This window comes from Chiloscyllium punctatum, chromosome 24 (genome assembly GCF_047496795.1).
Source record: "Chiloscyllium punctatum isolate Juve2018m chromosome 24, sChiPun1.3, whole genome shotgun sequence".
NCBI lineage: Eukaryota > Metazoa > Chordata > Chondrichthyes > Orectolobiformes > Hemiscylliidae > Chiloscyllium > Chiloscyllium punctatum.
This window is the reverse complement of record NC_092762.1, coordinates 40,810,698-41,019,783: the sequence shown is the minus strand read 5'-3', so window position 1 is coordinate 41,019,783 and position 209,086 is coordinate 40,810,698. Positions and strand designations below refer to the sequence as shown.

Sequence of the window (209,086 nt, the reverse complement as noted above, 5' to 3'; positions counted from 1 at the left end):
ACAGGCCCTTCGGCCCAACTAGTCCACACTGACCCTCCGAAGAGTAACCCACCCAGACTCATTTCCCTCTAACTAATGCACCTATGTCACCTTTTCTTTATAAAACTTGAAGTTATCTCAGGAATGTGACTGGAAAGACATTCTGGGATTTACATATTAATGAACCAAAACCTGCAACCCATTCTAAACGACAAAAGACTTAACAACAATCCAGGTTTGTTCAATATTATCATTTCAGTTGCATGACAGTGTAATCTTGTGCTATAAATTCTGTGTCTTATGATCCTGCTCCACAGTTACCTGATGAAGGAGCGTCGCTCCGAAAGCTAGTGATTCCAAATAAACCTGTTGGACTATAACCTGGTGTTGTGCGATTTGTAACGTTGGACATCAGGAATGACAGTTTAATGAAGAATTCATTATGGTTTTGTTGTGGTTTTGATATGTTTGATTGTGTTACAGTGCATTACCTTGCGCATGTCAAATGGGGTACCCAGAAGCCATACTAAAACAACAAACTACAGATACTGAAAATCTAAAACAAAATCAGAAATTGATGACGAAACTCAGCAGGCTGGGTGGCAAGGGTAACATGGCGGCTCAGTGGTTAGCACTGCTGCCTCACCAGCGCCAGGACCCAGGTTCGATTCCAGCCTCTGGAGACAGTCTGTGTGGAGTTTGCACATTCTCCCCGTGTCTGTGTGTGGGTTTCCTCCCACTGTCCCTAGGTTGGACCCAGGAACAAACCGCAGCACAATGCCTCCAAAACGCAATTATCAGGCAACGCTGTGCGGTCAAAGAGACCCCAAAAATGGAACTGAGCGCTCCCCCCCATTCGCCTGAACGTGACCCCGGGCTCCAGCTTGCTCTGCTCTGTGTGTGGTTTCACCACAGGGATCGCCTGGAGAGGTGATGCCAAACTTGGTGTCACATCAACTGGGGGTCAAGGCCATGTCACAAACCAGGGGAGGGGGGGGGGGGGGCTCCCTGGCTCACAGAGGGTAATGCCACACCCTCTGGGAATGCTACACAGGCTGAGGGGGGGGGGGGGGGGGTGGGGGGGGGCGCTGGGAGGGTCATGGGGAGCAGTCTGGGACTTATTGTTCCACAGGGGGTTTGCTGATGGCGTGCACCTAGACATCTCAGGGTGAGACATTAAATGTGGACTTTATCACGGGGAGGGTCATGTGTGGAATAAACCACCAGCGGAAGGTAGATTCCCATACAGTTACAACATTTAAAAGACATTTGGACAGGTATATGATTAGGAAAGATTTAAAGGGATAGGGGCCAAACACAGACGAGTTCAGTTTGGGAAACTTGGTCGGTGTGAACAGGTTGTGTGGTATGACTCTATAACAACATCTATATGACAAAGGGCTGATGATAGACTCCTGCCCAAAATGTCGATATTTCCTTCTCCTCGGAAGCTGCCTGACCTGCTGTGCTTTTCCAGCCCCTCTCTAATCTTGACTCTGATCACCGGCATCTGCAGTCCTCACTTTTGCCTCAGGTATAAGAACATTGTTAGAAATCTGACCATTGTTCAGCCTTGCCTCCCTCCCTCTCCCTTTCTCCCTCCCCCTCTCCCTCTCTCTCACACTGTTACTAATCTCTCACACGTGAGAAGAAGGTTGCTGGGTGCTCGAGGAATTCCTCACTCACACTGATTCATCTTTGTTGGCAGCCACTTCACAAAGATGGGACCATTCTTGGTGTGTTCCCAGCTCATTCACGTTGTCTTCATAGACTGTGGCTTGGCTGTGCTGCTCCCTGTCTGTCTGCAGACACACGGGTGGTCTTCTGTGACTGCCTGGGGCACAGTGCACAATGCAGAGAAGGAAAGACAGCACCACAGCCAGGAGAGGGAGGCAGGGGGGAGTAGGCCACAGCAAGAGAGGGAGGCAGGGGGAGTAGGCCACAGCAAGAGAGGGAGATAGGGGAGTGAGGGGAGTGAGGGGAGTAGGCCACCTCAAGAGAGGGAGGCAGGGGGGTAGGCCACAGCTGGGGGGGAGGGGAGGGAGAGGGGGGGAGGGGGGAGTGGGGAGGGGGGGGGAGTGGGAGGGGGGAGGGGGGGAGGGGGAGGGAGAGGGGGGGAGTGGGGGGGGGAGTGGGGGGGGGGAGTTGGGGGGAAGTGGGGGGGGGGAGTGGGGGGGGGAGTGGGAGGGGGGAGGGGGAGGGAGAGGGGGGGAGTGGGGGGGGGAGAGGGAGGGAGTGGGGGGGGAGGGGAGAGGGGGGGAGTGGGGGGGGGAGGGGGAGGGGGAGGGGGGGGGGGAGAGGGGAGGGAGGGAGGGGGGGAGGGGGAGGGAGGGAGGGGGAGGGGGGAGGGGGAGGGGGAGAGGGAGGGGGGGAGGGGGAGCGGGCGGGGGGGAGGGAGGGGGGAAGGAGAGGGAGGGGGGGAAGGGAGAGGGAGGGGGGGGAGGGGAGGGAGGGCGGGGGGGGAGGGGGAGGAAAGGGCGGGGGGGGAGCGGGGGGGAGGGGGAGGGAAGGGCGGGGGGGGGAGGGGGGGGAGGGGGAGGGAAGGGCGGGGGGGGAGGGGGGGAGGGGGAGGGAAGGCGGGGGGGGGGGGGAGGGGGAGGAAGGGGGGGGAGGGGGAGGGAAGGGCGGGGGAGGGGGAGGGAAGGGCGGGGGGGGAGGGGGGGGGGAGGGAAGGGGGGGGGAGGGAAGGGGCGGGGGGGGAGGGGGGAGGGAAGGGCGGGGGGGAGGGGAGGGAAGGGCGGGGGGGGAGGGGGAGGGAAGGGCGGGGGGGGAGGGGGAGGGAAGGGCGGGGGGGGGAGGGGGGGAGGAAGAGGCGGGGGGGGAGGGGGAGGGAAGGGCGGGGGGGGAGGGGGAGGGAAGGGCGGGGGGGGAGGGGGGAGGGAAGGGCGGGGGGGAGGGGGAGGGGAAGGGGGGGGAGGGGGAGGGAAGGGCGGAGGGGGAGGGGGAGGGGGAGGGGGGAGGGAAGGGCGGGGGGGAGAGGGGGAGGGAAGGGCGGGGGGGAGAGGGGAGGGAAGGGCGGGGGGGAGAGGGGGAGGGAAGGGCGGGGGGGAGAGGGGGAGGGAAGGGCGGGGGGGGAGAGGGGGAGGGAAGGGCGGGGGGGAGAGGGGGAGGGAAGGGCGGGGGGGAGAGGGGGAGGGAAGGGCGGGGGGGAGAGGGGGAGGGAAGGGCGGGGGGGGAGAGGGGGAGGGAAGGGCGGGGGGGGAGAGGGGGAGGGAAGGGCGGGGGGGGGAGGGGGAGGGAAGGGCGGGGGGGGAGGGGGAGGGAAGGGCGGGGGGGGGAGGGGGAGGGAAGGGCGGGGGGGGGAGGGGGGAGGAAGGGCGGGGGGGAGAGGGGGAGGAAGGGCGGGGGGGAGAGGGGGAGGGAAGGGCGGGGGGGAGAGGGGGAGGGAAGGGCGGCGGGGGGGAGGGGGAGGGAAGGGCGAGGGGCGGGGGGGGAGGGGGAGGGAAGGGGGCGGGGCGGGGGGGGAGGGGGAGGGAAGGGCGGGGGCGGGGGGGGAGGGGGAGGGAAGGGAGGGGCGGGGGGGGGGAGGGGGAGGGAAGGGCGGGGGGGGGAGGGGGAGGGAAGGGCGGGGGGGGAGGGGAGGGAAGGGCGGGGGGGGAGGGGGAGGGAAGGCGGGGGGGAGGGGGGAGGGGAGGGAAGGGCGGGGGGGGGGAGGGGGAGGGGAGGGAAGGGCGGGGGGGGGAGGGGGGAGGGGAGGGAAGGGCGGGGGGGGGGAGGGGGAGGGAGGAAGGGCGGGGGGGGAGGGGGAGGGGAGGGAAGGGCCGGGGGGGGGGAGGGGGAGGGGAGGGAAGGGCGGGGGGGGAGGGGGAGGGGAGGGAAGGGCGGGGGGAGGGGGGGGGAAGGGGAGGGAAGGGCGGGGGGGAGGGGGAGGGAAGGCGAGGGGGAGGGAAGGGCGGGGGGGGGAGGGGGAGGGGGAGGGAAGGGCGGGGGGGGAGGGGGAGGGGGAGGGAAGGGCGGGGGGGAGGGGGAGGGGAGGGAAGGGCGGGGGGGGAGGGGGAGGGGGAGGGAAGGGCGGGGGGAGGGGGAGGTGGGGGAGGGGAGGGAAGGGCGGGGGGGAGGGGGAGGGAAGGGCGGGGGGGGAGGGGGAGGGAAGGGCGGGGGGGAGGGGGAGGGAAGGGCGGGGGGGAGGGGGAGGGGGGGAGGGGGAGGGAAGGGCGGGGGGAGGGGGAGGGAAGGGCGGGGGGGGGGGAGGGAAGGGCGGGGGGGGAGGGGGAGGGAGGGCGGGGGGGGAGGGGGAGGGAAGGGCGGGGGGGGAAGGGGAGGGAAGGGCGGGGGGGGGAAGGGGAGGGAAGGGCGGGGGGGGAAGGGGAGGAAAGGGCGGGGGGGGGAGGGGGAGGGAAGGGCGGGGGGGGGAGGGGGAGGGAAGGGCGGGGGGGGGAGGGGGAGGGAAGGGCGGGGGGGGGGAGGGGGAGGGAAGGGCGGGGGGGGGAGGGGGAGGGAAGGGCGGGGGGGGGAGGGGGAGGGAAGGGCGGGGGGGGGGGGTGGAGGGGGAGGGAAGGCGGGGGGGGGGGTGGAGGGGGAGGGAAGGGCGGGGGGGGGGAGGGGGAAGGAAGGGCGGGGGGGGGGGGAGGGGGAGGGAAGGGCGGGGGGGGGTGGAGGGGGAGGGAAGGGCGGGGGGGGGAGGGGGAGGGAAGGGCGGGGGAGGGGAGGGAAGGGCGGGGGGGAGGGGGAGGGAAGGGCGGGGGGGGGGAGGGGGAGGGAAGGGCGGGGGGGGGGGAGGGGGAGGGAAGGGCGGGGGGGGGGGGAGGGGGAGGGAAGGGCGGGGGGGGGGGAGGGGGAGGGGAAGGGCGGGGGGGGGAGGGGGGAGGGAAGGGCGGGGGGGGGGAGGGGGAGGGAAGGGCGGGGGGGGGGGAGGGGGAGGGAAGGGCGGGGGGGGGGAGGGGGAGGGAAGGCGGGGGGGGGGAGGGGGAGGGAAGGGCGGGGGGGGGGAGGGGGAGGGAAGGGCGGGGGGGGGGAGGGGGAGGGAAGGGCGGGGGGGGGGAGGGGGAGGGAAGGGCGGGGGGGGGGGAGGGGGAGGGAAGGGCGGGGGGGGGAGGGGGAGGGAAGGGCGGGGGGGGGGAGGGGGAGGGAAGGGCGGGGGGGGGGGGAGGGGGAGGGAAGGGCGGGGGGGGGAGGGGGAGGGAAGGGCGGGGGGGGGAGGGGGAGGGAAGGGCGGGGGGGGGGGAGGGGGAGGGAAGGGCGGGGGGGGGGGGAGGGGGAGGGGAAGGGCGGGGGGGGGGGGAGGGGGAGGGAAGGGCGGGGGGGGGGGAGGGGGAGGGAAGGGCGGGGGGGGGGGAGGGGGGAGGGAAGGGCGGGGGGGGGAGGGGGAGGAAGGGCGGGGGGGGGGAGGGGGAGGGAAGGGCGGGGGGGGGGGAGGGGGAGGGAAGGGCGGGGGGGGGGAGGGGGAGGGAGAGGGAAGGGCGGGGAGGGAGGGGGCAGGGGAGTAGGCCACAGCTGGGAGAGGGAGGCAGGGGAGTAGGCCACAGCCAGGAGAGGGAGCCAGGAGAGGGAGACAGGGAGTGAGGGGAGTAGGCTACAGCTGGAAGAGGAGGCCGGGAGAGAGGGGAGAGAGGGGAGAGAGGGGGAGAGAGGGGAGGGAGGGGAGGCAGGGGAGTAGGCCACAGCAAGGGGAGTTGGCCACAGGCAGGAGTGGGAGGCAAGGGAGTAGGCTACAGCTGGGAGAGGGAGGCAGGGGAATGAGGGGAGTAGGCCACAGCCAGGAGAGGGAGTCAGGGGAGTAGGCACAGCCAGGAGAGGGAGGCAGGGGAGTAGGCCACAGCAAGAGAGGGAGGCGGGGAGTGAGGGGAGTAGGCCACAGCCGGGAGAGGGAGGCAGGGGCATGAGGGGAGTAGGCCACAGCCAGGAGAGGGAGTCAGGGGAGTAGGCCACAGCAAGAGAGGGAGGCAGGGGAGTAGCCCACAGCAAGAGAGGGAGGCAGGGGAGTAGGCCACAGCAAGAGAGGGAGGCAGGGGAGTGAGGGGAGTGAGGGGAGTAGGCCACAGCAAGCGAGGGAGGCAGGGGTGTAGGCCACAGCCAGGAGAGGGAGGCAGGGGAGTAGGCCACAGCTGGGGGATGGAGGCAGGGGAGTAGGCCACAGCTGGGAGAGGGAGGCAGGGGAGTAGGTCACAACTGGGGGATGGAGGCAGGGGAGTAGGCCACAGCAAGAGAGGGAGGCAGGGAGTAGGCCACAGCCAGGAGAGGGAGACAGGGGAGTGAGGGGAGTAGGCCACCTCAAGAGAGGGAGGCAGGGGAGTGAGGGGTGTAGGCCACAGCCGGGAGAGGGAGGCACGGGAGAGGGAGTAGGCTACAGCTGGGAGAGGGAGGCAGGGGAGTGAGGGGAGTAGGGCACAGCCGGGAGAGGGAGGCACGGGAGAGGGGAGTAGGCTACAGCTGGGAGAGGGAGGGCAGGGGAGAGGGGAGTAGGCTACAGCAGGAGAGGGAGGCAGGGGAGAGGGGAGTAGGCTACAGCTGGGAGAGGGAGGCACGGGAGAGGGGAGTAGGCTACAGCTGGGAGAGGGAGGCAGGGGAGTAGGCCACAGCTGGGGGAGGGGGAGACAGGGAGTAGGCCACAGCTGGGGGAGGGGGAGACAGGGGAGTAGGCCACAGCTGGGGGAGGGGGAGACAGGGGAGTAGGCCACAGCCAGGAGAGGGAGACAGGAGAGTGAGGGGAGTAGGGCACAGCCGGGAGAGGGAGGCACGGGAGAGGGGAGTAGGCTACAGCTGGGAGAGGGAGGCAGGGGGAGTAGGCCACAGCTGGGGGAGGGGAGACAGGGGAGTAGGCCACAGCTGGGGGAGGGGGAGACAGGGGAGTAGGCCACAGCTGCGGGGAGGGAGGCGGGGGAGTAGGCCACAGCTGGGGGAGGGAGGCAGGGGAGTAGGCCACAGCTGGGGAGGGGGGGAGGGAGGGAGGCAGGGAGGGAGGCAGGGGGGTAGGCCACAGCTGGGGAGGAGGGAGGCAGGGGGGTAGGCCACAGCTGGGGGAGGGAGGGAGGCAGGGGGGTATTCCACAGCTGGGGGGGGGAAGGGGGAAGGGGGGAGGGGGGGGAGGGGGAAGGGGGGAGGGGGGGAGGAGGGGGGAGGGGGGGGGAGGAGGGGGGAGGGGGGCAGGGGAGTAGAGTCACAGCTGGGGAGGGAGGCAGGAGAGTAGGCCACAGCTGGGAGAGGGAGGCAGGGGAATAGGTCACAGCTGGGGGAGGGAGGCAGGGGAGTAGGTCACAGCTGGGGGAGGGAGGCAGGGGAGTAGGCCACAGCTGGGGGAGGGAGCAGGGGAGTAGGTCACAGCTGGGGGAGGAGGCAGGGGAGTAGGTCACAGCTGGGGGAGGAGGCAGGGGAGTAGGTCACAGCTGGGGGGGGGGGGAGGGAGGGAGGCAGGGGCAGGGGAGTAGGTCACAACTGGGGGATGGAGGCAGGGGAGTAGGCCACAGCAAGCGAGGGTGGCAGGGGAGTAGGACACAGCCAGGAGAGGGAGACAGGGGAGTGAGGGGAGTGAGGGGAGTGAGGGAGTAGGCCACCTCAAGAGAGGGAGACAGGAGAGTGAGGGAGTAGGGGCACAGCCGGGAGAGGGAGACGAGAGGGGAGTAGGCCTACAGCCAGGAGAGGGAGGCAGGGGGAGAGGGGAGGGGAGTAGGCTACAGCCAGGAGAGGAGGCAGGGAGAGAGGGGAGTAGGCCACAGCCGGGAGAGGGAGAGAGGGGAGTAGGCTACAGCCAGGAGAGGGAGGCAGGGGAGAGAGGGGAGTAGGCTACATTCAGGAGAGGGAGGCAGGGGCGTGAGGGGAGTAGGCCACAGCCGGGAGAGGGAGGCAGGGGAGTGAGGGGAGGAGGCCACGTTCGGGAGAGGAAGGCAGGTGAGAGAGGGGAGAAGGCCACAGCCGGAGAGGGAGGCAGGGGAGTGAGGGGAGGCAGGGGAGTGAGGGGAGGCAGGGGAGTGAGGGGAGGCAGGGGAGTAGGCCACAGGCAGGAGAGGGAGGCAGGGGCGTGAGGGGAGTAGGCCACAGCCAGGAGAGGGGAGTCAGGGAGAGTAGGCTACAGCCAGGAGAGGGAGGCAGGGGAGTAGGCTACAGCCAGGAGAGGGAGGCAGGGGAGTAGGCCACAGCCAGGAGAGGGAGGCAGGGGAGTAGGCCACAGCCAGGAGAGGGAGTCAGGGGAGTAGGCTACAGCCAGGAGAGGGAGGCAGAGGAGTAGGCCACAGCAAGAGAGGGAGGCAGGGGGAGTAGGCCACAGCAAGCGAGGGAGGAAGGGGAGTAGGCCACAGCAAGGGGAGTGAGGGGAGTAGGCCACAGGCAGGAGAGGAGGCAGGGCTTGAGGGGAGTAGGCCACAGCTGGGAGAGGGAGGCAAGGGAGTGAGGGGAGTAGGCCACAGCAGGATAGGGAGGCAGGGGAGTAGGCCACAGCTGGGAGAGGGAGACGGGGAGTGAGGGGAGTAGGCCACAGCCGGCAGTGGGGGGGGGGAGGCAGGGGAGAAGGTCACAGCCAGGAGAGAGAGTGAGGGGTGTAGGCCACACCAAGAGAGGGAGGCAGGGGAGTAGGCTATACCCTCCGAGTATGCTCTCCTACTTCACCTCCATCAAGGAGGCGGGGCAGGAGGTGACATCACTTCAAAGGGGCTGTCAGAGTGAAACCAGGGCTAACCAGGAGAGGAACTAGGAGACACGTCTTTGTACAAAGGCTAATGTCAATTGTGAAGTAATCTTCCACAGACAGCAAAAGTCTCTCATTTCAAATGAAGCCATGGTGGCTCAGTGGTTAGCACTACCACCTCACAGAGCCAGGGACCCGGCTTCCATTCCAGCCTCAGGTAACTGTTTGCACATTCTCCCCATGTCCCCATGTCTCCCCTCTGGTGCTCCGGTTTGGTGAATGTGCAGATTCGGTGAATTGGTCATGCTAAATTGCCCATAGTGTTCAAGGGTGTGTGTACGTTAGGTGCATTAGTCAGGGGAAATGTAGGATAATAGGGGAGGGGAATGGACCTGGGTGAGAGGTTACTCTTCGGAGGGTCGGTGTGGACTTGCTGGGCAGAAGGGCCTGTTTCCAGACTGGATGGACTCTCTGATTCTATGTTGAGAATAAACAGCATGATCTAACTGAGAGGCTGAGTGACCTCTCCCTTTCCCACAGCTGCAGCCTGACACCCAGAGCCTGGTCAACGCTGGATCTGTCAGAGCTGCGAGGAGAGGGTTTCACACTGGAACAGCTGATGTTCAGAGTTCACAGAGTAGTAACACTGCACGGTCAGTGTGAGGGAGGTTCCTCCTGAGTGAGACAGAGGCTGCAGGACTACCTCTGGGAATTTACTTGAAAGGTCAGCAGTTGTCAGTCGCGGGGGAGGAAGAGTACAGTTTACTGCAGGAATTGAAGTGTGCTGGAGCGGGGAGTTTGGGTGGGGGGTAGGGTCCTTTTTAAAACTTTTATCTTAGTCAGTTCACTGGTTGGCAGGAAACTGCGGTTCAGGATGGTCTTTAAATCCCCGTAAATTAGAAAAGCAAGTTACTTTTAAAGAAACAGCAGTACTTGGAATTAACTGAGAAACACCGAAGGGATGGTGCCTCAGTGGTGAGCATTGCTGCCTCACAGCACCAGGACATGAGGGTTCGATTCCAACCTCGGGCGACTGACTGTGTGGAGTTTGCACATTCTCCCTGTGTCTGCGTGGGTTCCTCCGGGGGCTCCGGTTTCCTCCCACAGTCCAAAGATGTGCAGGTCGGGTGAACTGGCCATGCTAAATTGCCCGTAGTGTTCAGGGCTGTGCAGGGTAGCTGCATTAGTCACGGGGAATGGAGGGTTACAGGGGTAGGGTCGGGGGGTAGGTGTGTGTGGGATGCTTTTTGGAGGGTTGGCATGGACATGATGGGCTGAATGGCCTGCTGTCTTACTGCAGGGATTCTATGGATATAACATAGTGATATAGGTAATCCAAAGCAGAATGCATTTAACATACAGTATTACGTGGAAAACCATGGTGTCCCAGAAGAGCTGCCAACTCCACGTTTCAGAGCCAGGGTGATAATCAGAGTCACTGCGATGTGTCTGTGAGGCTCAGGGTTACATGGGTAACATGTACAGAGGGGTGGTCATCCCCCAGTGTCACAGTCTGGGCACAGGAAGGGACTGGAAGTCATAGAGCTGTACAGCACAAAAACAGACCCTTCGGCCCAACCCGTCCATGCTGACCAGATATCCCAACCCAATCTAGTCCCATTTGCCAGCACTTGGCCATATCCCTCCAAACCCTTCCTATTCATATACCCATCCAAATGCCTTTTAAATGTTGCAATCGTACCAGCCTCCACCACTTCCTCTGGCAGCTCATTCCATACACGTACCACCCTCTGTGTGAATAGATTGTCCCTTAGGTCTCTTTTATATCTTTCCCCTCTCACCCTAAACCTATGCCCTCTAGTTCTGGACTCTCCCTTCCCAGGGAAAAGTCCTTGTCTATTTATCCTATCCATGCCCCTCATAATTTTGTAAACCTCTATATGGTCACCCCTCAGCCTCGACGCTCCAGGGAAAACAGCCCCAGCTGTTCAGCCTCTCCCTGTAGCTCAAACCGGCAACATCCCTGCAAATCTTTTCTGAACCCTTTCAAGTTTCACAACATCCCCGTGTAGGAGTATTTCACAAAGAGATTACAGTGTGGAAACAGGCCCTCCGGCCCAACAAGTCCACACCAACCCATCGAAGCACCACCCTATATTTACCCCTTCACCTAACACTACGGGGCAATTTAGCATGGCCAATACATCCTAACCTGAACACATTGGACTGTGGGAGGAAACTGGGAGGAAACCCACGCAGACACGGGGAGAACGTGCAAACTCCACACAATCGCCTGAGGCGGGAATTGAACCGGGGGTCTCTGGTGCTGTGAGGCAGTCGTGCTAACCCACTGTGCCACATGCCGCCTGTTGAGCTTGTGGATCAATGTAAATCATGTCTCATGTTCTTTTGGTGCCATGAATTCAATACCGACTTTGCCAGTTTAACACCTAGGAAGGCATTTCCCTCAGTGCTCCTCACTACATGAAGCTGAAAGTGGAATCTAGTTCACTTTTCTGAGGGTGAAACCTGCAGAGGAACATGGTTCACTATTCTGCTGCTTCGGGTCCCTCACCTCTCCTTGTATCTCTCTCTCTCTCTCTCTCTCTCATTGTGTGGATCCCTGACTCTGTATCCAGCTCTTGTGACTGTGGGTCCCTGACCCAATGTCTGGCTGCTTGCCAGTCTCTCTAAATTCACATCAACATTATGGGAATCAGAGTCCAGCTTTCCGCTAAACTCCTGTTCCGGTCTCTCGAGTCTGAGGTGTGCCAGAAACAGCACGTTTGACCCTTCTGACATGACCAGGAGATGGGGTTGAGCTGGCACTATAGAGTTTCCCACCCCTCTTTCCAACCTCTCGCACTTGCGTGTTAGAGTCTTCAGAACGTCGGGTTATGGCCTGATTACGGGTCATCGGTCCAGCCCTCGGGCCTTCACATGGGGCAGCTGCCTCTTCACAACCGGCTGAAGAGGAAATGGCTGAGAGGAGAAAAGAACAGATCCCCAGGCCTCTGGTTTACACTCGGGCAGTTAGAAACCACTTCTACCTGAGTCCCACACTGGGCGCCAAAAGGGTAAGTGTTGCTTTTGTGTATGCCTAAGTTACATGCTTACTTACATTTTGCACTAATCACGAGACATGGTTTACCATGGGACGTGCTTATTATCCTTGAAACGCACAATTCCAAGAAAGCCATCTTTCCCTATAGTTTCCTGACAAACACTATGTGCTCACGCTGTTTAAAATCTGCTTTGGAAACACAAGTTGGTAAAGACATTTATACCACCCCAATTCCAGCTGAGACTGCTCTACCCGCTCCCGAGGTTCCTCCGAGGTGTCTCCAGACTTTTGGGTCCCTCTGATTCAAATACAGCTCTGTAGGTCATCCCTAAGTTTCCTATTGTTTACTATGTCGGCATGGTAACCGACATGCAAATTGCTCCTATGTAGTTACAGCAGTTGGATATAACAATACAGTTAACATTATTCAGTTAGGCCCATGTAAATTGAGTTTCTGTCCCAGGAAAAGATGCTACAAAAGGCAGTATTGGATATTCATTGAGCCGACCCTACGTGTGGGCTCTCTCGGTAACATTCTGCCAAACTCCAATCTACTTGTTTCACTCGAGAACTTGCAGTATTGTCTCATCAACTAGAGGTGTTGGTGTTGGACTGCGGTGGACAAAGTTACAAACCACACAACGCCAGGTCCATAGTCCCAACAGGTTGATGTGGAAGCACTAGCTTTCAGAGCACTGCTCCTTCATCAGCTGGTTGTGGAGTGTAAGATCGTAAGACGCAGAATTTATAGGAGAAAGTGAGGACTGCAGATGCTGGAGATCGGAGCCGAAAAATGTGTTGCTGGGAAAAGCGCAGCAGGTCAGGCAGCATCCAAGGAACAGGAGAATCGACGTTTCGGGCATGAGCCCTTCTTCAGGAATGAGGAGGGTGTGTCCAGCAGGCTAAGATAAAAGGTAGGGAGGAGGGACTTGGGGGAGGGGCGTAGGAAATGCGATAGGTGGAAGGAGGTCAAGGTGGGGGCGGAGAGATCATGAAGAAGATTGCAGGTTAGGAAGGTGGTGTTGAGTTCGAGGGTTGGGACTGAGACAAGGTGGGGGGAGGGGAAATGAGGAAACTGGAGAAATCTAAGTTCATCCTTGTGGTTGGAGGGTTCCTCAGCGGAAGATAAGGCGCTCTTCCTCCAGGTGTCGTGTTGCAATGGTCTAGTGATGGAGGAGTCTAAGGACCTGCATGTCCTTGGTGGAGTGGGAGGGGGAGTTGAAGTGTTGAGCCACGGGGTGGTTGGGTTGGTTGGTCCAGGTGTCCGGGGTGTCCTACTTGCGGAACGTTTCAGAGAACACCTCTGGGACACCCGGACCAACCAACCCAACCAGCCCTAGTGGTCCATTAGGACTCATAACAGCACACAAACCAACAGCCACTCTCAGACAACAACTCATCAGAACGAAGGACCCGATACCCAGCATGAGCAAAACCAATGTAGTGTACAAAATCCCATGCAAGGATTGCACCAAACACTACATAGGACAAACAGGAAGACAGCTAACAATCTGCATCCATGAACACCAACTAACCACGAAACGACACGACCAGCTATCCTTAGTAGCCACACACACAGATGACAAGCAACATGAGTTCGACTGGGACAACACTACTATTATAGGACAAGCCAAACAGAGAACAGCCAGGGAATTCTAGAGGCATGGCACTCATCCACAGATTCAAATCAATAAGCACATCGACCTGGACCCAATATACCGACCACTGCAGTGGACAGCTGGAACTGACAACCGGAGCAGCAGATTCAAACCACTATAAATGCCGGAGGAAATAGCACAGAAGCATTTCACAGGAGGCTCCCAAGCACTGAGGATGTCACCTAGACAGGGGACGAAACGTTTGCAAGACAAATTCCCAGCTCGGCGAACAGAACCACAATAACTGTTCCATTATAGTAACATCCTATAAACACACCCTTGGCAAAGGCAAATTCAGCAAACAGATTGTTTTATATACAATTCCCCAGTCCAGAGGAAAAGCATCTGGAGGAATCTCTGAGAGACATCTCTGAGCAGAGCAAGATGTACTGCAGATTTCAACTCAGCTTCAAGACTCCAACTGCTACTGAAAAACCAAATCCTGTCTCTGTAGGAGCTTGACCCCACCCATTCAGGCTGCTTCTATTGTTTTGACTTAAAAAAAACACCCAAGGCCTCCCAAACTGTTTAGTGATTCTGATCGACTGCTCAGCACCTCTCTCTCAACCTTTCTTCATGAAAAAATCTCAGGACAAAACACACCTCTTTAAAGACTTACTACCATCACAACATCAATTTAAGTTGTTGTTGAAACCCTCCCCCCACCCCCCCACCCCTGCCATGTTGTATTAGGAATCACTGGCATGAAATAAACTTCAGTTGTACTTGAAATTGAATTAAAACCAGAGACGTACTGGGAATACATGAACACCAGCATTGAGATGTGATTCCTATCACTCGGGCAATGTTGGGAGCACAACGTTCCCAATGACTGATCCATGGACTGCCCCCCCCCCCCCCCCCCCCCCCCCCCCCCTTGCTCTTATAAAACCACAGCTTCGTATCCATAAACCAGTAACAAAACTCAGAGGGCATAGTGACCACAGTAACGTCTTGCCTCTAATCACTGCACAGAAACTAATGAAACAATCTTTAGCCTGGGCTCCGATAGATGGTGTCAGCTATAGTTCAGCTATCACCCAAATGAAGGGATCTGAGCAGTGAGCACATTACACAGGCTGGCAGTAGTGAGGGAGTGATACACTGTCAGAGATGTGACATATTTCTGACAAGATTTTAAACCAAACCATTCTTTGTGATCCGGATGTGTCGTGACTATGGATCACGACCCCGAACACCAATGGAGATATTGATCTTAATTTGTGCACATCTTTTTAAAGAGAGATATGATATAGCCATAATGATTGCAATACAAATTCAATGCCTGCCTGGAGAGAAAATCTGAAATATTTATCGAGTCCAATGGAAAGCTATCAAGGAAAGGATAATGAAAAGCAGCATCCCAACCTCCTCTCAGCAGGGGGACATACTTGAGATTTATTCTTCCAGAGATAAATTAAATATGGGGATTATAAGCGAGCTTCATCGTTTGCTCTGTATCTATTAAGGCCTGATGTCCTCTGGTGTGGACTAGTTTTCTGTGAAGGTTGTAACTTTGAGAGCAGTCATTAAGCACCCCTGCAATGCAGGTAAAGGAAGAGACAAGTCTCTCTATTACTCTGAGTGCTGCCAGCCAGTCACCCTTGAAGGAAATAAGGACAAAAGTATTCTAATTGGACTGTAAAGTCAAGACTCCTGAAACATTGCCTGCTCTACTGCACACTTCAAGATTACCAGTCACTACCATTGCAGCAGCCATAACCTTCATGAAAAGCCATCTACTTTTCACGAATGACCCAGACACTGACCCATATATCTATTTTTTTTCATTTTTATCTTTTTTTTAAGGACACACTGCTTATTCTAACCTGTCTGCATCTGTGTTGTTGTTCCTTCTCACTTTTAGTAACTAATACTCTCACTCTTTTGCTAATTCAAGAAATCCAGGATAAATTGCTAGTTTGCAAAATAAATTCATCTCGTCGGGGAAACGATATAACAATTAATTAACTTTGTTGTGACCAACCGAGGGGGCAGTTGAATAAAGAAAGGGGGCTAATTCATCCCTCCACACGTGGGAACTTAATGCTTTGGGTTATTCTATGAGGAACTGTAACAAATTGGATGTAACAGGGTTCCAAAGATCCCAGTGTTCCTTATCATCTCAGCCGCTTCTTGCCCTTAAACACGAAAGCAAACCTTTGATCTTAATCATGTTTCTGTTTGTGGGGGCTTACTGTGAACAAATTGGTTCAGAGGCAATGAACAGGCACTATATAGTTGCAAGTTATTTCTATATTTTTTCCCCTATGACAATTCTTACAGTCACAAATTCAATGGAAGGTGTTTGGGACATCCTGATATTATGAAAATTCAGGTGGAAATGGGAGATATTCCATCAGTTGACGAAGGTTTTAAGCAGAATCTTCAAGAAGGAAAACGAGGGGTCAGGGACAGAGGGGGTGGCTCACTGGTTAGCACTGCTGTGTCACAGTGCCAGGGCCATGGGTTCGATTCCAGCCTCGGGTGACCGTTTGGAGTTTGCACTCTCTCCCCGTGTCTGTATGGGGTTCCTCCGGCTGCTCCAGTTTCCATCCACAGTCCAGAGATGCACAGTTCAGGTGGATTGGCCATGTTAAATTGTCCATATTTGTTGTGGTTCTGTTCGCCGAGCTGGGAATTTGTGTTACAGACGTTTCGTCCCCTGTTAGGTGACATCCTGTGAAGCGCTTCTGTGATCTTTCCTCTGGCATTTTGTAGTGGTTTGTCGGAGGAATGCTGGAGGAAAGATCACAGAAGCGCTTCACAGGATGACACCTAGACAGGGGACGAAACGTCTGCAACACAAATTCCCAGCTCGGGGAACAGAACCACAACAACGAGCACCCGAGCTACAAATCTTCGCACAGACATTGTCCATAGTGTTCAGGGATGTGCAAAGTAGGCAGGTTAGCCATGGGAAATACAGGGTGACGAGGATAGGGTAAGGGGATTGGTTTGAGTCAGTTTCTCTTCGGAGGGTCACTGTGGATTCAATGGGCCTGTGGGCATTCTACAATTCTAATGAGGGAATTCTTCAGTAGCTTAGAGCTTGAGATCTCAGGCAAATGAAGGTGTGGCCAGCAATGGTGGCGTATGTAGCACTAAGCTCAAAACCAGAGAGATCAGGAAGGGAGGAATGCAAGAAACAGAGAGACAACCTTTGTGCGAAGATTTGTAGCTCAGGTGCTCGTTGTTGTGGTTCTGTTCGCCGAGCTGGGAATTTGTGTTACAGACGTTTCGTCCCCGGTCTAGGTGACATCCTCAGTGCTTGGGAGCCTCCTGTGAAGCACTTCTGTGATCTTTCCTCCGGCATTTGTTGTGGTTTGAATCTGCCGCTTCCAGTTGTCAGTTCCAATTGTCCGCTGCAGTGGTCGGTATATTGGGTCCAGGTCGATGTGCTTATTGATTGAATCTGACAACTTCTGGTCTGAAGGCTTCTCTCTGTCTTGTCTAGCTGTGACAGACATAAGGTTTTAGTCATCAATAACTGGATCCTAGTCCAGAGACCTGTTCATCAGCTTCCTGTTGCTAACAATAGCTCCAATTGTACAAACCGCAATGTCTCCAGTTTGTCTGCAAACTACAATTCAATACAGATGGAACTAGCAGCTGTGTAAACTGTGTTTACAATGAGTGTCAGGTTACTGCCTTTGAAAACATGCAGCAATCCTCCCACCCTTGCTTTGTAAGATAGCTCTTCCCCCCCTCCTCAGTCAATAATTAAAAAGGCAGAAATGTGAAATGACACTGTAGTGAATTTTAGATTAGATTAGATTACTTACAGTGTGGAAACAGGCCCTTCGGCCCAACAAGTCCACACCGACCCGCCGAAGCGCAACCACCCATACCCCTACATTTACCCCCTACCTAACACTACGGGCAATTTAGCATGGCCAATTCACCTGACCAGCACATCTTTGGAGTGTGGGAGGAAACCGGAGCACCCGGAGGAAACCCACGCAGACACAGGGAGAACGTGCAAACTCCACACAGAGAGTCGCCTGAGGCGGGAATTGAACCGTGATCTCTGGCGCTGTGAGGCAGCAGTGCTAACCACTGTGCCACCGTGCCGCCCACTAATTGTTGAGCCATTCTGTAGATTTACATCCAGCAGCAGCAGCAGCGCATCAGTTTGAGGTATCAAATACTTGACTTCTATGACAGGGATGTCAACAAAGTAGATATGTCATGGTGTTTTTATAATTCCCTCAGCATTTATTCCCTGTCCCTAGTTACCCTTGAGAAGGTAGGGGTGAGCTGCGTTGTTGGACCGCTGCAGTCCACATGCTGTGAGTTGACCCACAATACCGTTAGGGTGAGAATGTCAAGATTTTGACCCAGTGAAAGGGAAGGAATAGAGATGTATTCCCACGTCAGGATGGTAAGTGGCTTGGCAGGGAATTTGCAGGGGGTGGTGTTCCCATGTATCTGCAGCCTTTGTCCCTCTGGATGGAAGTGGTCGTGGGTTTGGAAGGTGCTGCTTAAGAATCTTTGGTGAATTCCTGCAGTGCATCTTGTCCTTCCTGAAGAAGGGCTCATGCCCGAAACGTCGATTCTCCTGCTCCTTGGATGCTGCCTGACCTGCTGCACTTTTCCAGCAACGCGTTTTCAGCTCGAATTTCTGCAGTGCATCTTGTAGACGGTACCCGCTGCTGCTACTGAGCATCAGTGGTGGAGGGAGTGGGAGCTTGTGGATGTGGTGCCGATCATGCGTGCAGCTTCATCCTGGACACTGTCAAGCTTCTTGAGTGCTATTGGAGCTGCCCCCATCCAGGCAAGTGGGGAGTATTCCCTCACACCCCTGACTTGTGCCTTGGAGATGGTGGACAGGCTTCTGGGGAGTCAGGAGGTGAGTTACTTGCCACAGGCAATTGTGGTAATTCGTTATCATTCTCCTGAAGTAGTGCTGTTTAGATTAGATTACTTACAGTGTGGAAACAGGCCCTTCGGCCCAACAAGTCCATACCGACCCGCTGAAGCGCAACCCACCCATACCCCTACATTTACCCCTTTACCTAACACTACGGGCAATTTAGCATGGCCAATTCACCTGACCTGCACATCTTTGGACTGTGGGAGGAAACCGGAGCACCCGGAGGAAACCCACGCAGACACGGGGAGAATGTGCAAACTCCACACAGTCAGTCACCTGAGGCGGGAATTGAACCCAGGTCTCTGGTTCCCAATTTATTGATGAATACACAAAGGCAACTCCCATCATTGTGAATTTCTGCTTTATATATCGCTACACAATTGCTGCGTCATTATTCAAACGTGATCTATTTTAAAAATAGTTCTACTGTTTAAGTTTTACTGCATCTTGCCAACGCGCTTAATTTTTGTGTTTAGAGTTGTAAATGTGCAACTAATTAGGACCTAGATTGTCACTATGCTCCATTTAAGGACTGTAAATATTTGCAAACCAGGCCAAGTCTGCATTTCTTGAACCAACGTCTCGAACAAACGACACTTCAAATATCCAAAGCATGGCAGAATGTGCCTGGTCGGCATTCCAGGGTTAGTCAGTGAGTCATTTCATCAATCTGCTGTGAGAACGCAAGACAGAGGCTTCCCTTGGTCTGCTAAATCTGGAACAAAATCATTAAATCTTTTATAAAGGTCAGCACAAGAAGCAAACTCCGGCAAGTTTCAGAAATCTAAAATGCAAACAGGAAATCCTGGAGAATCCCAGCCTCATGAGGAGAGAGAAAGACAGTTAATGGTTAGTGTCAGGTCGATGTCTTCAGGAGAGGAGGAGGATAGAATTTACAAGCACCCTCCTCCAGTTCTGAAGACGTTATATCGGACTTTATCTCTGTATCTCCGCCCAGAGTTGCTCCAGGACCAGTTGAGTTTTTGTTCCCCTGCTCTCTGTATCGTTAATAAACTGCAGCATACTGTGTTTGTGCCTATTTTCATCACAGACGTTTTGAGAGGGGAGGCCTTAGATGAGGAGGGAAGCAGTGACACAGCCAGGCGTTCACCCACCCCCTGAGCTGGTTTGTGTTCTGTGCAATTATTATTAACTCGTTCCAAATATCAATCATTACCCATTACAGTATCAGCCATTTTAGTGAGTGGTGAGGTGACTCTGAAAGTTTGACTCTCCATCATTGATGCTGGGAAATCTTCAGCAACTTTCATACAAATGATAGCAGTTTAAGATGGTGTTGGCATTTTGACAGTTGCATTGTCTGCTTTATGCAACTTTAAACCCAATGTAAAGATTCTATAGGAGAAAGTGAGGACTGCAGATGCTGGAGATTGGAGCTAGAAAAGCGCAGCAGGTCAGGCAGCATCCAAGGATCGGGAGAATCGATATTTCGGGCATGAACCCTTCTTCAGGAATGAGGAAAGTGTGTCCAGCAGGCTAAGGTACCTTTTATCTTAGCCTGCTGGACACACTTTCCTCATTCCTGAAGAAGGGCTCATGCCCGAAATGTCAATTCTCCTGCTCAGTAAAGATTCTATACCCATTCATAGCCAGTGAACCTATCTGTCTCACACACATAGACACACAGCTCACATATACAACACACTCACACAACACACACATATGTATACATAGACATGCACTCAATACACACATCCACTCAAAACCACAGCCACACACTCCACACCCCCCACATACATACATACATTGTACATATATAACACATACTAACACACACCTCACACACATATATACACACGCACACCCACTCAACAAATGGACTCAACACACACACACACACACACACACACACCATATGCAAATAGACACAATGTGGACCAACATTCTCTTCTACAGGAGGTTTACATTATTCGGCAATGGTTTGCATATTTAAAGGTAGAGTCCACAGACTCAGGTATGCTCTTTTCCACTTGATCCAAAGGAAATTGAAGACAACACAGGCGCTCATTAACTGGAACAATCCATCCCCCCCATCTCTCTAGATCTCAATAACAGTCCATGGTCCCTTCTCTCAATAGCTCAATAACAGTCCAACCCCCATCTCTCTATAACTCAATAACAGTCCATGCCCCATCTCTCTATAACTCAATAACAGTCCATCCCCCATCTCTCTATAACTCAATAACAGTCCATCCCCCCCTCCCTCTATAACTCAATAACAGTCCATCCCGATCTCTCTATAACTCAATAACAGTCCATTCCCCCATCCCTCTATAACTCAATAACAGTCCATCCCGATCTCTCTATAACTCAATAACAGTCCATCCTCCCATCTCTCTATAACTCAATAACAGTCCATCCCCCCATCTCTCTATAACTCAATAACAGTCCATCCCCCATCTCTCTATGACTCAATAACAGTCCATTCCCCCATCCCTCTATAACTCAATAACAGTCCATCCCGATCTCTCTATAACTCAATAACAGTCCATCCCCCATCTCTCTATAACTCAATAACAGTCCATCCCCCCATCTCTCTATAACTCAATAACAGTCCATCCCCCCATCTCTCTATAACTCAATAACAGTCCATCCCCCATCTCTCTATAACTCAATAACAGTCCATCCCCCATCTCTCTATAACTCAATAACAGTCCATCCCCCCATCTCTCTATAACTCAATAACAGTCCATCCCCCATCTCTCTATAACCCAATAACAGTCCATCCCCCATCTCTCTATAACTCAATAACAGTCCATCCCCCATCTCTCTATAACTCAATAACAGTCCATCCCCCATCTCTCTATAACTCAATAACAGTCCATCCCCCATCTCTCTATAACTCAATAACAGTCCATCCCCCATCTCTCTATAACCCAATAACAGTCCATCCCCCATCTCTCTATAACTCAATAACAGTCCATCCCCCATTTCTCTATAACTCAATAACAGTCCATCCCCCATCTCTCTATAACTCAATAACAGTCCATCCCCCCATCTCTCTATAACTCAATAACAGTCCATCCCCCATCTCTCTATAACCCAATAACAGTCCATCCCCCATTTCTCTATAACTCAATAACAGTCCATCCCCCCATCTCTCTATAACTCAATAACAGTCCATCCCCCCATCTCTCTATAACTCAATAACAGTCCATCCCCCCATCTCTCTACAACTCAATAACAGTCCATCCCCCATCTCTCTATAACTCAATAACAGTCCATCCCCCCATCTCTCTATAACCCAATAACAGTCCACACCCCATCTCTCTATAACTCAAAAACAGTCCATCCCCCATCTCTCTATAACCCAATAACAATCCATCCCCCCATCCCTCTATAACTCAATAAAAGTCCATCCCCATCTCTCTATAACTCAATAACAGTCCATCCCCCATTTCTCTATAACTCAATAACAGTCCATCCCCCATCTCTCTATAACTCAATAACAGTCCATCCCCCATCTCTCTATAACTCAATAACAGTCCATCCCCCATCTCTCTATAACTCAATAACAGTCCATCCCCCATCTCTCTATAACCCAATAACAGTCCATCCCCCATTTCTCTATAACTCAATAACAGTCCATCCCCCCATCTCTCTATAACTCAATAACAGTCCATCCCCCCATCTCTCTATAACTCAATAACAGTCCATCCACCGATCTCTCCACAACTCAATAACAGTCCATCCCCCATCTCTCTGTAACTCAATAACAGTCCATCCCCCCATCTCTCTATAACCCAATAACAGTCCACACCCCATCTCTCTATAACTCAAAAACAGTCCCATCCCCCATCTCTCTATAACCCAATAACAGTCCATCCCCCCATCCCTCTATAACTCAATAACAGTCCATCCCTATCTCTCTATAACTCAATAACAGTCCATCCCCCATCTCTCTATAACCCAATAACAGTCCATCCCCCCATCCCTCTATAACTCAATAACAGTCCATCCCCCATCTCTCTATAACTCAATAACAGTCCATCCCCCATCTCTCTATAACTCAAAAACAGTCCATCCCCCCATCTCTCTATAACTCTATAACAGTCCATCCCCCCATCCCTCTATAACTCAATAACAGTCCATCCCCCATCTCTCTATAACTCAATAACAGTCCATCCCCCCATCTCTCTATAACTCAATAACAGTCCATCCTCCCATCTCTCTATAACCCAATAACAGTCCATCCCCCCATCTCTCTATAACTCAATAACAGTCCATCCCCCCATCTCTCTATAACTCAATAACAGTCCATCCCCCATCTCTCTATAACTCAATAACAGTCCACCCCCCATCTCTCTATAACTCAATAACAGTGCATCCCCCATCTCTCTATAACCCAATAACAGTCCATCCCCCCCATCCCTCTATAACTCAATAACAGTCCATCCCCCCATCTCTCTATAGCTCAATAACAGTCCATCCCCCATCTCTCTATAACTCAATAAAAGTCCATCCCCATCTCTCTATAACTCAATAACAGTCCATCCCCCATCTCTCTATAACCCAATAACAGTCCATCCCCCCCATCCCTCTATAAATAACAGTCCATCCCCCATCTCTCTATAACTCAATAACAGTCCATCCCCCATCTCACTATAACTCAATAACAGTCCATCCCCCATCTCACTATAACTCAATAACAGTCCATCCCCCATCTCACTATAACTCAATAACAGTCCATCCCCCCATCTCTCTATAATTCAATAACAGTCCATCCCCCATCTCCCAAAACTCAATAACAGTCCATCCCCCATCTCTCTATAACTCAATAACAGTCCATCCCCCATCTCTCTATAACTCAATAACAGTCCATCCCCCATCTCTCCATAACTCAATAACAGTCCTTCCCCCATCTCTCTATAACTCAATAACAGTCCATCCCCATCTCTCTGTAACTCAATAACAGTCCACCCCCCCATCTCTCTATAACTCAATAACAGTCCATCCCCCATCTCTCTATAACTCAATAACAGTCCATCCCCCATCTCTCTATAACCCAATAACAGTCCACACCCCATCTCTCTATAACTCAATAACAGTCCTTCCCCCATCTCTCTATAACTCAATAACAGTCCATCCCCCCATCTCTCTATAACTCAATAACAGTCCATCCCCATCTCTCTATAACTCAATAACAGTCCATCCCCCCATCTCTCTATAACCCAATAACAGTCCATCCCCCCATCCCTCTATAACTCAATAACAGTCCATCCCCATCTCTCTATAACTCAATAACAGTCCATCCCCCTTCTCTCTATAACTCAATAACACTCCATCCCCCATCTCTCTATAACTCAATAAGAGTCCATTCCCCATCTCACAATAACTCAATAACAGTCCACCCCCCCATCTCTCTATAACCCAATAACAGTCCATCCCCCCCATCTCTCTATAACTCAATAACAGTCCATCCCCCCCATCTCTCTATAACTCAATAACAGTCCATCCCCCCATCTCTCTATAACTCAATAACAGTCCATCCCCCCATCTCTCTATAACTCAATAACAGTCCGTCCCCCCATCCCTCTATAACACAATAACAGTCCATCCCCCATCTCTGTATAACTCAATAACAGTCCATCCCCCCCATCTCTCTATAACTCAATAACAGTCCATCCCCCATCTCTCTATAACTCAATAACAGTCCATCCCCCATCTCTGTATAACTCAATAACAGTCCATACCCCATCTTTCTATAACTCAATAACAGTCCATCCCCCATCTCTCTATAACTCAATAACAGTCCATCCCCCCATCTCTCTATAACCCAATAACAGTCCATCCCCCCCATCTCTCTATAACTCAATAACAGTCCATCCCCCCCATCTCTCTATAACTCAATAACAGTCCATCCCCCATCTCTGTATAACTCAATAACAGTCCATCCCCCCATCTCTCTATTACTCAATAACAGTCCATCCCCCCATCTCTCTATAACTCAATAACAGTCCATCCCCCATCTCTCTGTAACTCAATAACAGTCCATCCCCCCATCGCTCTATAACTCAATAATAGTCCATCCCCCCATCTCTCTATAACTCAATACCAGTCCATTCCCCCATCTCTCTGTAACTCAATAACGGTCCATCCCCCCATCTCTCTATAACTCAATAACAGTCCATCCCCATCTCTCTATAACCCAATAACAGTCCATCCACCATCTCTCTATAACTCAATAACAGTCCGTCCCCCATCTCTCTATAACTCAATAACAGTCCATCCCCCCATCTCTCTATAACTCAATAACAGTCCGTCCCCCCATCTCTCTATAACTCAATAACAGTCCATCCCCCATCTCTCTATAACTCAATACCAGTCCATTCCCCCATCTCTCTGTAACTCAATAACAGTCCATCCCCCCATCTCTCTATAACCCAATAACAGTCCATCCCCCCCATCTCTCTATAACCCAATAACAGTCCATCCCCCATCTCTCTATAACTCAATAACAGTCCGTCCCCCATCTCTCTATAACTCAATAACAGTCCATGCCCCATCTCTCTATAACTCAATAACAGTCCATCCCCCATCTCTCTGTAACTCAATAACAGTCCATCCCCCCATCTCTCTTTAACTCAATAACAGTCCATCCCCCCCATCTCTCTATAACTCAATAACAGTTCATCCCCCATCTCTCTATAACTCAATAACAGTCCAGCCCCCATCTCTCTATAACTCAATAACAGTCCACCCCCCATCTCTCTATAACCCAATGACAGTCCACACCCCCATCTCTCTATAACTCAATAACAGTCCATCCCCCCATCTCTCTATAACTCAATAACAGTCCATCCCCCCATCTCTCTATAACTCAATAACAGTCCATCCCCCATCTCTCTATAACTCAATAACAGTCCATCCCACATCTCTCTATAACTCAATAACAGTCCATCCCCCATCTCTCTATAACTCAATAACAGTCCATCCCCCATCTCTCTATAACCCAATAACAGTCCATCCCCCATCTCTCTATAACTCAATAACAGTCCATCCCCCATTTCTCTATAACTCAATTACAGTCCATCCCCCCATCACTCTATAACTCAATAACAGTCCATCCCCCATCTCTCTATAACTCAATAACAGTCCATCCCCCTTCTCTCTATAACTCAATAACAGTCCATCCCCCATCTCTCTGTAACTCAATAACAGTCCATCCCCCATCTCTCTATAACTCAATAACAGTCCATCCCCCATCTCTCTATAACTCAATAACAGTCCATCCCCCATCTCTCTATAACCCAATAACAGTCCATCCCCCCATCTCTCTATAACTCAATAACAGTCCATCCCCCATCTCTCTGTAACTCAATAACAGTCCATCCCCCATCTCTGTATAACTCAATAACAGTCCATCCCCCCATCTCTCTATAACTCAATAACAGTCCATCCCCCATCTCTCTATAACCCAATAACAGTCCATCCCCCCCATCTCTCTATAACTCAATAACAGTCCATCCCCCCATCTTTCTATAACTCAATAGCAGTCCATCCCCCATCTCTCTATAACTCAATAACAGTCCATCCCCCATCTCTCTATAACCCAATAACAGTCCATCCCCCATCTCTCTATAACCCAATAACAGTCCATCCCCCTCATCTCTCGATAACTCAATAACAGTCCATCCCCCATCTCTCTATAACTCAATAACAGTCCATCCACCCCATCTCTCAAAAACTCAATAACAGTCCATCCCCCATCTCTCTGTTACTCAATAACAGTCCATCCCCCATCTCTGTATAACTCAATAACAGTCCATCCCCCCATCTCTCTATAACTCAATAACAGTCCATCCCCCATCTCTCTATAACGCAATAACAGTCCATCCCCCCCATCTCTCTATAACTCAATAACAGTCCATCCCCCCATCTCTCTATAACTCAATAACAGTCCATCCCCCCATCTCTCTATAATTCAATAACAGTCCATCCCCCATCTCCCAAAACTCAATAACAGTCCATCCCCCATCTCTCTATAACTCAATAACAGTCCATCCCCCATCTCTCTATAACTCAATAACAGTCCATCCCCCATCTCTCCATAACTCAATAACAGTCCTTCCCCCATCTCTCTATAACTCAATAACAGTCCATCCCCATCTCTCTGTAACTCAATAACAGTCCACCCCCCCATCTCTCTATAACTCAATAACAGTCCATCCCCCATCTCTCTATAACTCAATAACAGTCCATCCCCCATCTCTCTATAACCCAATAACAGTCCACACCCCATCTCTCTATAACTCAATAACAGTCCTTCCCCCATCTCTCTATAACTCAATAACAGTCCATCCCCCCATCTCTCTATAACTCAATAACAGTCCATCCCCATCTCTCTATAACTCAATAACAGTCCATCCCCCCATCTCTCTATAACCCAATAACAGTCCATCCCCCCATCCCTCTATAACTCAATAACAGTCCATCCCCATCTCTCTATAACTCAATAACAGTCCATCCCCCTTCTCTCTATAACTCAATAACACTCCATCCCCCATCTCTCTATAACTCAATAAGAGTCCATTCCCCATCTCACAATAACTCAATAACAGTCCACCCCCCCATCTCTCTATAACCCAATAACAGTCCATCCCCCCCATCTCTCTATAACTCAATAACAGTCCATCCCCCCCATCTCTCTATAACTCAATAACAGTCCATCCCCCATCTCTGTATAACTCAATAACAGTCCATCCCCCCATCTCTCTATAACTCAATAACAGTCCGTCCCCCCATCCCTCTATAACACAATAACAGTCCATCCCCCATCTCTGTATAACTCAATAACAGTCCATCCCCCCCATCTCTCTATAACTCAATAACAGTCCATCCCCCATCTCTCTATAACTCAATAACAGTCCATCCCCCATCTCTGTATAACTCAATAACAGTCCATACCCCATCTTTCTATAACTCAATAACAGTCCATCCCCCATCTCTCTATAACTCAATAACAGTCCATCCCCCCCATCTCTCTATAACCCAATAACAGTCCATCCCCCCCATCTCTCTATAACTCAATAACAGTCCATCCCCCCCATCTCTCTATAACTCAATAACAGTCCATCCCCCATCTCTGTATAACTCAATAACAGTCCATCCACCCATCTCTCTATTACTCAATAACAGTCCATCCCCCCATCTCTCTATAACTCAATAACAGTCCATCCCCCATCTCTCTGTAACTCAATAACAGTCCATCCCCCCATCGCTCTATAACTCAATAATAGTCCATCCCCCCATCTCTCTATAACTCAATACCAGTCCATTCCCCCATCTCTCTGTAACTCAATAACGGTCCATCCCCCCATCTCTCTATAACTCAATAACAGTCCATCCCCATCTCTCTATAACCCAATAACAGTCCATCCCCCATCTCTCTATAACTCAATAACAGTCCGTCCCCCATCTCTCTATAACTCAATAACAGTCCATCCCCCCATCTCTCTATAACTCAATAACAGTCCGTCCCCCCATCTCTCTATAACTCAATAACAGTCCATCCCCCATCTCTCTATAACTCAATACCAGTCCATTCCCCCATCTCTCTGTAACTCAATAACAGTCCATCCCCCCATCTCTCTATAACCCAATAACAGTCCATCCCCCCCATCTCTCTATAACCCAATAACAGTCCATCCCCCATCTCTCTATAACTCAATAACAGTCCGTCCCCCATCTCTCTATAACTCAATAACAGTCCATGCCCCATCTCTCTATAACTCAATAACAGTCCATCCCCCATCTCTCTGTAACTCAATAACAGTCCATCCCCCCATCTCTCTTTAACTCAATAACAGTCCATCCCCCCCATCTCTCTATAACTCAATAACAGTTCATCCCCCATCTCTCTATAACTCAATAACAGTCCAGCCCCCATCTCTCTATAACTCAATAACAGTCCACCCCCCATCTCTCTATAACCCAATGACAGTCCACACCCCCATCTCTCTATAACTCAATAACAGTCCATCCCCCCATCTCTCTATAACTCAATAACAGTCCATCCCCCCATCTCTCTATAACTCAATAACAGTCCATCCCCCATCTCTCTATAACTCAATAACAGTCCATCCCACATCTCTCTATAACTCAATAACAGTCCATCCCCCATCTCTCTATAACTCAATAACAGTCCATCCCCCATCTCTCTATAACCCAATAACAGTCCATCCCCCATCTCTCTATAACTCAATAACAGTCCATCCCCCATTTCTCTATAACTCAATTACAGTCCATCCCCCCATCACTCTATAACTCAATAACAGTCCATCCCCCATCTCTCTATAACTCAATAACAGTCCATCCCCCTTCTCTCTATAACTCAATAACAGTCCATCCCCCATCTCTCTGTAACTCAATAACAGTCCATCCCCCATCTCTCTATAACTCAATAACAGTCCATCCCCCATCTCTCTATAACTCAATAACAGTCCATCCCCCATCTCTCTATAACCCAATAACAGTCCATCCCCCCATCTCTCTATAACTCAATAACAGTCCATCCCCCATCTCTCTGTAACTCAATAACAGTCCATCCCCCATCTCTGTATAACTCAATAACAGTCCATCCCCCCATCTCTCTATAACTCAATAACAGTCCATCCCCCATCTCTCTATAACCCAATAACAGTCCATCCCCCCCATCTCTCTATAACTCAATAACAGTCCATCCCCCCATCTTTCTATAACTCAATAGCAGTCCATCCCCCATCTCTCTGTAACTCAATAACAGTCCATCCCCCATCTCTCTATAACCCAATAACAGTCCATCCCCCATCTCTCTATAACCCAATAACAGTCCATCCCCCTCATCTCTCGATAACTCAATAACAGTCCATCCCCCATCTCTCTATAACTCAATAACAGTCCATCCACCCCATCTCTCAAAAACTCAATAACAGTCCATCCCCCATCTCTCTGTTACTCAATAACAGTCCATCCCCCATCTCTGTATAACTCAATAACAGTCCATCCCCCCATCTCTCTATAACTCAATAACAGTCCATCCCCCATCTCTCTATAACGCAATAACAGTCCATCCCCCCCATCTCTCTATAACTCAATAACAGTCCATCCCCCCATCTCTCTATAACTCAATAACAGTCCATCCCCCCATCTCTCTATAACTCAATAACAGTCCATCCCCCCCATCTCTCTATAACTCTATAACAGTCCACCCCCCATCTCTCTATAACTCAATAACAGTCCATCCCCCCATCTCTCTATAACTCAATAACAGTCCATCCCCCCATCTCTCTATAACTCAATAACAGTCCATCCCCCCATTTCTCTATAACTCAATAACAGTCCATCCCCCCCATCTCTCTATAACTCTATAACAGTCCACCCCCCATCTCTCTATAACTCAATAACAGTCCATCCCCCATCTCTCTATAACTCAATAACAGTCCATCCCCCATCTCTCTATAACTCAATAACAGTCCATACCCCATCTCTCTATAACTCAATAACAGTCCATTCCCCCATCTCTCTATAACTCAATAACAGTCCATTCCCCCATCTCTCTATAACTCAATAACAGTCCATCCCCCCATCTCTCTATAACCCAATAACAGTCCATCCCCCCCATCTCTCTATAACTCAATAACAGTCCATCCCCCCATCTCTCTATAACTCAATAACAGTCCATCCCCCCATCTCTCTATAACTCAATAACAGTCCATCCCCCATCTCTCTATAACTCAATAACAGTCCATCCCCCATCTCTCTATAACTCAATAACAGTCCATCCCCCCATCTCTCTGTAACTCAATAACAGTCCATTCCCCCATCTCTCTATAACTCAATAACCGTCCTTACACCATCTCCCTATAACCCAACACCAGGTAAGACACCCATTTCTACACATCTCCACAACAATCTATAGCTCCGTAACCATCATATACCAAACTCCCTTTAGCTCAATACAGCCCTCATACCCATTTCCACGCAGCTCCATAACAGCTCATTCATCCGTCTCCCTACTGCTTGATAAATCTGCTCGGAATCCAAAATTTAGTCCTGTCCAGAAATTACAAATCTTACCACCTGAAGGTAAGGCTTTTGAAGACCCTGTCAGCAGAAAATGCTAATTCAGCAGGAAATACTAACTCTCTGCCGCTCAGAGAAGGGACAGCGCTTCCAGTCATCAGATGATGTCACCTTATAATTTTATGTACTTGAAGAATTGGCAAAATTTCCTGATAATTTCAAACTGAGTTTTGACATTTTCATTTTCTTAAAGAAGAACTCTTTAACATCTTTTGGGCCACTTTCCAAAAACAATGCTGTACAAGTATACAGACAAAGTATTCCTCATTCCAGATATAAATGATTTGGATGTGAACGTAAGAGGTACAGTTAGTAAGTTTGCAGATGACACCAAAATTGGAAGTGTAGTGGACAGTGAAGAGGGTTACCTCAGATTACAACAGGATCTGGACCAGATGGGCCAATGGGCTGAGAAGTGGCAGATGGAGTTTAATTCAGATAAATGCGAGGTGCTGCATTTTGGGAAAGGCAAATCTTAGCAGGACTTATACACTTAATGGTAAGGTCCTAGGGAATGTTGCTGAACAAAGAGACCTTGGAGTACAGGTTCATAGCTCCTTGAAAGTGGAGTCGCAGGTAGATAGGATAGTGAAGAAGGCGTTTGATATGCTTTCCTTTATTGGTCAGAGTATTGAGTACAGGAGTTGGGAGGTCATGTTGCGGCTGTACAGGACATTGGTTAGACCACTTTTGGAATATTGCGTGCAATTCTGGTCTACTTCCGATCGGAAAGATGTTGTGAAACTTGAAAGGGTTCAGTAAAGATTTACAAGGATGTTGCCAGGGTTGGAGGATTTGAGCTATAGGGAGAGGCTGAACAGGCTGAGGCTGTTTTCCCTGGAGCGTCAGAGGCTGAGGGGTGACCTTATAGAGGTTTAGAAAATCATGAGGGGCATGGATAGGGTAAATAGACAAGGTCTTTTCCCTGGGGTTGGGGAGTCCAGAATTAGAGACCATAAGTTTAGGGTGAGAGGGGTAAGATTTAAAAGGGTCCTAAGGGGCAACTTTGTATGGAATGAGCTGCCAGAGGAAGTGGTGGAAGCTAGTACAATTAAAACATTTAAAAGGCACCTGGGTGGGTATATGAATAGGAAGGGTTTGGAGGGATATGGGTCAAGTGCTGGCAAATGGGACTAGATTAGAGTGGGATATCTGATCGGCATGGACGGGTTGGAGTGTAGGGTCTGCTCCCATGCTATACATCTCTATGACTCTATGGATTTCAAATTGAATGACCTTCCAAAACGTAGCTTGTTGATACGGTGTGAGAACAAACCTCTCACAGCAAGAAATGAATTTTTTTTTTAACAACTTCACAAAACATTTTTTTTAAAAAGGGCTCATACAATTTGTAGAGAAATTTACTTTTTAAAACTCTTTCGGTCAAACCAGTTCTGGATCTGTGATGCTTACAGACTATGTGTACTTTAATACTGAAATCAGCGGTTGGAAATTCTCTACAAATACAATCCAAGTTGTGCAGGGCACCTCTTTAACTTTGCTGGGGTAAACAGACTTGTGCAGAGTCTTGGTTTCTTTCTGAAGTCTGCCGAAGGTACCTTCACCCATCCCTTACACCTCTGTCCTTGCCCTATCCTGACTGGCATTACAGCCCAGCTTTGCCTCACTATATCAAAGAGGTGGAACGGGGGGGGGGGGGTGACTCTGTTCAAATATACCCCCTAGGTTACCTGCCTTATCTGGCAAGATAACAATCACAGATGCTGTCTATTCACTAATTTCTGCTTGTCATGTTTTGATTCTAGCTAAACCAGGGCAGAAATCCATTGGATAGAGTCACAGAGATGTACAGAACAGGAACACACCCTTCAGTCCATGCTGACCAGATATCCGAAATTAACTGTTGACCAATGATTGGTGACCAGTGATGGGTAAGAGATGACCAGTGATTAGTAACCGTTGACTGGTAAGCTGTGACCAGTGCTGGTTCACTCACGGGCCAATGCTTGGCCTGCAAGGAAAGGTATTTGGATACCTCCTGGGTTGGCTGATTTGCACATCTATTTCTGCAAACATTAATCTAAAACCAGTCCAAGAAGTTGAAGGGCAGGAAACATCTGTGCAGCATTCATGTGCAGTGTTCAGCAGAATATTCAAGCGTGAGAAGGCAGGGATACTCCTGACACATTCTCAAATTATCCAACTGCAGGCTCCCAAGTTATACAATTATACATTACAACTCAGTATAGCACAGAAACAGTCAGTGTGGACTTGTTGGGCCAAAGGGCCTGTTTCCACACTGTAGGGAATCTAATCTATATCCTTTGACAGTTCTCCTTACTATCTGTAACTCTGCCAAATGTTGGTGTTATTTTTTTCTTTTTTCACCCGAGTGGTCAGTGACAAGCACTGCCCCTCACATCAAAGGGCAATGCTGCGTGATCGAAACAGTGAAGGGGAGGGTAGGGACTAAATCAAAATAGAGTTGGAGGGGGAAATAATGCACTCCACTCCCTGCGGCGCCCACCTCTCCCTGAACAACTCCAGGGTGTTGGTGGACACCGCGTGCTCCTTCTCCAAGGACACCCGGGCTCTAACGTAACCCCGGAAGAGGGGCAGGCAGTCGGCCCTAACGACCCCCTCCACGGCCCCCTGCCTGGACCTGTTGATGGCCAGTTTGGCCAGGCCCAGGAGCAGACCCACGAGGTGGTCTTCAGACCTGCCCTCCCTCCTCCACAAATGTTGGTGTTATCTACAAACGTACTAATCAGAGTTTACGTCACACTTTATAAAAATTAAGGATATTCGTTCTCTCCAGTAGAACAAACCTGGTGTACAAAAAGAAGACGAAAAGGCAAGTTTCCCCACACAGGTCACAAAGCTCTCGTGGGTGAGGTGGGGGGATTTGAGAGGAACAGTAATTATAAGATGGACAGACTCCCCAGTATTTCCCTGGGAGAGGAAAGAACAGCACAAATAATCACCAGAGCAATCAGCCTCAGTATTAGAAAACAATCCAGTGAAAAGCCGTGGATTCAGCCCAGAATTTGGTAATGACAGACTAAAGTTTTAATTAGTTCATTGGATGTTGGCATCGCTGGCTGTTATTGTCCATCCCTAGTTGTCCTCAAGAGGGCGGTGGTGAGCTGCCTTCTTGATCCGTGCTGTGGGTTGTCCCACAGTGACCTCAGGGAGGGAATTCCAGGATTTTGACCCAACGACAGTGAGGGAACGGTGATTTACTTCCAAAATAGGATAGTGAGTGGGAACAGAGGAAGCTGACGATGAGCATCAAACAAAGAAGGGGCAGGATTATGTTGGGCCGAAGGGCCTGTTTCCATCATCATTTGTGGGCGGCACGGTGGCACAGTGGTTAGCACTGCTGCCTCACAGCACCAGAGACCTGGGTTCATTTCCCGCCTCAGGCGACTGACTGTGTGGAGTTTGCACATTCTCCCCGTGTCTGCGTGGGTTTCCTCCGGGTGCTCCGGTTTCCTCCCACAGTCCAAAGATGTGCAGGTCAGGTGAATTGGCCATGCTAAATTGCCCGTAGTGTTAGGTAAGGGGTAAATGTAGGGGTATGGGTGGGTTGCTCTTCGGCGGGGCGGTGTGGACTTGTTGGGCCGAAGGGCCTGTTTCCACACTGTAAGTAATCTAATCTAATCAGAGAAATAAATAACCCAGGGGGCAAGAATTGAAATTAGCAGAAGGATAATGAGAGATCTGAAAATAAATATTTACACTCAGTAGATAAGGATCGGCAAATTGAAACCTACAGGACAACCGAGCAAGAGTAGGAAAGTGCAGTTAAGCTGTATGTGAAAAATACATGTCCCGAAACAAGGTCAGTACATTTAGCTAAATGCTGAGTCATAGAGTCACAGAGACAAACAGCATGGAAACAGACCCTTCGGTCCAACCTGTCCATGAAGACCAGATATCCCGACCCAATCTAGTCCCACCTGCCAGCACCCGGCCCATATCCCTCCAAACCCTTCCTATTCATATACCCATCCAACTGCCTTTTAAATGTTGCAATTGTACCAGCCTCCACATCCTCTGGCAGCTCATTCCATACACGTACCACCTTCTGAGTGAAAAAGTTGCCCCTTGGGTCTCTTTTATATCTTTCCCCTCTCACCCTAAACCTATGGCCTCTAGTTCTGGACTCCCAGACCCCAGGGAAAAGACTTTGCCCCTCATGATTTTATAAACCTCTATAAGGTCACCCCTCAGCCTCCGACGCTCCAGGGAAAACAGCCCCACCCTGTTCAGCCTCTCCCTATAGCTCAAATCCTCCAACCCTGGCAACATCCTTGTAAATCTTTTCTGAGCCATTTCAAGTTTCACAACACTTTCTGATTGGAAGGAGATCAGAATTGCACGCAATATTCCAACAGTGGCCTAACCAATGTCCTGTACAGCCGCAACGTGACCTCCCAACTCCTGTATTCAATACTCTGACCAATAAAGGAAAGCATACCAAACACCACCTTCACTATCCTATCTACCTGTGACTCCACTTTCAAGGAGCTATGAACCTGCACTCCAAGGTCTTTTTGTTCAGCAACACTCCCTAGGACCTTACCATTAAGTGTATAAGTCCTGCTAAGATTTGCTTTCCCAAAATGCAGCACCTCGCATTTATCTGAATTAAACTCCATCTGCCACTTCTCAGCCCATTGGCCGATCTGCTCAAGATCCTGTTGTAATCTGAGGTAACCCTCTTCGCGTCATGAAACAAAAGTGAAAGAGTCACTTCAGAGTTTACAGTTGGCAGTCTGACCTGGCTGTAGAATTTGGAGAAAGTGAGGACTGCAGATGCTGGAGAGTCAGAATCGAAAAGGGTTGTGCTGGAAAAGCGCAGCAGGTCAGGCAGCATCTGAGGAGCAGGAGAGTTGGCTTTTCGAGCATCATGCAGAATTTGCTGATTTTTCGTTCTCAACTGAGAGAATGTTTCTAGATGTGGCCAGATTAATCTGCTCTTCTGCTGGAGACTTTCACTAAATCATACAGCTCAGAAGAGACCCTTCAGCCTATTCGGTCTGTCCTACCAAAATACACCACCACCTACACAAGGCCCAATCTCCCACACTGGGCCCATAACCTTGAATATTTTGACATTGCAAGTGCCCATCCAAGTCCTTTCTAAAGGTTGTGATATTTCCACTTCAACTCCCCCCCCCAACAGTGGCCTAACCAATGTCCTGGACAGCCGCAACATGACCTCCCAACTCCTGTACTCAATACTCTGACCGATAAAGGAAACCATACCAAACGCCGCCTTCACTATCCTATCTACCCAAGACTCCACTTTCAAGGAGCTATGAACCTGCATTCCAAGGTCTCTTTGTTCAGCAACACTCCCCAGGACCTTACCATTAAGTGTATAAGTCCTGCTAAGATTTGCTTTCCCAAAATGTTTTCTAAAGAAAACAATCCGAGCCGATCCGGCCTCTCTTCATTGCTAAACCGCTCCATCCCCCCCCAAAGGAACATTTCAGATGCCCACCATCCTCTTGGCAAAACATTTTTTTCCCTCAAATCCCCTCTAGCCGTCCTGTGTTCACTTTAAAATTAGTCCCTTCTGATTGTTGTTGACGCTCTCATTCAATCCTGTCCATCTCCCTCGTGATCTCTGTCAGGTCACCCCCTCCCACAGTCTTCTTTACTCTAAAGAAAACAATCCGAGCCGATCCGGCCTCTCTTTATTGCTAAACCGCTCCATCCCAGACAACATCCTTGTCTGCACCCTCTCCAGTACAATCCCATCCTTCCCATAGTGAGGTGACTGGAACAGCACACAGTATTCCAGCTGTGGCCTAACCAAAGTTCTGGGCAGCTCCAACATAACCTCCCTGCTCTTATAATGTATGCCACTGATAAAGGCAAGTGTCTCATATGCCTCCTTAACTCCCTTATGAACCTGACCTACCATCTTCAGAAATCTGTGGACAAGAACCCCAAGATCTCTCTGTTCCTCTGAGTGACGTAGGGTGGGGTTATTTGTTGAGCACTCCCTTGTCTTGTTCCTTCTTGTAAAGTGCACCACCTCACATTGCTCAGGGTTACATTCCATCTGCTGTTAATCTGCCCGTCTGACCAATTGTTTATATCCTCCTGTAACCCAACTCCTTCCTCCTTTAACCACCCAGCCAATCGCTGTGTCATCCACAAACGTATCATCCCACCCACATCCCCATCAAACCATCCATGTGGCCAACCTCTGTATCATCCCTAACCCTAACTCATTACCCTCTCCCCAACCCCACCCCACATTCTCACCTACACCATTTATGAAGATCACAATGAGGGACCCAGCACTGACCCCTGTGGTGCACCCTGACACACAGAGCTCCAGTCACACAAACAACCTTCGACCACCGCCCTCTGATCCCTGTCACTGAGCCAGTTTAGGATCCATCTTGCCAAGTCACCCTGGATCCCTTCTTTATCAGTTTCCCATGTGGGTCCTTGTCAAAGAACTTATTCAAATCCATAACCGTACTCAAATCCACACCAACTACATCAACTGCCCTACCCTCATCCACACACTTAGTCATCTCCTCAGAAAATGCCTCTAGCTTTCGTAAGCATGAGCTCCCTCTGACAAACTTGTGCTGACTATCCCTAATCAAACTTTGTCTCAGTAAATGGAGATTAATTCACTATTTTCTCCCAACCCCTGATGTTATAGTCACTAGTCTGCAGTTCCCTGGTCTATGAGGTAAAAACAATGACTGCAGATGCTGGAAACCAAATACTGGATTAGTGGTGCTGGAAGAGCACAGCAGTTCAGGCAGCATCCAACGAGCAGCGAAATCAACGTTTCGGGCAAAAGCCCTTCATCAGGAATAAAGGCAGTGAGCCTGAAGCGTGGAGAGATAAGCTAGAGGAGGGTGGGGGTGGGGAGAAAGTAGCATAGAGTACAATGGGTGAGTGGGGGAGGGGATGAAGGTGATAAGTCAGGGAGGAGAGGGTGGAGTGGATAGGTGGAAAAGGAGATAGGCAGGTAGGACAAGTCCGGACAAGTCAAGGAGACAGTTACTGAGCTGGAAGTTTGAAACTAGGGTGAGGTGGGGGAAGGGGAAATGAGGAAACTGTTGAAGTCCACATTGATGCCCTGGGGTTGAAGTGTTCCGAGGCGGAAGATGAGGCGTTCTTCCTCCAGGCGTCTGGTGGTGAGGGAGCGGTGGTGAAGGAGGCCCAGGACCTCCATGTCCTCGGCAGAGTGGGAGGGGGAGTTGAAATGTTGGGCCACGGGGCGGTGGGGTTGATTGGTGCGGGTGTCCCGGAGATGTTCCCTAAAGCGCTCTGTTAGGAGGCGCCCTGGTCTATGTCTACCACCCTTCTCATAGAGTGGAGTCCCATTAGCTGAACTCCAGTTCTTTGGCCCCCTCCCCTGTGACCAGAGACTGTTTAAAAAATTGGGTCAGGGACCCAATATAGTGTCCTCCCACAACAGCCTGGGAAACATCTCATCCAGATCTGGGGATTTGTCCATTTTTAAACATGCCAAAACCTCCACTAGCTCCTCACTTTGTGTATCAATCTGCTGAAGAAACCTCACTGCCCATCCTCTCGAATTCTGTACTTGCATCCCTCCCCCCCCCCCACCTTCTCCCGAGTAAACACAGATGTGAAGTATTCGTTTAACACTTAACACTCTCCTGAGTGTCCTCCAGCTTCAGGGACTTATATACTCTGAGAATATCTTGCAATTCTCCATCATCTTGCCTGCCAGTATCTTCTCATTCGCCCTCTTTGCTCCCATAATCACTTTCTTGAGTTACCCTCCCCCCCTATATTTCCCAACTTCTCTAGGATCACCACTGTTCTGATCATTTTATATCTGTTATACAGCTCTCTTTTTCCTTGTTATTCAGTCCTGAATATTCCTAGACATACAGGATTGGGCTTGGAGCTTCCCCCTAAAGGGAACATGATGGGCCCGTGCTCGACCCAGTACCATTTTGAACACCTCCCATGCTCTGGTGTAGATTTACCTTCAAGTTGCTGTTCCCAATGTAGTTTGGCCAGATCCGACCTGATTTAAATACATTTTGCCCTCCCCAACCCCCTTTCTTCCAGTCTTCCTTTCTGCTTTTCTGTAGCAAACTTGAAACATAAAATCGAGAGAGTGTTGCTGGAAAAGCGCAGCAGGTCAGGCAGCATTCGAGGAGCTGGAGAATCGACATTTTGGGCATAAGCTCTTCATCGGGAATGAGGCTTGTGGGCCGGGGTGGGGGGGGGGAGCTGAGAGATAAATGAGGGGGGGGGGGGGGGGGGGGTGGGGCTGTGGGGAAGGTAGCTGGGAATGCAATAGGTGGATGGAGGTGGGGGAGAAGGTGCTAGGCCGGAGAGGAGAGTGGAGCAGAGAGATGGGAAAGACAATGGACAGTTCAAGAGGGCAGTGCCGAGTTGGAGGCTTGGGACTGGAATAAGATGGGGGGAGGGGAAATGAACACCTCACCTTCCACCTTAAGATCCTTCAACCAGACAGGATCAATGTGGATTTCAACAGCTTCCTCATTTCCCCTCCCCCAACATTTATCCCAGTCCTAAGCCCCCAACTCGGCACTGCCCTCTTCAACTGTCCATTGTCATTCCCATCTATCTGCTCCACCCTCCTCTCTGACCTAGCACCTTCTCCCCCACCTCCATCCACCTATTGCCCTCTCATCTACCTTCCCCCACAGCCCCACCCCCCCCCTTCCATTTATCTCTCAGCGTCCCCATCTCACAAGCCTCATTCCTGATGAAGGGCTTATGCCCAAAATGTCGATTCTCCTGCTCCTCAGATGCTGCCTGACCTGCTGTGCTTTTCCAGCACCACACTCTTGACTCTGATCTCTAGCATCTGCCGTCCTCGCTTTCACCTAGTTAAAACATAAAGCCTTGTGATCATGATCCACAACTGTTGCCTTAAAAGTCTGTCTGTCTTCATTCCCCAGAAATAGGTCCGACCCTAGTCGGACCACCTACACGTTGCTCGAAAAAGCTCTCCTGTATACATTGCTGTAGTGTTTCCTGTAGAAATCTCTTACCTGTTTCCAGAGATACAGTTGAAAACTCAGCGAACGGGGGTCAGAGCTCAACTGTTAGATTGGAAACAGAGAGAGAGAGTGTGAGAGGCAACCTTGTAGAAATTGATAAAAATAATGAGGGGTACGGACAGGGTTAAAGGTTAGTTGTCTTTTCCCTCGGATGGCGGATGGCAAGCCTAGGGGCACAGTATGAAGGTGAGAGGAGAGAGATTTAAGAAAGACGCGAGGAGCAAATGTTTTACACAGAGGGTGGTTCATGTGTGGAATGCACTTCCTGAGGAAGTGGTGGATGCAGGTACAGTTCAAACATTTAAAGGACATTTGGCTAAGTAAATGAATAGGAAAGACAAATGGAGGGATATGGGCCAGGAGCAGACGGGTGGGGCTAGATTGGGTTGGGATTATGTTCGGCGTGGACCAAAGGGTCTGTTTCCGTGCTGTATGACTCTGTGACATTCACGAAATGTTATATCATTAAATCCTTTCCAACCCCTTCTGTATTTTTACCAAGACAGACAATTGTTTGGTTATGCCAGTCTGACCTCTTTACCATTCCTATGTAGTTAATGATGAAGTTAATGTCAACTCCAGGTATGTTTATTTGCAAAAATATGTTTTATTCACAAACTACCTATCAGTATATTACAAAACAATTTGAGTCTGACATTGCAGGAAACACTATAAAGTATCACATTTCTCAGGTGAACACTGTGCTCTCTGACTGCCTCAATATAAATGAAAATTAGAACAATCACTGAATGTGACCAGAAACATTTACATTCCGAAACAAGTTGATTCTAGATCGCTTGTTAATTTTTTAGATTAGATTATTTACAGTGTGGAAACAGGCCCCTCGGCCCAACAAGTCCACACCAACCCGCAACCCACCCAGACTCATTCTCTTAACACTACGGGCAATTTAACATGGTCAATTCACCTAGCCTGCACATTTTTGGATTGTGGGAGGAAACTGGAGGAAACCCATGCAGACAATGTGCAAACTCCACACAGAGAGTCGTCTGCGATAGGAATTGAACCTGGGTCTCTGGCGCTGTGAGAACCACTGTGCCACCGTGCCGATTTTAAATCAGAGACAGCTCAATTTTTGTTAAACAAAGCTATGAAAGGGCCCAAGGCAGGGATATGGAGTTAGGCCACCAATCAGTCATGATCCCATTGAATGATGGAACAGGCTTGAGGGGCTGAATGGCCTCCTCCTGTTTCTATGTTCCTATGACAGCATGGCCACTGGAACTTAGATGGTGGTCTTGCCCCACTGCACCTTGGGAGGCAGCTTTAGTGCATCCCTCAGCACACAGCCCTGGACTGTCAGTCTGTAACACAAGGAGAACTCCTCACTCTGGAACACCAGCAAGTTTCAGGCAGATCAAAGAGCATCTTCCACCCAGCTGATGGTCCTCCAGGCACAGGTGGTGTTTGTGTGTGGGTGTGCGTCATTGGGAACAGGCTGTAGAACACAGAACACAAAAAGAGATGTGTGACAATCTCTTTCCCCTCCACAGGGCACCAAGACCTTGGCATGGATGGGGAATTGGCTGATTGGCTGGAGGCAGAGGATAGGGATAACAGGCTCTTCTTAGGATGGCTGCCGGTGATGAGTGGAGTTCCTGAGAATGATCCTGGGGATGAAGGGCTTGTCATATGAAGAGCACTTGAAGACTCTTGCTCTGTACTCATTGGAGTTTAAAAAGATAAGGGGGGCTCTGATTGAAACTTACAGAAAACTGAGAGGTGTAGATAGGAGGGGACATGGTGAAGATATTCCCACCAATATCATAGAAGCAGGCCATCCAGCCCATACCAGTGAGCATCCCACTCAGAACAACCCCATTCCTGCATTTCCCCTGGCTAATCTATACATCCCTGTACACTATGGGTAATTTAGCATGGCCATCCACCTAACCTACACATCCCTGTACACTATGGGTAATTTAGCATGGCCAGTCCACCCTAATCTATACATCCCTGTACACTATGGGTAATTTAGCATGGCCAGTCCACCCTAATCTATACATCCCTGTACATTATGGGTAATTTAGCATGGCCATCCACCTAACCTATACATCCCTGTACACTATGGGTAATTTAGCATGGCCAGTCCACCCTAATCTATACATCCCTGTACACTATGGGTAATTTAGCATGGCCAGTCCACCCTAATCTATACATCCCTGTACATTATGGGTAATTTAGCATGGCCATCCACCTAACCTATACATCCCTGTACACTATGGGTAATTTAGCATGGCCAGTCCACCCTAATCTATACATCCCTGTACACTATGGGTAATTTAGCATGGCCAGTCCACCCTAATCTATACATCCCTGTACACTATGGGTAATTTAGCATGGCCAGTCCACCCTAATCTATACATCCCTGTACATTATGGGTAATTTAGCATGGCCATCCACCTAACCTATACATCCCTGTACACTATGGGTAATTTAGCATGGCCAGTCCACCCTAATCTATACATCCCTGTACACTATGGGTAATTTAGCATGGCCAGTCCACCCTAATCTATACATCCCTGTACATTATGGGTAATTTAGCATGGCCATCCACCTAACCTATACATCCCTGTACACTATGGGTAATTTAGCATGGCCAGTCCACCCTAATCTATACATCCCTGTACATTATGGGTAATTTAGCATGGCCATCCACCTAACCTATACATCCCTGTACACTATGGGTAATTTAGCATGGCCAGTCCACCCTAATCTATACATCCCTGTACATTATGGGTAATTTAGCATGGCCATCCACCTAACCTATACATCCCTGTACACTATGGGTAATTTAGCATGGCCAATCCACCCTAACCTATACATCCCTGTACACTATGGGTAATTTAGCATGGCCAGTCCACCCTAATCTATACATCCCTGTACACTATGGGTAATTTAGCATGGCCAGTCCACCCTAATCTATACATCCCTGTACATTATGGGTAATTTAGCATGGCCATCCACCTAACTATCACATCTTTGGACTACGGGAGGAAACCCACACAGAAACCGGGAGAATGTGTAAACTGCAGGCAGAGAGTGGAATCGAACCCGGGCCCCTGGTGCTGTGAGAGACTAGGACTCAGAGTGAAAAGGTGATTCTATAAAACTGAGAGGATTTCAGTCTGTGGAATTTGTCGATGATATTAATATGAGGAAAACGTCACATCTTTGTAAACAATGTAAAGTGCTTTGAGGCAATTGTGAGGCCGTGAAAGGTGCTACGTAAATGCAAGTCCCTATAGTCCCTATAGTCCCTACAGATCCAAGTCCAAGGTTCAGTTCAGGGCTCTGGGTTCGTGTTGGAAATAGACCTCTCCACCACAGGACAGACCATGCAGTCTACAGCTCTGTGCACTGTACTGATGTGGTGTCTGTCACTGCTCCTCTGTAAGTACATCGGAAACATGATTGGTGTTTAAATCCATGACCACATTTGGATATTCAGTGCTGACCCCACCTCCAGCCTGAATACCTTCGGAATGTCACAGCTTTCAGATTCCTTTAGACTGAGGAGAACAGTTAAAACTCCTTAAAAAGACACTGAATAACATGACTAACCAATGCTCAGAACCGTCTCTACCCCCAGCACCAGCCAAAGCTACACCAGATGAGCTGCCAAGTGACTAATAGCCTCACAATTCAAAATAAAAACAGCAAATGACTGTTGCCAATGGCTAAAGTTCAAAGGTTAGCATATTACCTCATTTCCAAATAACATTCAAAAAGACAGAGGGTTCCTGTGGTTAGTGAGCTGTTCATTCTGCATAGCTAGAGCATGCTGTCATTCTAGCTTATCTCGAAAAAGCAGATTGTGAACAGCGTGTCACATACCACAGCCTTAACTGCACTCCAAAGGATCAATCCTGCCTGTCTCTAAACAACCCTGCATCGCTTTCAAATCAGAAGACCATTGTCGGGATTTCTCTCCCACATTACACCCAGTCCCTCAGAGAAAAGGCCACTCCTATCTCTTCCACTCCCTCTTCGAGGACAGTGTTATGTCTTTGGCGGTTCAGCAAAGTCAGTCATTCTTTGTCACGATCACAAATGAGATCGTGAAGCTGTGGCTGGAGCTTTCAGTGGTGGTCTATCGTGGAACTGGCAGTGAAGTATCGACCCCAGGCCGAAGAGAAGCTGCTCCAGAGGAAGATCAAAACCAAGTTAACGTCAGGGAGCAGAGTGGGAAGAAAAACAGATAAACACCGGATAGTGGAATCAGAACCTGGCAAAACCATCTCATACCCACTCTCAAACACAACTCCAGAACATCACCAAACAGTAACCAGGAGAGACACAAAGACAAGCCAGCAGGAGAGGGAGGAGAGAGCGAGAGGGAATGTGAGGCAGAGAGGAGAGCGCAAGGGGGAATGTGAGAGAGACGGAGAGGGAGGGGAGAGCGAGGAGGAGTGAGAGAGACAGAGAGGGAGGAGAGAGCAAGAAGGAGTGTGAGACAGAGAGGAGAGCGCAAAGGGGAATGTGAGAGAGACAGAGGGAGGGGAGAGTGAGAGGGAGTGAGAGAGACAGAGAGGGAGGAGAGTGCAAGAGGGAGTGAGAGAGACAGAGAGGGAGGGGAGAGTGAGAGGGAGTGAGAGACAGAGAGGAGAGCGCAAAGGGGAAGTGAGAGAGACAGAGAGGGAGGAGAGAGCGAGAGGGAGTGAGAGACAGTGAGGGAGGGGAGAGCAAGAGGGAGTGAGAGAGACAGACGGAGGACAGAGCAAGAAGGAGTGAGAGACAGAGAGGAGAGCGCAAGGGGGAATGTGAGAGAAACGGAGAGGGAGGAGAGAGTGAGAGGGAGTGAGAGAGACAGTGAGGGAGGGGAGAGGGAGAGGGAGTGAGAGAGACAGAGAGGGAGGGGACAGTAATAGGGAGTGTGAGACAGAGAGGAGAGCGCAAAGGGGAATGTGAGAAAGACAGAGAGTGAGAGGGAAGGAGAGAGACAGAGAGGGAGGAGAGTGCAAGAGGGAGTGAGAGACAGAGAGGGAGGGGAGAGTGAGAGGGAGTGAGAGAGACAGAGAGGGAGGAGAGAGCAAGAGGGAGTGAGAGAGAGACAGAGAGGGAGGAGAGAGTGAGAGGGAGTGAGAGAGAGAGGGAGTGAGAGAGACAGAGAGGGAGAAGAGAGAGACAGAGAGGGAGTGAGAGAGAGAGAGGGAGTGAGAGAGACAGAGAGGGAGGAGAGAGACAGAGAGGGAGGAGAGAGAGAGGGAGTGAGAAAGACAGAGAGGGAGGAGAGAGCGAGAGGGAGTGAGAGAGACAGAGAGGGAGGAGAGAGTGAGGGAGTGAGAGAGACAGAGAGGGAGGAGAGAGTGAGGGAGTGAGAGAGACAGAGAGGGAGGAGAGCGAGAGGGAGTGAGAGAGTGAGAGGGAGTGAGAGAGACAGAGAGGGAGGAGAGAGACAGAAAGGGAGGAGAGCGAGAGGGAGTGAGAGAGTGAGAGGGAGTGAGAGAGACAGAGAGGGAGGAGAGAGTGAGTGGGAGTGAGAGAGACAGAGAGAGAGAGGAGAGAGCAAGAGGGAGTGAGAGAGACAGAGAGGGAGGAGAGTGCAAGAGGGAGTGAGAGAGACAGAGAGGGAGGAGAGAGACAGAGAGGGAGGAGAGAGAGACAGAGAGGGAGGAGAGAGTGAGAGGGAGTGAGAGAGAGACAGAGAGGGAGGAGAGAGAGAGGGAGTGAGAGAGACAGAGAGGGAGAAGAGAGAGACAGAGAGGGAGGAGAGAGAGAGAGGGAGTGAGAAAGACAGAGAGGGAGGAGAGAGACAGAGAGGGAGGAGAGAGCGAGAGGGAGTGAGAGAGACAGAGAGGGAGGAGAGAGTGAGGGAGTGAGAGAGACAGAGAGGGAGGAGAGAGTGAGGGAGTGAGAGAGACAGAGAGGGAGGAGAGAGTGAGGGAGTGAGAGAGACAGAGAGGGAGGAGAGCGAGAGGGAGTGAGAGAGTGAGAGAGGGAGGAGAGAGACAGAGAGGGAGGAGAGAGACAGAGAGGGAGGAGAGCGAGAGAGACAGAGAGGGAGTGAGAGAGACAGAGAGGGAGGAGAGCGAGAGAGACAGAGAGGGAGTGAGAGAGACAGAGAGGGAGGAGAGAGCAAGGGAGTGAGAGAGACAGAGAGGGAGGAGAGAGAGAGAGGGAGTGAGAGACACAGAGAGGGAGGAGAGCGAGAGGGAGTGAGAGAGTGAGATGGAGTGAGAGAGACAGAGAGGGAGGAGAGTGCAAGAGGGAGTGAGAGAGACAGAGAGGGAGGAGAGAGTGAGAGGGAGGAGAGAGACAGAGAGGGAGGAGAGAGTGAGAGGGAGTGAGAGAGACAGAGAGGGAGGAGAGAGTGAGAGGGAGTGAGAGAGAGAGGGAGTGAGAGAGACAGAGAGAGACAGGAGAGAGTGAGAGGGAGTGAGAGAGAGAGAGGGAGGAGAGAGTGAGAGGGAGTGAGAGAGAGACAGAGAGGGAGGGGAGAGTGAGAGGGAGGAGAGAGCGAGAGGGAGTGAGAGAGATAGAGAGGGAGGAGAGAGCGAGAGGGAGTGAGAGAGAGACAGAGAGGGAGGGGAGAGTGAGAGGGAGGAGAGTGCAAGAGGGAGTGAGAGAGACAGAGAGGGAGGAGAGAGCGAGAGGGAGTGAGAGAGAGACAGAGAGGGAGGGGAGAGTGAGAGGGAGGAGAGAGCGAGAGGGAGTGAGAGAGATAGAGAGGGAGGAGAGAGCGAGAGGGAGTGAGAGAGATAGAGAGGGAGGAGAGAGCGAGAGGGAGAGAGAGACAGAGAGGGAGGAGAGAGTGAGAGGGAGTGAGAGAGACAGAGAGAGGGAAGAGAGAGTGAGAGGGAGTGAGAGAGATAGAGAGGGAGGAGAGAGCGAGAGGGAGGAGAGAGTGAGAGGGAGTGAGAGAGACAGAGAGGGTGGAGAGAGTGAGAGGGAGTGAAAGAGACAGAGAGGGAGGAGAGAGTGAGAGGGAGTGAGAGAGAAAGAGAGGGAGGAGAGTGCAAGAGGGAGTGAGAGAGACAGAGAGGGAGGAGAGAGCGAGAGGGAGTGAGAGAGACAGAAAAGGAGGAGAGAGTGAGAGGGAGTGAGAGAGAGAGAGAGTGAGAGAGAGTGAGAGAGACAGAGAGGGAGGAGAGAGCGAGAGGGAGTGAGAGAGACAGAAAAGGAGGAGAGAGCGAGAGGGAGTGAGAGAGAGAGAGAGTGAGAGAGAGTGAGAGAGACAGAGAGGGAGGAGAGAGCGAGAGGGAGTGAGAGAGACAGAAAAGGAGGAGAGAGCGAGAGGGAGTGAGAGAGAGAAAGAGTGAGAGAGAGTGAGAGTGACAGAGAGGGAGGAGAGAGCGAGAGGGAGTGTGAGACAGAGAGGAGAGCGCAAAGGGGAATGTGAGAGAGACAGAGAGGGAGGGGAGAGCGAGAGGGAGTGAGAGAGAGAGAGAGTGAGAGAGAGTGAGAGAGACAGAGAGGGAGGGGAGAGCGAGGAGGAGTGTGAGACAGAGAGGAGAGCGCAAAGGGGAATGTGAGAGAGACGGTGATGGAGGAGAGAGTGAGTGGGAGTGAGAGAGACAGAGAGAGAGGGAGGAGAGAGCGAGAGAGATAGAGAGGGAGGAGAGAGTGAGAGGGAGTGAGAGAGACAGAGAGAGAGAGGAGAGAGCATGAAGGAGTGAGAGAGACAGAGAGGGAGGAGAGAGCGAGAGGGAGTGAGAGAGACAGAGAGGAAGAAGAGTGCAAGAGGGAATGAGAGAGACAGAGAGGGAGGAGAGAGCAAGAGGGAGTGAGAGAGACAGAGAGAGAGGAGAGAGTAAGGGAGTGAGAGAGAGAGAGAGAGAGAGAGAGGGAGGGGAGAGTGAGAAGGAGTGAGAGAGACAGAGAGGGAGGAGAGAGTGAGGGAGTGAGAGAGACAGAGAGGGAGGAGAGTGCAAGAGGTAGTGAGAGAGACAGAGAGGGAGGAGAGTGCAAGAGGGAGTGAGAGAGACAGAGAGGGAGGAGAGTGCAAGAGGGAGTGAGAGAGACAGAGAGGAGATCGCAAAGGGGAATGTGAGAGAGACGGAGATGGAGGAGAGAGTGAGAGGGAGTGAGAGAGACAGAGAGGGAAGGGAGAGTGAGAGGAAGTGAGAGAGACAGAGAGGGAGGAGAGAGCGAAGGAGGATATGAGAGAGATCTCAGACAGCTATGGGACATTCTGGATTGGACAGGGTCACGGTACACAGGTAAAAACAGGCATGAGGTGCTCAAAGTGGAATCTATGGAACCAGAAAGTAAGTTGAAAAGTTACATCTGAAAAGGTTCCGGTCTCAGGATTATCAACAGTACTGACCATAACACCATAAAACATAGGAGCAGAAATTAGGCCATTCGGCCCATCAAGTATGCTCTGCCATTCAATCATGGCTGATCGGTTTCTCATCCCCAATCTCCTGATTTTTCCCTGTAACCCTTAAACCCCTTGATACTCAAGAACCTATCTATCTCAGTCTCAAACATACTCAATGGCCTGGCCTTTACAGCTTTCTGTGGCAATGAATTCCATAGATTCACCACTCTCTGGCTGAAGAGGTTTCTCCTTATCTCCATTCTCAAATGTCTTTCCTTTACTTTAAGTCTGTGCCCTCAGGTCCTGGTCTCTCCTACCAATGTAAACATCTTTCCAGCATCTACTCTGTCCAGGCCATTCAGTATTCTGTAAGTTTCAGTTCAATCCCTCCTCAGCCTTCTAAACTCCGTCAAGTATAAACCCAGAGTCCTCAAACATTCCTCATATGTTGAACCTTTCATTCCTGGGACCATTCTTGGGAACCGCCTCTGAACATGCTCCAGGGCCAGTACATCCTTTCCGAGACATAGGGCCCAAAACTGCAAACAATACTCCAAATGTGCTCTGACCAGAGCCTCAGAAGTACATCCTGCTTTTATATTCAAGTCCTCTCAAAATAAATGCCTTCATTGCAATTGCCTTCCTAACTACTGACCCAACCTATAAGTTTCCCTTGAGCAAATCCTGGACTAGAACTCCCAAGTCCCTCTGCACTTCAGACTTCTGAATTTTCTCCCCATTTGGAAAATAGTCCATGCCTCTATTCTTCCTACCAAAGTGCATAACCTCACCTTTCCACACTGTACTCCATCTGCCACTTCTTTGCCCACTCTGCAAACCTGTCCAAATCCTCCTTCAGCCTCCCCTCCTCCTCAATGCTATCTGTCCCTCTACCTATCTTTGTATCGCCTACACACTTAGGCAGAATGCTCTCAGTTCCTTCACTGAGATTGTTAATCTGTAAAGTGAAAGGTTGTGGTCCCATTTCTGAGCCTTGGGGAACACCACTTGTCTTTGGCTGCCATCGTGAGAAGGACCCTTTTATCCCCACACTCTGCTTTGTGCCCGACAGCCAGGCTTCTATCCATGCTAGCACCTTGCCTCTAACACCATGGGCCCTGATCTTACTCAGCAGTCTCCTGTGTGACGCCCTGTCAAAGGCCTTCTTGAAGTCCAGGTAGATAACATCCATTGGCTCTCCTTGGTCTAACCTGCTCGTTACTTCCTCAAAGAATTCTAGCAAATCTGTCAGGCTTGACCTCTATGCTGATTTTGCTCTATTTTACCATATTATTCCAAGTATTCAGAAATCTCATCCTTCACAATGGATTGCAGGATCTTACCCACAACTGAGATTAGGCTAAATGGTTTGTAAGTTCCCTTACTCCCTTTTTAAACAGGGGTGTCATGTTAGGACCTTCCCTCACTCTAGCGATTCCTGAAAGATCACCACTAACACCTCCACTTTCTCTTCAGCTTTCTCCCTTAGAACTCTGGGGTGTGGTCCATCTGGTCCTTGATGGTGGCACCATACTCAGCTCTGCCCCCTCACTCTCTTCAATTTTTGTCAATGTACACACTTTCCCAGAGCAACCCACCCAGACCCATTTCCCTCTGACTAATGCACTTAACACTCTGGGCAATTTCGCATGGCCAATTCACCTGACCCACACATCTTTGGACTGGAGGAGGAAACCCATGCAGGCACACCTATAAAAGTTGGCGAGGGTATTCACCGTTATGCCAAAATTCCTCAGCTGCCTGAGGAAGAAGAGACGTCATTGGGCCTTTGTAACCAGTGCGTCCACATGAAGGGTCCAAGAAAGCTTGTTGTGGGTGACCACTCCCAGGAGCTTGATACTCTCCACTCGTTGCACCTCTGTGCTGTTAATGTGTGTGGGGGGGGGCAGGAGTAACATCCCGCCAAAAGTCCTTAATGAGTTCCTTGGTTTTGCTGGCATTGAGAGCTAGGTTGTTCTCAGTGCACCATTTTTCCAGGTCGTCCACCTCCTGTCTATAATCTGTTTCATCACCATTTGAGGTTCAACCGACTATAGTGGTGAACTTGTAAATGGCATTAGTCTGTTATTTGGCGTAGCCATGGGTATGCAGTGAGGTATGGAGGGGGCTGAGTACGCACCCCTGGGGGGGGCTCCAGTGTTGGGTAGATGAAGGTGGGGGATCCGTGAGTTGGCGTCTTGTCTCCCCAATGGAGAGGAGACCACATCGGGTGCAATGGATACATGTGTGGAGGTATGGGTAAATTTCTGATGGATGTGGAAGGACTCTTTGGGGTGTGGCGGTATAGGTAAACTCCGAGAACATTATCTGCATCTCTGGATGATCAGTCCAGTGATTATACCAGGAGACCGTCACCTCACCCAGATCAGGAACAACTCTGTAAAGGGGATTACAATGAAATGAGGATAGAGGTGAACTGGGTCGACAGAATAGAAGGATTGACAGTAAAAGAAGCGACAGACATTTAAGGGAGGCAATTCATCATCCTCAGCAAAAATACATCCCAGTAAGGAAGAAAGATTCTCAGAGAAGGATAAACCATGGTTAACCAAAGACGTTGAGTATAAAGTTGAACAAAAAAGCATATAAGAAGGTAAAAGTCAATGATAACCCGAAAGACTTGAATAAATTCACAATCTAGCAAAAGATGACACAAAAAAGAGATAGAAACTAAAATATGAGAGCAAACTAGAGAAGAATACAAAAATAATATATATCCTCTGCCATTTCCACCAGCTGCAGGCTGACTCCACCTCTCCCCACAGAGACCATTCCCTCTGCAATTCCACTGTTAGGTTCACACTCCCCACCAACACCACCCCCGCCCCACACCTCCTCCCTCACCCCCTCCACACCTTGAACCTTCCCCTGCAGCCGCACGAGGTGCAACACCTGCCCCCTCACCCCCCCTGTCACCTCCATCCAAGGCTCCAAACAATCATTCCAAGTCGGCCAAAGATTCCTGTGCATTTTCCCAAACCTGATTTACTGCATCTGTTGTTTCCAATATGGTCTCCTCTATGGGAGAGACTGAACGTAAAACTCAGGGTGGGAGTGAATGGGACAGAGAGTGTGTGTGTGCGCGCGCGCGCAGTGGGGTCAGGCACTTTGGGACAGGCAACAACGCATAGTGGCCGAGCAGAGGCTGATATCCAAGTTCCATACCCATAGGGATGGCCTCAACCAGGACCTGGGGTTCATGTCACACTACAGGTGACCCCACTGCACTACACACACACACACACACACACACACACACACACACGTGCGCGCACAATTCAGGGAACATTTAAGGCCTGTATGCATCAACCAGCCCCACCTTCCAGCTCCCCCATCCCACTCCCTGATGATCCATCCATCCTAGCCCCCCTCCAATGTCAACACAAGGCTACACACAAACTGGAGGAAGAACACCTCAACTTCCACCTTGGGAGCCAACAAACATACCGCCGTAAGATAGAATTCACCAGCTTCCAAATCTCCCCACCAACCTCCTCCACACACCCCCATCCCAGGCCCCAGCAGTCCCTCTCCCCCCCTCCCCCCCTAACCTGACCCTCCCTGCCCACCTTCCTTCCCACCGATCCACTCCACCCCTCCCACTGACCAATCATAGCCACCTCGTACCTGTATCCACCTATTACCATCCCACCCACCTTTCTCCTAGCCCCAGCCCCCTCCCAGGAGTTATTTCGCAGCCCCCTTCCCCTCCCCCGTCCTGATGAAGGGTCCTGACCTGAAATGGCGACCGCCCCCCCCACCCCCCTCGCTGATGCTGCCTGTGTGCTTTATCCACTCTGACCCTCCAGCATCCCCAGCAGTCCTCACTATCTCCAAGAATAGAACACCGACAAAAAGAACATCTTTAACCGTGGTTGTGGGTGTGTTCACTAAGATGGGGAGTTGATTTGGAGATGTTTTGACCCCTGTCCAGGTGACATCTTCAGTGCGTTGGCGCCTCCCATGAAGAGCTGCTGTACTGTGTCTTTGGGAATTTATTTGGTTCCATTCCTGCTGTTTCCGGTTGCTGGTTCCAGTTGGTCCTTGCAGCGGCCGGTATATTGGGTCCAGGTTCATGTGTTTATTAATGGAGTCCGTGGATGAGTGCCACGCCTCTAGAAATTCTTAAGGAGACAGTGAGGCCTGCAGATGCTGGAGATCAGAGTCGAGAGTGTGGTGCTGGAAAAGCGCAGCAGGTCAGGCAGCATCCGAGGGGCCAGGAGAATCGACGTTTCGGGCTGGAAGGGCTCTGGCCTGAAACATCGACTCTCTCCTGCTCCTCGGGTGCTGCCTGACCTGCTGTGCTTTTCCAGCACCAGACTCTCGACTCTAGAAATTCTCTGGCTGTCCTCTGTTCCACAGACAAGCAATGTGATTAGGACATGCCATGACCTAACGCACTAGCCACGCTACCTTGCATAATAAACGGCTCAGAACTGACAGCCAGCCTCAGCCAACAGCTCACCAGGACAAAAGGACCCCATACCCATCATGTGAGGACTGCAGATGCTGGAGATCAGAGTCGAGAGTGTGGTGCTGGAAAAACACAGCAGCTCAGGCAGCATCCGAGGGGCAGGAGAATCGATGCTTTGGGCATAAGCCCTTCATCACTTGGCTGATGAAGGAGCAGGGCTTCGAAAGCTAGTGTTTCCAATTAAACCTGTTGGACTATAACCTGGTGTTGTGCGATTTTTTAACTTTGCCCACCCCAGTCCAACACCGGCATCTCCACATCACGGTCATCATGTGCAAGTCAAAATTAATTTACGGGATGCCATGTAAATTCTGCACAAAACACTACCCAGGGCAGACAGGCAGACAACTAGCAATCTGCATCCGTGAACACCAAGTAGCCACTAAATGTCCCTAGTAGCCATACACACAGACAACTATTCGACTGGGACATCGCCACAATAATAGGACAGGCTAAACAGAGCACACCCACGGAATTTATAGAGGCAGGGCACTCATCCATGGACTCCATCAATACACACACAGACCTAGACCCAGTACACCAGCCGCTGCAACGGGCAACTGGAACCAGCAACTGGAAGCAGTGGGAATGGAACCAAATAAATTCCCAAAGACACAGGGCAGCAGCACTTCACAGGAGGCTCCACAGCTCTGAGGGGGGTTACTGAGGCAGGGGCTGAAACGTTTACAAATCACCTTCCCAGCTCGGCAAACAGACCCATAACCACGACGACCAGCACCCGAGCTACAAATCTTAACCCAAACCTTGGAAACGTCTTTAAATATTTAAAGATAGAAATCAATGTGAACATGGGCAGTTAGAAAGTGAATCTGAGGAGACGGTTATGGGGAACAAGGAAATGGTCGAGGAGAGTTAAACTGATATTTGACATCAGTCGTGACAATGCTGTCCTTTAACAAGGTTATATTTTCCTTGGTATTTTCAAGAGGGGTTGTAAAGGCAGTGGTGCTGAAATGGCTAACAGACACTGTCTAAGTCAGAGGAGGCCTTTAGGCTTTTTAAAAAGAGTTGTATAATGGCAGGGGAGTGGCCAGCTCTCCCAGTCCAGGTTTTGTATTAGTTTGGTTTAGCTTTAGCAGGAAGTCAGAAGTTACTGGTTGCAGAGAAGCAGCTACAGTGAAAAGAGGTTCCATGCTTCAACAGATGTTTCTTGCCTGAGGTTTCTCCCTGAAAGCTCTGCTGCCTGTAAGGACCTGTGTTTGAATTTACCATTTACCGTGGGGTGTGTTTATGGGATGTTGCAGGAATTGGAACAGCTCCTTCATTAACTTGCGATCTTGAGTCAGTTGGGTTTTCAAACAGTGAGGTTATTCAAAATTCTGTTTACTTTTGTTTGTGTTGCAACTGTGGTGTGTAAATGAATTCTGTTTTGCTTAAAACTGAGCGGTTTGACCAGCTGCATCGCACCTGGAATATCCACTTCACATCTGCCGTTAAAATAAGAAAAATTAGGGTCTAGGCTACTTTCTTAAAATATTTGGGGGATGGGGACGGTGCCTGGCCTGCTCCACAATCCAGTCTTTACAGTGGGAGATATATTAAACATTCACTAGTACTAAAGAATATGGGGGAGGAATTAAGTACATCATCATCACTGGAAAAGCAATATTACACAGAGTAATGTATGATAGACATGCACAAATGTGCAGGTTAGATGAATTAGCCATAGGAAATGTGGGTTTATGGGAATAGGGTAGGGAGCTGGGTCTGGGTGGAATGCTCTTTGGAGGGTCAGTGCAGACTCATAGAGTCATAGAGATGTACAGCATGGAAACAGACCCTTCAGTCCAACCTGTCCATGCCGACCAGATATCCCAACCCAGTCTCGTCCCACCTGCCAGCACCCGGCCCATATCCCTCCAAACCCTTCCTATTCATATACCCATCCAGATGCCTCTTAAATGTTACAATTATACCAGCCTCCACCACATCATCTGGCAGCTCATTCCATACACGTACCACCCTCTGCGTGAATAAGTTGCCCCTTAGGTCTCTTTTATATCTTTCCCCTCTCACCCTAAACCTATGCCCTCTAGTTCTGGACTCCCCCACCCCAGGGAAAAGACTTTGTCTATTTATCCTATCCATACCCCTCATAATTTTGTAAACCTCTATAAGGTCACCCCTCAGCCTCCAACACTCCAGAGAAAACAGCCCCAGCCTGTTCAGCCTCTCCCTGTAGCTCAGATCCTCCAACCCTGGCAACATCCTTATAAATCTTTTCTGAACCCTTTCAAGTTTCACAACACCTTTCCAATAGGAAGGAGACCAGAATTGCGCACAATATTCCAAAAGTGGCCTAACCAATGTCCTGTACAGCCACAACATGACCTCTGCAGCCTTGGGTAATAAAGAGATCCCGCAGATTTACTATCCTCTTCCTCATATCTGTCTTCAAAGTCAGGGCAGGTATTCTGGGGCTACAAGAGGCAAGTTGTGGAACTTAATTGTGAAGATTGGACCGTTGCTGGGATACAGAGGAGATTGTAATTGTCAAGGCAAATCAATATAGAAGGGGTGGTAGAGAGATAAAGGACATTGAAGGGAAAGGGGTAATTCAGGGTGTGGGGGGTTATTAACTGTCAACAATACCCTGCCTTTTGGAGGGGGGTGTCTACAATAGTGGCCTGATAGGCCTGGGGTGGGGGTAAAGAGGGGAGAGAAGGAGTTAGATAGACAGATTGCATGGGAACTCTCAGAAGATGGGGTTGATGGGAAGGGTTACCAAGAAAGAAATGTGTATGTTGATGTGTTCACTAAGCGTCAGAGACTGGGACTAAGACTTGGAGCTACTGCTGTAAATAATGAGTGCACAATGGAGCTGAAAATGGTTCCACCATAGCAGGGGGGAGCTGGATAAATGTTCCTTCCAGTGAGCGAGGAATCAGTGTGTTGCAGGGCACCATGGGTAAGGAGGACGTCGGTGAACTGGTGGGTGTAACAAACATTGGGAGAGAGTAAGTATTAATGGGATTAGCATCCTTGAGATTAAATAAATCATCACTGCTGGGTGAAATGTATCTCAAACTATTAGAAGATGCCTAGGAGGAAATAGGACTTCTCCCAACCCTCACTGGATAAGGGCAGCACAGTGGCACAGTGGTTAGCACTGCTGCCTCACAGTGCCAGGGACCTTGGCTCGATTCCAGCTTCGAGCAACTGTCTGTGTGGAGTTTATACATTCTCCCCGTGTCTGCGTGGGTTTCCTCTGGGTGCTCCAGTTTCCTCCCACAATCCAAAGGTGTGCAGGTTAAGGTGGTTAGCCCATAGTGACCAGGGTTGTATAGGTTAGGTCGGTTAGCTGCAGAAATGCAGGATTTACAGGGATGGGGTAAAGGGGCAGAGGGTTGGATGGCGTTCAGAGGGTTGGTGTGGACTTGATGGGTCATATGGCCTGCTCCCGTGCTGTCGGGATTCTATGATTGTAGGTGTGGTGTTGGAGGATTGCCAATGTTGTACCTTTATTGGAGAGATAAAAAGGGCATAAGAGGGATATACAGTGTTGGGGGTGACCAGGGAAGCCTAGTCTGAGGACTGGAAGCGGCAGGATGGGATAGAAAATATTCAATCACTGTGCGGGGCGTGGGGAGCAATATAGTATGGGAGAGTACTGTGAGAAGGCAACCATCTATATGACTGGGGGAATAGTACACAATGATGTTGGATGTTATGAAACTCAATGGGGAGAAGGAGAGTTACATTGAGGGTACATGGAGAGTCTCAAAGCTGATGGGGTTGACAGGGAGCGCAAAGCAGAAATGAATATGAAGGTTGGGGGTGGGGTGAACAGGCAGAGTCGGTAACTTACTCTCTCAGCCATGATCTGGAATGCCTTTCACCTTCAACCAAACATTAACTGTGCAAGTTACATTGCAAACTGACTGCCAGCATTCCCAGAGTAAGGTTGTTAAATTTGTCAACAGGAGTAGGCCCCACTGGTGGGTGACATGAAGCTCTTCAAGGGGTAACTGCATTCAGCAATTTGTAAAATTAAGGACATCTTGAATTGCAAAATTCAGCAAGCAGACCTCAGACAGTCAACACCGATTACAAATCTGGGGGTCAAGCCATCCCCAACCACATCATTGATCATTACAGATGATGTCATAGAGTGACACAACACGGAAACAGATCCTTCAGTCGAACTCATCCAGGCCACCAGATATTCGAAATAAATCTAGTCCCATTTGCCGGCATTTGGCCCATATCCCTCCAAACCCTTCCTATTCATATACCCATCCAGATGCCTTTTAAATGTTGCAATTGTACCAGCCTCCACCACTTCCTCTGGCAGCTCATTCCACACACGTACAACCCTCTGAGTGAAAAGGTTGCCCCTTAGGTCTCTTTAAAATCTTTATCGATTCACCTTAAACATACACACTCTAGTTTTGGACATCCCTATCCTGGGGAAAAGACCTTGGCTAATCACCCTCTCCATGGTTTTATAAACCTCTATAATTTGTTAATCTGACTGTAATGTCTATCCTTTTAACTACGTGTTATTTCTAACTTATACTATAAATCGCTGTAAAGTATTCCAATTACTTTTCTTTTTATTCCTCTTTTGTCTTTAAGATTTATACCCAGGTACTTTGTACCTAAGATGGTGCCATAAGAGGCGACATTGTAAACCTTTCACTGTACTCCTGCACTTGAGTACACGTGACAATAAAGGATATTCTAATTCTAATCCTAAAATCACCCCTCAGTCTCCGCAGCTACAGGGAAAATAGCCCTGGGCCTATTCAACCCCAAAATCTCTGATTCCTAGGAATCTCTGTGAAACACAGAACTGTCTCAGGTGAGACTTATTTTCATTTCCTGAACACCTTCGAAAGTCTCACAGGCTACACAAGGGTCAGGAGCTGCTCTCTTCATAGTCTAAACTGTAAGTATTTCACAACATGTTCAATATGCAACTTGGGAGGGGGGGGTGTGAGTCGGGGGGAGGGAAACAAGGTTTGAGTTAATATTGTAATCCTCTTGCTCTACAAGTTTCAATATACGTCTGAGGAAGGTTCCTAGCTCAAAGCTCCACGTCAACATGACCCTCCTTGTCGCACTGCAGCGAGGAGCACGTTAAACTGTCATTTGGGTTTCCTATAACTGCATTTCTTTCTGATATTCCCCGTGCAAGCTCATTGGACTCCCATTACTGCCCATTCCACCAATGGGTGCAGCCAGAGCAAGGGTCGTCACCTCTGTGGATACTGCACAACGAAGGTGTGGAGAAATGCAGTGGGTACAAATACACAAGCAACTCAACTCCAGCAGCTGCTGAACAGTGTCCATAGGAAGGGGTTGCAGTTGACGTACCCCTCAGGATGCAGAGCAGGTTCTGTCCTGGACTTTATATCTTGGACACTGTGTCAGCTGCTGGAGTGGGACACGTGCTCTGAAGGGGAGGTGGCTAGCCTAGCCCAGAGGCACAAAAACCTTTACGCAACTGGCCTTTCCCAAGGATCCACTGGAACCGTGCGAGAATCCTCAATCCTCAGCCCACAAACACATCAAGGTTATTACACCTCTACCGCCTCGAGGGACTGCAGATGCACGGGAACGCAATGTTTCCGATGAGTTCCCCCTCCAAGACACTCACCATCCTGACTCAGAATTAGCCCACTGCAGTACTTATACCACAAGGATTGCAGTTGGTTCAAGAAGGTAGCTCACCCCCAACCTGTCCAGGGCAATTAAGGATGGACAATAAATGCTGGCTGAGCCTGGAAAACCAACATCCCAATAATGAATAAAAAGTGCTGTCTGTAAGATGCAATTTGTTCCAGACTTTGATTAATGCCACATCCAAGGCAGGTAAACCTTGACAGCTACTATGATACCGCTTATTTATATAATTCTAATCTTCTGGGAGATAAACCAATCGATTTATCTGCTTCTCCTCTATCTGGGAGGTGATAAGGCAGCTGTTGTCCGGTAACCCACAATGGAAATATCTGATTCCAAATCTGTGAAATGTTCAGCAATTGATAGTTTGTGCAAAGTGAGGGTAAAGGTCACAGAATGCAGGCCAAAATGTCATCAACTTTGAGCTGAGGGATAACAAAGTTGGATTGTGAAGTTGAAACAGAATCCAGGACTGGTGATTCCTTTGTGACGGAGTCAGTAATTATAAGGTGAGGTTTCCTGTACTTTTGCCTGTGAGTACCACATCCTGTAATATCCGTAAGGAGGAGAAGCCTCTGTGTTTAGGAATTTTTCTTCCTGGTTTGGAACCAGCCTCAGGACTCTGAGCAGGATTTGCAAACACACACAGGGTGATCCTTTGAAGTTTGTGTCACATGTAGACAGGGTGGTTAAGAACCACTTAGCACGTTTGCCTTCATTGCTCAGAACTTTGAGTATAGGAGTTGAGACATCGAATGGAGTTTGTACAGGATATGGGTGAGGTCTCTTCTGGAGTACCGTCTCCAGTTCCAGTCACCCTGCTATAGGAAGGATATTATCAAGCTGGGGAGAATTCAGAGAAGATTTACCAGGATGTTGCCGAAAATGGATGGTTTGAGTTGTAAAGGAAGGCTGGGACCTTTTACACCAGAGTGTAGGAGGTTGAGGAGTGACCTTATAGAGGTTTATAAAATCGTGAGGGGTATAGACAAGGTGAATGGCAGGGGTCTTTTCTCTATGGTGTGAGATTTCAACACCAAGGGCGTATTTATATTGAGAGGAGAAAAGGACATAAGGGCAGCCTTTTTACACAGTGAGTGGTACGTGGGTGGAATGAACTTCCAGAGAAAGTGGTGGATGCAGAGTACAGTTACAAGGTTTAAAAGACATTTGGATAAGTTCATGAATCAGAAAGATTTGGAGGGATATGGGCCAAATGCATGCAGGTGGGACTAGATTAGTTTGGGATTATGGTCTGGTTGGAGTGAAAGGGCTGTGTACATGCTGTGTGAATTCTACGACTCTATGATAGGACAGCATTTGAGAGTGTGGTGCTGGAAAAGCACAGCAGGTCAGGCAGCATCCGAGGGGCTGGAGAATTGACATTTCGGGCAAAAGCTCTTCATCAGTGATACCTGTAGCATTGTTTGGTGCAAGTAGTGGGTTCAATTCCCATCACTGGCTGAGGTTACCATGAAGGACCCTTCATCTCAACCTCTCCCCTCGCCTGAGGTTAAGCCACCACCAATGGTCTCTCTGGAATGAGACAGCAGTGCTACAGTCAGGTAAGACGATGGCGACACCAATGCTAAGCTAAATGACCACATTAGACTAGTGTAACATCTGTACCTGTTCTGAACTCTCACTATGATTCTCATCCAACCTCAACTGGCCACAAGTACAAAAGTACATTCCTGAAGAAGGGCTCATGCCCGACACGTCGATTCTCCTGCTCCTTGGATGCTGCCTGACCTGCTGCGCTTTTCCAGCACCACATTTTCAGCACCAGTACAAGTTGCAAAAGCATTCATCAGAGGCCTTCCCTAAGAAAATCCTTGAAGTCTTGTACTTTGCTAAATGAGATACAGCAGTGCTGGGATACATATCCATCACGTGCAGTCAGTCCTCCAGCAAGAACACATTAAATGCAGAGTAACCTGCTGGAAATTTGATCAAGACGATGCACTGCAGCAGCGGCTGGGCAAAGGGGACTTGTTCCTGGCCCCTAGGCCCCTGGTCCATGATGGAGCGCTCTACAAGAAGGTCGATAACATTGGACACTTCCTCTATTTCTTAGGGTTTTTTCTACCCCCTATATTTCTCTGCTTTGATCTATTTTTCTGCGTTATAAGATGGTGCTGGATAATGGCGACACTTTACAACACTTTTCACTGTATTTTGTAACAAGGTACACATAAATTAAACGGTTATTTGATCAAATAACCATCAGCCGTTCAGGGACTTCTAACAACTTTTAAAATTGGCTGAGGGCTAGAATGAAACTATTCAAACAGGGCCCTGCACACAAGGTGATTGGCTTCACGCATATTTCAAGCGAGAAATAGATGGAGTAATCAGACCACACAATGACATTTGTTTGTTCCAGTTGATGTGGCTGACTCAGCATTAACCTCGTGTGACTAAGCGGTTAGCAGCACTTACAGTATACCAGCCCTGACTCCCTGGGCATCTGGACTGGCTCCCCTCCACCCCCCCCACCCCTTGGAAATGTCAATCTGAAAACTGCTCGAGACCTGACCCTGCTGATAAGACCAGCAGTTTGACCATCAAAACCCCTTTATTTATGAAAGGGTTATTCATAAACCCAGGATGTGGCATTAATTTGTCATTAAGTTAGTCATTTGTGGGATGTTGGTGTCATTGGCTGGGCCCAGCATTTATTGCCCATCCCTAGTTGCCCCTTCAGAAGTTGGGGTGAGCTGCCTATTTGAACCGCTGCAGTCCCTGTGTTGTAGGAAGCCCCTTAATACCTTTAGGGAGGGAGTTCCAGGATTTTGGCCCAGCGACTGTAAGAACAGTGATATATTTCCAAGTCAGGATGGTGAGGGGCTTGGAGGGGAACCCGAAGATGGTAGCGTTCCCACCTATCTGTTCCCCTTACCCTTCTAGATGGAAGTGATTGCGGGTTTTCAGAAGGTGCTGTCTGATGATCTTTGGTGAATTTCGACAGTGCATCTTGTAGATAGTACAAAAATAGAAATTGCCGGAAAAGCTCAGCAGGTCTGGCAGTTAATGTTTGAGGGCGGCACGGTGGCTCAGTGGTTAGCATTGCTGCCTCACAGCGCCAGAGACCTGGGTTCAATTCCCGCCTCAGGTGACTCTCTGTGTGGAGTTTGCACATTCTCCCCGTGTCTGCGTGGGTTTCCTCCGGGTGCTCCGGTTTCCTCCCACAGTCCAAAGATGTGCAGGTCAGGTGAATTGGCCATGTTAAATTGCCCGTAATGTTAGGTAAGGGGTAGATGTAGGGGTATGGGTGGGTTGCGCTTCGGCGGGTCGGTGTGGACTTGTTGGGCCGAAGGGCCTGTTTCCACACTGTAAGTAATCTAATCTAATCAAATCAAGTGACCCTTCCTGAGAACTCAACTCAATCCAAAACATTAACTCTGATTTCTCTCCACCGATGCTGCCAGACCTGCTGAGCTTTTCCAGCAATTTTTATTCTTGTTTCTGATTTACAGCATTTGTTCTTTTATTGTGGATAATACACATTGCTGCTTCTGAGCGTTGGTGATGGAGGGGAGTGGATGATTGTGGATGTAGTGCTAAACAAAGGGGGCTGTTTTGTCCTGGATGGCATCAAGCTTCTTGAGTGTTGATAAAAGATTCACTGTTAACGTTAAAGTGGGGGGAGGGCACCCACACTCATAATAAATGATAACAAATTATAATTAATATGGCTTTATAGACAGAGAGTGTGGCTTACAAGGTGAAACACAGGTATTACTCAGAGTAGCAGTATTTGAAATGAAGAGTTAAAGGGAATAATGTGTGTGGGTACTGATTAATGATGAAGGGAGGAGGATGCTGACATTTCTGTTTTCTGCAATACAATAAATTTTAAGCCCTTGCTCATTTTCACAGGTTCAGGATGGAATCTCTGGAATTTGAGTGGAAGAGGACAGCCAAATGAAAGTTGGTTCAGCTACTTACACCTTCTGCTATTTCAACTTACAACAGCTCAAGGCTTAAATTAAAATTAACTTAAAGTTAAATTGTGAAGTTTACAGCTGTTTCACCGTCCCTATGTCAGGGTTCCTTAAAGAGACACGCTCATGGCCTTATCACTGTGTCATAGCATGGAACGTAAAGACATTAAGATCTCATACCCTCTCTTACTGGGATCACTGGAAACATAGCAATCTGCAGGGAACACACTGTCCTGCTGTAATATAACAACTTTAATAATAGCTCCGATGTGTCTGAGGAATGGAATGTTTGTACATCATGGCCAGCTGCAATAAATGTCTGTTGGATCTTCAACTCCACAATATGCGCGCCCAGTTTCTGATGCTGTGGGAGACAATGGAGACCTTTGTGCATGAGTTAAGGTTCCCTGCGAGAAGCAAAGTCACATCACAATCAAAGCAACTGCATCATTGCCACACAATCTTTGCCACTTCCTTTCCCATTGCTTCAGACCAGGAGACAGATGGACAAGTACATGAATAGGAAACGTTTAATGGGATATTGACCCAACCCAGGCAAACGGGACGAGTTCAGCTTGGTTAAACCGGTCGGCATGGACGCACTGGACCGAAGGGTCTGTTTCAGTTCTGTCTGAATCCATAAGGTGAATAGCCAAAGTCTTTCCCCCAAGGATAGGGGAATCCGAAATTAGAGAGCACAGGTTTAAGGGAAAGATTTAAAAGCGAGCCAAGGGGCACCATTTCCACAATGTAGGTGGTGCATATATTGAACCAGCTGCTCGAGGAAGTGATAGGGGTGAGTGCAATTCCAACATTTAAAGTACATTTGGACGGGTACATGGATAAGAAAGGTTTACAGGGGTATGGGCCAAATACAGGCAAATGGGACGAGTTCAGTTTAGGAAGTCCGAGTCGGCATGAACAAGTTGGGCCAAAGGGCCTGTTTCCGTGCTGTATATCTCGACGACTGTGTGACCAAATCTTCGAATGTCAAAGCCAGGGCATAGAAGTCTTGGGAAGGTGTGGTTCTCTGATGGTTAAATGGGTGATGAGTTATGACTGGTCTCTGGGTGAGGGGCAGTTGAAGGTGAGAGATCATGTATTACACCTCCCAAAATATGTGTGGTCAGAACGGGGGACACAGCCCACAGAGTATTTAAAAAGTGTCATCTGCAATTGGTGCCAAAAATGATGCCAATAACTTCTTGGAGATGCTCAGCAATTAGTGAGAGTCAGGGGGTAGAGGTTCACTGGCTGTGGTTTGAGGTAATGTGCTGGGGGTTTACAGGCAGGAAGACAACATTTCACATCAATTTTCTTCTTCCTGCCCACCCTGTCCAACCCTATCCACTCCAGTACACCCCCCCCCCATCACCTTCCTCCAACCCCTGCCCAGTACACCCCAGCCCATCCCCCGACTACCCTCCTCCACCCTGTCCACCCACCACCACCACCACCCCCACCCATCCCCCCACCACCCCCACCCATCCCCCACTAACCCTCAGCCCAGCCCATCCCCCCACCACGCACCACCAGCCCCACCCATCCCCCCACCATCCCCGTCCACACCAGCCCACCCCACCACCACCCTCCACCACCCCGTCCACCCCCTACCACCCCCACCCATCCCCCACTAACCCTCAGCCCAGCCCATCCCCCCACCACGCACCACCAGCCCCACTCATCCCCCCACCATCCCCGTCCACACCAGTCCACCCCACCACCCCCACCCATCCCTCCACCACCCCCACCACCCCCCCCACCAACCACGTCCACCCCCCCCACCAACCCCGTCCACCCCCCACCAGCCCCACCCATCCCTCCACCAACCCCGCCCACCCCCCCACCACCCTCACCCATCCCCCCACCACCCACCCCTCACCCCTGCCCATCCCCCCACCAACCCCCTACCACCCTCATCCACCATCTAAACTAGAGTAAAAGGCCAATATTCCTACCCGAGAGAGCACCAGACTTATATCTAATTATAACTCTCCAATCAAAAAGAAAAGCAACATTCATTGTTCTGGTCTCCAGAGTGATTATGACTTTCAATTCATTGTACTCAATTTCTAATGTCTAAAATCTTCATCTCCTTTGGAGATTTGTTTATGTGTTTAGATTAGATTCCCTACAGTGTGAAAACATCCTTCGGCCCAACGAGTCCTCACCGACCCTGCGAAGAGTAATCCACCCAGACCCATTCCCTTACATTTACCCCTGATTAATGCACCTAAGACTACAGGGCAATTTAGCCTGGCCAATTCACCTGACCTGCACATCCTTGGATTGTGGGAGGAAACCGGAGCACCCGGAGGAAACCCACGCAGACACGGGGAGAATGTGCAAACTCCACACAGAGAGTCACCCGAGGTGGGAATTGAACCCGGGTCTCTGGCGCTGTGAGGCAGCAGTACTAACCACTGAGCCACCGTGCCACCTACATCATGGAACTTATTTATTTGTCAGGTAAAGCAATCTCATATTGTGAATTTGCAGTCAACATTTTAAAATAAGGACAGAAAGAGGTTGTTAAGATGGCTGCCACAACTCCTGTGACTTTTAACACTTGCATTAAAAACTGTATCAAATGTTGGATAAATACTCATTCACCAGAGAACCAACCTACTAGACATTCAACAAAAGCCTTTATTGTACAATCCCCTGACTGCTCAAATTCTTTCATAAAACCAGAGAGCTGCCATATAAGAGACAAGAGATTAGACTTGAAACTCGAATACTTAAAAAACTCAAGTCAAAACTTTTTAAAAACCGCGGAAATATCAGAAATTGCTGGAAAAGCTCGGCAGTTCTGGCAGCAACTGTGGAGAGAAATCAGTGTTAATGTTGCAGTTTGAGTGACCCTTCCTCAGAACTGGTGGACAAGACAGAGACTGGAATGAGAATCCTGTCAAAGAGAGTGGAGGAGAACATCTCCCAAGGTGAGCATCCCCCGAAGAGAAGTGGCAGTGAATTAAATATTAAATAAAAACCAAAAACAAAACTGCAGAATCAGAAACAAAAAACAGAAATTGCTGGAAAAGCTCGGCAGGTCTGGCAGCATCAGTGGAGAGAAATCAGAGTTAACGTTTCGGTTCGAGTGATCCTTTCTCAGAACCCTGATTTCTCTCCACAGGTGCTGCCAGACCTGCCGAGCTTTTCCGGCAATTTCTGTGTGTGTTGGAGGTTTTTTTTGGGGGTAAGTGGATTGAAATATACGGAGTGGAAGTTGGTAAGGAGAGGAGGTACAAGATCGGCCGTGGTCACACTAGAACACTGTGAAGAGATTAAAAAGGAGGGTTGGTAAAGGGAAAGCAGTCGATATAATGTATATGCCTTTTCAGGTGGCATTTGATAAGATTCCATACATTGGGCACCTTAACTAAGAGAAGAGCCCATGGTGTTGGAGGTGGAATGTCAACATAGATTGAACTAACAGAACACAGAGTTAGAATAAGGGGATCATTTTGTGCCACAAGGATCAATGCTAGGGCAGGAACTATTTACGGTATATATTAATGGGTTGGATCAGGAACATCAATGTACAGTAGCCAAGTTTGCAAATGAGACAGAGATGGATGGGAAGGCAAATGCTGACGATGACATTAAGAGTCTGCAGAGGGATCTAGAGAGGTTAACAGGTGGGCAAAAGCTTAACAGTTGGAACATGGGGAACTGAAAGGTTAGCTACTTTGGTGGGAAGAATAGTGGGGCTGAATTTGGGAACAGACGGATTAGGGAGGCCTTCTGTATACATCAGAAAACTAAATCACAGGTGGAATGTTGGTCTTTATTTCGAAAGGGTCTTGCTAAATCTACACAAGGCACCAATCAGACTACAGCTGCAAGACTAAATATTTTTGGTTCCCTTATTAAAGGAAAGATGTATTAGCATTGGAGGCAACCCAGAGAAGGGTCAGTAGGTCAACTCCATGTGTGGACCCACTGTTTTATGAGGAGAGGTTGTGAAGGTGGGACTTGTACCCATTGGAGTTTAGAAGAGTAAGGAGCGACCTTGTTGAAACCTAAAAGGGTCGTTGGCCGTGTAGATGTGGGAAGGTTCTTTACCCGCCATGGGAGACTCCAGGTTCAAAGGGCATCATCTCAGAATAAGGGATCACCCATTTATGAGAAGAACTGGGGAGGAATTTCTTCTCTCAATGTGTAGCAAAGTGGTGGAACTCTTTACCACACAGGGCCGTCAAGGCTGGGTCATTAAGTATATTGAGACAATTTTTTAATCAGTAACATTATGGAGAAAAAGCAGCAAAGCGGAGTTCAGGATTATCAGCTCAGCTACAATCCCACGGAATGGCAGAACAGACTCAATGGACTTCTTCTGCTCCTCTGGCTAATGGTCTTATTAAAAGATTAAAATGATGCAGAAAACGATCATTTCTCTACTTGTTTGACAATTTCACGAATGATCATAGATTCTGTCGTCAAACTTTAGCTTTAAACCATTTTTCTTCAGGCTAGATTCCATCATGTCATCATTTTGACCAAAGTGAGGGTCGACACTCCCAACAAAGTGACTTTTTAAAATGTGAACATTTCTAGCTTGAGAGGAATGCATGTCAGGCCAGCACTTATTACGCAGCCCTGGTTGTCCTGTGAAAGTGGTCGACCCTTCTCGTATCAAAGCAGCCCAGTCTGTATGATGAGTGTTCCAACAGCATCAGCAAGACATTGCATTCATCGAGCACCAGTGTGCAATAAATCACCCCAAAGGACTTCACAGAGCATTATGAAGCAACATGGGCCAAATAAGGGCTAATGATTGAAAGGTTGGTTAACCAGGTATGTTATAAGGACATCAGGTGCATTATCAAGCAGATACTTATTTAGGAAGGGAATTCCAGAGTCATAGAGACATACAGCACAGAAACAGACCCTTCAGTCCAACCCGTCCATGCTGACCAGATATCCCAATCCAGTCTAGTCCCATCTGCCAGCACCTGGCCCATATCCCTCCAAACTCTTCCTATTCATATACCCATCCAGATGCCTTTTAAATGTTGCAATTGTACCAGCCTCCACCACTTCCTCTGGCAGCTCATTCCATTTATGCACCACCCTCTGAGTGAAAACGTTGCCCCTTAGGTCCCTTTTAAATCTTTCCCCTCTCACCTTAAACCTATGCCCTCTAGTTCTGGACTCTTTATAAGGTCACTCACAACATCCTTCATATAACAGGGCAACCAGAATTGCACTCAATATTCCAACAGTGGTCTAACCAAAGTCCTGTCCAGCTGCAACGTGACCTCCCAACTCCTGTACTCAATACTCTGACCAATAAAGGAAAGCATACCAAACGCCTTCTGCACTATCCTATCTACCTGCGACTCCACTTTCAAGGAGCTATGAACCTGCTCTCCAAGGTCTCTTTGTTCAGCAACACTCCCTAGGACCTTACCATTAAGTGTATAAATCCTGCTAAGATTTGCTTTCCCAAAATGCAGCACCTCGCATTTATCTGAATTAAACTCCATCTGCCACTTCTCAGCCCATTGGCCCATCTGGTCCAGATCCTGTTGTAATCTGAGGTAACCCTCTTCACTGTCCACTCCACCTCCAATTTTGGTGTCATCTATAAAGTTACCAGCCATGGCCTCCGAGGTTCACAGCTTAGAACCCTTGAAACTGAAGACACCGCCACTACTGGTGGAACATCCAGGGATCACAAATGAAAAATCAGGATGTTTAAGAGGCCAGAATTGGAGTGCTACTGGAGACTAAAGAGATAGAGAAGATGTGAGCATGGGAGGATTTTAAATCAAGTGGAAAGAAGCCTTTAATGGTAGATGGACTGACAAGAGTGAATGTTGAAGCTGTTGGACATGGTGTTAGAGGCTGCTTTGTCCTGGATGGTGTCGAGCTTCTTGCCCAGTTCATCCGGGCAAGTGGAGAGTATTCCATCATACTCCTGACTTGTGGGTTGTAGGTGGTTGACAGACGATGCAGAATACCAAGCCTCTGACCTGCTCTTGTAGTCAGTGTGCTTATATAACTGTTCTAATACAGATTGTGGCCAATGGCAACCCCCAGTGGGACAATTCAGTGACGGTAACACCATTGAATGTCAAGAAGTGGTGGTTAGATGGTCTCTTATTGGAGATGGTCAAAGCCTGGCATTTGTGTGGCTACTGAAGATTGATGATTGCACAATGAACATCCCCACTTCTCACCTTCTAATGGAGAAAAGGTCGTTAATGAAGCAACTAAAGATTGTTGGGCCTAGGACACTACCCTGAGGGACTCCTGCAGAGATGTCCTGGAGCTGAGATGACTGACCTCCAACAACCACAACCACCTTCCTCTGTGCCAGGTATGACTTTAACCAGTGGAGGGTTTGCCCCCTGTTTCTTTTGATTCCAGTTTTGCCAGGACTCCTTGACACTACACCCAGTCAAATGCAGCCTTGATGTCAAGGGGCAATCCCTCTCCCCTCCCCTCTGGAATCCAGCTCTTTTGTCCATGTTTGACCCAAGGCTGTAATGAGGTCAGGAGCTGAGTGACCCAGGGGGAACCCAAACTGGGCGTCACTGAGCAGGTTATTGCTGAGTAGGTGCTGCTTCTGTTCGTGACACCTTCCACCATTTTACTGACGATGAAGAGTAGACTAGTGGGATGGTAATTGGCCAGGTTGGATATGTCCTACTTGATGTGTACAGGACATACCTGGGCAATTTACCACATTTGTGGATAGATGTCGGTGTTGCAGCTGTACTGGAAGGGGTTGGCTGGGGCGGTACGTTTCCAATACTATTGCCGGAATGCTGTGAGGACCCACAGTCTTTGTAGAGTCCGATGCCTTCACACATTGCCTGATATCACATGGAACGATTGGTATCTGTGATGTTGGAGAGCCCTGGAGGAAGCCAAGATAGATCATTCACTCAGCACTTCAGCTGCTTCATCAATGACCTTACCTCCATCAAAAAGTGGGCATGTTCCCTGAAGACCATCAGAATGTTCAACACCATTTGCAACCCCTTAGACACTAAAGTAGAACATGTTCAAATTCAGCAGGACCTGGGCAATGTCCAGTTTTGGCCTGACAAGTGGCAAGTAACGTTTGTGACATGCAAATGCTGGGCAATGACCGTCCCTATCTCAAAGAGAATCTAATCATCTTTGTTATTTAGTGTCACCACCATTGCTGAATCCCTCACTATCAATGTCCTGGAGGTTTCCATTGACCAGAAACTGAACTGGATCAGCCCTATAAATACTATGGGCTACAAGAGCAGGTCAGAAGGTAGGAATCCTGCAGAAAGAAAACTTCACTTCCTGATTTCCCACACAAGTCAGGAGTGTGATGGAATACCATCCACCTGCCTAAATTGCAGCCCCTACAACAGTCAGAAAGCACAATACCATTCTCCACCCGAATGGTACCACATACTCGCACATCCATTCCCTCCTCCACTGACGCTCAGTAGCAGCAGTGTGTACTATCTACAAGAGGCACTGCAGACATTCACCAAAGGCCTTTGGACAGCCCCATGAATATGACCACGTAGAAAGGTCAGGGGAGCAGATACCCACAAACACCCTGAAGATCGTATCACATCACTAACCATCAAGAGTACACAGATGGGATGGTAATTGGCTGGGTTGGATTCGTCCTGCTTTTTCTGTACAGGACATACCTGGGATCTTCCATATTGTTGGGTAGATGCCAGTGTTGTAACTGTACTGGAATGGCCTGTCGAGGGTCACAGCAAGTTCTGGTGTATTAATCCTGAGAGTGAGAACCCTCAATGCTGAGGCCTCATGATGAGGAAGAGACAGATTATCCACTTGGCCCTTCTGGCTGAAAATATTTTCAGTCTCTTCAGTCTTAGCGTTAACACTGAGGTGCAGGGTACTCCCACCATTGAGAATGAGTCTATTTAGAGAGCCTCCCCCACCTACCAGTTATAGTGTCATGGATAGGGAGATGGAGTCCTACAGCACAGGGACAGACCCTTCGGCCCAAACTGGTCCATGCCAACCAAAATGTCCGTCCATGCTAACCCCATGTCCCTGCACTGGGCCCATATCCTTCCAATCCTTTCCTATCCATGTATTTGTCCAAATGCCTTTGAAATGTTGTTAATGTACCCGTCTCAGCCGCTTCCACTGACAGCTCATTCCATATGTGTACCACCCTCTGGGTAAAAACCCAGCCCCTCAGGTTCCCTTTTATCCTTTCCCTTCTAACCTTAAACTGATGCCCTCTAGTCCTCGATTCCCCAACCCTGGGAAAAAGTCTGAGTGCAGTCACCCTATCCGTGCCTCTCATGATCTTATACACTTCTCTTTGATCCCTCCTCAGTCTCCTGCGTTCAAAATAAAGAAGTTAAAAATCACACAACAGCAGGTTATAGCTCAACAGGTTTATTTAGCAAAAGATTACAGTGTCATGAAACTGAAATGATATAGTGAACAAACCTGGATTGTTAAATCTTTCATCTTTTAGAATGGGTTGCAAGTTTCGGTTCATTAATATGTAAATCCCAGAACTTCTTCTAAGTCAACTTCTCAAGATAACTTCAGGTTTTATGACAAAAGGTGACATCCCAGCTCAGACAATAGGTGTCACAGTGGAAGCTGAGGATCCCCTGTACAATGGGTTTCACACCCTCTGGCTATGTCAAGGGCATCTTGAAGCCTATTGTACAGGGGGCCTCCAGCTTCTGTCACGACACTACGGATTTCTTCCAGAAACTCAGCACCCACGGACCAGTCGAACCGGGAATATTCCTCGTCACAATGGACGTTTCCGCACTCTACACCAGCATCCCCCACAAGGATGGCATCGCGGCAACAGCCTCAGTACTCAACACCAACAACTGCCAATCTCCAAACACCATCCTACAACTCATCCACTTTATCCTCGATCATAACGTCTTCACCTTTGACAACCAATTCTTCATCCAGACACACGGAACAGCCATGGGGACCAAATTTGCATCCCAATATGCCAACAGTTTCATGCACAAGTTTGAACAAGACTTCTTCTGTATGCAGGATCTCCAACCGACATTGTACACCAAGTACATTGACAACATTTTCTTCCTCTGGACCCATGGTGAGGATTCACTGATAAAACTACACAGTGACATCAACCAGTTTCATCCCACCCTCAAACTCACCATGGACTACTCTCGACTGTCTGTCTCATTCTTGGACACGTGCGTCTCCATCAAGGACGGGCACCTCAGCACCACACTCTACCGCAAACCCACAGACAACCTCACAATGCTACACTTCTCCAGCTTCCACCCAAAACATATTAAAACAGCCATTCCCTACGGACAAGCCCTACCCATACACCGGATCTGCTCAGATGAGGAGGAACATGACGGACACCTGGAAGTACTCAAGGATGCCCTCACAAGAACGGGGTACGATGCTCAACTCATCGACCGCCAGTTCCGACGTGCCACAGCAAGGAACGGTAATGACCTTCTCAGGAGACAGACACGTGCTGCAACTGACAGGGTACCCTTCGTTGTTCAGTACTTCCCAGGGGCTGAAAAATTACACCATGTTCTTCGAGACCTGCAACACATTATCAATGAGGATGAGCACCTCACCAAGAGCTTCCCCACACCTCCACTGCCTGCCTTTAAACAAGTACCAAGCCCTAAACAGACCATTGTTCACTGCAAACTGCCCGGCCTTCAGGGCAACATTGACCACAACCCTGTCATGGCAACCACCGCAAGTGTTGACATGGATACCGCCATTATACTGGGGACAGCGCCCACCATGCACACGGCAGGTATTCATACCACTCAGTCAATGTTGTCTGTCTCATCCACTGTAGGCAAGGATGGCCCAAGGCCTGATACATTGGTGAGACCGAGCAGACACTACGTCAATGGATGAAGGGACACCGCACAACACTGGGGTGTTCCCTCCCAGTCGGGGAACACGTCTGCGGTCAGGGACATTCAGCCTTAGACCGTCCTCCAAGGCAAACTTCGGGATACGCAACAAAAGTAGCTGAGCAGAGGCTGATAGCCAGGTTCGGTCCCCAATGAGGCAGGTAACCCCACTGCACGAGACACACACAAACATAGGCCTAAGGTTTATAAATCTGTCTGTTACAGAAAGACTGTGCTGTGAAAAAGTCCTTCTTGAGGTGTTGGATTTTTCACCCAAACACAATCGTTTTAAGTGGGTGACTCAGCAGGAGCTGATTCCCGCCAGCTGCCAGTGAATTGGTGTTTTTCTAATTGCCTTTGTCACTGGACATTGTGATCAGAGAAGCTCAAAGGAAGAGGGGGAAGAGTGTGAGAGGGGGGCTTCCAGCTGGGATGGTTGTGGATTATTTTTCCTTTCTTTCTGCCCTGCTGCTTGAAAGCAGCTACTGAAATTCTGTTTCTACGTTTCCCAGAATGACTCCATTCTCTTTGCACATTGGCCAAGTGGTTGGCAAGTCTTTTATCTCCAACGTGAGAAATAATCATACTGCTGTAAACGGAAGGAAACGATGTAGATCTCAATTCCACCACCTCTCGGAAATATTATGTCTCATTGGGTGGCTTTGATTACCCCACATTGAGTTCATGAACAGTGTCTCAGCTGTGACCCACTAGAGTCAGTTTATGTCCATATTTTTCCCTGTTTTAATACCATTTTAGTCCATGAAAATCTCAGCTATAACACCAGATGATAGAATAGAGGTCCTACAGGGTGGAAAGAGACCATTTGGCCCATCAAGTCCACAGTGACCCACCGAATAGCAGACCAGCCAAACTCCCACCCTATCCCCCTAACTCCACATTTCCCATGGCTAGCCTGCACATCCCTGGATATTATAGGCAATTCAGCATGGCCAATCCAACCTGACCTGCTCATCTTTGGATTGTGGGAGGAAACCGGAGCACCCGGAGGAAACCCACGCAAATACAGGGAGAATGTGCAAACTCCACACAGTCAGTCGCCCAAGGCTGGAATCGAACCTGGGTCCCTGGTGCTATGAGACAGCAGTGCTAACCACTGAGCCACCATGCCTTAAAGTTCCAGGCTTATTAAGTGCACCGAATTGGAATTGACAAAGATGCAATTTGAATCCTTGCTGATAGATCATTCCTTCTTATCTCTGGTTAACCATTGCAGGATCATAAGCACTCTGTCACCAAGAGTGAAGGAGGGAGAGGGGTTGAAATCAGATTATTTTCATTAACAGTAAAAAAAAAGCTGATCTTTGCTTCCAGAGTGGACCTGGATTACTATGTTTTGACAAATGAGAAAAGGATGTGACATTGCATCAAGTTGTCCGGCCTATTATGGCAGTGAGTGTATAAAACAATACTCCAGTTCTTTATAAGGACCTAATCAAATCTAACTGGCTTGCTCAGATATTTTAAAGAGCCTTTAGTGTCTGCTAGGATTGTTGTGGGACTAGAGTCACAGAAATCCAGTGTGGACAAAGACAGCAGCTTTTCACCCTCACGGTTTTCACCAGCGTTTTTATTTCCAGAGGCTTTTCAAACCCATCGTCATCTTCATCTGGATGCAAACTTATCCTGAAAGGGTTAATGAAACACGAGTGAGAGAGGGAAGCATTTAAAACCCAGCCAACCTAATCCCCCCCTGGCAAAACATTGTCACTGCTGCTTAAGAAGCTGGAGGGGTTCCCTTCAACAGACTTGCGAGGCGTTGATGAATTTGTCAAAAAGGGAGGTCACGTTGATGTCAACACCTTCTCCCCTTCTCAGAACCTGTCTTCGGGTTTTAAATACAGCAACTTGATCTTCTGCCGAATAAACACAGCCCCATATACGGGCAATGACCAAGTGCAGCTGATTACACCAGCTCATTCCAAAGGCAGCCTGCAAATCCAAGGAGCACAATCCATCGGGGAGAAAGGAGAGCCTTTCCCAAGAATGTCCTGCCTTTCCCTTTGAGGAATTTAAAGCAGGGGAGGGGGGAGTTGAACCTGGCCAAGCTCAGTGGCTCTCACTGCCTCACTCTGCTGCAGCAGCTCGCCCTCCAGTACAAGCTCTCTCAGAGAGACCCTCTGTGTTTCCGGACCTCGCACGGTCAGTCCTCAGACCCCTCCAACAGCCATGGAAGCCATCAAGAAGAAGATGCAGATGCTGAAGCTGGATAAGGAGAATGCCATCGACCGGGCAGAGCAAGCCGAGGCGGACAAGAAAGCCGCAGAAGAGAAGTACAAGCAGGTTGGTGTCCGTAAAGGAGTGGAGCAGCTGGATGGTGGGGAAGATGGTGAGGGCCCAGTTTTCCCAACTGGGAAAAACTAACTGGGGGGGGGCGGGGTTGCAGAGTAACATGAATCAAGTGTGAGGCTAGATAAATGCACTTCAAATATTGCAGTCACTTTTGGGCAGAGGAAACTGGTGGAAATTGTCCAGGCTGGGACCGTAAGTGGGAGTGTAAAACTTGGGGGGTTTGTCGAGAGGCGAATGAGGCAGTTAAAGTATTCAGATGAAGACGAAGGGGAGGACAAAAGGGGGCAGGAGGATAAAGATGGATCGTACAATGGGTCATTTGGGAATCACTTCGGGTTTGTCACGAAGGGAATGATACAGGGATTTGAAAGATATAAAGAGAGAAAAAAATTTAAAAAACAACAAGAGAGACTGAAGGAAACAATCCGAGGAGCAAGTCGATCCTGATCCTTATCTGGGTAAAGCCAGATTTTGAACAGCGAATACTTTCACCTGTTCTGAAAACAAAGTCAAAATCCTGCTCAATGAATAAACAAAAAGGTTAGAAAATATGACAGACTGATGTTGGACTAGGGTGGGCAAAGTCAGAAGCCACACGACACCAGGTTACAATTGAACCGGTTTATTTAAAATCACAGGCTTCATTGGGTGAAGTTGAGTTTAGCTCTGAAAGCTGGTGATTTTAAATAAACCGGTTCAACTCTAACCTGGTGTCGTGTGGCTTCAGACTTAGTATTCTTATTAACAGAGGGGATGTAAAGAAAACATGAAGGGAAACAGAAACGTAAAGAGAGTGAGCAGGGAAAGGTTAGACAACAACGAGAGAGCAAGCGAAAGAGAGAGAGAGAGAGAGAGAGAGAGAGAGAGAGAGAGAGAGAGAGAGAGAGAGAAAGAAAATAAGAGACTGTGAGAGAGAATGAAAGTCATGAAGAGATAAAGGCTGAGTCCTGGCCCGTGTTGTAAATTCAGGCAGATTCCACAATATCTGAAGGGTTAGAAAAGATTGCAAAAGCCCCAGAGGAATTGGGAGAGGCAGCTGCCTGAAGAGAGAGTGTGGCAATGATCATCGTTAATGACAGTCAAACTGGGCAGGGACGGAGGAAGGACAGCTCCAAACAACACACTCTCTTCCTCTTATGGTAATCCAATAGGACAGAAGAGGAATTTTTACCCAAAATGCTTCAGTTATTCCAGTCAGTGCCAAATGATTCATCACTTCGATTGGTTATTGTAACCTCATTAACTGCCAGTATTAGCTCAGAGTGAGTGTGAATTCACGACTGGAGAGTGTGAGCACACGGAGCGAGAGCGTGAACACACTGAGTGAGAACGTGAAAGACTGAGTGTGAGCACACGGAGCGAGAGTGGGAACAGACCGAGTGTGAGCACACTGACCTAGAGCGTGAAAGACCAAGTGTGAGCACACTGACCAAGAGTGGGAACAGACTGAGTGTGAGCACACTGAGCGAGAGCGTGAAAGACTGAGTGTGAGCAAACTGCCCGAGAGTGGGAACAGACCGAGTGTGAGCATACTGAGCGAGAGTGGGAACAGACCGAGTGTGAGCACACTGAGCGAGAGCGTGAAAGACTGAGTGTGAGCACACTGACCGAGAGCGTGAACACACTGAGTGTGAGCACACTGACCGAGAGTGGGAATAAACTGAGTGTGAGCACACTGAGCAAGAGCGTGAACAGACTGAGCGAGAGAGAGTGTGAACACACTGAGTGTAAGCATGCTGACCGAATGAGTGAACACACTGAGTGTGAGCACACTGACCTAGAGCGTGAAAGACCAAGTGTGAGCACACTGACCGAGAGTGGGAACAGACTGAGTGTGAGCACACTGAGCGAGAGCGTGAACACACTGAGTTTGAGCACACTGAGCAAGAGCATGAAAGATTGAGTGTGAGCACACTGAGCGAGGGCGTCAACAGATTGAGTGTGAGCACATTGACCGAGAGTGGGAACACACTGAGTTTGAGCACACTGACCGAGAGCGTGAACACACTGAGCGAGAGTGTGAACAGACTGAGTTTGAGCACATTGACCGAGAGTGTGAACAGACTGAGTTTGAGCACATTGACCGAGAGCGTGAACACACTGAGTTTGAGCACACTGACCGAGAGCGTGAACACACTGAGCGAGAGTGTGAACAGACTGAGTTTGAGCACATTGACCGAGAGCGTGAACACACTGAGTTTGAGCACATTGACCGAGAGCGTGAACACACTGAGTTTGAGCACACTGACCGAGAGCGTGAACACACTGAGTTTGAGCACACTGACCGAGAGCGTGAACACACTGAGTTTGAGCACATTGACCGAGAGCGTGAACACACTGAGTTCGAGCACACTGACCGAGAGCGTGAACACACTGAGTTTGAGCACACTGACCGAGAGCGTGAACACACTGAGTTTGAGCACATTGACCGAGAGCGTGAACAGACTGAGTTTGAGCACACTGACCGAGAGCGTGAACAGACTGAGCGAGAGTGTGAACAGACTGAGTTTGAGCACATTGACCGAGAGCGTGAACACACTGAGTTTGAGCACATTGACCGAGAGCGTGAACAGACTGAGTTTGAGCACATTGACCGAGAGCGTGAACACACTGAGTTTGAGCACACTGACCGAGAGCGTGAACACACTGAGTTTGAGCACATTGACCGAGAGCGTGAACACACTGAGTTTGAGCACACTGACCGAGAGCGTGAACACACTGAGTTTGAGCACACTGACCGAGAGCGTGAACACACTGAGTTTGAGCACACTGACCGAGAGCGTGAACACACTGAGTTTGAGCACATTGACCGAGAGCGTGAACAGACTGAGTTTGAGCACACTGACCGAGAGCGTGAACAGACTGAGTTTGAGCACATTGACCGAGAGCGTGAACACACTGAGTTTGAGCACACTGACCGAGAGCGTGAACACACTGAGTTTGAGCACACTGAGCAAGAGCGTGAACACACTGAGTTTGAGCACATTGACCGAGAGCGTGAACACACTGAGTTTGAGCACACTGAGCGAGAGTGTGAACAGACTGAGTTTGAGCACACTGAGCGAGAGCGTGAACACACTGAGTTTGAGCACACTGAGCGAGAGCGTGAACAGACTGAGTTTGAGCACATTGACCGAGAGTGGGAACTGACTGTGTGTGAGCACACTGAGCAAGAGCATGAACACACTGAGTTTGAGCACACTGAGCGAGAGTGTGAACAGACTGAGTGTGAGCACACTGAGCGAGAGCGTGAACACACTGAGTGTGAGCACACTGACCGAGAGTGGGAATAGACTGAGTGTGAGCACACTGAGCAAGAGCGTGAACACACTGAACGAGAGTGGGAACAGTCCGGGTGTGAGCAAGCTGACTGAGTGTGTGAACACACTGATTGTGAGCACACTGACTGAGAGCGTGAATTGACTGAGTGCGAGTATACTTAGTGAGCGTGGGAACAGACCAAGTGTGAGCACACTGACCAAGAGCATGAACAGACTGAGTGTGAGCTCACTGAGCAAGATGCGTGAACAAACTGAGTGTATGCACACTGAGCGAGAGCATGAACACACTGATTGTGAGCACACTGAACAAGAGTGTGAAAGACTGAGTGTGAGCACACTGAGCGAGACCGGGAATAGACTGAGTGCAAGCACATGGACCGAGTGTGTGAACACTGATTGTGAGCACGCTGACTGAGAGTGTGAATTGACTGAGTGTGAGCACACTGAGCGAGACTGTGAAAGACTGAGCGTGAGCACACTGAGCGAGAGTGGGCACAGACCGAGTGTGAGCACACTGAGTGAGAGAGTGAACAGACCGAGTGTGAGCACGCTGACCGAGAGTGTGAACAGACCGAGTGTGAGCACACTGACCGAGAGTGTGAACAGACTGAGTGCAAGCACACTGAACAAGAGCATAAACACACTGATTGCGAGCACACTGAATGAGAGTGTGAAAGACTGAGTGTGAGCTCACTGAGCGAGAGCGTGAACACACTGAGTATGAGCACACTGACCGAGAGTGTGAACTGACTGAGTGTGAGCGCACTGACTGAGAGTGGGAACAGACTGAGTGTGAGCACACTGAACGAGAGCGGGAACAGACTGAGTGTGAGCACACTGAACGAGAGCGGGAACAGACTGAGTGTGAGCACACTGAACGAGAGCGGGAACAGACTGAGTGTGAGCACACTGAACGAGAGCGTGAACAGACCGAGTGTGAGCACACTGAACGAGAGTGGGAACAGACTGAGTGTGAGCACACTGAACGAGAGCGTGAACAGACCGAGTGTGAGCACACTGAACGAGAGTGGGAACAGACCGAGTGTGAGCACACTGAGCAAGAGCGTGAACACACTGAACGAGAGTGGGAACAGTCCGGGTGTGAGCAAGCTGACTGAGTGTGTGAACACACTGATTGTGAGCACACTGACTGAGAGCGTGAATTGACTGTATGTGTGCACACTGAACAAGAGCATAAACACACTGATTGTGAGCACACTGAACAAGAGTGTGAAAGACTGAGTGTGAGCACACTGAGCGAGAGCGGGAACAGACTGAGTGTGAGCACACTGAGCAAGATGCGTGAACACACTGAGAGTGAGCACATTGACTGAGAGTGTGAACAGAACGAGTGTAAGCACACTGAACAAGAGTGTGAAAGACTGAGTGTGAGCACACTGAGTGAGAGCGGGAACAGACCGAGTGTGAGCACACTGGGCGAGAGCGTAAGAGACTGAGTGTGAGCGCACTGAGCGAGACCGGGAATAGACTGAGTGTGCACACTGACCGAGAGTGTGAACAGATTGAGTACGAGCACACTGACCGAGAGTGTGAACACACTGAGTGTGAGCGCACTGAGCGAGAGCATGAACAGACCGAGTGTGAGCACACTGGGCGAGAGTGGGAACAGACCGAGTGTGAGCACACTGACTGAGTGTGTGAACACACTGAGTGTGAGCACACTGAGCGAGAGCATGAACAGACTGAGCGAGTGTGTGAACACACTGTGTGTGAGCACAATGACTGAGAGCATGAATTGACTGTGAGTATACTGAGTGAGCGTGGGAACAGACTGAGTGTGAGCACACTGACCAAGAGTGTGAAAGACTGAGTGTGAGCACACTGACCAAGAGCATGAACACACTGAGCGAGTGTGTGAACACACTGTGTGTGAGCACAATGACTGAGAGCATGAATTGACTGAGTGTGAGTATACTGAGTGAGCGTGGGAACAGACTGAGTGTGAGCACACTGACCGAGAGCGGGAACAGACTGAGTGTGAGCACACTGAGCGAGAGCGTGAACTGACTGTGTGTGCGCGCACACTGAGCGAGAGCATGAACACACTGATTGTGAGCACACTGAGCGAGAGTGTGAAAGATTGAGTGTGAGCACACTAAGCATGAGCGGGAACAGACTGAGTGAGAGCACACTGAGCGAGTGTGGGAAAGACTGAGTGTGAGCACACTGAGCGAGAGTGGGAACAGACCGAGTGTGAGCACACTGAGCGAGAGCATGAACAGACTGAGCGAGTGTGTGAACACACTGTGTGTGAGCACAATGACTGAGAGCATGAATTGACTGTGAGTATACTGAGTGAGTGTGGGAACAGACTGAGTGTGAGCACACTGACCAAGAGTGTGAAAGACTGAGTGTGAGCACACTGACCAAGAGCATGAACACACTGAGCGAGTGTGTGAACACACTGTGTGTGAGCACAATGACTGAGAGCATGAATTGACTGAGTGTGAGTATACTGAGTGAGCGTGGGAACAGACTGAGTGTGAGCACACTGACCGAGAGCGGGAACAGACTGAGTGTGAGCACACTGAGCGAGAGCGTGAACTGACTGTGTGTGCGCGCACACTGAGCGAGAGCATGAACACACTGATTGTGAGCACACTGAGCGAGAGTGTGAAAGATTGAGTGTGAGCACACTAAGCATGAGCGGGAACAGACTGAGTGAGAGCACACTGAGCGAGTGTGGGAAAGACTGAGTGTGAGCACACTGAGCGAGAGTGGGAACAGACCGAGTGTGAGCACACTGAGCGAGAATGGGAACACACTGAGCGAGAGTGGGAACAGTCCGGGTGTGAGCAAGCTGACTGAGTGTGTGAACACACTGAGAGTGAGCTCGCTGACCAAGTGTGTGAACACATGAGTGTGAGCACACTGACTGAGAGCGTGAATTGACTGAGTGCGAGTATACTGAGTGAGCGTGGGAACAGACCGAGTGTGAGCTCACTGAGCGAGAGCGGGAACAGACCGAGTGTGAGCACACTGACCAAGAGCGTGAACTGACTGTGTGTGTACACATTGAGCGAGAGCATGAACACACTGATAGTGAGCACCTGAACAAGAGTGTGAAAGACTGAGTGTGAGCACACTAAGCATGAGCGGGAACAGACTGAGTGTGAGCACACTGAGCGAGTGTGGGAAAGACTGAGTGTGAGCACACTGAGCGAGTGTGGGAAAGACTGAGTGTGAGCATACTGCGTGAGAGTGGGAACAGACTGAGTGTGAGCACAATGAGCAAGAGTGTGAACAGACCGAGTGTGAGCACACTGACCGAGTGTGAAAGACTGAGTGTGAGCACACTGAGCAAGATGCGTGAACACACTGAGTGTGAGCACACTGACCAAGAGTGTGAAAGACTGAGTGTGAGCACACTGACCAAGAGCATGAACACACTGAGCGAGTGTGTGAACACACTGTGTGTGAGCACAATGACTGAGAGCATGAATTGACTGAGTGTGAGTATACTGAGTGAGCGTGGGAACAGACTGAGTGTGAGCTCTCTAATCGAGAGCGGGAACAGACTGAGTGTGAGCACACTGACCAAGAGTGTGAAAGACTGAGTGTGAGCACACTGAGCAAGATGCGTGAACACATTGAGTGTGAGCACACTGACAGAGTGTGAACACAACGAGTGTGAGCACACTGAGCGAGAGCGGGAACAGACTGAGTGTGAGCACACTGACCAAGAGTGTGAAAGACTGAGTGTGAGCACACTGAGTGAGAGTGGGAACAGACCGAGTGTGAGCACACTGAGCGAGAGCGGGAACAGACCGAGTGTGAGCACACTGAGCGAGAGTGTGAACAGACCAAGTGTGAGCGCACTGAGCGAGACCGGGAATAGACTGAGTGTGAGCACACTGAGCAAGAGCATGAACAGACCGAGTGTGAGCGCACTGAGCGAGAGTGTGAACAGACCAAGTGTGAGCGCACTGAGCGAGAATGGGAACTGACCGAGTGTGAGCACACTGAGCAAGAGTGGGAACTGACCGAGTGTGATCACACTGAGCGAGAGCATGAAAGACATGAGTGTGAGCACACTGAGGGAGAGCATGAACAGACTGAGTGTGAGCACACTGACCGAGATTGGGAACTGACCGAGTGTGAGCACACTGAGCAAGAGTGGGAACAGACCGAGTGTGAGCACACTGAGCGAGAGCGTGCACAGACCGAGTGTGAGCTCAGGGGAGGAGGTTACTGAAGGAGTGTGAGGGAGCTGGATTAACATCAGTAGAGACACAGTCAGTAACACAGGGCGCTGGGGGGAGAGGGGTTACTGAGTGACAGTGTGAGGGAGCTGGATTGGGGGTTGAAGGGGTTACTGAGTGACAGTGTGAGGGAGCTGGATTGGGGGTTGAAGGGGTTACTGAGTGACGGTGTGAGGGAGCTGGATTGGGGGTTGAAGGGGTTACTGAGTGACAGTGTGAGGGAGCTGGATTGGGGGTAGAAGGGGTTACTGAGTGACAATGTGAGGGAGCTGGATTGGGGGTAGAAGGGGTTACTGAGTGACAGTGTGAGGGAGCTGGATTGGGGGTAGAAGGGGTTACTGAGTGACAGTGTGAGGGAGCTGGATTGGGGGTAGAAGGGGTTACTGAGTGACAGTGTGAGGGAGCTGGATTGGGGGTTGAAGGGGTTACTGAGTGACAGTGTGAGGGAGTTGGATTGGGGGTTGAAGGGGTTACTGAGTGACAGTGTGAGGGAGCTGGATTGGGGGTTGAAGGGGTTACTGAGTGACAGTGTGAGGGAGCTGGATTGGGGGTTGAAGGGGTTACTGAGTGACAGTGTGAGGGAGCTGGATTGGGGGTTGAAGGGGTTACTGAGTGACAGTGTGAGGGAGTTGGATTGGGGGTTGAAGGGGTTACTGAGTGACAGTGTGAGGGAGTTGGATTGGGGGTTGAAGGGGTTACTGAGTGACAGTGTGAGGGAGCTGGATTGGGGGTAGAAGGGGTTACTGAGTGACAGTGTGAGGGAGTTGGATTGGGGGTAGAAGGGGTTACTGAGTGACAGTGTGAGGGAGCTGGATTGGGGGTAGAAGGGGTTACTGAGTGACAGTGTGAGGGAGCTGGATTGGGGGTAGAAGGGGTTACTGAGTGACAGTGTGAGGGAGCTGGATTGGGGGTAGAAGGGGTTACTGAGTGACAGTGTGAGGGAGCTGGATTGGGGATTGAAGGGGTTACTGAGTGACGGTGTGAGGGAGTTGGATTGGGGATTGAAGGGGTTACTGAGTGACAGTGTGAGGGAGCTGGATTGGGAGTTGAAGGGGTTACTGAGTGACAGTGTGAGGGAGTTGGATTGGGGGTAGAAGGGGTTACTGAGTGACAGTGTGAGGGAGCTGGATTGGGGGTAGAAGGGGTTACTGAGTGACAGTGTGAGGGAGCTGGATTGGGGGTAGAAGGGGTTACTGAGTGACAGTGTGAGGGAGTTGGATTGGGGGTTGAAGGGGTTACTGAGTGACAGTGTGAGGGAGTTGGATTGGGGGTAGAAGGGGTTACTGAGTGACAGTGTGAGGGAGCTGGATTGGGGGTAGAAGGGGTTACTGAGTGACGGTGTGAGGGAGCTGGATTGGGGATTGAAGGGGTTACTGAGTGACGGTGTGAGGGAGTTGGATTGGGGATTGAAGGGGTTACTGAGTGACAGTGTGAGGGAGCTGGATTGGGGGTAGAAGGGGTTACTGAGTGACAGTGTGAGGGAGCTGGATTGGGGATTGAAGGGGTTACTGAGTGACGGTGTGAGGGAGTTGGATTGGGGGTTGAAGGGGTTACTGAGTGACGGTGTGAGGGAGTTGGATTGGGGATTGAAGGGGTTACTGAGTGACAGTGTGAGGGAGTTGGATTGGGGGTTGAAGGGGTTACTGAGTGACAGTGTGAGGGAGTTGGATTGGGGATTGAAGGGGTTACTGAGTGACAGTGTGAGGGAGTTGGATTCAATAGTGGGGCTAAATTTGATTTTGACATGCAGTATAAAACAGGCTTCATTGACCAGCTGTACATTCTACCCCTCTCTCGTTTCTCAGCTGCATTGACATCAGCCTGTTTTTTGCGGATGACCTGGGCCTATTAGATGGGAATTTGTGCACTCCCTTCACAGCTCTGTGTTTCCATCCACATCAACACAGCATCCTGGAATATCAGCTCCCTCCCCCTAGCTCACTGTGTCTGTGACCCGAACCCATAACCTTCTGACTCTGGGGTGGGAATGCCATCGGCTGAGCTAAGGATGAATCCATTAACTCATTTGGCATTTACTTAACGTTCCCTTGAGATATTCCCTGTCAGTTACCAGTAATAAATAGCTGATCTGATGAGGCCTTTTTTGGTACAAACTGCCTGATTAAATTAGACCTGGTTCCCTCCAGTGGGATTCTTTCCACGCAGTGACTGACAGGTGAACAGCAGTGTCTCAAGGAGCTCCTTATACCTGCCAGTATTTATAGATTCAGAAAGTAATACCATTCCTGGTGCTCCAGTGTGCAATCCCACGTGCCAGGTGTTTTTCCAGACTGGAGACCAAAACGCATCAGTTTTCAGCTCTTGGAGAACTACCTTGGGAATTTAGGGTATGCCTTTTGAGCTGTCAGCATGTTCCATGTGGCTATCCATCTGCAAACCTGGCTGCTTGTACAAACTGCGTTTAAAGAGGATTTTTGCATTCCAGTGCAGAATATTGAAGAGGCAATCATAGATTCTTACAGCAGATAGGGAGATCATTCAGCCCACTCTGCATGTGCTGACTCTGTGAAACCGCTGGCCAACCACAGCTCTGCACATTCTTCTGAAGCTTGTCATTTGTCTGGGAAGGAGAAGGCTGAGGAGTGACATGACATCAATCTTTTAAGTTGACAAAAGGGGAGATGGAGCGCAGCACAGGGACTGGAGGAAGGCACCTAACTCCACATTTAGTGACTGGCTGATCTCCAATGTAACTCTTGTTTGGCTGCCTATGTCCCACATCCGTTAATATCTTTGGTTAATAAAACCTCATCAATCTGAGTTTGAAAATTAACAATTGATGGAGTATCAGTTGCCGCTTGTGAAGTATTTGTTTTGACTTCAGATTCAGCAACTCCAGCCTTTTACCTCATTAAAAAAGAAACGCTTTTCCTACAAGTGCTGGAGCAAAGGGTTGTTGAGTTTCTTTAACTAAAGGACAAGAATAGCCAGAGTATTCAGCTCGAATAGACTTGGGAGAAACCAAACTTGGGAGCTTTTAAGTCATTCTTATTCTCATCCCTCAATTTCCTAGGTCCATGTCACACTAAGACACTTTAAGATAACTCTGGCCTTGATCTAACTTTCTACACTTTTGTTATTATAAATGCAATATAAAATGCAGGATGTTGATTGGTCAGAAATGACAAGGAAGCAATGATGCAGGAGCAGGGTGCACCACATTTGGGCTAAACGATGCTTTGGGACAAAAGGTGCATTCAAAATTAAAAGGTTAACAGATGATCCATATCATTCATTTGAAAACATTAGTTCATTCTTGTTGTGCGTTATTTGTCCTGAACAAGTTGCAAGTAGCTACTCCCCCCCAAGCTTTTGTTTTTAGATCTTCCAGTCAAGATCTCTTTAAAATTTCTATTAACTTTGAAATACAGAAATGTTTTCTAATTTCACTCCAGGGAGATCTAGTTTGCACGTTTAGACTCTGCCTCCTGGTTCGAGATGTCCTGTCAGAAACCATTTCTTTCTATCAGCCCTGCCTTAATATCTTGAAAATTTTGATAAGATCACCCTGAGCCTCCCTAATTTCCAGGAAATGTAATTCGGATTTGGGAAATCTCTACTTAGAATTTCACCCTTGAAGTTTAGATATCATTCTGGTAAATCAGGACTCTGATCTCATCCAGCTCAATGTAGTGTATCTATGGGGTACTGCCCCAAACTGCTCACGGAACTTCACCTGGGTCCAGTCAGGACCTGGTCCAGCTAAACCTGACTTCTAAGCCCTTGTATGCTCGCTGTATATAAAGCATAGCATTCCATAACCCTTTCTGATTCTTACTTGTACCTGTCCATGACATTTTAATGACCTGTGTACCTGGAAACTCCCCAGGTATCCTGAGACCTCTACTCTTTCTCGATAGAGTTAAAGGTGGCACAGTGGTTAGCACTGCTGCCTCACAGCACCAGAGACCCGGGTTCAATTCCCGCCTCAGGCGACTGACTGTGTGGAGTTTGCACGTTCTCCCCGTGTCTGCGTGGGTTTCCTCCGGGTGCTCCGGTTTCCTCCCACAGTCCAAAGATGTGCAGGTCAGGTGAATTGGCCATGGGAAATTGCCCATAGTGTTAGGGGAAGGGGTAAATGTAGGGAATGGGTGTGGGTGGGTGCGCTTCGGCAGGTCGGTGTGGACTTGTTGGGCCGAAGGGCCTGTTTCCACGCTGTAAGTAATCTAATCTAATCACACAACACCAGGTTATAGTCCAACAGGTTTATTTGGAAGCACTAGCTTTCGAGACACTGCCTGTTCATCAGGTGGTTGTGGAACAGGACCACACAACACAGAATTTATAGCAAAACAGTTACAGTGTCATGGAGTTGGAATGATATATTAAATAACTTTCAATAAAAAAATCACACAACACCAGGTTACAGTTCTTAAACAAATTTAGATTAAGTCTTTCATCTTTTAGAATGGGATATGGTTCTTTTATATGTAAATCCCAAAATTACATTCCTTTATAGACAATCCTTTCTAGAAAGTTACCATTTAGAAAGTGGTAACTCAATTCTTCTTAAGAATAGTCACACATTTGCCCAATTGAAATCTATTTGCTCGTTTTTCATTTCATCTCCTTCTGTCACCACATTGTTTTGTGCCTTCAGAAAATCTGGATAAGTCAGACACAGAGAATATCATCATACTTGTAAGGGGGACTCAAACTAGGGACCATAAATATGAGACTGCCATTAAGAGAATTCAGGAGAAAAGGTTTTATCCAGAGGGCGCTGGGAATATGACTTCTGCTCCCAACATGGAGGAACGAATGCAAATCAATGGATTTAAGAAAGCCAGATAAAATCGTGAGAGAGATAGGAATAGAAAGGTTAGTTGTTGAGGTTAGGTGAAGGATGGTAGGGGGCACTTAACACAGACCTGTTTCTGTGCTGCAACTCCCATGTAATTTCATATAATGCCCAGGGAAAGCCTGAATACCAATTGCATCAGCTGTTTCTCTTGGCTGCAGTCCACAGCCCCCTGCAGCTAATCTCAGACTGGCAGCTGCTGCCTTGCAACTGAAGATGGCACTAACACCATCTAATGCCATTGGAACGACCCCAAGAGACATCACAACCGTTAACAACGCGCTGGTCAGCAATCTCGCTGATCTTCTCAATTAAAAATGGCATTCAGCGAAGATCCAAAGAATTAGCTGGGGATTTCAGAGGGATATCTACAGTACAAATAGTAATAGACCAAGTATTAGGTATTAAAACTGCTTCAGCTATAAATAGGAAAATGGTTTCCTGCGAATAATGATTACAGGCTGGAACTTAATCAAGATTTTCACATGATTTAAATTTAAAATTTGCGGATTTCTTCAATACCATTGAGCAAGTTTTTTTTTATAAAGAATGGTTTGAGGACAACAAAAAAAGTAGTTTCTATGAAGGGTTGAGTTTTACAGCAAACAGCATCTTGACAATTTACAGAAATGGTGTTAAGGTAATAAGGGGAAATAGTGGAGCAAGTGTATAGTGGTTGATTGAAGATCAAAATGAAACAGAATGGGTGCACAACATCAGCTTTATAAATTGCCTTAATGCCAAGTGCAATAATTTTAATTGTTTTTGGCACAGTATATTGTCATGGTTCATTTTTAATGAACCAAAATTGATATTATTTCAAATAACAAGCAATTTGTTCACCTCAGTCATCAAAAGACTTGAATAGGAAGAGTTTAGGAGGATATGGGCTAAGTACTGGCAAATGGGACTAGATTAGTTTAGGATATCTGGCCAACATGAATGAGTTGGACCAAAGAATTTGGTTCTGTGCTGTACATCTCTCAGACTCCTCACAACCATTGTGTCAGACTGCCCTGGATGCTTTTCCATGGGTGAAAATGTGTTGCTGGAAAAGCACAGCAGGTCAGGCAGCATCCAAGGAGCAGGAGAATCGATGTTTCGGGCATGAGCCCTTCTTCAGGAATGAGGAGGGTGTGCCAAGCAGGCTAAGATAAAAGGTAGGGAGGAGGGACTTGGGGGGAGGGCGTTGGGAATGAGGTAGGTGGAAGGAGGTCAAGGTGAGGGTGATAGGCCGGAGAGAGGGTGGGGGCGGAGAGGTCAGGAAGAAGATTGCAGGTTAGGAAGGCGGTGCTGAGTTCGAGGCTTTTCCATGGGGTCAGGCAGAACACACTTGATGATACCAACAGTCTGAGTGCATAATGGAAATCATTAAATATCTCAAAATTCACAGAGAATCTCAAATCATAATGAGCTTGACAGAGGATCAAATCAGTGATGAATCAAAATTATAAATGTCAGAGATAAATATGAAAGAGCTTATTCCAAGAGCTCTGAACTGTTACTTACATTAGTGAAAACTTGAGTCTTATTTGCGTTTGCCATTTCAGTCAGGGATTTGCAGTTTTCTGAAGAACTTAGAAACAATTGCTTAAAAATCATTCAAAATTAATTTTCCACTCAGTTGGTCTTCATCAGGCCTCACCGAATGCAGTTCACCTTATATAGGTCGGTAAAGATGGAGTTTAATCCATGGGATATGATAGGCTCCCTGATCTCAGAAAGGTTTTAATTTGACCTCAGTGTCTGCTTTCCCAGCTGATCTCTACCTAGTGGCACCATACCAATGTGGGAGTTATATCAGCATTAAGCTTAATGGTGCTGGAAACAATAGAACATAAAGCATTACAGCACAGTACGGGCCCTTCAGCCCTCGATGTTGCGCCGACCTGTGGAACCAATCTGAAGCCTTTCTATCCTACACTATTCTATTTTCATCCATAGGTTTATCTAATGACCATTTAAATGCCCTTAAAGTTGGCGAGTCTACTACTGTTGCAGACAGTGCATTCCACACCCCTTACTACTCTCGGAGTAAAGAAACTACCTCTGACATTTATCATCCTCAGTTTAAAGCCATGTCCCCTCATACTAGCTATCACCATCCGAGGAAAAAGGCTCTCCCTGTCCATCCGATCTAACCCTCTGATTATCTTGTATGTCTCAATTAAGTCACCTCTCAACCTTCTTCTCTCTCACGAAAACAGCCTCAAGTCCCTCAGCCTTTCCTCGTAAGACCTTCCCTCCATACCAGGCAACATCCTAGTAAAAATCTCCTCTGCACCCTTTACAAAATTTCCACATCCTTCCTATAATGCGGTGACCAGAACTGTACACAATACTCCAAATGTGGCCGCACCAGAGTTTTGTGCAGCTGCAGCATGACCTCATGGTTCTGAAACTCAATCCCTCTACCAATAAAAACAGACATACAGTATGCCTTCTTAACAACCCTAGCAACGTGGGTGGCAACTTTCAAGGATCTATGTACATGGACACCAAAATCTCTCTGCTCATCTACATGACCAAGAATCTTGCCATTGGCCCAGTACTCTGCATTCCTGTTACTCCTTCCAAAGTGAATCGCCTCACATTTTTCCTCATTAAACTTCATTTGCCACCTCTCAGCCCAATTCTGCAGGGTATTTATATTTTTCTGTAACCTACAACATCCTTTAAGACCATAAGACCATAAGACATAGGAGCGGAAGTAAGGCCATTCGGCCCATCGAGTCCACTCCGCCATTCAATCATGGCTGATGCGCATTTCAGCTCCACTTGCCAGCGTTCTCCCCGTAGCCCTTAATTCCTCTAGACAACAAGAACCTATCAATCTCGGCCTTGAAGACATTTAGCGTCCCGGCTTCCACTGCACTCCGTGGCAATGAATTCCACAGGCCCACCACTCTCTGGCTATTTATCCTATCCATGCCCCTCATGATTTTGTAAACCTCTATAAGGTCACTCCTCAGCCTCCGACGCTCCAGGGAAAACAGCCCCAGCCTGTTCAGCCTCTCCCTGTATCTCAAACCCTCCAACTCTGGCAAACATCCTTGTAAATCTTTTCTGAACCCTTTCACGTTTCACACTGTTTTGACTCTGTCTGTAGGTGCTGTGTTCCTCCTTTTGCCGAACACGGAGCGGAATCGAGGGGCCAAGAGGCCTAAATGCTATTTTAATTCTTGTGATCTCTATCTAAACGTAGCGCTGAAACTGGAGAACTTTGGATGTGTTTTTATTACACAATCTCAGGGTCAAAACTTTCCATCAATCCTCTTCAACAGTATTTTCAGGAGGAAAGGTTCCAGATTCCCAGTTCCTTTGTGCCTCCTGACATCACCCTGAACAGCCCAGCTCTAACCTCAAGGAAACATTCTCTGAAGGCTGATTGATCTTTTTTTCTGTCAAGGGGCCCTTTTGAAATTATGTTCAGGGCAGCGTTTTGGTTTCAGGGCTCATCTTTAATCATCATTACCGCATTTGTCAGGTGATGCAGTTGTACAGTGAACCTTCTAAGTTTATGCTAACATTTGGAATACATAGACTCACCCATCAGCAGACTGAGGGCAATGATGAATCCCTCTCAATAACCATCACTACTCTATTAAAATTAAAGCCACCATACATGAGATAATCAATGCAAAGCATATATGTTAGCAAGAAAGGTCTTATTTCAAAAATAAATAACCGACACGCATTTCTGAACGCAAAAAGTCATTGCCTTAAACACACCATGCCCCAGACCAGTGAGACTGAAGATACACAGTTTCATGTTTGTCTCTAACAGCTGCCTCACTCCCCTATGCAGTCCTCTCACCAACCTTTACAGGTCCCTCCACACGTTGTCGTCCCTCACTCCCTCTGAAGCTCTTCTCTCCAACTTGCAGCCTCTGTCCCTATCCCCACAACCACCATCCAGACCTTACAGCCTCACTTCCCCTTCCAGCTGCTCCTCCAATCACAAGGAAACAAGCAGGAGGCTGGAAGAACACAGCAGGCCAGGCAGCATCAGGAGCTGGAGAAGTCAATGTTTCTGGTCTAAACCTTCTTCAGGAATCCAACTGCTTCTCTCCTGTTTGCAACTGATAGGCTATAGTGAGCCTATCAGCAACAAGCAGAACTTATCGGTGATTGAAGGAACAGCTCTTCAGGTAATTTGACTGCTCCTTCCTTAGATTGGTCACCTCACGAGCAGATTGATTGTCCTGTGGTCAGATTGATCCCCCCCATAATCAGATTGGTCATCCCATGATTGCCCCGTATTTAAGATCGGTCCCCCTGTGATCATATTGATCGCCCCCATGATTCGATCGGTCCCCCCGTGATCATATTAATCGCCCCATGATTCGATCGGTCCCCCCGTGATCATATTGATCGCCCCCATGATTAGATCGGTCCCCCTGTGATCATATTGATCACCCCCATGACCGAATTTCCCTGGGTATTTTATGGTGTTTCTGGTGTTAATGTATCCACCCCCCATGTATTTTGAAAGCTGCTTCCCAAAGCCGGTTCTGGAACCCCCCCACTAAAGGACATAGTTTCTCTCTATCTACCCAATTAAAGATTTTCTTTAGTCTCACGTAAATTAGATATTCAATATCATACATGTGACTGAATGACAAATGGCAAACTTACAAACCATCAATACAACCAAGACTAAAGGGGGAATGTTGTTTTAATGATCGTGCAATGTTCAGCACCATCTGTAACCCCTCACTACTGTAACAGTCCAGGTCCACATGCAGCAAAACCTGAACACTTCTGGAACTTGGGCTGATCATTTAGAGACAAACAAATCTGCAGATACTGGAATCCAAGGTAGACTGTACAGAGGCTGAAAGAACACAGCAAGCCAGGCAGTGTCAGGAGGTGGAGAAGTCAAATCTTTGGGTTGGGCTGATAAGTGGCAAGTAAAATTTGTTCTACACACTGATCATCTCAAACTAGGGGGAATCTAGCAGCAGCGTTGTATTATTCACAAGATACACTGCAGCCACTCACTGAGACTCTTTACTCAGCTCAGGATCAGCTGCAGATTTGGAAGATTCACAAGTTGCAGCGAAGCCAGCTGCATGCCGAACGTATGAAGATATCACAAAACAAACGGAACGTGGGGCTAGATTAGCAGCGAGCACAAAAGGGAAGCTGAAAGACCTTTGATAAAGACATGGGCACTCAAGGGGTGGTTAAAGGAAGGGCAGAGCTGACTCAGGACAAGAATGAAGATGCTCTAGTGCAGACAGAAGCTGAGCTACTAAATCAGTAGCTGCACCTGCCTTCTGTAGAGAGAAGGTTGGTAGTGTTGCTGGAAGACAGGCGTTTGCAGGGATATTGGACAGAGTGAAAATGAATAAAAATAAAAGTTAGCAATAATGGAATAACATTCCCGTCCAAGGGGACAAATTGTGAATTAAGAGAGTACTTTATGTCATCAATAATTCCTCATTCACTTTAAAGGCATGTGTCCTCGAGATTTGATTATCTTTAATCTCATTAATTTCTCTGTGGATCAATAATAGTTAGTTCCTTCCCTTAACATACTTTAATTTGCCTTTTTATCTCTGATATCTTGTGCTGTGAAGACGGAGTAAGGTAGCTACTTAGTAGGAAGGTCATTTGCTGATTTTAATAGTATGACTTATATACAGCAACAATGCTATAATGATGCAGTTAATATTATAAAAGGGGCAGTCCAATAGAGTTTACATAATACTAGGATATTGTGGCTCACAGTGGATGATATAGTGGGGTCATACAATCGGTGTGTAATATTTTGGGTTGTAGTTGAAATAGATTTGCAAAGTCCCACATGGGTGTCAAGGACGTAAAAGCACACATGGGATTTAAGGGAAACATTTTTTACACAGAGGGCGATGGGTGTCTGAAATCATAGAATCTCTACAGTGTGGAAGTACATCATTCAGCCCATCGAGTCTTCCCAGACCCTCTGAAAAGCATCCCAACCAGACCCACCCTCTTACCCCATCCTTGTATCCCTGCATTTCCCAAAGGCTAATCCACCTGACCTGCACATCCTTGGACTGAGAGGAAACCGGAGCACCCGGAGGGAACCCACGCAGACACGGGGAGAACGTGCAAACTTCACACAGACAATTGCCCGAGGCGGGAATCGAACCCAGGTCCCTGGTGCTGAGAGGCAGTAGCGCTGACCACTGAACCACGTTTTCATTTTTAAACTGCATTCTTGTAAACTCTCTTGTAAATTCTCTTTTCTTTTAAGAGAACATAACTTACAAGCCAATTCCCACATTCACTGCTTCACATTTACAGCACAATATCTCATTCGAATACACAACATTCCACATTGTTATACAGCATAGAAGAGGCCCTTCAATCAAGTCTGTGCCAACTCATCTAAACTCATCCCAGTTTTCAGCACTTGGCCCATAGCATTAAATGTCCTGACATTTCTGATCCAAATTCATGTTCATTTTTAAAGATGGAAGGTAACCTCTCAGGTAGTACACTCAGGTATTAGGGTGGCACAATGGCTCAGTGATTAGCACTGCCACCTCACAGTGCCAGGGACCCAGGTTCAATTCCCCCTTCAGGTGACTGTTTGTGTGGAGTTTATAATTCTCCTTGTGTCTGGGTGGATTCCCTCCGGATTCCATTCCATAGTCCAAAGATGTGCAGACCAGGTGGATTAGCCAAGGGAAAACGCAGGGATAGGGTGAGTTACTCTTCAGAGTGTGGTGTGGGCTTGATGGACTGAATGGCCTGCGTAGGACACTCTTCGGATGGTGCGTGCTCTTTGGGCTGAATGGCCTCTATCCACACTGTCACATTTACAAACTTGGGCCTGCTGCGGTCCCATGCTTGTATACAAGTTTCCCTGGGTCATCAACAGGCCAGCTTTAACAGATGCTGCCCCGTTACCAAAATACCAATGGACCTGAAAATCCCACTGCCCAGTGGATGCCCATTGTGCAAGGGGGGGGGGGGGGGGGGTAGTCCCTCCCACCATCCTTACCCTGTCTGGCTCTGCAAAACCCAATCCCACCAACCACACCCCTTCCCTCAGGTAACCAATCCACCACCTGGTCAAAAGGCCCAGGGATTCCAGGATCGGAGACCCATTGCACTCTCCTTCATGGGCCTACAATCTCAGTAATGTCCAACACTGAGCTCTGAGTACTACTGGGACTAATGGACTGGGGCCAACCAGCCCATGCTTTGTTTGATTGGGTCACTAACCAGGTGTCACCAGGTACCTGGGGGGCTTTTTCTACAATCTGGTGGTAGACTTTTGTAACGGTGGGTGGGGGAAAGAGATGTTGTTGAATAGGGGGCACGCAATATGCCTTCCCCATAACTTCTAGCCTGAGAAAGCAGGGATAGAATTGTAGAAAGGTTTCAGCAGAGAAGGAGCAGGGTGCATTGTGTGTCACCAACACTCTGAGACCAACTCAGCTAATTGCACCCACCAATCTTCACGTAACCCTGCAGATTGCTCCTCTTCAGATAAAAACTCGTTCCCTTCTGAATGCCACCAGTTCTCCCTTACATCACTTTTGCTTCTTTTGGCAATACTTTAATACGGCGGATTGGGATAGTTTTCCTGGAAGGAGAGGAAGTTGAGAGATCATCAAAATCATGAAGTGTCTGAGAACCAGAGGACCCCAATTTTAATCTGAATCACTGAGGCTCCTCATCCCCACAACTGGGGTCGTTAATCTTTCTTGCTCTCTCTTTCTCTCTCTGATTGCTTCACATCCTTGTGAAAGTGTGGTGTACAACATAGAAACATAAAACCTAGGAGCAGGCCATTCAGCCCTTTGAGCCAGCTCCACCACTCAAACACGATCATGGCTGACCCTCTCTCTCCATGTATCCCTCTATCTCACTTTCTCCCCATACCTCTTGGTGCGTTTAAAATCGAAGACTCTTTCTTGAATATATTCAGAGACTTAGCCTCCACAACCTTTTGTGATAGAGAATTACACAGGTTCACAACCTTTGAGTACAGGAATGTTTCCTCATCTCAGCCCTAAATAGCCTACTCCATGTCCTAAGACTGTGTGCCCTGGTTCTCGACTCCCCAGCCAGGGAAAGCATCCTCCCTTTGTCTAGTGTGCCCAGCCCTGTTAGGCTTTTATATGTTACAATCAGATCCCCTCATTTTTCTAAACTCTAGTGAATACAGGCCCAGTCAAACCATTCTCTCCTCATAGGATAGTCCTGGTATCAGACTGATGAACCTCCACTGCACTCCCTCTATGGCAACTATGTCCTTTCTTAGGTAGGGAGACTAAAACAGCACACAATACTCCAGGTGTGGTCACACCAAGGCCCGGTATTACTGCAGTAAGACACCCCAACATAAACTCACATTCTCTTGCAATGAAAGCCACTATGTCTTCCTACTTGCTGCACCTGCCTGTCGACTTTCATTGATTGGTGTACAAGAGCATCCAGGTCTCTTTGTACATCCACACTTTCCAATAGAGCATCATTAAATTAATACTCTTCCTTTCTGTTTTTCACAGCATAGTGTGTAACTTCACATGTAGCCCCACTGTACTGTCTCTGCCACGTGTTTACCAACTCAATCAACTTGCCTCAATCACCTTGAAGCCTCCTTGCAGCCTCCTCACAACTCACAATCCCAGCCAGTTTTGTGTCATCAGCAAATTTGGAAATGTGTCTGGTTTCCTCCCCCAGGTCATTTGTATAATTGGTGAATAGCTGGGGCCCAAGCACTGATCCTTATGGTACCTGAACTAGTCACTGCCAGCCACTTGCAAAAAGGCCTACCTACTTCCACTCTCTGTTTCCTGCCTGTCCAAGCTGAAACAGTGTTTTATAAAGGTTCACCACAATACTCTTGTGTTTGCACTCTAAGACTCCATTATTAAAGTCCAGGATCCTGGAGACTTTATGAACTGTTCTCTCAAACTGGTGAAAACAATGACTGCAGATACTGGAAACCAGATTATGGATTAGTGGTGCTGGAAGAGCACAGCAGGTCAGGCAGCATCCCAGGAGCTTTGAAATCGACGTTTCGGGCAAAAGCCCTTCATCAGGAATAAAGGCAGTGAGCCTGAAGCGTGGAGAGATCTTCAGACTCACTGCCTTTATTCCTGATGAAGGGCTTTTGCCCGAAATGTCGATTTCGAAGCTCCTTGGATGCTGCCTGAACTGCTGTGCTCTTCCAGCACCACTAATACAGAATCCTGTTCTCTCAAACTGTCTTGTCACCATTGATGATTTGTGCAGATACATCAAAAGATACAGGAACAGAATTAGGTCATTTGGCCCATCAAGTCTACTCTGTTATTCGATCATGGCTGATATGTTTCTCAGCCCCATTCTTCTGCCTTCACCCCCATATCCCTTGATCCCTTTACTCATCAAGAACCTATGTATTTCTGTCGTAAAGACACTCAGTGACTTGGTCTCCACAGCCCTCTGAGGAAATGGGTTCCACAGATTCACCACCCTCTGGATGAAGAAATCCGTTATCTCAATTCCGAAGGGTCATCCCTTCACTCTGAAGCTGTGCCCTCAAGTTCTGGGCTCTCCTATTTCTGGAACTATCTTCTCCACATCCACTCTATCCAATCAGATCCCATCCTCATCCTTCCAAAGTTCATAGAGTATAGACCTGGAGTGATCAACCACTCCTTTCATACGACAAGCCCCTCATCGTTCTTATAAAGCTCCTCTGGATTCCCTCCAACACCGGCACACCTTTCCTTCGACACAGGGCCCAAAATTGCCCACAATGTTCCAAATGTAGTCTGACCAAAGCCTTCTAGAGCCTCAGCAGTATATCTCTGCCCATGTATTCCAGCCCTCATGAAATTCCTAATTGCTAACTGAAGCTACAGACTACCTGCACAAGGATTCTTAAGTTCCATTGTGCTTTATATTTCCAAAGCCTTTCTCCATTTAGAAAACAATCCAGGCCACTATTCTTCCCACCAAAGTGCATACCCTCCCACTTTCCCACATTGTGTTCCAGCTGCCACTTCTCTGCCCAGCCTCCTAGCCTGTCCACGTCCTTATGCAGGATTCCCCCGCCCCCACAGCACTGCCTGCTACTCCATCTATCTCCATTTACAAACATTGCAACAATGCCCCCAGTTCCTCCAGCCAGATCATTAATGTAGAAAATGAATATTTGTGGTCCCAACACAGACCCCCACTAGTCACTGGCTACGATCCTAAAAAAGACTCCGCCAGCCAGCCAATCTTCTATCCATGCCGAAAAGCGTGGTGCTGGAAAAGCACAGCAGCATCCGAGGAGCAGGAAAGTCGACGATTCCGGCATAAGCCAATCATTAGGAATGTGGAAGGGGCAAGGGACTGAGAGATTAATAGGAGGGTGGGGGGAAGGTAGCTGGGAAGGTGATAGGCAGATGCATATGGGGGGGGGGGGGGGTGGTAATAGTGATAAGTCAGTGGCGAGGGTGGTGTGGATAGGTGGGAAGGATGATGGGCAGGTAGGACAGGCCGAGAGGGCGGTGCTGAGCTGGAGGGTTGGATCTGGGATGAGATGGGGGAGGGGAGATTTGGAAACTTGTGAAGCAGATGGTTCCGTGTGGTTGAAGGGTCCCAAGGTGGAAGATGAAGTGTTAGCGGGTGGCTTGGATCCATGTCAGTACCTTGCCCTAACTATCTTATTTATCAACCTCTTGGGTGGCATCTTGTCAAATCCAAATAGATCACATTTACTGACTCTCCTTTGTCTAACTTGCTCATTACCTCCTCAAAGAATTGAAACAGGTTTGTCAGGCGTGACCACCCCTTAACAGAGCTACAGTGACTCAGCCTTATTTTACCACGGACTCCCTAGAACTCTCATCCTTAATAATGGACTCTAAAATCTTAAAGTCGGAGGATAGGCTAACCAACCTATAGTTTCCTATCTTCTGCCTCCCTCCCTTCTTAAACAAGGATGTTACATTAGCCATTTTCCAGCCCTCAGACCCTCCCTGACTCTAGTGATTCCTGAAAGATCATCATCAATCCCTCCACAATCTGCTCAGCTATCTCCTTCAGAACTCTGGGGTGTAGTCCATCTGGTCTGGGTGATTTGTCCACCTTCAGACCTTTCAGCTTCCCCAGCACCTTCGCCTTAGTGATGGCCACCACACTCCTCTCTGCCCCCTGACTCTCTCAAAGTTCTAGTATGCCGCTGGTGTCTTCCACCGTGAAGATTGGCCCAAAGTATCTGTTCGGTTCCCCCACCATTTCTTTGTTACCCATTACTACTCCCCCAGCTGCATTCCTCAGTGTACCCTACCTCTCTGTTACCTTTTAGATATCTGAACATAAACACTTGCAATCTTCTTTTATATTACTAGCTTGCTTACCACCATATTTTATCTTGTTGTTTTTTTTCATTGGGGGCCTCTGGCTTTCCACTAATTTTCACCATGGTTGCTTCATCCTTCCTTTAGTCCGTTTCTCCTTCCTCGGGATGAATTTCTGCTGTGCCTCGCGAACGACCTCCCTCCCCCCTCCCCCCAGGAACTCCTGCCCTTGCTGCTCCACTGTCTTCCCCACTAGGCTCCTTGTCCAATCAGCTCTGGCCAGCTCCTTCCTCATATCTTTATAGTTACCTTTACTTCACTGTAAAACGGTTACACCTGATTCAAGCTTCTACCTCTCAATGTACAGGGTGAATGCTGTCATATTATGGTCACTGCCCTTTAGGGGTTGCTTCACCTTAAACTCTCTAGTCAAGTCTGCGACGTTGCACATCAGCAAATCCAGAATTGCCTCATCCCTTTGGGATCGACCATAACGTGCTCCAGAAATAATCTCACAGACATTCCACAAATTCCTTTCCTTGAGATCCGCTGCCAACCAGATGTTCTCAGTCCACCTACATATTGATTATTATAGTAGTATCTTTCTTCCATGGCTTTTCTAACGTCCTGATTTATTTTCTGCCCTACATCCTAATCACTGCTGGGAAAATCGTATATAATAACCGTCAGGGTTTTTTTTCTCCTTTGCGTTTCCTCAACTCAACCCACACAGATTCTACACTTACTGACTCAATATCGTTTCTTGCTACTGGTTTGATTTCATTTCTTACTAACAATGAAATTTTGCCCCCACCCCACCCCCCACATCCCTGCAGTACCCAGAACATCGGAGCTGCTGGTTTCAATCTGTGCTACAAGTAAAACACAGAAGTGCAGACACTGGAAATCTGGAACAAAAACAGAAATTGCTGGAGAAACTTAGTAGGTCTGGCAGCATCTGTGGGTAGAGAGCAGAGTCACCGGACGTGAAATGTTAAATCTGCTTTCTTCCTGTAGATGCTGCCAGACCCAGTGATTTGAATTAGAATTAGCTTTATTTTCACATGTACTCAAATGAGTACAGTGAAACGTTTACAAGTTGCACATTATGACCCCATCTCAGTTACAAAGATATCCAGGTACGATTCTTACGAACACATTCTTAGGGAAAAAAAATTAGTAGCAAGGAAATTAAAAAGTCCAGCATTACAGATCATAGGAATAAATTTTAAAAATAGAGAAAAATTCAGAATAACAGTCTTTCCAACCCAGTCCCCATCAGTACCTAACCTCCAGTAACTGAAAGAAGATTCCCACCAGCACTGTGCTCACCTCACTGATGCTGCTAAACCCACACTGACGTTGTGCAGCAACTTCTGTTTTTGTCTGTCCTATAAGCTCATTTCCCTTGTTTTGTATACTGCATTCATTTAAGTATAACACCCCCAGTCCTGCGCTGACTGCCCTTCTTCGGAGTTGTCCCCTTTACCCACTGTGCCTGAATGGTAGATTCCCAAAGCTTTCCAAACTCTCTGTCCTATCACTTGTCCGGGAAACTTCAATAACCTCTCCTGTGCGCTCCCCTCCCCTTTAACTTTTTCCATAGGTTTCCACACAACTGGACCTACCTATCCCCCGATTTCATTTAAAATCCTATCTTCAAGCTGCTCCTCTCCTGTATGCTATTAGAATTCTGCCTTTATTTTGTTCTGTATTTTCATACCTAATGGATCATTGAACATTGAATAGTACAGTTCTTCAGTTCCTGAAGAAGGGCTGATGCCCGGAACGTCGATTCTCCTGCTCCTTGGAGGCTGCCTGACCTGCTGCGCTTTTCCAGCAACACATTTTCAGCTTTGAACAGTACAGCACAGGAACAGGCCCTTCTTCGGCCCTCAATGTTGTGCTGAACATGACACCAAAATTAACCTAATCCCTTCTGCCTGCCCTTGGTCCCTATCCCTCCATCCCTTGCACATTCATATGTTTATCTAAAAGTCTATTTAGCACCTCTACAGTATCTGCCTTCATTATCACTCTTGACAGTACATTCCAGACTCCTACCACTCTCTCCCTCATCTCCTTTGAACACTCCCCCCTCACTTTAAATGCATGCCCCCTAATTTTAGACACTTCAACTCTGAGAAAAAAGATCCTGACTGTCAACCCTATCAATGCATCTCATAATTTTAGAGACTTCCATCAAATCTCCCATCAGCCTCCACCACTCCCAAGAAAACAACCTGAGTTTTTCTAGCCTCTCCTGTAATCCAGGCAGCACCCTGGTAAACCTCTTCTGCACCCTCTTCAAAGCCTCCATGTCCTTCCTGTAATGTGGCGACCAGAATTGAAAGCAGTACTCAAACTGCGGCCTCACCGAAGTCTTGTAAAGTTGCAACATGACATCCTGACTCTTGTACTCAATTCCCCAAGCAATAAAGGCAGGTATGCCATACGCCTTCTTTACCACCTTGAGGGAGCTATGGACTTGTATCCCAAGATCCCTCTGTACATCAATGCTGTTCAGGGTCCTGCCACTAACTGTATACTTCTCCTTAACATTTGATCTCCCAAAGTGCAGCACCTCACACTAACCTGGTTTAAACTCGATCTGCCATTTCTCCGCCCATATTTGCAACTGACCTATATCCCGCTGTATCATTTGACAACCTCCTACACAAATCCACTGATCTTTGTCTCATCTGAAAACTTACTAACCCACCCATCTACATTTTCAACCAAGTCATTTATATTGATCACAAACAGCAGAGATCCCAGGACGGATCCCTGCAGTCACGGACCTCCAGCCTGAAAAACACTCTTCCCCCCCACTGCCTTCTACGGGCAAGTCAATTCTGAATTCACACGACCAAGTCACCGTGGATCTTAATCTTCTTGAGCCTACCGTGAGCGACCTTGTCAAAAGCCTGACTAAACTCCATGGAAACATCATCCACTATTCCACCCTCATTGATCACCTTTAGCACCTCCTTGGAAAATTCAATCACGTTAGTAAGACATGACCTGCCCTGCACAAAGCCATTCTGACTGTCCCTAATTGGACCATACTTTTCCAAATGTGCGTAAGTCCTATCCCTAAGAATTCTCACCAATGTGAGACCCACCAGTCTATAGTTTTCTGGATTATCCAGATTTCCCTTCTTGAACAGAGGAACAACATTAGCTACTCGCCAGTCCCCTGGGACCTTTCCAGTGGCTAGTGAGGGTACAAAGATCTTGGTCAAGTCCCCAGCAATCTCCTTTCTTGCCTCTCTTAATAACCAGGGGTAGATACCATTGGGATTGAGGACATATCCACCTCAAAGCTCTTCAAGAGACCCAACATCACTTCCTTCTTGATTTTGAAATGTTCCACACTAATCTCACTATCCTCCGCATCCTTCTCCTGGGTGAATACTGACAAAAAGTACTCAATTACGGATCTTGTCCGCATTCTCTTCCTCCAAGCACATGTTCCCTCCTTTATCCTTCTCCTTAGTTATCACTTTATTTTTAATGTAAGTTTAGAATGCCTTGGGATTCTCTTTAACTCTACTTGCGAAGGTGATTGTATGGTCCCTCCTGTTCTCCTAATTCTCTGCTTGAGAACTTTCCTCTTTATATTCCTCATGGGCCCTGTCTGCTTTTAGCTTCCAAAACCTTACACATGCATCCTTTTCCCTTTTTGACTAAATTCACAACCTTCCTTATTATCCAAGGATCCCTTACCTTGCCATCCTTGTCCTTCCTCCTTACTGGAACATACTGGGCCTGAACTCTCATCAGTAGGTCTTTAAACAATTCCCACACGTCAAATCTGGATTTAACCGACAACGCCTCCAAATTAACACTCCATAATTCCTACTTAATACTGATGTAATTTGCCCTCCCCCAATTTAGTATCTTCCCACAAGGTCCTGACTTAACCTTATGCATTGCTGTCTTAAAACTTAAGGAGCTGTGATCAATGATTCCAAAATGCTTTCCGACTGTAAGGTGAGTCACCTGGCCAGCTCATTCGACAATACAATGTCCTGTATGGCCCTTCCTCTAGTTGAGCTATCCATATACTGTTTCAAGAAACACTCTTGGATGCACCTAACAAATTCTGCCCCATCTAAGCTTCTTGATCTAAGGAAGTCCAAGTCAATATGGGGAGAGTTAAAGTCACCCTCTATGACAATCCTGTACATCTTTCCGTAATCTGCCTACGTATTTATTCCTCAATGTCTCATTGGCTGTTGGGAGGCCTATAGTATAATCCTATCAATCAGAGTTATTACATCCCACCTTATTTTTGAGCTCTCCCCATATTGTCTCAGGGAATGGACTCTCCACCACGTCCTCTCTGAATGCAGCTGTGACATTCTCCCTGATTTGGAAGGTGACTCCTCCACCTCGATCTCGTCTAAAACAACAAAATGTTGGAAAGCCAGTCCTGCCCCTCTCTCAACAAGGTCTCTATAATGGCCACAATGTCACAGTTCCACGAATTGATTCAGGCTCTAAGCTCATCTGCTTTACCTATAATACTCCTTGTGTGGAAACAAACACACTTCAGCCATTAGTACCACCATGTTGATTTACCTGTTTCTAACTATCCTTCCTTTCTGAATGACTGGCCCTAACATGTACCTTCCCTTCAATGCTTCCACTTGCTGACCTGCTGCTCTAGTTCCCAGCACCCTGCCACTCCAGTTTAAACCCTCCCAAGAATCACTTCACGTTTCTCTGTGTTGAATGTTCCCTGTCATATATCCACCAACCCCACCCATGTTCTCTGAAAGTCCTTCACTGTTTCCACAGTTCATAATGCCTTACAGTTTTGGAAATTGTGTATAGAGTCATAGAAATGTACAGCATGGAAACATCGGTCCAACCCATCCATACCGACCAGATATCCCAACCCAATCTAGTCCCACTTCCCAGCATCCGGCCCATATCCTTCCAAACCCTTCCTATTCATATACCCATCCAAATGCCTCTTAAATGTTCCAATTGTACCAGCCTCCACCACATCCTCTGGCAGTTCATTCTATACACGTACCACCCTCTGTGTGAAAAGGTTGCCCCTTAGGTCCCTTTCATATCTTTCCCCTCTCACCCTAAACCCATGCCCTCTAGTTCTGGACTCCCCCACCCCAGGGAAAAGACTTTGTCTATTTATCCTATCCATGCCCCTCATGATTTTATAAACCTCAGTTTCACAACATCTTTCCAATAGGAAGGACATCAGAATTGCACACAATATTCCAACAGTGGCCCCTAACCAATATCCTGTACAGCCGCAACATGACCTCCCAACTCCAGTACTCAATACTCTGACCAATAAAGGAAAGCATACCAACCGCCTGCTTCGCTATCCTATCTACCTGTGACTCTACTTTCAAGGAGCTATGAACCTGCACTCCAAGGTCTCTTTGTTCAGCAACACTCCCTAGGATCTTACCATTAAGTGGATAAGTCCTGCTAAGATTTGCTTTCCCAAAATGCAGCACCTCGCATTTATCTGAATTAAACTCCATCTGCGACTTCTCAGCCCATTGGCCCATCTAGTCCAGATCCTGTTGTAATTTGAGGTAACCTTCTTCGCCGTCCACTACACCTCCAATTTTGGAGTCATCTGCAAACTTACTAACTATATCTCTTATGCTCACATCCAAATCATTTATGTAAATGACAAAAAGTAGAGGACCCAGCACCGATCCTTGTGGCACTCCACTGGTCACAGGCCTCCAGTCTGAAAAACAGCTCTCCACCTTTGTCTTCTCTCCTCTGTCTTCTACCTTTGAGCCAGTTCTGTATCCAAATGGCTTGTTTTCCCTGTATTCCATGAGATCTAACCTTGCTAACCAGTCTCCTGTGGGGAACCTTATGTTCAGATTTAAGATACATATCAAGAAAGACTGAATCTATTATCCACCTGAAGGAATCCCACAATTAACTGGCTTTTAGTCCAAACCACAACAGTGGACTTCTCTCTGAAGCTGGACATTCAGCCAACCTGGTATTCATGTTTAGTTAATACCAGTGAGAGAATGAGGCTCAACACTTGCCCACTGAGTGCTTCAACTGGTGGAAGGATGAGAAGGCTTTTCTTAAGCCCAGGCTCAATGAAGCTGAAGGCACCGTCTCCACATACTGTCTCCCACCTGATCTAGTCTCTCCCCCACCAACCTGCCCAGGGGAATGTGCCCATCGTTCCAAACAGTGCCCCCCACAGCAGAGGTTAAACTGACTGGCCTGTCATTGCTGATCTTATTCTTACATGCTTCACTGAACACTTTCAGCTCCCCAGCTGTCTTGAACAATACTAAACACGATTGGAAAATTTTTTGTTAGAAGCTCTGCATTTACGTGGGCGGCACGGTGGCACAGTGGTTAGCACTGCTGCCTCACAGCGCCAGAGACCCGGGTTCAATTCCCGCCTCAGGCGACTGACTGTGTGGAGTTTGCACGTTCTCCCCGTGTCTGCGTGGGTTTCCTCCGGGTGCTCCGGTTTCCTCCCACAGTCCAAGGATTTCGCTGCTCGTTGGATGCTGCCTGAACTGCTGTGCTCTTCCAGCACCACTCTAATCTTGACTCTAATCTCCAGCATCTGCAGTACCCACTTTCGCCTCGTCATTGTCCTGTACAACTGCAACATAACCTCCCAACTTCTATACTCCCAGCCCTGATTGATGAAGGCCAATGTGCCAAAAGCCGCCTTCACTGTCTTGTCTACCTGTGACTCCACGTTCAGAGAACAGTCCACCTGAACCCCAGGGTCCCTCTGTTCTACTGTACTCCTTAAGGCTCTACCATTCACCATGGAACTCCTACCTTGATTTGACTTTCCAAAATGCAAGACCTCACACTTATCCATATTAAACTCCATTTGCCATTTCTCGGCCCACTTCCCCAACTAATCAAGGTCCTGCTGCAATTTCTGATAACCTTCCTCATTGTCCACAATACTGCCTATTTTAGTGTCATCTGCAAACTTACTGATCATGCCTTGTGCATCTTGTACAAATCATTGCTATAGATAACAAACAGTAATGGACCCAGCACCGACCCCGAGGCTCTCCACGAGTCACAGGACTCCAGTCCAATAAGCATCCTTCCACTGTTACCCTCTGCTTCCTACCATCAAACCAATCGTGTATCTGATTTGACAGCTCCCCCTGGATTCCATGCAATTTAGCCTTCCAGAGCAGACTACCATGTGGAAACTTATCAAAGACCTTATTGAAATCCATATAGACTACGTCTATCGCCCTGCCCTCGTCAATTTTACTGGTCACTTCATCAAAAAACTCTAACAAATTTGTGAGGTATGATCTCCATGCATAAATCCATGCTGACAACTCCTAAACATATTTTAGGGCGACACGGTGTCTCAGTGGTTAGCACTGCTGTCTCCCAGTGCCATGGACCCAGGTTTGATTCCAGCCTCAGGCGACTGTCTATGTAGAGTCTGCACATTCTCCCAGTGTCTGCGCGGGTTTCCTCTGGGTGCTCTGGTTTACTTCCACAGTCCAAAGATGTGCAGGTTAGGGTGAATTGGTCATGCTAAATTGCCCATAGTGTTAGGCGCATTAGTCAGGGGTAAATACAGGGTGTGGGTGGGTCACTCTTCGGAGGGTCAGTGTGGACTTGTTGGGCCGAAGGGCCGGTTTCCATATTGTAGGGAATCTAAAAAATAAACCCTGTCTTTTCAAATGCACGTATATCGTTTCTCTCAGAATCTTCTCAAGCAACTTACCCACCACAGATGTTAAGCTGACTGGTCTATAGTTACCAGGGATTTCTTTACAGCCCTTAGAGTTATAGAGTCATAGAGATGGACAGCACGGAAACAGACCCTTCAGTCCAACCTGTCCACGCCGACCAGATATCCCAACCCAATCTCGTCCCACCTGCCAGCACCCGGCCCATATCCCTCCAAACCCTTCCTATTCATATACCCATCCAAATGCCTTTTAAATGTTGCAATTGTACCAGCCTCCACCACATCCTCTGGCAGCTCATTCTATACACGTACCACCCTCTGCGTGAAAAAGTTGCCCCTTAGGTCTCTTTTATATCTTTCCCCTCTCACCCTAAACCTATGCCCTCTAGTTCTGGACTCCCCCATCCCAGGGAAAAGACTTTGCCTGTTTATCCTATCCATGCCCCTCAGTTTTGTAAACCTCCATAAGGTCACCCCTCAGCCTCCGACACTCCAGGGAAAACAGCCCCAGCCTGTTCAGCTTCTCCCTGTAGCTCAAATCCTCCAACCCTGGCAACATCCTTGTAAATCTTTTCTGAACCCTTTCAAGTTTCACAACATCATTTCGATAGGAAGGAGACCAGAATTGCACGCAATATTCCAACAGTGGCCTAACCAATGTCCTGTACAGCCGCAACATGACCTCCCAACTCCTGTACTCAATACTCTGACCAATAAAGAACTATCCTATCTACCTGCGACTCCACTTTCAAGGAGCTATGAACCTGCACTCCAAGGTCTCTTTGTTCAGCAATACTCCCTAGGACCTTACCATTAAGTGTATAAGTCCTGCTAAGATTTGCTTTCCCAAAATGCAGCACCTTGCATTTATCTGAATTAAACTCCATCTGCCACTTCTCAGCCCATTGGCCCATCTAGTCCAGATCCTGTTGTAATCTGAGGTAACCATCTTCGCTGCCCACTACACCTCCAATTTTGGTGTCATCTGCAAACTTACTAACTGTACCTCTTATGCTCGCATCCAAATCATTTATATAAATGATGAAAAGTAAAGGGCCCAGCACCGATCCTTGTGGCACTCCACTGGTCACAGGCCTCCAGTCTGAAAATCAACCCTCCACCACCACCCTCTGTCTTCTACCTTTGAGCCAGTTCTGTATCTAAATGGCTAGTTCTCCTGTATTCCATGAGATCTAACCTTGCTCACCAACCTCCCATGGGGAACCTTGTCAAACGCCTTACTGAAGTCCATATAGATCACATCTACTGTTCTGTCCTCATCAATCCTCTTTGTTACTTCTTGAAAAAACTTTGTAAGGGCCAAACATTCACTACCCTCCAGTCTTCTGGGACCCCACCAGTCACTAACGATGATGCAAAAATATCAGCCAGGGACCCTGCAATTTCTTCTCTAGCCTCTTGCAGGACTCTTGGATAGATCTGGTCAGGGCTAGGAGATTTATTCACCTTCATATATTCAAATACATCCAACACCCCCTCTACTGTGATATGGACTGTCCCCAAGATATTACCACTAACTTCCCAAGTCCTCATGTCTTTCTCCACGGTAAACACAGAGGAGAAATAGTCATTCAGGACCTCGCCCATCTCCTGTGGTTCCACACATGCGTGTTCACGTTGGTCCTTGGCGGGGGGGGGGGGGGGGGGGGGGGTGGGGTTCTATTCTCGCTCTCTGGTTATTCCGTTTCCTTTAATATCCCTTATCCAGTTTCTGATGTTGTTCACTGATCCAGTCAGTCAGTCTTTTCTCTGCAGTCCGAGCCTCTAGCTCACTTGCTGTTCAACCATTGCCTCAAAATAACTCCTCTCTCTCAAGCACTTTGGCAATGTTTCCTCCCTGTTAAAGTCAGATGCAAAGCATTCATTTAACACCACGACCATGCCTCCTACCTCCAGGTGGAAAATCCTTTCTTAGGTCTCGACAGGTATCCCACACTATCCAAAAGTAGAGCGTTCCTATGAAAGTTTTTGTAAGCTGAAATGGCATGAAGCAATCATTTATTGGGGAAAAATTTCACCTTTTCTCGTAAAAGCGAAAATTCTCTTTGGATTCACGAAAACAGGTACTAATGTAGGTCTTTCGTAAAAGCAAAGTGGCGCAAAGTGGCCTTTTTGAAAGTGGGGGATACCCGTACAAGTGGCCCCCCCCCAATGCTCTTTTCACCACGACCAACTCCTTCTCATTTTGACTTTTGAATTCCTATCCATGTTAGTTGCCAGTCTCTTCTCAATCACTCATTTTGTTGCCCTTTTCTTTGTCATTTCCCTCTGAACTCCAGCCTACTCCCCCCCCACCAGGCTTCCTATCCAGCTTGAGAGAGAAAAACGCTGGATAATCTCAGCAGGTCTGGCAACATCTGTAAGGAGAGAAAACAGCTGACATTTCGAGTCAAAGCTTTGACAAAGGGTCAGTTAGACTCGAAATGTCAGCTGTTTTCTCTCCTTACAGATGCTGCCAGACCTACAGAGATTTTCCAGCGTCTGCACTAATTTGCTTTTATTCCTATGCAGCTTAATCAACGGTCAGAGATTTAAATGATATACTGGGAAAATAGACTTGGAATTTGGGTGATATGGTATTTTCTGAGTGAGATATGACTCTGACTGCTTCTCGTCCTTTCCCCCAGGTTGAAGAGGAGCTGATGAGCCAACAGAAGAAAATGAAGGGCACGGAGGATGAGCTGGACAAGTTATCCGAGGGACTCAAAAATGCTCAGGAGAAGCTGCAAGCTTCAGAGAAGACAGCTTCAGACGTGAGTCATTGGAAATGTCTCTGAGTCACTCCATAGCCATTCACAAAGGATGGTTTTATGGATGGTATTGTGTTGGGCATCAGACTAACACACTCAATATCTCCTAGGATAAGTACTTGGAAAGAATTGTTCTTATGACTAGGTGGGTTCAAAACGACCCTGATGGGGTAGAAGCTACATCAAACTGTTAAAAACCACTGGTTCAGGTGAGAGAGAGAGATAGAGAGAGATAGACAGAGAGAGAGAGACAGAGAGAGAGAGACAGAGAGAGAGAGACAGAGAGAGAGAGACAGAGAGAGAGAGACAGAGAGAGAGAGAGAGAGAGAGAGCGAGAGAGAGAAAAGAAATACCATTAGAATGAAAGAAAGCATAACGGACTTCAGCTACTTTAAAGATGTTAAAGAAATGTGGGTATTCTCTTAGATTATAGCAATTCAAAGGGAGATTTAGGAGGGATGCTCTGAATGATGATTGGAACAGGAGGAGACACTGTTGGGTTATTCATTGGGGACATTTAGACTTTGGGGGAGGGTGGAGTGCCGGAGTGTTCTCATAGCTGACTCCCTATCTAACTAAGTCAGGCCTGAATTCAGCAAACCAGCTCCCACTGTTTTCGACAGAACAGAATTCCACAGAATAACAACCTTTTGAGAAGTACTCATCTTAAGAGCTAAACCTCTTTCTAAATTATGTACTTTCTACAGTCTCTGCTACAAAGAGAAATAACCTGTCATAATCCTCCCTGGCAGGTTCCCTCATAATCCCTCATGTTTCATAAGATCACCTCACTTTTTTTCTGAAGTCCAGTGGGCCTAGTTCCAAGCTGTTCAACTTTTCTTTACAAGAGAAGTCTTTCACCACAGGAATGGAGTTGAGTGATCCTTCACTCCAGAGAACTGCAATTCTCTTTTTCCAATTAGGAGACTGAAACGGTATTCCAAATGTGGTCTCACAATGCAGCTGCAGCAAAAACTTCCCTACTTTCATGTTTCATTCCCCTTGCTTTAAATATCATTATTGAATTAGCTTTTTGAATCATGTGTTTTATCAGCAAATTAACTTTATGTGAATCATACACCAGGATACTCAAATCCCCCTGTCTCTCAGAGTTCTGCAATCTCTTGTCATTTAAATAAAATACTGCTTTTCTATTCTCCCTGCCATGGTAGACACATTACGCTCCATCTGCCCAAATTTCGTCCACTCTCTCGAACTATCTGTATTCCTTTAAGGAGCCTCTACTCCTCTTAAAAATGTACTTCCTCCACCTCTCTTGGCATCATTGGTATTAATAGCTGCCATCCATTTGATCATAGGGAGAGAGATGTACAGCATGGAAACAGACCCTTTGGTCCAACCCGTCCATGCCGACCAGATCTCCCAACCCAATTGAGTCCTACTGACCAGCATCCGGCCCATATTCCTCCAAATCCTTCCTATTCATATACCCATCCAGATGCCTTTTAAATATTGTAATTGTACCAGCCTCCACCACTTCCTCTGGCAGCTCATTCCATTCATGCACAACCCTCTTTGTGAAAATGCTGTCCCTTAGGTCTCATTTATATCTTTCCCCTCTCAATTTTTGAGAACTATGCCCCCTAGTTCTAGACTCCCCGACCCCAGGGAAAAGACTTTGTCTATTTACCCGATCCATGCCCCTCATGATTTTATAAACCTCTATAAGGTCACCCCTCAGCCTCCGATGCTCCAGAGAAAACAGCCCCAGCCTGTTCAGCCTCTCCCTGTAGCTCACATCCTCCAACCCTGGCAACATCCTTGTAAATCTCTTCTGAACCCTTTCAAGTTTCACAACATCTTTCCGATAGGAAGGAGACCAGAATTGCACACAATATTCCAACGGTGGCCTAACCAATGTCCTGTACAGCCGCAACATGACCTCCCAACTCCTGTACTCAATACTCTGACCAATATGAGAAAGCATACCAAACTCCTCCTTCACTATCCTATCTACCTGCGACTCCACTTTCAAGGAGCTATGAACCTGCACTCCAAGGTCTCTTTGTTCAGCAATACTCCCTAGGACCTTACCATTAAGTGTATAAGTCCTGCTAAGATCTGCTTTCCCAAAATGCAGCACCTCGCATTTATCTGAATTAAACTCCATCTGCCACTTCTCAGCCCATTGGCCCATCTGATCTTCGCCATCCAATACACCTCCAATTTTGGTGTCAACTGCAAACTTACTAACTATATCTCCTATGCTTCACATGCAAATCATTTATAAATAACAAAAAGTAGTGCACCCAGCACCGATCCTTGTGGCACTCCACTGGTCACAGGCCTCCAGTCTGAAAAATAACCCTCCATCACCACCCTCTGTCCACCAGAACATTTGAGCCAGTTCTGTATCCAAATAGCTAGTTCTCCCTGTATTCCATGAGATCTAACCTTGCTCACCAACCTCCCATGGGGAACCTTGTCGAACACCTTACTGAAATCCATATAGACCATGTCCATTGCCCTCAATCACCTTTGTTATTTCTTCAAACAGCTCAATCAAATTCGTGAGACATGATTTCTCACACAAAGCCATGCTGACAATCTCTAATCAGTCCTTATCTTTCCAAATACAAGTAAATCCCATCCCTCGGGATTCCCTCCAACAACTTGCCCACCAGTCTCACTGGTCTATAGTTCCCTGGCTTTTCCTTACCACCCTTCTTAAACAGTTGTACCACATCAGCCAACCTCCAGTCTTTTCATCTAAGTCATTGTTGAAGAATCTAAATAATCTTGGATCCAGTACTGATCCCTATGGTACTCCTCTGGTTGCAATTTAACAACCTGGCAAAGACCTATTTATCCCTATGTTCTGCTTCCTGTTAGCTTACCAATCCTCTATCTGTAAAATACCACTATACCATGAGCTCTGAGTTTGTGCAAAAACCTTTGGAAATTGGAGCAGCAGAGTGGTTCAGCGTTTAGCACTGCTGCCTCACAGCACCAGGGACCCAGATATGAATCCGCCCTCTGATGACTGAGTGGAGGTTGCACATACTCCCCGTGTCTGTGTGGGTTTCTTCTGGGGGCTCCGGTTTCCTCCACAGACCAAAGATATGCAGGTTAGGGTGGGATTGGCCATGCTAAATTACCCATAGTGCCCAGGGATGTGCAGGTTAGGGTGGGATTGGCCATACTAAATTACCCATTGTGCCCAGGGATGTGCTGGTTAGGGTGGGATTGGCCATGCTAAATTGCCCATAGTGCCCAGAGATGTGCTGGTTAGGGTGGGATTGGCCATACTAAATTACCCATTGTGCCCAGGGATGTGCTGGTTAGGGTGGGATTGGCCATGCTAAATTGCCCATAGTGCCCAGGGATGTGCAGGTTAGGGTGGGATTGGCCGTGCTAAATTGCCCATAGTGCCCAGGGATGTGCTGGTTAGGGTGGGATTGGCCATGCTAAATTGCCCATAGTGCCCAGGGATGTGCAGGTTAGGGTGGGATTGGCCGTGCTAAATTGCCTATAGTGCCCAGGGATGTGCTGGTTAGGGTGGGATTGGCCATACTAAATTACCCATTGTGCCCAGGGATGTGCAGGTTAGGGTGGGATTGGCCATGCTAAATTGCCCATAGTGCCCAGGGATGTGCAGGTTAGGGTGGGATTGGCCGTGCTAAATTGCCCATAGTGCCCAGGGATGTGCTGGTTAGGGTGGGATTGGCCATACTAAATTACCCATAGTGCCCAGGGATGTGCAGGTTAGGGTGGGATTGGCCGTGCTAAATTACCCATAGTGCCCAGGGATGTGCAGGTTAGGGTGGGATTGGCCGTGCTAAATTGCCCATAGTGCCCAGGGATGTGCTGGTTAGGGTGGGATTGGCCATACTAAATTACCCATAGTGCCCAGGGATGTGCAGGTTAGGGTGGGATTGGCCATACTAAATTACCCATAGTGCCCAGGGATGTGCAGGTTAGGGTGGATTGGCCATGCTAAATTACCCATAGTGCCCAGGGATGTGCTGGTTAGGGTGGGATTGGCCATACTAAATTACCCATAGTGCCCAGGGATGTGCAGGTTAGGGTGGGATTGGCCGTGCTAAATTACCCATTGTGCCCAGGGATGTGCTGGTTAGGGTGGGATTGGCCGTGCTAAATTGCCCATAGTGCCCAGGGATGTGCTGGTTAGGGTGGGATTGGCCATGCTAAATTACCCATTGTGCCCAGGGATGTGCTGGTTAGGGTGGGATTGGCCGTGCTAAATTGCCCATAGTGCCCAGGGATGTGCAGGTTAGGGTGGGATTGGCCATGCTAAATTACCCATTGTGCCCAGGGATGTGCTGGTTAGGGTGGGATTGGCCGTGCTAAATTGCCCATAGTGCCCAGGGATGTGCTGGTTAGGGTGGGATTGGCCATGCTAAATTACCCATAGTGCCCAGGGATGTGCAGGTTAGGGTGGGATTGGCCGTGCTAAATTACCCATTGTGCCCAGGGATGTGCTGGTTAGGGTGGGATTGGCCGTGCTAAATTATGCATAGTGCCCAGGGATGTGCAGGTTAGGGTGGGATTGGCCGTGCTAAATTACCCATAGTGCCCAGGGATGTGCTGGTTAGGGTGGGATTGGCCGTGCTAATTTGCTCCATTATGTGCAGGCTAAGTGGGATAGCCATGGGAAATGCAGGGCGACCAGGGTGGGTAGGGGGCGTGAGTCTGAGTGGGATGCTCTTCGGAGGGTCGGTGTGGCCTCAATGGGCTGAATGGCCTGCTTCCACACTGTAGGGACTCTATGAAATCCAAACACATCACATTTACAGGCTCCCTTTTAACTTACTTAGAGTCATAGAGATGTACAGCACAGAAACAGGCCCTTCGGTCCAATTCATCCATGCTGACGAGATAGCCTAAATTAATTAATCCTACCTGCCAGCTCCTGGCCTATATCCCTCCAAACCCTTCCTATTCATACACCATCCAGATGCCTTTTAACTGTTGTAATTGCACCAGCCTCTACCACATCCTCTGGCAGCTCATGCCATACACGTACCACCCTCTGCGTGAAAAGGTTGCCCCTTAGGTCCCTTTTAAATTGTTCCCCTCTCAGCCTAAACCAATGAGAGAAAGAGAGGACTGCAGATGCTGGTGATCACAGGCAGAAAGTTTGGAGCTGGAAAAACTCGGCTGGTCAGGCAGCATCCGAGGAGCAGGAGAGTCGATGTTGCGAGCAAGAGCTTATGCCCGAAATGCCGACCCTCCTGCTCCTCGGATGCTGCCTGACCAGCCGAGCTTTTCCAGCACCACACCTTTTGACTCCCCTAAACCCTGTGCCCTCTAGATTCCCTACAGTGTGGAAACAGGCCCTTTGGGCCAACAATTCCACACACGAAGAGTAACCCACCCAGACCAATTTCCCTCTGACTAATGCATTTAACACCACGGGTAATTTAGCATGGCCAATTCACCTGACCTGCACATCTTTGGATTGTGGGAGGAAACCGGAGCACCTGGAGGAAACCCACGCAGACACGGGGAGAATGTGCAAACTCCACACAGTCAGTCGCCCGAGGTTGGAATCGAACCTGTGCCGTGAGGCAGCAGTACTAACCACTGAGTCATTGTGCCGCCCTCGAGTTCTGGACTCCCCCACGCCAGAAAAAAGACCTTGTCTATTTATCCTACCCATGCCCCTCATGATTTATAAACCTCTATAAAGGTCGCCCCTCAGCCTCTTACAGCCCCAGCTTGTTCAGCCTCTCCCTATAGCACAAATCCTCCAACCCCGGCAACAGCCTTGTAAATCTTTTCTGAACTTGCTTGTTATTTTCTCAAAAGGACCCTAATCGATTACGTAAATGTGATTTCCCTTTCTCAAAACTATGATGGCTCTTCCTGTGCCCAGCTGTGTATTTCTTCCAGAGCACATTTCACCCAACTTCAGAGTGATACTGGTGACAGTTTGACCTACCTGACATTTTGGCTAGTTACAGCAAGTAGCAGAGGGGAATGCAAGATAAAGCTTTCCGCTGAAAGAGAGAGCTTTGAAAACCTTAAAACTGAAGCGGAATGCTTAACAACAACAAACTACTTGTATTTATATAGCGCTTTGATATCGAATGAAGTCCCAGGGGCATGCGATGATAAGACAAAACTGAAACTAAAGTTGAGGACGTTTTAAGGCGAATCTTAAGAGAAGACACAATGGAGGGGCAGAGAGAGAATTTCAGAGTTGAATTCCTGATCAGCAAAAGGCACGGCAACCTGGGCTAGAGCAAAGGGACCGCGAGATCTGAGAGGCCAGATGCAGAGGGACAGAACACCTCTCATCGCAGTGAGGGAGGAGTAGATGGAAGAGCGTAACAGAGAGAGTTCAACACAATTAGAACAGCAAACAATGGGGAAACTCAGCAGGTCTGGCAGCATCTCTGAGGAAGACAGAGACAGAGTTAGCTGCATAGGTCATAGGTCGTTCACTAGAAATGTAAAAGATTTTAAACAAGTGAAAAGGAGGGCAGGGTGGGAAAAAAAACAAAATGGAAGAAAAGGCAGGAGATTAAATGACAAAACGGTTGATGACACAAGGCCAATGAGAGGGGGGGAAATGGGACTAGTAGAGTCACAGAGACATACAGCACGGAAACAGATCCTTCTGACCAACTCATCCCTACTGAGCAGGTAGCTTAACTTAATCTAGTCCCATTTGCCAGCATGTGGCCCATATCCCTCGAAACCCTTCTTATTCATGTGCCCATCCAGATGTCTTAATTGTTAAAAAAACAAAAGATGTGACTAGTGGAGGGGTGAATGGCTGTCAGCCTAAAGTAAAAACACCAAAGAAGAAGCAGTGAAGAATAATTAAAAAAAAAGAGTAATACCAAAAGAGAAAGGAAGCAGAGAGGTTGCGATCAGAAATTGTGGAACGCCGTGTTGAGTCCGGAAGGCTGGAAAATGCCTAATCGAGAGATGAGGTGCTGTTCCTCCAGCTTGCGGTAAGAATCCCTGCAGCACTATCGGAGGCTGTGGACAGGAAGCAGTGAAGGCAGGATAGAGAATTAAAATGACCAGTGACTGGAATCTCAAGGTCAAGTTTCTGGACTGAACGGGGGTCATCTGTAAAGTGGTCACACCAAGCCTTGCTATGCTCAAAACAAAAAAAAAACCAAGAGGTTGCTGGAAAAGCTCAGCAGGTCTGGCAGCATGTACGAAGAGATATCAAATGGGTTGGGCTCGGTGACCGTTCCTCAGAATACAGCCTCTGCAGTTCTCTCAGTTTCTTACTTGCTAAGCTCAAAGTGGCCATTGTGATTCACTTTGTTACAATAGTGACTACCTCCAGTGTAAATTAAAACTGCTTGGAGATGTATGGAGAGATTTTGAAAGATGCTATATAAATACAAGCTTCTTCCTTATTGGGAGGAATTTAGATCTTCAAAATGGAAACCAGCTGAATGCAGAGAAAATGATATATTCTCATATACAAGAATACACTGAAAACAGAAAAAAAGAGGTGAATTCAAGAAGGAACTAGTGATTTTAAATTTGTTGGGGGAAAAAAGGCTGAATTGAAAGATTTTTAAAAGGGGAAGAGGTACAGAAATAATTAATGCCAAAGTGAGAACACGGAAAACACTGCAAATCCTCAGCATCTGTACAGTAAGAAACGAGACTGGTCTCCATTTAACTCACTACCTCCTCAGAACATTAATTAGTGACCCCTAATTGGGGCTTTATTTCCAGGAATTAATTGCTTCCAAAAGAAATGGAAGCCAGTCCTGCCATTGATAAACTCTTCCTTGGTTGGACGTGTTCATGGAGCCATTCTGGCACACAGTCCCCTGACTTTGGTAGCTCTCCAGCTCTCACACTTCTCTGCCTTCTGGGAGGAAGTTGCAAGATTATCCAGCTTTTCTCTCTCCCCATAGATGGGGGGGGGGGGGGGGGGGGGCAGGTATATGCAGCATTTTACTTCCATGCCCCATTTTGTGTGTAACGTGTCTCGCACAAGTCCAGAGGCAAGGAAAAAAGGGAGAAAAGGATAGTGGAGCACAGGGTGGAAAAGGTGAAAGAAAAGGTGATGCTGATAGCACCAGTTTGGAAACAAACAGAGCAGAGATTATATTTAAACTCGGTGTTGAATCTGGAGGACTTTAAAGTGCCCTGGCTCTAAGATGAGGTGATGTTCCTTGAGCTAGTTTGAGTGCAGCAGGTTGAGGATAGCGAGGTCAGTGGGAGCTCGTTTGCAGGAGGTCATGGCCTAGTGGCATTGTTGTTCGTAATCCAGACAACATACTGGGGGGGGGGGGTGCGGTTCGAATCCCACCTCTGCAGATCATGGGATTTGAATTCAATAAAATGGTGGAAGTCTAATGATGACCACAAAAGCGTTGTCAATTGTGAAAAAACAAATCTGGTTCACTAACGCCCTTTAAAACAAAGGAAATTACCGTTCTTACCTGGTCTGGTCTACATGCGAGTCCAGAGCCACAGTAACATGGTTGCCCTGGGAGAAAGTGCAGACTGGATTAGTGGTGCTGGAAGAGCACAGCAGTTCCTGATGAAGGGCTTTTGCCCGAAACGTCGATTTCGCTGCTTGAACTGCTGTGCTCGTCCAGCACCACTAATCCGGTATTTGGTTTCCAGCATTTGCAGTCATTGTTTTTACCTCAGAAAGTGCAGACTGCAGAGGCTGGAGATCCTGATGAAGGGTTTATGCTGGAAACATTGACTCCCCTGCTCCTCAGAGGCTGCCTGACTGGCTGTGCTTTTCCAGTACCACACTCTCCAGACTGTAAACTGCTGTAAGCAAGCCACTCAGATAAACAACCCAAAACTCTCCAGAAGGGATGGAACCAGACAGGCCATTCAGCATTAACGAGGCACCAGAGACAACAACAACAACAACCACCATTCCAGAAAGAGGAAGCTTTTTTAAAAACTAAAAGATTTGTGCTTCTGAACTGTAGGACCCATAACCAAGGTATTCCAGTCTAGTTATGCACACTTCCCCAGAAATGTGGAAAATTGTCCAGCTATGTCCTAAATACAAAAAGTACAACAAATTTAAACTAGCCAATTACTGACCCATCAGTCTACATTCAATCGTCAGTCAAGTGATGTAAGGTGGGTTTCCTCCCACAGTCCAAAGATGTGCAGTTTAGGTGGATTGGCCGTGCTAAATTGCCCAAAATGAACCAAGTTAAATGTCACACAACACCCAGGTTATAGTCCAACAAGTATATTTGGAAGTACAAGCTTATGAAGCACTGCTCCTTCATCAGGTATCAGTACTCCAAAAGCTTGTACTTTCAAATAAACCCGTTGGACTATAACCAAGGTGTTGTATGACTTTTAAATTTGTCCAACACTGGCACCTCGACATCTTGCCCATAGGCTGCAGTGATGTGCAGGCTAGGCAGAGTAACCACGGGAAATGCAGGGTTACAGGGTTAGGGTAGGGGGGGCGAGTCTGGGTGGGATGCTCTTCAAAGGGTCATGGGGACTCAATGGGCCGAATAGCCTGCTTTCACACTGTAGGGATTCTATGAGAATTGAGGTGCTTTGGAGTGAGTGACCACAGATCACTGAAAGTGGAACAATAGATTGGCATATGGAATCCTTCCCTTTGTCAGACTGGGATAAGAGCAGAGAGGTAACGCTAGAACTGTATATTCTCCTCACCTCAAGTCTAGTGGGTAGTTCTGATCATCTCATTACAGAAAGAACATCATTAATCTAGAGAGAGGACAGAGAGGATTTACAAGGATATTGCCAGAACTGAAAAACGGCACCCATGAGGAAACACTGGCTAGGTTGGGGTTGTGTTGTCTGTAACTTATCCCTTTCCCCTCCCAGAGGAGCAATTTAATTGAGGTGTACACAGCTGCGAGGGGCTTGGATAAGGTGGATGGGAAGGACCTACTCCCCTTAACGGATTGTCAGTAACGAGGAGGCAAGTGAAGGATTAGAGGGAAGGAGAGGACAGAACCCACTGCCTGAAGGGGTGATTGGGCAGAAATCCTCTACTCATTTCAAAGATGTCTGGATATGTGCATCTGGAATCCTGTTATCTCCAGGGATATGGAGCAAATGCTGGAAAGTGGGATCAGGCTACACAGCTCATCTTCCAATCAGTGTAATCGCAATGGGCAGAGTGGCCTCCTTTTGCATAATCATTTTCTAAAAGGGGTGGCACGGTGGCTCAGTGGTTAGCACTGCTGCCTCACAGCACCGGGGACCCAGATTCGATTCCAGTCTCAAGCAACTGTCGGTGTGGAGTTTGCACGTTCTCCCCGTGTCTACATGGGTTTCCTCCGGGTGCTCTGGTTTCCGCCCACAAGCCAAAGATGTGCAGGTCAGGTGAGTTGGCCATGCTAAATTGCCCGTAGTGTTAGATGCACTGTCAGAGGGGAATGGGTCTGGGTGGATTACTCTTCGGAGGGTCAGTGTCAATTTATTGAGCCGAAGGGCCTGTTTCCACACTGTAGGGAATCTAATCTAATCTAAATCTTCTAAAACTCTGAAGAACAGGAAGATGCACGGATGTAGGGAGTAGGTCAAACAATACAGCATGAAACTGATGGGTCAAATGTCCTTCTTCTTACTACAATACTTGTCATTCTGTGATTCGAAGGACCGGCTGAAGTTTGCCAATTCTAAAGAGGAAATAGGCATGGGATATATTTTATTCTTTGACAGGACGTGGGTATTACTGGCTGGGCCAGTCTTTATTCCCCATCTCTAATTGACCCCAAGAGGTTGGTGGGGAGTTGCCTTCTTGAGCCACCATTGAACTTAGAATCCCTACACAGTGTGGGAACAGGCCCTTCTGCCCAGCAAGTCCTCACCGGCCCTCTAAAGACTAACACGCCCAGACCAATTGCCTTATATCACCCACATTGCCCTGACTGATGCACCTAACAATATGGCCAATTTAGCATGGCCAATCCACCTAACCCTGCACATCTTTGGATTGTGGGAGGAAACCGGAGCACCCGGAGGAAACCCACATAGACACGGGGAGAATGTACAAACTCCACACAGACAGTCACTCAAGGCTGGAATCGAACCTGGATCCCTGGCGCCGTGAGGCTGCAGTGCCAACCACCAGCCGCCATGCTGCCGTTGCTGGGGTAATGAGGGGACACCCACAGTGTTGATAGGGGATTTTAACCCAGCAACAGTTCTCCTACACTTCCCACCCTCTTCTTCCCCACTCATTCCCAAAGAAGGAGAAAAGTTTCATATTTTAGCGTGGAAGTGTCCTTTTCTAGTCAAGATTAAGACGGCCAGTCTGTACTAGATAGTCCGTTTTCACACCCTTTGCAATTATGTAGATGACAAAGAAAGATTTGCAAGGATGTTACCGGGACTGCAGGTGGAGAGGAGAGGCTGGGTTTGCATAGCCACCTACAGATTCACCCTGAGATAGAAGACAACCATCATCGTCTGTGAGTGACCGCCAATGATGATGACAGGCTGGGGCTGTTTGCCCTGGAGCATCAGAGGCTAAGGGATGACCTTATGGAGGTTTATAAAATCATGAGGGGCATAGATAAGTCAAGGTCTTTTCCCCAGGGTAGGGGAGTCCAAAACTAGAAGGTATAGGTTGAACGTGAGGGAGAAAAGATTTCAAAGGGACCTGAGGGTGGCGCATATGTGGAACAAGCTGCCAGAGGAAGTGATCGAGACTGTACAATTACAATGTTTAAAAGGCACCTGGGCAGGTCATACAAGTCATAGAGATATACAGCAGGGAAGCAGACCCTTCAGCCCAACTCATCCATGCTAACCTAATCTAGGAGAAAGTGAGGACTGCAGATGCTGGAGATCAGAGCCAAAAAAACGTGTTGCTGGAAAAGCACAGCAGGTCAGGCAGCATCAAAGGAGCAGGAGAATTAACATTTCGGGCATAAGCCCTTCTTCAGGAATGAGGAGGGTATGCCAAGCAGGCTAAGATAAAAGGTAGGGAGGAGGGATTTGGGGGCGGGGCGTTGGGAATGCGTAAGGTGGAAGGAGGTTAAGGTGAGGGTGATAGGCTGGATAGGGGGTGGGGGCGGAGAGGTCAGGAAGAAGATTGCAGGTCAAGAGGGCGGTGCTGAGTCCGAGGGATTTGACTGAGACAAGGTGGGGGGGGAGGGGAAATGAGAAAGCTGGAGATATCTGCATTCATCCCATGTGGTTGGAGGGTACCCAGGCGGAAGATGAGGCGCTCTTCTTCCAGCCGTCGTGTTGCTATGGTCTGGCGATGGAGGAGTCCAAGGACCTGCATGTCCTTGGCGGAGTGGGAGGGGGAGCTAAAGTGTTCAGCCACAGGGCGGTTGGGTTGGTTGGTGCGGGTGTCCCAGAGGTGTTCTCTGAAACATTCCGCAAGTAGGTGGCCTGTCTCCCCAATGTAGAGGAGGCCACATCGGGTGCAGCGGATGCAATAAATGATGTGTGTGGAGGTGCAGGTGAATTTGTGACGGATATGGAAGGATCCCTTGGGGCCTTGGAGGGAAGTGAGGGGGGAGGTGTGGGCGCAAGTTTTGCATTTCTTGTGGTTGCAGGGGAAGGTGCCGGGAGTGGAGGTTGGGTTGGTGGGGGGTGTGGACCTGACGAGGGAGTCGCAGAGGGAGTGGTCTTTCCGGAATGCTGATAGGGGAGGGAAATATATCCTTGGTGGTGGGGTCTGTTTGGAGGTGGCGGAAATGACGAAGGATGATATGATGTATCTGGAGGTTGGTGGGGTGGTAGGTGAGGACCAGTGGAGTTCTGTCCTGGTGGTAATTGGAGGGATGGGGTTCAAGGGCGGAGGAGTGGGAAGTGGAGGAGATGCGGTGGAGAGCATCGTCAACCACGTCTGAGGGGAAATTGCGGTCTTTGAAGAAGGAGGCCATCTGGGTTGTTCGGTATTGGAATTGGTCCTCCTGGGAGCAGATGCGGCGGAGGTGAAGGAATTGGGAATATGGGATGACGTTTTTACAGGGGCAGGGTGGGAGGTGTAATCTAGGTAGCTGTGGGAGTCGGTCAGTTTATAGTATACGTCCGTGTTGAGTCGGTCGTCCGAGATAGAAATGGAGAGGTCTAGGAAGGGGAGGGAGGAGTCTGAGACGGTCCAGGTAAATTTGAGGTCAGGGTGGAAGGTGTTAGTAAAGTGGGTGAACTGTTCAACCTCCTCATGGGAGCACGAGGTAGTGCCAATGCAATCATCGTTGTAGCGGAGGAAAAGGTGGGGGATGGTGCTAGTGCAGCTGCAGAAGGTGGACTGTTCTACATATCCAACGAAGAGGCAGGCATAGCTGGGGCCCATCTGGGTGCCCATGGCTACTCCTTTGGTTTGGAGGAAGTGGGAGGATTGGAAGGAGAAGATGTTAAGAGTGAGGACCAGTTCAGTCAGTTGAAGGAGAGTGTCGGTGGAAGGGTACTGGTTGGTACAGCGGGAAAGGAAGAAGCAGAGGGCTTGGAGGCCTTCATGATGGCGGGTGGAAGTGTATAGGGACTGGATGTCCATGGTGAAGATAAGGCATTGGAGGACGGGGAAGTGAAAATCATGGAGGAGGTGGAGGGCATGGGTGGTGTCCCGAACGTAGGTGGGGAGTTCTTGCACGAACGGGGACAGGACAGTGTCAAGATATGCAGAGATGAGTTCGGTGGGGCAGGAGCAGGCTGAGACAATGGGTCTGCCGGGGTAGTCGGGTTTGTGGATTTTGGGCAGGAGGTAGAAACGGGCAGTGCGGGGTTGTGGAACTATGGGGTTGGAGGCGGTGGATGGGAGATCCCCTGAGGTGGTGAGGTTATGGATAGTCTGGGAGATGATGGTTTGGTGGTGGGAGGAGGGGTCATGGTCATGGGAGCAGTAGGAGGAGGTGTCCGCGAGCTGGCGTTTAGCCTCAGCGGTATAAAGGTCGGTGCGCCAAACTACTACCGCGCCTCCCTTGTCTGCCGGTTTGATAGTGAGGTTGGGGTTGGAGCATTTGGCCCATTTCCCGCTAAACCCTTCCTATTCATGTCCACATCCAGATGCCCTTTAAATGGTTGCAATTGTATCAACCTCCACCACTTCCTCTGACAGCTCATTCCATACACACATCACCCTCTATGTGAAAATGTTGCCCCTTAGGTCCCTTTTAAATTTTCCCCTCTCACCCTAAACCTATGCCCTCTCACCCAGGTAAAATATCTTGTCTATTTACCTTAACCATGCCCCTCAAGATTTTATAAACATCTATACGGTCACCCCTCAACCTCTGACACTCTGGGGAAAACAGTCCCAGCCTGTTCAGCCTCTCCCTATACCTTAAATCCTCCAACCCTGGCAACATCCTTGTAAATCTTTTCTGAACCCTTTCAAGTTTCACAACATCCTTCCTATAGGAGGGAGACCAGAACTGCCCGCAATATTCCAAAGATAGTCTAACCAATGTACAGCCACAACATGACCTCCAAAGCCCTCTACTCAATACTCTGACCAATAAAGAATAGCATACCAAACGTCTTCTTCACTATCCTATCTACCTGCGACTCCACTTTCAAGGAGCTATGAACCTGCACTCCAAGGTCTCTTTGTTCAGCAACACTCCCCAGGACCTTACCATTAAGGTGTATAAGTCCTCCCCTGATTTGCTTGGGTGGGAAAGATTTAGAGGGAACAAAGTCAAAAAATTGCTGGAAAAGCTCAGCAAATCTGGCAGCATCCACGGGGAGGGAAACAGAATTAACAATTCGGCTCCAATGAGCCTTCCTCAGAACTGATGGCAGTTGGATAGCATGGGAACTCTGGGCCTGAAATGTTAACTCTTATTTCTCCCCACAGTTGCTGCCAGACCAGCTGAGCTTTTCCAGCAAGTTCTGTTTCCGTTTCTGATTTCCAGCATCCATGGTTCTTTTGTTCTTAATAAAGGTTTAGAGGGATATGGGCCAAATGCTGACTAGTTTACTTTGGGAAGCCTGGTCGGCATGGACGAGTTGGGCCGAAGGGTCTGCTTCCATGCTGTTATGAGTCCATGACTAGACGTGATGATACTTTTCAGCTTTGTCTCCCTAGGTATTGTGGAAGGAAAAAGAGTTCCCAGAGCAGACGACGAATAGTCTTGGAAAATACTTGACATGAGGTTGGAGGGCGCGGTCACAATCCTAGTGGGGAGTCCGGGATGGTCTTCAGTGTGTGCTGAAGTATTGGTCAGTTCATACACAGGACCACTTTTTAAAAATATATACATAATGACAATATGAGGAATGGATCTGAGGGGACAGAATTCGGGGGGGGGGGGGGGGGGGGGGGGGCGGCGATGGGTAAAGTGAGTGAGCGAGCTGAGAGCAGTTCCCAAATGAAAGTTTTGAGACCAGAGTGCAGTTTGCAGAGAGAGAGAGGACTGCAATCAGAAAGAATTAACCTTACATTTCCTGCAGATGCTGGTGAAAGCAAGAACAGGGCGTTTAATGCTTGGGGTTTTTTTTTTGAAAAAAAACAAAAAGCTGAAACTTTCCTCTGGGCTGAGCTCGCTCTCTCCAGCTTTTCTGACACTTCCCACCCTTTTTTCCCCCCCCCCACTCATTCCCAAATAAGGACAAAAGTTCCATATTTTAGCGTGGAAGTGCCCTCCCTATGGTGTAATAGGAGCTGCTCCCATTGGTGTGAGTGAGTGAGTCAGTGACTGGCAAATCCCCCCCCCCCCCCCCTTCATTCGATCGCCAGAAAGAGGGAGTGTGAGAGAGACAGAGAAAGAGTGCAAGAGCCACAGACAGAGAGAGAGAAAGAAAGTGTAAGAGAGTGAGAAAAGGCGAGAGAGAAAGATTGTGTGGGAGAGAGAGAGAAAAAAAAGAGAGAGATTATCCCCTAACTCACAGTATGGCTGGAGCCACTTCTTTGGAATCAGTGCGACGGAAGATCCAGAGTCTGCAGCAACAGGCGGACGAAGCGGAGGAACGGGCCGAGCAGCTGCAGCGGGAGCTGGACAAGGAGCACGAACTCCGGGAGAAAGTTAGTGAGAACCGCGGCTCTGGGCTGAGGGCGGGCGGCGGGACCCGGGGGAGGAGGGCGCCGAGGACTCCGGCTCTCACAAAGCAGGGCGGTGGTCACCGAGCCAGCGGCGGGGGTGGCCGCGGGTCCTAGTGCCCCCTCCGCGAGGTGGAGGGAAACTACCAGCAGCACAACTTCCAGGGGGAAGCTGAATAAAAGTTTAACTTGGGCCGTGGGGGGAATAAATGAGACAATCTAATTCGTAGAGATTTAAACCATGGCTTTAATGAGTTCATTGTAGTCAGAAAATGTCTAGTTTAATACTTTCTCATAGGATTTCCTGTGGCAGAACTTAGAAAGTTCTCGAACATGACTTTGGTTTAAAGAAAAGTGATGACTTGAGTCTGTGAAACGTTGGGCTAGAAATAGCAATATTTGGGAAAAGTAGAAAAAATTAACTGTTGGAAGACTTCGGAACAGCCTCTTGTAAAGAGAGAACAAATGGGTGCTGTTTATGATTGATGTTTAATGATTGTTGTGTAAATAAGTTCATTTGGCTTTGAGGTTTTTAAAAAGTATATATCAAGAATGTAATTGGAGCACACATTGTGCGAAAGGGATTGGTCATGCCTCATTGGTCTTCTGGGAATGATTAAAGGGAATGTGGATATATTTGTAATGTTCAAAAAACGTTTTGGTTTTTATTTTGACTGGGGAGTATTTCTGAGTGCAGGCTGGTGGTGGGGAAATGCATCTACAGTCAATACATTCTGCTCCACACATGCTTAATATTTTCACAAATGCTAATTGTCAGGAAGGAGGATTTCACTCTCACCCCAGGGGTCACCGAGCCAGTCTGATAGGCTGCCAGCTTTAGTCCAGGCCTGACACTAGCAGATCCCAGAGTGGAGGTAGGGTGAGGGGTGGTATAACAGATGGAAGGCCCATGTGTAGTGGAATCTTGATGGACAGCCTCTGGGTCGGGAGCACTGATGGGATTGTAGACTTTTCTGGGTGATGGGGTAGCTATCCTGTAATTGGAAGGTGTTTAGTGAAGCAGTGACCCCTCCTTGGTGTCCCGAGGCCTGAGCAGGGTGATTTATTGGGCTGCCCTTCTTGATAATTCTTGCCAACGCCAACATTGAGGCCAAGTGAGAAATGCCCATTAAATGGGCAATAGCTGCTCACTTAAAGACCTCAGTTGGGGCCCAGTGGAACAGTATAGACTTTGGTCATCCCATAATAAGATTGCAGACTTGGGGGGGATATATGAGAGAGTATGGAAAGACCACCAGATAAATATTACCAGTTTCTTCCCCCTACACAGGGCAATGTAAAATTCAGTTCTTAATTCCAGAATGTGCAGAATCAGGAGACAAGAACAGATAGCAAAGTGTCTGCAAAATAAGCAAAAGCAGAAGAAGCTATGATCTCATGGGGTTGCAGAGCACTCACGTGATCGACAGGTTTAGTGGAAACTCAGATTTGTAAATGGTGGGAAGTGGTATTACTCAGGGATTGGTGCTACTGTTCACAGAATCACAGAATTGTTATGGCAGAGATGGAGGGTGTCTGCCCCATCGAACGTTCACTATTCTCTACTGCCAAGCTCAAGCTGTTATCCCCATACGCCATTTCTATCTAAATAACCATCCAATGCCCATCTTGAAGGCCTCAACTGAGCCTGCCTACCTTCACGTTTCCAGACCCTGACTACTGTGTGAAAAAAGGGTTTTCTCTGTTGGTCCTTTCTTCATCAGTACATCATTTTAAATCTATGTCTTCACTTTCTGTTTTTACTTTTACGAGTGATGGGGTAGACAGGGCTCAGTTAGTACTGCTGTCTCACAGCACCAGGGACCTGGGTTCGATTCCACCCTCAGGCGAGTGTGGAGTTTGCACATTCTCCCCCTGTCTGCGTGGGTTTTCTCCGGGAGATCCAGTTTCTTTTCACAATCCAAAGATGCGTAGGTTAGGGTGGATTGGCCATGCTAAATTCCCCATAGTGCTCAGGGATGTTCAGGCTAGGTGGATTAGCCATAGGAAGTGCAGGGTTACAGGGATGGGGGTGGGGGTGGGGGAGGGAGGTCTGAGTGGGATGATGTTCGGAGGGTCAGTGTGGACTCAATGGTCCGAATAGCTTGCTTCCACACCGTAGAGATGCTATGATTCTCTTGATGGGAACAGCTTCTCCATATCCACGCTATCAAACCCATTCATTTATTTTGCAACCTCTGTCAAATCTCCTCCCAAAGCTATTCTCGTCACTGAAGTTTCTCATTCCTGTGACCATTCTTGTAAATAGCTTCTGCAGTGCACTCAAATCTCTCCGAAACCGTGGTGCCCAGATCTGTACAGAATACTCCAGCTGAGGCCTAACATGTGTCATGTATAAGTCCAGCATCACCTGTGCTCCTACACCACCTTCAGAATTGTTTTGTCCACCATCTCCATGAACAATCAGGAATCGGCAGTTGAGTTTCAAAATTTATGGATGAGTTAAAGTTGGGGATGTAACTAAAAGACTGTGACAATAACATTAATGAATTTGCAAATGTGCATGTAATGAGCAAATTTAATTTCAGTGATTGACAAGGGCCAAAATCTCTAGTACTGAAAAGTAACGGTCTCTCAGGATATAGATAAGCAAATCATTAAAAGCAAAATCATAGGTAAATAAAACCATTTTAAGACTCTTAAGTACGTGGGGGTCATGTCTGGGATTATTGAGGAGAAGAAGCATGATGTTAAGTTGGAGTGGAATCTTCGACCAAGTTTGGAGTCAAGTGTCCGATCCTAGTCGATAAGGTATAAAAACGATATGGATACACTAGAGAAAGACCAAAACGGAACTGCTCAGTATGACACCAGGACTGACTGGATATTCTGATTAGGAAACACTAAATCAGTTTGGGGCTGTTTTCTCTTAAAATGAAAAGACTTGAGGATGGGCCCGGTAGAGATTCTTATAGAGTCATAGAGATGTACAGCACAAAAACAGACCCTTTGGTTCAACTCATTGCCGACCAGATATCCTAAATTAATGTCGTTCCATTTGCCAGCATTTGGCCCACATCCCTCTTAAACCTTCCTATTCAAATACCCATCCTGATGCCTTTTTAAATGGTGTTATTACACCAGCCTCCACCTCTTCCTCTGGCAGTTCATTGTATACACGCACTACCCTCTGCATGGAAAAGTTGCCCCTTTGTTCCCCTTTAAATCTTTGCCCTCTCATCTTAAACCTATGCCCCCCAGTTTTGGACTACCCTACCTTGGGTAAAAGACCTTGGCTATTCATCCTATCCAAGCCCCTCACGATTTTATGAACTTCTATAAGGTCACCCCTCAGCCCCCGACCCTCCAGGGAAAACATCCCCAGCCTATTCTGCCTCTCCCTATAGCTCATCTCTGGCAGTATCTTTGAGAACCCTTTCAAATTTAACAATTCTGGTCTCCTTTCCAATATCGGGAAACTAGAATTGAATGCAGTGTTCCAAAAGTGGCCTAACCAATATCCTGTATAGATACAATATGATATCCCAATTCCTATACACAGTGTACTGACTAATAAAGTTTTCCTGAAGAAAGGCTTATGCCCGAAACATCAATTCTCCTGCTCCTTTGATGCTGCCTGACCTGCTGCGCTTTTCCAGCAACACATTTTTCAGCTCTGATCTCCAGCATCTGCAGTCCTCACTTTCCCCGACTGACCAATAAAGGCAGGCATACCTGATGCTGCCTTCACTATCCTTTCTACCGACAACTCCATTTTCAAGGAACTATGAACATGCACCCCAAGGTCTTTTGGTTAACATTTTGAAAGGAATTGATGGACTATTAGAATATGTTTAAGATTCACCACCTGTGCTGACTGAGGAGAGGGCTTCAAGGGAAGGAGGAGCACTAACGTGGACTACTTGGCCTGGAGCCATGACGTAAATACCTGACTGAATCACGGTGCCAAAGGATCACGGTCACATGACAATTTAACGTATCTCACTGCTGGTATCAAATCCCACATGAAAAATTCATATATTGTGTAACAACTTGATTAATGTAACACTTTAATATGAATGTCCCAAAATGTTTCACGGGATCATAAAGTAAACTTGATCCCGAGGAGGTTATAGAACAGATGAAAAGTTCACATTAAAGAACATCTGGCAAGAGGTGGCCAAGATGGAGAGGGTTAGGGAGGGTCTTCCAGAGTTCAGCCAGCTGAAGGCGTAATGACCAGTGAAGGAGTAATTAAAGTCAGAGATGTTGGAACAGTGATCTCAGAAGGGTGTGACGTTGCAGCAAATACTGACATGGGGAGGGGCAAGACTATCGAGGAATTTGAAAACAAAGATGTGAATTTTAAAATTGAGCTGTTGCTTAACCCATGAGTCGGAGTAGGTAGTTGAGGACACGTGCAATCGGTGAAGAGCGTTGGTGTGAATGTTGACAACTGCCAAGTGTTTAAGATCCAGAAATTTATATCAAAGAGATCAGCCAGGAGTGCTTTGGAGTGACAAAGACATGAATTTTAGCAGCTGATGACCTGGGACATGGATGTACCAGAAGTGAAATAGGGTAGTCATTGTGATGGGGTGGATATACAGCTAGACAATTCTCTTGGAGTAAAATATAACAATAAGTATGTGAAGAAACGACTAAAGTGGGGAAAATTCAGGATGCTTTTGTTGTAGTTACTGATAAGTGTGCGTGCAATGTATTTGCTGTTTTCCGTATGCCTGTCCTGTGTTAATGGATGTAATTAATTATATTCTTATGTGGATATGTGCTGTCAAGGTTAGCATTTGTGATCAACCCCCACTTGCCCCAGAACTAAACTCTTAATGTACTTCAGAGAGCGGTTATTGTCAGCCACGTTCCGGTGGGTCTGGAGTCACAAGTAGACCAGACCAGGTAAGAATAGCAGATTTCCTTCCCTGACATTTCTGAACCCAACACAATCTCTAACCTCGTGACCTGGCATATCCCCCACTCTCCTGTTACCATCAAGCCAGGGAATCATCTCTAGTGCAGAAGAGCATGTCAGGAGCAGCTCCAGTCATACTTAAAAAAAAGAGGTGTCAACTTGGGTGAAGCTACAAACCAGGACTACTTGTGTGTGCAACAGTGGAAGCAGCGTCTGATAGATGGGGCTACGTCATTCCAGAAACAAAATGTCAGATGTAAACTCTACAGTCCTGTGACATCCAATCACGACCAGAGGGGGACAGTTAAATAATTAGGTAGGAGGAAGAACCTCAGTGATTTGGGCGGGGGGGGGGGGGTGCTCCTGCACATCAGTGCGGAAGATAAGGCCTGAGCATTTTGCAACAATCTTCAGCCGGAAGCACTGAGTGGATGAACCATTTTAGCCTCTTCCAGTAGTCCCCAGTTCTCGCACGTCAGGCTTCAACCAATTCAATTTGCTCTGTGTTATCAAGATACAGTTGGAGACGTTATTTACTTCGAAAGCTATGAGCCCATTTTTAAAAAAAAGATTCGTACATGGGATGTGGGTCCTGCTAGATGGGCTGGCATTGCCTATTCCTAATTTCCCCAGAGGGCAGATAACAGTCAACCAGATTGCTGTGGGTCTGGAGTTACATGTGGGCCAGACCAGGTAAGAGGAGCAGATTTCCTTCCCTGAAGGACATTCATTAGTGAACCAGATGAGTTTTTCCTTACAATCAACAATAGTTTTTTGATCATCATTAGACTTTCTTTTTCCCAGATTCTTTTTTCCCTAAACCAGGTCCCCAGAACATTATCTGGTTTTCTGGATTATTAGTCTAACAATAATACACTAGTCCATCTCCTTCCCTGACAACATTCTGGCAATAGTACTGAAGATTCATGCTCTAGAAACTTCCTCTTTCCTAGACAAGCTGTTCCAGTACCATTAAAACACTGGCATCTACTCAACAATGGGGAAAATTTCCCTGTACACAAAAAGCAGGACAAACCAACCCAGCCAGTTACCACCCCATCGCTCTACTGGATCATCAGAAAAGTAGAAATGCTGTCAAGAGACTGTAACAAGGATGTAACTTGGCATCACTTTGAGTTCAGCCAAGGCGACTCAGTCCCTGGTCTCACGACAGACTTAGTTCAAATACGGATGAAAGAGTTGAACTGTTTGGAGTCAGACCCGGCATATAGGAAGATGGTTGTGGTTGTTGGAGGTCAGTCATCTCAACTCCAGGACATCTCTGCTGAGGTTTCTCTGGGTACTGTCCTAGGCTCGGCCACCTTCAGCTGCTTCATCAAAGACCTCCCCTCCATCATAAGGTCAGAAGTGGGGATGTTCACTGATTATTATACAGTGTTTAGCGACTCCTTGGGTACTGAACCTGTCCATGGTCAAACTCAGTGACACCTGGACAACATCTGGGTTTGGGCTGATGTATGCCATCAATGTTACTTGTCACTTAAGTGCAGGTAATGATCTTCTCTAGCAAGAGTGAGTCTAGCCATCATCCCTTGATGTTCAGTAGTATCAGTATCATTGAACCCCTCGCTATCAACATTGATCAGAACGCCTCGAACTGTTCTGTTTATAAACCATCTAAACACAGTGGCTAAAAGGGCAGGTTAGAGACTTGGAGTACTGCAGTGAGTAACTCACCTAGCTTCTCAAAGCCTGTCCACTCCTCACTTGTCTGGATGAGTGCAGTTCCAAGAACACTCCGGAAACTTGACACTGTCCAGGACAAAGCGGCTCCCTTGATTGGCATCATATCTGTCAGTATCCACTCCCTCCACCACGGATTCTCAGTAACAGCAGGGTGTACTATCTACAGAATAGACCAAAGATCCTTAGACAGCACCTTCCAAACCCATGAGTCCTTCCATCTAGAAGGACAGGTGGGAACACCACCATCTTCAAGTTTCCCTTGAAGCCAACACACCACCCTGACTTGGAAATCTATCACTGTTGCTGGGTCAGAGATGTGGAACTCCCTCCCTAAGGGTCTACCGACAGCTCATGGGCTGTAGGGGTTCAAGAAGGCAGCTCACCTCCACCTTCTCAAGGGCTTTAAAGGTTGGCTTAGCATGTCCTGCCCATCTAACAAAGGACTAAATATTTCTTAAAAACCTGCTCAAGTCTCTGTAGTTTGTTTTGAACCTGCTGAGGGTGCTCCCCACTGAGCCAGAGCTGATTTCAAGGTTGGGAATTTAAAAAAAAAAACTATTCTCCTCTGGTTTGCAGAATATGGAAGGGGAATGGTACTGTTTGAGTTGCTGTTGCTGAGATGGGCCAAATGGCCATCTTCTGTCATGCAACCATACTGTGGATTTCTTAATTATTTGAAGCCTGGGTCCTCTATTCACTGAACCTTCTGCCAGTGGAAAGTGTTTAGAGTCATAGAGATGTATAGCATGGAAACAGACCCTTCGGTCCAACCTGTCCATGCCGACCAGATATCCCAACCCAATCTAGTCCCACCTGCCAGCACCCGGCCCATATCCCTCCAAACCCTTCCTATTCATATACCCATCCAAACGCCTCTTTAATGTTGCAATTGTACCAGCCTCCACCACATCCTCTGGCAGCTCATTCCATACACGTACCACCCTCTGCGTGAAAAAGTTGCCCTGTACGTCTCTTTTATTTTTATATATCTTTCCCCTGTCACCCTAAGCCTATGCCCTCTAGTTCCAGACACTCCCAACCCAGGGAAAAGACTTTGTCTATTTATCCTATCCATGCCCCTCATGATTTTATAAACCTCTGAGGTCACCCCTCAGCCTCCAACGCTCCAGGGAAAACAGCCCCAGCCTGTTCAGCCTCTCCCTGTAGCTCAAATCCTCCAACCCTGGAAACATCTTTGTAAATCTTTTCTGAAGTTCTGAACCCTTCATAACATCTTTCCAATAGGAAGGAGACCAGAATTGCACGCAATATTTCAACAGTGGCCTAACCAATGTCCTGTACAGCCACAACATGACCTCCCAACCCCTGTACTCAATACTCTGACCAATAAAGGAAAGCATATCAAACGCCTTCTTCACTATCCTATCTACCTGCGACTCCACTTTCAAGGAGCTATGAACCTGCACTCCAAGGTCTCTTTGTTCCCTCTGACCTTACCATTAATTGTATAAGACCTGCTAAGATTTGATTTTCCAAACTCCAGCACCTTGCATTTATCTACATTTAAACTCCATCTGCCACTTCTCAGCCCATTGGCCCATCTGATCAAGATCCCGTTGTAACCAGAGGTAATCTTCTTTGCTGTCCACTACATCTCCAATTTTGGTGTCATAAGCAAACTTAGTAACTATACCTCCTATGTTCACGTTCAAATCGTTTATATAAATGACAAAGAGTAGTGGACCCAGCACCGATCCTTGTGGCACTCCACTGGTCACAGGCCTCCAGTCTGATCTGCAACCCTCCACCACCACCCTCTGTCTTCTACCTTTCAGCCAGTTCTGTATCCAATGGCTAGTTCTCCCTGTATTCCATGAGATCTAACCCACCTACCATGAAGAACACCTTACTGAAGTCCATACAGAGTCTAGTAAGATCTGGTGGGTTTGAGAGATTGGACGTGGATATGATGTCCACCCACAGCTCGTACAGACTTGCTGTCGGCAAGGACCACTCCTGCTGGAGCCTCCCTGACTTTCCCCCACCCCACCTTGCTGAGGCCTACCTGACTGGCCCCACAGATCCCAGTCTGCATGTTTGGACTCCAGTGACTGTGTGCCGTTTCTGGAATCTGCTGCAGAGGCTAGTTCTCCCAGTGGTGGTACTGGTGGACTTCTAGGAGGCTCTGAATAGGAAGCAGCTTCTGGAGAAAGCACATCAGCTCTTCAAGTGAAATTCCCACAGGGAAATCTTTGTGTGGGAGCTTGGCAGCAGCATGTCCTCTGTCTGATTTGAAGTTCTGTCAGCACTAAATTTGGAAAATGGCTGCAGTAAGATTGTTATTGGGCTCTCTTGCTGGTCCATGCTGTGACCTTTAATTTCAGTCCAGTGCATCTGTGAGGAACAATGAGCATATCATCTCTGGCCCATCTCTGCACTGAAGAATAATCTCCATTTTTGTTTGGCTGGCTGTGGTTGAAGCCACTTTGACCACTTTCAGAATATGAATGGGGAGGTCAAGGGAAATGAAAAGGGATTATCACAGACAGTTCTCCTTTTTAGCTGGTTCTGCTGTGGGTCTGAGCTCTGCCGATCTTGTTTTGATGGTCACAGTACTGTCGTAGTTTCAGATGTTGTGAATGCTCTCACTCTACGTGTGATAATAAAGAGCCCAGCCGTCCACACTTTGTGAGATCAACGTTTCAATCTCCTTTGTCGTTTTGAGGGACCGTTAGCGATTGTACCCTTGGAGAGTGAAGTGTTGCCCTTGTCTCCGTGTTTATCTCCAGCCCCTGAGATCTCTGCAGTGCTTCGATTTTTTTTTTTGCATGTTCCTGACCTTGACCATTCCAACAACCAGAGTCCTCAACTCTGGAATTCTGTTCCCTGAGCTGACAGTGAATCCAGCACTTTTGTGGTTTAGGGTGAATGGTAATGGGAATGTTGGAGTTATTCCACTTCTTATTAGTCCTCAACCTATTGTTGAAGATGAAAGGCTGAACAATTCCATTTTCTTCTGAAAATCACATTCTCAGTGACCGGTCAGTTTGGATGCTCTGCTTTCCCTCCCCCTGTCTCGCTGTCAGGTCTGAGTAGTATTAAATGTCGTCCTTCCTACTTGAAATATTTTTCCTCCTTGCCACTTCTCTCTGTCATATTTTATGGTTTCCTGAGGAAACTGAGGACGGCAGATGCTGCAGATCAGAGTTGAGAGTGTGGTGCTGGAATAGCACAGCAGGTCGGGCAGCATTTGAGGAGCAGGAGAATCGACGTTTCAGGCGTAAGGCCTTTCAGCAGGAGTCTGGGTTTATTCCTCTGTGCAAGATGCTCAGGAAAGGAGGATGGAGGCAGATAAGGAGGCAAAAGTCAGGGATAGCTCTCAAGACTGGGATAAATTCAAAATCCAATGAAGGAAGACTTTAAAAGAAAATATAAAAAGGAAGAGAGGAGTTAAAACAAACACAGGCCCCTTAGAAAATGATTCTGGGGAGTTATGTATAGGGGCAAAGAAATACCAGAGGAGATAAAACGGATATTTGCAACAGTCTTTACTTCAAACTTCCCATTAATTCTAAAGAGGTTATGGAGGAGTTGGTGTACTATCACTAGAGAAGTATTATTAGACAAATGAGTGAGACTAAAAGCTGCTAAGTCCCCTGGCCCAGATGGCTTCTATCCCAGGATCCTAAAAGAAGCAGCCAGCTAGAGATAGTGAATGCATTTGTTGTAATTTTCCAAAAATCCTCAAATTCTGGAGAATTACCAGAGAATTGGGAAACTGCCAATGAGACAGCCCTATTCAAAAAGGGAGGGAGGTGAAAAGCGCATAACTATATAGACTGACTAGCCAGGCATCTAATGTTACAAAAATATTGGAATCAATTTTTAAGGAAGTAAGAGCAGCTCATTTGGAAAACCATAGTCTAACCAAGCAGAGTCTGATGGCTTCATGAAAGGGAAATCATCTGATTAATGTTTGAGGAAGTCTCACCCAAAGGGGAACCAGTAGATGTGTTGTATTTGGACTTCCAGTATTTGTTCAACAAGTTACCTCACAAAAGATTGTCATAAGACAAGAGCATAGTGTTGGAGGTAGTATATTATTGGCATGCATAGAGAGAATTGACTAATGAGCAGGACACAGCAAGTGGGGATAAGAGGTTCTTTTTCAGGTTGGTGACCTGTGACCAGTGAGTTCCACAGGGATCAGTGCTGGGACCAAAACTGTTGATAATACACATTAATAACTCGAAAGGCAGAAGTGAATGTACTATAGCTACGTTTGCAGATGACGCTAAGATAGGTGGAAAGGCCAATTGCGAGAGGGATACAAACAGTTTGTAGAGTGATATCTATAGGTTAAGTGGGTGGAAAGTTGAAAGCAGAAAGGGAGAATGTGAAATTTGTTCATTTTGGAAGGGAGAACAAAAGAGCATGATATTGTTTAAAGTGCTGTAACACAAAGGGTATTGGGGGGTACTTGTACACGAAGCATAGAATGCTAGCACACAGGTACAGCAGGTCATCAGGAAGGCTACTGGAACGTTGGTCCTTACTTCAAGGGGTTGGTGTATAACTGTAAGGAAGTGTTGCTGGTGAGAGCACATCTGCAGAGCAGCAATTTAGTTTGTGCCCTGCTTTATTTAGATTAGATTAGATTACTTACAGTGTGGAAACAGGCCCTTCGGCCCAACAAGTCCACACCGACCCGCCGAAGCGCAACCCACCCATTCCCCTGCACTTACCCCCTCACCTATCACTGTGGGCAATCTAGCATGGCCAATTCACCTGACCTGCACATTTTTGGAGTGTGGGAGGAAACCACAGCACCCGGAGGAAACCCACGCAGATACGGGGAGAATGTGCAAACTCCACACAGTCAGTCGCCTGAGGCGGGAATTGAACCCGGGTCTCTGGCGCTGTGAGGCAGCAATGCTAACCACTGTGCCACCGTGCCGCTCACAATTGGAGACAGTTCAAAGAAGGTTCATTGGAATGGTCCCTGATATGGAGGGATCGGCAGATGAACAAAAGCTAAACAGGAATTTTCTGTTTAATGAGGTGATCTCATTAAATGATCCAGGATTCTTAATGGGCTTGACAGGGTAAATACTGAGAGGATGTTTCTCCCCATGGTCTCGAACCAGAGGGCATAATCTCAGAATAAAGGGGCATCAATTTAAGACTGAGATGAGGAGAAATTTACCCTTTCAGAGGGTTAAGAGTCTTTGGAACTCCTTGCCACAGAGAGCTGTGGGGGCAGAGTCCTCTTAGGGGAGAATATTTAGGGGACAGGGTGTCATAAAGTTTTGACTGGTTATGGAGAAGGACTAAGAGCAACTAAAGTAAGGATAAGTGAAATGGAAAGGCAACTTCAATTCAGAATTTCAAGAGGTTCATAAATAAAGGCTGGGGAAAGGAAGAGTGAAACCAGACAGTGACCCAATGAGATTTACACAAGGAGGCAGAGAGCATAACCACAGTACGAAATAAATAAATAAAAACCAAAAGAATTGCAGATGCTGTAAATCGGAAACAAAAACTGAAGTTGCTGGAAAAGCTCAGCAGGTCAGGCAGCATCTGTGGAGAGAAATCCGAGTTAACATTTCAGGTCCAGTCCTGAGGAAGGGTCACTAGAAGCGTTAACTCTGATTTCTCTTCTCAGAAGTTGCCTGAACTTTTCTAGCAATTACTGTTTTTGTACCAAATAAAAACTTTGCCCCATCTTTGCCAAAAATGCCATTCAGACCATGGAGGAGGAAATTCAATCACAAGATGTTTTTGAAGTTGATTGGGGGTGGTATTTTTTGCTCAATGTCTGTATTTTAAAGTTGACGGAACATCAGGACTGGTAAAATGCATCCAGAAATACTAAGGCTTTCCAGAGTGACAATTGTGGAACTGCAGATCATAGTTTTCCCATCTTCCTCACTGGTGGTGCCAGTGGACTGAAGAATTGCAAATGGTTACACACTTGCTCAAAATGTTTGTGAAAAGCTACAGGCCAATCGGCTTAACCTTCAGTAGTGGGGAAGAGCTACTTTGAAACAAAATGAGTAGCCACTCGAGCTCATGTGATCTAAGTGATGAAAGTCAGCATGGATTTGTGAAGGGGAAATTGTCCATAACGAAGTTGCTGGAGTTTATTTGATAAGATAACAGAAGGTTGAGGTTGTGCACATGGTTGTGTTTTGGACTGGAGCTGGGTTTATAAGTGAAGTCTATTGGGTGTCAGTGTTAAGGTCATCTGTTTTTTTTTTCTGATACGGATTCAATACGTAGACCGTGATGAACAGGGTACAGTTTCAAAATTTGGGAGTATTGTCAAGTGTCAGGGGATTAGTTTAAAATTTCAAAAGGTCATAGCCAGAAGTGGAATGGGTGGACAAGTAAGAGATTTACATTTAATGCAGAATGGTTTGAGGTGAAGGAAGAACCAGGAGGGAGAACCGAGGGTTTAGAGGGATATGGGCAAAATGCTGGCAAAATGGGACTAGTTTAGATTGGGATGTCTGGTCGGCACAGATGAGTTGGGCCGAAGGATCTGTTACCATGCTATATATGGTAGTCCCAGTACCCTTGGGGGGGATACGTTCCAGGACTTATCATGGAATCTTACCGCGGATAAGAGCGGAACCATTCGTTTAATTGGGAAACGTACCTTGCCGGCAGCCTCCTGATCCTGATTCTGGAACATTCCCTATAATATATTCCAGCAGCAGTAAACCACGGGTAACTGAAACCACGGAAACCGGACCCGCGGATACGGGGGTCGCCCAGTAATTCTATTACTCTGTGACTCAGAGCAGAAAATGGAGGGCACAATTCTCAAGGAAGTGCAGACGCAGAGGGTGCATATGCGCTTAAATCATTGACTGTAATGGCAGGACCAGTTGAGAAACCAGTTAATAAAATATACAGCATCCTGGTTTTTATTAAAAGGGGAGCAAGAAATTTACATTAAATAAAAACTGTGTGTGTGTGTGTGTGTGTGTGTGTGTGTGTGTGTGTGTGTGTCTCTATATAAATCAGCAGGTCTGGCAGCGTCTGTGGTGGGGATAGATAGAGAAACAAAGCTAATGTTTTGAGTCCAATATGATACTTCCTTCGTCCCACAGATGCCATCTGACCTGCTGAGTTTCTCCAGAACTTGGTTATAATTCAGATTTCCAACATCTGCAGTACTTCAGGTTTTTATTTGAAAAGTTATATAAAACTTGTGCAAGACACTGGTTTGGCCTCAACTGGCGTTTTATGTTCTCACACACACACACACACACACACACACACACACACACACACACACACACACACACACACACACACACACACACACACACACACACACACACACACACACACACACTGTAGGCTGCACCATGGGAAGGATGTGGAGAAGGAGCTATAAAGATTGGTCCCAGGGTGAGGAGCTTCAGTTACAAAGAGACTGGAGAAGTTGGGATTGTCTCCCTTGGAAATAAGATAGTGGGCAGTTCAAATATCAGGCAGACTGGGATCAGTTGGATAATTTCATGAAAAGATAATGAAGCTGTTCCTATCAGTGGAAGGATTGAGAATTGTGGGTTGGACAGGTGAAGCTAGCTGGGGATAGTCCATGGAGGGTGGGAGTGCTGCAGTGTCAAGAGATGCTGACACTTGAGTGAGAAGACCCAGTTTGCTTTCTCTTCATTGGGTGAACGATAATTGATGGCATGTTTTGAACATTCTCGAGGGGGCTAGATAGAGTAAATAAGGCGACGTTTTTCCCATTGGCAGAAAGTCAAGAACTAGAAGATATTAATTTTAAAGTGAACCAGGAGGAAATTTGAATCTGCAGCATGTGGTTTAGATCTGGAACGTCCTGCCTGAGAGTGTGGGGGAGGCATTTACAATTGTGGCTTTTCAAAGTGATTTGGATACTTATCTGAAGAGCAGCTATAGGGCTGCAGGGAAGAGGCAGGAGAGTGCAGCTATGTGAATTGTTCTGGCAGAGAGTTGGCATTGAAACGTTTTGGGCCAAATGGCTTTCTCCTGTGCTGTAACCATTCTTTGATTCTCAGAACGTGAGTATTTTCCCTAATAAATAATTATCCTGGGGGTTACAGACACAAGTCTGATCACTGTCACGTTGCTGTTGGTGGGAGACTGCTGAACTGATTAGTCACGTAGTTTTCTCTTTGAAAATATTTTGACGGTGTGAAACTTGTTTGCACCTCCTGAGTTCACGTAAAGCCTTCTGAAAGCCTCTGTCATCATTGTGATATTACAGTTCATCTGGATTCTAAACCCATTGGGAAATCTTTTGCTTTAACTGTAGTGTGTGGGAGGTGGTGCTTAGACATTTTTACCTCAAGATCTGGGCTTGAGTTCCAGTCAGGCAAATAGCATGAAGTAAACACTGGCGCACTTCCATATTCCGTAACCTTGGAGTCCCCCAGATTCTTTCTCCAATGTGTTTTTGGTCTGTTTTATAAATGTTTCTCAGCTTAACACTAGACTCAGGCTGATCACTGCGGTTGCCTTTGCTTTGGCTTCAGTGGACGGATTGGCACAGACTGGTGGTGCCTCCTGCTTTATTGGCGCAGCCCAGTTTTGCTGGGGTTTGTACCTGATGGTTCTGCCCGAAGCTCTGTACAGCCAGTATCATACTGGTCAAAGTGGACACGGCTCTAACGCAGTGAATGAAGCAACCGATTTGGGCATGGCGAACTCCACAAACAGCAATGAGATAACGACGAGATTATCTCCTTCAGGGATTTATATTTGCTAGGATGTCCGGGAGAACTCTCCTTCTGCTCTTTGTACCTACCTGAGGGCATGAGGCCTCAGTTTCATGCCTGATTTGTTTAGACAGTGCAGCACTCACTCAGTACTGGATAATATGCTCAAGCTGAGGTCCTGTACCCACAGGCTTTTGGTGATGAACTGCGTGCCAGCTAAAGATGGAAGCGGCTATTCAACGCAGTGGAGGTCACTTTGCAATGCTCACCTAGACTCTTGTTCCTACTGGTGGAGAGGAGTTGGCTCCGAGTCCTGCTGTTCCTCTATCCCAGACTCTAACAGACCAAAGTTAAGCACCCTGCTGCAGCATAGCAAGTGCAAATGACTGAAGGGAGTTTCACCATGCAGTCTGTCTTTACCATTTTGTACATTCTGGTTGAATTGATGCTGGACTGGCCTTGTGAACCGTACACACCCAGTAAGGCCTTTCCTGTGTCGAACAATAGGATTTCCTTCCTGAGCAGCAAGAGAGCTAGCGCCGCTGAAAAATTGGAGTCTCCACATGGGAAGGTACAGAAATTCGAATGAACGAGCCTACATTTCTCCATTGATTTCCACCCTCCCTGCCCACCAAACTCCTGGATAAGGTGAAGGTAATGAAAATGAAACCGTTGGCAGAGTTTCTACAGGGGAATCTGTGTCATTTGATGTATTTACATGAATATTTCCAGCCACGAAATGTTTTCCAGGTCTGGAGTGGAAACTCTCTGAACTGTTAATGTGAATGAGGAAAGAATTTACAGATGAGCTCATCTCTCGGGATTCAGCTCCTTCTACCTACAGTTTACATTTTACATAGAAAATTGTTCACTCAGCATGAGCCTCGGTAGAAAGTCCACATGGGAAGAAGCAGTAACACTTGGAATGACCATACTGCTGTTCCATTTTGAAATATCCAAGAAGAGCTGTACCAGAGTGTCTCATTCACAAGTTTTACTGTGTTTTTCCTTATCCTTTTAATTGCTGTGCACAGTAAGTGGCCAGTGATTGGGGAAACGTTTTTGCCCCAGTGGTAGTGATGTGTGTGCTGCCATGTTTGATGACACCATAGGCTAGCCCTCACTCTCCTCCTACCACTCTGCAGTACCCCTGACCCTCTCTAGCCCTCACGAACCTGACACTTCAGAGATACCGGGTGCTCATGACCACGTTCCCCTTTGGGTCTGTACGTGGGCTGAGGGGATGTGAGCCGACCTATTAATATTCAGATGACAGTGAAAGCCTGTTGTTTTAGGCCCTGCTTAGATGTCCATTTGGAGTGATGGCACAACATAGATTATTGGAGTTTGGGAAGTCAAGCTCCTCTGGACCGCGTCCAGAGAATTTAGATCTCCTGGAATTATAGTTATACAGCATGGAAACAGACCCTTCAGTCCAACTCATCCACACCGGACCAGATATCCTAAATTAATCTAGCCAGCACTTGGCCCATATTCCTTTAAACCCTTCCTATTTATATACCCATCCAGATGCCTTTTAAATATAATTGTACCAGCCTCCGCCACTTCCTCTGGCAATTTGTTCCATCCATACCCCACCCTCTACATGAAAATGTTGCCCCCTTTTTAAATTTTTTTCCCCCTCCCCTTAAACCAATGCCCTCTAGTTTTGGACTTCTCTACCCTGGGAAGAAGACCTTGTCTATTTACCCTATCCATGCCCCTCGTGATTTTATACACCTGTATAAGGTCACCCCTCAGTGTCTTGACAATCCAGGGACATAAAGGCCCAGTCTATTTAGCCTCTCCCTCAAGCTCAAGCCCTTAACCATGGCAACATCCTTGTAAACATTGTCTGCACCCTCTCAAGTGTAACAACATCGTTCCTATAGAAGGGCGACCAGACTTGTATGCAGTATTCTAAAAGTTGTATTCTCACCAATATCCTGTACAGCAGCGTGACATTCTAACTCCTATACTCAGTGTCCTGACCAATGAAGGCAAGCTTTACAAATGCTTTCTTCATCAGCCTGTCTACCTGCGACTCCACTTTCTATGAACTAATCACCTGCACCCAGGATCTCGTTCAGCAACACTCCCTGTGGTCCTACCATTAACAGTAGAAGTCCTGCCTTTTTAAGTCACTTAAAGTCTCTTTTTGGTCACATTGAGAGTTGCTTTCTATTCATGTGTTCCCCCAGTGTATTTAAATAACATTAAATAATGATGGAGTTTGAATTCAGTGGAAGGATCTAAATGCTTGATTGACCTCTGACCGGTTGACGTTATCTACCTGGTGTCCAGGATGTGTTTCACCTCGGAGGGCCCCTGTGTGTCTTTGCTATGGCTGAAAACCTCAGACTGATGGGACTGAGTCAGCAGCTGCCTGCGAGAGGCCATCTTCATAATGAGCTGAGTTTGGAAAAACAAGCTGCCTTTTTATCACCGCCGTACAAAGCTTCCAGCAGTCCAGCCCGCTTCCTGTACAAATGTTCAGTGGGTTGTGAATATTCCAGCTGCTGAGGAGCCAAGATGGTTGTGTAGAGCATTGAGATTACCAAGCGAGGCCTCCTCCTCCTCCTCCCTCCAGTTCTCTTCCGGGTTCTTCATCAAAGTTTTTTTATTTCCATAGTGTCTTTATGCTTAACAGCCAAAGAAGTACTTGTGAAGCAGAGAGTATACGCTGTTGTAAGATAAGACCAATGGTAACCCGTTACTCTTAGCCAATGCCCACAGACAGCACTGCGGAGATCAGATAATGCATTTCAACGTCGTCTCTAGAGACTGGCCTTTCCAAGTATTTTGGGCGCTCTCAAAATATGCGGCAGTAATGGGTGCTGCGGAGTTCGGACTGAATTCCGACAGACCCTCGCCGAGGAGGTACATGGGGGGGGGGGTTAACAGTGCCACAGAATTTGGAGAGCAGTGGCAAAAAATATTGACCTCCTCAAACTGCGGGATCTGAGAGCTCAGATTTGGGGTCTCAGTTTCACGGTTTAATGTATCGCATCTGAATGATTGCCCCCCAACCCCCAAAGGTCCATGCAATATCTTCACACAAATTCCAGCTCATCAGCACAGACTGTTTGGTGTACTGGAGCAGCAGCCCACACTGGTGACTCAGCCATCCGCCTCTCAGGGAATTCTGCCAGTTGAGGATATCCTGTTTTGGCCTTTCTGTCACTGGGAGATGTCCATCATTTTGGGTCTGCAGTCCGTCTAAAGGAATTCCCCTGTCATGCGGTTAAATCAGCTGTGGACAGAACTGGCTGTTTTTAACCCATAATATTTCACTTTTAATTATCTGCTGCAACAACTGAGAGAGACAATGAAGCCCTTTATCTGTGACTCATGGAGGGTCGGGGCTGGGTCCATTACTGTTTGTTATCTATATCAATGATTTGGACGAGAATGCACAAGGCATGATCAGTAAGTTTGCAGATGATACTAAAATAGGAGGTATTGTGGACAGTGAGGAAGGTTATCAGAAATTGCAGCAGAACCTTGATCAGCTGGGGAAGTGGGCCGAGAAATGGCAAATGGAGTTTAATATGGATAAGTGTGAGGTCTTCCATTTTGGAAAGTCAAATCAAGGTAGGAGTTTCATGGTGAATGGTAGGGCCTTAAGGAGTACAGTAGAACAGAGGGACCCTGGGGTTCAGGTGCACTGTTCTCTGAACGTGGAGTCACAGGTAGAAAGGATGGTGAATGAGGCTTTTGGCACACTGGCCTTCATCAGTCAGGGCATTGAGTATAGAAGTTGGGAAGTTATGTTGCAGTTGTACAGGACATTGGTGAGGCCGCACTTGGAGTGTTGTGGAGAAAGTGAGGACTGCAAGATGCTGGAGATCAGAGTCAAAGAGTGTGGTGCTGGAAAAGCACAGCAGGTCAGGCAGCATCCGAGGAGCAGGAGAATCGAAGTTTCGAGCATAAGCCCTTCATCCTGATGAAGAGCTTATGATTGAAACATCAACTCTCCTGCTCCTCGGATGCTGCCTGTCTGGCTGTGCACTTCCGGCACCCACGTTTTGACTTGGAGTATTGTGTTTAGATTTGGTCACCTTTGCTATAGGAGGGATGTTCTTAAACATCCTTGGAAAGAGTGCAGAAGAAATCTACAAGAATGTTGCTAGGACTCGAGGGTCTGAGTTATCGGGAGAGGCTGGACAAGTAATGTCGTTTTTCTTAAGTGCATAGAAGACTGAGGGAGGATCTTATAGAAGTGTACAAGATCATAAGAGGCACAGATAGGGTGAATGCACTCCGTCTTTTTCCCAGGGTTGGGGAATCGAGGACTTGAGGGCATCAGTTTAAGGTTAAAGGGGAAAGGATAAAAGGGAATGTGAGGGACAACTTTTTTTTATCCAGAGGGTGGTACGCATATGGAATGAGCTGCCAGTGGAAGTGGTTGAGGTGGGTACATTAACAACATTTAAAAGACATTTGGACAAATACATGGATAGGAAAGGATTAGAAGGATATGGGCCAAGTGCAGGGGAATGGGGTTAGTGTGGATGGACATTTTGGTCGGCATGGACCAGTTTGGGCCGAAGGGCCTGTCCCTGTGCTGACATTCTGTTAGCATTGCTGACCTGCAGCTGCCCTTATCTCCAGGTCCCTCCGTACTCTTGACCATCAGCAAACTTCACAATCTTCATCTTGAAAGCTGCAACTCTCTAACAACATCCTACGTTTTGAGACAGATGATTCCAGATCTTTACTTAAAAAAGACGTTTTGACACACGAACCTCTCGCTACTCGTGCTTCTAGTTAGTGAGAAGAAACATTTCCTGATTCTATTCCTGAATGGCCCAGCTCTAACTTGATAAATTCCATTCCCTCATTCAGGAAAGATATCTCCAGAAAACTCTGGAAGTAGGTGGTGGAAGCATCTGTGGAGAAAGAAACACCATTGAACTAACCTTTCAGGGCAGTTCTGAAGAAAGAAGCAAAGGACGTCCTCTGGTCAGATTCCTTTTAAAGTAAGGCCTCAGTATTGAAACGTAGAAACCCAGAGCAGGAGTAGGCCATTTGGCCCTTCAACCTACTTCCCTTTCCAATGGAATCGTGATTGACCCTCTACCTCACAGCCATATTCCCGCTTTCTCCCCATGAACATGTCGCTATCTCACGGGTTCAGTACCCTTTTCAGTGAAGGAATGTTTCCTCATCTCAGTCCTAAACGATCTGTTTCATATCCTGAGACTATCTCTAGACTCCCCACCCAGCGAGAACCTCTTCCCTGGCATCTAGTCTTCCAGCCCTGTAAGAATTTTATACTTTTCAATCAGATCCTTCTAAACCCTAGTGAATACAGGCCTCGCTAAACCAGTCCCTCCTGATGAAGAATGGAGCTTGCTGGGTAGCTCTTCTGAGAGCCAGTATACACATGATGGGCTGTGCGGCCTCCTTCTGTACTGTAAAATTCCATGATTGGTCATTTCCAGCATCAGCCCCAGTGAATCTCTGCTGCACCCTTTATATGGCCTTAGGCAGGAAGACCAAAGCCGCGCACATTACTCAACTTTTATTTGCTTAAAAACAAAACATTTTGATGCACAAACTTCCCGCCACTCACACTTCCAGTTTTGTGAGAGGAAATGTTTCCTGATTCTACTTTTGAATGGTCCAGCTCTAACTTGATAAAAAGATTTTCATTTCTGTTTCCCATGATTTAGTTTCACTGTTTTTCCTCTTTGTGAGAGGAATTACTTTCCCTTTTGACCATATTAACCTAATCCAGGTGTTTTAAAATGGTAGCTCACCTCTCCGTATCTCAAACCCAAGGCAATATATGCAATTCTTTTGCAACCTCTCCCTGTAATTAATCCCCTTAGCCTGTTTATATTTTAAATCCACCCTCACCTACCTGCCTCACCGCAAATATGTCACTTGATATTCGTGATCATGAAAACATCTTCATCCAACTGGAATGCTTCACGTTGTTGTGAGAGATTGCAACTGTCAGCTTTGACAGAGAGACTTCCTTGATCCAAGGTTGAAAGGGACTATCACGCATCGTGTTTGCGATGACTGTGAACAGAGCTGATGGCCTCTTCCACAATGTTTCATCGTTAAATATTCTCGAACAGAACAGCACTTGAGAAAATGTGACAAGTGCTTCAGTTTCCTTTTTCACAAAAGTTTTACCGTGGGAAACCACAGGATACTTGTTTCTGGATGTGTTCTCGTTGGTGTAGCGATGGTTGAGCTGTGGGTTTTTTTTTTAGGATTTACAAGGGCGGAGAGCAATTTACCTCCTGACTCTCAAAGCCTGTCTGAGGCACAGGTCAGATGTGTGATGGGATATTTCCCTATCTGCCTGGGCTCTAACAATCACTAAGCTTGACACCATCCAGGACTAAGCGGCCTGCTTAATTCGGAGAAAGTGAGGACTGCAGATCAGAGTTGAGAAGTGTTGTGCTGGAAAAGCACAGCAGGTCAGGCAGCATCCGAGGAGCAGGGGAATCAACGTTTCGGCATTAGCCCCACAGCAACAAACCTTCAATCCCTTCACCACTGACACTCAGTAGCAGCAAGATCCACTGCAGGAATTCACTAAGGCTCTGTAGACTGCACCTTCCAAACCCTTCCACGACCACTTCCATCTAGGAGGACAACGGCAGCAAATACAGGGGAACACCAGCCCCGGCAGGTTTGGCCTCCAAGCCACTCACCTCACTTGGAACTATGTCGATATTACTTTATTGTGGCTGGACAGTCCTGAAGCTCCCTCCCTAACAGCATTGTGGACCTACATAAAGCACATGGACTGCTACAGTTCCAGAAGGCAGCTCACCACCACCTTCTCGAGCAACTAGTCAGGCAATAAATACTGGCATAGCCACTGAACTGCCTAAGTGGGTAGTAAGTATTTCACAATGGATAGACTTGTCCAGAACAGTGAAACAAGAAGAGCTGGACAGTGGGGAATTGAAAACTGAACTCGTGATACAATATTCCAGTGGTCAGTCTGTGGAACTGAGGAGATGGTAGAAGCAATCAATATGCTACTTTCTGCCAAAATGCTCATTTTAATGTAAGGTTTTAGAGGGATACATACAGCAACGGAGTAACATTGAGGCATGAGCATGAGGTTTGGAAGTAGCAGGTGACCTTTGCACTTGTTTCCTCCCCCCCCCCAATTTCTTCCCCTCCATGGTTTTTTTCACGCAGAGGATGGTACGTGTATGGAATGAGCTGCCAGAGGAAGTGGTGGAGGCTGGTACAATTGCAACATTAAAGAGGCATTTGGATGGGTATATGAATAGGAAGGGTTTGGAGGGATATGGGCCGGGTGTTGGCAGGTGGGACTAGATTGGGTTGGGATATCTGGTCGGCATGGACGGGTTGGACCGAAGGGTCTGTTTCCATGCTGTACATCTCTATGACTCCATGTCACAACTGCCTCTGTTAATGAGGAAGATTAGTTGCCTCGCTTAGTAAATAACCTGATGTTGAGAGTACACAAATGATAGAAGTCAACTGGGTGGCCTTTGTTATCTTTTCACTGAAACAGCTTCCTTGAGATGAGATTAAACTGTGCCCCAGTCTGTGGGATTTATAGTTTTTACAGGTTGGAGGGTGAGTGGACTTTGCAGCACCACCCAGGGTCGTTGGCAGGCTGATGGTTTACTTGTTTTAAAAGCCATCCAGATTGGGAAGGGAGCAGGTTGATTTTGTTCCGCAGATTCTTCTCTGCGGAAAGGTCAAAAGACATCTGTAATTTGAGCTCACTGCTCTGTCCCAAGTTGTCCTGTGAAGAAATTTCGGCAAGGCCCATAATGTTCATTTTTAACAAAATTGTGTTGATTCGGTGCACGGAAAACTTTTAGATTATTTCATGTCAGTGGTTAGCTCCTGGAAGCCAAGTTTGAAATGAGTTGGTAATGAGGTTGAGAGTGGGAAGAGCTTTTAGTCTTCAATTCTCTGAACAGATTTACAGTAAGAGCAGACAGTTGTTAGAGCAGTCAGTCTGCTGGTGATGATGTTGTAAACCAACCTTCTCCCACCCTATCAGTGTAGCCTTTGAACAGTATCTTGGAGCTGGTTTGCTCAGTTGTTTGGATGGCTGGTTTGAGACGCAGAGTGATACTAACAGTGTGGGTTTAATTCCTGCACTCACCGAAGTTACCATGAACATACTGCTTTCTCAACCTTGCTCCATGACTGAGGTATGGTGACTCTCCGGTTAAACCACCATCAGTTATCTCTCTCTCTAATGAGAGAACAGCCCTATTGCCATTGAATCCTTACAGTGTGCAAACGGGCTGTTGGGCCCATAAAGTCTGCACCAACTCTCCAAAGATTCAGATCCAGCTGCCTACCTTCTCTAACCCTGCATTTATCATGGCTAATCCAATATCCTCTGGGACAGTGGAAACTTCCTTTTTATTGGGGAAAGCATTTTCTACAGCCACCAATTTGCTAAAGGTCTAACTGAAACCCGGTCAGTGCCCAATGACACTACTTTGTGCCTTCACCCAGTGGAAATCAGAAACATCACTGCCTCTCACACCTGAGCTGGCCAAAATTGCCTCTTCTGAGACCCATCCAGTTGTTATCAAAGAAATGTAAGCGGTTAATCATTTTGGCTTTATCAAGTTCACATCAAGCCAGTGAGTTGCTCATTAGGCAATCCAGCCAAGATGATGTATTTTAAGTAATATTTGATCCTTGTACCAGACACTGACTAATCAGTCGGATGTTGAAATTTCCTTTTGTAACAGCGCTACGCTATCAATGGTAAAAGCCAGTTTGAATTGTTCAAACTCGACCTGTCTCTCCAAGTTCTCTTACTTGGAAAATCTGGACTTCCTGACTCCCCCTTACAGGAATGTTTCTTATCAGGAATCATCTTGCTGATTCTGGACCGTATTAGCTGGGATTTGGCTCGTGGTGCAGTTGTCAGGCTCCCACAATAAGAATGGTTCCTTACTCCTCTCTTTGTCCCTGTCTTCCCAGTAGAAAGCAAAGATCTGCTAATGTTAGCCATGCCTTAGAACCAGAGGTTAATTGCAAATGTGGACGACATGGAGCTGTTTATCTTGTGTTGTCTTAGGAACTTGGCTGATGATTTACCATTTCGAATCTGAAGTCTGGGATACCTCTGAAGTTTTACTGTGAAAATGCCACTGACAGCAAAATTGTGTGTTGCAGTCCACAGAGTGTTAAATTCCTGGCCTGTTGCATGTGGGAAATACACACTCACTATGAAGACCATATGATGTAAAACAGAAAGTTGACATAACAGTTATGCAATTCAGCTTTTCTCAGGGTGGTTAAATGTTCTATTCTCCATCAAGCTCCACCCTTAGGTTTTTTTTTGAAAAAGCAGAGTGAAAACTGAACTCTCTCTGTTACCTTGGCAACAAAAGAGGCCTTTCCTAGGGAGGAGAGACCCCATAACTCCGCACGGTGCTATTTATAGGGTTGTCTGAGGGAGGAGGGGAATGTCACATTTTTGATTTGTGTTTTGTTCACTGGGTGGAAATACTTGACAGATCTCAAAGGAACTGAAATTGAGGAAGTCTGCAAGAGCATTGGTATCTGAGGAATGTGGGGGCTCCCTGTTCTGTGGGTGCTGGATGAGTGCGAGTCTGTCTCACTGTTACACTCCGCACCAAGCAGTCTCACCCTGTTTGAGCTGAGTTTTACCATATAAGGAATAGGCTGAGTCCCATCAGTGGGAAGAGTGGGCGGGTTTCTGGTGCCAAGAACTGACCCTGATCACTCGGAAATCCTGCTGTTTGCTTTTAAACTTTTGAAGGTTGATTAAACTAAATAGCAAGAAGTTAATCTCCTTTCACCGAAGCACAGCGGCTAATTTGGCAGCGGTTGTTTTGAAGGGAATGTCACTTTAATGTAATTAATGTTTTTGGAGTAAACTTGACTCTGTCCACTCCGCTGTACTTTTGTGTAACAGGCTGTTGTTCTCACAGGAACAGGCTTCCTGCCTTGTTGAAGCTGCAGGCTGGCATTTGAGAACAATGTGACTCTCTTTGTGAGGCACAGTCCCGTTCCCCATGTGTCTGGGTAGGATGGGGGCTAGGGAGTGGGGAGAATCTTAGTAATTACTCTCCTCAGGGCAGCAACGAGACCCTAAAGGTCTTTAACCACACACAACAAATCCCCAGTCAATCTGTGGTTATACCTTCAGTTTCTGAGCTGATGTTTCTTCCGGTGTGGTAACACTTTCCAGTACCTCCCTACTCTTAGTGCCGCCCTATAAATGTCCAGGGTGGCATGGTGGCTCAGTGGTTAGCAGTACTACCTCACCATGCCAGGGACCCGGATTCAATTCCACCTTCAGGTGACTGTGTGGAGTTTGCACATTCTCCCCGTGTCTGTGTGGGTTTCCTCCGGGTGCTCCGGTTTCCTCCCACAGTCCAAAGATGTGCAGGTCAGGTGGATTGGCCATGCTAATTTGTCCATAATGTTCAAGGGTATAGACATTGGGAAATGCAGAGTTACTAGGGTAGGATGAGTCTGGATGGGATGCTTTTTGGAGGGTCAGTGTGGACTTGATGGGCTGAATGGCCTGCTTCCATTTCTACAACTCTGTGTAGGAAAAGACCACTCAGGCCCTTAAACCTGCTATCCCATTCATTTCAACCTGTCCTCCACCTATCCACATTGATTCCAAAAACCCTCTACAGAGGAACCTCAATTATCCAGTATTCGATTAACCGAATTTCAGGTTATCCAAACAAGATCACAAGGTGCCGATGCTCAGCTAACTATGTTACCCAGCATTTGATTATACAAATGAAATACTCCCCACCTGGGTCCTTTGGATAATCGAGGTTCCTCTGTATATGTTAATTGAGCAAATCAATTGGCCCCTGACCACAATAGCTTTCGGTGGAGTTACAAATTCCCATAACCCTTTGTATGCAGGACCGCTTCCTGATGTCATTGTCTCCTCTGAGGAAGAAGATTGTTGGTTCAAGTCCCACACTAGAGACTTGAGTGTATCACCTAGCTTGCCATTCTGTACTGGGAGAGTGCTGCACTATCAGAGGTGCCACCTTTTCAGATGAGATTAGATTAGAATACTTACAGTGTGGCAACAGGCCCTTCGGCCCAACAGATGTGGAAATGAAGTTATAAAATGCACCTTAGCAGGGATGTTTGAATGTTCCCATTAGCAGTCTACTCCATTCCATTTTGTACATTTACAACTCTGGGATTAGGTAGGGAGTTCAATTCTTTTCCAAAGGTTAAATCTTGTCTTTTTGTTTGACCCCTTCTCAGGGTGCTGTCTAATATCTGATTTTGTTGCGTTGCAGTGATTTGGAGTGAATTGTTGAAGTTTCTGGCCATTGTGGGTAGGGTCTCCAGTACATCCCTCCCCTCAGCACCTGAACCCAGGAGCTATTACCAGCCTGACTATGTGATTATGGTCAGTTAGAGAAATATTTGCATTGATATGACCTCTTGCTGACCCAAGGATTTCATAGCCAAATACCTTTTGAAATGTGGTCATAATCATAAGTATAATCCACATAAGAGACAGACAGGGCCCCTATCTTTTCACGTCTTACCTGATAGATGACATCTCTATACAGCATTGGAATGTCGGCCTTGAATTCTGTGTTGGTTAATGTTCTTGTCTCCTTCCTGTGTGGCCAGCACTTAGTGTTGTTAAAGCCGCACCCATCCAGGCAAGTGGGGAGTATTCCATCACACTCCTGACTTGAGCCTTGGAGACAGTGGACAGGCTTTGGGGAGTCAGGAGGTGACTTATTCACCACAGAATTCCTTTCCTCTGAACAACTCTTGTAGCCATAGGATCTATGTTGTTGTTTCAGTTAAATAATAGTGATGACAGGATGCTTGACAATGGTAAAAGAATAAACTTAAAAGCTTTATTCTGAATGCTTTGTGCTTTCAGATACAAAGTAGATGAGCTGACAGCGCAAATTGAAGTAAATTAATATGATTTCACAGCCATTACGGGAACATGGTTACAAGGAGATCAGAACTGGAAGCTTAAAATACAGGGATATTTGACTTTTTGGAAAGACAGAAGGGATGCAAAAGGTGTTTGTGTAGCATTGTTATTAAGAAGTGAAATGAGGACTGTTGTGAGAGATGATCTAGGCTCAGATATTGTAAAACCCATTGAGGCAAAGTTTGAAAAAAACAGCAAAGGAGGGAGTAACCAAACTGTGGGAAAGGCTATAAATCAACAAATAATAGCAGCATGGAAAAAGAATAGAACAATAGTTGTGGGTGACTTTAATCTTCATGTCGATTGGGTTAATTAAATTGGAAATTCCTAGAGTACACTAGGCATAGCTTTCCTATAGCAATATTTCATGAAGCCAACCAGCGCACATGTAATGAGGCAGGTTTAATAAATGACCTCCGAGTAAAAGATCTGCAAGGAAGTAGTGATCATAACATGAACAGTTTACAGAGACAATTTGATAGATTAAGTGAGCAAAAAGTTGGCAAATGGAATATAATGTGGAAAAATGTGAAGTTCACCTTTGGAGGGGAGAACATTAGAACAGAGTATAACTTAAATGGAGAAAAAACTGCAGAAAGCTGCAACACAGAGGGACTTGGGGGCCTTGTGCACAATGCACAGAAAGCTAGCACGCAGGTGCAGCAGGGAATCGGGAAGGCTAATGGAACATTGGCCCTTATTCAAGGCAGTTGGAGTATAAGAGTAGGGAAGTCTTAAGGCAACTGTGTAAGGTACCGATGAGACTACATCTGGAATACTGAGAGCAGTTTTGGTCGTGTTGTTGAAGAGATCATTTCATTGCACGCACTTCAGAGAAGGTTCACAAGGATGGTCCCTGGTATGGAGGGATTGTCTTAGGAGCAAACATTAAACATGTTGGGCTCTACTATCTGGAGTTTAGAAGAATGAGAGGTGCTTTGAGATCACAGCTCATTAGTGGGTGGCACAGTGGTTAGCACTGTTGCCTCACAGCACCAGAGACCCGGGTCCAATTCCCGCCTCAGGCGACAGACTGTGTGGAGTTTGCACATTCTCCCCGTGTCTGCGTGGGTTTCCTCCGGGTGCTCCGGTTTCCTCCCACACTCCAAAGATGTGCAGGTCAGGCGAATTGGCCATGCTAAATTGCCTGTAATGTTAGGTGAAGGGGTAAATGTAGGTGAATGGGTCTGGGTGGGTTGCGCTTCGGCGGGGCGGTGTGGACTTGTTGGGCCGAAGGGCCTGTTTCCACACTGTAAGTAATCTAATCTAATCACCATACAGGATCCTTCAGGGGTTGGACAGGGTATAATACTGAGAGGGTGTCCCCTTGTGGGAGAATCTAGGGCCAGAGGGCATAGCCTCAGCACAAAGGGGCACCAATGTAAGACTGAGATGAGCAAGAATTTCTAATCTCTGAGGGTTATAAGCTTTTGAAATTCATTGTCACGGAGAGCTGATGGGGCCAGAGTCCTGGTGTATATTTAAGGCTGAAATAGGCTCTTGAGCATCTAGGGAATCAAGGGTTATGGGGAATGGATTTAAAAAAAAGACATGAGGAATGTTGGATCAGTCATGATCCCATTGAATGGTGGAACAGGTTGAAGAAGCCAAACAGCCCACTGCTGTTCCTATTTCTTGTGATAATAACATTAAACATCAAAGGGTGATGGTGTCAGATGGTCATTGTCTGGTACTTGTGTGGGGCAAATATTACTTCCTACTCACCAGCCCAAGCCTGGATATTGTTCAGGTCCTGCTGCACTTCGCACAGGCTACTTCAGTATCCAGGCAATTGCAAGTCCAACTGTAAACCATGCAATCAACTGATGATCATCCTGGCTTCCAGTTGTGAAGGAGTGACATTGTATCAGGGAGATCTGGACCCAGACTGTGTGTGAAATGGCAGTGGTTTTGTTTGGGGGTGGCATTGGATTCATGCAGCTTGAGTGATGTTGTGTCTGAGGGGAACAGATGGGGACCCAGTTTACCAACTCCCAGCGAATATTTCATATTGTTATGATGTATGAATACTGAATAGAGTCAGCACAAACATTGAATCATAGCTCCCTCCAGTACAAAGTTCAGGGAATAGAGGTTAACTTGTAAGATATTGGAACTATGCATTGTGGTTTTCTTTATTTATTCATAGGACATCGGTGATGTGGACTAGACCTTAGTGAAGGTGGGGACGAACTGCCTTCTGAAATCACTGCAGTTCATTTGGTGACTCTCCTGTTAAACCACCTCCAGTTGTCTCTCTCTCTCCCTCTCTCTCTCTCTCTCTCTCTCTCTCTCTCTCTCTCTCTCTCTCTCTCTCTCTCTCTCTCTCTCTCTGTCTCTGTCTCTGTCTCTCTCTCTCTGTCTCTAATGAGAGAGCAGCCCTATGGTCTGGTAGGACAATGCTGACTTTACCTTCAGACGGGCAGTTCTTGGGTAACGCACATTCCAGCAGCACAATTTGCTTATAACTTTGCTGAGGAATTAAGTAACGGTATTTTTGCAAATGCTTACCAGCTGATTCCAGCTGTGATCGTTTCGCGTGCTTCATTCTGCACACTGTCAGCTGCCAACAGGGCACTTTCTGAGAGAGAGAGACATTGAGCAGCTTCCTGCGAAAGGTATACTCCTCCTAGATTATCCCTTTTTGTTTGAAATTATGGGGGGGGGGAGCATAGTGACAAGAATGTTAGCAAGAAGCATCCTGATAATAAAGTTGGTGGTGGTAAACCTGAAAGAGAGGCTATAACACCAGAAGAGAAGCTCGATATTATAAAGTTTTTTGAGCATAAGAAGAGAATATGTGATATAGCTCACTTAACAGGAATGAGGGGAGTCTACCTAATGCACCATGATGACCCTCTGTCCCTGCATTAACAATATTTTTTAAATGTACTGTGTGTTAACTTTACTTTTGTTTTCTTAATAAATATAACTTTATCCCTTCATTCAGACTGTGCTATACTTTCCGTTAGACCTTTTTTTGAGTGATCATGAGGGATTTTCTTTTTTGCTGGTCTCCCCCTAACCCATTATTTTTATTAAGCGATTTTCTATTAAGTGAGGTTTGGCTGGAATGCAACTATGGCATTACAGGAGAACTAACTGTACTCCTAGTACAGTTAGGAGAGAGTTCCAGATTTTAAACTGACAGTGATCTATTTCTCAGTCAGGATGGTGAGCAGTTTGGAGGGGAAATTTGTAGGTGGTGGTGTTCCCAAGTATCTATTGCCCTTGTCGTTCTGTGTGGTAGGAGACACAGGTTGTTGAAGCAGCCAGAGAGAGTTGTTACAATGCATCTTGTAGATGTGTCCTTGTTTCTTGATAGCACTTCTCCGTGTCCTTCCCTTTCCAGGAAAATCTTCAGATGCCAATAAATCCAGCTGAAACTTTTGGCAAATCTATTGTTACTAGCTCAATTCTAACTCCAGTTGGTTCGGTGTTTCCCATCTAGATTTTTTTTTTGTGACAGTAAACGGGGGGTAACGCTGGTCCCAGTGAGGGTTTATAGAGTGTTTCGATAACAAAGGGCATCTGGGAGTCTTCGCCTACTATTTAACTTGACTGAATGATCAAAGAACCAACCACAACAGGATCTTAAACTATATGGTCAAACTATATGAATATACACGTACCAGTATGCTGTGTCTGAGTGTGTAGTCTGTGCTGTCCACGTAGCACCCTCAATCCTGGAGGAACACTGTCTCGTGTTTACTGTATCCGTTGCATACGGTAGAAATGACAAATCTACTCCTGTAGTAGCTCTGGTCAGATCACACCTTGAGAAGTATATCCAGCTGTGGTGACTGAGCCTTGGAGAGGTACAGCAGACAAGAACCATGAGATCGAGGCGAGGTTTGAGCATTTTGGTCTGGAACAGGAGATTAGTTGATACAACACGGTAAGAGAATTGAAAGGGTATATCTGGAAAACTCTCTTAAATTTTATTGACAAAATGACATTGGCTTTTACGAGTACACAAACTATTAATTTGTACGCAGAGGGCAATCAATGTTCGGAACGACCCCAGTGTGGATGAGGGAAAGCAGAAAGGAATAAATCATTTGAGCATGTGGAATAGCTATGGGAGGAGCGCAGGGTTTGTCTGGGATTAATTATTATCACTCAAATAGTCTTGGCTTATTTGTTATTGTTGTGTGATCATATTGCTGTCCCATCCTGACCCATTGTAACAGTGATTTTCTGCTGTAAGGTCAGGGCTTGTGTGGATGGTGGCCAGGGGTGAGGGACAGGCCCTCTCAGGTGCTGACAGTGATGGTGTTGTAGGGGAGGGTCCTCCTCTTCAGGAGACCATGTATATGAGACAGTAAGCACTAGTTTACACGTGACCACCACAAAACAATGAGGACGGAGTGGTATTCAGGTGGATATTTGTGTGGTGGAAGTGGGCCTGTGTATGGTGACGGGAAGGTGATATTTTGGGGGGGGGGGTGGAATTGAGATATTTGGATGGGTAGGTAGGGGTGAATGTGGGAGATACTGGGGTTTGTGGGGATGCACTTGGGTGGGGAGTGTGTTTTGGGTGGGGGGGGTATTTGGGTGTATATGTGGGGTGTGGTATTTGAGTAGGTGAGGTTGTGTGTTGGGGTATTTGGGTCAGTGGGGTTGTGTGTGTGGGTGGGTTGTGGTATTTGGGTGGGTGAGGGGGTTGGTGGGGGCGTATTTGGGCGGGTGGTGAGCGTGTGTGGGGTGTGGTATAAAACAGTGTTGATTTTCTGTGTATTTTATTGAGACTTGACCCCTGCGTTGCAAAGAACATGTTGACCTATAGTTCTCCAGCTGGCTGTCCTGCTCTTGTTAACTGTTGATTTAAGGTTTTAGGAGTTTGGACACTCCTAAAGGGTAAACACTATTGTACCCAGTGACGAGCTGATGATTGTTGAAGCAGTGCCAAGTTGAAATGCCCTCAGTACTTGCATTCAAGTCAATGAGCTGGCACTGAGGGGTGTGGATGAGATTCTCTCCCACAGTTTTTTTGTATAACATCAATCACTTGCCTTTCCATTCCTGTGGGGACCAGCAAACACAAAACAGCTCTCTCCAATCCAACGCACCATCTAACACATGGTCAACATGTGCGTGTGTGTTACGTTTTCCTGTCATATTCATGATGAAGACCATATAAAAGACCCTCTCTGTTAGTGAGCGTGTGTAGCCCAGAGATAGTGAGGGGCTGCTTTTGCAGAAGATATTTGCAGAGCATTAAAAATCAGGAACTGGAATTGAAATTACTCAAACTGGGTTCTCTCTCTCTCTCTCTCCCCCTCTCTCTCTCTCTCTCTCTCTCTCTCTCTCTCTCTCTCTCTCTCTCTCTCTCTCTCTCTCTCTCTCTCTCTCTCTCTCTCTCTCTCTCTCTCTCTCTCTCTCTATCATTTTTCTCTCTCTCTCTCTCTATCATTTTTCTCTCTCTCTCTCTCTATCATTTTTCTCTCTCTCTTTTTTTCTCTCACTCATTGTTGCTGTCTTGTCTCTCTTACATTCCCGCCCTGCTCCCCACTCTCACCCTCTTTTTTCCCCCCCCACCCCCCCAACTCAGCCAGCCCGCTCCTCTCACCCTCGCCTTCCCCCTCCCTTTGCCCTCACGCCCCTCGCCCTCCTTCCCCCCCCACCCTTCTCCCTCCCCCCTCGCCCTCCCCTTCCCCCCCCCCCCCCCCCCCCCTGCCCTCGTCCTCACCCTCGCCACTCCTCTCTTTCATTCTCACTTTCTTTCTTCCCTTTTCTGTCACGTTCCTTCCCTCTCTGGCTTTCTCACTCATTGTCTCTCTCCCATTCCTCTTTCTGTTTCATTCTCAGTTTCTTTCTTTCTTTTTGTTTTTTAACTTTCCATCTCTTACATTACCCCCCCCCCCCTCTCTCTGGCTTACAACAGTAGTTGAAACCAAGTGACATAAGACTATATTAAGCCAACTGTTTGACCAGTTGGACCTAAGTGAGAGTTTTTTTTTCAGAGGAGAACAGAATGGTCTCGTTGCTGAATTGCAGAGCTGTGGCTCTGGAGAGCTGGGGACACAGCCGTTAAAGTTGGAATTTAATTTAAAATCAGAGGTTGGAGAAGTGCAGATATCAGAACAGCTTGTGGGATTGGAAGAGGTTACAGACAAGAGGACAGGCAAGCCAATGAAGAGATTTGAAAACAAGGATGAGAACTTTAAAATTGGAGCATTACATAGTCAACGGCCAGTATAGGTCAGTGAACAGGGGAGTGATGGGAACAGATTAGATTAGATTAGATTACTTAGTGTGGAAACAGGCCCTTCGGCCCAACAAGTCCACTCCGACCCGCCGAAGCACAACCCACCCATACCCCTACATCTACCCCTTACTTAACACTATGGGCAATTTAGCATGGCCAATTCACCTTTGGATTGTGGGAGGAAACCGGAGCACCCGGAGGAAACCCACGCAGACACGGGGAGAATGTGCAAACTCCACACAGTCAGTCGCCTGAGGCGGGAATTGAACCTGGGTCTCTGGCGCTGTGAGGCAGCAGTGCTAACCACTGTGCCACCGTGCCGCCCACAACAGGAGCTTGGTGCAAATAGATTTGAATGACCCCAAGTTTACAGAGGGTCAAATGTCGGAGAGCAGCCTCAAGTACATTAGAATAGTTGAATGAAAGTGGTAATGAGTGTAGGATTGGTTGCAGCAGACAGACTGAGGTAGGGGCAGACCTGAGGCAGAAAGTAAGAGCTCTTTCTGATGGTGTACATGTGTCCTCGCAGTCAGATATAACACTGAGGTTGCAAAGAGTTGGGTTCAGACTGGGAGGGTGGTCGGCAAGTGTGAATGGGTTGGTGGCTAGCAAAAGGAGTTCATGGGAGAGGCTGTAGCCCATGGTTAGATTGTCCCGGAATTTCATTGATGGAATTGCCTCATTCAGAACTGGTTGTGGGACCAGCTTTGTGGTTTCAGAGGTGGTGGTGACGAGGTGGAACTGGGTCCCTTCTGTGTACAAGTGGAAACTGCACACTGAGTGGCTGAGAAGTAAGGCCGAGATGAGGGGACAGAGGGAACCATGCAGGAAGAGGGGCCATGGCTAGAGAATCCTTTTGCTGTAATCAGATGAAAGTGGAATGGTGAGGGTAGACCCATCAACAGGAGGACGATGGAGGGGGATGGCGTGGTTACCATGTTAAAGGCTGCAGATGGGCCAACACTAATGGGAGGGAAAGTTCACTTTGCCAAATGATGCTAGTTATCACTTCTCAATTTGACTTTGTTCCCAGCCTCCATCTCAGCAGAGAGTTTGTTCATGAAGTCTTGTGCTGAGCACAATGAAGAGAATAGTGACCTATGGAGATATGGATTGGTTAATGGAAGTCATTTTCAAGATGATGGATTGTAACTGGAGTACGGTGTGGGCCTGTAATCTACTGAGCAGCCCCAACTGTTGACTGTATGGAACTCTGAGTGAAACACAGTGATGAGGCATACTCTGAGGCTGCGGAGAGACACAGATTAGTCAAGATTATTGGGAGAAAGCTGCAGCGTGATAATCAATTTAGTACAAAAAACAGCAGCTTTCTTTTTAAAGTTTCTGTGACAGAACTTCCAAGGGACTTGTATTCCTTTTTACATGAACGAGAGTTAACATCCAGCTACAACAAGCTCAGGGAGCCAGTAGTACGGGAGTCTTTGTTGAAAGACAACACCAATGAGGAATTTTAATTTTTAATTACTCCACTAATAGTGCATTCATTGGAACCTCTAGAATTCCCACCCTAACCTCTTCCTCTGCCCCTCCTCCTCTCCCTGTATTTCCCTTCCTTCATCAAACCCCCCTACCAATCTTCATCACAAATTTCCAACATGACCTGTGGAAGCAGATGATGATAATTGACTCATCTTGGATGGATTTTGTTCAGGAAATAAGGTTTTTGAATGTAGAATATGATTCGTTTGAGGCATGAAGTGTAGTGGGTGTGGGATGTTTAGGAATGATAATTGACTTTTGACCCATGGTTCTTGAAGCAGTCTATCAATAGGGGCTTCCTTCTGGTCGGGTCTGGCTCTGTTATTGACTGATTGCTCTCGTTAGTCAGTGTAGGGCTGGGCCATGTGATAGCAGATGAATATTAGTCCTTCTTTCCCCAGCATTTCAGTCTCTGGCATAAGGGAGGCTAGGTGTGATCCTAGAGGCAAGTTGAACCCAGTTATTCCTGGGTGTGCTACACACTTCCAAACGTTGGCGATCGAGATGGGACTCAGGGTGGTGAGAAATCCTAATGTGTCCTTGTAACGGTGGAAGATTGAGATGTGTTCCCTGCAATTAGCTTCAGAGGGAAATGCACACCATGTAAGTGAAAAGACAGTTGTTTCTTTGAGAAAAGTGGATGTCTTCGTGCTGAACCGATAGTTACTGACACCATGTTGTCCATATTTAAGAGAGGTATTTGTCCGTCAGTCCAGGCAGCCTCTTTTTGGTTAAGAATTTGTGTTTGTGCTGACGTTATTTTCACTCATTGTCATCTCCTCATGAGGGTGCCAGCTGAGGGTCACTGCTCAACCAAACACAACAGAGAAATGCTGGGATTTCATTCCACTGCCTCTGATCCTAACCCTCTGTTCATCCCATTTCCAACAGCTTCTAACACCCTGGAGCAAACTAAATTGCAAGACGAGCAAACTCTTAACGGGTGAAAGCTTTAACCCGGCCTGTATAACAGGTATTCCACTTGTTGAGGTATTTCCAAGCTCCAAGCCTTTGAACTGTACTGTTGAATTAACTTCCTAACTCACTAGGCGGTTCCTCTGAGAGATTTGGTATCATGTTGCGTCAGAGTAGAAAAGACTAGTTACAGTTGAAATTGTTGGATTCTATTCAATCTTTTGAAGGTTTAACCACATTTAAGAGCCCAGCAGAGAACCCTCCGCCAACTACTCTTGCACTGTAATGGTATTGTGTAAAGACCACATCAGGAAATGAATTAGACCCAATCTATGTCTCTTTGCCATCTTGTTTCAGGCTGAAGGAGAGGTCGCTGCCCTCAACAGAAGGATCCAACTGGTTGAGGAAGAGCTGGACCGGGCACAGGAACGTCTGGCCACTGCCCTGCAGAAGTTGGAGGAGGCAGAGAAGGCAGCGGACGAGAGCGAGAGGTGAGTGATGATCAATTCTGGAGAACATCCTTAATCTGAGCGAGATCAGTCACCACCAGATAACCTCTGACGAACATGAGTAGTTACTTCAATTGAGCATAATTCAATGTCACATGGTGTTAGATAATCATTGAAACTTGACATCAAATCTAAAATGATAAGATTAAGCAAAGAGATAAAAACTGCTTTGAATGAAGTAGCGATGTCTTACAGCAGGCAAGTGGGAGTACAGAGGTTGAGGGGGAAGGGATTTTGGAGCCTGGGATATTGATAGTTGAGGACATTAGTAATCAGTAATGGAGCAATTAAAATCTGAAGAGACCAGACCAGCGAGTGCAGAAGGTGAGAGCTGGAGGGGGTAGAGCCACAGAGGGATTTGGAACAAAGATGGGAACTTTCCAGTTAAGGCATTGCTTAAACAGAAGACCAAACAAGTGAGCAAGAACCTGGTGGGCTGATGGGATCTGGTTTGGGGAAGGTTGACCAGTAGGGATTCGGGGATGGAGGACAAGCCTGGCGTGCTTTGGAATAGTCGAGACTGAAGGTAACGATGGCATGGGTGAGAGCCTGAGTCACAATTGAGCTGAGACAGGGTCAGTATCTGCAGATATTACAGGTGGAACATTACATAATCATAGGTGGTCAGAAGCTCATGTCAAGGTCAAACATTGGGACACTTATTCAGACAATTGGCTGGCAAATGGTTTAGGTAGAGAATGGAACTTGTACAGCGAGTGAGGATAGTGGCTTCAGTATTTAACTGGAGGAGACTTCTAGTGATTCAGGTCTGATGTTAGCAAGAAGTGTAATAGTTTAGTGAGAGTGAGGAGTTAAGAGAGACAGTGTTGCGTGTTGTCAGTTTGCATGTGAGAGTATCCCGTTGATTTTGAGGGTTGCTGTAGGCAGGATTGTATGAGAAATAGGAGGGGGTAAAGGACAGATTGCTGGATAATGTTGTGGGGCAAGGTCCAGAGGATTCTCTTGCTCTGATGAGTTTGAGATGAATGGAACCAGGTGAGAGCAGTCCTGACTCACTGAAGGAGAGTGGAGAGGGGCGTTGGAGGAGGAAGAGGAGGATGTGGTCACCATGTCAAAGGCTTGCAGGCAGGTTGAGAAGAACAGCAAGAGAATGTTTCCAGTCACACAGGACACCACTGATAAGTTTAGTAGGAGCAGATTTGATATGGCAACAAGACTTGATTTGAGGGATTTAAACTTGGCGGTTTCTGGAGAGCGAGGAAGTAATTGGAAGATGACAATGAGCTCTAGGATGAAGAGTACTACTGGGTACTACTGGGACTAATGATGACTAATGGAAAGAAGAGGGAGTTTAGAAGCTGGGGTATAGTTTTCAAGGACGGTGAGGTAAAGGGTTGCTTTTTTAATCGGAAGGGTGTCAATGGCAGACTTAAAGGAGAGAGGAAACATCTGAAGAGAGGGAGCAATTTCCAATATTGGCTTAATGTGAAGGGTGGGAAGAGGAGATGGGTGGGTTGGGTGAGCTCTTAAGAAGTTGAGCTCAAAGAGCTGGAGCTAGATGAAAAAGAGAGAGACTAGAGAAGGCTTCAACTTCTTGTCATGATGATTGGCGGGCCATAGGCTGCACAGTGAGAATTTTGAAAGGCTGTTGTAAGGAGACTCGGCTGTGTTCCCTTTCTCCAAAGGGAGCAGATTCTGTGAAATGCCCCTTCATGATAGCATAAGGACGCCCAATGAAGAGATCAGCATGTTGTTCCAACCCAACTTATTCAATCCTGACTAGGAACAAGGGGAGATATGATCTTTGGAAAGTCTGCCATTCAATGATATTATATTGTTGTTTTGTCCATGTGCTATACTGAACTGGGCACTTAACACAACACCAAGGTCAAGATTGTGGGCAAAGTGACCTTTTCTTTCTGTCACTGTGGACCAGATCCTAGTTGGGAAAAGATTCAGTGATGTATTTAAAGGGAAACTGGATAAAGACATGAGCGAGAAAGAAGTAGAAGGTTTAGGGTTAGAAAGAGGACTGAGATTAGTGGGCTGGCAGAGACTAGCTGGGTCGAATGGTCTAGTGGCATTATGTCCGATATCGTTCTGTGAGAATTTCTCAGGAAGATGTGCAGTTGAAGTTAACTTCGTCAAATAAAAAAGGTGTATTTATCTGTTTCAAGAATGTATCTGTCTCTCATTCTTCACTTCACTATCTGTTGGGGTGGATTGAATTGGATTGGGAATTGGTTTTCAGCATGATTGTGATAGGGTGAGACCTGGTAAGTCAGGTAGGTAAAAACAATGACTGTCAGGCCCTCAGAATGTGCTGTGATTAATGCTACATCAATGTTACCACCTTCCTTTCACAGACTAGATCGGTATTCCACTATTCTGATTCCACGTGACTCTTTATTTCCCAAGCCTAAATTTGACCAGCTCGAATTTCCATGTTTTAAAATATGTTAGATGTGCTCTGGTTGCTGGTTTAGCCTGTCTCATCCTGGCTGTGTTTATTCAGAGGTATGAAAGTGATTGAGAACCGTGCAATGAAGGATGAGGAGAGGATGGAGCTCCAGGAGCTGCAGCTGAAGGAGGCAAAACACATTGCAGAAGAGGCTGATCGCAAATACGAAGAGGTGAGCACTGATAGGACAGCGCTTTGTGAAGCACATGGGACCCTGCACTCCATATGGGGTCAGCAGGCAGAAACTCCGATAATGTTCTGGGGACCCGCGTTCAAATCCTGTCATGGTCTTGCTGAACCAAGTGAGCTACAGGAGAGTTGGCGAGTGGGACATGTGCAGGAGGCTTTGGGATGACCTTACGTTTATGGAAGGGCAGGATCTGGGATACTGGCTGGAATCTGTTGTGTAGCCAATAAAGGAATGGGTGACCATTTCAGCAGTAAATTGAATTGATGTGCAGACAATGTCTGATGGTCAACTAGGAGAAAGGTGAGGACTGCAGATGCTGGGGATCTGAGCCTAAAACTGTGTGGCTGGAAAAGTGCAGCAGGTCAGGCAGCCTGACCTGCTGCGCTTTTCCAGCAACACATTTTTAAGCTCTTTAATGTCTGATGATGCCATGGACCTTGACAATGAGCGTGGTTAGAAACTTATCTCTTTGTCAAAGATTACAGCCATGGTTTAATAAACAGACTGGTGCCAGGGATAGGGTCGGAGTTGGTTGGCAGGGAATATCATTTGTAGCGGGAAAGGCATACAATTACTTCAGTCTTCCCAATGGTTAATTGGAGGAAATTTCTGCTCATTGCGTACTGCAAGTTAGCTATGTGGAATGCTAATTCAGCAAACTGGAGGAGTTGTGAGTGAGTGAAGATAGTGTGGTAGAGCTCATTGCTGTCTGGGTACATGTGGAAACCAACGCTGAGCTTTTGGGTGATGTCTCTGAGGGAGGTGAGAAGTAGAATGGGCCAGCTATAGATCCTTTAGGGACGGGAGAGGGAATGGATCATGAACATGAAGAGAAGTCTGAAGCAAAAACTCTAAATCAATAGGGTTGTGCTCGGTTTCCCTAACTCCAAACACTTCCAATTGTTTCTCAGTCATTGCTGGGCCTTCCTCTTCCAGCTAGTGGTGGGGAAGGGATTGTCCAGTGTCGCATACAGGGATGGAGCCTCACTTATGTGTTAGATCTGAGCTAACGTGGCTGTTGATGGATGGGAATGTGTTGTACCACAGTGTGGTTCTGGTCTGAGTTTAAAATGGCAGCTGTCCTCCGCCGATGGTAAGAAAGCCAGTTTAGGAACGGTGTGTTTTCAAATGAGTGTTGCCTACAGATCCTTCATTTTGATCAAACTTATTCACTCTGTATAGGTCGCTCGTAAACTTGTCATCCTCGAAGGGGAGCTGGAGCGAGCTGAGGAAAGAGCTGAAGTCTCTGAGATGTAAGTCCCCTGCTGGATGGGTTAAAACCTTGTGGAAGACTTGAAGCCCACTTCATTACAATTCTGACTTTTGGTTGATGCAGTTTAAGTTCAATCCCTGCTGTGTGAAACCAGTGCCATCAGTTATGGATGTTTTAGTTTTTGGGACTTTTTCACTTTTATTGAAACTTTAAATGCTAGAAGAGGGTTTTATACTAATAAGAGAACGCCTCTCCAGGATTACGCAGTCAGGTCACTGTCACATGACCAGCCTGTATCATGGGAGTTGTTTGAATATATCTAATAGATGCCCCCATTGTTTCCATTCACTTGGTCAGTCCCCAACTCATTGTTAAACACTTCAGTATTCCTCTTCATCTGCATTCCTCTTGTGTTCAGTTTACTGTGTGAGATTTGGTGTTGAGTTTGATTGTGCACAAGATCGGTTAATTCTCACTGCCACCATATCTTTGTTCATGCAGGAAGTGTTGTGACCTGGAGGAGGAACTGAAAAATGTTACCAACAATCTCAAGTCACTGGAGGCTCAATCAGATAAGGTAAAGCGTGCCTTCCTACCCCTCTCTCTCACTCACACTGGAAAAGCTGGTTTGAGTAAGATACGTTTGGATTATCGTCCTCTCACGCTTTCATTCCCCCCGACGCTTGCTCCCTCCCTCCCCTTCACGCTCGCTCGCTGCCCCCTTACTTGCTCACTCCCCTCACCTGCACTCCCTCCCAGATCTCCCAGCACTTTGCCATGTTTTGAACTTCCACTGCTTCATATAGACTGAGCAAGAGTTTTGGAGCAGAGCACTAAATGAAGATTTACAAATCTGTAGTGCCTTTCATAGAACAGTACAGCACAGAACAGGCCCTTCAGCCCACGATGTTGTGCCGACCATTGATCCTCATGTAAAGTAAACCTAATGTATGAACCCTCAAATTTGTGACCATATGCATGTCCAGTAGTCTCTTAAATGTCCCTAATGACCTCACTTCCACAACTGCTGCTGGCAACGCATTCCATGCTCTCTCAACTCTCTGCGTATAGAACCCGCCTCTGACATCTCCTCTATACTTTCCGCCAAACATCTTAAAACTATGACCCCCTCATGTTAACAATTCACTGTCGCTGAATGTCCCAAAGTACACAGCAGTTAGTGAAGGTCTGTTGTAGCAGATATAGCAGCCAAGCTGCACACAGTAAAATCCCATAAACAGCAAAGTGGTCCGATAATCCGGGGTTTTTTTTTAAAGTGATGTTGGTTGAGCAGTAAACCCCTGCGTGCACATGGGGCCTGGGTTTAACCCCTCATATGAAAAATATACGGTACAGACCCACAGCAATGTGGTTCAATCTAACTGTCCTCTGGGTAATTAGGGATGGGTAGTAATTGCTGGCCTAGTCAGAGATGCCCTCACCCTGTGGTGAATGAAGAACAGCTCCCTCCGTACTGCACTGGGACACCAGCCTGGATTTCACTGCTCCTGGGAAACAAACCTGGGCCCCTCCCAGGATTCATTGGAGTTGGAGTGACACCCAATCCACAGCTTAAACATCCACTCGCTCCACCACCAACACTTTGTATACATGACTGCTACAATCTACAAGACGCGTTATAGACATTCACCAAAGATCCTTAGAAGCACTTTCCAAACTCTCAACTGCTTCCATCTCGAAGAACAAGGGCGGCCGATACATGGGAACCCAGCTACCTGCAAGTCCCCCTCCAAGTCGGTCACCATCCTAACTTGGTACTGTTTTCACCAAACAACTGTTACACTTTCAGAAGGCCATTCCTGACTCTACGACCCACCCTCCCATTCTGGCACTTTCCCCTGCCACCACAGGAACTGTAAAACCTGTGCCCACACCTCCTCCCACACCTCTATCCAAGGCCCTAAAGGAGCCTTCCACATCCATCAAAGTTTTACCTGCACATCCACTAATATCATTTATTGTATCCGTTGCTCCCGATGCGGTCTCCTCTACATGGGGAGACTAGGCGCCTCCTAGCAGAGCGCTTTAGGGAACATCTCCGAGACACCCGCACCAATCAACCACACCGCCCCGTGGCCCAACATTTCAACTCCCCCTCCAACTCTGCCGAGGACATGGAGGTCCTGGGCCTCCTTCACCACCGCTCCCTCACCACCAGACGCCTGGAGGAAGAACGCCTCATCTTCCGCCTCGGAACACTTCAACCCCAGGGCATCAATGTGGACTTCAACAGTTTCCTCATTTCCCCTTCCCCCACCTCACCCTAGTTCTAAACTTCCAGCTCAGTAACTGTCTCCATGACTTGTCTGGACTTGTCCTACCTGCCTATCTTCTTTTCCACCTATCCACTCCACCCTCTCCTCCCTGACCCATCACCTTCATCCCCTCCCCCACTCCCCCATTGTACTCTATGCTACTCTCTCCCCACCCCCACCCTCCTCTAGCTTATCTCTCCACGCTTCAGGCTCACTGCCTTTATTCCTGATGAAGGGCTTTTGCCCGAAACGTCGATTTTGCTGCTCGTTGGATGCCCGAGAGTGAGCCAGAGTCCGAAGTCAGTCGAGATGTAATTCATCCACCCACAAGGTGTCTAGCAGTACCGAGTTTTAGGGATTTTGTAACCTTGAACCCACAACCTTATTACATCATACCACCTCATCGCCAATGGCAAGTCATGAATGGACTAGTGTTAGTCCCCAGCAAAAGATATCCAAGTGATTTGGTCTATCCAGCCATATAAAGTGGGAGTGAAAACAAAAAACACTTTGTACACAAAGCAAGTGGAAATCTAGAATCCCTCATCCCCCTCCCTCTCCCCCTCCCACTATATCCCTCCCCCTCCCCCTCCCCCTCCCACTATATCTCTCTCTCTCTCTCTCCTATTATATCTCTATCTCTGTCTGACTCTGCCCATCACCTGCCTTCCCATTCCCTGCTGCTTCCTTTCCCTCCTCTCCCCACCTCCTATGCTTTCCCTTTCCCTCCCTGCCTCCCATTACCTTCCCACCCCCCCTCCTCCCCGCCTCCTTTGCCCTTCCCTTTCCCTTTCCCTCCCCATCCCTGCTTCCCTTTCCCTTCCCTTCCATTTCCCTTTCCCTCCCCCTCCTGCCTCCAGCTGCCAAGACAATGATGGAGGTGTTGTGGATTGTTGTCTGCTATGAGCGTGGATTGGAGGGGGCTGAAAGGATTTGAGGGACAGATTGGTCTCGACTTAGTTGAATGATAGAACAGGCTCAAGAGACTGAGTGGCCATCTCCTGTTCCTTGATTCCTATTGGGAATGGGGTTGAAGGATCACAATTGGAATTGCCTCTGCCCAGACTGTGTTACTAACTGCACACTCCATTGACAGTACTCTGAGAAGGAGGACAAGTATGAAGATGAAATCAAGATTCTGACTGACAAGCTGAAGGAGGTAGGTGCTGAATTGTTCACAATGAGCTGCTTGAATTTAATGCAACACCTGTTTTGGGTTCATAAAACACTGCTGCCTTACGTGAGTGAGTGAATTCTCCCCACAGGAACACTGTCTCAATCTTTCATTCCTTTCCTTTCAGCCAATCCTGGGTAATTAGTAAGGCCTCGGGTGGTGCTGTTATCTGTCAGAGACACAAACGTTTCCAAATGTTTACAGTTCCTGTCTGCACAATGTTTATTCTGTTTCTTTTCCTTCCCATCCTCCTGCCCAGCTTTCAGAGTGTGCAATTAGACTGTAAGTGAAAGGTTTAGATGGGAATGTGGGGCAAGAGGTTTCAGTGATCTGCAGAATTTGTCTAAAGTATTTTACAAACTGGTCGAATACCTTTCTCGCTGGGCTGTTAGAATTGGCATCTCTCCGTGTTGAGGTCATTACTTTGGCTGAGATATTGGGTCTGGTTCAAAGTGTAACCAGCAGCAGTGTAGTTAGGAATCTAGGGTATATTACAGACCCTGAAGAAGGGCTTAAGCCCGAAACGTTGATTCTCCTGCTCCTTGGATGCTGCCTGACCTGCTGCGCTTTTCCAGCAACACATTTTCAGCTCTGATCTCCAGCATCTGCAGTCCTCACTTTCTCCTATATTACAGACCCACAAAGATGTCAGCCTGTGAAAGATTAACCCTGAATGTCCCAGACTAATTAATCCAACTTCCTGGGTACATATCTAGTGTCTGCTTTTGAGTTTGGCCTGACTTCAATTAAACATCTACTTTGGAGATAAGTCAGAAAGAGAAGATTAGATCGATTTTAGTCACAGTTGCTTATTGCTAATTTACTTTTCCTCTTTGCCATTTGGTTTTATTTTAATGGTCCTGTTGATCTGGCTTCTGATTCTCAGGCAGAAACTCGTGCAGAGTTTGCTGAAAGGACTGTTGCCAAACTGGAAAAGACCATCGATGACCTGGAAGGTACGAGATTGCATGTTGATTCCACGAGCCAATTGTTTTGTTTGTCTGTGTCTCTTGGTTTCTATATCCCGCTAACTCTCTGTCTCCTCCATCTGTCATTCTTTCTCTCTTTGGTCTGCAACTTGGACCTTGGTTTATATAAACCTCAAATAGGGGGTTAAGTGCTTCAGTTAAGCAGGAAGCCAGAGGATTATGTGCCGAGATTAAGCCCATCAGTGTGGAATGCCAGGTAGAGAACAGGAGCTGTAAGAAGTGATTTTATTTTTCCAATGAGCACTCCATTTAAGAGGTGCTGGAAGGAGTCTTATTCTTGCATTCAATCACTTTTAAAAACCCAACTGTGTATGTTTTAGTCCTTATTTGAACCATTGTGACCCTTCCTCCCTTGTCGCCTGGGAGTTGAAGGACTTGGCTGTGAGTTACTGACCTTGATGCAATGTTCAGCCTGTCCCTTGACGACTCAAGTTGTCCATCCGAGTTTTCCCACACTGACTCCTGGAAACTTTTCTCAAGGGTAACTCTCTGACTACGTGTTACAAGAAAACCGGGAAGCTTATTCCCTCTAGCCTACAGAAAAATGTTTAACTATCGCAAAGATTATAAGAAAAATGTTTGCTTCCCTCCAAGGAAGTTATTACTGAGTTGCTTCCTCCCATATTGTAAGTGTTGTAGTGTTCTCTGCAAGGAATCTAGACCCGTTTCGGATCCGGTCATTAACTGAGTCTGCTGTGGGGCGGTTGAACACACTTTTTGTGTTTCACACATTCTAATCTGTGGTGTGTATCTCCTTCAACAGAGTGATGGTGAGTGAGGCTCTGTGTATCTGCATTTTTTTCACCCACATCCTCCTCCCTCCACCCTGCTGCTGGTTTATGGCCATTCTGCCCTCTGTCTGTGCTGGTTCTTTTGGAAGATCTGTCCACTTAGCTGCACCCCCTCAGTGATTTCCCACGGGTCCTGCACACTGTTGGTTTTAAAATTATTTTAAATGACTTTGTTTGTTTGAACTGGATTCCAGCACCTTTCGAGCAGTGCTTTATAACGAGGGGAAAGGTGAATAGGAACAAATCTGCAGCAGGAGGTGGAGGAGCAGCAGTGAGGTGGCACCTTAACAAGAGTGAGACCCAAATGCGTCCGAGTGACTCTCCCACCCCAAACAAATAAACTTGAGGGTGACTTTGGCATGGGAGAAGCTCGTGGACTTAAAGGGCTGAATGGCCATCTCCTGTGCAGTGATGATACTATTAAAGAGACCAATGGACTCCTGATTTGCATGGTGTGATGTGGTCAAGAACCAAACCAATCAGATGCTGGGGTCCAAATCCCACGGGTGATGTTGAGGCTGCCCTGCTGTGAGGACTACATACATACCTTGTCACTCTGTGCTGAGAGTCCAGGTCCACACTGGGTCCTTCCCAAATGATTTCCCTCTTGAGTCCCCATTTCAAGCCTTGCCAGTTATCGGCACCCCTCAGTGAGAACGGTCAGACAGAGGGAGAGAGGAGGGCGGTCGATGAAAGCAGGGGGTGGGAGAGGGGAAGCTGATGGCAGTGGGAGAGGATCTCCGTGGTAACCATTGCAGCCTTGATGCTCACGACCTCCGGTTTCATTTCCTGAGTCGTTGACCCCCTCCCCCCACTTTGGGAAGCCCTGTATTAAGGCATTTGGTGTAACAAAACATTTCTAGAAGCAGTGTGTGCTTTTGCCATAGGCCTGGCTTCAATTTGAGACACACTCGGCAACAAATCTCCATGGTTACGGCATCATATTTGAATTTAATTTCTAATTCTTTTAACTAATGTCAAAAATTATTCCGATGTCATCTTGAGATGTCTTGTTTTTTGCTTTGATTTTACTCCAATAATTTTCTCTTTCTCCTTTTTTTTTGTTTTCCATCATTTCTTCACCTCACCCTTTTCCATTGATTTTTTTTTCCCCCACTGAACCACATGTTCATTCCATCATCACATGATTTCTTTTCCATCATAATCACTTGGTCACTCCTTTTGAAACCTGGTTCCCCTCTGCCCCTCAACCTCCAGATGAACTCTATGCCCAGAAGCTGAAGTACAAAGCCATCAGCGAGGAGTTAGACCACGCCCTGAATGATATGACTTCTTTGTAAATGACCTTTGATCTTCTGCTCCACCCTCCTCCTGTCAGTGTTTCCTTGGTGCTCCTTTTACACCTAACTCTCTTTGGCGAGTGCCTGTTAAATTGTAATTAATTGGCTAATTGCATCTGACCTTCTTCCATGTTACTCTAGATCAACTTCCTTGTCTGACAATAAAACTGGGAGTCTCTCTTGCTGTCTGGTTCCTCTGTCGTCTGTTTATATTTCTCTTACTAGTATATTTTGTTTCTTTTAACAATGTTGCACTAAGTAACTGAAACGCTAATTAACCTCTGACGAAGGTGGGTTCACAAGTTATTAATGATAAGAGTCTAGATTTTTTATTAATCTCCATTGCACTGTGAATTTGTGAATAAAAACAGGAAGCTAATTTAGTCCCTTGATTGAAGAGAACACCCTCCATTTATATAAACTCACCTACCTGCAAAAATCTATGTAAGGGTTTTAAATAATATGGTAGCAGTTTAAACCATATTATATTCACGTTCACAGAATATTTCAAGATTCTCTTCATCTAATGAAAATTTCCTCATAGCAAATTTGTACAACAGGCATGTGACAGTGACCAATCAGTTTAAACTGTGACAGTAACCAATGACTAATCAGTTTAAACCGTTGGTTGAGAGGTAAATGCTGACCGGGATGGCATGGGGAAGGGTCTTGAGTCAGTTTCAGAATAATGGTCTGAGATGCTTTGCATCAGCAAAGAGTGCATTTAATGTTTTATCCAGTGTCAGTCTGATTGTGCAGCGCTCCCTCGGCACTGCATCAGAATCTGTTTAAGTCTCTCAAACTCCAAGTCTGCGAGCTCAAGTGTGCCACTGAGCTACAAAGAACTTTCCATTTATATTAAAAGCAGAATATCACAGAATCAGAAAAGAATGTAGACCTAAAGTTGCCCTTTTGACAGATGTTGCCTGATCGGGTGAGCTTTTCCAGCATTTTTCTCTGTTGGTTTTCCATTTAAATCAGCCTGATCGTATCTTTCAAATCTCACCACACTACATAAGAAATAGGAGGGGTCCATCAGTGCGCGGTAACTGCTCTGTCAGCCTGTGAGACCAAGCTGTGGCCTTAACTCCAATACACTTCCCCACACCTCAAACTTTAGTTCTTTTGTCAATCCAAATCTGTCTGACTTGCATGATTGCCTCCACTGTACTCTGAAGAAGAGAATTCCTAAGACTAACCACTCTGAGGGAAGTGGTCTCTCCTCATCAAGACCTGAATGTCTTATTTCTAAACTGTATTCCCTAGTTCTAGATCTCCTCCTCCTCCTCGGGACATATCCTCCCCACGTGTGCTCTGTAGATGTTGAATGACTGACATTTAATGGGAGTGTGGGCCATGAAGTATACTCCTATGCTCAGCAAAATACCACAAACCGCAATTGGAAAGATCACAAGCTGATGGTGTTTTTTTGACAAAGTTCTTTGCGTAGAATTCTCTTCAGCTTTTGAAATGATGGCAAAGAATCCTCATTATACATAAAATTCAACAAATGTGTATTCAGGAACTAGGGATTACACGTCCCACACTACCGTGTCCCCTCCGTAATAACAAATAGTGTTAGAAATACTCCGAGGTTGATCAGAGTCTGTGAGGAGAGGAATTTGCAGTTTAACCATTTAACTTGAGGACCTGCAGGTCACTGCACTCCCTCTACGTTATGATGAAGTGTCAGACTGGGTTATGTTGGGGCTTGAGAAAGGGCCTTAAACCCATGACCTTTGCGACCCTGGGAGTGGACTGCTGACTGACTGAAGCTGCCTTCCATTCAGTGTGCATACCTGTATCACCAAGCGTCATCTTTGTAGAGAGGCTGGAGTCTCGAATACACACCGTTCTACAGATTGTAATCTTTGAGTGAAAATTGGCTCTTAGGTTAAATTTAAGGAATTTTCATTTTTATAATTCTTGTATGTGAATTGTATCAAGTTTGGTAACAAAGGAAGAAGTGAAAGTTAATTTTCATACAGTTACACCACTCTGTTTTAAATCGATCTCTTGTTGTGTTGGGAAACGTTAGGAACACTTTCTTCAGCCTGCTGCTAGTTCGTGACTGGCTTCTACCTCACTTTTTGTCATCTTACTCGCATCCCTCGATAACCTTCTCTAACAACCTTTAACCTACCAAAGATCTATCTACCTCTGTGTCTGAAAGCTACAGTTCAACCACAGCATCTCTAGGATTTTAGGGACAGGATTCCAGCTGTTTTGTTGTCAAGGAGAAATCATGTTTGACCAATTTAATAGAGGTCTTGGAAGGAGTAGCTTGTGTTGTGGATAAAGGAGAGCCCTTAGCTGTACTGTACTTGGATATCCAGAATGAACTTGACAGAGTTCCACAGCACAAGGCAGGAGTTGATGGGTAGAAGTTAATCTGTTACCGTGGATTGAAGATAGACTGCCTAACAGAAAACAGATTCTGCATAAATGGGTCTTTTTCGAATTGGTAAGATGTGACAAGTGGGGTTCTGCAGGATTCTGTGCTGGGATCTCAGGATTTGACATCAGTGATTTAGCTGAGGCATATGGTATCTAAGTTTGCTTTTGATACTAAGAGAAAATACGCTGTGAAGAAGGCCAGGAAATTGTCGACAGACTTCGATAGGTTGAGTGAGGGTATGTGAGGGAAGAAATGTGAAGTTTTTCACTTTGGCAGGAGGAATGAAAAAGCAGAGGATTATTTCCACAGAATTCTGGAGTCCAGAGGGATCCAGGTTTTCTGGTACATGATTCTCAAAACATAGGAATGCTCTCCTTTCTGAGTTTAACCTCTTACCCAAGACAGGGCATCTCTGATAGTGCAGCACTCAACTCCAATGGAACGGAGAGAATCTACCTCCCATGTGTGATTAGATTAGATTAGATTAGATTACTTACAGTGTGGAAACAGGCCCTTCGGCCCAACAAGTCCACACCGCCCCGCCGAAGCACAACCCACCCATACCCCTACATCTACCCCTTACCTAACACTACAGGCAATTTAGGATGGCCAATCCACCCTAACCTGCACATCTTTTGGACTGTGGGAGGAAACCGGAGCACCCGGAGGAAACCCACGCAGACACAGGGAGAACGTGCAAACTCCACACAGTCAGTCGCCTGAGGCGGGAATTGAACCCGGGTCCCTGGCGCAGTGAGGCAGCAGTGCTAACCACTGTGCCACCATGTGCTCAAAGCTCAGGAGTGGGATTTGAACCAGTAACCTCCTGACTCAGGCAGTGGTACTGCTCAGTGAGCCCAGATCAGTGCCTACCCTGACCCCAGAAGATGCTTTGATTTGAATTATGCCCAGAGATATGCAGGTTGGGTGGATTGGCAAGGGGAGGGGGCTGGGTCTGATTGGGATGCTCTTGAGAGGGTCTGTGCAGACTGAATGGGCCAAATGGCCTCTTTCCACACCGTAGGGATTCTATGATTCTATTTCTTAAAGCCAGTTTCAGATTGTCTCTGCTACTTGCAGCTTACACTGGGATCAGCTGTAACCTTTGAACTGTCCCTGTGTGCTAGCCCCTCTCAACCTATTACACTAATCTGTAGCTGCACTTCCCCCAGGAAATTGGAAGCTCTTCTGTTTTAATAAACAGCCTCTGGTACCTGAAGTGTTTGACTGACTATATGACAGGTTTTTCAATCAAGTCGTTCAGTTCCCTCTGTTAAGGCTCCACTTAGGCCCTCTGCAGGATTTACCACTCGTTAAACATTAAGTGACTGGCTTGTATATATTTGGTCAAATTTAACATGTGGAACTTTTGACACATGCTTTTATGAAGTCCACATACACAGCATCTATCACTGTGTGTAAAAGTGAGGGGGTGAATAAGGAGGAAAGATCCAATTCCCTTAACAGAGAGGTCAATAGCCAGGAACCATAAAGTGAAAGTCATTGGGGGAAGGACTGGGGGACGGAGAGGGAGGTTGAGAATCTTTTCACCCAGACAGTGGTCAGTGTTTGGAACTTACTGCCTGAATGGATGGATTAGGCTAATGGCCTCATCACATTAAGAAAAATCTAATTGAAGGTACTGTATGTTGCAGAGCGAAGAGCTAGGTGCTGGCCCAGTGGGATTAGTGGACTTTTGCACCTAGCATTGATGCTGTAGGCCGAATGGCCATCTTCAATGCCAGATTTTCTATTTGCCCCGTCAAGTGTCAGTCCTTATTCTTTTTAACACTGTTTGCCTTTAATACATCGTGGATGGCTTTCCTCTAATAACCCGTAGTTTGTCAGTTGGTAAATAGTTTTTGGCCAGGGTATGGTACATCTCCGCAACAACACCTGAGAGATGTCAAGTTGCATGTGTACACTGACAACAGTGAGTCCAGCCTCAGTACCACCTCTCTCAACCCCACTGTTACTGTGCTCTCAGACACTCTCATTTCAAACTATTTAAGTAAACATTGAGGAAACCAAGGGTTGATGGTTTCAGTCCCTGTCACAATCACTGCTACCTCACCACTAAGTTAATCCCTCTCCCCAGCATACAGTTTGATTATTTACAACCTTAGTGTGGCATTTTCCCCTGGGGTGGAAGAATTCTGTTCACTGACTCTGTGTGTGTGTGTGTGTGTGTGTGTATATATATATATATAGCAAGTCCAAAGGGATTGGAAGACTACTCCAGGGGCGAAAGTGTGATGACAGAGCTTGGGAGTGATTGCAAAATCTGGGCCCAAACCAAACCAGATCTCCTTTTTTCCCAGGAATTTCATCACCCATAAACCCCACACCCTCCTTTGTGGTTGAGCTGTCTCCAGGTCAGAAGAAAAAGCTGAGCTGGATAATAACTGACCAACCCAGTCGGTTACTGGGGGCTTGGTTTAATTGGTTGGACCTTGCATCTCGGGGATGATGAGGAGGGAGAGTAGGTTCACTGGGTCTGTCCTCACTCGACTACTGACCGTGGTGAGGAATGATTATAATATCAGCCACAAGGTCTGCTTCCTCTCTAATGTAAACAGGATAACTGACCCAGTGATCCATCGCACTTAGTCTAATCTTATCCTCATTACTGATCCCCAGGTTAGTGATCCTTGTAGAAACCAAGTGAATAAATAATTATGCCCCATCCTCTTTGCCAATTGCAATGAAGTTGTTGGACCCATGAAATAACTGCACAGAAGCTGACATCTTGTTACCAAGTCACCCTTCGTTTACATATGAACAGTCCTGGACTTCAGTACTGCCTCATTCGGAGTCAGGTACCAGAGTGTCAATATCCCTATCACTTTCACCCTTTAGTTTTTGAACCCCACACACTACCGCCTAACTTTCACCCTTTTACTATGGATCAGATTAGCAGCCCCATTCTGGGAACTGACATTGAGATCCAGCTGGCTGACCTCTTACAATCAAAACAACCTACACCACCCTTCACTTTAAAAAAAAAATACTGTTCCCTCCCAACAAAATGTTGATTCTCCCACCCAGCAGAGCAGGGGCCTGGGTGTCCTTCACACTGATAGCTTCTCTGTATGTTCTGGGACAGAGAGTGGGCTGGAAATGTTAATAGGACATACTCCACTTCTATCCAGGTTCCAGATTCAATCTGAGCCGTCCCTCTTACCCAGTTCGTACTGGTGCCACTCAGTCCACTCTTCCTCTCCTTTCCTGTACTGGGCATAACTTGCTCCTCCATTTTGAGGGAGGTGTGTGTTGGCCATTAAAGATTCCAGCTTTCCTATTGGCTGGTGTCATGGAGATTCACTTCTGGAAATGAGTCATTTTTTTAAAAAACCATCTTCACGTCCACTCATTCCCCTCCAGCATTTGATGGATGTCGGTAAACTATTCAATCACATGGAGCTCTCTAAAAATACTCAAAGAGCAAAAGGTAGAGAGGAAATAAATACAATAGCGACCACAAGGGCTAAAGACCAGCAAGTCTCCTGGACCTGAAGGACTGAATCCTGGGATATTGAAAGAAGTATCTCCAGAGATAGTGGAAGCACTTGAAGTAATCTTCACCAGCCACATGGGCATTTTTCCTGGTGGTGTAAATGTTGATTAAAATTATCTTGCACGTGGTTTTAAAATAAAAGGTGGAAAAAAAGAGGGCATTGTTACGATAAGGAGGCTTTTTCAGGACATCAGCCTGTAACTAGTGGTGTACCACAGGGATCAATGCTGAGGTCACAATAATTTACAATATATATTAATGATTTGGATGGGGAAAGAGGACGTACTATCACCACTTTTGTGGATGAGACAAAAATAAGTAGACAAGTGGTGAGGGTGACTCAAAAGAGTTTGCAGAGGGACATGGGTTGAGTGAGTGCGCAAAACGTGGAATATAATGTGAGGCTGTACGCTTTGACAAGAAGAATAGAGGAGCTGAATATCAGTTAAATGGAGAAAGGAAGTTAGAGAATAGAGGGATTTGGGAGACCTCATCCATGAATCACAAACCTCCAAGTATGGTGCGAAATAGGAAGTCCAATGAAATGCTGACCTTCATTTTAAAGGGAATGGAATACAAGACGAGGAAAGTTTTTTGTTAAAACCTTTCAAGACAATAGTCAGTCCATCGCTGGGATACCGTGGATGGTTTTGGTCACCTTATCAAAGGAATAGTGTATTGAAGGCAGTCCACAGAAGGGCCACTCAGCTGATAATGGGTATAAAGGGGCTGTCTTATGCAGAGGGGTTGAATCAGTTGGGCCTATACTTACTGGAGTTTAGAAAAATGAGAGGTGACCTTATTGAAATGTACACTACTGTTAGGGTCTTTAACAGGGTAGATGTTGAAGGGTTCTTTCACCTCGTCAGAGAGTCTAGGATAAGAGGGCAAAAATCTCAAGTGTTAGGGGTTACCCAGTTAAGACAGAGATGAGGAGTAATTTCTTCCTATTGAGGGGAGTGAGACTGGGTCATTTAAGTATTTTCAAGGCTGAGATTTTGAATCAGTAAGGGTTATGGAGAAAAGGCAGGAAGGTGGAGTTGAAGATCATCAGATTAGTCATGATCTCATTGAATGGTGGGGAAGACAAGATGGGCTGAATGGCCTATTTCTGCTCCTTCTTCTCCTGGTGCAATGCCCTCTGTGCCTGCACTCCAACCCAGCACCTTCCCATAGCAGTTGACGTGACCACAATCCTGCCCTCTCCTATGAAGGGGAGACTGAGTCCCTCTTGGTCCTGTGTGGACCTGAGTCTGGACAGAAAGCTGGGAGCCAGCCATGGCATGGCTCTCTGTACAAGCTCAGGACCATTGGAAGAATCGCTTAGACGTGCCTCACCCCAGGCTCCTTCCACAGGATTCCACAGTGCTGACTTCCTCCAGGTGCTGATGTTCAGTTGAAAACAAGCTTGTGAGGAAAATTGGGCAGAGATGGTGCAATGAAGTTAAGGCACGGGATGCAGGTTTTTCAGGCGTTTCATTGCCATACTAGGTAACATCATCAGTGAGCCTCTGAATGAAGCACTGGTGGTGTAGCCTGCTTTCTGTTTATATGTTCGAGTTTCCTAGGGTTGGTGATGTCATTTCCTGTGGTGATGTCATTTCCTGTGGTGACGTCATTTCATATGGTGATGTTGTTTCCTGTACTTTTTCTCAGGGGGTATCAACTGGGATCCAAGTCAACTTGTTTGTTGATAGAGTTCCAGTTGGAATGCCATGCTTCTAGGAATTCTCGTGCATGTCTCTATTAGGCTTGACCTGGGATGGATGGGTTTTCCTAGTCGAAGTCCGTATGTAAGGATACTAGTGAGAGTGGGTCATGTCTTTTTGTGGCTAGTTGATGTTCCTGTGTCCTGGTGGTTAGTTTTCTGCCTGTTTGTTAAGAGACAGCCTGGCCACGATGGCTGGATTAGATCCAAGGGGCTGACTGATCTAGATTAGGTATCAACAATTCTAACGTTTTCTCAGGGTGTAACACTGGTGCCCGTTAAGCTAGTTTTGAGGTCCCTTTGTGTCTCTTTTTTTAAGTTGGGGACTTGTTGTCTGCTGGAGAGTCCGCAATGGGGATCGGAAACTCTGTTAGAGCCTGCTCCCTTCAGGATGAAAGGAGGAAGTGCTTTACACACAGACCAGGAGCAATCTGGAACATTTCTCCCAAAGGACTCTCTGTCTTAGCAGTCAGTTGGAGGTTTCAGGGCTGGAGTTGAGGCACAGATCAGCTGCAATCTAACCCTAATATTCCTGAACAAGTAACACAGTGCAAACCCTGAACCCGCTTGATCATCCTTATCAGGTTCTTGGGGGGGGAGAAAAATGATCATTTTGGGAAGTTTGCTGTTAATCCACAGCTGCTACCCATCCCCACCCTAAAGTGGTTTGGGCAAAGTGAGGGTCAACACCTGGCATCAGCTGTCCTTAGCAAAACTCTTGTTTCTTTAATTCGATGAAATAACAGGCTGAAGAGAAACTTCCTTCCTTTTATATTTTTGCAATTGCTGTCTGTTTTGAATACCTCGCTATGTGTAGTTGTTGTTTGACCTCAATACGGGTCCTCACTCTTTCAGAAATTATCAACCACCCTTTTATCAGACCCCTGTGTCTCTCTCCTGTTCCCCGACTCTGATCTCCAACATCTCCCAGCCGTTGAGAGTTGTACCCTGACACCTGGGGACCTCATTCTGCCTTCTCCCCACACCCTACCTCCAGCTCCACTCCAGATCACTCGTGCATTGAAAACCTTCCTTCCTGACCCAGTGGCCTTCAGTAACCCTCCCTCGGCTGTTAGTTACCTGACTTCACCTCATGAGATGGGCGTTGAGGGTTTCTTTGGCAAAGGCACACATTTGGGAACAAAGCCGTGAGGGGTCAGTCAGACCACATGGCGATTGTGAAGTAAAGGCTGTGTGAGGTTTAGATTCTGAGGCCGATGTAGTTACAGAAAGCAGTTCAGCTGAGTGTTTCACCATCTTTAAGATGGGGCTTTAAGTCCGAGAGCGCCCTATCCTGTGGTGAAGAGATTAAAGGCATAGTCATTTGTTCTGAATGTGCTTTAGTATTTACACAAGCTCATAACCTGGAAGGGTGCAGCTCCCACCTTCAGAGCAATAATATTTATCTCTCTCATTACAAAACAAATGTAGCGTCACGTGAAAGGGGTGGCTTCATGTGAAACGTTGTTGGTGTTTGAGAGAGGGCAGCCTGCAGTCTGACTGTTCGCCATCTGTCCCTGTCTGATGCCCTGAGGGTAGAATAGTGAGTCTGAGTCTCTGCCTGGTTCCTGGAGGAAGGCAGTTAGTCTGTGTTGTGTCTCAGATTCCCTCTGGGTATACTCTCCTAGTAGAGAGCAGGACTGTCAGGAATATAACACCAAGCCGACACCTAATAGAAACTAATTTTGTATCTGTCTTGCGTGTTGCTAGTTGGATCCACTTGTGGCATCTCTAGACCGTTAACCCCTGAAAGTTACTTTCTTAATTTGTTTGCGGGATGAGGTCATCACTGGCTAGGCCAGTGTTTATTGCCCAGAGGACAGTTGTAGTCATATGACACTGAATCAGACCCTTCAGCCCATGCCTACCAAATATCCCATTGGCCCATATCCTTCTGAACCTTTCCTATTCGAGAACCTGTCCAAATGTCTTTTAAATGTTGTAACTGTACCTGTGTCTGCAACTTCTTCCGGCAGTTCATTCCACATACAAACCACCCTTTGCCTGAAAAGGATGCCCCTCAGGTCCCTTTTTGTCTCTTTCTCCTCTGGCCGTAACATTATGCCCTCTAGTTTTGAACTCCTCCACCTGAGGGAAAAGACCCATTGCTTTTCAGCTTATCTGTGTCCCTCATGACTTTATAAACCTCTACAAGGTCACCCCTCAGCCTCCTCCACTCCAGTGAAAAATATCCTGGCTTATCCAACTTCTCCTTATAACTCAAGCTCTCCAGTCCCAGTAAGATCCTGATAATTTTTTAATAATTTAATAATATCCTTGACCAGGTACGGATAACAGATTTCCGTCCCTAAAGCACCTTAGTGAATCCGATGGATTTTTTTTTAATGATGATACACAATGGTCGCCTTTTAGATTTTCATTGCAGATTTTTATTAAGCTCAAAGCTCGCTTTATACCATGATGGCATTTGAGCCTGGAGTGTAGCCTGGAGTTCTAGAATAATATTCCAGTGACATTCAGAGTAAAAGGAACACCTTTTAGAACAGAGGTAAGGAAAAAGTCTTCACCCAGAGAGTGGTCAATCTGTGGAATTCATTACTACAGAAGGCTGTGGAGGGCAGGTCACCAAATATATTTAAGACTTAGGTTGTTGAGGATTGAGGGTTATAGGGAGAAGGTGGGAGAATGGGGTTGAGAAACTGGTTAGCCTTGCTAAAATGCTTTGTCATTACCATAGGAAAATTCATTTACTAGAATAGGATCCCTACAGTGTGGAAACAGGCCATTTGGTCCAACAAGTCCATACTGACCCTCCGAAGAGTAACCCACCCAGACATATTACCCTACATGGGCAGCACAGTGGCTCAGTGGTTAACTCTGCTGCCTCACAGCGCCAGGGACCCGGGTTCAATTCCCGCCTCAGGCGACTGACTGTGTGGAGTTTGCACATTCTCCCCGTGTCTGCGTGGGTTTCCTCCGGGTGCTCCGGTTTCCTCCCACAGTCCAAAGATGTGCAGGTCAGGTGAACTGGCCATGCTAAATTGCCCGTAGTGTTGGGTAAGGGGTAAATGTGAGGGATTGGGTCTGGGTGGGTTGCTCTTCGGAGGGTCGGTGTGGATTTATTGGGCCAAAGAGCCTGTTTCCACACGTAGTGAATCTAATCTAATCTACATTTCCTCTAACTAATGTACCTAATCACACATCCCTGAACACTATGGATAATTTAGCATGGCCAATTCACCTCACCTGCACATCTTTGGACTGTGGGAGGAAACCAGAACACCTGGAAGAAGCCCAAACAGAGACAGGGAGCATGTGCAAACTCCACACAAATAGTCGCCCAAGGCTGGAATCGAACCTGGGTCCCTGGCACTGTGAGGCAGCAGTACCAACCACTGAGCCAACTGTGCCACCCATCCATTTTGAGATAGTAACCTGTGCAGGAGACTGACCTTTAAGGCTGAGAGTGTGTGGGTCACCGTACTGGGATCCCTGTGGTCTGGGAGTGCTGAACTCCCAGATGTGACCAACGAATAATAGTTTCTACCTTTCTGTCAGCAGTGGGTTTGTCTGGGACTGGACTCTGCCAGAGACCCAGTGGTTTAAGAAAATTCAACACCTTCCAAGTCTTTGGGGCCTCCCAAAAACTTTCCCAGCCAATCAGTGGCCACTCCCATTCAGGAAGCATTTTGGCTAATATGTACGCAGGGAGATCCCACAAACGGCAATGTGGTACTAGCTGGGCAAAGCTGTTTCAGTGATATTGGTTTTGGGGTAAATATTGGGGGGAACGATCATCATGAAAATAGTGATAAGGGATGTTTCACTTCCCCAACAGAGGACACAGTCTCTATTTATTTAACATCTCGTCTGAAATCCCTACCCTGGAGTCATGCAGCACCCTTTCAGTGTACTGTGTGCTCGGGTCTCTCTAGGCTGAAACTTGAGCACACAGCCTACTGACTCCGGAATAGATGAAACCACTAACATTAAAGAGGTAGTGAGAATTCTTGGCTGCTGCTATCTATTGGAAACCCATTGATCCCAATGTCTTGTTACTAACAGAACATGTCACTGACCTGTGTACTGACCCAGATCAGATTAGCAGAATATCCACCCTGAGGCTTCCTGGGGGGGAATGTGTGAGGAGATTTTAATCAGTTTGTAGACTTTAGTTTGACACTGAGAACTGAGACGGTGTTATCTGTGAAGTCTGCTTTCACATTCCTTCTCCTTTTGCTCCCAGATAAACTTTGTGTGAAGATATTCATAAAGAATGCGTTTTCAGATCAGATGAGAAATACGTAACGTCCTGCACTTTCTAGAACTGCTGAAGCTTGCTGTGCCATCGTTCTCGAACTCCTCCTGTCCTTCAACTCTCCGTGTTCCTCTCTCTCTCTTTTCAACCTTCCTCTGTCTCTCTCTTCCTGGTCAACCAGCATGTGCTGGTGGGAGTGAGCTCTGTCAGCTCTTTCTGGATCGAGCCTCTGTAAGGTTGGTTTTTGGTAAGTGGTCAGTCTTTCTCCTGGAGACAGGTTGGGCGACCTGCCATGTTGCTCTTTATGATACAGGTTTTGATTTCACTTTGTTACCACTCAGTGGTCACAAACTGCGGCTTGTAACTCTGTTGTGTCACTTATCATACCGTGTATTTCGGAGACTGTACAGGAGGATGTGTTAGGTAGGGACCAAGCTGTTGTGAGCTGAGCTGAAATCCAAGCCAAAGTAGGAAATCCTCCCCGTGTTGGTGGAGAGTAGGTGAACCTAATTTCAGTCTGGTAGTTAATGACTATTGGCCAACAGTGCAAGCACTATCTTAAATAGACTGTATTTGGCTGTATCACTCTGTCCACCCGTGACTGTTGTGCTTTATTCAGATGGGTTTTGGGTAGTGGTCAGTATCATGTGGCTAGTGCTAAAAGGATGGGACTGGGTATGGATTTACATGTGAAATAGTCTGTCTTGGGAATGAGTGGGTGTTGGCGTTGGGTGCCTGATCTCTACTCCCTAGTGACCTTCATTGATGTGGAGGTGCCAGTGTTGGACTGAGGTGGGACAGGGTCAAAATTCAAATGACACCAGGTTATAGTCCAGCAGGTTTATTTGATATTTGATATATCCAGATGCCCTTTAAATGTTGCAATTGTACCAGCCTCCACCACATCCTCTGGCAGCTCATTCCATACACGTACCACCCTCTGCGTGAAAAAGTTGCCCCTTAGGTCTGTTTTATATCTTTGCCCTCTCACCCTAAACCTATGCCGTCTAGTTCTGGACTCCCCCACCCTTAGGGTGGGGTTGGGAGGGGGGGAGGGGGGGAAACCTTACCTCTTTACCCTATCTATGCCCTTTATGATTTTATAAACCTCCATAAGGTCACCCCTCAGCCTCCAACGCTCCAGGGAAAACAGCCCCAGCCTGTTCAGCCTCTCCCTATAGTTCAAACCCTCCAACCCTGGCAACATCCTTGTAAATCCTTTCTGAATCCATTCAAGTTTCACAACATCCTTCCTATAGGAGGGAGACCTGAACTGCCCGCAATATTCCAACAGTGGCCTAACCAACGTCCTGTACAGCCGCAACATGACCTCCCAAATTCCAATACTCGGTGCAGAGATTCAGTTTCCAAATTATTTTGGAATGTGTGTTTTTGGGCTGATGGCAGTAAGTGGTGAGCAGTTCTGAATTTGATCTTGTCTGTTTGGAAAAGAAATGATCAGTTTGATACCCAACTGTTGCAATGCAGTGCAAGCATTCCCTGACACTGTGCAAATAATGTTGGAACTCTAAATCCCTTCATCAGCTTCACCCAATTAAACAACAACACTGAAGATGGATTTCATGTTAATGCCACATTTACTATTAAGTGTATCTTTATGTTAATGACTATGGTCTGATGAAGCCATGTCACAAGTGAAGGATATTTCTGTAAATCCAGGATGATTTGAATAAGCCAAACATTCTGGCTTCTAAATTAAGATTTCAATTGTTTCGATTAGCATCTGTCCTAATTTGGGTTAGTTGCTGGTCATCTTTTCCTGTCACCATCCCAGCTGGAGGTAAGATTGCCAAGGACATAAGTTGGTAAAATGTGAGGGGGTCGGAGGTCGTGGATGTACTGCTGTTCTGTTCCCATTTGCTTCTCCACCCCACATTCCAATGGTTATTGATGAGCAAATTTCACATCGTTCTCACCTGAAACTGACGTATTTCTCTCGCTTTGTAGAACAAGTTACTCGTGCAAAAGAAGAGAACATGGGAATGCACCAGGTCCTCGATCAAACTCTACAAGAACTCCACAATTTATAAAGAGAACTCTAAGGAACATAACTCCCAGCAACCATTGCCAACTGACTGCTTGCGATTGAACATTCCATATTATCCTGTCCATTTGAGCAAGTGTCAACTCATTCCACCCAATTATTAAAGATTGACTGGCAGCCAAAGTTTTTTATTTTGTAATTGTAGAATTTTTATTGCAAAAGTTCCTACTTTTTCTTCAGTCACGCAGTGTTTCCCTATTGTTAGAATAAGCACAGCTATCTCTATGTAGACTCTCTCTATGTTAGAATAAGCACAGCTCTCTTTATGTAAACTCTTCCCTGGTGTGTGAGACAGGAGTGGCTCTGTGAAGGTTCAGGTTTCAATCTGTCCCATTTTTTTTTTAAAAAGAAAAGGAAAAACACAGTCTTGAGGTGAAACCTGCACCTTCTGAAATTGGTCTTGATTATGGGCTTTCTTACTGTCTGTCCATTGTGCTATTAACCTGACCCTAATTGCTTCCTCTGTCCTTCATTCAGTGGGTGATGTCATTCGGTAGTTCCTGCATGGATCAGCAGATCTGGGATCTTTCCTGTTCCTGCTGTACTCTGGCAGGTTGGAGTAGGTGGGTCTCTTCCGTGTTAACTCCTTGGCGTTTAGAAATCAGGCTGGTTTCTAATCCTGGTCGATCCTTGTTTCCATTCAAGTTATTTGGACTGAGCTGTTTGATTGGATTGGAAAAAACCACACCCTTGTTTCCACGTCATCCCTTTTTCTCTTGCCCCCACCATCCCTGACCTTCCCTTGATCGGAGCAGAAGCAAAGTAGTTTTACAATCCTCAATCCACCATTTTTATATTTGAGTGATCAAGGCCCCTTTTTTTTTGATGATTTATATTCTGTCTGTTTATAATACTGTCGCACGCTGAGTCTTGTACTCTGTAATGTCCATTAGGAAAGGGCTGACACCAGTGGATTTGGACTGGGGGCTGCTGTAGGTCAGCTCTCTAGTCCTACATCCCTTAACAATTCCAGCCCAAAACGCAACTCTCTCAGTTGTAAGGGTGTTCAGTTCTCCGCATCCAGGCCAGTTCCAAATCATTTTCTTCCGCTATGGCTGTATGTAGGCAGCCCCCCCCCTCCAGTTCCCACAAAATGGGGAACTGAGCTGTGTGCCCATTGCCTGTTTCAGGAAATCACTTTAAAACATGCACATCACTCACCTCAGCAAGAGGAAAGCCTCCTTTCAGCCTGGAGCGAGAGTGTCATAATGGCACCTGCAAAAACATCCCAAAATCTTGCTTTACAAAGTCTTCACATCAGGAGCTGTACTGCACAAATACGACTAAAAATGTTGGCCTTTTTATTTTGCGGAATTTTGCCTCCTTAAATGGGTGAGGCTGTCTTTGTTCAAACATTTGTTACCTGTGGTTTATTGTGACTGCTCCATTGGCCAGGTGTTGATTGTGGTGTACCTCGGTTTGGTTTTGCGTCCATTCCGTTTCAGTGGACCGTGCCGTTTTGATTGGAGTAGCAAAAAAAGCGGCAATGTTTGTGACCAACTCTGACCGAAAACAAACATCAGAAACCGCTTTCCCATTTGGAAATGCCCATTAATTCCTCTCTCCTCTCTCCTACTCCCCCCTCACCACCACCCCCCTCCCCCCAGCCCATGATCCATGACTTCTAGCGATTTGTACAATTTTATAGAGTCACACGTTCTAGTGCTGGCATCACAACACAACAGCAAAACACTATTTGCATTAAAAATAGCACAGGAACTGAATTAAAAGGAAATGTGTGTCTTTGATTTCTTTGCACATCTGAATCAGTTACCTTGGGGAATTACAACTTGATCTGTGTTTGCACTGGTGATGTTGACCGATGAGCAAATAAAATGACTCACTGCTGAAGAAATCTTAAAAGCTGCAAGTTTTTTTGACTCTGGACATTTACTGGTCTTACAGTTGTAAGCCCTCTAAATCACATGGGTGGTACTGTGCCTATCCTCAGTCACTGAGGTGGCTGGATATTTTCTAATCAACCTGTTCAGTAGATGTTATTCGCCCACACTTGGGTGCAGTAGATGGGACCTGAAATGCCTCCTGGTTCAGAGGTAGGGATGCTACCACTATGCTGCCAAGGGTGGCTGAAAGTAGCAGTGGGGTCCTCGAGATTGCTGCCTCACAGAGCCTGGGGCCCAAGTTCAACTCCACCCTCAGGTGACTGTGTGTTGTATGTTCTCCCTTTGTCTACGTGGGTTTCCTCTGGGTGCTCTGGTTTCCCCCCCCAAGATGTGATTAGGTGATTTGACCATGCTAAATTGCCCATAATGTCCAGGAATGTATAGGTTTCCTGGGTTGCCCATGGGATTATGGGGGTAGGGGACAGATCTGGTTGGGATGCCCTTTGGAGGGTCAGTGTGGACTTTGATGGGCTGAATGGCCTGATACCACACTGGAACAATTCTACGACTAGCATTGTTCAACCATAGCTGATCTGTACCACCATCAGATTCCCAGTAACCTTCAGGCAACAAGCATATAGTGATGCATCTTGAAACTTTCAATTCACGTCGTGTTTCGAGAGAGAATTTCCCAATTTGATTCCTCTACAAACCATTGTGTGAATGAATGCTCTCCAATTTCACTCCTAAATCGCTTCGCTCCAATCAAAAATTAAGATTTTAAAATCCCTCTGACTAGATTCTTACATCAGTAGAAAGAGTTTCTCCCCATTCCCTCAACACTTTAAGCCCATAAAACATAGAAGTGGAAGTAAGGCCATTTGGCCCATCAAGTCCACCCTGCCATTCAATCTTGGCTGATGGGCATTTCAATGCCACTTACCCACACACTCCCTGTAGCCCTTAATTCCTAGCGAGGTTAAGAGTTTATCAATCTCTGCTTTAAAGATATTTAACGTCCCGGCCTCCACTGCGCTCCGTGGCAATGAATTCCACCAGGCCCACCACTCTCTGGCTGAAGAAATATCTCCTCATTTCTGTAAAACGCTCCTATCAATCTCGACAAATTCTCAAAGCCGCAAGTGTTCCCACACTTTGTAGCATTTTCAAGTTGACAGAGCTCAGGATAGCTACTGTACTTTCATCTCTACACGATTCACCGCCAGGCACTTAACTGTCTTTTAACTAAACATAAATAAACGTAAATCTAGCTATCAACAGGTGGTCGCACAGAATTATAAAGGGATTCTTGTAGGATCGCTTACAAAGCAGGCCTGTGACTGCACTGTATCCCAGCTCAATGTAAATTCATTGTATATCTTTGGATCTGTCTGAAGAGTTAGTTGAATTGATTCTGTACAAATGGTTTGTTTATGAATCCATCTGGTCTTTCAGCACTCAGTGGTGATGTGTGGCGAGATTAAAGACATATATTCCCTGGAAGGATCTTTTGAGCACTGAACATTGGGATTAAGGCAACTGATTTACTTTAACAATCCGACTGTTTCCAACAATTGGGGATTTCTTCCCTAGTAAAGTTCAGGTCATCCAAAGGTCAACTGCCCATGTCCTAATTTACACAGTGTCATGGTCGTATGTGAAGGTTGTGAGAGGGACCACGTAGTCCTGTGGTGGTGTCCCTACCTCTGGGAAGGAGATTTGTGCTCAAGTACACCTGCAGTGTGTTCAAAGATATCCAAAAGCTTGTTAAAAATAATTAAAAGGTTTGTGAGAACCAAGTGAGAAGGGACTACTGATGTTCTTTGTAACCCCCTCCATCATCTGCAACAAAACATTTTAATTCCTTTTAGCACAGAGCTGAATCAGACTTTAATTAAAGTGAACCAGTCAAAATTAAGCCAATTGCAAGGTTTAATTGAATGCAAGAGGAATTTTATTAAATAATAAGGCTCAGCTTCAAGCACATACGCAAAAACACAGATAAAATTCTGAAGAGGAGGTTCTGGTTCAATAAGACAAAGAATATACAGGTTCTCCAGTTCTCGAGTACTTGGGTTGGTCCTAATGGAATGTGAAACTGTGGTGTCCAATAGAAAGCAGTTTTACCTTGCAGCTGTTCTTTCTCACAGAACGTACGATGAATAAAATACAGATAATGGTTTAGCGTTATCTGCTATGATGCAAGGGAAAGGTACCAGCTGTAGAAACAAAGAAGAATAAAGAACAAAGAAAGTTTACAGCCCAGGGACAGGCCCTTCGGCCCTCCGAGTCTGAGCCGATCCAAGTCCACTGTCTAAACTTGTTGCACAATTCCTAAGCATCTGTTTAAGTCTATAGATATTTTTGATCTATGAGAATAAGACTAAACTGTATTAATCAACAGATTTCTAAATATGAGAACCTAATTAGAAAAATTATACGGGATGGGAAAAGGGAATATGCGAGATTATTACGCACATAAAACATGCTGCCTTCTTGCTAAAAATCAGAGATCTCTCATTAGTCCATCCAGAGACATCTTGATTTATGCTCTGGACTATGGACTATTGATCTCTTGCCAGCTTACTTACAGTAAAGTGTGTATTTTGTACAAAAGAAAGCAGTCTTCCAGTTCTTGTTACTTTGAAACCATTTTTGTTTCTCTGCTACCTTGCCAAGCAGGTTCTGAAACATGGCTCGTCTGTGTTTCCGAACTGTCTCCATTATCTGTCCAAGCTGGACAGTTATTGGGGGGCCTTTTGCGTCAAATGTGTGCAACTTTCCCTGTAAATAAATATTAAGACTGGAGATCAGAGTTTCTTAATACCTGACTCAGTTCATAGCTCAGACTTAGGCCTGAAACGTTGATTCTCCTGCTCCTCGGATGCTGCCTGACCTGCTGTGCTTTTCCAGCAACACACTCTCGACTCTGCGGTCCTCACTTCCTCCTAGCTTTTAACCTTTCTTGATAAAATGGTAAATCCAGTTCAGATGCTTTTAATTATTCAATATTGGTCTTCTGGATTTATCTCAATCTCTGAGTCATCAACTGTATGAGACTTGGTTTTGTTCCTTGAACTGGCAGTGGGTAACTCTGTCTTCACCTCATTCGCACGCCCCTGGTAGGCCCCTCTAGTGGGGTTTGCTGTGGGAATGTTCCTCCTTTTGCGTTGGGAATGGGTCTTCCCCGAACCTGTTCAACCTTCCCTGGAACATTACTGCTCTTGGGGGAATACTCATCTGCTATTATACAACACCAAGTGAGGCCTCACCTTCTCTTTCTCTGACAACTCCTAGGGTACCTTCCTCTGTTCCATCATCTTGTTTCCAGGGATTATTGCTGTGGTTGACTTGACCCTTTCAGATACCACTGGTCTGCCTTCTGCCCTGTTTAGTTCAAGTCACCCTGACTCACTACTTCCCCCCTCCCTGTCTTTTACTTCCCGTGTGTGGGAAGTCCAGTCCTCTTTAGGTTCTTGGTCTCTCTGCTGGCCTTCCCAGTCATAGCATCCCTGCAGTGTGGAAGAAGGCCATTCAGCCCATTGAGTCCACACTGACCCTCCAAAGACCATCCTTCTGTAGAACCCCTACAATGTGGAAACAGGCCCTTTGGCCCAACAAGTCTACACCAACCCTCCGAAGAGTAACCCACCCAGACCCATTCCCCTACCCTATTATCCTATACTTAGCCCTGACTAATGCACCTAACCTACACATCCCTGGACACTTTGGGCAATTTAGCGTGGCCAATCCACCCTAACCTGCACATCTTTGGACTGTGGGAAGAAACCGGGGCACCCAGAGAAACCCACACAGACATGGGGAGAATGTGCAAACTCCACACAGAGAGTTGCCCAAGGGGGGAATTGAACCCGGGTCCCTGGTGCTGTGAGGCAGCAGTGCTAAACACTGAGCCACCGTGCTGCCCAACTCACCCCCTACTCTATCCCTCATGGCTGCTCCAGCTAGCCTGCACATCCCTGGACATTATGGGCAATTTAGCGTAGCCAATCTACCCTCACCCGCACATCTGTGAACTGGGGGAGGAAACCGGAGCACCCGGAGGAAACCCACGCAGATACGGGGAGAACGTGCAAACTCCACACAGTCAGTCGCCCGATGTGGTCCCCAGTGCTGTGAGGCAGCAGTGCTAACCACTGAGCCACCATGCTGTCCTAATCTGGTGTCTTCTCCAGTTTGAGAGAGATACCTTGCTACCAGCCAAGTTGTTCCCCAATAAAATGTCAATGGGAGGAAGATTGGGAGAAACAGCAGAGAGAGTCATAGAGATGTACAGCACAGAAACAGACCCTTCAGTCCAACTTGTCCAGATCTCCCAACCTAATCTCGGCCCACTTGTCAGCACTTGGCCGATATCCCTCCAAACCCTTCCTATTCATATACCCATCCAGATGCCTTTTAAATGCTGTAATTGTACCAGCCTCCACCACTTCCTCTGGCAGCTCATTCCATACACGTACCACCCTCTGTGTGAAAAGGTTGCCCCTTAGGTCTCTTTTATATCTTTCCCCTCTCACCCTAAACCTATGCCCCCTAGTTCTGGATTCCCCCCACCCCAGGGAAAAGACTTTGTCTATTTATCCTATCCATGTCCCTCATAATTTTATAAACCTCTATAAGGTCACCACTCAGCCTCCGATGCTCCAGGGAAAACAGCCCCAGCCTGTTCAACCTCTCCTTGTAGCTCAAATCCTCTAACCCTGGCAACATCCTTGTAAATCTTTTCTGAATCCTTTCAAGTTTCACAACATCCTTCTGATAGGAAGGAGACCAGAATTGCAGGCAATATTCCAACAGTGGCCTAACCGATGTCCTGTACAGCCACAACATGACCTCCCAACTCCTGTACTCAATACTCTGACCAATAAAGGAAAGCATACCTAACGCCTTCTTCATTAACCTATCTACCTGCGACTCGACTTTCAAGGAGCTATGAACCTGCACTCCAAGGTCTCTTTGTTCAGCAACACTCCAGAGGACCTTACCATTAAGTGTATAAGTCCTGCTAAGATTTGCTTTCCCAAAATGCAGCACCTCATATTTATCTAAATTAAACTCCATCTGCCACTTCTCAGCCCATTGGCCCATCTGGTCCAGATCCCGTTGTACTCTGAGGTAACCTTCTTCACTGTCCACTACACCTCCAATTTTGGTGTCATCTGCAAACTTACTAACTATACCTCCTATGCTCACTTCCAACCATTTATGTAAATGATAAAACGCAGTGGAGATCAGAGTTGAAGGTTACAGTGACTAGGAGAAAGTGAGGATCACATTCACTTAGATGTCCTAGAACAAAATTACTTGCTGATAAATTAGAAACAGTGGCATGAGCCCTTTTATCAGCATGGTGGAATCTAATTTTGGGTGTAAAACCGTTTCCCTCCAGCAAGGTCTGTGAGCACCCGGTGAGTTGGAGAATACCAATCTTTCTCTGTTTAAATGTTTTCTCTAGTTATTAATCTTTCCCTTTTGCAGCCTGATTCTCTCTCAGATGTTGGAATTGACATTATTCCTTCTCTTGTCCTGTTTTCCCATTTTGAAAGCACGTAGGATATCTTCCAACTGGACCCTTTTAACAGCCAAAGACAGTTCAACATGCTCCAATTGGTTTGCCTTTTCCTCTTCAGCTTATCCCAGTGAAGTTACTGTCTCATCTCTCTCCCCCCTCTCTCTTTCTCTGGTCTATGATTGTTCCCAGATTACAGCTTCCCTGAAGCTCTGTGTGTTAACATCTAATCACCAGGCAGTTTGCTACCCTCTTCCTCGTCTAGATTTAAAAGGGGACTGAGATTTTCAACTCCTTCAGTAAAAATATCTCTCAAAGGTTTTCCAAGATGGCCTCAATGCTAAGGGTGTGATCAAAAGGGAGCTGTTTGAGACACTCGTATTACACATAGATCTGATTAGATTAGATTCCCTACAGTGTGGAAACAGGCCCTTCAGCCCAACCTGTCCACACCGACCCTCCGAAGTGTAACCCACCCAGACCCATTTTCCTCTGACTGATGCACCTAACACTACGGGCAATTTAGCGTGGCCAATTCACCTGGACTGCACATCTTTGGACTGTGGGAGGAAACCGGAGCACCCCCACGCAGACACGGGGAGAATGTGCAAACTCCAAACAGAACAGTTGCCCAAGGCCGGAATTGAACCCGAGTCCCTGGTGCTATGAGGCAGCAGTGCTAACCACTGAACCACCGTGCTGTACCAACTCACCCCCTACTCCATCCCTCATGGCTGCTCCAGCTAGCCTGCACATCCCTGGACATTATGGGCAATTTGGCTTGGCCAATCTACCCTGACCTGGGTCCCTGGCACTGTGAGGCAGCAGCACTCACCACTGAGCTACTGTGCGAGGTTTCTTGAGGGAATGGAATTTTTTGCCAGTGCGCCTCAGGCACCAACTGTATGAACTGAAAACGGTACCTTTGACTATTGTGTCGCTAGGCTCCCTCTCCTCAGATCAGAGGGAGTAAACTCTGTGAACCTTACCCATCAGCTTTGCAGCAGAATTGTCCATTGTGAGACTGGCCACTGTAAACGCTGAGTTTACCTTTCAAACGAGTTGAAAGCACCCACCACTCCCTCATCAAATTTAGGGATGAAAAGGGCAAGTCGAATATTTCAGCCATTAAATCTTGAGTGAGGTGGTGGAGTCGAGAGTGCGGTGCTGGAAAAGCACTGTAGGTCAGGCAGCATCTGAGGAGCAGGAGAGTCGACGTTTCGGGGAGAAATCCTTCATCAGGAGGTTTGCTCACCAGCGCTGTTCTCCCGTCCCAACTCAAGTTGTCAAAATTTAAACTCCTTTTCTCTTTCATTTTCCCTTTTCCTATTTTTTCTTTTTCTTCTTTCCATTTTTATCCCTGCTCTTCTCCTCCCATTCCTGGAACTCTCTTTCCTCCTGTTCTGATCTGAGCTGTTTCAGTTTGCAGACATTATCTCATTCTCTTCAGGTCCCACCGAGAGCTATTTCACCAGCTGTTCTTTTTATTTTGGCTTTTAGGTAAAACTCCAATGATGAGCACTCCTCTTAAAACAGCCAAGAACAATGGCTCTAATTTTTTTATACAGTTATATTTTTCCCACTCTAGAAAAGCATTCACCTGAAACATTTTAATGAAAACCGAAGGAACAGCAGATGCTGTAAACCAGTAAGTTAGAGGAAAGGCCACTCATCCCAGAATGTTAACTCTGTTTTTCTCTCCACAGATGCTGCCAGACCTGCTGAGCTTTTCCAGCAACTTCTGTCTTTGTTTATGACCTTTTAACACTTTAATATTACCAATCCACGATGTGGCGGTGTCGGGGTTGGACTAGGGTGGACAAAGTTGAGAATGAACTCTAGGCAAAAGTGAGGACAGCTGACACTGGAAATCAGAGTCTAAATCAGAGTGGTGCTGGAAAAGCACAGCAGGTCAGGCAGCATCCGAGGAGCAGGAAAATCGACGTTTCGGGCAAAAGCCCTTCATCAGGAATTGAGGCAGTGAGCCTCCAGGTTGGAGAGATAAGTGGGAGGGGGATGGGGCTGGGGAGAAGGTAGCAAAGAGTACAATAGGTGAATGGGGGTGGGGATGGAGTTGAAAGGTCAGAGGGGGGAGGGTGGAGTGGATAGTTGGGAAGGGAGATTGGCAGGTGGGACAGGTCATGAGGACAGTGCTGAGCTGGAAGGTTGGAACTGGGGTGAGGTGGGGGAAAGGGAGATGAGGAAACTGGTGAAGTCCACATTGATGCCCTGGGGTTGAAGTGTTCCGAGGCGGAAGATGAGGCGTTCTTCCTCCAGGCGTCGGGTGGTGAGGGAGCGGCGGTGAAGGAGGCCCAGGACCTGCATGTCCTCGGCAGAGTGGGAGGGGGAGTTGAAAATCACACACAACACCAGGTTTAAGTACTAGCTTTCAAAGCCCTGCTCCTTCGTCAGGTAGCTAGGTGATTATAGATCCAAGAAGACCTTCTTTGGAGTTTTTTTATATTTAAAAACACACTTTCAAAGGAATAATTTCTTGTCCTCCATTCTAATTCTGCCTTTCACCTGTGGGAACCCCTCAGCTGAACTGTAAAGACCAGGTAAGGAGGGTAAATCAACTCTCCTGTTATTGATGTGGCCAACTCATAGAAGAATCATAGAATTCCTACAGTGTGGAAACGGGCCCTTCGGCCCAACTAGTCCACACCAACCCCTCTGAAGAGAACCCACCCAGACCCATTCATTCTCCCTACCTTGTATTTAGCCCTGACTAATGGACCTAACCCATGTATCCTGGAACACTATGGGCAGTTCAGCATAGCCAATCCACCTAACCTGCACATCTTTGGACTGTGGAAGGAAACCGGAGCACCCGGAGGAAACCCACACAGATGTGGGGAGAATGTGCAAACTCCACACAGACAGTCACCCAAGGCTGGAATCGAACCCAGGTCCCTGACACTGTGAGGCTTACCGCTGAGTCACTGTGCTGCCCCTGTTTTTATGGGGTAAAGATTTTTTAAATCACTCAGCCACACCACACTTCAATTGAAACAGCATGAGTCACAAGCAGCTACTAAAATACGGGTTGTCTGCGTAATCCTGAGTCAGACTCATACAGCACGAAAACAGACCTTTCGGCCCAACCAGTCCATGCTGACCATAATCCCCAACTAAACTAGTCCCACCAGCCTGTAATTGGCCCGTATCCCTCCAGACATTTCTTATTCGTGTATTTCTTTAAACGTTATAACTGCACCCTAATCCACCACTTCCTCTGGAAGTTCATTCCACATTCTCGGTGTAAAAAAAGTTGCCTCTCATGTCTCTTTTAAGTCTTTCTCCTCTCACCTTAAACCCCCCCACCCTAGAGAAAGGACACCTGCCATTCACTTTATCTATGGTCCTCAGGATTTAATAAATCTCAATAAGGTCACCTCTCTCCCACCTTCACTCCAGTGAAAAAAATCCCAGGTATCCAGTCTCTCCTCTCGTCCTGGCAACCTCCTGGTCAATCTTGTTTTTCCTTTCATGTCCAATATCTGCAACTTTCATCCAAAGGCCCATTCAATCAGGAAATGAAAGTTTCTTGATGTCAGCCTCATTTGACTGGTTCAACTTCTTTGGATAAAATGGTTAGTTCAGATGGTTTTGTTTCCTCCAGATTGTTCCCTGGATTTGCTTTAAGTGATCAACCATTTTAGGTCCACGCTTCTTTTGTGGAATCATTCTAGCTCTTGAAGGATTACATTCCTATGATGAGTTAAAAATTGATGTTGTGTATCCCTGCGTGTGCATGCATAGGTGTGCATGTCTCGACATGCCTGTATGTGTGCTCATATATATGTGTATGAGTGTTCATTTGTATAGAACATAAAACAGTACAGCAGAGTACAGGCCCTTCGGCCCTTGATGTTGTGCCTGCCTTTTATCCTACTCTAAGATCCGATTAACCTACATACCCTTCATTGTACTATCTTCCATGTGCCTATCCAAGAGTCACTTAAATGTCCCTAATGTATCTGACTCTACTACCACCGCTGGCAGTGCATCCCATGCACCACTCTCTGTGTAAAGAACCTACCTCTGACGGATCAGAGGCAGATCAGAGACAGTTACAGAGAGTGGTGAACTCGGCCCGGACAATCACAAAGGCCAACCTCCCATCTATAGGATCCATCTACCAGGCCCAGTGTCAGGGAAAGGCCGCCAGCGTTCTCTAAGATCCATCCCACCCTGGCAATGTTTTTCCACAACCTCTACCATCAGGGAGAAGGTACAGAACCCTGAACACACAAACACCAGCCAGTTTAGGAACAGTTTCTCCCCCAGTGTTGTTAGAGTACTGAATGGACTCTTAAACTCTTAACATTCCCCTGTCGCTGTGTTTCTGTTTTTGCTGCTGTTTCCCTATTATTTACTATCTCTGCTCCTTAACTCTGTGATCGGCCTGTATTGCTCACAAGACAAAGCTTTTCACTGTGCCTCGTGACAATAAATTCAATTCAATTCAAATCTGACATCTCCCCTGAACCTTCCTCCAATCACATTAAAATGATACCCCCACATGATCGACATTTCCACCCTGGGAAAAAGTCTCTGGTTATCCACTCCATGTATGATTCGGAGACGCTGGTGTTGGACTGGGGTGTACAAAGTTAAAAAATCACACAACACCAGGCTATAGTCCAACAGGTTTAATTGGAATCACTAGCTTTTGGAGCGATGCTCCTTCATCAGGTGATTGTGGAGGACACAATTGTAAAACACAGAATTTATAGCAAGAGTTTACAGAGTGAAGTAACTGAAATGAAACATTGACAAATACCTTGATTGTCTGTTAAGTCTTCCATCTGTTCACTTCTTTCTATGTAAATCACAAAACGTTTTTAAACAGTTACATTCTCAGGTTAACTGTAACAATTGGTGTCAGGCCAGATAAGATGTTGAAGGTGTTAGCCCCCTGTGTCCTGTTGTCTGTGCCATAATGTTTAGACTGAATCTAATCTAAAAAATAAGTCTTACATATAGTTTTTGAGCAAAGTACAATGTAATTCTGCAGGTACAAATTCACCCCACAAACATATATGTGTATATGTGCACGTGGCCGAGCAGAGGCTGATAGCTAAGTTCCATACCAACACACACAGACACTCCTATGCACACACACACACACACACATGCACACACAAACACATTCACACACGCACACACACACACACACACACACCTACAGACACAGATAAAAACCCACCTGCACATATAATCATTCACATTTGTGGGGTGAAATTGAACCTGCAGAGTTACATTTACTTTTAATTTATAATTTAGTTTAATTTAATTTAATTAATTTAATTTAATTTAATTTAATGTATAATTTCAGTTACATCACACTGTAAACTTTTGCTGTAAATTCTGTGTCTTACAATTGTGTCCTCCATAACCACCTGATGAAGGAGCATCGCTCCAAAAGCTAGTACTTCCAATTAAACCTGTTGGACTATAACCTGGTGTTGTGTGATTTTTCACTCTATTCACATGTATGTGTGCATTTAGGTGTGTGTGGGTGTGTATGTGTGTTCATATGTATGCATGCCAACGAGTGTGTGTATATGTGTAAGCATGAATGCCTCGGTGTGTGTGCGTGTGTAAACATGTATGCCTCTGTGTGAGTGTATGTATAAGCATGTCTGCCTGTGTGTGTCTGTGTGTGTGTGTAAGCATGTGTGCCTGTGTGTGTGTGTGTGTGTGTGTAAACATGTATGCCTCTGTGTGTGTGCGTATGTGTAAGCATGTATGCCTCTGTGTGTGTGTGTGTGTGTAAGCATGTATGCCTCTGTGTGTGTGTGTGTAAGCATGTATGTCTGTGTGTGTGTGTGTATTTGTAAACATGTATGCCTCTGTGTGTGTGCGTATGTGTGTGTGTAAGCATGTATGCCTCAGTGTGTGTGTATGTGTAAGCATGTACGCCTCTGTGTGTGTGTACATGTGTGTGTATGTGTAAGCATGTATGCATGTGTATGCCTCTGTGTGTGTGTGTGTGTGTGTGTGTGTGTAAGCATGTATACCTCTGTGTGTGTGTGTGCGTGTGTGTGTAAGCATGTATGCCTCATTGTGTGTGTATGTGTGTGTCTATGTGTAAGCATGTACGCCTCTGTGTGTGAGAGTGTGTATGTGTAAGCATGTATACCTCTGTGTGTGTGTGTGCGTGTGTGTGTAAGCATGTATGCATGTGTATACCTCTGTGTGTGTGTGTGTGTGTGTGTGTGTGTGTGTGTAAGCATGTATACCTCTGTGTGTGTGTGTGTGTGTGTGTGTGTGTAAGCATGTATACCTCTGTGTGTGTGTGTGCGTGTGTGTGTAAGCATGTATGCATGTGTATACCTCTGTGTGTGTGTGTGTGTGTGTGTAAGCATGTATACCTCTGTGTGTGTGTGTAAGCATGTATACCTCTGTGTGTGAGAGAGTGTGTATGTGTAAGCATGTATTCCTCTGTGTGTGTGTGTGTGTGTGTGTGTAAGCATGTATACCTCTCTGTGTGTGTGTAAGCATGTATACCTCTGTGTGTGAGAGAGTGTGTATGTGTAAGCATGTATTCCTCTGTGTGTGTGTGTGTGTGTAAGCATGTATGCATGTATATGCCTCTGTGTGTGTGTGTGTGTGTGTGTGTGTAAGCATGTATCCTTCTGTATGTGCGTGTATGTGTAAACATGTATGCCTCTGTGTGTGTGCGTGTGTAAGCATGTATGCCTGTGTGTGTGTGTAAGCATGTATGCCTGTGTGTGTGTGTGTGTGTGTGTGTGTGTATGTATGGCATGTATGCCTATGTGTGTATGTGTAAGCATGTATGCCTCTGTGTGTGTGTGTGTGTGTGTGTGTGTGCGTGTAAGCATGTATGCCTCTGTGTGTGTGTGTATGTGTAAGCATGTATGCCTCTGTGTGTGTGTGTAAGCATGTATCCCTGTGTGTGTATGTTTAAACATGTATGCCTCTGTGTGTGTGCGTGTGTGTGTGCATGTAAGCATGTATGCCTCTGTGTGTGTGTGTGTATGTGTAAGCATGTATGCCTCTGTGTGTGTGTGTAAGCATGTATCCCTGTGTGTGTATGTTTAAACATGTATGCCTCTGTGTGTGTGCGTGTGTGTGTGTGTGTGTGTGTAAGCATGTGTGCCTCTGTGTGTGTATGTGTAAGCATGTATGCCTCTGTGTGTGTGTGTGTGTGTGTGTGTGTATGTGTAAGCATGTATGCCTCAGTGTGTGTGTACATGTGTGTGTATGTGTAAGCATGTATGCCTCTGTGTGTGTGTGTGTGTATGTGTAAGCATGTATGCATGTGTATGCCGCTGTGTGTGTGCGCGCGCGTGTGTGTGTGTGTGCAAGCATGTATGCCTCAGTGTGTGTGTAAGCATGTATCCCTCTGTGTGTGTATGTGTAAACATGTATGCCTCTGTGTGTGTGTGTGTGTGTGTGTGTGTGTGTGTGTAAGCATGTATGCCTCTGTGTGTGTGTAAGCATGTATACTTCTGAGTGTGTATATGTGTAAGCATGTATACCTCTGTGTGTGTGAGAGTGTGTGTGTGTAAGCATGTATACCTCTGTGTGTGTGTAAGCAGGTATACTTCTGAGTGTGTATATGTGTAAGCATGTATACCTCTGTGTGTGTGAGAGTGTGTGTGTGTAAGCATGTATACCTCTGTGTGTGTATATGTGTAAGCATGTATCCCTCTCTGTGTGTATATGTGTAAGCATGTATACCTCTGTGTGTGTGTGTGTGTAAACATGTATATGCCTCTGTGTGTGTGTGTATGTGTGTGTGTGTGTAAACATGTATGGCTCTGTGTGTGTGTGTGTGTGAAAGCATGTATGCCTCTGTGTGAGTGTATGTATAAGCATGTCTGCCTGTGTGTGTCTGTGTGTATGTGAAAGCATGTATGCCGCTGTGTGTGCGTGTAAGCATGTGTATGCCCCTGTGTGTGTGCGTGAGTTTCTGTATGTGTAAACATGTATGCCTCTGTGTCTGTGTGAGTGTGTGTGTGTAAGCATGTGTGCCTCTGTGGTGTTTCTGTGTGTGTCTTTGTGTGTGTGTGTTGGTGTGTGTGTGTGTAAGCATGTATGCCTCTGTGTGTGTGTGTGTTTATATGTGTAAGCATGTATGCCTGTGTGTGTGTGTATGTGTGTGTGTATGTGTAAGCATGTATGCCTCAGTGTGTGTATGTGTAAGCATGTATGTTTCTGTGTGTGTGAGAGTGTATATGTGTAAGCATGTATGCATGTGCTTGCCTCTGTGTGTGTGCCTGTGTGTCTGTATGTGTAAGCATGCATGCCTCTGTGTGTGTGTGTGTGTGTCTGTATGTGTAAGCATGCATGCATCTGTGTGTGTGTGTGTGTGTATGTGTAAGCATATACACCTCTGTGTGTGTGTGTAAGCATATATGCCTCTGTGTGTGTGTGTAAGCATGTATGCCTCAGTGTGTGTGTATGTGTAAGCATGTATGCCTGTGTGTGTGTATGTGTAAGCATGTATGCCTCAGTGTGTGTGTATGTGTAAGCATGTATGCCTGTGTGTGTGTGTGTATGTGTAAGCATGTATGCCTCAGTGTGTGTGTATGTGTAAGCATGTATGCCTGTGTGTGTATGTGTAAGCATGTATGCCTCAGTGTGTGTGTATATGTGTAAGCATGTATACCTCTGTGTGTGTGAGAGTGTGTGTGTGTGTAAGCATGTATGCCTCTGTGTGTGTGTGTGTGTAAGCATGTATACCTCTGTGTGTGAGAGAGTGTGTATGTGTAAGCATGTATATGCCTCTGTGCGTGTGTGTGTGTGTGTGTGTGTGTAAGCATGTGTGCCTCTGTGTGAGTCTGTGTGTGTGTGTAACATGTATGCCTGTGTGTGTGTGTGTATGTGAAAGCATGTATGCTGCTGTGTGTGTGCGTGTAAGCATGTAAGCAGGTGTATGCCTCTGTGTGTGTGTGTGTGTGTGTATATGTGTAAGCATGTATGCCTGTGTGTGTGTGTGTGTGTGTGTTTAAGCATGTATTGTCTGTGTGTGTGTAAGTATGTATGCCTGTGTGTGTGTGTGTGTGTATTTGTGTGTAAGCATGTATGCCTCTGTGCGTGATGTGTGTGTGTGTGTTTGTGTGTGTGTGTGTGTGTAAGCATGTATGCCTCTGTGTGTGAGTGTGTGTGTGTGTGTGTGTGTGTAAGCATGTATGCTTCTGTGTGTGTGTGTATGTGTAAGCATGTACACCTCTGTGTGTGAGTGAGTGTGTGTGTAAGCATGTATGCCTCTGTGTGTGTAAACATGTATGCCTGCGTGTGTGTGTGTAAGCATGTATGTTCTGTGTGTGTGTGTGTGTGTGTGTAAGCATGTAAAGCATGTATGCCTCTGTGTGTGTGAGTGTGTGTGCGTGTGTACGCACGCATGCCACTGTGTGTGTGTGTGGGTGTGTGTAACCATGTATGCCTGTGTGTGTGTGTAAACATACATGTCTGTGTGTGTGTGTGTGTGTGTGTGTAAGCATGTATGTCTCTGTGTGTGTGTATGTGTAAGCATTTATGTCTGTGTGTGTGTGTGTAAGCATGTATGTCTGTGTGTGTATGTGTAAGCATGTATGCCTGTGTGTGTGTGTGTGTGTGTGTGTGTATGTAAGCATGTATGTCTGTTTGTATATGTGTAAGCATGTATGCCTCTGTGTGTGTGTGTGTGTGTATGTGTAAGGATGTATGCCTCTGTGTGTGTATATGTAAGCATGTATGCCTCTGTGTGTGTGTGTGTGTGTGTGTAAGAATGTATGTTCTGTGTGTGTGTATATGTAAGCATGTATGCCTGTGTGTGTGTGTGTGTGTAAGCATGTATGCCTGTGTGTGTGTGTGTGTGTGTAAGCATGTATGCTTCTGTGTGTGTGCATATGTAAGCATGTATGTCTGTGTGTGTGTATGTGTAAGCCTATATGCCTCTGTGTGTGTGTGCGTGTGTATATGTGTAAGCATGTATGCCTCAGTTTGTGTGTATATGTGTAAGCATGTATGCCTGTGTGTGTGTGTGTGTATGTGTAAGCATGTAAGCCTCTGTGTGTGTGTGTAAGCATGTATGCTTCTGTGTGTGTGCACATGTAAGCATGTATGTCTGTGTGTATATGTGTAAGCATGTATGCTTGTGTGTGTGTGTGTAAGCATGTATGCCTCTGTGTGTGTGTAAGCATGTATACCTCTGTCTGTGTGTGTGTCTAAGCATGTATGCCTGTGTGTGTGTGTGTAAGCATGTATACCTCTGTGTGTGTGTGTGTGTGTGTGTGTAAGTGTGTATGTCTGTGTGTGTGTGTGTGTGTGTATGTGTAAGCATGTATGCCTCTGTGTGTGTGTAAGCATGTATGCCTGTCTGTGTGTGTGTGTGTGTTTGTGTGTGTAAGCATGTATGCATCTTTGTGTGTGTATATGTGCATGTGTAAGGATGTATGCCTCTGTGTGTGTATGTGTGTGTGTTTGTGTGAAAGCATGTATGCTTCTGTGTGTGTGTATGTGTAAGCGTGTTTGTCTCTGTGTGTGTGTATGTGTAAGTGCCTTTGTCTGTGTGTGTGTGTGTGTGTGTGTGTATGTGTGTGTGTGTGTGTGTGTAAGCATGTATGCCTCTGTGTGTGTGTAAGCATGTATGGCTGTGTGTGTGTGTGTGTGTGTCTGTGTGTAAGCATGTATGCATCTGTGTGTGTGCGTGTGTGTGTGTGTAAGCATGTATGCCTCTGTGTGTGCGTGTGTGTAAACATGCATGCCACTGTGTGTGTGTGTGTGTAAGCATGTATGCCTCTGTGTGTGTATGCATGTATGCTTCTGTGTGTGTGTGTGTGTCTAAGCATGTATGCCTCTGTGTGTCTGTGTGTGTGAGTGTGTGTAAGCATGTATGTACTGTTTGTGTGTGTAACCATGTATGCCTGTGTGTGTGTGTAAGCATGTATGCCTCTGTGTGTGTGTGTATGTGTAAGCATGTACACCTCTGTGTGTGAGTGAGTGTGTGTGTAAGCATGTATGCCTCTGTGTGTGTAAACATGTATGCCTGCGTGTGTGTGTGTAAGCATGTATGTTCTGTGTGTGTGTGTGTGTGTAAGCATGTAAAGCATGTATGCCTCTGTGTGTGTGTGTGTGTGTGCGTGTGTACGCACGCATGCCACTGTGTGTGTGTGTGGGTGTGTGTAACCATGTATGCCTGTGTGTGTGTGTAAACATACATGTCTGTGTGTGTGTGTGTGTGTGTGTGTGTAAGCATGTATGTCTCTGTGTGTGTGTATGTGTAAGCATTTATGTCTGTGTGTGTGTGTGTAAGCATGTATGTCTGTGTGTGTATGTGTAAGCATGTATGCCTGTGTGTGTGTGTGTGTGTGTGTGTATGTAAGCATGTATGTCTGTTTGTATATGTGTAAGCATGTATGCCTCTGTGTGTGTGTGTGTGTGTATGTGTAAGGATGTATGCCTCTGTGTGTGTATATGTAAGCATGTATGCCTCTGTGTGTGTGTGTGTGTGTGTAAGAATGTATGTTCTGTGTGTGTGTATATGTAAGCATGTATGCCTGTGTGTGTGTGTGTGTGTAAGCATGTATGCCTGTGTGTGTGTGTGTGTAAGCATGTATGCTTCTGTGTGTGTGCATATGTAAGCATGTATGTCTGTGTGTGTGTATGTGTAAGCCTATATGCCTCTGTGTGTGTGTGCGTGTGTATATGTGTAAGCATGTATGCCTCAGTTTGTGTGTATATGTGTAAGCATGTATGCCTGTGTGTGTGTGTGTATGTGTAAGCATGTAAGCCTCTGTGTGTGTGTGTGTAAGCATGTATGCTTCTGTGTGTGTGCACATGTAAGCATGTATGTCTGTGTGTATATGTGTAAGCATGTATGCTTGTGTGTGTGTGTGTAAGCATGTATGCCTCTGTGTGTGTGTAAGCATGTATACCTCTGTCTGTGTGTGTGTCTAAGCATGTATGCCTGTGTGTGTGTGTGTAAGCATGTATACCTCTGTGTGTGTGTGTGTGTGTGTGTAAGTGTGTATGTCTGTGTGTGTGTGTGTGTGTGTGTATGTGTAAGCATGTATGCCTCTGTGTGTGTGTAAGCATGTATGCCTGTCTGTGTGTGTGTGTGTGTTTGTGTGTGTAAGCATGTATGCATCTTTGTGTGTGTATATGTGCATGTGTAAGGATGTATGCCTCTGTGTGTGTATGTGTGTGTGTTTGTGTGAAAGCATGTATGCTTCTGTGTGTGTGTATGTGTAAGCGTGTTTGTCTCTGTGTGTGTGTATGTGTAAGTGCCTTTGTCTGTGTGTGTGTGTGTGTGTGTGTGTGTATGTGTGTGTGTGTGTGTGTGTGTAAGCATGTATGCCTCTGTGTGTGTGTAAGCATGTATGGCTGTGTGTGTGTGTGTGTGTCTGTGTGTAAGCATGTATGCATCTGTGTGTGTGTGTGTGTGTGTGTGTAAGCATGTATGCCTCTGTGTGTGCGTGTGTGTAAACATGCATGCCACTGTGTGTGTGTGTGTGTAAGCATGTATGCCTCTGTGTGTGTATGCATGTATGCTTCTGTGTGTGTGTGTGTGTCTAAGCATGTATGCCTCTGTGTGTCTGTGTGTGTGTGTGTGTGTAAGCATGTATGTACTGTTTGTGTGTGTAACCATGTATGCCTGTGTGTGTGTGTAAGCATGTATGCCTCTGTGTGTGTGCGTATGTGTAAGCGTGTATGTCTGTGTGTGTGTGTATGTGTAAGCATGTATGTCTGTGTGTGTGTGTGTGTGAGTGTAAGCATGTATGCCTCTGTGTGTGTGTGTATGTGTAAGCATGTATGCCTCTGTGTGTGTGTGTGTGTGTAAGCATGTATGCTTCTGTGTGTGTGTGTGTGTGTGTGTGTGTAAGCATGTATGTTTCTGTGTGTGTGTGTGTGTGTGTAAGCATGTATGTCTCTGTGTAAGTGTGTATGTGTAAGCATGTATGTCTCTGTGTGTGTGTGTAAGCATGTATGTCTGTGTGTGTCTGTGTGTAAGCATGTATGCGTCTGTGTGTGTGTGTATGTGTGTACGCATGTGTGTTCTGTGTGTGTGTGTGTAAGCATGTATGCCTGTGTGTGTGTGTGTAAGCATGTATGTCTCTGTGTGTGTGTGCGTAAGCATGTATGCCTGTGTGTGTATATATATATGTAAGCATGTATGCCTCTGTGTGTGTGTGTAAGCATGTAACCCTCTGTGTGTGTGTAAACATGTATGCATCTGTGTGTGTGTATATGTGTAAGCATGTATGCCTCTGTGTATGTGTGTATGTGTAAGCATGTATGTCTGTGTGTGTGTAAGCATGTATGTCTGTGTGTGTGTCTGTATGTAAGCATGTATGCCTGTGTGTGTGTGTGTAAGCATGTATGTCTCTGTGTGTGTGTGCGTAAGCATGTATGCCTGTGTGTGTATATATATATGTAAGCATGTATGCCTCTGTGTGTGTGTGTAAGCATGTAACCCTCTGTGTGTGTGTAAACATGTATGCATCTGTGTGTGTGTATATGTGTAAGCATGTATGCCTCAGTGTGTGTGAGTGTGTGTATGTGTAAGCATGTATGCCTGTCTGTGTGTGTGTGTAAGCATGTATGCCTCTGTGTGTGTGTGCGTGTGTAAGCATGTATACCTCTGTCTGTGTGTGTGTGTAAGCATGTATGCCTGTGTGTGTGTGTGTGTGTGTGTGTGTATGCATGTATGCCTCTGTGTGTGTGTGTGTGTGTGTGTGTAAGCATGTATGCATCTGTGTGTGTGTGTGTGTGTGTGTGTGTGTGTGTAAGGATGTATGCCTCTGTGTGTGTGTGTGTGTGTGTGTAAGCATGTATGCCTCTGTGTGTGTGTGTGTGTGTGTGTGTGTGTGTGTGTGTAAGGATGTATGCCTCTGTGTGTGTGTGTGTGTGTGTGTGTGTAAGCATGTATGCCTGTGAGTGTGTGTGTGTGTAAGCATGTATGCCTGTGTGTGTGGGGGGGGTGTGTGTGCAAGCATGTATGCCTCTGTGTGTGTGTATAAGCATGTATACCTATGTCTGTGTGTGTGTGTAAGCATGTATGCCTGTGTGTGTGTGTGTGTGTAAGCATGTATGCCTCTGTATGTGCGTGTGTGTAAACATGCATGCCACTGTGTGTGTGTGTGTGTGTAAGCATGTATGCCTCTGTGTGTGTTTGCATGTATGCTTCTGTGTGTGTGTGTGTAAGCATGTATGCTTCTGTGTGTGTGTGTGTGTGTGTGTAAGCATGTATGCTTCTGTGTGTGTGTGTGTGTGTGTGTAAGCATGTATGCTTCTGTGTGTGTGTGTGTGTGTAAGCATGTATGTCTCTGTGTATGTGTAAGCATGTATGTCTGTGTGTGTGTAAGCATGTATGTCTGTGTGTGTGTCTGTATGTAAGCATGTGTGTTCTGTGTGTGTGTGTGTGTAAGCATGTATGCCTGTGTGTGTGTGTGTGTGTGTAAGCATGTATGTCTCTGTGTGTGTGTGCGTAAGCATGTATGCCTGTGTGTGTATATATATATGTAAGCATGTATGCCTCTGTGTGTGTGTAAGCATGTAACCCTCTGTGTGTGTGTAAGCATGTATGCATCTGTGTGTGTGTATATGTGTAAGCATGTATGCCTCAGTGTGTGTGAGTGTGTGTATGTGTAAGCATGTATGCCTGTGTGTGTGTGTGTGTAAGCATGTATGCCTCTGCGTGTGTGTGTGTGTGTGTAAGCATGTATGCCTCTGCGTGTGTGTGTGTGTGTAAGCATGTATGCCTCTGTGTGTGTGTATAAGCATGTATACCTATGTCTGTGTGTGTGTGTGTAAGCATGTATGCCTGTGTGTGTGTGTGTGTAAGCATGTATGCCTCTGTGTGTGCCTGTGTGTAAACATGCATGCCACTGTGTGTGTGTGTGTGTAAGCATGTATGCCTCTGTGTGTGTGTGTGTGTGTGTGTGTGTAAGCATGTATGTCTCTGTGTATGTGTAAGCATGTATGTCTGTGTGTGTGTAAGCATGTATGTCTGTGTGTGTGTCTGTGTGTAAGCATGTATGCCTCTGTGTGTGTGTGTGTGTATGTGTGTACGCATGTGTGTTCTGTGTGTGTGTGTAAGCATGTATGCCTGTGTGTGTGTGTGTAAGCATGTATGCCTCTGTGTGTGTGTGTGTGTGTGTGTGTAAGCATGTATGCCTCTGTGTGTGTGTGTGTGTAAGCATGTATGCCACTGTGTGTGTGTGTGTGTGTGTAAGCATGTATGCCTGTGTGTGTGTAAGCATGTATGTACTGTGTGTGTGTAAGCATGTATGCCTGTGAGTGTGTGTGTGTGTAAGCATGTATGTCTCTGTGTGTGTGTATGTGTAAGCATGTATGTCTGTGTGTGTGTGTGTGTATGTGTAAGCATGTATGTCTGTGTGTGTGTGTGTATGTGTAAGCATGTATGCCTCTGTGTGTGTGTGTGCGTATGTGAGTGTACGAATGTATGCCTCTGTGTTTGTGTGTGTGTGTAAGCATGTATGCCTCTGTGTGTGTGTGTGTGTGTGTGTGTAAGAATGTATGTCTCTGTGTATGTGTGTATGTGTAAGCATGTATGCCTCTGCGTGTGTGTGTGTGTGTGTGTGTAAGCATGTATGCCTGAATGTGTGTGTGTGTAAGCATGTATGCCTCTGTGTGTGTGTGTGTGTGTAAGCATGTATGCCTCTGCGTGTGTGTGTGTGTGTGTAAGCATGTATGCCTCTGCGTGTGTGTGTGTGTAAGCATGTATGCCTGTGCGTGTGTGTGTGTGTGTGTAAGCATGTATGCCTCTGCGTGTGTGTGTGTGTGTAAGCATGTATGCCTCTGTGTGTGTGTATAAGCATGTATACCTATGTCTGTGTGTGTGTGTGTAAGCATGTATGCCTGTGTGTGTGTGTGTAAGCATGTATGCCTCTGTGTGTGCGTGTGTGTAAACATGCATGCCACTGTGTGTGTGTGTGTGTGTAAGCATGTATGCCTCTGTGTGTGTGTGTGTGTGTGTAAGCATGTATGTCTCTGTGTATGTGTGTATGTGTAAGCATGTATGTCTGTGTGTGTGTAAGCATGTATGTCTGTGTGTGTCTGTGTGTAAGCATGTATGCCTCTGTGTGTGTGTGTGTATGTGTGTACGCATGTGTGTTCTGTGTGTGTGTGTGTGTAAGCATGTATGCCTCTGTGTGTGTGTGTGTAAGCATGTATGCCACTGTGTGTGTGTGTGTGTGTGTGTGTAAGCATGTATGCCTCTGCGTGTGTGTGTGTGTGTGTAAGCATGTATGCCACTGTGTGTGTGTGTGTGTGTGTGTGTGTGTGTGTAAGCATGTATGCCTGTGTGTGTGTGTGTGTAAGCATGTATGTACTGTGTGTGTGTAAGCATGTATGCCTGTGAGTGTGTGTGTGTGTAAGCATGTATGTCTCTGTGTGTGTGTATGTGTAAGCATGTATGTCTGTGTGTGTGTGTATGTGTAAGCATGTATGTCTGTGTGTAAGCATGTATGTATGTGTGTGTGTGTGTATGTGTAAGCATGTATGCCTCTGTGTGTGTGTGTGCGTATGTGAGTGTACGAATGTATGCCTCTGTGTTTGTGTGTGTGTGTAAGCATGTATGTCTCTGTGTGTGTGTGTGTGTGTGTGTGTGTAAGAATGTATGTCTCTGTGTATGTGTGTATGTGTAAGCATGTATGTCTGTGTCTGTGTGTGTATGTGTGTGTGTGTGTGTACGCATGTATGCTTCTGTGTGTGTGTATATGTAAGCATGTATGTCTGTGTGTGTGTACGTATAAGCATGTATGCCTGTGTGTGTGTGTGTGAATGTAAGCATTTATGCTCTGTGTGTCTATGTGGAAGTGTGTATACGTGTGTGTGTGTGTGAATGTAAGCATGTATGCCTCTGTGTGTATGTATGTGTAAGCATGTCTGTGTGTGTGTGTGTGTGTGTGTGTGTAAGCATGTATGTCTGTGTGTGTGTATGTGTTAGCATGTATGACTGTGTGTGTCCGTGTGTAAGCATGTATGCCTCTCTGTGTGTGTATATGTGTTATCGTGTATGCCTCTGTGTGTGTGTGTGTGTGTGTAAGCATGTATGCCTCTGTGTGTGTGTGTGTAAGCATGTATGCCTCTGTGTATGTGTGTGTGTTAGCATGTATGCCACTGTGTGTGTGTGTGTGTGTGTGTAAGCATGTATGCTTCTGTCTGTGTGTGTGTGTGTGTGTGTGTAAGCATGTATGCTTCTGTGTGTGTGTGTGTGTGTGTGTGTGTGTGTGTGTAAGGATGTATGCCTCTGTGTGTGTGTGTGTGTGTAAGCATGTATGCCTGTGAGTGTGTGTGTGTG

General features: G+C 47.2%; 1 protein-coding gene and 1 long non-coding RNA gene across 5 annotated transcripts; one reads left to right on the top strand and one right to left on the bottom strand.

The window, feature by feature from the left end:
• Nucleotides 1-69,989: 69,989 nt before the first annotated feature.
• On the bottom strand, nucleotides 69,990-107,091 carry LOC140494476 (uncharacterized). Its single transcript, XR_011963997.1, has 3 exons — nucleotides 107,005-107,091; nucleotides 93,546-93,679; nucleotides 69,990-73,102 (listed from the first exon to the last, which is right to left on the bottom strand). It is a non-coding gene; the product is annotated as an uncharacterized lncRNA (long non-coding RNA).
• Nucleotides 73,510-186,283, top strand: LOC140494475 (tropomyosin alpha-3 chain). Of its 4 annotated transcripts, none has more exons than XM_072593690.1 (9): nucleotides 73,510-73,759; nucleotides 107,742-107,867; nucleotides 160,014-160,147; nucleotides 162,642-162,759; nucleotides 163,960-164,030; nucleotides 164,492-164,567; nucleotides 167,363-167,425; nucleotides 168,327-168,396; nucleotides 170,439-170,705. In XM_072593690.1, exons 1-9 carry the CDS (start codon nucleotides 73,646-73,648, stop codon nucleotides 170,519-170,521), a joined length of 855 nt encoding a protein of 284 aa, XP_072449791.1. In that variant the 5' UTR covers nucleotides 73,510-73,645; the 3' UTR covers nucleotides 170,522-170,705. The 4 variants fall into 4 exon arrangements, with proteins under 4 accessions (XP_072449791.1, XP_072449794.1, XP_072449793.1 ...); XM_072593693.1 differs by lacking the exon at nucleotides 170,439-170,705 and adding an exon at nucleotides 184,332-186,283 and having other exon boundaries at nucleotides 73,541-73,759; XM_072593692.1 differs by lacking the exons at nucleotides 73,510-73,759; nucleotides 107,742-107,867 and adding an exon at nucleotides 123,485-123,780.
• The last annotated feature ends 22,803 nt before the right edge of the window (nucleotides 186,284-209,086 follow it).

Excerpts from the sequence above, each read along its gene's own strand:
- LOC140494475 (XM_072593693.1), top strand. The coding sequence starts at position 73,646 with ATGGAAGCCATCAAGAAGAAGATGCAGATGCTGAAGCTGGATAAGGAG. Across the intron at positions 162,760-163,959 it reads CTGATCGCAAATACGAAGAG|GTCGCTCGTAAACTTGTCAT; the intron begins GTGAGCACTGAT and ends CACTCTGTATAG. Across the intron at positions 164,031-164,491 it reads AGAGCTGAAGTCTCTGAGAT|GAAGTGTTGTGACCTGGAGG; the intron begins GTAAGTCCCCTG and ends TTGTTCATGCAG.